Source organism: Pongo abelii, chromosome 2, assembly GCF_028885655.2.
Source record: "Pongo abelii isolate AG06213 chromosome 2, NHGRI_mPonAbe1-v2.0_pri, whole genome shotgun sequence".
NCBI classification, from domain to species: Eukaryota; Metazoa; Chordata; class Mammalia; order Primates; family Hominidae; genus Pongo; species Pongo abelii.
The window spans coordinates 110,268,897-110,554,245 of NC_085928.1; the positions used below are offsets into that span (position 1 = coordinate 110,268,897).

At 43.0% G+C, this 285,349-nt stretch overlaps 2 long non-coding RNA genes and 1 pseudogene across 4 annotated transcripts; 1 reads left to right on the plus strand and 2 right to left on the minus strand.

Annotated features, from left to right (window-relative positions):
• Nucleotides 1–104,423: 104,423 nt before the first annotated feature.
• On the minus strand, nt 104,424–228,503 carry LOC129058271 (uncharacterized). Of its 3 annotated transcripts, XR_010139210.1 has the most exons (5): nt 227,853–228,214; nt 223,715–223,774; nt 123,813–123,883; nt 115,948–116,083; nt 104,424–113,189 (listed from the first exon to the last, which is right to left on the minus strand). It is a non-coding gene; the product is annotated as an uncharacterized LOC129058271 (long non-coding RNA). The 3 variants fall into 3 exon arrangements; XR_008523337.2 differs by having other exon boundaries at nt 104,424–116,083; nt 123,805–123,883; nt 227,853–228,503; XR_008523336.2 differs by having other exon boundaries at nt 104,424–116,083; nt 227,853–228,282.
• LOC129058272 (uncharacterized) lies at nt 134,984–151,947 on the plus strand. The gene is made up of 3 exons (XR_008523338.1): nt 134,984–135,220; nt 142,756–142,866; nt 150,329–151,947. It is a non-coding gene; the product is annotated as an uncharacterized LOC129058272 (long non-coding RNA).
• On the minus strand, nt 156,676–156,775 carry LOC112132850 (U6 spliceosomal RNA; annotated as a pseudogene).
• Nucleotides 228,504–285,349: the final 56,846 nt, after the last annotated feature.

Below are 285,349 nucleotides of genomic sequence, written 5' to 3' on the forward strand. Positions count from 1 at the left end.
CTGGTTCTGTGGCCTGTTTTTTGATTCTTGCTCTGTTGGTCTTTCTCTATTTCTCTAGGGTGCCTTTCAGAAACTAACTTTGCTGAACCTGAGGGTTATGCTTAGAGAAATTTTTTATTGATTAACTTTTGAAAAGTTGTGAAATACACACACACAGAAAAATATACAGAGCATGCGTTTGGCTTAAGCAAAGGTCTTTGTAGACATGAGCAGCTCAAGAAGCAGTATGTCAGCACCCCAGAAACCCCATGTGCCCTGACCACAATCCTGCCTCTTCAAACGTAGTGCTGTGTCTTTCATGGCCTTTCTTGCCTTGCTTTATAGTTTTACCAGCTACATGTATTTGTATGTCTCTCAACACTATAGTACAGTATTGTTTTCAAACTTTATATAAACTGAGTTGTATTGGTATACTATTTTGTGTTGAACTTTTTTTACTCAACACTGTTTTAAAGATTCACCTATATTGCTATACGTAGCTCCAGCTTGCTTTTATTACTGTATAATAAATTTCACTGTATGAACATACCAAAGGAATGTATTTATTTACTATTGGATGATAGGATTGTTTCATGTTTTGGCTGATTGTAGACAATATAATGTTTCTGTATGTGCAATATGAAGACATTTCTGTAGGGTGGCATGGAATTCTGGATCACTGGGTGTGGCCATGGTAGTACGTGTGCTGGAGCTTCCTCAGGCTGTCCCCCAAAAGCCACTTGTTAAATTTTCTGAAATTTTATGAGCAAATTGTTAACACAGCTATTAATAGTTGAATTATATAAACTGATAATTAAAAATTATGTTAAAAATAAAGGTGACACATATTGAAGACTCATCACTTTCTAGTTATTTTACAACATTTATATTATTATCTACATTTTTGAGATTCCTTCTGTTTATTGTATCTATATGGTGGAAACACTATATAATGGTGTACTATTGTGCATCTTTTCTCAATTCTGCATTCGGTAATGTCACTTTGGTTGCTTGAAATCAGTCATAGTGGGAGTATTTACACAATGGAAATAAGAAAACACTACAAGGCTTTCCCTCTGGAGAGCTGGTTGTTAAAACATTTGGCAGCCCACCACTGGATATGTGTCGTCAAATTTATCAGAAAATTCCAAACTGTTTTCCCAAGTTGTACCAATTTGCATCCCTACCAGCAATTTCAGAGTTCCTATAGATCCTTGCCAACACTTACATTTGATTCTGCTGGGCAAGTAGCAGTATCTAATTGTGGTTTTCATTTGCATTTCCCTTCAGCACTTGTCTTGTTTATTGGCTATTTGGATTTCCTCTTTCTGTGAAGTGCTTCTTCAAGTCTTCTGCTCATTTTTCTATTATGTTGGCTGTCTTTCTTATTATTTTATAGGAGATCTTTTCTCTTACAAAGGTTATGGACCTTTTGTTGATTAGGTACATTGCAAATATCTCTTGTGACATTTCATTTTTTCCTTTCTTGTTGTAAAACAGGCACAAAAAAACCACATAAAATGTAGCTTAATAGGTTGGTATAAAACAAATCCCTTGCAATCACTACCCAGGCTGAAAAATAGACCTTTGCTGACCACTTCGGAGGTAGTGCCTCTGTGCCAATCACAGCCTTTCTCTCCTCCCTAAAAAGACTATCCAGATGTTGACAGTCATCATTTCCTCACTTTTCTTTGTAGTTCTAGCTACAAATGTGCATCCTTATGTGCAATAGTCTAGTTTAGCTTTTTTAAAGATAAATGTCTTAGAAGTCTCTTAATTTACAGGTTCTCTCCCCTCTTTTTTTTTGCAATTTGAAGACATCAAGTCATTTGCCCTGTAAAGTTTCCCATAGACTGGATTTTGATGATTGAATCCCTATAATGTAAGCTATCATTTTCTAATATCTTCTGAATTTTCTGAGCTTTGATGCTATTCAGGTTTTTTTTCCCCAAGGTAACTTTGTAGATGGCAATGTGTTTTTGCACTGGGAGGCACTTAATGTCTGTTCCTCTCTCCTTCTGTGATATTACTAGCCCCTGATGTTCAACCCTTACATTCATGAATTCATTAGGGAGTGCAAAGTGGGGATATTCTAAATCTATTATTCTGTCATATATTTGTTCAATTTACTTTTTTGAAAGAGTTTGTTCTCTATCCTGATCCAGAAGTGATTTTTTTCTTTTAGTAACATTTCGCGATGCATTTACTTATGACCTGTGTATTTGAGTATCTGTCTACCACCCTTATCTTTTTATGGCTGTGCAAATTCTCTCATCTCTGGTTGTGGGAGCCTCATGAAGAAACACTACCCTATTAGTCTTTGATAGCATCCCTGTTTTCTGATATGAAAAGATGTTACAGGCTCATCTTGGTCATTTCCTATTCTGGCCCTGGAATAATTCATTTCTCCAAGGAGCCCTAGTTTCTTTTAATAGGAAATAGTGTTTCAAGACCATAGTCTGGGTGCCAGGGTGCTCATTGTTCACAGGATGCTCATTGTTTCTACGTCTCTTCAGCAGACAGTGCTAGGAAGCTAAATGAAAATAATATGAGTTGATGCTGACACTTCTATTTCATATTCATGACCACAGGATTTTTACTTCTTTCACCTTATCTCTGTTATTTCTATCCTTCCACATAGAAGATCTTGGTTCTCAAGGATACAGGGGATAATAGATTAGACTATCCCATAATTACATATTTGCTCTCCTCCATCCTACACACACTACACTCCCAGAGCTGCAAAACCAGTGACCACCACAGAAGTTACTGAAGACAGCTACCTTGTTCACACTCTGTCTATTCTCTTTGCCTTTTTAAATTGTGTGCTATATCTGTATTGCCAGAGTGAATAGCAATTACGTGTTATATTTCCTCCCTTATACTCTTAATTCCTCATAAGCAGGAGTTTATACAGGGATGCTTAGGCAAAACTGACACTTGCAGCACAGCTTTACATATTTAAAAGAGCAGATTTTAAACAAAAGAGAAGTGTACTTGACCAAGGTCACATATTATATATCTTCATATGTGAACATGTACACTCTTCCCTCCTTTTAACTGATGTTTTGGGTTATGCAATTAATTCTAGTAATCTCACTAGATGATCTTTTAGCATAAAGAATGAGAGAGAAGGTAACAGTCATGGCTGTTTCCAGATTTACGGGCATAGAAACAGATATACAAAAAGTTTCTGGCATTTGAAGGATTACAAAAGAAGGGCAATTCTTGGTGGAAGTACACAAAGTTTTATTTTCAAAACTTTCTTTTCAAAGTTAGTATCTGTATCTTTCTGGAAAAAAAATACATGCCTTTGTTAAAAACTTCATCAATATAGAAACATATTTTAAAAGCCACCTTTAAAAAAAAATCACTAAAACTCACATTACCCACAGGGAGTTCCAAAGTTGGAATTCCATATTGTCAATTAAAACTTTAGTTCTGATTATGTTACTTATCATAACTTCTGCCAGAACTTCCAACATTCTCAAAGTCACTTTAGATAAACGGAAGAAACAAACAAGCTATACTTAGAATCATGAAAATGCAACTCAAATGTTTTGATAAATATAGTAGTACATCCCATAAGTTGAAGCTGTCAGGATATTACTGGTGTATTGTAAGTTGCACGATTGTGGTCATTAACTGCAAACTCAACCTGTAGAGTTGTAAAGCAGCAATTGCCCCACAATATACTTGGCTATGCAGGTATAAGTGGTAGGAAAGCAGGTAATCAGGTTAAGGAAATGAGATTAATCATGCACGACTTCTCTATTTACCTAAGATATATTCAGCTCCATGGTGCTGACCTATGTACTTCAATTATATCATTAACACACTAATTAGACAAAGCAAACACCAGCTTAGTGGCTCTTATTTTTAAAGACTAGCTACAATGTCTTAAGTACCTGCTTTCCCAAAAAGTTGTTTATCTAAAAGCTCAGCAATTCTAGTTGGAGGTTAATAAAGAACTTCTAACTTAAAGCAGACACAATCTCAACTTTCATCCGATGCATTCACAATGAGGTTACAACACAATTGGTTTACCTCTAGAGAACTAGATCTTTGTTAACGTAAAGTCATCTACCTATTGTGAAGGAGTGGATTCAGGCAATGTAATGGTCTTCAAAGGCCCTAAAAATTGGTAAGAAACCTCTATTTGCTTGCAGCCCTACCTAAAGCGTTTCCTAAACTACTGCCCCTTCCTATGCACGGTATTTCTGCCAGGGAGAAACATCTAGAAACATCCCTGACCTACAACATCAATTTCCCAAGACGACTTATTAGAAATGCAAATTCTTGGGCCCCACCCTAGACCTCCTGAATCAGAAATTGGTGTGGGGCCTTATAGTTTGTTTTAACAAGCTCTCTAGAGAATTCTGATGCAAGTTCATGTTTGAGAACTGTGGTCTAAGATCTGAGTGACAAATCACTTTCTGTGTGCTTTGTGAAATTAAATAAGTCACGATTCTTTGTGATGCTTGGCATAAAATATGTTCCATAAGCATTTGTTTACCTCTCTGAGCAGCATCCAGGGAGAGTTTTTTAACTACTGCATTGGGATAAGATAATTTACACTTTGTGGGTCTGTGGTTTTTTTCCTGAGATCGGCTTGGACCCCAGTCACTGCCACCCACTGCCCTATGATTCACCTTGAAGTCAGCTGAGTCATGATTATAGGAAAACACAAATCAACCCTAAATCATTTAGCAGCTGCCCCCCTTTTCACAGCTTACCCACATAGACAGGAGACCCCTGCTAAACTGTGTAACCTGGTTCCCCCACAGCCACTGCAACCAGTCGCATCCCTCAGTGACTGTCTGCCACCTGATACAGCTGCCCCTAAAGCCCTGACCAAATCAGCATAACATGTCCAAGCCTCTAGCTTCTAGTAGTGAGACAAGGAGCTTTCTAAGTTTGGGGGAACACTAATTACTGCCAGAGAGATGAATTTAATGAGAAACCAGCAGAAGAGCACCTGGTCTTACTGCTCTTCATGCTCCGTTCATGAGCTACATCAGATGCTGTCCCTGAGCTCACCAGCTGTGCCTTCTCCCTGACCAGTTTTGCTTCTGGGCCACTTCAGGTGGGAAGCAGACTCAGCAGGGAAGCAACTGCAAAGTTGTTATAAACTGTGTACTTTTCTTCCTATCTCCTGTAATTCCCAAGAGGATACCCTAAAATTACTTTTATTGCCCTCTTTATCTTGCCAATAAGAGAATGGTAAAAATTTGGTGGAGGGCAGAGATGCATGGACAGCTAGGAAGCTTTGTGACCTGAATACATCAGCGTTAAGTACATGTTCCTACACCTCAACATCAACTTTTACATCCCAGCTTTCCAGCCTATACCTGCTGTCTGTCCTTTCCACGGTCATCTGCCTTGTAATCCTCTCACTCTTCATTAGCACCCCCCAAAGAACGACGAGTTAGGATCAAAATGGGAATAACTTTGAGGTGCTCAGTTGCTTACATTTTTCCTTCCTCTCCTTAGAAAACCTTAGAAGTGGTCTCTTTTTGCCAGTTTTGCCCTTTGGACTGCTGGGCTAGACTAGAGTTCACTCATGGAGCAACTGGCTGCTTGAGGAGGGGAATCACTCCTTGGTTCACTGTCTCCACCTGCCATTCTGCCTCATCTCCTCACCCCACCCCTACAGGTCCCGAACAGCTAGATTTCTTGGCCTCTGATTCAGCATAGCTAAAGAGTACAACATTTCAGGTAGCCCTTTACTTCTTTCTCCCTGGAAATCCCTGAATTAAGACAGACTTCTCACCAAGAATTGCCTTTTTCCCGCCCAGAAAAATGAAAGAAGAGTTCAGACCTGTGGTTGTTTTGTGAAGGGAAGATTTTGTGAAGGAAAACATTTTAGGAAAAAATATAGTTAAAAAATATTGACTGTTACATTTATAAGCTTGGCAAATCTTACTTCCAACGATCTGATGAGGATCTAAAATCTCCATGACTTCCTCCGACTCCATCGCTTTTGAGAATGTCCCCCTTTAATGAAGTGAGACCATCGTATAAAGCCAGTCAGCGGCCGGGCGCGGTGGCTCACGCCTGTAATCCCAGCACTTTGGGAGGCCGAGGCGGGCGGATTAGGAGGTCAAGAGATCGAGACCATCCTGGCTAACACGGTGAAACCCCGTCTATACTAAAAAATACAAAAAATTAGCCGGGCGTGGTGGCGTGCGCCTGTAGTCCCAGCTACTCGGGGGGCTGAGGCAGGAGAATGACGTGAACCCGGGAGGTGGAGCTTGCAGTGAGCCGAGATTGCGCCACTGCACTCCAGCCTGGGAGACAGAGTGAGACTCCGTCACAAAAAAAAAAAAAAAAAAAAAAAAAAAGGCAGTAAGCACAGAAGGGTAAAAATGGGACCTTGTCTACACTCATCACTGTCCAGATACCCTTTTGAGAGAAGATGAAGATCTTTAAGTCAAAAGGAACAATCAGTACTTTTAGAGCAAGAACACACTGTCAGTGGGAGATAGGGCAGAAGGTGGCCTAGAGAAATGATTCCCTGTGGTGCATAGAGCACTAGAGAAGTCTGAAAGGTAAGTCCTCACACTAGTGTTAGCTCTCCGTTCAAGATAACTTGGTAAAGAGATGGCAAATGCTTAAGCCCAATAGATTGCCAATCCCCAGATCAAAATCGAGATTGATTTATTTTTGCTCATAAACTTTTGACCATTTTCTAGGGTTTTTAATAGACATCATCTGGGTCACTGACCACTCTTGGAGGAATAAGAGAAGTCTCAGACTACAAAGAGCAAAGTCCATTAAAAGAAAGATTATTTATATCATAATAGCCCAACCAAGAAAACAGCTGGGCATTGTGAGCACTGATTGAAGCGACTAAGAATGACGGGAGTAGGGGCTCTGTACCCAACCCCTTAGCACACAAAGAGCCTTGCAGTATAGCTAGGTTCTCTCTAGAGCCACTAGGTTTCACCTAATGCACCATACCCTTTGTAAGGCTGCAGCCCCTTTCCCGTGCAGGCACTGAGAAGTCTCCTAATTTCTGAACTCAAGCTTTCTGGCCCCTCTCCCCAGGCCTGACCACACTACATGAATCTGTTCTAAGAACTTAGTTTCTTGACAGTCCCACCTACCTACACCTCCAGACTCTTGGGCTCAGCCTTCCTCTTATATCACCTTCCTGCTTGTTAGCTGAATCAGATCACTTGGGTAGGTAGCAGCATGGTGCCTGTTAGTAATCTGGTGTCAGCTGAATTCTGAGCCTGTGTCTTTTTTCCCACTCCCCCTGCCCTCAGTGTTAATTACGCACAAAATTGAATTGTGTTCCATTGCTTAATATTGACGTTCTCATAAAGGTAGAAGGACTGATTTCCACTTGTAATAAACAATTTCATGTAAACACCTAAAAGTAAATCTCATCAACTAGTTTAGAATACAAAGGAGAACCAAATTTGTATTAAAAAAATTTTAATAGTTTTTAACTGTAGGCTGGGTATGGTGGCTCACACCTGTGATCCCAGCACTTTTAGGAGGCCAGACCAAGTGGATCACTTGAGGACAGGAGTTCAAGACCAACCTGGCCAACATGGCGAAAGTCTGTCTCTACTACAAGTACAAAAATTAGCTGAGGTGGTGGCAGACACCTGTAATCCAAGCTATTCAGGAGGCTGAGACACGAGAATTGCTTGAGCCTGGGAGGTGGAGGTTGCAGTGAGCTGAGATCGCACCCTTGCACTGCAGCCTCGGCAACAGAGTGAGACTCTGTCTCAAAAAAAAAAGTTTTTAATTGTAAAATATAGAATTCATAGATAAAGCAAATATTTTCATACTTGATATTTAAAGCCAACATCTGTGTGATCACGACCACATGCCAAGAAATGGAACATTGCCTGATTATGAGATTCTTCCCCACTTCCATCCTTTCCTGCCTCTTGTGATAACCATTTCTTGTTCTTCTTTGTAGTTTTAGTACTTATACATCTACCCCTAAATGACCTAGTAAAGTTTTGGCTCTTTTGAGCTTTATTTAAATGGATCATACTGTATGAATTTTTAAAAAATCTTTCTGTTTTTGAGCTTCTGCACAGCAAAAGAAACTATTAACAGAGTGAAAAGACAAGCTACAGAATGGGAGAAAATATCTGCAAACTGCATCTGACAAAGATCTAATATCTAGCATCTATAAGGAACTTAAACAAATTTACAAGAAAAAAATGACTCCATTAAAAAGCGGGCAAAGGACATGAACTGACACTTTTCAAAAGAAGATATACATATGGCCAACAAGCATATGAAAAAAAGCTCAACATAGCTGATTATTACAGAAATGCAGATCAAAACCACAAGGAGATACCATCTCACACCAGTCTGAATGGCTATTAATAAAAGTCAAAAAATAAAAAAAGCTGGCAAGGTTGCGGAATAAAAGGAATGCTAGACACTGTTGGTGGGAGTGTAAATTACTTCAACCATTGTGGAAGACAGTGCGATGATTCCTCAAAGAGCTAAAAGCAGGACTACCATTTTACCAGCAATCCCATTACTGGGTACATACTCAGAGAAGTATAAATCATTCTATCATAAAGACACACATGCACATGTATGTTCATTGTAGCACTATTCACCACAATAGCAAACACTTGAAATCAACTTAAATTATCTGTTAGTGGTAGGCTGGATAAAGAAAATGTGGTAAAAAGAAAAAAAAAAGAAAATATGGTACATATACATCATGGAATGCTATGCAGCCATAAAAAAACAAGATCATTTCCTTTGCAAGAACATGGATGGAGCTGGAAGCCATTATCTTTGGTAAACTAATGCAGGAACAGGCAATTAAATACTGCATGTTCTCACTTATGAGTGGGAGCTAAATGACAAAAACATATGGACACATAGAGTGGAACAACACACACTGGGGCCTACTTGAGGGTGTAGGTGGGGAGGAGGGAGAGGATCAGGAAAACTAACCAATCGGTACTAAGCTTAATACCTGGGTGATTAAATAATCTGTACAACAAACCTCCATGACACAAGTTTTCCTATAGAACAAACTTGGACAGGTACACCTGAACTTAAAATAAAAGTTAAAAAAATTCAAATCCAGACACATATTTAAAAAATCTATCTCTTTTTTATTTTGCTATTATTTATCTATTTTCCTGCTCAAGCTTGGTCATTTTCACTGCTGCATAGTATTTTATTATAATGTATCCCAAGTTATTAATTTTTATTGTTGATTAGCATTTGCATATAGTTTTAGGTTATTATAAATAATGTTTCTATGAACATTCTTTTATGTGTATGATGGTGCACATATCTATAAATTTCTTTAGGATCTAGGAGTGGAATTTCTGGGTCATCAGGTTTATACATCTTCCGGATTATCAGATAAAGCCAAATTTCCAGTGGTTGTAAACAGAACAAAGTGGTTATGCCAATTTGATAACACATGTTCAGCAACATTTAGGATTGTAAGACTTCCCATGTTTTGCCAATCTGATGGGTTTACAATAGCATCTCATTAAGGTTTTAGTTTATATTTCCCTGATTATTAATGAAGTTAGGCACTCTTTTCTATTCATGAGTCAAGCACTTTTTTCTATTTATTCGCTATTTGAATATCTTCTTCTGCATGTGCTTGTTTAAGTCTTTTAGCCATTTTTACCTTATTGGTTTGTAGGACTTGATATATTCTGAGGTTGAGTTTGATGGCTTACCTTTTCATTCTCTTTATGGTGTTTTTTGATAAACAAAGTTGTCAAATTTAATGTAGTAAATTTACTAAGCCTTTCCTTAAAAGTCACTGTACTTTGTATTGTTTGATAGATATTTTCCTTCCCCAAGGTCAGGACAATATTCTACATTATCTTCTGAAAACTTAGGTTTGCCTTTCACATTCGGGTTTATAATATAGAGGTTTCAGCATTAGTTTTTCCATATGGGCACTCAGTTGTTTTTAGCAGCATTTATTTCAAAACTCATCCTTTCCCCAGTACTCTGTGATACTTTCATTATAAAGTGTCCTCATTTTTGAGACCCTGTTTCTGAGATCTTAATTCTTTCCATTAGTTTATTTGTCTAGTCCTTGTATCAATACCAAAAGTATGACAGCTTTGTATAAATAATTGATATCTGGTAAAACAAGTCCTCCCAACACATGCTTCTGCTTTAAGTCTGTCTTATATCTTTACAGTATTTACATTTTCATACATTTTATAAGATCATTTATCAAATGCTTCTTTACATCTATTGAAATGATTACATTTTTCTTCTTTAATCTATTAATGTGATCAGTTAAATTAATTGATTTTCAAATATTGAAATACACTTACATTCCTGGGATAAACCCAACTTGGGCATGAGGTAGTGTCATTTTCATATGTTCTTTAATTTGTTTTACTTGTAGTTTAGATTTTTGTATCTGTGTTTCACAAATGTCTCGCAATTTTTCTCTTCCTTTCTTATATAGGCCTTGCCAAGTTTTTTTTTTTTTTTTTTTTTTTTTTGAAATAGAGTCTCACTCTGTCGCCCAGGCTGGAGTGCAGTGGTGTGATCTCTGCTCACTGCAAGCTCCGCCTCCTGGGTTGACTCCATTCTGCCTCAGCCTCCCGAGCAGCTGGGACTACAGGCACCCGCCACCACGCCCGGCTAATTTTTTTGGATTTTTAATATGGACGGGGTTTCACGGTGTTAGCCAGGATGGTCTCGATCTCCTGACCTCGTGATCCACCTGCCTCGGCCTCCCAAAGTGCTGGGATTACAGGCGTGAGCCACCACGCCCGGCCCAGGCCCTGCCAAGTTTTGCTGTAAAGTTTATGCTTGCCTTACAAAGTGAGTTAGTCACTTTCTTCTTTTTTCTATGCACTGGAATAATTAGGGCTAGATTATAATGATTTCTTCCATAAGATTAAAAAAATTTCATGGGTACATAGAAGGTGTATATATTTGTGGGCTACATGAGTCACTTTGATATAGGTATACAATGCATAATAATAACATCAGGGTAAATGGGGTATCTATCACCTCAATCATTTATCCTTCCTATTACAAATAATCCAATTATATTGTTTCAGTTCTTTTGAAATTATGATAAATTATTTTGAATATAGTCACCCTGCTGTGCTATCAAATACTAAATCTTATTTTTGTATCCATTAACCACTCCCACTTTTCCTCCACCCCTCACTATTCTTCACAGCCTCTGGTAATCATCATTCTACTGTCTATCTCCATGAATTCAATTGCTTTAAATTTTAGCTCCTACCAACAAGTGAGAACATGTGAAGTTTGTCTTTCTGTGCCTGGCTTATTGCACTTAACATAATGACATCCAGGTCCATCCACGTTATTGCGAATAAATAGGATCTCATTCTTTTTTGGTGGAATAGTACTACATTGTGTGTGTGTAGCCATTTTAGAAAATCCATTCATCTGTTGATGAACACTTAGGTTGCTTTTAAACCTTGGCTATTGTGATGCTGCAATAAACACGGGAGTGCAGGTATCTTTTTGGTGTACTGATTTGCTTTCTTTTGGGTATAAACCTAGCAGTGGGATTTCTAGATTATATAGTAGTTCCATTTTTAGTTTTTTGAGGAACCTCCAAACTGTTCTCCATAGTGGTCATTCTCACCAACAGTGTGTGAGGGTTCCCTTTTCTCCACATCCTCACCAGCATTTGCTATTGCCAGTCTTTTGGATAAAAGCTATTTTAACTGGGGTGGGATGATATCTCATTGTAGTTTTTATTTGCATTTCTCTGATGATGAGTGATATTGAGCACCTTTTCATAAGTCTGTTTGCTATTTGTATGCTTTCTTTTGAGAAATGTCTATTTAGATCTTTTGCCCATTTTAAAATCAAATTATTAGGTTTTTTCTTACTGGAGAGTTTGAGCTCTTTATATATTCTGGTTATTAATCCCTTGTCAGATGGATAGTTTGCAAATATTTTCTCTCATTCTGTGGGTTGTCTCTTCACTTTGTTGATTGTTTCTTTTGCTGTGCAGAAGCTTTTTAACTTGATGTGATCTCATTTACCCATTTTTGCTTTGGTTGCCTGTGTTTGTGGGGTATTACTCAAGAAATCTTTGTCAAGAGCAATGTCCTAGAGAGTTTCTTCAATGTTTTCTTGTAGCAGTTTCATAGTTTGAGGTCTTAGATTTCAGTCGTTAATCCATTTTGATATGATTTTTGTATATGGTGAGAGATAGTGTTGTAGTTTCATTCTTTTATGGATATCCAGTCTTCCCAGTAACATTTACTGAAGAGTCTATCCTTTCCCTAATACATGTTCTTGGTCCCTTTGTTGAAAATAAGTTCACTGTAGATGTATGGGTTTGTTTCTGGGTTCTTCATTCTGCTCCATTAATCAATATGTCTGTTTTTATGCCAGTACCATGCTGTTTTGGTTACTATAGCTCTGTAGTATAATTTGAAGTCCGGTAATATTGTTGCCTGGCTTCAGGTAACAATATTTTTGCTAACAATATTTTAACCAGTTTTTTTCTTTTTGCTCAAGATAGCTTTGAGCTAGTCTGTGTCTTCTGTGGTTCCATGTAAATTTTAGGATTTTTTTTCTATTTCTGTGAAGAATGCTATTGGTATTGTGACAGGGATTGAATTAAATCTGTAGATTCCGTTGGGTAGTATGGACATTTTCACACTATTGATTCTTCCAATCCATGAACATGGAATATCCTCTTCAATTTCTTGGTGTCCTCTTCAATTTCTTGCATCAATGTTTTATAGTTTTCATTGTAGAGATCTTTCTTTATTCCTAGGTATTTTATTCCTAGTTAAGTTATTCCTAGGTATTTTACCTTATTTGTAGCAATTGCAAATGGGATTACTTTCTTGATTTATTTTTCAGGTGGTTTGCTATTGACATATAAAATGCTGCTGATTTTTGTTTGTTGGTTTTGTATCCTGTAACTTTACTGAATTTATTTATCAGTTCAATTAGTTTTTTGGTGGAATCTTTAGATTTTTTCTTCCACAAATTTTTGGTAAAACTTGGTGAAGCTATTTGAGCCTGGAATTTTTGTGTGTGGGGAAGGAAGATTTTTTTTTTTAACCACTGAGTCAATTTATTTAATGGTCATAGTACTATTCAAGTTTTCTATTTATTCTTCAGTAGGTACATTTCTGGAAATTTGTTCATTTAGTTCAGATGATTTGAAGCTGGGCTGCATATCCATGTGGTGGCTGGTTCATTCTTACCCTTAGGGTGTAGACTATTTATATCAGTGTTTACAAAAAAATTTTGGAAGCACAAACATGAAGATAGTTGTTTGGGATCTTGTAGATTCTAGGATTTTATTCTTTTTATGACTGAACAGTATTCCATTGTGTATATATACCGCATTTTCTTTCTTTTTTAAGACAGCATCTCATTCTGTTGCCCAAGGAGGAGTGCAGTGGCATGATCATGGCTCACTTTATCCTCAACTTCCTTGGCTTAAGTGATCCTTCTGCCTCAGCCTCCCAAGTAGGTGGGACTACAGGTGAGTGCCACCATGCAAGCTATGTGTTTTTTTGTTTTGTTTTGTTTTGTTTTACTTTTTGTAGAGATGGAGCCTTGCTATGTTGCCCAGGCTGGTCTCAAATGCCTTGCCTCAAGCCATCCTCCTGCCTTGGCCTCCTAAAGTGTTGGGATTATAGGTGTGATCCACTGCAACTGGCCCCACATTTTCTTTATTTAGTCATCTGTTGATGGATGCTTAGCTTGATTCTGTATCTTGGCTATTGTGAATAGTGCTACAATAAACATGAGAGTACAGATCTCTCTCTCTCTCTCTTAAACAGAGACAAAGTCTTGCTCTGGCACCCAGGCTGGAGTGCAACGGCATGATTATAGCTCACTGCAGTCTTGACCTCCTGGGATCAAATGATTCTTCCGCCTCAGCCTCTGGAGGAGCTAGGATTAGCCACCATACCTGGCTACTTTTTTTGTAGAGACAGGGTCTCACTCTGTTGCCCAGGCTGGTCTCAAACTCATGGGCTCAAGCGGTCCCACTGCCTTAGCCTCCTGAAGCATTGGAATTACAGGTGTGAGCTTCCATGCCTGGCCCAGACATCTCTTTGACATACTAATTTCATTTCATTTGGATATGTATCCAAGAGTTGGATTGCTGGATCATATGGTGGTTTTATTTTTAATGTTTTGAGGACCACCATACTGTTTTTCATAATAGCTGTACTAATTTACATCCCCACCGACCACGTATGAGTTCCCCTTTCTTGAAATCTGTGACAGCATTTGTTAGTTTTTGTCTTGTTGATAATAGCCATTTTAATTGGGGTGAGGTGATATTGTGATTTTGATTTGCATTTCCCTGATGATTAGTGATGTTGAACAATTTTTCATATACCTATTGGCTATTTGTATGTCTTCTTTTGAGAAATATTTACTCAGGTCTTTTGCCCATTTAAAAATTATTATTATTATTATTGCTATTGAGTTGTTTGAGTGCTTTATGTGTTCTGGATGTTAACCTTTTGTCAGATGCATAGTTTGCAATTATTTTCTCCCATCCTGTAGGTTGTCTTTTCACTCTGTTGATTTTTCCCTTTGCTGTGCAGAAGCTTTTTAGTTTGATATAATCCCATTTGTCTGTTTTTGCTTCTGTTGCATATGCTTTTGGGGTTTTATCCATGAAATTTTTACCCAGACCAACGCCATGAAATGTTTCCCCTATCTTTTCTTCTAGTAGTTTTATCATTTCAGGTAATGAAATGTAAATTTTTTTATTTCTGTGAGTTCACTTTTTTTGGTAATTTTTTTGGGGGGTCTCTGACTGAATGTTCTTCTTCCCTTTTCTGCCTATATTATTTCAGCTCAGTCTTACATGTTCTGCTCAAATGCTACCCCTTCTTGAGACTGTTTCCTGCTGGGATCCTTCTCTGATTTCCCAAATCTCTTTCATAAACCTACTTCACTTTGCTTTGTATTCAGTTGGTTGCTGGTATATTGATCTCTGTCTCACTCTAGACTATATTTTAGGTGACTTTTTATTCATTTTGGTATCCACTATACTGTCTGGCACTTTGATTTGTCTCTAGTAGCACTTGATAAATACTGGTTGAATAAATGAATAAATAAGCTCATGAAAAGATTTTCAAATTTCCTTTGTTTTAATGGGGATGGAAATTAAAATTCTATGTTCTTAGTGTTATTGTTAATTTTTTTATCTTCTGATAGGCAAAAATAGCATATTCTAGATCTAACTTGTACTTCATTGAATATTTTTGAAGTCCAGTATACTTCTTTGTATTTATTATTTGTGTTTTTTTCTGTGCATTTGTGTTTACATCCTTTGCCAATTTTGAGGCAGGGTTATCCTTTTTCTATGGATTGTAGGCACTCTATATTATGAATATTATCTTCCTGGTTATATACATGACTAATATTTTCTCCCATTGTCTTTTAATTCCGTCGTATCTTTCATTAAACAAAAGATTTGGATTCTTACATGTTCAATCTGTCAGTGTTTTCCTTTCCACATTTGGTTTTAATAAGAGCCCTAGTTCTACAAGAAGCCAGGTCTTGAGGAAAGAGATTCCCCTTCTAAGAGATAACCATTTTGTAGCTAACAAAGAGACCCTTAAGTAGATTGGCGACATCTTCTTCTATATTTTAATTCAGAGGTCCAAATTCTCATGTGCATGCTACAAACATACAATAGCATATCAAGATTAATTTTTTTATGTTTCTATACATGATTTTAAAAATCATTGCCTGATATTAGCATTCACCATGTGGTTTTTCAGTGCACTGAATTTTTTAGATGGTTTAATAATTTCTATCTGAATCAGTAAGAACTTCAGAAGTAACCCCTTGAGGGCGTATTGTCTATCAAATTCTCTCTGATCCTTCAACTTTCAATATACCCAAACTAATCAATATTTACAGAGAAATATATAGGGATTTGTGATTATACTGCAGTAGGACTGGGAGTCCTACAGTAGGGTGGGCTTTCATATGGACTGTTGTCATTCAATTTTTACACGTAGAAATCATTGTTCCCAGGACATGACAGCATAATGCCATGATGTTTTTAAAAATAATCTTGCTGTCAAGCTTACTTTTCTGCTGTCTCCCCAGTGGCCTTGTAGGTCAGGAATAGCCCAGCAGGACTTGAGCTCACAGCTCTGGTCCTTATGGACTGCATCTTAGTGATGCTCATCTTAACCACAGTATGAATACGTTATTGGGAAGCACTAATGGGAAAAACAGTAATCAGTGAGCTGTTCTAAAAGTGTGATTGATTGTTCTGTCATCAACTATAGTCTTCCCGACACATTCCTAACAAGCTTATTGCCATACTGGGGAGGGCACAAATTATGTTCTTGTCCTTTGAGTGCATGGATCATTTATGTGTTTCTGAAATCTGAATTTGCATAAAGATATAACCACTTTGAATAATACCTGTTGGTTGTTTTCCTTTGTACTTAACTTGTTTAAATATTTAACCTGAAATGGATACTGGGCTTTGAACTTAGGAAGTATCCTAAGGATTCTTCTCCAGTGGTGAAGTCTACCTTGGCATAAGAGGGTGGGTCTAGCTTGTAGTTGATTATCACCTTCCATTTGAACTCTTTTTTTCCCCCTTCTGCACCAATCCAGAGGAATAAGGAATTCTGATAATAAAACCAGCAATAACTTTCATATTTTGAATCTAACTTAATAATATTAGCAAATGCTTATGCAGTGTGTACCATGTACCAAGCTCTAAGACTTTGTGTGTAATAACTCACTTAATCTTCACAACAACTCTCTAAGGTCACTACTACTATTATCCCCACTTAACAGATGGTGAAACTGAGGCTCAGAGACATTATAGGGTAATAACTGAACCACGTTTAAAATCTAGATGACTAGCTCCAGAATCAGGTTCTTAACTACTATATTATGCTGTTCAATTATTATTTATTTAGAAAAATTAGAGTATGACTTTCATCAGGGTAAGAGGAGACCCATAAGCTGATGTCTAACACACTGGAGTGGATCTCTCTAAAATTTGTTCAAAGTAAAATCTAGGATGTGCTATAAAATCATAATAGTAATAGTAGCAAACACTATAATAGCTAAATATGAGCTAGTGTTCTAAAGCTCTTAACATATACTAATTCTTTTAATCCTCGTGCCAACTTCATAAAAAAGGCACTTCCATTATTCCTACTTTACAAATGGATGAACTGAGGTGCAGAGAGGTGAAGTAATTAGCCTAACAACACACAGCTTAAAGTACTTACTAACGATTTCCTAATTACTTTTAGCCATCTGTAGAGACAAAAGCGACTCCATCTTAGATGTGAATCCTCCATATTAACTTCTGATTAGCCCTAGTCCCATGAATGTGTCCTAATTTCTACTTAGTGTCCCTAGTGTAAGAACATGTACTCCTGCTTTTAGATCAAAGAAATGTTGATGTTATTGCACAAACCATAAGCTATGACACACATAGCATTCTGGCCTGTTCTGGAGGGTTGCCTTTTGTTGTCTCTATAGAGCACATACCCCTTTCTCTTTGGTATATAAGCCCTGGTTCTGGGGAATAATGGTGTGGAGATCTACCTGTCTTGTGGCCACTGAAGACCATGCTTTTGTCTGTAAGTTCCCCAGTTAGACACCCTATACCAACAAACTGGATTTGCCTTTCCCCGTCTTTGGTTTCTCTGCTCCTTCAGCATTTGGGGGTTGCTTTGCATATATAGCCCTTTCATGGAACACCATCAAACTATTTGTTCTCTATAAATATTCAAGGTTTTTTCACATGTATTAGTCTCATTTTATTCTCAAGATAATAGTGTACCAAACTGTTCAGTAAGTCAGGTTTCAATTCTTTTAGCATTTAAGGTATTTTTTATTTTAGGTCATTAGGAGATAATTAAGAGTACTCCAGCACTTGAGATAAAACTTAATATCATACCGTTGAAATGGAATCATGGCAATCAATTATTAGCAAGAATCACAATCCAGGGTTGCAGGACCTGGGAGGGAACAGATGGAGTCCCCAGATGGTCAGTACACACTCAGGAAGTAAATAGAAATGCTTCAAACCCAACAGGGAGATGAGTTGGGGTTTCAGATCCACGGCCACCCATTCTGCTCCTGGCTCTGGCCTTCTTTTGTGTGCCATGCATGTCAAAAAATTGTTTAGAGAATTTAGGTGACTTGAGCCATTTGAAGTGGGGGAAGATTAGTAGAAATAAAGAATACAAATTCTATTCTATTAATAGAGCTGAGCTGCACCCTTGCAGTATTGTTTGATTGTTGACCCAAAGAAGGGTCAAGGGTGCAGCTCAGCATGATTTTCCCAGGCTGGAAAGCACACGGTCTGAGTTGGAGTTCTCCTTGGGCAGGGCTGCTACGTACTGCTGAGTAGATTGTTGAGTGTACCTGCCCAACAATACAGTGGCCTTGCTTGTATGAAATGCACTTGGAAGAATTCCTTATTGAATAGATTTAATTATAATCTAATCTGCCAAAAAAGATTTCAAAATATAGAAAAACTTTGTTCCCTTGGATCTTCTCTTGTCAGTTTTATTGCGATGGTTTTTTTTCAAATAATAGCTTCATTGAGATATGATTTATATACCATACAATTAACCCATTTGAAATGTATAATTCAATGGTTGTTAATGTATTCAAAGTTGTGCAACCATCACAATAATCAATTTCAGAACATTTCATCATGCCCCAAAGAAACCCCATACTCATTAGCAATCACTTCCCATTTCCTCCAACCACCCAGCTCTAGGCAACTACCAGCCTACTTCTGTCTCAATGGATTTGCCTATTCTGAGATTTCGTATTAATGGAATCACACAGTATGTGGTCTTGGTGTCTGGCTTCTTTCACTTACCATGTTTTCAAGATTCATCCATGTTGTAACATGTAATAATCATGTATTCTTTTTTATTGACAAATAATATTCTGTTTCTGGAATATCCTACATTTTGTTTGTTCATTCATCAGTTGATGGACATTTGAGTTGTGTCCACTTTATGACTGTGATGAATAATGCTGCTATGAACATTTGTGTACAAGTTTTTGTGTGGACATATGTTTTCATTTCTCTTGAATATATACCTAGGAGTGAGATTGATGGGTTATATGTAACTCTATATTTAACCTGTTGGAGAGTTACCAGATTGTTTTACAGAGCAGCGGTACTGCAGTGTATGAGGGTCCCAATTTTTCCACATCCTCACCAATGCTTACCTGTCTTTTTGATTCTAGCCATACTAGTGGGTGTGAAGTGGAATCTCATGTGGTTTTAATTTCATTTCTCCAGTGGCTAATTGTGTTAGTCATCTTCCTGTGTGTATTGAACATTTGCATATCTTCTTTGGAGAAATATCTAGTCAGACAGTTTGCCCATTTAAAAAATTGGGTTATTTGTCTTCTTACTATTGAGGTCTAGAAGATTTTTTAAAAACGTATTCTAGATATGTCTCTTATCAGATATATGATTTTCACAAATTTTCTTTCATTCTGTGGGTTGTCTTTTCATTTTCTGATGGTGTCCTTGGAAGCAAAAAAGTTTTTAAATATTGAGTAAGCCCGATTTTATTTTTTCTTTTGTTTCTTGTGCTTTCAGTGGCATATCGAAGAAATCATTGCTTAATCCTAGGTCATAAAGATTTACATCTCTGTTTTCGTCTAAGAGCTTTGTGGTTTTCACTTTTATACTTAAGCCTTTGATGGCTGCAATGTGGAAGACAGCCTTTTTAATGTGGTATCTCTTTGCAGTGCACATTCTGTGCAACCTTGTATGGTAGCCCTGACTTAGGAGAACCTAGTATCAAATGAATTCTATAAATACTTGTGATTTGCCTTTAATAAGCAAGACACTGCATGTGTCTATGAGTGTTAGGGCAATGTTTAGGGGACATGCAGTTGCAGCAATTGATTTTAGTAACTAGTTATTGAGCACCTTTTGTGTGGAGTCCTTGCTGGGGACACTCAGGTGAATAACACACAGTTCTTGTCTTCAGTGGGCCTAGAAGAAAGTGGGCAAGGTGAATGCATTGACACATAACTAGTGTATAATTCATCCATCTTTGTGGCTACTTGCATTTCAATGATAAAGTCAGGGTCCTTTGCCCAACAAAGAGCATCACCCCTCCTCCTAAGCTGTCTCTGCTTCCAGCACCCCTAATCCCTGTCCTAGGGAGAGGTTCTGGAATGACCACTGTTTATAGCACAGACACAGGCTTGAAGTTCATTTGAATGTAGAGTGGTATCCCACATAAATCATATAGCAGACAGCCTGTTTTATTGAGTCATGGAAGAAATACCCTTGGAAATGCAAGACCCACCTAGGATACACAGGACTTGGGCTACTGACTAAGGATTTGCATGATGCTCCATCTGGTGTGTAGGTCATGGAGCATTTATGTTGTTATCAGCTGTGTGCTTGATACAAATGTAGATTCACAGACCACTGACCCAGAATCTCTTGGGATGGGGCCCAGGAACTTGCACCTTACTAAGCTCCCAGGGGTGACCCATGTATAATGACAGCCACCTACTTAACCCATTGTAAGGTACATGGATGTACTTTGGTCAAGGAATAGGCCAAGGCAGACATCCAGGCCAGAGTGACTCAGCAAGTTTAGGGTGCAAGTGCATACTCCACTTGTTATATAACCTGTTGTGTAAGTTCATAGTTGACTCGGAGCCACTATTGTTTGGAAAAGGTATAACTGCCCTGCTGATGCTGTACATCAGCATCAGCCCAAGAGCTCAACATGGCTTTTGGGCTGGGATCAACGTGGTTCCTGGGCATGGCTCAACATGGCTCTTGTGCAGGTGCTGGTGCCCAGAGAGTAAAGCTACTGACCACTGTAAGGGAGAATGAACGTCTGGGAGATGGACACAGGGGAGCCAGGATACGGCTTGGCTTGTGCCCAAATGGAAGGAGTTAAGTTGCTAACCCTAGAGCTGGCCTTGCAGGCTGGCTGTGCAGCTGTGCGTGGGAGCCAGCTGCTGAGAGGAGCCACGGAGCCGGAGCAGACAGTCGAGATAAAGGCAAACAGTGTAAAGAGCTAGTGTGAGAGAGCTGCTGATGAGAGAGCTGCTGAATAAAACCATACTCACCTGCCTATGGCCCCCTGAGTGTTCTTTCACCCACTCCCCTTGGACCTCAGCATGGGCTGGAACCTAACCCTGAGCATGACATTGGGCGTAGTTGTGGCCCTGGTCTGACACCCATGCTTCCAAATGCTGTTTGGGCAGTAACTTCTCCCAATGACACATCAGACTCTGGGGAATGACCCTGTACTTCCAGAAAAACATAGCCACCCCAAGTTTTTTGAAGAACCTACCTAGCACACTCTTTGTAGGCATAGGAAGTGTTGATTGAAGCCTTGCTCATATAAGGCAGCTGAGTGGAATCACAGTTTTCACCTGAGCAGGAGGCCCAGGCACAGGCCATAAAATCTCTAGGCCAGTAACCTCTGCCCTCGCAGACAGAGTGGGAGTCAGTTAGTGTCTAGAGTCCTTTGTGAAACCTGCTTCTTGGGTAACTGTGATGAGAGCTTTCTGACCTCTGGAATTTGAGCCCCTGGTGAGCAAACGGGTCTATAGGAAGAGCCAAGTCTCCAGGAGAGGAGGAGAACCAAGGTCAGCTTCGTGTCTCCCTGTATTGACAGAGGTAAAGTCCTCTGTACATTTAGTCCGCTCTCTGGAAGGTAAGGTCTCCAGGCTACCACTTCATCTATCCAACCTTTGCTCTGAAGAGCCATGGCTTTCTATGCAGCTAGGAGCAGTGAGAACAGGACTGAGTCAGCTGTTGTTGTTTTGGTGGGGTGTCTGAGGAACACACTTTAGGGGCCTGTAATTCTAAAGTGGAGATTCTTTAGAATCTCAGTGAATTCCATTTTGGTTTCAAGCAATTCTTTTCAATTTTAGCTTCAAGCTTTTCTAAAGTTACTGATAGGTTGAACTTTAGTTTTGTTTTAAATTCCTAAGTAGAGAAACTCCTGCATCTAACAATAGGGCTATTCCTAGAAGGGTGTAAGGCCTCGGGCAATTTAACCCATGTAGCCTGCCCAAGATAAGGGCAATAGAAAGGAGGCTGGGCTATTGGCATATTTCATGGAACTTTCAGGCTTTGGTTAGATATGGAAATTTGAACTGTGATGATCAGAAAAAAAGGAATAAAGTGCAGGACCACGTGGGGCTCCCAGGAACTGCCTTGTTGCCCCTTCAAAGGACAGGCCAGTCTAAAATGGTAATAATTGAATCATTATGGCAACACTACCCAGTTATTTAAATGTTGGCTGTAGCTATGAAGAGGCCAGATAGATCTTATTTTAGTTGATAACAAGTTCCTGGGTTTCTGTTTTTAACTCAGTTCAGGTGTTGTCTCAGTTCTTTTTTGTGGCTATAATTTACCTGGCACAAGCCAGGTCTGAGTTCGTCAAGTGCGAGCAGTGCTGAACAAAGGATAATGCTGCCTCAGGTGCCTGTTCTGGTTTGTTAGCCCTTTTTACAAGCTACTTCTTATTAGCCTGGAATACTTCCCTCATTGACTACCCAGCTTAAGTCATCAATGCAGCCTGCCAAAGCACCAAGAACAAAACGTCACTGTGCATAGTGCAAGTCTACCTAGCAGTTCTGTCTACACATCAAGACCTCACGGGTTGTTTCTTATTCCCTTCCATGAGAACTCAATGCTGCCCTGAGGAAAATGTCCAGGGAGGGAACCTCATTGATTTTGACCTGCAAATGTCCTAGTGCTTCCTCCTCAGTAATGGGTTTGCTTATGAGGGTGCACCCAACCTAGGGAAGAGCGGGTGAGCATGAACAGCCAGAGAACTTGATTTTCCCATGTCTGCTTGGGATGTAGATCAAAAGTCTTTAATGCTGAGTTTGGCTTTTGATAAGGAGAATTATTTTTCAGTTTCTGAGCTATAGTTCATTTCCTCACTGTGACTCTTCTATCAGATGGCCAAACATTGATGGTAAAGAACAGGTCACGTGTTCTTGTGACTTGCACTGAATTAACTCAATGCCTAGTGGGAAGTAGGTACTTGAAAACTGTTGGTTAGAAATAAGATGTGGATTCTCTGGCATTTGAAGGTCTTTACCAGCCAGGTGGCTGAGATGCTAGAGAGAAATTGAACTGAAAGGAGCTTAGTAATTTGGTCTACCCTTCCACTCTTCAAATGGTAAGAGTACTTACCCCCCACACTCTTACCCCCACAAAATGGTAAGAGTAACACTTTCCCCTTATAGACTATATGGTTAAAACTGAGATATTGAAATTTTCCATAACCAGTTAATGGTAGGGCAGTATGGGAGACTGGACTGATATTAATCATATTGCTTGTCCCATCTAATCCACTTTCCTATGGCAGAGACAGCTGTGGTGAGTTCACCAAATGGGTCAGTGTGTCTACTTCACATCTTCCTTCAGGTGGTTGCTAGCCTGGACCCTGGGAACAGTGATCCTTTTTGGTATTTCCAATACTTAGTGTAGGTTCTCTTGTGTTCTTGAACAATCAGTTGCTTCATGCACAGATAGAGCTAGCAGGGGCCCAAGTTGCCAGTTTATTTTTCCAGTCCTTCCATTTTCGGAAGTAGTCATTTCCTTCTGGCCATTCTCCAGCTGTGGCTCCATCTATCTCTCTTGTCTCCACCTGGAACAGGTTCAGAAAACCCTACAAGACTCCTGTGCAATCCCAGAGACTGCGTTGGCGGAAGTGCCCAGGTTGGTCTGTCCTTCCATGTTGATTAAATTGTTGCTTTTGGCAGAAAGCATTTGACCATGTTATTGGCATTGGTCCCCAAGAGCCAGTTGGCACACTTAAAGTTAGAGCATTGAGTGGCACCTCCATGGGGAAATTCACTCTCCCTCCATCTCTTAATTATAACCTTATGAATTATGCATTCTGAAGACAATGAAGCATTATGTGTGAGCTGTACAGTTTTTCTCCATCCAATTTTCTGTAATATGGAACTAGTAATGACAGGGGTCCCCACACTTCCTTTTTTATTGGATAGATTCCTTGGTATCTTTTTCTAGATGGCTGTAGCTATTCAAAAGGCCATTCTGAGTAGCTAGAGTAAGACTATCAGAGGCAGGTTATGGAGGGGAACTCTTTGCTTACTACCTATTCTGTGCCAGTAATATGTTAGATACAGTTTATTTAATTGTTATAACCCTGTCTGAAATGTGTTCTCAATTAAGGGTCATAGAGATTTGAATCATTCAGACTCAAATTCTTTTCATTGCATTCCTCTAGAACAATGTTTTCCTAAGTAATGTTATATATATATTTTATATATGTGTATATATATATTTATGTATATATACATAAATATATATATATTTTCTATATATATGTATATATGTATATACATAGTCACTATATTTCTAAAACTAATTACGGGAAGACGTTGGATTACTACTACAGCACATAAAATAGAAGCCAATTTTTACCTTCATCTCCTTTTACTTAAAAGGTACAATGTTAGGGTCTCTGGTTTTAAGGTTGAGTTTATTGGAGATCTGTCCACCAAAGAGTGGACTTAAAATTCTTAGCTGTGGTTATGTCAATCTTGAAATAGAGTTGCAGGGCCTGTATATTCCATTTAGGTCAAGACTAAGTTGACTGAACTTTGAGGCTTGGCAAAACTAGAATTGCCCATCTGTGGAGTAGAGGCTACTAGGGTTTGTAGTGAACTGGTAAGTTACTGATACACTGGTTAGCTCAATTTGTTATGCACTGGTTAGCTCATTTACTGAACACATATTTTGTGGGAAAGCCTGGAGCTATGAAATCAAGACCATCTCACCCCTAAGATGCTGAAAGCCTGATGAAAGATGGATTTGTAACCAAGCATACCCCAGAAATAGGTTGCATATTCACCTCTTCCTTTGTTCTCTTTCCCCCTCATTCCTCTCTTCTGCCAGTGGCACCCACACCACTTCTTTGGTTCCACAGGAAAACTCCAGGATAAAGACACTTGCTGAGTGGAAGTGCTCACGTACCAGCAGTTACTGTGTCCTGGAGGATGCCCTCAGTGAGATCTGGCAGCCAATGCCAGAGAATACAAAGTCACGTTCCTTTCTCCCGTCCAGTGGGCAGGCTGCTATATTTCATGGCTAGCCAGCAATGTAGTCACTTTATCAGCAGTTTGCCTATGATTCCCTTAGATATTATCAGTATTTATAGAACATGAGACTACATTTTGAGAATTTAAAAGGTAGGCCGGGCATGGTGGCTCACGCTTGTAATCCCAGCATTTTGGGAGGCCGAGGTGGGTGGATCACCTGAGGTCAGGAGTTTGAGACCAGCCTGGCCAACATGGTGAAACTCTGTCTCTACTAAAAATACAAAAATTAGCCTTGCATGGTGGTGGGCACCTGTAATCCCAGCTACTCAGGAGGTTGAGGCAAGAGAATTGCTTGAACCTGGGAGACGGAGGTTGCAGTGAGCCGAGTTCATGCCACTGCACTCCAGCCTGGGTGACAAGAGCGAAACTCCGTCTCCAAAAAAAAAAAAAAAAAAAAAAGTGTATTTAGGCATCTGTCAATGACTGAAATTTTATTTTATTTCATACCATCAGATTGTTTCATCTTTGGGGATTTTGGATCTTTTCAATGCTCTTACAAATATGAATCACCTCTTCAGCAAATAAAACACGTGTGGATATTTTCTGTATACTGTTGACCACCATGGCCCTTGCCTTCCACTATATGACGAGACTAAGATATGGATTACAATAAGCATACTTGTATCTGGTCCCGTCTTTCTTGGTTCCTCAATTCTGCAATCCTAGGAAAACAACCCCAGGGCCACAGTGAGATAGCAAGGGTCTCATTATTCTAAAGACAGTGAAAATGACTTTTAATCTAGGAAACAATAGAACTCTTTCTTCTAAATTCTTGAGGAGGCCTTTCATTCAACAGATATGTTTATCTACCTGGAGCAAAGTCTATAGGAGTTAAGTAGTAGCAAATGTGGGAAGACTGCTTGGCTTATGAATCAGCTAGGTGATTCCTATCAAGTCCAGATGAGCAATGTGAGCTATTGGCCTCTCATGAAAAATCAACCATAGACAAGAAAGAAGGAGGAGTGTTATCTGGGAACTTAAACAATTGAAGCCTCTGGTGAGAGGCAACCCCAGCTGCAAGTATAGGGTGGCTGAGGGAGGTTATGAGAAGCTCTTTGGTTCTGTTCATGCCTCTCCACCATATTGTGCTAAGACAGTCACTGCCTGCTCCTTCCCTGCTGGAATGGAGAACAAAAACCCAGCTCCCAGTGAGGGCCAGGTAACATCAAGGTAGCAGCAAAATAGGAAAAAAAAGCCCTACTGCTGTGAGGAGTTGAGGAAATAAGGAGGGGGCTGCCCAGTTACCCACAGGCAGTTCTGGGTCTACCCTTCCACCCCCAAGCCCCAGGGATAAGGGCATTACGATAGCTCATCCCAAGGCTGCATCCTAGAGTTGAAAGGTAGGAATTTCCTGGTGGAGAGATGGAAGGCAGTTCTCTGGAGCCTGTAGTTCACCTCCTGCCCACCCCTTAGGCTCACCAGGACTGAGACAGAGGAGAGCCTGATTTCAGCCATTCTCAGGTCCTATTACCAGGCAGAGGAGCTCAGAGCCCCAAGGAATAGCTCACAGGCTCAGTAACTAGACACTTGAAGAGTGCCTCAAACTGAACAGTAGACCCTCTGAAACAAGGATTGGACCAGATACAACAAGGACTTACAGGGATGATCAAGAAACTTGAAATGAGAAATGGTGTTGGCAGCATGAAACAAGAAATCAAAAGACCAAGTATGAGAAGAATATAAATGAAGAATATATATGTATATATAGGATAAACAGTAGCAGACAAAGCAGAATAAATTGGTGAGGTGGAAGATCAAATGAAGGAAACAGAAAAGTATAAAGCAAGCAGGAAAAAAGATATGAAAGACGGCTCTGTGTAGGAGACCAAAGGGAAAAGTGGAGACTATAGCTAATTAGAGGTGACCAGGCTTAGGGTCACATGGTCATCCACAGAGGCACTGTTTGGCTTGAACTGAATTTAGAGAAATTGAGACCAAAATTATAAAATTTAAGCTCCTCTTGGAGGAAAAAGGAAAATCAACATACTTCTATTAAAGCCAGCTTTCTTCTTCCTGCTTCATCCACTGTCCACCTGGGTATGTGATATACTTGACCTTGGAAGTATGCATGCTTGACTATGCATATCCCTCATCCAGAACAGATAATGTCTCTTTGAAGTTATTGAACTATATAAAAAAGCTATGTTAACTGACATCCTTAAAATCACAGTGAACCATGTACAACGTCCAAGACTGCCGAAGGAATACTGCAATCCAACAAACAGCTTCCATGGTTCGAGAGTGACTGGTGATGGAGTAACGAAAGCCTTGTGGTTTCCAGTGAGCAATAGCTTAGGTCACCCCCTAACTTAGGCACTTCTTTAGTAGAAAGTGTGACTTTTTATGAAGATAAGGGTAACCAAATCTGCTGGCCACCCTGGACAACTGTGTTGTGGTGGTGGTAGTGGTTGTTTAAAATCCTGAGTTGCCTGTCAGATGTCTGTAGTCTTTTGTTGTCAATGTATTTTACATGCCTGTCATCTTCTGCTTGTAGCTATATACTGCCCAGGGGCAGCCCTGATGTACCTTCTCCCATTTGGAGAAGGGAGACAGTCAAGCTTGAACTACCTGAAAGGCTTCTATCAGCCTTTCCTCAGTGAGCAATGCCCTCTTCTCTGCAAATTGTGATCAGCTGTGCATGCAGCAAGATGAACAAATGGTTTTGACCAAGCTGGCCAGTTTGGAAGTGAGATGTGAACTCACTTTATTAAAATTCAAGGACACTGGTTTTCCTTACTAGGAATCCGGGACTTTCATATGGTGGTGGGTGCGGGGTGGGGGGGAGGGGTAAGGGGGGAGGGGTGCGGCAGGCATGGGGTTGTGGGCAGCAGGCGGGCTGGCGGTGGGGGAAGTGGGAGGCCTGTATTTGGATTTCCCTTCTCTGATCTTTGGAAATTGCTCTTTGTGGCATGAAATGCTTTTCTTTGTGTCTGTTCTTGACATGCTGAATTACTTTGAATGAAAGTAGTGGCAAGCCCATCTCCCCTAGGGCAAAGATGAGAACATGTATATGAGGAGGCATGTTGACATGTATAGGACATGTGTTCACACGTCACTTCCCCCAGTGCTGGAAGGAAGGGGCTGAAAAAGGAGCTGGAGGGAAAATCCCTATGCCCCTGTTTCCAGATGACCTGCAGTGTCAATATGAGGCAGTATTAATCTTCTGTTCATAGGAATAATCTTTAGGGGTTAATGAGCACCCAAGATCAAATGTAAGATTTCATGAGCACACTTGTTTGAGACGGGGTCTCACTCTATTGCCCAGGCTGGAGTGCAGTGGTGTGATTATGGCTCACTGCAGCCTCAACCTCTTGGGCTCATGTGATCCACCCACCTTCCCAAGACTACAGGCATGCATCACCAGGCCTGTCTAATTTTTATAATTTTTTTGTAGAGACAGGGTTTCGCCACATTGCCTAGGCTGGTCTTGAACTACTGGGCTCAAGCGATCTGCCCACCTTGGCCTCCCAAAGTGCTGGGATTACTGGCGTGAGCCACTGCACCCAGCTCATGTGCACTTTTCTATGGAGCTCATATGTTTTACCAGATTCCCAAAGGTGTTATGTGAAACCAAAAAAAAAAAAAAGTTAAAAAACCAATTCTGATGGGAGGTCATGGAAAGAATAATGGTCCTGAAAATAAGGGAAAGAATGGGAGTCTTCTACTTAATAGACTTTTTGCTCTTGCTCAGTGGAAATGCCACTGCCCCTGCCCCTGCCACTGCCTTTGGCCACCTACCTTTGTGGGTCACTGAGGTCGGGCAGCCTGACAGGCCTAGATGGACTGGCTTAACTCTAAGGAGTGGCGAGTGAGTTTTTAAATGTAGGAATGTCATTGGTTCTAACACTGGTTGGTGTAGATCTGAGTGCTCGCTCTACACCAGGCATGGTGGTTAGTGCTGCCAGTGTGAGTCACTTTTATCTTCACAATAACCTTAGGGATAGACGGTATTATCCTCACCCACGATGATGAAAGGTATCAGAATTCAATCAAATGAAAGCAGAAGGCACTGCCATTATTAAAGTCCAGTGGGCGTTCTGCTCTTCAGAGAGGGTGTAGACTGCAAAAGCAGTTCCAGACTGCATAAACTACTCCTTCCTCTCCAATGAGTTTGAAGCTGGGGCGGGGAAAGAGCTTTGAGTTCTCCTCTGCTGCCACTAGATGGCGGTGTGTCAAAGGCTATTTCCTACTAGGATGCTAACCTCCAAGGAATGCACCTGTTTTGTTCTGGGGTGTTAAAAAATTTTTTTGCCTGAGTTTGAAAGAAGAGTTCTAGGAATGAGGTAGGAACCTCCCCTAACCTATCCCTCCCACACATCCCCACCTTTCCCTCCCACACATCCCCACCTTTCCCCAGAACACTTTAAACCGAATGTTTCATATTTGGCTAAATAGTGCATCTCTTAAATAATGCATCCTACCTGCCTGTCCCCTGGAGTAATTCTGCATTTCCATCTGCAGAGTGTCTGCAACTGGCATGATGACTGTATTCTCAGCATGTCGTAACAGTTCTGCAGTGATAAGGGCTTTCATCTTAAAGTCTTTACGGAGTTCTCCTTATGGTCCTGATTCTAATGCCTTGAAATCTTGAAACATACAGTAGTGCAAAGTCCACAAACATGTGTTGAAACATTTTGCTGCTGAGGTCATTAATGACTCAAGAACATTATGATCCTTTACATTTCCCCCATCATCTACTTTGTCCTGGTAAATGAAATCCTGCTTGGGTATTCTTTGATGTTATCAATACTTTCAGACACCTTCTCAAATGTATACCTCTTTGCCAAATGTAGGCAGTCAAAAGATATATTTTGTATCATTAGGAGCTGGCCTTTTTGAAGCCGTATTTTAGTACTACAATGAGACCAAAGTAAGTAATCTTATTCAATTAGGAGTTTTTCTTTAATCAGTAGTACAACTTTAATGGCTGCTGCTATTCTGTAGGGCTGTAAATGTATTTTTATTGCACCCTTTCCAGCAGTTAGACACTCAGACGAGTCTCTTGTCTAAAGAGCTTCATCTAAAATCATATATAATTCACTTACTAAATGGCTAACCTGGAACTGTGCCTCTTCTCTTACATAGGAATCTAAAACTTAAAATTATTAAGCAGTAGGATCCTCTTCCTTCTCAAATGTGCTTGATGAAAATGTCCTACAGTCCTAAGCTGTTTCAGAAGAGAATTAAGGGCCATGTATGAATCCTTGTATATGATGTATGTTCAGGGATCTTTGCAATTTCTTTAACAGATCCATAGCAAAGATTTTTTAGTTAAATGGAAAATAGTCTCGATTCTTACTAATTTGTATGTTCTGTTTTGAGGCTCCCATTAAGAACACCTGCATTATCAGATTGCTGTTTCTAACAATCTTTCCTTTGAAATACATAAACACTATTAAGACTTATGATATTTTTGCATCTATCAGAAAATATATGCCATCCAATTTTGCTAGTGCTAAAATAAGTATCAAAGTGCTTTCCTTAAATACACTTTTATTTGCTATTTCTGTGAAACAAACTGCCACTGGACTTCCCATTAAACAATGTCTAGAATCTTTGCCATTGTCTCTCTATGCTAGTCACACTTACAGCACCTACTTTCAGACTCCTCATCTTTCAACCTGTTGTCTCTTTTCAGTTGCTGGATTAAGTATCATTTGGGCTACATGTTCCCCCCTTGTCCCTAAAATTCCTTCCCATTCCACCCCAGCTATTCTAATGCATTTAATAATATGTCTTTGGATATGTATGATTTCTTCAATGTACAGTGGAATGTATTCCAATTTACATAAATAGTTCTATGTTATTTTCTGTTATGGCCCTTCAATCAATTCCAAGTTTCACCTTATTGATCTCATTCTTTCTTTCCACTCAGTGCTTAAGATGTGTGTACAACTAGAATGCATCCTATTCATGGCATTTAACTGCATGATGGTGTTCTAGTATTCATCCGAATTTCCCTTATCTGATCCACTAGTGATGGTCATTGTATCAATTAAGGTAATGTTAGCTAATGGATCAAACACGATGCGTTTACTAATAGGAGTATCAAACAGTCATTTCTGGCTGGATGCAATAGTTCATACATGTAATCCCAGTGCTCTGGGAGGCTGAGGCAGAGGGGATTGCTTGACCCCAGAGTTGGAGACCAGTCTGGGCAACATAATGAAATCCTATCTCTACAAAAAAAATTGGGAAAAAAAAGCTGGGCATGGTGGTGCACACTGGTAGTCCCAGCTACTTGGGAGGCTGAGGCAGGAGTATCACTAGAGCCCAGGAGGTTGAGGCTGCAGTGAGCAGTGATTGTGCCGCTTCAGCCTGGGCAACAGAGCGAGACCCTGTTTTTTTTTTCTTTTCTTTTTCTTTCTTTTCTTTCTTTTTTCTTTCCTTTTGAGACAGAGTTTTGGTCTTGTTGCCCAGGCTGGAGTGCAATGGCGTGATCTCGGCTCACTGCAACCTCTGTCTCCTGGGTTCAAGTGATTCTCCTGCCTCAGCCTCCCGAGTAGCTGGGACCTCAAGCATGCGCCACCATGCCTGGCCAATCCTGCACTTTTAGGAGAGACGGGGTTTCTCTGTGTTGGTCAGGCTGGTCTCTAACTCCTGACCTCAGGTGATCTCCTGCCTTGGCCTCCCAAAGTGCTGGGATTACAGGCGTGAGCCAGCGCGCCCGGCCAACGCTGTTTCTTTTAAAACAAAAAACCCAGTCACTCCTGATAGGCGCACCTGGGTCCCCAGAGCACTTCTATCTCGTGGCTGTGCCATCTTCGAACCAAGGTTTCCTATAATGATCAGGAAGCAGAAATTGAAGATTGCATCTGAGAGGATTTTCTGAGGCATGCTGAGAGGGGTACAAATCACTTCTATTCACATTCCATTGACCAGAGCTATAGTCCATGTCCATTGCTGGGGAGGCTGGAAAGCTATCGTTAGTTGTATGGCTTTTAAAATTTCTATTTTTCAACTAGCATATAGAACTATAATTGATGTTCTTTTATTTTTTATTTTATTATTTTATTATTTTATTATTTTCATCTTTATTTTTGAGACGGCGTCTCGCTCTGTCACCCAGGCTGGAGTGCAGTGGCGTGATCTCGGCTCACTGCAAGCTCCGCCTCCCGCGTTCACGCCATTCTCCTGCTTCAGCCTCCCGAGTAGCTGGGACTACAGGCGCCCGCCACGACGCCCGGCTAATTTTTTATATTTTTAGTAGAGATGGGGTTTCACTGTGGTCTCGATCTCCTGACCTCGTGATCCGCCCGCCTCGGCCTCCCAAAGTGCTGGGATTACAGTCGTGAGCCACTGCGCCCAGCCTATAATTGGTTTTTAAATGTTTACCATGTATCCTGTGACCTTACTACGTTTATTAGTTGTGGTAATTGACTTATAGATTATTTAAAATTTTCTCTATAAACAATCATGTTGCGGTGGCAATTTCTAGTATACCCTGTTAATAGAAGTTGTGACAGTAGATATCCTTGCTTTGCTACTGACTGTAAGGGAAAAGCCTTCGGCATTTCATCATTAAATATGATATTACCTATAGGTGTTCTGTTGATACCTTTCATCAGATCGAGGAATTTCTCTATTCCTAGCATGCTGAGAGTTTTATCATGAATAGGTGTTGAATTTTGTCAAAGGTTTTTTTCTGCATCTATTGAAAGAATCCTGTGATTTCCCTCCCCCTGCCATATTGTTAATAAGGAAATTATATTTATTTTTTTCAGACCTTAAACCAACTTTACATTCTAGGCACAAGCCCCACTTGTTCACAATGTATTGTGTTATTAATATTTTTCTAAGAATTTTTGTATGTATGTTCATGAACAATATTGTTCTGTAGCATTCTTGTATCATCTCTGTCTGGTGTTGGTATTAGGGAAGTGCTGGCCTTGAACTATTTTCTGAAAGTTTATATAAGACTACTGTAAATTTTTTCTTGAATATATTAGTAAAACCATCTGGGTTTGGAGTCTTGTTTGTGGGAAGGATTTTAAGAACAGTCAATTTCTTTAATAGGTGTAAGCATTCTTATTTCTAGACTTCTTATTTGTTTAATAAGTTGTATAATTCATGGAACTTGTCCATCTTATCTAAATTGTTTCATTTACTGTTGTTCAGTTATTCATAATATTCACTTATTATCTTAACATTTTTTACTCCTGATATTGGTAATTTGTATTTATTTTCTTGATTAGTATAGCCAGGAGTTGATCAGTTTTGTTGATCTTTTGTTAGAACAAATTTTTGACCTTAATTTTCTTTTTTCTCTATCTTATCAATTCTTACGTATATTCTACTTGCTTTGGGTTTACTTTACTTCTTGTTGGAGCTAATACATGGAACCTCAAATCCCTGATTTAATACATTCTTTTCTAAAATAAACACTTATGGCTATAATTTTCCTCTGAGCATTTAAGCCCTGGTTTAGCTGCATTCCATGCATTTTAGTGTTTTATTTTAGTTATAGATCAGTTCTAAATATTTTCTAATTTCCTTTGATTTCCCCTTTGTCTTGTTAGAGGTGTATGGTTTAATTTCCAGATTTTTTTTTTCTAGAGCTCTTATTGATCTTTGATTCCATTGTGGACAGAGACCATACACTGTATGATTTCAAACTTACGGGTTTATTGAGACTCAATTTATAGCCCAGAACATGATCTGTCTTGATGAATGTATCATATATGTTCTGAAGTTTGTTGATGAAGTGTTCTATAAATGGCATTTAAGTCAACTTGGCCAAAAGTATTTTTCAAATCTCAATCCTGTTTAAGTTTTAAATCTGGTTTTCTATCAATAACTGAGCGAGGAGCATTAAAAAAAATCCAACTATGATTATGTATTTGTTTTTCTTTCTTATACTTCTATCCATGTTTGCTTCTTGTACTTGTAAGTTCTGTTATTTGGCTTATACGTATCTATCATTGCTTTGTCTTCCTGAGGAACTGACCCTTCTATAATTCTAAAATGTTCTTCTTTATTGATGGCAGATCTTTTTGGAGTACCTTTATCCAGTCTTAATGTAGTCACTCTAGTTTTCTTAGGCTTCCTATTTGCATGGTATATGTTCTTCTATAGATTTACTTTAAACCTATCTATATCTTTATACTTAAAACATTGTCTCTTGTAGATGGCATGTAGATATGTTTTGCTTTTCTTAACCAGTCTGACAATCTCTGCCTTTAACTGGAGCGTTTAGTCCATTTACATTTAATTTAATTATTCATATGGTTAGGTTTAGGCCTACCATTTTGCCATTTGTATTCTGTTTTTCTTATTTATGTTTTGTTCCTCTGATTTTCCTTCCTATCTTTTGTGTTTATTCTTTAAAACTCCATTTTAGGCTGGGCACGGTGTCTCACACCTGTAATTCCAGCGCTTTGGGAGGCCAAAGTGGGCGGATCATCTGAGGTCAGGAGTTCAAGACCAGCCTCGCCAACATAGTGAAACTCCATCTCTACTAGAAATACAAAAAATTAGCTGGGCGTGGTGGCAGGATATGCAGTTTTAGCTACTCAGGAGGCTGAGGCAGGAGAATTGCTTGAACCCAGGAGGCAGAGGTTGCAGTGAGCCAAGATCATTAAAAAAACACACACACACATATACACACAAAAATTAGCTGGGCAACTTGGGAGCCTGAGGCAGGAGAATCACTTGAACCCAGGAGGAGGAGGTTGCAGTGAGCCGAGATGGTGCCACTGTACTCCAGTCTGGGCGACAGAGCGAGACTCCACCTCCAAAAAAAAAAAAAAAAAAAAGTCCATTTTAATTTAGCTGGCTTTTTCTTTTAGTGGTTGTTCTAGGGATTACAATATCCTTTTCAGTTTACTTTGAGTTTATATTATACTGTCTCACCTAAACTGTACTTTGTAGTCATCTACTTCCATACCTACCTCATACTTTATACAATAGCTGTGTGTATATATGATATTATCCACATATAAGCCCCACAATTCAGTGTAATAATTGTTGCTTTAAAAGTCATATTTTTAAATTAAGAAAAATATACTTTGTTTGCCCATATATTTTTTATTTTCGGTTCTCTTCATTCTTGAAAATCCAAGTTTGCATATCAGTGTGAAGAATTTTTAGCATTTCTTGTAGAATAGGTCTACTGGCAATTTTCTTAGGTTTTGTTTATCTGAAAATGTCTTTATTTTGCCTTCATTCTTGAAAGATATTTTGGTGGTATATAGAATTCTGGGTTGACTGGGTTTCCCTGCTACCTTCAACCCCAACACTTTAAAGATATCATTACACTTGACTTTTTGCCTACGCTGTTTCTGATGACAAGCCAACAACAATTCCTAATTTTGTTCTCCTACATGTAAGATTTCTTTGTCTAGCTGCTTTCAAGATTTCTCTTTAACTTGGATTTTTAGCAGCTGAGTGTGGTGTGCTAAGGTGTGGTTTATTTGTATTTATCCTGCTTAGGACTGACTAAACTTCTTTAATGTGGAAATCCACATTTCTCATCAAATTTGGAAAATTTAGACTATTATTTGAATATTTTGTGCTCTGTCTCCATCTTACCTTTTTTTGGGACTCCAATTATACCTGTGTTAGATCTTTTGATATTTTCCCACAGGTCATTTATTGGTGGGGGGGTCAAATCTGCTTTTAAGCCCACCCAGTGAAAAGCATGAATTATTCTGATACCCAAATCTTTTTAAAACACTATCCTTAATATGTCAGTATTTTAAGAATCTACAGGATGCATATAATGATATATATATTATATATATATATAAGAATATATATATAGATATATATATAGATAAAAATCTACAGGATGCATATAATTATATATATATATATATTTTTTTTTTTAAAAAAAAAACGGGTTCCTTCCTGCCTATTAAATACACACCGAGTGCTTTATCTCGGTACTCAAATCTTCAGTAGCTATGTGTATTATTTTTTATGTGAATGATTGCTATAATTGGCAGGCAGCTCAGAGCTACATGGCTGGAGAGTGTGACAGAGTAATTCTCAAGGAGAGGAGAGGGGTGATTACTTGTGGCCAAATACTAATACCCACTGTTTCCTCCCTGACAACTGCCACATTGACTGGCCTGTCCATGCTTCCTGTAGTATTCTTTTACATCATGTTTGGGCTCTTATATAGAGTATGTCTGTGTCCTTTAAAGTCTGACAGGAGAGTGTTTATTTCCCCCAACTAAATTTTAATCTCTGTGACAACAAGCTTATAAACATGGAGAATACCAACAAATTCTGGAACAGAGATAAACATTGGTGTTTCCTAACACTCATATCAAAGCTAAAGTCAGATGCAAGACTGTATATGGCTACTTGAAGACCTCTTTTCAGGCAAAAGAATGATGGGAAGGAAAAAGTGTGCTTGGTTGAAGTAAAGGGTGATCATGATGGGCAGTTTCTGACTTTAGCACTGGATTAGGCTGCCCATTCTGAGTTATTCCCATGGGTTGTCAATGACAGTTCAGCAGTATGGAGACTACTGAATACTTTTTCTTTCTTTCTTTCTTTTTTTTTTAACAGGGTCTTGCTCTGTTACCTAGACTGGAGTGTGGTGGCATGATTTCGGCTCATTGCAGCCTCCACCTCCCACGCTCAAGTGACCCTCGTACTGAGTCTTCCAAGTCGTGGGGACTACAGGCATGCACCACCACACCTGGCTAGGTTTTGTATTCTATGTGCAGATGGGGTTTTGCCATGCTTACTAGGCTGGTCTCAAGCTCCTGGGCTCAAGCGATCTGCCCAGCCTCCCAAAGTGTTGGGGTTACAGATCTGAGCCACCGCACCTAGCCTACCTTATAACTTTTGCATATTCAATGCATATGTGACATGGATATTACACTTTAATAGCTACCATCTTAAATGTCTTCAGACCCATTAATGCTATTTGAATTACTATCCTTGTTCTTATAGAAAAAATTATTACAATAGCTCACTTTCACTTAATGGACTTCAGAAAAAAAATGGTTAACTGGGTAAGGTTTCTTTTAGACTTACAGAAAAATTTTTAGATGCTAATAAAGTATTTAGTGACTGTTAGAGTCAGCACTACAGGATCAGTAAGAGTGAATAACAAAATTAATGTAAATTTAAGTTTATAAGAAAAGAAACAAACCTCAAACTTTTTTATTCATAATCTATTTTCACACTTTGTCAATGATAATACTTTCAGGTATTGTTATGTAAGTGTAATCAGCATTTCCCCTGGGCTTCTTTTTGCTGGCAATTTTGATAAAGGGCATTGCCCAGGAGAGGATGGGGAGATGTCTTCAAACCTATTTGGAAATAAAGCAAATAGTTCTGATAACTATACAGAGCTGAAACATATAAAGAAGCGCTTCAGGTTATCAGAATAAATGTATCATTCATGCCTTTGCCCATGTAAATGTCATAGGTGAAGTTGGGTACTTTGCTGCTATCAAGGTAGCAAACACAGGGAGGGACACTGTGTTGTGCCTTGGTTCAGCCACATCTTTCCTAGAATGTCCTTGAGGGATCTCCCCACACAAGGAACAATAGAACGCAGGAGAACAGCATGTCACACTAGCTAAATCTGTGATGCACACTCCCCAGCCCTAGTCTCCTGAGAGGCACAGAACTAGTTTCCTGAGAGGCACAGAACTAGTCTCCTGAAAGGCATAAAAGGGGCAACGTGTACAACCTCTGTGGCAGACCCTGAGTTTTGTAGCCACCAAACCAACCATTCCTGCCATCATGAGCACCAGACTAGATCTGCGGGTCCCTGCTGGCAGTTTCCTATGGTGCTTCAGCTGGGCCCAGAGGCACCACTTCCCCGAGCAGAGCTGAAGAGCCCCCTGCAATTACCTATCATTCCACCAAAATGGACATCAGCGTGGACAGCAATCCCAAGGGGACTTATTTGGCCACTTTCAAAAATACCATTTAGTGTTACCACATGGTTTCTAACTTGGTTCAATGGGACTCTGAGCGCCGTGTCCCCTTATGTAATCACATGTGCAACTTTTACCTCTTTTATACATATAGGGTTCTCATAACTTTGTCTTTAGAATAAATGTAGAAACCACCACTCTGAGGAAATGAGCATCTTCAAGTGTTGAGAGGCCCTGGAAAGAATATCAGAGGCCCTTGAAAGCATCTTTTCAGATGTGTGGTTAGCTGTGGAGGGAAGAGGCCCCCTGAGGTATTATCACCAAGTAAGACTTAGGATGGTCCATGACCTCTGACAGCATGGCCAAGCCTCATGCTAACCTAGTGCCACCTCCCTCATCCCCATGGTAACCTTAACAAAACAGAATACAAATACCACACAAAATGATTGAAGGAAATGGAGAGTCAAACTTCCCAAACCTTATGATCCTAGGCTTACTCCAGTGATATGAAACCTTTCTATTTGTGTTCAAAGATGAGATAGAAACTTTTTTCAGATCTTTTGCAATGATTCTAATTCTGAGTGGATCAAGAATCTGAAAAGACCAATGTGTACAAGTCTCAGATTGGATTCCATGGGAAGCAGATAGAGTTAAGGATGCAAATGGTTTTGGGAATTTCCCTTCCTTGAGGGGCCCGAGCTGTACTTTGTTCTGCTGAGAATGGCCTTCTCCAACAGCTGTGTCCCACTCCGTTTCCTGGGCCCTGAAGCAGCTCTTTGTGTCCAGAGTGTCCTCAAGCTTCTCATGAGCCACTCTTGTTGGTTTTTATGCCCCTATCCACAGGTGCTCAAACCTGATACAAGGGGCCAGGAGAAAAGCTTTCTCCATACTGACCCAAGCTCCATTTTGGTCTACTTTCTCTTCACTCCTTCTTGCCTGTCCAAACATCTTCCCTTTCTTACAGTTAGGAGGCAAAAGCCCCTGTAAGTCAGCAGGTGCAACGAGACTGAAGTTATGGAAGGACCTTGTCCATCAGCCCAGCTCAGCCCATCCAAACACCCAGAGATAAGGGCTACTTGTCATTCACACGGACCTTTAGGTAACCCTTGACAGAGGGAACTCATCACAAGCTCCCCTTTCCCTGATACCACAAGCTCACGTTCAGTACTTCCTACATTTCCAACTTCCAGATAAGATAATTTAAAAGCAAACCCAGGGCCTTGCATGGTGGCTCACATCTGTAATCCCAGCACTTTGGGAGGCTGAGGTGGGCAGATCACGAGGTCAAGAGACTGAGACCATCCTGATCATTATGGTGAAACCCCGTCTCTACTAAAAATACAAAAATTAGCTGGGCATGCTGGCACGCATCTGTAGTCCCACCTACTCAGGAGGCTGAGGCAGGAGAATCACTTGAACCCAGGAGAAGGAGGTTGCAGTGAGCCGAGATCACGCCACTGCACTCCCACCTGGCAATAGAGCGAGACTCCATCTCAAAAAAACAAAACAACAACAAAAAGCAAACTCAGTCTTTGGTAAATGGATGCCTTGCCACAGGTTAAAATGAATCATCTGAGTGAAGATGCTGTGAATTCTTAAGAGAAAGCCCTGTGCTATTGTAGAGAAGTCTTTTTAGGTCTCAGGATCCAAAGTGAATTTGTTTAGGATTATAAACTTTTCTAATGGAAATATATAGTAGTGGTGGGGCTACCTACCACCTATGCTTTAGGGAAGCCACTGGGGTCATTCTGGAAGCCTCCTCCCATGGGATGGCTCCTAAGACATATGTGTCTGCATGGGCAAAGACTTTAGGTACTGAAAGGAAGACCATGGAGATCTCTCTAAAGAGGGCTGGATTCCAGGCTTTCCCACCCTAGCTTTTCTCCTGGTCTCTAGGGTCTCTGAGTTACACCCATAGCTTTGTAGACCACAGATAACAATGGTAGTTAGGTAGAGATGAAGCACTTTGGGTTAACCCAACACTCCAGTTTATAATGGTTTCTGGCTTGTCCTCATAATGAATGTGGAGCTAAGTGATTAACAGCTACTTTGAAAATCAGCACCATGATACTCAATTCTCAAATGACAAGGGGGCAGATGCTAAGGCTCTAGGCTCTAAAAAAACAGCAAATGTTCCCCTTCTGTGGGGGGAAAAAGAGTGAGGAAAGAAGTGGCTTGCAAAGTTTTGCTGGTTTTGAAGATTAGTTTTTACGTTACATCACTCAACTCAAATTCCTGTCCTGCCCAGCCTGTGGGTAGGGCTTTGGCTTGAAGCTGCCAGATTACCTGGGAACCCTTAGCTTCTCAGCTGCTGTAAGCTGTGATGGCAGAACTCCCTCTTCTGACATATGATTTCTGTGCAAAGTTTGTTCTGCAATTCCCAGGAGTGCCTAGTACGGAGTGTGGCTCAGCACCTCTGACTATTCACTTGACTCCTGTCTCCTGAATCAGTTCCTCCGGCAGAGGGTTGGTGGCATCATTTGACAGAAAAAGGGCAAAGCTTCTGTACTTTGCTCTTGACCAGTCATCTAATTCTTAATTTACTAGGTTCAGTATCGCCTTCATATGTTGATGTGGGGGTGAATTCATTTTCTATTGCTGTGTTATAAATTACCCCATAGCAACTTAAAACATCAAACATTTATTATCTCACAGAACTTTTGTGGGTCAGGAATCTGGAAGTGGCTTAGCCATTGGGCTCTGGCTCAGAGCTTTTCATGAGCCTGCAGCCACACTGTCACCTGGCGCTGTACTCATCTAAAGCCTGAAGTGAGAATGGAGTCTGCTTCCAAGTTCACTCACCTCAGCGTTAGCTAGTCCTCAGTTACTTGCAGGCTGTTGGACTGCAGGCCTCAACTCCTCACTTGTTGTCTGGAGGCTTCAGTTCTTTACCACTGGAGCCTATCCAGAGCTGTTGACTACATGGAAGCTTGCTTCTCCCAGAGGAATTGATTCAAGAAAAAGAGTGAGGGACAGAAGCCAGTCTTTTTATAACCTGTCCCTTCTGCCATGTGCTGTCAGACACAGACCAATCCTGGTACAGTGTGGGAGGGGATTTTGCAAGGGTGTGAATACCAGGAGGTGGGGATTGTTGGGGACCATTGTAGAGACTGCCATCCACAGTGGCCATTGGAAGAAGAGCTTAGAATCAAATTCAGACACTGCTGTTGACCTGTCTTCATCTTTGGTGCCTCTCTAAAGTAGCCAGTGTGAATCTCAGTCTACAAACCCAGGTGTATAAAAATGAAACAGCTTTCATTTTGAGCCTTCCTGCCACTGGGCTTTAGGAAACTGTAACTTCCCTTTTTCTTGGGGGAGCCAAGGTATTGAGAGGGCTCTCCCTGGCTATGAGCATTTGTTAACCCATTTTCCTACTGTGAAATCTAGTGTCCTGGGGGCTTTCTTCTGCTTTCAGGCTGTAGCTGGGAATTTATCAGCACAGCCATGTAGTATCTCATCTGCCTGGATGTTCCACAGCCCTTTCCTTTCTGAGGTCTGGCTGCTTCTTAGGTGGTTTTTCCTGGGAAATGGGAAACAGGTTGCCTCCCCCATGGGACCCCCAGCTGTCTTTGCTTGTTTTTACTTCCACATCCCAGAAAAACTCTTTTTAGGCTATTTCCTTCATTTTCTGACCAAAATGTCTTTCTTGAGAATTGTACCCTGACCCCAGGGGATTTAAACTTTAGAAACAAGCCCTGTAGAGTCCTAGGTTGCTGTGACTTCTGTCTTGAGGCAATGAACACAGGACTGCCTACATTCTTGAAAGGCCAAAACGCAGGAAGAAAAGAAGATGAAATACCCCGCCATGCCAGCATGCTTTCTGTCCTTCAGGTGGCTGGACTGCACATTGCCTGGAGTCTCACCATCACGCCTTTGCTGTGCTAGCCCCAGGTTTGGCAGGCATATACACACCTGCCTGCACCTCTGAGTCATGTGCTTCAGTCCCTCTCTTGATCTTGAGACTTGTCTCCTTTCTGACACCTTTATTCCCTGACTTCAAGCTCCAGAGATCATCATTCCTCATCCAGCATTTTATAGAACTCCCTTTCCCTCATTGCTTATTCTCTTTAACCTGCTCAGTGTCAATTCAGAGATCACAAATTGACAGCCTATTTGCTGAATCTGTCCTGAAGATATAGTTTGACCCATGAAACTTCTTGTTTTTAATTTGAATTCATTGTCAGCATTTAAAAACGGGCATTTCATGTAAACTTGGGCTTCTGGTTTGCACCGAAAAGTCATATCTAGGAACAACAGACCCACATTCCCATGGAACAATAGTTGGCTGGTGCTGCGCAGCAGCTACCTTCCTTAGTTGGGTCCGGCTGTCCCCAGCTTGGCACTGTCTGCACCTGCCTGCTTTGCTCTTCTACCTGCTAGGCCTGAGTCTGAGCCCCTTGCTCTAGTTTCTTGTGTAGTCACCGTGCCTCTTACAGGCTGATTGTCCTGGATGCTGCCCCTTTCAATCTAATGATTGCCTTACATTGGGCTGAACTGGATACAAAGAGAAGGAAGTGAAAACCATGTCATCTACATACTAAAAACTAAAAAGAGCATTAAAAAGCAATTGGCCCTGTCAGCTAATTTCATCTAGAAATTTTCTGCTAGAAGTTCAATTTACTCTCCAATATTTATCTGATTTAGGGACGCAAGTACAAAAGCCCTGGCGCAAGGGTGTAGGAGGGGGAAAAGTAAACAAGAGAGAAAGTAGTAGGAGATGAGACCAGGGAGTTCACAGGAGGCTGGGGTGTGACTGCACAGGTGAAAGGAAATGGTCAGGTTCTGGTTTGCCAAGAGATTGGCATTTCCATGGGCTCCATCAAAATGAGGTCTCCCAATCCATTCTGCACTATGGGGCTGAACGGGACTCCTGAAGCTCACTTTTGAGAACACTCGCAGGAGAAGATGTAAGCCCACCTTTGATTTCCCATGCTTCCCAGTCACCTTTTTGCAGAACCTGTGATCTGAAGACTCAGGAAGCTGAGCAGCATGCCTGAAGTCATAGTCAGCATGTCCAGGTTTAGGCCTTTGCATCCAGAATACAGAATTTCTGGACTCCCCAGGGATGACCTTTGCCCCAGAAGCTGCCCAGGATCATTAGAGAATTGCAAGACCTCTGGGAGTTCTCTCCGTGGAGTGGGGTCTTTCTCTATCTCTCTGTGGCTGTTCAGGGCAACCTGGCAATTGTATAACCCATTTTCTTGACTCATAGCCCTAAATTTCCTTCTGCCCAGTTCTTTCTGTACCTCCTAGTTTCTCCTCGTGACATCCCTCTGTCTAGAATGGCTCCAGTATGAGCAGATTTGGCTTTGGAGGCTGTTTTGCAAACCAAAATGAAGAGCCTGCTTTCACGTGGCTTGCAGGAACACCCTGCGAGCGAGCTTCAGCAGCAGCAGTTGCTTCATTCAATCCTAGGATACAACAAATGCTCCAAACAGGGCCACACATGCCTAGAAGTGCAGCCCGTTTCTCAGAGCCACCCAGCAAGCGGCCATTAATCTCAATTGCTCCCCAACAGCGTGTGCCAATTAAAGAGGAAGCCAGCAAGGCAAGGATCACTGGCGAATCTTTTGAGGGAAGGAGACCCCAGGGCTGCCTAGCCAAAGGCTCTCCCCCTCCATTCACACACTGTGCAAGAATGCAAACGGTGGGGCTGCCAGTTGGATCGAGGGCTGCCCCAGAAACGGGAGCTGAGATTCAGTCCAGATGGCAGCAAGAGTGGCAGCGCCACAGAATAGTATCCCCAGGGCTCGAAACTTCCAAAATGAGATTTACAGTTCTGGCCCGCCCCCTTTTGGGAGGAAACACCTGCTCCAGCAGCTTTGGGAACGGCCTCTTATTATCAACTTCTGTGCAGGGATCAGATTTTTGCAGCTAACTAGTGCCTGGTGTGAAATAAAAGCTATTTTGAGGTGGGAGGAGTTCTCAACCTTTCCTCTTGGAATTTTATGTCTTGATTAATTTCTCTCTCATCCATTATTTCCAGGTCTCCTTTCTTCCACAATTCTTCCTTCTCTAGCTGCTTTTCCTTTCTAAAATTTCAGAACAGTGCTTTGGAGACCAAGCTAGGGCTTACTAGTAGTTCCCAACACTTCCTGCCCATCAGAATTATCGTGGGCACACAAATGTTATGCCTGGGCCACTTTCCAGCTCACTTAAGTCAGAATCTTTAGGGGTAGGTCCCTGGCATAGAAATATAAGTTCCTTAGCTGATTCTAATATGTAGCCAAGGTTCAGAACTACAGGCTACACAAATGATGCTTAAGAAGTAAGACAGAGTTGGACAGTCCTGATGAATTGAGGTTTAGCTTAATACCCGCCTGCAAGTCTCTAGAAGCAGGATTTAGTCCCAAAGATGAGCTGCGAGGAGCTGGATTATTTTTTCTTGGCTTTTCTCTTGTTATATGAATGATACATGTTCATTGAAGATTTAGAAAATGCAGAAACAGAAAAATCTATAACCATTCAGAACTAAAGTTAATATTTTGGTATATATTTTAATGTATGTCTCTTTTAAGCTAATATTTATGCACATGTACAGAGCTGCTTGAATGAAAAATGGGATCAAACTATGTACCCTAGTAACCCTTTTAATATTATGAGTCACTTTCTATGTGAGTAAATACAACATGGAACACAATCTAAATTGGTGGCATAGCATTGTTTAATCGGCCTCCTATTAATAGATTTTAGGCTACTGTTCTCTTACAATAGACACCATGATGTCTACTCTTGTAGCCAAATTTTTGCCCACATATCCATGATATTTTTCTGATCTTTCCTCTCTGCTCATTGACTGGGTCATCTTGCCTAGTCCCATAGCTTTAAATATACTCCAAATTCTAATATGCCAAAATGTATAGACAATTCAAAAATATTTTCTTCAAAAGGAGTTGTTATGATGCTCCTCTGGCTGCCTATACCTCATTTCCTATCTACTTCTTGTATGTTTGTTTTTTTGCATACCAGAAATCTAGATATCACCCTCAATTCTTCCTTTACTCCCACAGCAGAATCTTTCCCCAACAATCCCTGCACAGGACTTGTTGGTTCAAGCTCCACATTGTCCTGAATCTATCTACATCTTTGTATCTTCTGTCATCTCCTACTCTAAGCCACCCTCAACTCTCATTTGGACTAAAGTTTTCACTCTTGACCTTCTTATATCTTTTCTTCATATTGCTGCCACAATGATCTCCCTTGGGCCTAAATCAGATGATGGCATTTCCCACTTTGCAGAGTTTCATGGCTCTCCATCTTCTAGAATAAAATTCACGACTTCGTATAATGATCCACAGGCCCTGCAGATCTAGCTCCCGCTTATCTTGCTAATCTCATCATTCTACTTCTCCCCTTGATGACTAGACTGTAGTCATACTTGTGTTCTTTCTGTTCTTAAGCATGCTAACTTCTTTCCTCCCTTGGGACTTTGATACTTGCAGTGCAGCATCCACCTAATGCAAGGGGAACTCGTGCAAACATGAAGCTTATGTTTCTTGTTGTTCCACAAGTAATTAAATCCTTTGATCTAGGAGTACTTTGACCATGAAATGGTGGCAGGCTACTTTGTTAACTTGCAAGTAGGGTAAAATCTCAGACCCTTCACAATTATCGACATTCACTATGCCAGTGTTCTTGGGAGGAAACCCTAACTCAGAGGAGGTCAAATGTGCCTGGCTGCTTACTGAACACATTGCTTTTGAACAGACCTGGCAACTCACTTCTCAAGTACTATAGCTTCCCCCATCCCCTTCCCCACTATACCCACTTTCAACTGACTATTAAACCATACTGCACTAAAAATTTCAGCTCTAATCAATGGAAGAAGCAGGAGTGATAATCTCTCAACGCTCATAGCAGTCCTATTTGGCCTATGAGTAAAGTGGGTGGCTCCTGGGGACAAATGTTGGCAATCATGGCTTTTCACCAAACTAGACACAGTGAAAACTATTTAGGAAGTGCAACAGATTGAAAATGTGACAGATTTGACGAATGCTTGCTTTTCTGTATGAATTTCAAAAGGAAGCCAGGCACAATTCATTTTCTTACAGGAAGAAATGCAGTATGCATTTCTGAATTCTCCAATGTATGCTCACAACCTGGTGAGAAGAAATTTGGATTTGGTTACTATCAAAAGTTGTTTTTTACATTGATGTTATGATGACCTCCTTTTCAGAAGAAGCAGACAGGGAAGACTGGTGAACTCCAGTAGCACATATGACCAGCTGAAGACGGTTACTTCACTTGTTCCTATCAGTTCAATTTGGGGAAATAATTTGGGCAAAGACTAAGCAGACAGGAAACATTACTGCTCAGGGTACTATTTGTTTCTTAGAATTTTATCGTGCTTTTTAACAAAGACAACAAGTGCGAACTGGTGACTTTAGCTCGTGTGTCTAAACTAAGACTGCCTCTAAATGCTGCCCAGCTGCCTACATGTATAGTTCCATAATCCTTGGCTTGTCTGACCCCCTACCTCCTCTTTCCTGTGAATAGACAAAAAAAGACAATATGTCCAGCCTAACCCTGCTGTCTGCTCTGGGGTGGGCAGTGTGGCTGAATCCATGGATCTAAATTCATTATCTGGTTTGAGATAGACAAGGAATGGGCAAAAGGGGAAATCGTGACAGATGGCGATAGAACACACAAATAGATGGTGATGCCAGGAAAGGATGTCACTATCTTCTCAAGACTGCATCTTGAGCTGGGTGCGGTGGCTCATGCCTGTAATCCTAGCACTTTGGGGTGGGTGGATCACTTGAGGTCAGGAGTTTGAGACCAGCCTGGCCTACATGGTGAAACCCCATCTCTACTAAAAATACAAAAATTAGCCCGGCATGGTGGCAGGTGCCTGTAATTCTAGCTAGTTGGGAGGTTGAGGCAGGCAGGAGAATCGCTTGAACTCAGGAGGTAGAGGTTGCAGTGAGCCGGGATCGTGCCACTGCACTGTAGCCCGGGTGACAGAGTTAGACTCTGTCTCAAAAAAAAAAAAATGCATCCTGGAACAAGAGAATAATACAGTTAGGTGTTTGTGGTGTCAAACCATGGCAGATTCTGGGAGAAGCCCCTGGATTTGCTTTCCCTTGAGAAAATTTGGACTGAAGCTAGAATGCAAGATATGCTTATTACTTCCTTAATCGATTGTCAGGGTTTCACTCTGTTACTCGGGCTGGAGTGCAGTGGCACAGTTAGTTCACTGCAGACTCAAATTCCTGGGCTCAAGCAGTCCTCCCACCCCAGCCTCCCAAGTAGGTAGAACTACAGGATCATGACTGGCCCAAGGAATAGTTTAGAATTCTACTAGGTTGATTAGAGAAAATATACCAATAAATACCCCTTTGGTCAACCTGAATGATAGCAGGCTGGATCATTATTTGGGTAGCTTTTGTTTGTTTTGGTTATGTTTGTGATATTGGTTCTTTTGTAGCCCTTAGCCCTTGCATGTGCCTGGCAGCTGATACATTGTATTGTTGTAATTCAGGGTGGCATCTAGGTAAAGATATAAAAAGAGTGGCATCTTACTGCTTACACAGTGTCTCAGAATTCACTTTGCTTTTTGACTATACCAGATGTGGATGTGGATGAAAACCATGCAATCAAGCATTCAGGAATCAGAAGGGTATCCACGAGGGTGAATATCTATGTGATATGGTCGCCCCATCCCACTGGCTCCCCTGGAACTTTGGAATGGCAGATGGGTGGTGCTGTATAGTGAAACCTGGAAGCTTGGGTTTGTGAGAACTTGTTTCTTGGTTGCAAGGGTATGATCATGGCCTGGGACCAGTGGAACTCAAAGTTTACTGAGCAGTGGCCTTTAATGACCACCTCAATTAAGAAAAATAAGTGGTATTTGAGACAAAGGATGTTTTTGCTTGGAAAGTTGGGGAAATGACACCATTATATTAACTGATGTATGATGTAGTAAGCATTACTTTAATCTCTGTAATCATTATAGAGTATAATAAAAAATTTCTAGCTTCATGTATAGAGCTAAATGAAAATCAAGCCAATGTAGCAGATGATCTCCAGGATGAACAGGATGAAAAGATGTTTCGGGAAGTAGTCTTAAAACCTCCAATTGATGTAATTCCCATCAAAACTTGCCAAAAGACACCATGGAGTTGAATGCTTCCATCGACATCTATTAAAAATGTGCAAACAATGAGTGGGGAGGGGGGAGAATACAGAAGGGAAGAGTGGAACAATTGGTACTGTATTATATATCAGAACATTTGTGAATGGGGCAGAGTGTTGTTAACATGCTTTGCAGAAATAATCCCAACTCTTCATTGGAGGATATAGATCTTAGTGGTTGTCTGTATTTTAGCATATTTATTTTGTTGTACAACAAATATGGTGGAAATTACTATATTAAGAATAAGAAAATACCTCAAACATGTATCAGTATGTCTTAATGGGGATCAGGAAGTGAGCTGGAAGGAGGTTAGCAGCTGCTTCTGCAGTATTTCCTTGAGCCTCAGGGATAGCTGAGGATCTTCTTGCAGCATTAACTCAAAGAATTGTTGGGATGATATGCTACTGATAACATAAAATCCATCTGAGGATTATGTACAGGTGTCTATTCTAGACGTGCATGTTGTGAGAATTTGTTATTGAATAATGAATAGTTGATATTGAGATGCAGCTGCCCTAAAGAATCAAGACTAGTCATATGCCTGAGGGGCTGTAAGGCCAGCTGGCACAAAGCTGAAAGAGCTCAGAGCCCATGGCTTCCCTGAGCTGGGGTCAGCTGCAGTCACTCAGTCTTGTCTCTTATGACCACACATGTTCCGAGTTCAGAATGGCTGGGACACCAGCAACTGTGCCCAGGGGTCACAGGACCTATGCTATGCCATTGCTGTGCATGCCAGGATATTTCATGCTCTCTATCCTTTATTAAAGCTAAATACACTTAGTGCTAGTTGAGGCCCATTGTGTCTTATGAGGTTGTCTATCTGAACCCAAGTCTACTGGGGCTAGTGGAATAGATATTGCCGTGATTTATTATGTATTTTGTATTGTTTTATTCTTAGTCGTAGTATTCATAGCCACAAGGAACAGTTAATGGAAAGTAGAAAGTATGAGGAAATTGATTTTGAAATATATGTTTAAAAAGAAAAATGATAATTCCTCAAATTTGCTTCAAGATGCTCTGCCTAGAACTGTAAGTTGCACTTATCTGATCAAGATCTTTATATAGCAGATCAACATGTCTCTCTGCTTAAGCAACCAGTGCTAAAAAGGAAATATGGTGAAAATTACTCCAATTTGGCTTTCTATTTATTGGGAATAAATACTATGCACATCTGTAATATGGTATTCATAGAGAAATACTTGCAAAAAGCAGCCTAAAACTTTCACTCAAATCTTGTCTGTCATTTAAAAAAAATCATGAAGGTTGTGATAAATATATATTTGGTCTTACATAGAGGAAAACAATACACAGCTGGGCCCATGGGAAGGTGGAGGGTGGAAGGAGGGAGAAGATCAGAAGAAATAACTAATGGGTACTAGGCTTAATACCTGGGTAATGAAATAATCTGTACAACAAACCCCCATGACACATGTTTACCTATGTAACAAACCTGCACATGTACCCTGAACTTAAAAGTTTAAAAACAAGTAATATATTCGATCTTTCTCCCTGGTTCCTGGCACACAGTTCCTAAAAACCCTTGGAATTCCCAGAGTGATAGGAGTACCTTTACTATGCTAATGAGATGACACATGGCAAAAGGGTTCACAGATAGCTTTAAGATGGAGCTGGTTGCGGAAAGAACAACTGTGTGATCAGAGGGCTGGAACTTTCAGCACCACCCCCAGCCCTCCAGGGCCAATGATTTAATCAATTATTCCTATGGCACTCCATTAAAAACTCCTTAATGATAGGTTTGAGAGAGTTTCCAGGTTGGTGAATGTATCTATGTGCTGGGAGAATGGTGCACCCCAGCTCCATGGAGACAGAGCTCCTGTATCGGGACCCATCTGACCTTGTTCTGTATACCTCTTCATCTGGCTGTTCATCTGTATCCTTTGTAATGTCCTTTAGGGTAAACCAGTGATAGTAAATAAAGCGCTTTCCTGGGTTCTATGAGCTATTCTAGCAAATTTATAGAACAAAGAGTGGGGAGGGTTTATGGAAAACTTTGATTTGTAGCTAAGTTGAACAGAAGGGTGGGTCACCTGGGGACTCAATACTTGCAACTGGCACCTGAAGTGAGGGCAGTTTTATGGGACTGGGCCCTTAAACCTGTGGAGTCTGTTAACTACAGGCAGTGTTAGAATTAAATTGAATGGTAGGACACCCAGTTAGTGTCTGGATAGTTGGGTAATTTAGGGTAAGGAAAAAGCCCACACATTTGGTGTCAGAAGTGCTTGTGGGTAAAAATACCCCAGAATCTTATAAAAAGAAGTCAGTTGATTTTATCTCAACACACAATAATTCTAAACACCTAATATTGACTTCTATTCTTTACTAACAAAGATCATCCAAAAGTACTTGAAGCACTGAACATGAGTCACGAAATATCATGAAACATTTTGAGAGAGGAAAAATGATTTCATTCAAGTCCCAGCTCAGTTGTTACCTTTCTAGGGCCAGCCTGAATGACTCTGTCTTCCCCGGGCTCCTTCCCCTTGGTTATCTTCCACTCTAGAAATTGGGATTCTTTTTCTCATTACCTCCTTCTGTTTTGTGACTTATCACGTTCCCCCCCTAGAATGTGAGCTTCATGTGGGCAGAGGCAATCTCTCTTGTTTCACCACTGTGTCCCCACAGTGCCTAAGAATATTGCCTGGAACATGATAGCCATTCAATGACAATTTGAACATATCAAATATGTCTTAATCCCCCCATAAAGGTATTTTGTAACAATTAACAAAAATGGAGTATAATATGCATTTTTCCTGTAACATGGTATCTTTAAAAATGATGACGTGACACCAAGTATTTATATAGTCAGATCATACATACTATGCTTTGCAGTTAGGCTACTTATGGTTCTGTTTCATTGATTTAAACATATACTGGACTTTAAAACCAAAGACTGTGGAAACACATTGCTCAGATCTCCTGCTGAGGGGAGTGTAGCTGACTGACAGCTCTAGCTACTACTTCTCTGGACGTGCCTCTGTGTTTGGAAAGAAAGCATGCTCCCAGCCAAAGACCAAACATCACAGGATCCTAGTGGGCTTTTTTTTTTTCTTTTTTTGTTTTTTGGTTTTTTTTTTTTAGATGCACTGTCACCCAGGCTGGAGTGCAGTGGTGCAATCTCGGCTCATTGCAACCTCCACCTCCCGGGTTCAAGGGATTCTCCTGCCTCAGCCTCGTGAGTAGCTGGGATTACCGGCGCCCGCCACCATGTCCAGCTAATTTCTTGTATTTTTAGTAGAGAAGGGGTTTCACCATGTTGGCCAGGCTAGTCTTGAACTCCTGACCTCGGGATCCTCCTGCCTTGGCCTCCCAACCTACTGGGCTTTTCTAACTGGGAGCTTTTGCTTGAGGACTCCCCATTGACTGAGTTGAAAGTTTCTTGGAATGGCACTGCAGTCTTCTACTCTTCCTACTCAGTTTCTTTATTCTCTCTGAGAAATTCAGCAATGGGAGACATTGGCCAAAAATTGGAGGATAAGAGGAAGGGAAAGGAAGGCCAAATGTTCCTCCTCTGCCCTGTTTCCTGTAGCACCTCTAGCAACATCTGTATCTCCTCCAGGGCTCCATCTCCCTCTGTGGTCCCGCACTCAACTAAGCTCTCCCCATTGAGTGAGCCTTTAGCCCCATCCAATGGTCACTGTAATCAAATTTTTATCGGCTTAGGGATTGACAAACATATAGTGCAACAGAAGGGAATTCAGAAGGAAATCCTTCTTTATGTAAAAATTTAATATGTCAAAATAATTAATAGGTTTGTAAGAGATTATATAATAAATGTTACTCATGCTGGAAAACGTATGTAGACTTATCTTACTCTGTATAAAAAATCAAATAGATTCAAGTCTTAAAATGTGGTTTTTTCAAAGTAAAAAATCTTACAAGCAAATGTAGGAGAGTACAGGTGCAATCTGGGATACTGGAATGGTTTGTAACTGTGTTGTTACTTATCTATTGCTGTGTAACAAATTAGTCCAGAATTTTAGCAGCTTAAAACACCAAGTATTTATTACCTCAAAGTTTTTAAGGATCAGAAATCTGGGAGTGGCTTAGCTTGGGGTCTCTGGTTCAGAGTCTCTCATGAGGTTGCAGCCAAGCTGTGGGTCAGGCCTGTAGTCATCGGAACACTCAACTGGGGCTGGAGGATCCACTTTCAAGCTCACCCTTGGGGTTCCTGGCAGCTTTCAGTTCCTCACTGGCTGTTGGCAGGGGGCCTCAACTTCTCACCATGTGGACCTCTCCATAAGGCTGCTCCCATTATGGGAGCTTGCTTCCCCCACAGTGAGAGATAGAACACAAGCGAGCACGCACCTAAGATGAAAGCTTTAGTGTTTTTGTCACCTAACCTTAGAAGTGACATCTCACCACTTTTGCCATGTTATATTCATTAGAAACAAATCACTATGTCCAGCCCACATGCCAGGGGAGGGGAATTATGCCCCACCTGATGGAAGGAGTATCAAAGAATTCATAGGTACCTCTTCAATAGCACCACTAAGAAGAGAATCTCAAAAGCAATAAAAGAAAAAAAACTGATTATATGAAAAATAAAACATTTGTATGGCAAAATACTATAGAAGTTCATAGACAAGAGACAGCTTGAGAAAATATTTGCAGTGCAGATAAGGGTAAATCTCTACAATATATAAAGAGCTCGTAAAATTTGACAAGAAATAGACAACCTGCTAGACAAATATGCAAAGGATATCAAATCAGTTAGGGATTGTGCTTGACTGCTGGTGACAGGGTCGTGCCTGTAGTGGCTTAAAGACTTGAGGGTGTGTTTGCTTTTGTAATAGGTCCAGAGGGAGGAGGTTGCTGGCATTGCTTCAGGTAACCAATAATTTCTATTGGCTTAGGGATTGACAAATAAAGAGAACTCAGAGATTCTGTTATATATATATATTATATATATATATATAAACAGAATATATATATTATATATAAACAGAATATATATAATATATAAACAGAATATATATATTATATATATAAACAGAATATATATTATATATAAACAGAATATATATATAACAGAATATATATACACACACACACACACACACACATACATACATATACATACACACACACACACCTCACATGTCAAATTATTGAATTGCCTGAAACCCTAGTCAATGACTTCTGTTTACATCCTATCCAAAAATCTAGAACTAAGCAGAGAATACTTTTCATCCAAACAATAGAAAACCCAATTAAAAGAAGGTAAAGAATGAGGAAAATTCTTTACACAAAAGTCCTGAGGTTAGAAAGGTCCCAGTGTTAATTCAGTGGCTCCCTGCCAAGATTTATCCCAACTATTTCTATTTTTGGCTTTGCCTTCCATTGAGTACTTGCTTTTTGTTCCTAGGTGTTCCCTCATGGACACAAGATGGTATAGCTGCAAGCATCATTTATCTAAACAGCAATAGCAAGGGCTAGAAAAGGCAACTCTGTCTTCCACACCGGAAGCAATTGCGACAAGGGTAATGGAATTATCATGACTGAGTGACTGCATAGACCAGAGAGTCTCCGTGGGTGGGCCAGTGCTGAAAGTGTATGCAGTTCTGAGAGTTTGATCCTCTTGGTCCTAGCCTGGGTGGGACTTGGGGTGCATGGAGTCTCCTAGTCTAGTTGCCTGCTAGGATAAATGGAAGCATTTAAAAGGTGCCACATAGAAAGTATATTATGTGTGGGGCCTTGTTATGAAAAAGGGTGGGAAGCAATGGCTGAGAGGTAGCCACAGTTCACCCCAGGGTGAGAGAAATCGATGGAACACTGGCCACCACAGCTGGGACAATACTCTGGTCTTATTAGCAAGGAAAAGGAGGAGGCAATCAAATGTTCGCCATACCTATAAAAGGGCTAGAATCAGATCTAAATATTCTGATGAGTATCATTAGAAACAAGGCAATAGAGCTATTGCTTCAAAGTGGTGAAGACCCAGAAATTTATCCCCAACAAAACTGTTGCAGGTTGATGTCACTAGAAAGCAGACACTGAGATGAAGATTACAGATGATAGTTTTATTAGGGATCAGTACATGTTGGGGAAGGGAAGGAAGAAGAATTAGGCAAAGATACAAGTTGCACTGCAATGCAACCTTAGAAAAAGGCTTCAGTGGACCTCAAGGGGAACTCTGAGGTGGGATGGCCCTTTGGAGTTGTCCCACACTGCAGTGAAGGACTGGGTCTTTATACTCCCATATGGGCCAGTCATTGGGTGCTACAGGCAATTTTCTAGCTGAGGGCAATTTCTGGGGAAGACACATTTGCCAGCAGCACTCCTAGATGCTAGGGGAATAAGTCCTTCAGTCTTGAGGGCAATCTGGGGGCCACAACTCAGCATCTAGCACAGAAACTTATTTATCCAACAAATATTTATTCAGTACCTACTATGTGCTGTGTAACCATTCTAGGTACTTGCCATGTATCAGTAAACAAAAGGAACAAATATTCCTGCCTTCATCCACTTATTCTCTACCTGGGCAGATAAATCATAAATGTAATAAATTATGTAGTTGTGAGAGGTGACAACGTGCTAGCAGCCCTCGCTCACTCTCGGCACCTCCTCGGCCTCTGCGTCCACCTTGGCCGCACTCGAGGAGCCCTTCAGCCTGCCGCTGTGCTGTGGGGGCCCGTCTCTGGGGCTGGCTGCCTCTGCTCCCTCTGTTAGTGGGAAGGTGTAGAGGCAGAGGCGCTGGCGGGAGCCGGGGCCTGCTGGGCTTGATTGGAGGCTGGGTCCCATGCGTGGACCGCCGTTCCTTCTTCGCGGGGTCATTGGCCACGATGGCAGGTCTCCATCTCTTTCTCGCTTCCCCTCTTTTCCTCTTGGTTGTCTGGGACGAGCTCCCTCTGGGCTGCCGGAGTGCCTGGGCTAGGTGCCGCAAAGTCAGGAGGCGAGTGCCAGTGTAAGGTGAAGCCAGATGGGCTTTTGGGATGTGTGGGGACTTGGAGAACATTTCTGTCTAGCTAAAGGATTGTAAATGCACCAATCAGCACTCTGTGTCTAGCTAAAGGTTTATAAATGCACCAATCAGTGCTTTGTGTCTAGCTAATGGGGTAGGGACTTGGAGAACTTTTCTGTCTAGCTAAAGGATTGTAAACACACTAATCAGCACTCTGTGTCTAGCTAAAGGTTTGTAAATGGACCAATCAGCTCTCTGTCAAAACGGACCAATCAGCTGGGTGTGGGTGGGGCCAGGTAAAGGAATAAAAGCAGGCCACCCAAGCCAGAATCGGCAATATGCTTGGGTGCCCCTTCCGGGGTGAGCCTTCAACGCTGTGGAAGCTTTGTTCTTCGGCTCTTTGCAATAAATCTTGCTGCTGCTCACTCTTTGGGTCCGCCCCACCCTTATGAGCTGTAACCCTCACCACAAAGGTCTGCAGCTTCACTCCTGAAGCCAGGGAGACCACTAACCCACTGGGAGGGACGAACAACTCTGGATGTGCCACCTTTATGAACTGTAACACTGACTGCGAAGGTCTGCAGCTTCACTACTGAAGTCAGCAAGACCACCAACCCACTGGGAGGGATGAACATCTCTGGATGCGCCACCTTTATGAATTGTAACACTCACCGCGAAGGTCTGCAGCTTCATTCCTGAGGCCAGGGAGCCCACGAACCCACCAGAAGGAAGAAATTCTGGACACATCTGAACATCTGAAGGAAGAAACTCTGGACACACCATCTTTAAGAACTGTAACACTCACTGCGAGGGTATGCAGCTTCATTCTTGAAGTCAGCAAGACCAAGAACCTACCAATTCCAGATGCAGTTGCATATCAATCAGGGTCTGGCCAAGAAAATAAAAACCATCCTGGAATCTTCAGAAAGAAGGTGTTATAAACATGGGATTAATACAAATGTTGAAGGAGCTGGAGAGCCAAGTGAGCAACAACTGGAAACTGCTGCTATCTCTAGGGGCCAGAAGCACAAAAGGAAGAGGAAGGTTTACCAGAGCCAAGAAGTTAAGGCCATTGGAGGGGGCACGAGGCTCAGTCTGGAAGGCACTGGACCACAGAGGAAGGGGATATGTGAAGGGAGATGGAGCCAGGGAGGGGACATAGATGCTATTGGAAGTGCCACAAGAAGTAGAGGAGAGCAAGCACCCCAGCCTTCAGACTTTCCCTGTCTCCCACCCTTCAATCTTCTGCAGGTGTCTCCCATTTGCTGAAGCTACCAGAAGCCAGGGGGCAAGGCAGACTGAAAGATGTTCCCTGTGACACAGGTCAGGGGAAGGATGGGGACTCATCAGAGAACAAACCATCATTGAACGACATAGTACACTGAAGAGTGATAAGTACTACGGAAAAAAGAACATGAGTAATGTAAGGGAGCTGGGAGTGTTAGAATGGAGGGGAGCAGTGAGGTCAGGGAAGACCTCAAAGTGACATTGAACAAAGAATTAGGTGAGGAAGTAGCCAAGTGATTGTCTAGGGGAAGAACACAGTATCCTGGAGAGAGAAGAGGTAGAACAAAGGTGTAAGGTGAGGTGAAAAGGTGCCACCCGCCCATGTTGGAGGAAGAGTGTTGTAGGTGGGAGGGTGGAGCAAAGCCAATGAACTGTGAGCAGCAGCAGATGTGGCTGGAGAAGAATGGGAGCCGGTGAGGAAATGGGGGCATCATCGAAGTTTGACTTTTCTTCTGAGTAAAATCAGGAGATATTGCATGGTTTTAGTCAAAGGAGGGACTTTCAAATAAGTGGTTTAAGTGCAGATCTTTTTCCAAATGGGTGGATTGAAAGCATACCGCCTACAGGCTCTTACTAAAAAAAGACTACTAGAGACTGTAATTTAGGAAAGAAAAAATTCAGGAGGTAGTGGAGAACTGCAATGATGGGTAAACTCTAGAGTGGACTAAGTAAGTATTAATTGGAGAAATGTTTTAAAAGAATGATCTGGAATTTGAATTCTAGCTGATTTCAATATGGAGGTAGAGCAGCAGGTGGTAGGACTAGCAAGGTATAAAAGCAGGTATGATTCTTGTTTTGGGGAGAAGATATAGAAACAGGCCTCGTTAGAAAAGTATATGTGGGTTAAATATTTAAAGGTTAAAAGCTTAAGGGTAAATCACTGAAAGAATCAACGTAGAACTTTCTAATTTGTAGAAGAAACTGGAACTAAAGAGATCTAATTCAACAGGAAAGGAAAGACCTAATTCAACAGGCAGGAAAGAGGTGTGTGTAGGTGGTAGAACTGGTGTAAGAAACAAAAAGCTTAGAAAAGAAAAACAACAAAATTAGAAAGAATGTTAAACATAGTTACCATTTGATCCAGCAATTCCACTCCTAGGTATCTACCCAAGAGAAATGAAAACACATGCCCACACAAAAAGTTGTACATGGACATTCATAGCAGCATTGTTCATAATAGCCAAAAGATGGAAACAATTGAAATGTCCATTGATAGATGAGTGGATAAAATAGATATATACTAGAATATTTAGTCATATAATAAAGTACTTCAAAGAAATTAAGTATTGCTGCATGCTACAGCATGGATGAACCTTAAACATTATGCCAAGTGAAAGTACCTAGTCACAAAAAGACCACATATTCTGTGATTCCATTTATGCAAAATATTTGGAATAGGCAAATCTATAGAGACAAAAAGTAGATTGGTAGTTGCTTGGGGAGGGTAGGATGAGAGCCATGGAGGTGATAGTTAAATGGTAGAACTGCAGACAGAAATGGACAGGACCACAATAGTGACGGAATGATTAATATCTCTGAGTTGCTCTTACTGTTGGGTGAGGTTTGTTCCCATGCATCTTTCACAGAGCCTGACATAGGGCATTTTGCTAATTCATTCATTAAACATTGATGGGGCACGAGGAAGTGCTGTGCACTAATGATGCAACAGTGAGTGTGATGGACCCATCTCTGACCTCGCAAGAGCACTAGATGGCTGTAGTCACTTGAAGTGTTCACTGACTGAGAAACCCAGGGAGATGTTTAATTAGAATGGATCACCAATGCACAGGGTGTGTGCGGATGACCTGAGCAGAGAGAACGCCAGGCTTCCATTTTATACGTTTAATGCTGGTGATGCGGCATGAATTCTCTTTATCTTTCAAAATGTTGCTGCATACTTATCTTTTGTTTCACATTCCTTGAGACGTAGGCATTCTCAGTTACTTGCAAAATGTTTAAAAACAAGGGCTTTGGTGGAGAAACAAAGCTGACAAAGATTTCTCTGATTTGATTACTTGACCAAGATTTAGCCTATTTTGATTTATACTTGAAAATGCAGATTCAGGTGTCCAAAGGCTCCATCCTGGCTCTACCTCTGATTTTATTTCTGTGATTTTTTGCAAAAGTGACTTAGTCACTCTTGGGTGCTGAAGGCTGTATCAGCTCCAAGGATTTTTCACATCAAATTGGCATCCCTTCAAAAATAGAAAACATGAAAACACTTTTTTTGATGGCAACAAGTTAATAGATTAATTTTCATTATTCCTAGCCCATAGTTTATAACCTGATCATGAAAATGAACTCTAGCTGATCTATTCTTTCTCTAGAGAGTCTGCTATTTATAGAGATTTGCATCCCTGTTGGGTTTTGGGGTGTGTTTGCCTCTCCTTCCTGTAAGGGGAAGGCTCTTGCCAGTAACGTGCCAAGGGGCAATTGGGCATGTGCCGTGTTCTGTTCCATTTGGCCTTACCTCTCTGGCCATAGCTGTCTGGACCTTGAGTAAACTGACCCAAGTGTAATCCAACTATATACTAGTCAAAGACCTGAGTGACCTGGGTTGAAAGGATCAGCAGAGCCAATCAGATTCCTTTTTGGAGGGTGTGGTGTTAGCTCATAGAGATGGAGGCAGACAGTAGGAGGAGGAAAGAGGAGAGAACATGCTGGCAAACTAATGGCACCATGACTAGCAAAGCAATGCAGTTATGAGGGGGGAGAAAAGGAGGTGTTTAAGGGCAGTGAGCCAAGTGTCCGTCATGCTTAGGTGTATGTGTATGACAGTGTCACTGTTGGCAGCCTCACTGCTTCCTAAGTCTCAGACCAAATTTGACCAAGTGTCCTGACTGTGCTAACAGATGTCTCCCAGCCTGTCTGGAGTAGGAAGAAGTCTTTCTTGCTTTCCCCTGGCAAGTCTATCAGTACTTGTATGAAAGGAACCCTCCCAAGCAAATGGGACATATTAAGGTTGGGAGGTGGCACTATCCATTTTAAAACAGAGAACCCCCAGAGGAGAGATGTCTATCTACTGAGCACGGTGCTGGTGACACGGACTGTTGTGCTTTCTGATTTTTAATGCCGTCTTCATGCAAGAGTGGAAGGTCCTCTTAGAGTCCTCCTGACCTATCCCGTTTTAAACACTAATACCCCCAATCAAAACCACTTCAGTTGCTAATAAACCCATCCTAAAATATTGGTATAGATAAGATACACTTAGTTCCACACACATCCCAATCATAATGCTGAGACATTGCCAAGTTAGTCCCTCGAAGCACTATCACCCCAGCCTGTGTAGCAGTGCTGTGTAGTGCAGGCACATGGCCCTTTGGGATTCCATTTTCTTTTGTGAGCATGCTCACCTTGTGTCCACCTGTTATCTCAGATCATGCACTTTCATGCACATAAGTCCTTTGTGTTCAGTGGCCATCTATTGTGCTGCATTCAACCCAGGCTCATTGAGAATGCATTCTAGACCAGACACTGTGCCACAGAAGTCTATTTAAAGTATTCACAGCTAGAGGGAAGGCAGTCAATTAGTTGGTTTATTCCTGGTGGTGTGTGTCTTCCCATCTCTAAAACAAGGAGTGCAGAAGTGCCTACTCTTCCTCTATTGTGTAATGGATGTTGTTTCCTCAGTATCCAAAGTGATAAAATATCCACTCAACATATTTCTTTTGCCTGTGCTAGGCTGGAAGTCTCCATAGTGGAGTTGGCTATTACAAACCAGGTACCCAACTACAGTACTTTAGAGCGGTCATTGGACTGCTCTGTCCTCTCTCCTTGGCCACCTCATTGCAGAAGAGGAAGTAAAGTGTTTAGAAAACAACTTCAAGTAAAGGGTGGGAGACAAGTACCTCCATGATGTATGGACTGTCATCACGGGGCTAAAGGTTGCTGCTCTAGGGATTCATTTGTTCATCAAAGGCAAGTGCTTCCATGGTGCCAGGTATCATTGCAGGGCTCTGTACATCAGTGAATGAGATGGACAGGTGCCTGCTGTCTTGGACCTTTCCTAGGGGGCACCTGGCAAACATAACAAAATGCTGAGTGTGGTGAAGTTTGCCTCACTTGCTGAGAACAAAACATGTTAGTATCTCCAGCTCTCCACTCTGAGGGACCAGCACTCACTGCATGCTTTCTATGAGGGGTCAGTCCAGTAGTAGGCCATGTCTCCAGCTAGAGATGGCTTCTGGAGAGAACAGGGCTGGTGATGCCCCTAACTTTGGATTTGGGTTTCTCTATCATCCAGGCTCTATCTGGGTTATTTCCCAGGGGAGACATTTCCCCACCTGACCTGGACCAAGGGAGGCAAACCTCCAGCTCCGCCCTTCCCAAGGGTGGAGCTGGGATATACCAAGGGTGTGGTCCCTCCGAGTCAGGCGCCTTCTCTCTCACACATGACAGTTCTTCATGGGTGTACCCATGGAGTATACACATCAAGGCTTCCCAGCCTGGGTCTAAAGCATTGAAAAAACTACACAGTTTTATTTCTACTGCAGCTATAGGTTTTTCCAAAAGCATTTATTCACTGCAACATTGTGTGGCTTTCCTCTCTTGCCTTTCCCTCTTTAGGTCAGGACCTTGTTTCTCTCTGACTGAGATGAGAGCAACCTAGCTGGCCTCCACGTCTAACCTGGTCCCCTCCATAGAGCTGGGAGAATTCTTACCCTTAGGCATTCCCACACCAAGTTCTTTTGTGTTTCTGGGTCGCTGTGTGCACTGTTTGCTTTGGTTGAATGCTCTCCTTCACTCTCCATGCCTCTCTTCTACCCCCTACATCAGGGAACATCTTTTATCCTTCAAAATCCACCTCCATCCCACCTCCTTGGGGAAGCCTTTGCTGATCTTGTGACAAAGCTGTTCACTTATCAAGGCTGGTTCTTAACCCTAACACATTGCCACCCAGGTTGTGATGGTTTGGTCATATCCTTGAGGCAGGATTCACATGTGGCCCATCCTCATCCTCATCTGGCAACCCCATGGGTCAAACATAAAGAGTATTGTTTCAGTTCAGGCTCCTCCCCAAATCAGACCCTGAGACAAGGCTTCAAGTTCAAGTAGTTTATCTGGGAGGTGAGCCCAGGGGGCAGCAGGCAGGGAGCTGGGAAAACCAAACAGAGGAGGGGAGAAAGTCAACGCAGGAGGTGTGATCGAGCCAGTGACAGCTGTGGGTACCTGGAGCTTAATCTCCTGCTGGGGAGCCGGGGGACAGTGCAGAATGCTGTGTCCATTAGGCTGGGTCATGGTACTCAGATGTTTGGTCAAACATTCTAGATGTTTCTGGGAAGGTGTTTTTTTGGATGAGACTAACATTTAAATTGGTGGACTTTGAGTAAAGCAGATTATCCTCCAACATGTGAGTAGGCCTCCTCCAATCCATTGAAGGCATTAATAGAGAAGACTTCCCAAGCAAGAGGGAATTGTGCCAGCAGGCCGCCTTATTTGAAGACCTGCTCCTGGTGGGCATTGGTTTCCCAGCACTTCCAGCCTGCGGGACATGTGGACAGAGGGGGCTCTGGCAGTCACAGAAAGCCCTCAGGCAAATATTTTCAGGTGCTGGTGGTTAGAAGTCTGGCCCATGTGCTAGGAAAGCTGCCTCTGGAGTCTGGGTGGGGCCCTGACAGACCTGCCATAGCCTGTTTATTGAGTGGAGAGCTTCTAACAAGGCATTCTTCCACTGCCCTATATGAAACTGATAGAAGTCCATGGCCCGACTCTTTTTTTTTTTTTTTTTTTTTGAGATGGAGTCTCGATCAGTCGCCCAGGCTGGAGTGCAGTGGCGCGATCTCGGCTCACTGCAAGCTCCACCTCCTGGGTTCACGCTGTTCTTCCGCCTCAGCCTCCTGGGTAGCTGGGACTACAGGTGCTTGCCACCATGCCCGGCTAATTTTGTTTTTGTATTTTTAGTAGAGATGGGGTTTCACTGTGTTAGCCAGGATGGTCTCGATCTCCTGACCTCGATCTCCTGGCCTCAGCCTCCCAAAGTGCTGGGATTACAGGCGTGAGCCACCGCTCCTGGCCAACAATGTTCAGTCTTGACAGTTCTCAATGTCACTGCTCATGCCATTTTGCATTTCATAAATGCTTCCAGATATACTGAAAAAAGTCATCACTTCTCATACAGAGGAAAACCAAAATGCCAAGCAAGTACTTCATTGCTTGTCTGAATTACAGATTGTCTTCTGACCCCAGCCACATGTACAGTGAAGCCACACTCTCTACAGTGTAATTACTAAAAACCAATCAACTTGATTTGTGTTATTCTGGTTCATTCCAAAGAGAATTTAAGCCCAATATTGAAAACTACAAAGAAAAAGATCAGTCCGTGTATTGGCTGAAACTTACATGGTCTGATTATCCACAATGGAGCCTTCTCTAAGGAAATAGAGAGAGAAAAATTTGGTAGTCATTTAATCAGAACAGTAACCCCTGGGGTCAGTGGTACTATTTCCATTTTATGATCAGAAAATAGTTTCTGAGCAGTTAAATATCTTGCCTAAAATCACTCAATAATTAACAAAGACAGGATTTGAACCCAGGTCTTATACACACACACACACACACACACACACACACACACACACACATCCCTCGCATGATTTTTTTCATTCCATACCTGTGCTGCCTCACCATAGTCGATTCCTGACTATGAGCACTTCCGCTCATTAAGGCAAAGATGTAGCTTTTGATTTCCTGGGAGATGTTGCTGTGGTTTAACTTTGAGCAAATAACAAACTTGACAATCCACAGCTTAGCTCAGTTAACTAAAAAGAACTTTCCAAAGTAGGAAAGGAGGGTTAATGAGACATTATGGAACAGAGATACAAGTCTTCCATATTGTAAATCTTGTTTCAAAGTATGTTTTGAAGGAATTGATATGGATTTCTGGGAAGGCCTCGTGTGTTTGAGGCAAGGCTGATCCAAGAAGAATCTGCGTGTTGCTTCCTTAGTTGGGATTCAGGAAGCATGTTGGCCAGTGGGGAAAACCCAGTACCTACGCCATATGCTGGTGTGGCTAGACTAACATCCATTCCTGTCACCTCCCATTCTTCCTGTGTACCCAAAACCTTATAGTGCTCGTACATCCTGAGTTTCAGTGGAGGCTGACCCACCTTGTCCCAAGGGGTGGGTTTGATTGCTGTAATGAGGAAACTCCTATTCCCTTGGTAGTCCTGTAATTGGCTTAGACAAGGGTAGATGATACAGTATAGTGAGTGTGAGGAATAGGCAGCTGGGGTCTTTCTTGACAAGCATCTTCATTTTTTAAATTGCAAAAAAGAGGCAGATCCCCTTCTGCCTCTGGCCATTTGCATGTGATGCCTGAATGAACATAGCAACTGCAGTGAGAGTATTAGAGTTGGATTGAATGAGTTAGAGGTGATTGAAAAAGCAGACCATGACCTGTCATCTCTGAGCCTATCCTGGAGCTGCCCTAATTGTTTTGGATTTCTTTTATGTGAGATAAATTTCTTGTAGTTGAGGCCAGTTGGGTTGGTTTTATGTTACTTGTAGTTTTCTTTAGGTTTTCTTCCCAGGAGCTGGGGAAGGGAATGAGGGTGAATCCCTGGCATTTCACAAGGGCTTTGGGGACAACCTTAAAACTTTAAAATGCGCAGGGTTCAATTCAGCGGAGGAATTCTCCCAGACCAAATCAGTGCATTCCTATGGCAGCCTGTTCCTCTCTTATTGCACGGCTAATTGCCAGGAGGGCTTTGGAACCTTTCAGGTAGTTTTGTGGTGCTGTCTCTGACACTCCTAAAAGTGCCTTCAGTTAGAAAACAGTGTTCCAATTACTCTCCATGTATTGGTGGCTTATGTTTTCTGATTGCACAAACTTTACACACTGATGGGAAAGAAACAAAGGATGTAAAAACAATTACTTGTAACCCTAGCATTAAGACAACTATTGGCCGGGCGCGGTGGCTCATGCCTGTAATCCCAGCACTTTGGGAGGCTGAGGCGGGCAGATCACAAAGTTAGGAGATTGAGACCATCATGGCTAACACGGTGAAACCCCGTCTCTACTAAAGATACAAAAAATTAGCCGGGCGTGGTGGCAGGTGCCTGTAGTCCCAGCTACTCAGCAGGCTGAGGCAGGAGAATGGCGTGAACCTGGAAGGCGGAGCTTGCAGTGAGCCAAGATCGTGCCACTGCATTCCAGCCTGGGCGACAGAGCAAGACTCCGTCTCAAAAAACAAAAACAAACAAAAACTACTTTGGTTATACGTTAGGTTTGTGTGTTTCTAACTAATTTTTCCCCTTTCAAAAATGTACTCATCATACTATATAGTTTTATATCCTATGATTTGAACTCAAGACTGTAACATAACTTCATTTTCCATATACCATTAAATGTTTTTAAAACTTTGTCTTAATGATTGCACGTTTATTTATTACATGACTAAAATTTTATATTTTACATGAAGGCTATAATTCATGACAATCTTGCATAATTTAAGCTTTGCATAATTCAGGACAATTTTCTTTTTCATAAACCAATACTGAAGTTTTTCTGTGTTAATGACAAATGTCATTGACAGCCTACCAGATTCTTAAAATTTGGAGGTAATTTGCATTATTTTAAAAATTTCCAATAAATTCATTTATTCAAGAAACATGGGAGCACCATGTGCTGCCACATGTCTAAGCTTTTGGGAATCTCCAAGGAAGAGTTGACCATTCTATCTAGAGATAATAAATGTTAATAGATTTACCTATTTATCACATTTTTTTTACATTAAAAGATGATAGGAAGTATGGGGAAAAAAAAAACAAAATTAGGGCAGGATGAGGAGATTGAGAGTTCCAGGAGAGATGGATGGGATCTAATTTAAATTAGAGTGAGAAGGAGAGGGAGTGAGCCATGTAACTATCTGGGGGAAAGCCTTCTAGGTAGAGGTAACAGCCAGTGCAAAGGAGCTGGGGCCTGAGAGTGCTTGGTGAATATGAGGATGTCAGCGAGGCTAGAGCAAAGAAAATGAGGAGAGTAGTAAGATATGAGACCAAAGCAGTAAAGAGGTCAGATCATGTAGGCCTTATAAGGGCCGTTGTAAAGCCATTATCCTTTGTGCTGAGTAAACGAGAAACTATTGAAAGGTTTTAAGCAGAATAATGACATGATCTGACTGCAGGGGCTGTTCTTGTGAACACTTCAAATCTACTAGGTCCCGCCTCTTATTCTACCACTGTTGCAGTAACCAGTCATGGGCAGGCTTCAATAGCTTTGCAGCAGGGCAACCTAACACTGCCTTGTCATGGTCCCGTGCAGTGTATCTCTTGTTTCCTTGCTTAGGGCTTCTCTGATGCCGAGATATGGGGCAACTGTGGGAATATACTTGGAATTCCTGCATGCACAACCAGGAAGTGAAGGCGTTAACGCCCACATGGTCATGTTAGTCAATGGGGGTGGGAGTTATAGATGAATTCCTGCCATTTTGTCTCCTTGGGGGTGAACTGAGATGCATTTTACAATTCCTCAGAAGTGCTGTGGAATTGAACTTCAGTTGCAAATAGTAGTGTTCCACTTGATAATATTGGCTTTTCCTTGTTCCCAGTTTCATTTCCCTCTCCCTCACTCTTGCTTCCTAGGATCACAGGCTCACTGAATGTGAGACTGTCTCAAGCTCTGCTTTGGGAGAGCTCAGGATAAGATGTTTAATCAGAAAGATCAACCTTCAGAAAAGGTTAATGGTTAATTCGTATTGTTATATAACAGCCATTTGACCAAGAAAGTGTGGGCAGAAGGAACTTCTTCTAGGTGGATGCCTTAGAGCTGGGGTATGATTTGCCTCCAGTTCTCTTTCCTGCTTTGATATGGAAACATCTCTCTTGAGATGGAGCTTGAATCACCCCAGGCCCCTGAGTGACTGTGCTAAGTTAGAACCCTCTGCTGACCCACAGTGTATATGCAGCATGAGCAAGAAGCAAGCTTTTATTTTTAAGCTACTGAGATGTTGAAAAGACTGTTTGATATCATAGAAAAACCTAGCCCATCTTGACTGATAACACTCAATATGGGTGTTGCGCTTAGAGGTACAAGTGTGTGAAACATGGGGAGGGGCAAGGGCAACTTGGTAAGACCATCCTCAGAGTTATGGGCCTAACAGCCCTGGGAAGGGTTTGACAGCAAGGTCCCGGTCATCTGAGGACTTGGGTCACTTCCAGTGGGGACCATTACAAATCCCAGCACTGTAGTTCTCTGGCTCACAAGGATTATGCTGCAGTTTCCAGGAGCCTCACTTGCTTCTAAAGAGGTGATCCAGGGCAGACTGCAGCAGCTGATGGGGAACTACACAGGCTTCTGTAGTTGGAAATCTTCTGCCAGCCTCTGAGCAGTGATTTGGAGTCAGGCATAGCTGGATCTGCAGAGTACTGAGAGAACCGGATTGGTTCTTTCTGATCAGCAAAGTGCCTTACTTTAGGACTGATGAAGACTGCATTGATTTGAGGGGATTTATCGTAATGGTCAAAGAGCTTGGCAAGAGAGGTACTCAATAGATGTGTCCTTAATCAGGAGAGATGTTCTTTCTTTTTTGTAGTCATATGCAAGTTTATTCTAAAAACTTAATAAGGAAAAACAAAAGCTAGAATAGCTAAAACAATTATGACAAAGAAGAATAAAGTGGGAGGGATTAGTTTACCTGACTTCAAGACTTCTTTCATAGCTACAGTCAACAAGACAGTGTGGTCTGTATTGCAGAGGGATGGACACACAGATCAATGGAAAGAATAGAGAACTCAGAAACTGCAATCATCTTATGGCCCAGCAGTTACACTCTTAGGCATTTATCCCAGAAGAAAACTTAAGTTCACACAAAAACTTGTACATGAATGTTCATAGCAACTTTATTTGTGATAGCCAAAAACTAGGAATGACCCAAGTGTCCTCCAATAGGTGAATGATTAATAAAATTGAAGTACATTTTTATCATGGAATACTATTCAGCAATAAAAAGAAATATACTTTTGATGCCTTCAACAACTTGGATGGATCTCAGGGGCATTCTGCTGAGTGGGAGAAACCAGTCTCAAAAAGTTATATTCTATATGGTTCCATTTATATAACAGTCTTAAAATAATAACATCATAATAATGGAAAATAGGTTATAGGTTGCCAAGAGTCAGGTGGGAAAGGGATGCATGTGGCTATAAAGGGGTAGTACAGAAGAGCGCTTTGGTGATGCAACAGTTCTGTATCTTGATTGTGGCAGTGGTTACATGAATTTAATGTGATAAAATGGAATAGAACTATATACACATCATATACATACAAGCAAATAAGTACATGTGTACCTAGTGAAATCTGAATAAGTCCTGCAGACTGTACCAATGTCAATTTCCTGGTTGTGATATTGTACTATAGATATGCCAGATGTTTCCATTAGGGGAAACTGGGTAAAGGGTACACAGGACTCCCCATTTTTTAACTTTCTGGGACTGTATTTCAAAATAAAAAGTTAAAAAATAATATGAACTATAGATAGGATCATGCCACTCTTCTGTTTATAACGCTTCATTGTTTTTCCATTGCTCTCAAGTAATTTCTCACTGTGGCTTACAAGACCTTTGTGATCTGTCCCCTCCCTTATGCCTTCCCATTACCATTCTCCTGTGACACAATTCATTTGTTAAATCCTGGACCATGCCAATAAGCTATTTCCAGTGCCCTTCTTTCTCTAGCCCCCTTTTAAAGATTTCACTTTAAATGTCATCTCAGAGAGCCCTTCCCTGACCATTCTATTCCTCATGGAACCACAATAATTTAATTGTTGTGCTTATAACTTTTTGAGTTCTTTTTATTGACTTCTTCTCTGCTTTCCAACTAGACTGTAAGTGGCTCAAGAGCCAGAAATGTCCATGTCTTGTTCTGTTTTACTCCAGCATCTGACATTCTGCCCAGCCTATGGTTTCAGCTGAATGAATGAGTAAATCCATGAATTATGTGTAGAGGTGGATGAGCACTCTGGTCTCCTATCTTCTACTGCAACACCTCTTCTATAGTTCCCTCTGCCTCTCCTCAACAGGTCACAACATTAGCAGCAACATTCAGTTCCCACAAACTTAGTGACTTAAAACAACATAGATTTATTATCTCTTATAGTTGTAGAGGTCGGAAATCTGAAATGGGTGTCACTAAGCTAAAATTAAGATGTCAGCAGGGTTGTGTTCCTTTCTCAAGATTCTAGTGGAGAAATCTTTTTTTGCCTTTTCCATCTTCTAGAGGCTGTACCCATCCTTGGCTCATGGCCACCTTCCATTTACAAAGTCAGCAATGGCCTATCAAGTCTTCTCATATTGCGTCAAGAGGACTCTATCTTCCTTTTTCACATTTAGGGACTCTTGTGATTATATTGGTCTAGAATAACCTCCCTATTTTAAGGTCAGCTGAAAAACAAGCCTAATTCCCCTTTGCCATGTAAGAGAACACAGTCATAGGTTCTGTGGATTAGGACGTGGACATATTGAGAAGCCATCATTCTTTCTATCACACATGGACATATTGACAAGCCATCATTCTTTCTACCACACCATTAGACTCCAACTTCCATGAGGAAAGTGACCCTTCTGTTCAGAGTTGGGTCCCTAGAGTCTAGCATCTAGTATCATTCAATAAATTGTTGAAACAAACTTAAATACCCCATGGAAAGCATTGATGTCCAGCACAGCACAGGAGAGATACTCTTGCCTTTACCCACTGAAGGCCCTTCTTCCCAGGCTGGCTCTACTATATAAATGCAGCATATTTTTCAAGGCTTTGTTCAAAGCCCCTTCTTACATGAAGCCTCCACTAAGTGTGAACCAGTCATTCTCCTCATTTCTAAGGGGACAATTATGGGTTTCCACTGACACATGTTTTATTAGCCTGCTTCCTTTACTGGGTCATGAACTGCCTGGATAGCAACAGTCTCATTCATTTCTGAGCCTTTATGGTTCCTAGCATGTGGTTAGTCCTTAACTATTTAAGAGAAAGGGGAGGAACGCAAGGGAAAGATGAGAACCAGCCAGCATGTGGGGGCTATGAAAATAAGGAGCCCCCCTCAGGGCCTTCCATTTCTTCTCACGGGAGGAGAACCTCTATTGTAAGGTAGCTAGATTGCTGGCATTATGAACCTGTCTGTGGTAAGATGTTAGAATTGAATTCTTCACCCCACATTCCTTCTTGGAAACATTCAGTTCTCATGAATGCCAGCCATCCCAGAACCTACAGCCTATCTGACACCTGTCCTTTTGCTGACAGTGAAAGCAGCCCTGGCTGGTTTTGAGCCCATGATGATAGCTCTGCTTCCTGATCTGGCCATTTACTTTTGTGATCTCTCCAGTGTTTTTGGGCATCTAACATTCTCCTTTGCCACCCTTTCGCCTCCACCATGTGCTTGGTATATAGAGTGTCTGCCCCTTTCCTGTTTTGAAGGTCATACCTGAAAGCCCACACCTTGGCTGAATGCCTTTTCCCTTCCAGAAAGTGCAGAAGGTGACTTCCGTGCAGTTTTAAAAAGTGGGTGTGCTTTTATTTTTCTTTTTTCTTCAAAGACACTTTAAACTCTTTGGTCAACATTTTTCATCATTTTTCCTTTAGATACCCAAGGTCAAGTACTATTTTTAGCCATTGTTCTCCCCAATGGGGTTCTCCTCAGAGCATCCTGGCTACTGGGGCTGTACTTTTATAAGATTCTTCAAGGGATAATACACAGGTAGCCACATCTCATTTCTCCCCCTTTTAAGTAGGTTAAGTCTTCCACAGACCATTTGCTTGTCACACGTCTAGTTATTCTTGAATGACTTGGATATAGATAACTGACTGGAGGGATAAGAATAAAGAAACATAACTTTCTTTGAGAGAGTATATTATTTACCAAATATTTTCTTGGGGAGAGCACTGGGTGTATTTGAAAGAAGTACTTTGTTAAGCCATTAGGACGCAGATGAAACCCCAAGTGGCCTTGGTGAGAACAGGATGGTCTGTGAAAGAAAAGAGAACAAATCTCAGGTTGATTTGAGTTTAGGAGAAGAGTGAAAGTAGAGGTCAATGGAAGAGGGAGAGAGAATGAGAAAATAGCCAGCAAGATGGCCTAAAGGCCACCTGTTCCAAGATGTGACCCTTTGACACGGTCTCACAAAAATCCTTGGTGAGATGTAGCTAAGTCACAGAATACTTGACATGAGTAGATTCTTGTGGGAATTGGTAAAGCCAGGTTGATGCAATGCAAATTTGGGACAACTTAACGCTGCTAGTTGAAAGCTGCGAGAGATAAGAGAATATAAGCCACAGGAACTCATAGACACTGTGGAGAGGGCACAATTAAAATTGGAAGCAGGTCTGCCTCAGTTGGCTCCAAATCCATGAATGAGAACTATTGTTTATGGGTGGTTTGTTACACCTCAGTTGTGCAGCAATAGCTGACTAATACAACCCTTCTCCTGAGATGACAATTCACAGACCAGCTCTGCCCTGACTCTTCAAAAGCCTTCTCTTCTACAGCTCATGTTCTCCATAGTATTCTGCTCCTCTAAAATTCTACTGCCTTTGTACCCTTTGCTACATAATTTAGTGTTTAGAGTTAATATCTGTGTTAGTAAGAAGAAATTCAAAAACACAAAGTCTTCAGTGGACTTGTGGAAGTGTTATAGAGCAGAGATACTATAAATGTGTCAGAGATGCAAACAAGTGGAAATAGAACAGAATTGTCCTTGGTAGACAGTTGGTCCTTGGTGGTGATTCTTGAATGCCACAGGCAGAAAGATCAATTTTCTGGAGGCAGAAATGGCAACAGTATGATTAGTTGTGATCAGAGCACAATTTATAATGTCCAAAGCTGGACAGTGGTGCTATAAGGTAGTCACTAAGTCGTATCTGTTGCATGAATTTGGGCATTGTTCCAGGCCAAATAATCTTTTAGGCTAGATTCTCACTCTCCTTGGCATTCTTCAAGGTACTCAATATCCCTTTAAAAACTTATATCAGCCAGACTTAAGTTATAACAACCAGATTTTGTTGCTTGCAAATAGTAACACAGGTTCTATAGCTACCTTAATGCTGTGATAAAAACCCTTGAATGTGCATTCCCAGACAACATCTTTGATTATTGCCCTAGGATAAATTCTTAAATCTGGCTTTTAGTTTCTGAGTAAAATGAAGAAAGCACTTTTTCCATTGATCCCACTGAATATGACTTTAAAACCTGAGCAGAGTGTGTGGCATAGCTATTTGAAGACTTTGAAAGATATACAGCAGCAGGCAGATTGGGGAAAAACACCAGAAATCAAAGTACCATCAAACTACCAGTGAATTTACCATTTTTTCCCCCTCCAGTATCTCCCAGTTAAACGCAATTCAGCCAGAAACTCAAAAGTGAGATACCAGTGAATTTACCATTTTTCCCCCTCCAGTATCTCCCAGTTAAATGCAATTCAGCCAGAAACTCAAAAGTGAGCACCAAGGCACAGAAGGGCTCCAGGAGAATCCTTCTGGCTTGAAGAATTGGAAAGGGAACTTCTAACACACACAGAGCAGAAATCCTCCTGAATTTAATCTTCTCTTCTCTGTATTCTCTCCAAGCCCAACTCCTAGAAAATCCTATAGTATAGAGGCAGTGGTAGATCTTTTATACCAACAGGGTAGAACTAACCTTTGTTGCTTTTTAAAATCTGTCTTCCCACTACTTAGCCCAACTGTAAACCTAATCATGGAAGTGTGAGGCAGAGTAGGATAAGTATAGCCTCGTGTTTCTGACCTAAAAGGGGGAGACCCAAGAAAATAAAGTGTCAACTGCAGAGAAGGAGAAGCTCAAAAAGTGATTCTGTTTATGAACAGGGCTGTGATAAATAGTTGTTTATGAACTTCAAGTCTTACTCCTGAGACACGATGTGTGCATCTGGTCATAGTTAGCATACTCAAGATCTGAAGAACTGAAGTATGGATAGCTTATCCCCTGGGTTCCACACTGAGTGGTACACAAATATGACAGATCTGAAGAGCATTGCCAAAGTTTGCCAACTGAACTGATATCGGAAACATAGTCCTCATATTGGAAGTTTCAGCCTGAACCCAACCAGGCCCATTGCCTGTGAAAACAAAAAATATCAACATACCCATAGTATTTAAACAAGACCCAAAGCCTTATAACATAATACTTAAAATGTCCAGGATACAATCCAAAATTATTCAGCATATGAAGAATCGCGAATATTTTAATGTGCATGGGAAAGTACAATCACAGCAAGAACGCAGATGACAGAATTATCTGTCAGACTTCAAAGCAGCTATAATTGATCAAATAAGCAATTGTGAACACTTTGAAACAAATACTAAAAGTCTCAGCTAAGAAATAGAGAACATAAAGAAGACTTAATATAAATTTTAGAACTAAAAATTACCACAACCAAAATAAACTCAGTGGATGGACTCAATGATAGATGAAGGAAAGTCAGTGAACTTTAAGATAGATAAACAGAATGTATGTAAGCTAAAAAAGAAAAAAGTGATCAGAGCCTTGGGAACCTGTGAGATAATAACAAAAGGGCTGACAGATCAGAAATTAATAAAATTGAACACAAAAACAAATCAATGAAACCAATGGATTGTATTTTGAAAAGATCAATAAAATTAATAAAATGCTATAAGGACTGACAAGGCAAAGAGAGAAGCCATAAATCACCAGCATTAGAAATGAACAAAAGAGGAGATATCACTACAGATTCCACAAACATTAAAAGGCAAATAAGGGGATACTACAAACTACACATAAATTGGAGAATTTAGATGAAATGGACCAATTCCTCAAAATCCACAAATTATCAAACCTCTTAGTTAAAATGGGAAAGCTGAATAATCCTATATTTTTAAAATAAATTGAATTTGTTGTTAAAATCCTTCCAAAAAAGAAATCTCCAGGCCCAGATGGTTTCATGGATAAATTCCACCAAATATCAGTCCTGAACACTGTCTTGCAGAAAATAAGGAAAGGAATATTTCCCAGCCCATTTTATGAGTCCAGCACTACCCTGACATGGGTTTGAACTGTGCAGGTCCATTATACACAGATTTTCTTCTGCCTCTGACACCTCTGAGACAGTAGGACCAACCTCTCCTCTTCTTCCTCAGTGTGAAGATGATGAGGATGAAGACTATTATCTACTACCACTTAATAGTAAGTATGCTTTCCTTATGATTTTCTTAATAACATTTTTTCTCTATCTTTAATAATATAGTATATAATATGTATAACATATAAAGTATGCATTAATTGACTACGTTGTTAAGATTTTTAGTCAACTGTAGGCTATTGGTAGTTAGTATTTTAAGATTGTGGGGAGTAAAAAGTTAAATGTGAATCTTGACTGCACAGGGGTCAGTGCACCTAATCCCCACCACCTTCCCCGCCATTGGTCAATGGTCAGTCATACATACCAACATTGTTCATGAGTACAGATGAAAAAATACCCAATAAAATATTAGCAATGATAGAAAAGCAATATGTGTAAAGGTTAGCACCCTGTGACCAAATGGTATTTAGCCTAGGAATGCAAGTTGATTCAATATTTGGAAATTGATCCATGTAGCTCACCATATTAACAATCTAAAAAAACCCCATATGATCATATCAATAGATGTAGAAAAAGCTTTTGTCAAATTCCAGCATCCATTACTGATAAACACTCTCAACAAATTAAATTGAAGAGAATCTCCTCAATCTGATACAGAGCACCTACAAAAAAATACAGCTAACATCATATTGGCAAAAGATTTAATGATTTCCCCCTAATATTGGAAACAAAGCAAGATGTCAATTTATCCACTGCTATTCAACACTATATTGGAAGTCTTAGTACAATCAGGAAAAAAATAAACACCCCCTCCAACAAAACAAAAACTACACAGATATTATAATAATAATAATAATAATAATAATAATAATAATAATAATTTCCTTTCATTGACAACATGATTTTCTGTATGGAAGGTCCCAGGAAATCTCCAAAATTCCTAGAACTAATACATAAGTTAGGCAAGTTTGCAGGATACAAGGGCAACATACCAAAAAAAATTTCATATTTCTATACACTAGCAATGTACAATTGGAAAGCAACATTTAAAAAAATTTTCAATAGCTTCTCCCAAAATACACATAAATCTGAGAAAATATATACAGGGTCCGTGTGCTGAAAACTATAAAACATTGATGAAAGAAATCAAAGATGACCTAATAAATGGAGAAATATACTGTGTTCATGGATTGGAAGGCTCAACGTAGTGAAGATGTCGATTTTGCTCAAATTTATCTGTAGGTTTAATGCAATACCAATTGAAATCTCAGCTGAGTTTTTGGTAGATATAGACAAAACTGATTTTATGGAAAGTAAATGAACTGGAATAGCTAAAACAATTTGGTAAAAGAAGAATATAGTTGGAGGAATTATACTAATTTATCTCAAGACTCAACAGTAACCAAAAGAGTATGGTATTGGTAAAGAGATAGACACATCAATTGAACATAGCTTAGGGAGTACAGAAATGAATCCACACAAATATGCTCAATCGATTTTTCATAAAGTCTCAAAGCAATTCGATGGGAAAGAATGGTCTTTTCAGCAAATGGTGTTGGCACAATTGAACAACCATAGGCCAAAAAATAAATCTACACTTAAACCTCACATGTTATACAAAAGTTAATGAAAATAATTATAGACCTAAATATAAAACATTAAACTATAAAACATGTAGGAGAAAACAGGAAAAAACTTCATGACTTGAAGTTAGGTGAAGAGTTCTTAGACTTAACACCAGAAGCACAATCCACAAAAGAAAATACTGATAAGTTGGACTTTACTAAAATTTAAAACTCTTGATCCAGGGCTGGGTGGTGTGGTGGCTCATGCCTATAATCTCCCATCACTGGAGGAGGCCAAGGCAGGAGGACTGCTTGAGCCCAGGAGTTCAAGACCTGCAAATAACACTGTTAAGAGAATAAAAAAAACAAGCTATAGACTGACAGAAAATATTTACAAATCACTTATCTGACAAAGGACTTGTATCCAAAATATATAAAGAACCCTCAAGCTCTAACAATAAGAAAACAAACAACCTAGTTAAAAAAGTGGGCAAAATACGTGAACATTTTATCAATGACGATATATATGGCAAATAAGCACATGAGAAAAGTCCAACATCATTAACGATTAGAGAAATGCAAATTAAAAACATGATGAGATATCATTGCATACCTTTTAGAATGGCAATAATGAACAATATGATATCAAGTGCTGGAGAGGATGTGGAGCAACTGAATCTTTTGTACATTGCTGTTTGGAATGTAAATCTTGAAAATAGTTTGGCTGTTTACCAAGCAAATGGAAAGCAAAAAAAAAGAAAAAAGGCAGGGGTTGTAATCCTAGTCTCCGATAAAACAGACTTTCAACCAACAAAGATTAAAAGAGACTAAGAAGAGCATTACATAATGGCAAAGGGATCAATGCAACAAGAAGAGCTAACTATCCTAAATATATATGCACCCAATACAGGAGCACCCAGATTCATAAAGCAAGTTCTTAGAGACCTACAAAGAGACTTAGACTCCCACACAATAATAATGGGAGACTTTAACACCCCACTGTCAATATTAGATCAACAAGATAGAAAATTAACAAGGAATATCCAGGACTTGAACTCAGCTCTGGACCAAGCAGACCTAATAGACATCTACAGAATCCTCCACCCCAAATCAACAGAATATACATTGTTCTCAGCACCACATTACACTTATTCTAAAATTGACCACATAGTGGGAAGCAAAACACTCCTCAAAATGCAAAAGAATGGAAATCATAACAGTCTCTCAGACCACAGTGCAATCAAATTAGAACTCAGGATTAAGAAACTCACTCAAAACCACACAACTACATGGAAACTGAACAACCTGCTCCTGAATGACTACTGGGTAAATAACGAAATAAAAGTAGAAATAAAGATGTTCTTTGAAACCAATGAGAACAAAGACACAACGTACCAGAATCTCTGGGACACAGCTTAAAGCCGTGTGTAGAGGGAAATTTATAGCACTAAATGCCCACAAGAGAAAGCAGGAGAGATCTAAAATCGACAGCCTAACATCACAATTAAAAGAACTAAGAAGCAAGAGCAAACAAATTCAAAAGCTAGTAGAAGACAAGAAATAACTAAGAGCAGAACTGGAAGAGATAGAGACATGAAGAACTCTTCAAAAAATCAATCCAGGAGATGGTTTTTTGAAAAGACCAATAAAATAGATCACTAGCCAGACTAATAAAGAAGAAAAGAGAGAAGAATCAGATGCAATAAAAAAAATGATAAAGGGGATAGCACCACAGATCCCACAGAAATACAAACTACCATCGGAGAATACTGTAAACACCTCTATGCAAATAAACTAGAAAATCTAGAAGAAATGGATAAATTCCTGGACACATACACCCTCCCAAGAGTAAACCAATAAGTCGAATCCCTGAATAGACCAATAGCAAGTTCTGAAATTGAGGCAGCAATTAATAGCCTACCAACCAAAAAACGTCCAGGACCAGACGGATTCGCAGCTGAATTCTACCAGAGGCACAAAGTGGAGCTGGTACCATCCTTCTGAGACTATGCCAAAAATAGAAAAAGGAGGACACCTCCCTAACTCATTTTATGAGGCTAGCATCATCCTGATACCAAAACCTGGCAGAGACACAACAAAAGAAAATTCAGGCCAATATCCCTGATGAACATCGATGTGAAAATCCTCAATAAAATACTGGCAAACCAAATCCAGCAGCACATCAAAAAGCTTATCCGCCACGATCAAGTCAGCTTCATCCTTGAGATGCAAGGCTGGTTCAACATATGCAAATCAATAAATGTAATCCATCACATAAACAGAACCAGTGACAAAAACCACATGATTATCTCAATAGATGCAGAAAAGGCATTCGACAAAATTCAACAGCGCTTCATGCTAAAAGCTCTCAATAAACTAGGCATTGATGGAATATATCTCAAAATAATAAGAGCTATTTATGACAAACCCACAGCCAATATCATACTGAATGGGCAAAAACTGGAAGCATTCCCTTTGAAAACCAGCACAAGACAAGGATGTCCTTTCTCACCACTCCTGTTCAACATAGTATTGGAAGTTCTGGCCAGGGCAATCAGGCAAGAGAAAGAAAGAAAGGGTATTCAATTAGGAAAAGAGGAAGTCAAATTGTCCCTGTTTGCAGATGACATGATTGTATGTTTAGAAAACCCCATTTTCTCAGCCCCAGATATCCTTAAGCTGATAAGCAACTTCAGCAAAGTCTCAGGATACAAAATGAATGTGCAAAAATCACAAGCATTCCTATACGCCAATAATAGCCAAATCATGAGTGAACTCTCATTCACAATTGCTACAAAGAAAATAAAATACCTAGGAATCCAACTTCAAGGGATGTGAAGGACCTCTTCAAGGAGAACTACAAACCACTGCTCAAGGAAATAAGAGAGGACGCAAACAAATGGAAAAACATTCCATGCTCATGGATAGGAAGAATCAATATTGTGAAAATGGCCATACTACCCAAAGTAATTTATAGATTCAATGCTATCCCCATCAAACTACCATTGACTTTCATCACAGAATTAGAAAAAACTATAAATTTCATATGGAACCAAGAAAGAGCCTATATAGCCAAGACAATCCTAAGCAAAAAGAACAAAGCTGGAGGTATGCTACCTGACTTCAAACTATACTACAAGGCTACAGTAACCAAAATAGCATGGTACTGGTACCAAAAGAGATATATAGACCAATGGAACAGAACAGAGGCCTCAGAAATAACGCCACACATCTACAACCACCTGATCTTGGACAAACTTGACAAAAACAAGCAATGGGGAAAGGATTCCCTATTTAATAAATGGTGCTGGGAAAACTGGCTAGCCATACACAGAAAGCTGAAACTGGATCCTTTCCTTACACCTTATACAAAAATTAACTCAAGATGAATTAAAGACTGAAACATGAGACCTAAAACCATAAAAACCCTAGAAGAAAACCTAGGCAATGCCATTCAGGACATAGACATGGGCAAAGAATTTATGACTAAAACACCAAAAGCAATGGCAACAAAAGCCCAAATTGACAAATGGGATCTGACTAAACTAAAGGCTTCTGCACAGCAAAAGAAATTATCAGAGTGAACAGGCAACCTACAGAATGGGAGAAAATTTTTGCAATTCATCTGGCAAAGGGCTAATATCTAGAATCTACAAAGAACTTAAACAAATTTACAAGAAGAAAAAACCATCAAAAAGTGGGCTAAGGATATGAACAGACACTTCTCAAAAGAAGACATTTATACAGCCAAGAAACATGAAAAAAAGCTTATCATCACTGACCATTAGAGAAATGCAAATCAAAACCATAATGAGATATTATCTCACACCAGTTAGGCAATCATTAAAAAGTCAGGAAACAACAGATGCTGGAGAGGATGTGGAGAAATAGGAATGCTTTTACACTGTTGGTGGGAGTGTAAATTAGTTCAACCATTTTGGAAGACAGTGTGGAGATTCCTCAAGGATCTAGAACTAGAAATACCATTTGACCCAGCAATCCCATTACTGGGTATATACCCAAAGGATTATAAATCTTTCTACTATAAAGACACATGCACATGTCTGTTTATTGTGGCACTGTTCACAACAGCAAAGACTTGGAACCAACCAAAATGCCCATCAATTATAGACTGGATAAAGAAAATGTGGCACATATGCACCATGGAATACTATGCAGCCATAAAAAAGGATGAGTTCATGTCCTTTGCAGGGACATGGATGATGCTAGAAACCATCATTCTCAGCAAACTAACACAAGAACAGAAAACCAAACACTCTATGTTCTCACTCATAAGTTGGAGTGGAATAGTGAGAACACATGGACACAGGGAGGGGAACATCACACACTGGGTTCTGTCAGGGCGGTGGGGGGTAGGGGAGGGATAGCATTAGGAGAAATACCTAATGTAGATTACGGGTTGATGGATACAGCAAACCACCATGGCTTGTGTATGCCTATGTAACAAACCTGCATGTTCTGCACATGTACCCCAGAACTTAAAGTATAAAAAAAATCCAGACATTGTTGAATAAAAAAAGATGCAGAAAAGTATATATCATATACTTAAAAACAACTTAAAACATAGAAACAAAACAAGTTCACAAACCATATTTCTATATTTTTGAAAATATGCATCCCAGACTGATAAGTTATCTATGGGAACTGGAATTGGTCTTTAGCCTTATCTGTATTGTTTGAACCTTTAAAAATTATTGTATGTTTCACTAGAAATAAACTTTTTTAAAAATTAAAAAAATAGTTTCTTATAAAGTTGAACATATACTTACTATATGAGTCAGCAATCCCACTTCTGGGTATCTATCCCAGAGAAATGAATACTTATGTTCACACATAACCTGTATGTGAATACTTATAGTAGATCTGTTCATAATTGCCCCAAACTGGAAACACTCCCAAAGGTCATTCAATTAGTGAATGGATAAAACAACTGTAGTATGTCTATATTATACCATTCAGCAATAAAAAGAAACAAATTATTGATAAATGCAATAACTTAGATGAACTTCATACACATTATGCTGAGTGAAAGCAGTTTGCAAACTCCGTGATTTCACTGATATGATATTCTCAAGAAGACAAAACTATAGAGATTGAAAAACAAATCAGTGGTTGCCAGGCATTATGGGGGTGGGTAGAGGATGAGTATAAAATAGTATAAGACTTTTTTGGTGTATCCTTATTGTATTGGTGGTTACATGAATATATGTATTAAAATTCACTGAACTATACATCCCCCAAATTTCCTGAGCATGGACTTTGTTGGGGCAGGTCAAAGTATATGCATATATTAAGTCTTTTGAAACATATTCCCATATTGACTTTCAGAAGGATTGTAGTAATTTACATTCCCATCAGCAGCACCTAAGAGTATCTAGGCTCCAATATCCTAACTCACTGTCACTGGGATTTGTGGGTGATCGCTTTTTTTTTTCTTGCCAATTTTATATGTGCAAATGTTATGTATGCTTTTTAAGAAGAGTATGTGTATGTAGCAATCGATTTTCAGCCCAGTTTGTTTTGAATTGCATGTATTCACCTTAGGTCATATTGTCAAGAGCCTTTTTCTACTTAGAAACAATGACAAAGTGCCTGTGCTTGTTTCTAAGTAGGTATGGAATAAATTTGGTAACAGTGTCATTCCATATTCAGGAATAAGGTAGATGATTTCTCCCGCTGGAATTTTTGAGTCGTGAGTGGGGAGTAAAGGACCTTATCATGAACTCCTATAAGATTTGTTATTCTTTCTTTCAGGACTTGCAGAGACCTCTGAAACATAACCTTGTATTTTATTATGGTTGCCCAAAGAACGCAATTTTAGACACTTGAAAACATTAGATATAGCCAATAGAAATGACCAGGTGAAGGTGACAGGCAAGGTTGTTTCCTATGGAAAGGGCTGCAGGAATGCATGCCACGAGTAATCACTTGAGACCTCCAGGCAAAAATTTAAAGGGCCTCTGTTAGCAGATGCTGTCAGCACTCCATCCATTTGCCGTTTTTGTACATGTAGGTTCCCAGTGGGCTTTCACTCCCAACAGCCAGCACCTGTGCCTCTTTGCTGGAGGGCCGCTCAGACTGCTGGACCCTGCTCTGCTTGTATGCATGGATATGCAGAGGTACTCAGACATTTATGTTTTTATAGGAGTATTGCTTGACTGAGAACTGGCAGGTGTCAGGGCTATAAATTCTCTAGCTCCCTTGCCTGTGATTGCAACACACTTAGGTCCTGCTGATGCCATCCCCAGAACTCCCTGAGAGATTGAGCCACAGTCACCCTCCATGGACCTTCTCTGGTACTGAATTCTTACTTGGCTGCCTCCTCTTCTTACTTCCCTTATCTATCCCTAGGTTTTCCTGGGAACATTTTCTAATCATAAATCACTTTGACATGGATGATCACCTCAGGAGCTTTTATGGGAAATACAACCTGAGACAGCCTCTTTTCTCTTTGTTGATGACTCAATTAGAAAATTCATAATCCCAGCTCTGCGCGGTGGGTCATGCCTGTAATCCCAGCACTTTGGGAGGCTGAGGCAGGTGGATCATGAGGTCAGGAGATCGAGACCATCCTGGCTAACATGGTGAAACCCCGTCTCTACTAAAAATACAAAAAAAAAAAAAATTAGCTGGGCATGGTGGCAGGCACCTATAGTCCCAGCTACTCGGGAGGCTGAGGCAGGAGAATGGCATGAACCCGGGAGGTGGAGCTTGCAGTGAGCCGAGATCACACCACTGCACTCCAGCCTAGGCGACAGAGCGAGACTCCATCTTAAAAAAAAGAAAATTCATAATCCACTGCATTCTAAGGCAGTGGTCCCCAACCTTTTGTGGAAGACGATTTTTCCACAGACCTGGCAGGAGCAGGGTGGGGGCTGGTTTCAGGATGATTCAAGTGCATTACATTTATTGTGCACTTTATTTCTATTATTATTACATTGTAATATATAAATAATATACAACTCACCATAACGTAGAATCAGTGGGAGCCCTGAGCTTGTTTTACTGCAACTAGATGGTCCCAACTAGACCAGGTGATGGGAGACAATGACAGATCATCAGGCATTAGATTATCATAAGGAGCATACAACCTAGATCCCTTGCATGTGCAGTTTATAATAGGTTTTGCACTTCTATGAGGATCTAGTGCGGCCTCTGATCTGACAGGAGGTGGAGTTCAGGCAGTAATGGGAGCAATGAGGAGCGGTTTTCAATACAGATGAGGCTTTGGTCACTTGCCTGCCTTTCACCTCCTGCTGTGCAGCTTGGTTCCCAACAGGCTGCAGACTGGTGGTCCTTGGCCTGGGAGTTGGGGACCCCTGCTCTAAATAATTGTATTAATTAGAATATTGGTTTGGCTGCCCTAACAAGGACTCAGACTAACTTGGCTGACATTGACAGACAATTCTTTCTCTTTATAAAACAGTTTAGGCAACTCCATGATGTTGAGGACCGAGATCCTTCTTTATTGTTTTTCCTCCATTCTTCAGATGTGGCCTTCATCCACATGGGCTATGATGGCTTTCCACTGTATCTGCACAGGGCAATGGGGAAAGGGAGGCATGCTTTGGAAGCTGTACACAGTACTTCTGTTCACACCCCAGTGGCGAGAACTGAGCTGTGTGGCCACATGTAGCTGGAATGGAGGCTGGCTGGGTAGACATGTATCCAGTTTATAACTGGGGGCTTCCTGGAAGGGAGAACAGACTTTGGGGTAGCCCATAGCTTCTGCCACAGGTATGCTTGTCTGTTATCCACAGCTCTGGAGAGAGGAAAGAGGAGCCCCTGACTGGGTCCTGTTCTCCACTCTGGTTCTGGCTTATTCTCTTGGGCCTTGTCCCGTTGCAGGCTCAGGTGGTAAATGATGTATGTGCCAGTGGAATAGCTGATCTTTAAGTAAATAGATCCCTTCCAGAAGTGTAGAGAAGTTAACTGAAATTTATTGTTCACCTCAAAGTATAGCACCTACCTTCTATACTGAGATCTCAGAGCCTTGGGTACAATGCTCTCAGGTGGGGTAACCAGAAGCAGTAATTTTATTTAAAGGATAAGACATCAGTAAAGGAGTAGGAGAAGCAGTTCAAAGAAGGGGAAGATGCTCAGAAAGGGGTGATTTCAGGCAGTCACAGCCTTGCTGTCATTCCACGGAGGAGCTCTGGAGCACAAATGATCCTTAGACTAGAAGGAAAGGAGCTGAGCTTCCATATTCTTTTACCAATTGGGCACTGGCTAAAGGTAGCCTCTGGGGACACACTCCCAGTGCCTGCAGGCAAGCCTGTGCCAGCAGCCCCTGCATAATCCTCCCAAGAGAGTTGTGGGCACAAATTTGGGGAGGGGTGCACAGAACCCATAAAAGAGATCTGAGGAGATCTGGGAACAGTCTCAATAGTGTCTGCTACAGGTGAGGTTTATCAATGAGCCCAGCAGCAGTTTCTTTGGGACTGTCTTCTTGGAAGAAGGGGTGGCTTGCCAGCTCCATGGGGATGGTGGGGCTCAAGCTTTGTGGCAGCTCCTTCGACAGTCATTTTGACCCCAGGTCAGGGTCTTCCCTCTGGGTTCCTCTTGCTCACTTGGGAGGCAGGAATAAATTGGGATGCATCCATTAAAACAAGAGCCCTGCAGATTATAGGAGTGACAGATTTCCCTGTCTACCCACAGGGACGAAGTAAATATCATGACACTGGGGCTCCCAACCAAGGCATATCCCATCAAACGAAGCGGATGGTTGATGTAGCTTAAGTGATTTTCCCATGTGGCTGTTTCTAGGTACGTCTTTTAAAATTAGTTGTGCTTAAATTAGCAGCGCCTTACTTTTAATATTCCTCTCTTGAAGCAGCTAGCACAGTTTCAATCAGGCACCTGATTAATATGCAAAAAATGATTTGTTTTGATTTCGGTCTAGTGGGTTTTTTTTTTTTCCTTTGCCAGGCAACTTCTTTATCAAATTCCTCTGCTTTTAAGGGATGAAAAGAAATGTATCTCCTTAAAGTCAGAGGGCACAGTTTCCTTAAAAGTGGAGATGGGAAGGCCTCTCTGGGAGCTGGTCTGAAATCTTAACAGCGTAACTTTGCCAGTGGCAAAACCTCTTTTTGTAATTTTCAGTCTATTAAGAAGTACCAGCCCCACCTTAAGGTAAAATCAGCTCCCTGACTAAGCCGCATGAAGGCTGGGCCATTGGAAGTCGCAATTGATGTATTTATCCTTTCAAAGTGTAGAATATTTTGCTGCTTATTGTATGGCTTCGAGCAAGTTACTTAACATATCTAAATCTATCTTATTGTCTTTAAAGCGAAGGCAACACCTACCCTTGGGATCTTGTACCATGTAAGTCTGTAATCTTTCATCCAAAACCTTGATGTATTGCAGAATTCAGAATTCAACATATATATATTATTAACACCCCCACTGGAGTCTGGGGGAGCACCCTATCATCAAGTACATTAATATTTCTGCTGTCAAACTTATGAATATTCACATTGAGTCTCATAATGACTAAAAATAGACTCCCATCAGTCGAGGGCAAGGTTTGTAACTCAGTTACAAATAAATCTTTCAATTTTTCAATTTTCAGAGCTCTTTGGGTTTGGGGATTGGGAAGCAGAGACTGAGGTCCTGTGATGAGATGGTTTCTGTGTATATCCATCCATGTCCCAACTGGTTCTAGGAAAGACTGAAGGTGTTGCAATGATGGGTGTGAAAAAGTTCACTCCTGGAATAGTTCTGTTTTCCTCCCCGCTTGTGATGTGGGGGTGCTCTTGGGCATTTTCCTTTCTTCTTTGACATTTTAAAACCTGATTGACTTCTCTGACGGTCTAATTTCAAGTATAACTCTACTATTTTGACATAAATAAAAGGACACACTGAAAATTTTTTAGAGAGAAAAAAAGTAATATGTGAACAATTGGTGGGTTCATTAAGCAAGAGATCAATTTGTCTAAAAATTGGTAGGAAGTTTGAAAAAATTCTTCAGGTGACAAGTTTCAGAAGTTCAGAACTAAATACACAGAAAGAGTTTATCATTATACACAATAGGCTGGAAGCCTGTGGCTAAACCCCCAAAGTCTCATGGTATGCTCCCTGTTCCCCACACCCTCAGCAATCTCTGAGGAGCCTCTGAACTGGGCTTGAGCCTGTGATGATATTTAATTTTTACTTTTGTCAAAATATATAATATGTAATATTTATGATATCTAACACAATACATTTTCTACAGGATTTTTTGGCTTCCATTTATAGTATCTATTCTCCTGAAATTTTGTCAAAATTTAAGTTGAGGTAAAAATTTTGACAAAGGGATAGTAAATTATTGGCCTTGATCACTTTGGGGGGCATTTTCTTCTTTCCCTAAATTTGTGTTTATCTTAGTAGAAAATAATACCAGTTTGCATTTATGAAGCAGTGACTTTTCTAGGGACTGTTATTAACACCTACGTTTACAGGCTCAAGGATCCCTTATCTAAATTCCTCAGGGCTAGATGAATTTTCAGGTTTTAGATAGGCAAGATGTGATAGATGGTGACTGCATGTTCTGATCCTGTGGGGAGGGGGGGTGGGATTTGTGGTACCATCCCCAAAATCACACACAGTAATTTCTTTTGGAAAATGTGTAACTGAGATAAAAAGATATAAACAATCTCATGTAGGCTTTTTCCACTAAATGATTTATGAGAAAACTTCTGGTTTTCAGAGCATTTGGGATTTTGGAATTGCAGATGAGGGATGATAGACGTATTTTCTCATTTAATCCTTACAATGACCGAAATAGGAACTATTATTCCCTGTGTAGTGAAGAATTAACCTTACCCTAAGAGAGGTCTGGCTTTTGCCCTAAGCTACTAGGAGGGCCCTAGAGTGTCCTGCCTGATAGAAATGTCCTTATTTGCCTGGGGGTTTAACTACTGGACAGTCTAACAATGTGATTTATAATGGGGGCTTTGGGCCATGCAGTATACTTCTGATTTCTGGAGGAATGGATGACTAAAGGTTTTAGCCCAACCTCTGAATGGGTCTGGGGACTAAAGGTCAGCCACCTGGGCAATATGTGATCAAGCACCAATAACAACCCTGGACATCAAAGGCTCACATTACCATCTCTGCTTGACAGCACTCTATGCATATCATCATACATCATGGCTGAGAGGTGGTAATGCCATCCACGACTCCAGGAGAGGAGGACAACTTGAAGCTCTGCATTTGGACCCCTCCCAGACTCTGCCCTGTGCATCTCTTCCTGTGGCTAATTTTAACTTGTATCATTTTCCTGTAATTAACCATGAATATAATAGCTTTCAGTAAGTTCTTGAGTCTTTCCAGCCAATTATCAAAACTGAGAGTGGTTTTGGGAATTCCCTGAATTGCAAGTGGTGTCAGAAGTGAGAGTAGGCCAGGCAAGGTGGCCCATTCCGGTAATCCCAGTGCTTTAAGAGGCTGAAGCAGGAATCTCGCTTGAGCCCTGGAGTTTGAGACCAGACTGGACAACATAGCAAGGTTGTGTCTCTGGGAAAAAAAATTAGCAGGGCATGGTGGTACACACCTGTAGTCCTATGTACTGGGGAGGCTGAGGCAGCAGTTCAAGGCTGCAGTGAGCTATGATTGTGCCACTGCACTCCAGCCTGCGTGACAGAATGAGACTCCATCTCTAAGTAAGTAGTCTTGTGTAGAGGACTGTTCTTTAAACTGTATAGCTGCCTAAACTCACTGAAACAACATTTTCCATTTGAACAAACAGATGCAAAGAAGATAAAATAACTTACTGCAGGCCACAAGATTTATAAATGGAGAAGCCAGTTCAAACCCAGGCCATCTAGCTGCAGAGTAAACTTGTCCTTAGCCACTGTGTGATACTTGTATAATGTGAATGGCTCTCAGTAACAATTATCTTGTTAAGACTTAGGAGGAGGAGGGGGCATACTTTTGAGGTGGCTTAGCTAAACAAGTGACTGTTCTATTGCTGAATATATATTAAACTGTAAATGAGACATCTCTCAATGATCCCATTTCTTGATTGAATTTCTTTTTCTCCTTATGTTATTGTTAGAATCATGCACATAGTATGGTCATTGTAAGAGTAAAAAACTGGGAAACAACATAAGCAAAAATATAATTTATCTCTCACAGTATATGGACAGGCCAGGTATTATGAGGCCTGATTGTAGGAAACCATGTTTTGTACCACATGATAGCACAGCTAAACCTGATTGGATTTGAGATAGGTAGATCCAGCCAACCCATAAGCTAGCCTGATCCTGGCACGTACATATGAATGTTACTAATTAGATCTGCCTGGGAACTCCGAATTAAGAAAATCAGATAAAAATGAGACAGATGGTAGTGGAAACTGAAGCACAAATGTCTAAATGGGCCAAATAGTTCAGAATGGGCTGTTTGAAACCCTAACATATATGGGAGCAGAAACTATGAGAAAATAGAGGATATCAATCCATAGAAGAGAATGAAGCAGAAACACAGAAGAAATCAGAGGTGCCAAATAATATCCTACTTTGGATATTATTCTTTATTTGTGTGTCTGATAACATTATTACCCTTCAAAATATTGTTTTAGTTTGTATATATTTCATTAATAATAAATTTGAACTTTAAATTTTTTTGAGACAGAGTTTCCCTCTGTTGCCCAGGCTGGAGTGCAGTGGCGCAATCTCAACTCATTGCAAGCTCCACCTTCCGGGTTCACGCCATTCTCCTGCCTCAGCCTCCTGAGTAGCTGGGACTACAGGTGCTCCCCACCACACCCAGCTATTTTTTTGTATTTTTAGTAGAGACAGGGTTTCACTGTGTTAGCCAGATGGTCTCGATCTCCTGACTTCATGATCCACCCGCCTCGGCCTCCCAAAGTGCTGGGATTACAGGTATGAGCCACTGCATCCGGCCTGAACTTTAAAATTTTTATTGACCCTCTCTATTTCCTCTTTTTGAATTGCCTGTTTATGTCTTCTGCCTATTTTCTGTTAGTTTATCTTTTTCAGTCAAAATGACTATAGGACTATAGAAAAACTATAAATGGGACAAAACAGCCAGTGCTGTGGTGGATCACTTGAGCCAGGCAGGTGGATCACTTGAGCCCAGGAGTTTGAGACAAACCTGGCCAACATAGAGAAACCATGTCTCTACTAAAAAATACAAAAATTAGCTGGAGATGGTGGCACACACCTGTAATCCCAGCTACTTGGGAGGCTGAGGCAGGAGAATTGCTTGAACCAGGGAGGTAGAGGTTGCAGTGAGCCGAGATCATGCCATTGAACTCCAGCCTGGGCAACAGAGTCAGACTCCATCTTAAAAAAAAAAAGGGACAAAACAAAGTGTTGAGTGGATGAGGTATTAATGTAGGTAGGGATATTGTAGGAAAATGAAGTTAGATGGTAAAGGCTAAAATAATTTAGTCATGTTAGAGTTAGGTTAGAAATAGTAACACAAAACTCATGATGCTGAATGTAAATGTGTTTCCAACCTTAAAGTGACCCAGCAGCAGTGTCACTCCATCTTCTGCCAGTATTTATGTGGAATAATCTGATATGCACCTCTGGTGTGGTTTCCAGCACTAGTCTCCACTAAAAGGAACCTGGCCCCTTGGAGAGCAGCTCATATCATTTTTGTTTTTTTGTTAAGGAAAAGTTCATATCAGCCTGAAACATCTTTTTTTAAAGCAAGAATACTTTAAAAAATGTCTGTGGTAGCACTGAAAGGACAAGGAGGTCAGTTTAAAGGGCCTCCCACTGGCCATGTTGTGGCAATTTGAGAATCAAAATGAGAATAATAGTAAAAAGTTAACTATAACAACTTGAATCTGTTTTGCCATGAGTTCATAATGATTCTGAAAGAGTAACAAATTAATATAAAGGATATATAAATGTAGCTCTATGACAAAAGGCTGGTGAATATACTAGAATATTTAAATTTTAAGTGCATCAGATTGGTCATCGGCAATTATTGCATCTTGGAACAGCCTGTTGTGGGGGAGAAAGGGTGGCTTTCATTGATCTGGTGGCTCCATCCAAAGACTTCCCAACGGGACATTCACTCTCTCACGCTCCAGGGAAGCTGATGGGGAAGTTGGAGCTTTGCATACTCAGAGCAGCCAGTGCACAGGCACAGCAGTCGGTCTCTCCTTGTCAGTCAGCCCCAGCATGGGGGCTTCTCCCCAGTCTGTCATGATGGCAGCAAAGGCAGGGAACCATCCTTTACAAGTGTAGAAAGTGTGAACCATGGCTAGGGCTGCTCGGGCCAAGAAGCAAGGAAAGTGGCCAACGCCCTTGGTGGAAGAGGGAGGCAGAGCCTATTGGGTTAGCAATGGTGCATGAACTGGGTCCAGAACAAGTGATGAGCAAGAACTGTAAATGCTGTTGAAAGTGGATTATTAAACCAGAGACATTTTATCATGATATTGAACTATGGAGGTCTTGGTAGAAAGTTAGGTCCATTGGGGTAAAAATAATTCTGACTCTAAAACAGAATAACAATTTGTATGCTTACATAATAATTTGTATTTTTAAAAAATATTTTTGCATTCGTAGTCTCATTTATTCCTCATACCACTCTAAACTGGGCAGGCAGCAAAGTTGAAAAAATACAGATATTGACGCCTGAAGGATACAGATGTTAAGCCATTTGCTGGCTGAGTTATGTAATGTGTTGCTTAGCCTCTCTGAGCCTCAGCTTCCTCCACTGTAAAATGAGGATACTGATGGTATATCCCTCGAATGGGGGATGGATGTGGAATATGGATGTGTGCAAATCACCTGATGTATCACAGGTGTTTAATAAGCTCATCAGTTTAGAGATAATAAAAATGAGAGATGTTAGGTGGCTTCCTTCAGTCACACATAATTGGCAGGAGCCAGATTTTTATTCTAGTCTCATAGACTTATGAAAGATAAGGATAGAAAGGACCTTAAAGTTCACCTGGGCCTAAGTTTTGAAACTTTTATTTTAAGGTTTAAGGAAAACTCTGGAAAACCATAAAATGGGAATCAGAAAGGTGAGTCTAAGTTAGCTGGACTTGGCATCCTCCCCCAACCTGCTGAGTAATCCCTGAAGGGGCTGTGGTACCCTAGAGAGTTCCTTGGAGCACTGTTTGAAAATCTGTAGTCTATTTTCACCTATGCATTACAAATGAGGCTGCTGAGGCTCAAAGAGGTGACATTACTTGCCCAAGGCCATATAGCTGTTTCCTGGCAGAAGTTGGACTTAAGCCTTGTTGGCAAGACCCAAGCTCAGTGCTTTCCCCTCTCCATACTACTACCTTTGTGGGGCAAAGAACCTGACCCCACATGAGACAGTGCCATCTGATGACACTAAAGGGTACGTTGTTCTCCATCCTAGGAATTGCCTGTTGGTCCTCACCTTCATTTCCATTCTTCAGTTCTCTAGTGCTCTCCTTTGCAGTGTGCACTAAAGTGTGGAGCTGCTCTTCTAGTGAATCTTGCCAGTTGGGTTTCTATCAGGCTTTGCCAATACAAGGAACTTACAGGAGGCTGGAAAGGAGGAGGAGTGGAAGCCACTCTGCTCCTTGTTCTGGAGCTGTGAATGACTGAGGGTGACTGCAGATTTCAGCAGCATCTGTGTTTCCAGGAGCAGCACCCATGGAAACCACCCTTTGTGTTGTCTTGTGGCAACCTCCTCATATTTTCCCTTTGGCATTTGAAGAAATCCTTTGAAAATATCAGCTATTTTCCCAGGCTAAAGAGAACCAAGGGAATATGCTGCACCATCTAATGGTTACCCAACCATAAAGGGAGAACTCAGATATATTTTATCCCCACATCATGTATTCTTTTCTACTTCTCATGTCAGCACCGCAGTAGCGGACAGTTCCAACCCAGGTGATGGTGTCCCACAAGCTTTGTGTCAACTGAGGTCCTCCCAGAAGAAGAGGATAAAACAGGATTAGAGTTAAAAAGGATGAGTTCATGTCCTTTGTAGGGACATGGATGAAGCTGGAAACCATCATTCTCAGCAAACTATCGCAAGGACAAAAAACCAAACACCGCATGTTCTCACTCATAGGTGGGAATTAAACAATGAGAACACATGGACACAAGAAGGGGAACATCACACACCAGGGCCTGTTGTGGGGTGGGGGGAGGGGGAGGGATAGCATTAGGAGATATACCTAATGTAAATGACGAGTTAATGGGTGCAGCACACCAACATGGCACATGTATACATATGAAACAAACCTGCATGTTGTGCACATGTACCCTAGAACTTAAAGTATAATAAAAAAAAATTTTAAAACAGGATTAGAGGAGCAAGAAATTTATTGGGTGAACACCTGTGAAGGGTAAAGGGGAGGAAGCAGGAGTCAGCAGGGAAAGCTTCAGACTGTGGTGCAGGTCTGATAGTCGTGAAAGAAGAGGAGAACTTCAGACCTTCTGAGTAGTTCTAAGACAGTCTTAGCCAAGCCAAGGGTGAGTCTCTGAGTAAAGATTGTTCTTTAGGGGAGTGTTGCACTGGGAAGGAATGATTTTGTTCCAGTACCCCATTGCAGTCAGTTGTTGGCTGGGAGCAGCCAGGGAAAGCGTGGTCTTAGGGTGAGTCCTGAGGCATATCTGAGGGTGCAGCAAGAGGAGACTCCCTGCAGCAGATCCTGTTGAAGGAGCTCTGGATGGAACACCATCATGACTGCCATGAGTGGGTCCATAGCTTCCCTGTGCTTTTCTGCTATGAAGCTTTTTCCAAAGCTGGTGAGGCCCACTAGACTTGTACACACACTTGGCCTAGAAGTGCAAGGCCATTCATGCCTCTGGGGGATGGACCTGTGGATGAGTGTGCAGCTTTCCATCTGATACAGATTCCATATGGTGCCTCAGAAGCCCCAGCGGGATAGAGCCCAGTTGCCCATAGCAGTGATCCTCTCATCAATGCATCCTTTATTGTCATTTCCTCCATTTCCCACTACCTCACTCCTGCTTGGTGGGATCACTCTACCTACCCTCACACAAGCCTTCATCCCAGAATCTGATTTTGTGGGCAGATCAGGATGACATTACTGGGAAGCTGAGCATTTGGGTTCTCAGGCAGTCCTCAGAGTGAGAGAACTCTAAGATGGGGATGACACTCCACGGTACAGGGCTAAGATTCCCACCATGGTGAAACTCGGATGGTGCCAGTCTTGTTTTCCTAAGGGAGGCTGGGTTATCCAACACACTCTATTTTAAAGTGCCTCATCTTTTTGAATCACAAGGTGGTTCTTATCTACTCAACAGGGTCTCTGGTCACATGGTATTCAGCCTCTTGGCCTCATTTTGCTGACAGCACATCCCAACCTTTTAAAATCCATGCTACTCCTGGATAATCATCAAACTTCTCAAGATCTGGCACCTGTCCCAAGAGTCTATTCCCTAAGGCTAACCAGCTTGGGGATCACTGTTCTGTCTTCTATGTATGGCAAATAGTGAGACTTCCTTGAACACTTCTTTCTACATTTATATTATAAAAATTATTGTATATCATAGCCACATGTGAAATTATATTACAATGCTTTCATACAAGTTGTCTTCCTCTAGAAATGAACCTTCTTGCTTTATCTTAATGATTGCTACATTAGAGAAATGTAAGAGAGTGGATTTTCTCCCCTTCTTCCCTTCCACCTTCCCTTAGTTTCACTACTGATAGGAAGTGGTCTTTGATGAGATAATAAAGAGCCAGAGAATTTTATTAGCCTCAGAATTTGTAGTTCCTGCTGCTGGTGCCCTGCTCACACCTTCCCAGCTACCTGCACATGCATTCTGTTGCCTGAAGTTTATTCTGGCAACAGAAGACATTTTTGTTGATGGCAGGAAGCTCCAGGAAATTAATAGCCCCTAGGAGTAGCCCTCAACTAGTGAATATCCCAGTTCTTTGAGATGTTTATTCTACACCAGCTCCCAGAGTATCCCTATGGGGGGCATTAAGTTTCAGCGGCCCCCGTGGGTAACTAGCTTGAACCCTTCCACATCCCACTTTTCCACTCCTCTAACCATGTTTCCTGGCCACTTCCCACAGAAAACTTTTTGCACCCAAATCTTTGTCTTGGGATCTACTTCTGAGAGAACCCAAATTAAGATATAACCTGCTGGAGCTCTGCTCTGAGAACAGTTGAGTAATCCCATGGGAAAGTGTTTGGAATACACAGAACAAGAACTTCCTCCAGCAACATCATGCTGCCTCTTCAAACAGAGCCAGGACTTTGTGGAGGGAGGAAGAGAAAAAATTGTGGGGCTTGGGAAATCAAGAGATGGAGGAAGGAAGCTGATAGGAAATATACTGATATGGTACTTGTTAACACCACCTGATGAGAACTGATGGAGATATGATAGAAAAGTAAAGTGATGTAATATGCCATGTGTTCAAATCTTCTAACTATAAGAATGCTCGCTTCTTGGAAGTGAGTGAACCTAATCCTTCTTTGGGAGGAGGCAGATTTAATAAGGGCTATCCTCCATGTCTATGTTTGGGGCTATGGCTCCCTCTGTATGTATGATAGCATTGGTTGATGAGGATGGGAACATACTGGATCTTTCTCTTTAACTGGGATTCCAGGGCTGTTTGACTCCAGGCCCTTCCCTTCCTATCAGTTTAGTCTGTAATGCTAACCTAAAACATGTGTCCAGACCAGGAGGCTCCTATCCCCTAAAATCACTCCCTTGATTCATTGTGAAGGAGAAAACTTTTGCTTGGTGCCCATTGGCAGCTGACAAATCAGCTTCTCTAGGTGGTGCTGCTGGGCTGGATCATGCTGAAAGGTGATCAGTTTTTGAAAAATTTATTTGATTAGCAATTTCGATGCCGATATTTATTTTTCTGAATCTTCATCCAAATGGAGATGAGTGTGTGCCAAAGAAGAAGCCTGGGGAGTGTAGAGGTGGAAGATTTTTTAGCAGAATTAAGCAAGAATATTGGATGGAGGTGGAAATATTCTCCTTCTGATGGCAGGAACCCCCAAGGGCTCCTTTCTGCAGAATGCATACCTGCCATGTCCATGCCAAACACTTCCAGGGGCAGCCTGTTTCTTCTGTTACTATTTTATATAATGAAGTTTCTCTTTAGGGGGTGTACATTATAGCTAGCTCATAGTTCCGGAATGTCTATAAATAATCATGGATTTTAAAATCATATTCATGCAGGAACCTGCCAAAGGAAACAAAGACAGGTTCCCTCAAGACATGGAATATGTGCCAGTCTCTGTACCCCTTGGGGAAAACCTCCCACTCATCCCAGTGCAAGTCGCACTTACCACACCCCCCACAGCAGAGGGCCATATTCTGGCCTTGTTAATACTGTACAGTGATAATGTGTGGTGTCTCCATACTATATTGATATGAAATGAATCAATACACATGGTTGTGCACGCTGCTGTGAATACAGCAGCGTGCACAACTGTTGCTTGCAGTATCACACCATCATTAAAGCAACATTTTCCTGTTGATGACCATCTAACCCAAACTGATGGGAGTCCTTTAACTTGGTTACCAACAGGACATGGAATGAACACATGCAAGATTCCAACAATGCCAGATATTATAGCACACAGGCTTGGATTATATCATGCAATGCTACATATTCTTATTGGCCTTTACAGAGATTCACAAAACAACTCCCATGTAAGGGCTGCTGAAAATAGATTTAATGCATTCAAAGCTGCTGCGGGAATCAGCGACATGCACGTCAATTACCCACAGCTTGACGTTTCTGCCTATGTTGCAAAAATGGCGGGATACAGCTGGTGTCATAAAACCTTGATAGGAATACTGTGAAAAATTTGGAGGACCTGGACAACAACTAATGGTTGAAGTTCACTTCATAGCCTGTGAGTCACAGATGACAACAATTGTGGCAATAAATAATTTTCTTAAAGATATTGATTCTATACCCATTTTGATTCTGTGGGTAACTGATGAAATTCCCAAATTCAGAGATGCTTGGAGATCCCTTGGGAAGCCATGAATCCTGAATGGTTTCCCTTTGTGAAGGCAACTCGTCATCTGGATGCTGTGAAAATCATTGCAACAGCCTTTCCTTGCCTTGCCTCCACAACATTGTACCATGCCTCAGAAACAAGCTCCACTGTGAGAATCTACTGCTAAGGGAAAGCCATTCCAGGAGGAATACCTGAAACTAAGCTCAAGGATGCATAATGCAGAAAGCTCAGATGGGCTGGTCAATCAGCTTTTACAAATGAGCAATGGGAAATGCTGTAATCATGTGGAGTGACTCATGAAATCGTCCGCGCAACTCTTGGAGACAAAAGAAAGAGAAGAAGCGAGTTACCATAATCTGCAACAGGCAACGGTCTATAGGAATCCAGAGGATAAAAAAGAAGATTGTATTCATGCAATAGAATAGAAATGAACAAACTGGTTCATTTGTAGGCTTGTAATCCTTGAGGTACATGATTCTTTGTGAAGCATTCAATTTTCAAGCTGTTCGCTTTTGACAGGCAAAAAGCAGCATTCTCTGATCTGCTTGAATATCTCTGGGAGCTTAGTGGAACCACAGCAGAGGTGTGCATAGGAGTGTCCTAGGGACACCTCTTTGTGAGAAATACTGATTTAGAGGAACAAAGTGAAAATCCAGAGATAACTTTCATTGCAGTTACCAGCATCCCAGCTTGGAAAAAAAAATCTCAAAGCCTACCCGTGACCAAAAACATCAGCCTCCTGGAGTGAGTCTGAGGACTGCATTTTAAAAATCTCCTTTCCCCATGACTCTCATCTATACTAAAGTTTGAGGATCTCTGCTCTAGATAGGACAGGAAGCCATGAGAGGAGAAGGCAAACCACTCTTTAACTTTCTGATTCAAATATTCTGTTGCATGTGTCTGATTTCTTTTTTTCTTTTCTAAAAACACACAAAGCAGCCCTGTGGAATTAGAGGATGAAAAACCCAACAGCTTAAATACAATCAAGGCGTTTCATAATGAGAGGTCAGGGAATGTGACTCGTATTCAACATGTTGGCAGGCTTATGACCCTAATTCTATTTTTTTCTAAAATATGAGTACTTATGGAGTCGAATTCAAAAAGCATGTATGAGCTTCAGCTGAAGCAGGACATTCAAAAGAAATTTTAAGGCTTGTGGATGTGTAAAGGGGAAGGAACAACCTGCTTCCAGCTAGGTAAACGCTCCCTGACCTAGGTAAACGCTCACTCCACTCCTCAATTAGAGCTCCCTACCACAATGGAAGTCATTCACACGTGAGTAGAGATTTGTACACAGTATACTTTTATTTTCAATAGTTAAGCTAAGTTAGATTTAGGGAGTGCAGGGTCTCTCCTGCATAGGGGAGGGTCTCTCTTTGGACAGCAGGAAGGTAGTTTGAGTCTGAAGGGCGAGTGGAAAGGGGTGTTGACTGCATAATTTTGCCTAAGGTCTTATGCGCTCCATGGGACTTCTGTTTTAGGTTATAGGGAAATTTTATTAGAAAAACTGACCTAGAAGATAGAATATTTTTCAGTGATCCATGTGAGGATAAAGAATTTGTTGGAGGAGTATCTACAGCCAAATTTAAGCCCAAATTAGAGGTCTTCTAGGTCAGGGAATTTAGAATAACTAATGAGCTCATAAATGTGCAAAGTAAACCCACAGCTAAACTCTACTCTGTCTCTAAGTATTCTATATAGCAAGAGATAGCCAACTTTATTAAAGTGTTCGCTGTGTGGAGAGCTGGACATGCATCCTCGTTCAGTTCTCCCCAAGCCATATGAGGTGGTATCTTAAGTTGGCTTCTCTCCAAAGAAGACCCCGAGCTGAAGACTCAGGTAGTTTATTGGGGATGTGCTCCCAGGAAGCCTGTTAATGGTGTGGGGAGGTGATCGAGGGATGGGAGGGAAGCTGATACAGGCGCATTAGTGTGCGGGGTATTCAGTGGTCACCCAGGGTGTCCACCCACTACTTCCCAGCCCTGATTGGCTGAGAGCTGCTTTTGGAGCATTAGTTCTGTGGCACTTTTTCCTCCTACCCCCACCAACTGCAGTTGAGCTCACTTCTGTGGCCAGAGGACAGCCTCAGGCAGGAAGTCGTGGTCTTTCTGAAACTGTCCCCTAGCAACCTGCTGTGGGTGAGGCCCGACAGTGTCTGCTACAGGTGAGCATTACTTCCACTTGAAAGATGAGAAAATAGAGACTTCTAGAGGTTAAAGAATTTCCAATGTCAAACAGATCATCTTGCCCAGATCTGTCAGACTAAGACCCTACTTGATGTTTTTTTCTGTTAGAACATTCTCTAAGAGGAAGTGTTAATGGGGTCCAGGGCCCATTGAAACTGCCTCCATCTTCAAAGCAATGCCAACGGCCACCAGAGTAAGGAAGAGCAGACTGCAGCTTTGACAGGGCCCTGCTGTAGCCCTGGAACCTCCTCTTGCCTCTGTGACACTGCTGGTGGCAGCAATCATAGGCAGGAGCTGTCCCACAAGAGCCCCTATCTGCCCCACAGAGCCTGGTGCTCATGGGGGTCCTCACTCTGGGGGACCCCACACTTGTGGCCCAGGACAAATGTTTCAATGACTCAAAATACAGCAGCACCTTCTCAATTGTCCCTCTGGGCCCATTCCAGACCTCTTCTAGGTCTGGCCACAGAATGATAGATATTGATAATCTGAAAGAGTCCTTATGGCTGCCAAATCAGGCTTGGGGGTGGGGGGTGGCGGAGAGACGATGACGATGGCAGGCACAGGTCTGAGACTAATATACAAGCAGCCAGCCTTGAACTCGCTTCAGCCCTGTCATCACCCACAAAGCCAGAGCCGGCACCACCCTGCTTCCACAAACATCTCTCCCTGCTCTTTTGCCACCATCTTCTTGGGTAAGGCAGCCCCAGGTGATCACTTTCATAGCATGATGTCTAAAAGCACATATTTAGGAGCCAGATCCAAGCTCAAGTCCCAGCTCCACAGCATACCAGCTGCTTGGGTAGGTTATCTACCCTCTGTGATAGGGAAACTAGAATTTCTCACTGTGTATGAACACAGACCTTTACAGAATCACTGTCAATATTAAATGAGTCAGGTACTTGCATACAGCAAGTGTCCAGTAGATACTTGCCTTGGTTATATTGTAATTATTGTTATCGAACCATCAGGGGAAGGGAGAAGCTCAGTGTGATTTGTCCACTTGGTGCTTCTCAAGGATGATCTATACCTACCCCTCCCTGAGAATCATATCAACACTTACTAATCAGTGGTTGCTCTATGTGTTAGGTACTTTACAATCATCATCTAATCTTTATGATAAACCTGTGAAATGGGTACTGTTGTATCTGGGGCATAGATGAGAACTCTGGCTCAGAAATGGGAAGTAACTTGCCTGGCATGGCATAGGCAAGGCATGCTGAGTTGGGCTGGCAGCCAGGCTGGTAGGTCCCAACCTGAGCTGAACCATCATAGCCTCTGTCCAAAGCTCTGTAGGCCTCACAGGGACACTCAGGGGTCCTCAGTGTCTCTGAGGGCCTCAGATGTTAACATTGTCTGCTCAGGGCTTTTGCTAATGAGGAAGTAAAGAAACTGTTATCGGTGCACAAAAACTGAAATCCTGATGGCCCAGGTCAGGGAGGGCATGCAGGGGGTGGGGGCTGCTATAGAATGAGCTTTCTTTCTGGTCCTTAAAAGCTAATTCCTTTTTGATTTTTCCTTTTCTCATTTGGGGGTACCCTCCAGGTGGCATGGTCCAGACCAGGCCTTCCCATTGCAGGATGGTGGGGATGCAAACTCCCTGCCTCCTTAGCTGCTATGGAAAGCTGGCTGCAGCTGGAAGTCTGTCCTCCTGCACACTTCACCACCCTGTGCCTAGGGCTGAAGGTTGTTCTTAGCACCCATCTTGACCTGTGGCTGAGGTCACTCTGGAGGAAACCTCTGACCTCCAGAGAAGAGCTGCAGCCCACAGGGCCTGGGCAGATCACAGCACTCTCCATAGGCCTCTGAACATTTTCATCAATTGTAAAGTGGAACAAACCACAGGAAGACTTGGGCAGGTGTTTGGAGGAGGAGCTCAGACAGGTGGGCTGTGGTGGCATTTTCTTTTCCAGGCGCTGCCTGCTTGCTATTTGATTCCCAGGGCTGCACTGCACTCACACAGTGCTTCTCTCATTCCCTTCCCAAGGGTATTTTCTGTGTGACTTAGAATAAGTATTGGGTCATGTGGATGTTACTATGGCAACCGGTGTTTTAAATAAAAATAGTGTTACACCCCCGGTAGCCTGTCAGTGTGAAATGTGCCTATAGGCAGTGAAAGGCTGTTGGCATCTGCATCCCTTCCATTCCTAGCAGCATCCTCCTAGCACCCCCCAGGCCTAGAGGGCAGAACTCGCCGCTCTGACACAAGGTCTGGGCTCCTGAGTAGCTTAGGGGAGAAGGTGGGTGGCCTGCACAGGTAGGTGTCCCTCAGCTGGCCAGGGGCCCCTGCCTGGTGCTTGCTTTCCTGACTTCTGCCAGCAGCAGAGGGAAGCTGCTGTGCTCTAAGTCTTTCTAGACAGAAACTTTAACTGATTAAAGATGGGCTTTGTCTCGGAGTCTACTTCTAGGGGAACACAGACTGAGACAAGGATTTATGTGCAAGTAATTTGTTTGGGAGGGGATCCAAGGAAGCAGCAGTAGAGAGGAGAAGTGAGACAGGAAAGGAAGGCGGCCAGTACAGGTGCATTTTCAAAAGTGACTGCTGTGGGCAAGTGGAACTTAGTCCCACCGAGAAACTTGGAAGACCATATAGCACACGGTATTCCCCCAAGGACAAGGGAGTTGGTGCATTTATTTAGTTCCCATCTGTCACTGGATGAGGGCTTCTCCCTAGGGGAGATTTACTCTCTGCAGTTCCAGTATGACCTTTGAGCAGTCAAAACAAAAATAAAGCCCCACAAAAGTTCTGAGGCAGAGAGTGGGCAGGCAGCAGCCTGTAAGGTTTAAAGGTAAATACCTGCCTAGAGGATATGGGCAGGGTGCCACATCTCCTGCTGTGGACCTCTTGGATGTCAATGAATTTCCCCAGCTATCAGAAGTGCTTTTGTGTTGGGATGAGGAGCTTAACTTGGAAAGTTAAAGGAACATGAAATGGCCTTTAAAGATTTCAATAAATCCTGAGACCTTTGAGGGCCTGATGATGAAACTGGTACTCTCAAGGCTGATTGTCCTCCATCATGGTGCTGGTGGCAAGTGTGGGAAGGGTTGGGTCAGGGAGGGCTTATTTTCTGTTGGAGGAAAGAAAAGCAGCTTATTATATCCCAAATAAGTATTTTTGAGAGTGTTTGAATATATCCTTCTTGACTCCTTCTGATACTTGCGAGGATGAAAAATTTAAGATTAGGCACAATGATACTGAACCCAAGAAACTCAAATTAAACTCTTAGGGTAGGAATAGATGGTGGTTAGGTGGAAATGAATTGGAGATACATTTGAGCTCTTGGCAGGAATTGGAGAAGGGTGGACACTTTTTCTTTCCCCATTAGATTCTGTTGGATGATGTGGGTAGAGTTAGCCACCTGGCAGGTCCATCCACCTTCTGACGGCAGGTGCCCTGATCTTGCTTTGGATACAAGGTCAGTGGGTCTGTCCATCAGTGGAAGAATAGTTGCTTCTCAGAGCACCCCACCACCTCCTGGTTCAATTAGACACCTTCTCCTTGGAATCTGAGCCCTGAGTGGGATGTTGCAAGGACAAAAATTTGACTGGAGCTTATTGCTGTCAACAGTGGTGGTCCGAAAAAAGAGAGCTTATTAATTCTCAGAGATTGTGAGCCATCTGGTTCTTACCCTGGTTCTTTAGCTTTTCCTTAAGTTCTCTGAGTATCCCATAGTATTCCACTGAATTCTTATGCCTTTTCTTATCCAATTAACTGGGGTCTCTCTCTTGGTTGCATGGAAGAGCCCTGAATGATCCTGATTCCTTTGGAGGATCCCACCAGGATTAAATATCTAGAGATTATCAAATGAAACCCGATGAAAACCTGTCTCTGTTGCTGCTATTTTGTGCAGTAGGTATAGAAACAAGGGAGGAAGGGAAAGATGTGTTAGCATCCTCTTTCAGTGAACCCAGCTGAGAGAGAAGCAGGAGTGAGAGAGGTTTGCATGGGGGCAGGAGGAGTGGGATGCCTGTGAGAGAAAAAGGAGAGGAGGCAGGATTGGGCAGGAGAACCTCAGCCTGCAGTATGACCCAATGGTCTCAGTCAGTTCAACACAGAGCTCCTGCACGCAGGTTTCCCCTTAGAGAAGCCCTATGTTGGATAGAAATGGCCAGACCCTAGTAGTCTGCTGTGTTCTGTCTTTAGCTGGGGGCTGCCCAGAAAGAGTACAGCCTCTGCTCAAAAGCTGAGGCGTACTTGAAGGCTCTGCAGCAGGAGGCTGCCAGCTCACTGTGCTCCCTGTGGCTTAACAGCAAGTCCTTCCTGGTAGGGAGATCTGAGCTGCACAGCTCCATGGCTGCCTTCCACTGAGCACACAGTTTTATCTTGACACTGTTTTATCTTGTTCTCAGACCTCTCACTTATCCTGTGAAGTTGGTGTTATTTCCACTCCCCTAGTTGATGAAATGCAGACGTAGCTAGTTATCCCCTAAGATTTTCCTGCTAGTGAGTGTGAGTGCTGGGATTGGGACCCAGCTATGTCTAACTTGAAGGCTCCTGCTTTGATGTCCTGTGGCAGAGGCCATTGCTTCAACTGCCATCATCCCCATAATAAGGACTTGGGATCTGCAGCTTCAGGGGCTGATCATTGTCCCCTAAGCAAATGTTCTATTTGGGTGGTGTGTGTGTATATGAACCTGGGTCTGTCTTGGGTTAAAAACAGAGCTTTCTTTTTAGCACTGAATAATATTCCATCATCTGGATTACCATGGCTTATTTATCTGTTCACCTACTGAAGGACGCCTTGGTTGCTTCCAAGTTTTAGCCATTAAGAATAAAGCTGCTATAATATAAACATCAATCTGCAGGTTTTTGTGTGGACATACGTTTTCAACTCCCTTGGTTAAAAAAACAAGAAGTGTTATTGCTGGGTCATATGGAAAGAATGTGTTTAGTTTTATAGGAAACTGCCAAAACATCTTCCAAAGTGGCTGTCTCATTTTGCATTCCTACCAGCAGTGAATGAGAGTTCCTGTTGCTCCAGTCCTCACCACCATTTCATGTTGTCAGTGTTCTGGACTTGGATTATTCTAATAGGGGTGTAGTGGTACTTCATTGTTGTTTTAATGTGCATTTCCCTCATGACATATGATGTGGGGCATCTTTCCCTATGCTTATTTGCCACCTGTATATATTCTTTGGTGAGGTATCTGTTCAGGTCTTTGGCTCATTTTGAAATCAGGTTGTTTATCATTGTTGAGTTTCAGGAGTTCTTCATATATTTTGCATAACAGTCCTTTATCAGATATGTCTTTTGCAATATTTCCTCCCAGTCTGTGGCTTGTCATTTCATTCTCTTCACAATGTCTTTCACAGAGGAGAAAATTTTAATTTTGGTAAAGTCTAGCTTACCAATTCCTTATTTATTTATTTATTGCGACAAAGTCTTGCTCTGTTACCCAGGCTGGAGGGCAGTAGCACAATCTCAGCTCACTGCAACCTTTGCCTCCTGGGTTCAAGCAATTCTCCTCTCTCAGCCTCCCCAGTAGCTGGGACTACAGGTGCGCCACCATGCCCAGCTAGTTTTTGTATTTTTAGTAGAGATGGGGTTTCACCATATTGGTCAGGCTGGTCTCAAACTCCTGACCTCAGGTGATCCACCTGCCTCGGCCTCCCAGAGTGCTGGGAATTATAGGTGTTAGCCACCATGCCTGGCCCAGCTTACCAATTCTTTCTTTCCAGGATCATGACTCTGGTGTCATATCTAAAAAGTCATTGCGAAACCTAAGGTCATTTAGAACTCTCAACCCACAGAAAACATGGAAGGACCTTAAAGGCATATTACTAAGTTAAATAAGCCAATCTGAAAAGACTGCATACTGTATAATTCCAACTATGTGGCATTCGGGAAAAGGCAAAATTAAGTAAAAAGATGAATGGTTGCCAGGGGTTAGGAGAAAGGGAGAGATGAATAGGTGGAGCACAGACAATATTTAGGGCAGTGAAACAATTCTGTATGGTACTATAGTGGAAGACACATGTCCTTATATGTTTGTCAAAACCTGTAGAATATACAACATCAAAGGTAAAAAGATCAGTGGTTGCCAGGGGTTAGGGGAAAGGGAGAGATGAATAGGTGGAGCACAGAGAATAGTCAGGGCAGTGAAACTATTCTGTATGATACTATAGTGGAAGACACATGTCATTAAGTTTGTCAAAACCTATAGAATATACAACATCAAGAGTGAACCCTAATGTGAACTATGGACTTTTATGTGATAATGATGTGCTAAGGTGGGCTCATCAATTATAACCACTGTACCACTCTGGTGGGGGACGCTGATAACAGGGGAGGCTATGCAGGTATGGGGGAGGGAGTTCATAGGAAACCTGTACCTTCCACCCAGTTTTGCTCTAAAAATAGAATCTATTAAAACAACAACAACAACTCCTCCCACAGCTTTTTCACATGCTTTAGTTTGGGTTCCCCCAAAGGCAAATGCTGTGGCAAGTAGTTTACCTGAGAGGATATTCCAGGAAGCGGTCCTGGAATGAGTCTGCAGGGGAAGGAGGTGTAAGAGAGGAGAGGAATATGAGCCAATAAAGGGCATCAATGAACCAGTCCAGATGGGCAACTGGGGTTCCATCCTGCTGGAGACCATCTGAGGAGCTGTGCAGAATGTTGGGACAATTCTGACTTCCATTCCTCACTGGTGGAATACAGCCTCATGGGCGTTGGCTCCCAGGCACTTAGCACCTATGGCCTGTATGTAGGCTGAGCGGCTCCCAGGGCACCAGCAAGAGCTTCAAGTATATATAGCTGGGGAGGGGTGGTGTGGATGCAGTCAGCATGCAGGGAAATGTCCATCACAGCCCTGGGTGGGGCACCCATAGCATCTGCCACATGCATATTCAAGGATTATGGAAAGAATCGGACTCCAGTTTTAGGGTATCTGACACTTGTGGCTTGAGATTCAGAAGTAGCAGTGATTGCTACACCTGTTGGGGCACTGTATGAGTGTTCTGCGGTTGCCATAATACCACAGACTGGTTGGCTAAAACAACAGGAAGGTATTTCTCACAGTTCTGGAGTCTAGAAGCCCAAGATCAACGTAGCTTGGACTGTTTGGTTTCTCCTGAGGCCTCTCTTTTTGGGTTGTAGAAGGCCACCTCCTCGCTGAGTCCTCACATGATCTTTCCTCTGGTAACTCACCTTTTTGGAGTCTCTTCCTCTTAGGAGAATACCAGTCTTATTGGATTAGGGTCCCACCCTTATGACCTAATTTAACCTCTATTATCTCCTTAAAGGTCCCATCTCCAAATACAATCACATTGGAGGTTAGAGCTTCAACACATAAGTTTAGGAGGACACAATTCAGTCCCTAACAGACATGATGGCTGACAACAGGACCTGGTTCTGGGCCCTATTTCCTCTTTTTACTGATCCCAGGAACAGTTAAGTGAGAAGCTTAGGGTCACACAACTTGGGTTGAAATACAATGCTGAGTCATAAGCAAATCTGTCCACCCAGGGACTGCCAGACCAGGGACTGCACACACCCACGGTCTACAAGGCGTCATGCCCCCGAAGTCTTCTGACCTTGTCCGTCTGTCCTTGAGAACCCCGGAGGGGCCTGGCCTTCCATCTTGCCGCCTGGGTTCCAGGACTGGCCATGCCGTGTGTCCTGTGCAAGTGCTTCCCTTTGTTCTCTCATCTTGGAAACGAGGGCTGGGCTAGGTTACCATTCCTGTTCCCCAGTCTTTTTTTTAAGTGTTGGTGAAAATTTTAGGGGGTGGAAATGGGCACTCTCATTTCTTGGGATCGTATATTGGAACAGTTCATCTAGAAAGGCGATTTGGTGGGAAGTTTCAAAAGCTCTAAAGATGTACACATCCACAAATACTCCAAGACATTCCTAGAAGGGGAACATCTGGGTCAAAGATTGAGCTACAAGGAGAATCACTAGTTTTGGTTTCTCACATTTTACTTTTATAAACATGCCGAACACCAAGAGACTGAATAAACAAATTATGTGCCTTATTCAGTGAAACACAAATACATAAAATGTAATTCTGCAGAGAACATTTAATGATTTGGAAAGATTTTTCACAATGCCAAGTGCAAAGGCTAATTTCAGAGCAACCCATATTGTGGTTCCACCCACGTTAAAAAAAATACAAAGATCTAGAAAGCTAATAAACCAAGAATAACAGTCATCACTTCTGAGTAATGGGCTTGTTGAAGATTTAAAATCTTTATTTTTCAAAGTAACAATATATATGCACTGCTTTTGTAATAAGAAAATCCACAAAAATACTATTATGTTAAAAAATAATTTACCTAGTTTTGGCAGATGCTGCTGGGCAGGAAACTCTATAGCAATTACTGATCTGTTCTTCCCTTGCTGCTTGTGCTTCCACTCTCTGTAGCTGAATGCTCACCTTTCCAGCTTCCCTAACTACTGGGGTGGCCAAGTGATAGGAGTTCTGCCTAGTGAGATGTAAGTGGAAGTCTGCTGGGTGGACATGGAAGTTTCTGGGAAAGTTAATGACTCCTGATAAAAGGAGGGGATACTTCTGGCCCTCTACCTCTCCTTTCTTCCTTCTGGAATGTGGAAGTGATGACGTGAACAGCAGTAGTCCTCTTGTGACCACAAGGTAATAAGGGTGGTGCAGCAGAAGGGTAAAGTCTAAGCTTTTGATGACACCTTAAGTCAATGCATCAACCCTGGACTCCCTCTGGGCTTCTTGTCATGGGTGAGAATTCTGACATAACAGTTCTGGCTAGCTCAGGTTTGAAGGCTTTTGGCTGCAAGTAAGACTTAAGGTCTCTCCTTTAGGTCCTAGATCATCCCTATCATTCCACACTGCCTCCATAGAGAGAAAGTGCCTTAAAGGCACTCTTTCCCCAAGCCGATGCTGCCTTCTCTTTGGCATTAGTATCTGAATTTATTTGGTGGCTCCTGGAGGAGAGGAGCACTTTCTTTTGTAGCATAGGAACGTGTTAAGCAGCCCTTGTGCCCAACAGAGCAGGGCCTTGTATGAGACAGCCAGTCAGCTGTCTCTCAAAACACTATGTGCTGGGCATTGTGCCACGTGCTGGGGAAGGCAAAAGAGCAAAACCGACTCATACCTTGTCCTTCTGAAGCTTATCACTTGGTAGAAAACAAGAATATTGAAAAGTCAGTTAATCCTTTGCATAGTCATTAGTGTGCAGTGTTTTAAAGAACAGGGTGCCATGCAACTGTGTCCTGGAGGGGCCTGACCTGGGGCTCAGGGAAGGCAGCCTAGAAGCTCTTTTCTATCTCTAGGCTCAGCAAGATGTACCCCCAATTCCCAGGCTTGTCTGTGACAGCCTCTGCATCACAATGCCAAATGGAAGGAATGTTTCCTTTTGTCAGAGCCCTTGCCTGTGGGCTTTATCGTCCATATATGCAAAATGAGGGAAGTGGACTCCATAAACTTCCAGCTTCCCAGAGCTCAAATCCCACATGAAGGCAGCTGGGAGGGGCCAGCACAGGAATGGTGCAAACACAGGCTGGCAAGGCAAAGTGGGGGCTGTTTGCTTCCCAGCCTTGGCAGAGATGGGTCCCACATTTGTTCAGAGACAGAGGCCTCTGCAGGGAACAGAGTATGCAAAGGCCTTAGGAGTAGGCCTGTGTGAGCAGCAGCAGGAAGGCCAGTGGGGCTGGGGAAGAGTGGGGCGCAGACACGGATCCCGTGTGGCAGTGAGCAGTGGAGGTCAAAGCCCTAGGATCCAGCTTGTGTTTCAAAAGGATTTCAGGTCAGCCCTTGCCCATTCTGTTTGCTCTGAGTAAAAAAATCGAGGTCAATGGTGGGGAGATGTGGTAATCCACGCAGCAAACTGCATTGATGGATGTGGTCTCAGACCTTGCAGGTACCAAGGTAACCTGAGCAATGAAGCATTTATTTTTAAGTATTTTTAAATGTGTATGACTTTTATAATCATAAAGAATTCAAATTGTAAAAAAAATGGCAAGTGGTTATCCCTAGGGATAAGATTATCAGGGACTTTCACATTCTATGCTGTATGTCAGCAGTCTTTTTAAATTTTTGGTCCTTGAACAGTGCTATTTTCTATTGTTCTCTGCCTCTAAACATTAATGGGTATTCCTCTAGGTGATGTACAAGAAGAAACAGGCAAAGACAGAAGAGTATTAACTCAGTTTCATGGTCACAAAGTCAATTACACACACACATATACACCCTGCTTCTTCCAGTCGAGTCAGGCCCGAGGGAACAACCTTGGAGGGAACAGCTCTTTTTTCTTCCTCCACTTCCAGTGCTCTCTTCCCTCAGTCTCCAGTGCTTCAAGCTTGAAGGCAAGTAGAAAACTTTGAAGGCAATCACACCTACGTTGCCTGTTGGCGGGTGTTGGGAGAACTGCCTGGGAAGGAGGGAGGAGGAGGAAGTCCCTTTGGGCAGGGTTAGCAGCACACATCTTTGGAGTCTGACAACCTACTCACCAGCTGTGAGACCATGAGCAAGTTTCTTGACCTTTCTGAGCCTGTGCCTCACCTGAAAAATGGGAATGATGACACTGCTTCCATTCCCAGGGCTGCTCTGTGCCGCAACGAGACAACACAGGCTGAGTGCCTGGCACACAGTAAGTGCCAGTGGGTTAATGGGGTCACGGTCTTTGTTTCAGAGCACAAAGACCTCTGGCTCTGGAAACAGAGGACCAGGCTGCATGGTCCAGGACAGGTTGCTTTGCTTCCGCTTCTCCAACTGTGAGATGGAGCTGCGGTGGGACAAGGCGGGGGCAGACATTTCTGCAGCAGGATGCAGGTGTCCCTCACAGCTCCTTCCTTCACCTCAGTGGGCTCTACCTTGATGCCACTCATCTGAGACCGTGACTGATGGACTGCTGGCAGGCGTCTAGCCCTGGGCTCTGCGGCACCCAAACCTGCTGTGCCAGGAAGTGAGGATTCCCAGAGCTGAGGCTGCTCCCAAGTTTCATCTTCTGTTGGGTCTCAGCCTCAGGTCTTGTTTTTGTCTCCTGTGCCACCCCCTGGAACTAGGGAGCAGTGGTCCAAGTCTCCGGAACTGAACCAGGATGTCAGGCAGCTGGAGAATGTTAGGGATGAGGTTTTACTGCTTATTTTGCTCTACTTTTCTATCAAAATTCTTTTATGCTATGCCTCTTAAAATAGTGATTTCAAACTCTCTCATTGGTCTGTGAGGTTTCTTCTGAGTTTTAAGGAGACAAAGGGAATGGTGAAATGAATCTTTTTGCCTCCCCCCACCCTTAAAAAATCCATAAAAAATTAACATGAAGGTGAAATTTTTTGACTTCAACTCTGTCCTTGAGACCCGTAAACTTTTCCTGAAATTTCAGCAGAGTGATGTGCAGTGCCTGGGGACGGTACCCAAAGCTTTCCTGATAGTCTCACTGCAGTTGGTGTAATGGAGTACATAGGAACACTTCCCTTGTAGCAATGACACTCAAATTACTATATTTTCTTAATGAGCGAAGCCACTTGCCTGAAGCCGGTACCTACCAAGAGACAGATGCTTGGGGTTGAAAAGGTCTTTGGCTATGGCTTTCACGAGGAATACATAAAAAACCACCTATGAAGTCTAAGGTAAATGGCGATAATTACCAGCAAAACAAGGAAATCTACCCCTGCCACTAGCAAAAAAAAGAAGTCCACCTCAAGAAAAGAGTATGACAAATTTTGTCAAGTTGAAATGCTATGACCGCTCAGTGTGTTTGGTCTTTACGGCATTATCTTTTAGGGTCAAGGTTTCTCCAAGTTGACTGCCAATCAAATGGCTTTTCATTGCTCAGACAGAAACAGGTGCTCTAAGCTGGGCACAGCTGACTTTTATGATCCCCACTTGTTCATTAGGGAGGTAGAAAATCAAAAGCAAGGGCAAGTGTGGGTCTGGGAGCATTGCCAAGCTCAAATCTCTGCTCCAGCAAGTAATATCTCTCATCCCTGAGGTACAGGCTGGCTCCTAAATCTCTCTGGCTCTAGTTCCTCTCCTTAAAATGGGGTTGCTGTGGGCTCAGATTAAAGAAATGGAAAGCCTTTAAAAGGTAACTGTGCCATGTACTGTGTTAAGAATTTAGTAAATAAAAATCTAAGACTTTATATTGGTAGAAAATAACTTTTACCTTCCAACTTCCCTGTTGTGAGGGAGAAAAGGATGTTCTGGGCATGTGTACGCAGGTGAAAATGGGAGAGTCAGGTTATCACTGCCCAGCATTCCTAGGGATTTACTTTTACAATTCACAAAAGTTTTAAGGGAATCATTATTCAACATACAGTAGTAAACACCCTAAACTTTCCACATTCTGCAAATGGTAGGCACAGACGCTTCACTATTGTGGCCTTCTAACCTTTGATACTCGAGGGGTTTTTCTCCCCCATCTTTTACTCTATTTTGGTAGTTGTCAAACTTGAGTGCACTGGCCTCACCGCAGAGCTTCTAACTCAGCAGGGGTGGGTGGGGCTGGAGGATGTGCATGTCTAAAGCGTTCCCAGGAGATGCTGGTGCCGCTGCTGCTCCAGGGAGCACACTTTGAGAACCATTGCTCCATTTGATATTAAATACATTCGGGGAACTCCTTTTCCAAACCCAGCTTTTCCCAGAATAACTGACTGGGGTCAGCAGATGGTAACCAGCTTAAGATAAGGTGGTGAGTATAAAAGTGTGTGTCTGGTGAGCTCCCTGCATCACCGGGGCTTTTGGTTGTCTACAACAGGCTTCCAGAGAGAGTCTTATAATTTGGAATGTGGCTAGCTGCAAAGATAGGATCCCAAGGAAGTTATAATACAGCGATTCTAAACTCAGAGGTTCAAATGATCACAAAATCAAGGTTTTAGAAAAGGGGGAATGGACACTGTTTTTTTCTGGCCAGGTGGCATTAAGTCAGCCTGAATGGAAGGCCTGGAATGTTCAGGAGAGGAGAGGCTGTTCTCAATGAGGTGAATGCACTTTGGAAAAGAAGCTGCCATGGGGATGGAGGTCTGTGGCCCAGCGGGGGGGCTCTGGCTGGATCTAAGCATGCAGGGGAGGCAGCCCAAGGCTATGGTCTCCTAGGCTAGCCTTGAGGAAAGAGTTCTGGGCAGGGGTGGGGTGAGGTGGGTGGGGGGAACAATTTGCCTTTGCAGTCTCAACCTCTGAAGGTCACTGTACAAACTTCAAATGAATTCAGCAGCTCAATACCAAAATTAAGTAGAGCATCCTCTAGATCTTAAATGGTTCTCTCATTCTCTCTCTGGACTTGACCCCATTTTATATTTTATTAGGTTTTTAATCAGGTTCCATTATGAAGTGCTTTAAACAAGGTTAGAATCTACAAATGCACAAAGGGAGAGAACACTGCCTGGTCTACCTGGTTTAAGAAACCAGAGTGGAAGCCTCTGAGAATAGAGAAGGCTTTGCTCAGTCCCTGGGAGCGGCCCTGGACTTCCATCATCAGCTTTGTCCCCTTCATGCTGGCTCCTCAGCAGCAGGGAGCAGTGGCTCAGCACATGGACTCTGGGGCCAGAGTGCTTGGGTTTAAACAGCAGTGACACCAATCACCAACAATATGGATGATGTGGTCTTGGTACTTACCTGATAGGGTAGTTACATGACCTGCCTGCTTATGAGGAGGAAATGGAGGCACCGAGTACATGGCTAAATGTACATGGAGGGCTCAGGGCAGTGCCTGGCACAGTTTCTACTCTGTAATTGCCTGCTGCTATTAATGATGATACCACTGAAAGGAAACAAAGACCCAGGGCTTCAACAAATAGCAAGAGTGTCTGACCTTGAAGGACACTGGGCTTGGGCTGTGCTCATCCATTCATTGAACAGATTTATTCAGTGTCTACTCAGTGCCAGACACTGAACTAGGCTGGAGGGTACAGCAGTGAATGAAGCTGAATATCCCTGCCCTCAAGGAGCTTATGGCCAGTGGGAAAGACACAGATTCAGCAAAGATTCCCACTAATGAACAAGTAATGACAAAATGAGATGAATGCTCTGAAGGGATGGAATTCAGCTTGCTGAGTGCACGGGAGAGCTGTTACCTGACCTGGCCTTCAGGGTAGTGGGAGTTAGCTCTGTCTGAAACTTGGAGGACGGTCAGGCATCAATGATGGGAGTTTGGAGGCAGCTGGGAGCCTTCTAGATAGGGTGGAGCTGAACGAAGGCCCTGGGGCAGGGGCCAGAGGGATCTTATAAAAAGGGAGGAGGGTGGGGAAGGGAGTGGATGTCATTCACGGGTCCCACTGAAGTTAGTGTGAGGACAACCCATTAAGCAGTTATAAGGCCAGGAATGGGAGGCATTTGCGTGATTTAGGAGTGCATTTTGAAAAGATCATTCTGGTTATAACATGTGGAAGAGATAAGGCTGAAATGGAAGCTGGAGAGGTTGTGGGGAGACCCAAAAGGGGTGGAAGTGGTTTTGAAGCATCCCCTGGAGTGCCTGTAACATAGTTCCTGCCCAGCTTGCTGTTCCCACTGGAGATTTTTTTCTTGAAACAGGGTCTTGCTGTTACCCAAGGTGGAGTATAGTGGCACAATCTCTGCTCACTGCAGCCTCAAACTCCTGGGCTCAAAAGGTCCTCCCACCTCAGCTGTCTGAGTAGCTGATGAGACTACAGGTGTGTGCCACCACACCCCTGTCTAATTTTTAAAAACATTCTTTATAGAGATTAGGTCTGGCTATGTTCCCCGAGTTGGCCACTGGAGATTCTGATGGAGCAGGTGCATGGTGGTCCCTGGGATCCTGCTTTTCCAACATGCTGAAGCTGCCGCCCATGGACCACACCATGAGTGGCTCTAGCTTGGACTCCGTTGGTGGTAGGGGAGTTGGTAACTGGATGAATTCTTAGGAGACGGCAAGAAGCCCTTTCTGAAAACTGGGACTATTTTGCTTTGAAGATATTTGTCCCTAAACATAATTTAGTACGAATTTCAGAGATGCCCTTAGCGATATAGGGATGGAGTGAGGGATAGAACTTTACAGAAGTAGACTCACCCTCCAGAATTCTAAGGTGATACAGATGCAGGTGGCTCTGGTTAACTCAGGCTCTATGTAACCTGGGTGCTATGCAAGGTTTGCATGGTGCTTGTTTTTATCCATCTCTCTGGTTTTCAGAGCAGCAAGAACCCTATACAAACAGACTATAGACTGGGCCTGAGTTAATCAGAGTGGCTCTGGATCTTTGTCCTGTAGAAAGCTAGAGAGAGGAACATCCTCCTTTTTATTAGTGTTTTGGAAAGGACACTAGCCAACCCAGCCACTCTATCTTGAAAACTCTTGCTTGGGCTCCGAAAAATGGTGATGTCACATATAAGATTTAAGTTAGGCACAAAATACTACTCCAACTCTAGAGACCTCCATTAGTTTTCCAGCTCTGCTGGGTCCATGGCTGTAAGGACCTGGGGAAAGGAAGCCCATCTGTCAGCACAGGTGATGGCAAGTATTACCTTTGATGGAGTGTCTGGCAGATCAGTGCCCTAGGAACAATCCCATGTTTGGTTCTCGTCCAGCCCTCAGGTCACTGGGACATGCGCTGATGGAGAGCTGTGGAACTCTCCCTGGCCAAGAAAGGTGTTTGCTTTCCAGGGACCCTGGGACCATCTAGGAAGTAGATGCATTACCTGTATATGTGGCTACAAACAGCCTTCCTCTCTCCAGGAGGCCACCGTCCTATTACTAGGTCCTCCCTTCCCTTTACTTTGCCCTATTCAAAGCTACCATCACCAAGTATCAAAACAAAGGTCCCAGCTCCGCAACCACTGTGTGTTTTGGCACCTAGGAGGAAATGTTCAGTTGAGTGGCGCTTAACCCTCCTGATGGCCCATAACTTCATTTTCACAGTGGGAAACCTGGTAGCACCATTTTCTCTGCAGGAAGCTAATGTTACCAGGAGTGTCTTTTCTTTAAAAGTGGAGCATTTGTGTTGGGGGATAAACAGCAGCCTCAGGAGGCCAGTGTCTGCAGGGGAGCTGCAGCAGCCAGCCCAGAACTGGAAAGCCGCGTGCCTGGGTTCTAGAGCCGAGGGTCCTCTGCGGCGGGTGTAGCTGCCTCGCCAGAGGGCGCCCTTGCGGGTTCTGAAGCTGGAATGCTGTCTGTAGTGTGGTGTGGCCCTGGTGTTGTGAAGTAGCCGTTCTCTGATTGGCAACGGCCTGATTCACAACACCAGCTGCCCCACCACACCATGCCAGGGAGGTCTCTGGGGCAGGCCGATGCGCGTAGAGATGCCTTTGTGCTGCTGCTGCTGGAGGTGGAGAGAGGACAGAGAACAGCCAGAAGTGAGAACCGGGAAGCAAGCACATGCCAACATTTCACTGCCCTCCCCAGCCCCACCTGAAAGACTTTTTTTCATTGTGCCTTTTGTGAACTTCCCCATCCCATAGGGGTCATGGGTGGGTATCCATGGCTCCAAGGAGTCCTGGGTCCTGAACACAGACTTACCTGTGCGTTGGTATTTCTCTGGGAAGAGGATCTGCCTTCAACAAATGCTCAAAGGGAAACACAGCCCTCCACAGCTTAAGTATGTCCAGTGTGGGCCTTCATAGTATTTGATGATCACCATACCTCCCAGAACAAAGTTTTTCCCCACCAATGCTTTTCTGGGAGAAATGCAAGGAATCCCATTACTGTGTTGCCAAACACAGAAACCAGAAACCAGACATGGTTCTTACTGCATATTCTGAGTAATTTCTTTCCCTCGGCTGTCCCTCACCTCTTAATTTGTATGCTGTCCAGGGTCCCCAAACCTCCAAGGCCACGCTTGGAGTAGCTTCCATGTCTACTGAGGATGATCAGGGTCAAAATGGAACCCTTCAAGGATGCACAGCAATCTCCCTGACTCAGTCCTCTACAGAGTGGGGAACACATTCCAGATAAAAAATAAGGGTGACCACTGAGGATTTGAGGCAGTCAAATAAACCAACCAAAGCTGAGACTGGCTGAAAAGAAATCAGGTAGCCAACATGGACACACTTAACCATCACAGCACCTGCCTTTCCATCAGCCGGTGACCCGCCAGGGCGCTTCCTCCCCTGGTTTCAGCTGGTCCAGGATCCTGAATGTCTGTACTAGGGAAACCCAGTAGTAAGATCACTTGGGAGCTCTCCTTTTGGTAGCTGCCTAGATTTTATCACCATTATGAAATTATATAGCATAAACTTGACGTGAAAATAGCATTTGAAGTTTAAACCCTATTTCCAGGTGTCAATAAACACTTTAAATGAACAGCTCTTTGGCCCAAAATGGCTCCCGCCTGCTGTGTGGTTCTTAGTTACCCAATCAAGAAAAATCACATTTCCCACTTTCTGCCATCTATCTTGGAACCCACTTTATTTTAAGGACATAAACTTGGCAACTTCCTAGTACTGGATATGGCATAGAAGTTCTGCCAAAGTTCTTGCCAGAGTTGGGGGAAGCAGAAACTTTGAGTAATTTATCAATCATAGCTTATCACCAAGCCATGTAAATCACCGTGGTCTTGGAGTTCAGAAATGTCTGGATTTTTCCTATCTGCAATCAAAGATTCTCTGCTGGGACATTAGGCTATAATCTCTACACTACACTGGGGCCTCTGGCCCACAGAATCCCAGGCTGGGAATCTAGGTTGGGAACACTAGATAAATGTGCATATTTGATGAGCATTGGTGTTGACTAAGTTAACACGGCTGGCTTTCCAAGCATAAGGTAGAGACCTGGAATTTTTTCTTTCCCATGGGGCTGAAATTTCTGCGGACTGTCTCAGGACCAATAACCACTCACTTTGAGAATGAGCAAGTTCCAGAAAGTGGGATTAACTCCTCGTAAAAAGTTGCTGACCAAGAGGGTACATGGGAAGGTCACGCTGGTACCAGGTAAAACCTGTACAAACTCCAAGAAATTAGATAACACAAACCCACATCCTGGCGCTATCCCATCTCTGTGTCTGAGAGGCAAAAGGTGACTCAGGAATAGGTGAGAAGCTGAGGCCATGAACAGACTCACCTGCAGCCAACTCCACTTTGTGGTTCTGTTGAGAATCCACCAATGCCCAAGGGGATACAGAGAGATCAATAAATCATCAATAAATGGCCATCATGTTTTAACTTCAAATGCTTGCAAGGACTTGGCACCTTAAAGAGCAGGGCCAGGCCTGGCACAGGCCCTACCCCCGCTTCCCCTAACCCTCCCTATTCTCTCCTCCTTACTCTCTGTGCTTTCTTAACTTCTCAAATGAACCATGCTCCCTCCCACCCCAGGGCCCTCACACAAGCTGCTTCCTCTGCCTGGAATGCCTTTTTCCCAGTTCTGCATGTTGAATACCAACTCCTTCAAGCTTCAACTCCAGTCACTTCCTGGACCTCCAACCCCAGACCAGACCTGACTCCTCTGTAACATGCTCTACAGGTATCTGGTCCTCTTCCTTGCATTTCTCATGGCATATGAGTGAAGTCTCCTCCAACTTCACCACTGGGTTCCCAGCGTTGGCCATGTGGGAGATACTTGATGAATACTGGTTGGATGAATGAATGATTTTAACCAAGACTCAATGGCCCAGTTATTCTTTTCTAAGTGCTCAGATGAATCCCTCAGGGGAATAAATATGGCACCAAGTATTTTAGAAACATACATGGTGCTATTCTGTTATGAATAATTTTACTTCAATAGACTGTCAGACCTGTTAACTCATCTTCCTGACTGTAGGCTAACTTCATGCTGATCTGACTCACCCTCTCCTAAACTCCCCATTGCCTCAGGAAAGAGTGAGTCCCAGATCCTGCAGTCTCTTTTCCAGCATGACCCTCCCCGGTGGTGCAGTGGTGCCCCAGCATACCATGTGGGCATGCTTCTGTGGATCTGAACCTGACTGGAAGGCCCACACCCCTTTCTATCCAGAAAATTCCTCTTTCTGCAGTCCCAGTTCTGGAGCTAGCCATCAAGGAGGCCTTCCTTGCCCCTTGCTCAGCTTGCGCTCTTGGCCTGGCCTCTGACTCTTGTACCTTTTGTGTCCTTCCATTACTACTTACATCTTCAGTCTGTCTTAGTTGATGGTGACCCTGAGGACGGAAGCCATCGTGGAGTCACCTGGCAGGTCAGCACTCACACAGCACCTGGAACACAGGGGCCTTCAGCCTGGATGTGCTTCCATTCCATGAGGAGTTCCTGCAAAGCAAGGGGTGTAAGGGCACCATGATAGTAAAAAATCTGTTCTTTGTGTACCCTATGAATCATCAGAATGTCCAGAAATTTCCAATATTTTGCCATATTAAGTGCAGTTCTTCATCTCCATGGCCACCCAAACTCCCAGTCCAGACCCCTGCCAGAACGGGGGTCTTCAGGCTGCATGTGGGCCGGCTGAGTGCCAAGGAGTTAACATTCCCAAGGAGCATCAGCCAGTGACGGACAGGGGTTAACGGATAAACACGCGGCTCTCTGGCCCCCTGGGTGGGATAACCCTGAGATGTGTTCTACACCAGCTCACAGAGGTCTGCATGTGCCAGCAGCAGTAACCTTTACTGGCTCCCTTCCTCAGTCTCTTACAATGCTTCCTGGACCACCTCTCAACACTCAGCAGTGCAGTTAGTGTCAGTGTGAAGTGTATTCAAGTCCACTCATGGCTTTGAATGGGTGGATGTTATGCTGTTGCCAGGATGGGGCCAGGGCGAGAGGAGAGAGGCACCCTCCGTGCTGATCCTGCTCTTGTCTGAGCTAGACCATGAGTGCTTCCTGAGATTCTGCATCTTGAGCATCTTGCCTGCTCACTCCAGACCCACCCTGACTTTCAGGAAATCAGAATATAAAACTCAGACAAAACAACCTATCCCAAGTAGGTGTTTTCCAGAGTGTGCTGTATCTATATTTCTTTACTGCTTTTTCATAGACAATCACCCTCTAAATGGAGGACCTTTTGGCTTCCAAATTCTGAGATATTAGAATCATTCTACATGGTCAGTAAAGCACACATGTTGTTGTAGGCATTTAAGACAGCATGTCTACTTTAAGATGATGGCAAAAAAACCAAAGGGCAACCTGTAAAGCATGTTTGTTTTAGCCTATCTTGGCAGAAGCCTTCTAGGTGAAAAATAAAACCCCTGGTTCAAAGAGGCTGCCCGGCCTGCTGAGCTCAGCCTGGAGTTTATTAGCACAGTTAATATCGCATGCAAATACATTTCCCTGCTTCGGTCATGCCAGTCCATTAATTCAGCCCCTTGTCTGCTACATCTTTATCCTTGGCAGGTTAATCCTGCCAAATGCCTTTGCTGTAGCACCTGTCACGCTGTGCCTATGTCCAACAATGCAATTTTGCTAATCCTGTTGTATCAGCTTTGTGGCCCTGTCTGGTCAATCCAATGGTGGAAAAAGTGCATATAAGGTTTTTGCCAAGATCTTTCTCCTACTCTGGCACCTACCCCTCCTTTTAAAAAAGTGATTTCAATTAAATGGTTTGAAAGTCAACCACAGTGTTGGACACCAGCCAGCGGCCATGTCTTTCAGACAAGGATGTCACGGCACTCAGCATGCCTCCAAACTGTTTCTGGCAGCCCCACCCAACATCAGCTGAATATGCTAAGTGAAAAGGGTTAAAACAGGAAGATCAGCTAAACATCTCTTTTCCATGGCTGGAAAATCCTGTCCTGTCCTGACACCAAATAGGTTTAATGTTCCACCCTCACAGTTACCATAAAGGACATGAAGGGCTTGAGGATGGTTGAATGGAAAGCATACCTGTCACTTGTCTTTGGTGCTGTCCTCTTTAAGATTTAGTGGAATCATTAACATGAATTGTTAGATGAGGCACATCCCTTCCTGCAGTCGCCTGTGTCAGGTATTCACCTGACACACGGAGGAGCCAAATCTCCAGGCCCCACAGTGTGTTGCTCTTCTAGTTCGTGTCCCCGTGCGGGTAAGAGCCTGGGTGGGCCTTATATCCACATTTGCTCAGGTTCAAATCCCAGCTGGACCACTTCTACCTCTGTGACACTAAGCATGTTGCTTTACCTCTCTGGCCTCATTTTGCTCATCTGTAAAATAGGCATAACCATAGCACCAGCCACACAGGATTGCTGTAAGGATTCTACGTTAATACATGTCAGTCACTCAGAACAGTGCTGGTACACATATAGCAGGCAGTGGGTAAATGTAAGCTGATATTAGCATAGACTGGGAAATTTGTCAAAACTCACTGCCATTTGCATAGTATATAGGCAGAGCGCATGGTAAAATTCCACATGGGCATATCTTTTAGGGTCTTCAGATACTAACTGTACTCTCTTGCCTGCGAATTACAGAAATCTGGCTGCGAGGACCCCTATCTAGTCTTCATGCCTCCCGCTGGTCTCTATGTTACCCTGGTAGCCTTTGGTGGATGTGAGGAAGCATTCTGGGGGTATAAGCACTGGGACTGTGATTAGGTTCCCCAGGGCCTGAGTCCTAGGCCTGCTGCTGTGTGACTTTGGGCAAGTTACTTGACCTGTGAGACTCTTACAATCCCCACATTAGCAATGGTGAGACTTGGTTTTACACAGCAGGGTTATTGTGAGGATTAAATAAAAAAGTACACGTGAGGTGCATGGCATGCTGCTGGGAACACCGTAAGTGCCCCATAAATAATGGCCATTATGGTTATGGAGCCCCTGCAAAGCACCTGGGCTTCCCTTTCCAATTCTCCTTCCATCTGCTTCCTCATCTCCCCACAGCCTTCATGTAGATGTTGTGAGAGTTATGTGGGACTGGGGAGGGAAAGCTGCCAGCATGGGGCCTGGTTTCCGACACAGACTCTAGAGATGAGGCGGTACTCACTGCTGTTAAACCACAGTTCACCCTGGCTGATTTCTTGCTCCAAATAGCCCTCAGCTCCATACAGTCCTTTTTGTGCTAGTCTAGTCTAATTCTTGCTAAGACTTATGAGTGGTTTTTAGAAGATGGTGTGCATGTATAGATTTGAAAGTCCCATGTTTGGACAGAGCTGAATATGCATCCTGATGTGAGTGCCTAGACATCATTATGGTAACTGTGAGGGAAGGACATTAAACTTATTCGGTGTCAGAGCTGTCAGGACAGGATTTTTGCCCTCTGTGTGAAAAGTATTTTGCTACACAAAAGAGCAGTATGCTTCCCTTGCCAACCCAGCCACTGAACACTGCCCTTTCCCTCCTGCTTTTCCCAGGTGCTACTGGAACGTCTAACAAATAGTCTTATCATGAGTTGAGCATGTACTATGTTCCTGTTACCAGCCTGGATGCTTCACATTCATTATCTTCTTTTTTTTTTTTTGAGATGGAGTCTTGCTCTGTCGCCCAGGCTGGAGTGCAGTGGCGTGATCTCGGTTCACTGCAAGCTCCGCCTCCCGGGTTCATGCCATTCTCCTGCCTCAGCCTCCAGAGTAGCTGGGACTACAGGTGCCCACCACCACATCCAGCTAATGTTTTGTATTTTTAGTAGAGATGGGGTTTCACCATGTTAGCCAGGATGGTCTCGATCTCCTGACCTCACGATCCACCCACCTCGGCCTCCCAAAATGCTGGGATTACAGGTGTGAGCCACTGCACCCGGCCCATTATCTTCTTTAATTGAAATATTACTGTTTTACCAATTTCCCACTTAAGGAAATGGAAGCTTGGAAATGACAATTAGCTTACCCAAAGTCATAGCTAGCAAGTGGCCATAGAGACCAGGGGCTTTCCAGGCTACAGGGCTACACAACACATCTTTGGTGTGATGCCATTTCTGCTGGGCATCAGAGTCGAGGGTGGACCTCCTGAATTACCAACTCTCTTTGTCATTTATTTTTTCCAAGGTATAGCTATGCCACATGCAATATTTTCTTCCTCCTTTTATTGTTTTGATGAATCCCGTACTCAGTTTTTAATTTTTCTCCTGGGGGGGAGGATATAGCAAAAAAAAGACTTCTTTTCTGTAAAAATTAGGAAATTCCATCATCTTAGCACATTTCATCGGGTGTGCTAAGAATACTCTCTTGCCTGCCAATTATAGAATTAGCTGCAAGGACCCCTATCTAGTCTCCATACCTCCCACTGGTCTATACATCTCAATTCTAACCCTATATATCCCAGTTCTGCTGCACTGATCTGAATCTACTTTTTATTCGCCAATCTCTTGAATAAAATCAGTTTGCTAATTAAAACATGATGGAATCAAGCTATTTGCAAAATTAGGAGTTCTGACCCTCTGGCCTCTGTGGCCCAGGTGAGGTCCTCTGAGACACATGCATGTGTTGCCTTGGCGAGAATTCATGCTGAGAAGACAGTCCATTCATCTTAGGTCTTGCTTAACTAGCAGAATGTAAACATCTCTGAACTTTGCTTACTGGATAAAAGGCAGCATTAGCTTCTCATTAGCTTCCCATTGCATTTCCTCCTGCAGGATCAATCACACATCCAGCCCAGACACGTGGCCCCTGCTTGTAATTAATCTTGGAAAGGCGTAGCTCTTCTGTGGATGGATTGCTGTATTTGAGCGTGGCTTTCAGAGGGGAGGGGTAGGAGAAATAAAGGCTGGAAGCAGAATAATAAGCACCAGTGTTTGAGAAGTCTGCTCTGTGCCCTGTGCTGCAAGCAGCTTTTTTTTAGTGGTTGATTCACTGTCAGAAAATTTGCTTTTGCCTGAACGCGACGTAGCATCAGGGAGGGAATTTATGATTTCTTCTTTTCCACAGTGTGAATTTCATGCCTTAGTTAGTTGCGTTTTTTTTTTTGTTTTTTGTTTTTTGTTTTTTGTTTTTTTTTTTTGGCCAAATTGAAGTTGTCTAAATCCTATCTTTTGGGTGGTTGTAGAGTTATGCTCCATACTCTCAACCTGTCTGAGGGATGGAAGTGCTTGGATTCCTCTATTCACAAGGATTTAACTGTGACACTTGCATACAACTGAAAGAGACCTTCTTTTGACCTTGTTCTCAGAACTCTGCTTTTCTAATTCTTATTTGAATTTTAAATGCTTTAAGGTGGTTGGATTTTTTTCTTTTTTAAAAAATTGTGGTCATCTCAGTTACCAGGCTGGTAGAGGGCAGCTGGGAAGGCAGTAATAACAAGGAAGTGAAGATCCCATGAGCATTGATCATCAGAGATGGCTAGGACTTGAGGCACTAAGGATTGTCACCTCCTTGCCTTTACTGAATAGTATTTGTTGCTATTTTGGAAACCAAGCAAATTGCAGAAAAACCTTTACGGAAACTTAATTTACACAAAACCCACCTAAGGAGTGACGTCCTCAAAAGCTCTAGGAGGACTGTGTGAAAAGGCAAGTTTCCTTGCTGCCCCGAATATCATGGGTGAGACACACTTCATTTTAAGGGTCATGCCCATTATGTAAAAGGAGGTGCATCTGCATTTATCTCCGAAAAGGGATTTCTTCTGACAAAGCATTTCCCTCCCCTGCAAGCCTCGAAAGACATATAGACAACACGAGGATTAAGATATATTGACAATGGGAGGATTATTTCCTTACCTGGTATATGACAAATGCCTACTAATAAGTGAACGAGACAATCCTGTCTCCATTTTCTCTCAAATGCCCTGACCTTGTGGTCAGTACTCATGGGGTTACTGACCTTGCTTATCCTGCTGCCTGCCCAGGACCCTGGGGACAAACCATCCTGGCAAGCCTGAGACTGCCTGCCCAGGACCCTGGGGACAAACCATCCTGGCAAGCCTGAGACTGCCTGCCCAGACAGAGGGGGCTCTGGAGGGGGCCCTTGGGCTCTGCCCACAGGAGCAGGTAAGCCATTCTCACTTCCTCCTGTACGCCCACCTCTTTTGCCTCAGCTCTTGCATTTCTGTTGCCAGAACTCAAAATGCTTTCTTGTCAGACAAAATGTATATTTGAAAAGTATATTTGTTTGAAAACTTGACTGGCATTGACACCTCAAAGGCCTGGCTTGGCATTTCTGGTTAGCAGCAGAGACCTAATTTTTCTTTTTGAAAGTCCTGCTTCCTCCCCACAATTCCTGGTCTTGGAGCCCTGTGAAATTTCGTAGGCTGCTTCCCCTTCCGCCATGATTGTAAGTTTCCTAAGGCCTCCCCAGCCACGCTTCCTATACAGACTGTGGGACCGTGAGCCATTTAAACCTCTTTTCTTTATAAATTACCCAGTCTCATGTAGTTCTTTATAGCAGAGCAAGAACAGGACTAAAACAATATGTTTGTATTCTCTTCTCTCCAGTAGTTCTCCCAAGAAACTCTCTCTTAAAAAATTGCAGCAGCTAATAGAGTTTTGGAGGAAGAAAACCCTTTAATGAAACATGATTTCGTAGAGTAGCAGTAAGGGGAAGTTCTGCTTCTGAACAAAATGAGTTACCTCAACACCACCACAAAATACTCAGGGAAAGGTAACCAAGAACAGGCTTCTGAGAACGAATGAGTCACCCTCTCTTACACTCTGCAGCCTGAGCTGGGAGACACTGGCGCACACATGCTGACACCGGCAATGACTCACTTCAGTCTCACCTCCAGACCTGTCAGATCTCCTGGCCATTATTTAGAGAAATCTCTAGCAAAATTGAAGGACAACTTACAAATCCAAATCACCCTATAGTTCTTAATCAACTTCTAGGGGCTGCAAGCAGTCGCCTCATGGCGGGGGGGTGGGTCCTCTCCCCAGACTCTAGGCTGAGGCACAGAGGTTGACATGAATCTTCCAGAATGTCATTATTGGAGCAGCTCAAGGATCCACCTCTGTTCGCCCCTGAGGGAGACACAGGTGAGCTGGAGCTGGTGAATTCTGGAACTCTGGCTCTTTGTTCCACACCTCAAAAAAGCCTCCAGTCCTGGGGGTAGGGGGCAGCTTTCCTGCAAATGGATGTGCTCACAGGCCTGGGGAAGGGGCTTATTCAGATGCACAAACAGGAAGAACAGGAAAGTGGGAGAGACCAAGGCAGGGGACAGAATTCAAGGGGTCCATGCAGCTTTCTTGGTAACACTTTTTAAAAAATTATTTGTGCAACGTATGTTTATTGCGGCATTATTCACAATAGCAAAGACTTGGAACCAACCCAAATGTCCAACAATGATAGACTGGATTAAGAAAATGTGGCACGTATACACCATGGAATACTATGCAGCCATAAAAAATGATGAGTTCACGTCCTTTGTAGGGACATGGATGAAATTGGAAATCATCATTCTCAGTAAACTATCGCAAGAACAAAAAACCAAACACCGCATATTCTCACTCATAGGTGGGAATTGAACAATGAGAACACATGGACACAGGAAGGGGAACATCACACTTCGGGGACTGTTGTGGGGTGGCGGGAGGGGGGAGGGATAGCATTGGGAGAGATACCTAATGCTAGATGACGAGTTGGTGGGTGCAGTGCACCAGCATGGCACATGTATACATATGTAACTTACCTGCACATTGAGCACATGTACCATAGAGCCTAAAGTATAATAATAATAATAATAATAATAAAAAGAAAAAAAATTATTTGTGCAATTATTTACTGACATAACTGAATGAGGAATGCTTAGACAAATATCCCTGAGACTTTGCTCAAAGTAAAACACTTCCATAACCCTAGGTATTAAATTTTAATGTTGACAATGAAAGACCATATTCTGAGACAGTGTCTGAAGCACAGACAAGAGCAAGGACCCCTTCCCCATGGGAAGTGAATCCCAGGGAGAGGGTAGAGAGGGGCAGGGACATGAGTCATGTCTCCATGCCCCAGAGCTGACCACTCCCCTGACTTTGCTATGTTCTACAGCCTTGTAATGCTGTCCAGTGCTCACTCTGGGCTTGTTTTCTTATTGCTAAGATGGAAATAACAATACCCTTGAGCCTCAAAAGCAGACCATCATGTGCCTGGCCCAAGGCCATGGCTGCAGCAACTCAGAACCCAATCATATGGCACAGAAAAAACCTACCTACTGACCTGTTGGTGCTGCTGAGCCTCTCCATCCTTGTTCTGGACACAAACTGAGAAGTCCAACCTCATCCTTCATTCTGCAAGAAATTTTCAGGAATCAGTCACTCTCTTGTCACCTTAACTTCAAGGCAAACCTTTTCAGACTCAGCAAAGCAAACTTGGGACTCAGTTGAACTTCATAGGGACTATGAAAGATGGTCCACTATACAATGGACTTGCCATCTTAACCCTGGGCTAAAAAACTGTGGGTGGGGGTGGGTGGTCAAGGCGGCGGGGGGGAGGGTGTGGTGGGTGAAGAGTTCTGCCTGCCTAGGCACTCACTGCTGGATTCTCCCTGCACTTGCACATTCTTTAACAAAGTGACAAGGCACAGCTAACATTATCATGCACCCTCAAGTGCCTCTTAGTTCACTTCACGCGATGCTTCTAGTGACATGCTTTTATGAATCTTTGAAGCATAGGTGGTGAGAGAATGAAGAGTTTTCTGTTTTAGGGCTGGGTGCTCTCAGACTGTGTGTGTTTGTGACACCATCCTTCCCTCCCCTCCCCCTCCCATTCTACATCACTAGAAAGAAAAAAAGAGAATGGGATATTCTTTAGACAAGCACCAAGCCCACAACTTAGCTGATGTCCTTCCTTTGTTCCCTACTCCTGAGGGCTAAGGCAATAGCTACAGACCTGGGGGCAGGAGAAGGGGGACTTTTAAGTGAAGCTGAAGAGACGGGTGAAATGAGAAAATCTTTAGCAAAGCCCATCTTCTCAGCTGACGATATGGTTGCACTTCAGTTCTCCTTGTCCTTGAGAGGCAATAAAACGGGATGTGAAAAGATGGGGAATAGGTCAAGGTTTTGTCCCCATCTTGCAGATGGGGGAAACTGAGGCAGTGGAGCTTAAAGCAGCCAATTAACCTTTATGAAACTACAGATTGGTAGGGGCCATACATATTTAGCAAACATCTTTAGCTTTCCTTTGAAACTAATGCTTTTTATTTTCTTGACTCCTATGATGGGTCCAGACCAGCAAAGTGAAGATGAGCAAGTCAGCTCCTCCACAACATTGATTCAAACTAAGTTGGCAGGGGCGTTAAGATGAGCACACTGCACTCTAGGAGGTCTGAAAGGGGCTCTTGCAGGGACACTCTGGGTACGTGGGAGAGAAGGAGAAAGCTCAGCAACACACACCTAATGATTAGATGCCAGTTTCTCCATCTGTAAAATGGGATGACATTCTCCTTGGCTGGTAGAGGGAATAAAAGATAATCCTTGGGCTCAATCAACAGTCACAGTAATTGGCAGCTCACCAAGAGGTGCCTTTAATATCACAGAAATAAGCCCAGATACCAAAGTGGGGAGTTCCCATCGCCAGCTCTGTCCTGAAGGAGTGGCACACGCTTGGCACATTCATTCTAAATTACGCCCCTGGCCTCAGGGTCCATTATGCCAAAGGATAATGTATTTGTGGCACCCACTATGTCCTTGGAAGAGGTTTTCTCCAGGATGTGGAAGAAAAATTTAAAAGGATCAAATTAGAGGTATCAGTTAATTCCTAGCCAAGATAGGGTATATGGTGTTTAGGTAGTTGTAGTAAAAGCAAAGAAAAATAATGGAGAGAGGAAACCTCACACAACTCACGTTGGTAGAAGAGCTGGATGGCAATATTGAAAAACATTTTGATGCCCATTAGGTAACTGTGCCCACTCTGTCCCTGGCAGTTAAGTGCCTATCTCTGGTCTCTGACACAAAGTGATCTTACCACCTCCACTGAAATCACAGAGCCCATCTCAATGACAGCACCCCCACCAATGTTTTCAGCCTATGGAGCTCAACCACCACAGTGATCTCCTAGGCCAATGGGGATGTGAAAAGTCACTGACAGGCTGCTCAAGGCCTTACTGAAGGGAGTTTCCTCTGAGCCTGCTCCAGGGACAGAGTGTGAATGTGGGTGTGCAGGGCTCACATGATAAATTGATTCCCACATCCCAGCCTTCTAAGCCTTTGATTCCGTCCTCTTACATGATACCAAGGAAGTTTTGGAAACCGCATGGAATGTAGAACCACTGAGTCTCACTTTCAGCTAACCAACCAAACTATCTCTTGGAGCCACTTCCAGCTGCTCAGCTGACATATAAAATTTAGGATCTCTCAACTCCATCTTTGGTCCAACATCCTTATAATCCATTCCTATGCACATTCTTCAGGTTTTCACCAACATAAATTAGCAAAATCTTGCAATCCTTTTGTAGGGATGCCCCTCCTGCCCTGGGAAGCAGACAATCCCCTGCCTTCCACTTGGTGGAGGGTCTAGGCTGAGGCAGGGCTCCTGGGCTGCAACCCTCCTGCTCCGCTAGTGACCGCTGGTGTTTCTGCCTGCGGAAATGGTTCCTCAGGCAGCAAAACTTACTGACAGAGACACTCTGCTCTATTTTGGTGTTTTTCCAGAGATTTTACTTTGATTTAGAAATTGAAGAATCCCTCTGATCCTGAGAAGGTCCCAGAGGAAAGAACCTGAGGAGACGCCCTGCAGCTTTCTGGCCTGACAAAGCTGCTTTTCTGAATTAGTCTTTCCAGGAGGGGGCTGAAGACTCAATATTCACCTCCCTGGCACCTTAAACTCCCACCTATATACTCCCTCCAAATGCAAGAAGACTTGAATTGTTATCAAAGACAGACTATGAAAAAGCAGCAGTAACTGAGTTCAGGTTGGCTGAGGAGGGCTATAGATAGCTGGCTTAGCTGGAATCTTCTGCAACCCCTCTGTTGCAGTAACCCTCTTTCACCAAGCCTGACCGTGCCTGGTGCTCCACAAACCCCCTCCCCAAGCCTTGCAGCAACCCTGAAAGGTGGGCATCATTGCTCCCACTTAATGGGTGAGGAAATGGAGACTCAGACTCACTCATGTGCTTCCCCTGCCTCCACCATTCTCCCAGTGATAGTGATGACAAGCCCGGGAGGCTGGTGCTCATTCCGCAGATGCAGAGACAACAGTGTGCCTCTGGATCATGATGGCGGGGAGTGGTCATGGGCTTCTGGGTCAGTCACGAGCATTTGGCTTGTGCTTGAGCCATAGTCCTCCTGTCCCCAGGCATCTTCAGGGAGTGTGGCCCTTCCTTTCCTCACAGGCAGGCAGGTTGCCTACTCTTCACTGCTTTTCCAAATGCCCCTGATGAAGACGGGAGACCGATTCATGCCATTCCATTTTATTCATGTTTTAGAAGCACCTCTTTAAAACTTTAGTTTTGAAAAGCCCGGAACTGGCAGCAAAATGGACATTCCTGGTTATCCAGGAAGGTGAAAACTCACACGGCCTCTGAAACGTACATGAGAAAATGTATGATTCCTTTAATGCAAAGTGATCCTCTGCCAAGTGGACTCAGTTCTCGGAAATCATGTTTTTTGCTTTGAGACGAATCACTGACCGGAATGTGCAAGGTTAAAACATTTAAAACAGGATTCAGCATCAGTGTACAAGCATAACCAGAAGGTGGTTTTATCAACCTTTTTTTTCTCTCTTTTTTTTTTTTTTTAAGCAAGTAAGCTCAATTCCTGAGTTACTGTTGGAAGCTTTCCGAAAGATAAGGCTTCAGTGAGAGAGCTGGACTTTGGATCAGACAGACCCATCAGTCTGCCTTGCTCTGGCCTCCCTAGCCATGCAGGGTCTTGAGCAAGCCAGTGAGCTCAGTTTCCTTTGGGTGAGCTAGGGACAGCAACCCCTTCAGAGGGTTTTTCTGCAGATGAGGTGGGGGAGAGGGAATGAGCATGGGGTACATAGGAGAACAGAGGAGCCCAACACACCTTAGTTTTATTCCCCTTGCTCTTGGGACTTCCATTTCTGGAAGACAATTTTTCCACTCCCAAGAATTTCTTTGATTCAACATCTAAAAAGGCTGGGTTTGATACTACAAAATTTGGTAAGCAGTGATTCCAAAAAGCAAACCAACAAGAAACACGTAAGCACCAAAGCTGAGTCAATGGGCTGGTCACTGCGACTGTGAAGGGAATACCAATGTAACTCACTAGACTTTGAATACAGAGAGATGTTGTTCACGATGATTACCAGACAGAAGTGTTCCCTGTTACCTACACAACCGTAAAATTAGTCAGCAATTTCCAGTTAAAGCTCCTATTCCAGGCAGTAAGAGAATAAGCGAAAACCAAATCCTCCCAATCAAGCTTAAGAACAGGATAAGAGAAATAAGTACATTGCACATGCCAGTTGTGAGGAAGGTGAGGATTTAAATCCCTGGGTGATAGAATTCTGCTGGCGCTTCAGTTTTTATCCTACTCTTCAAAATTACCCCACACCGGGAGTTCAGAATGCAAAATTGCAAAGGCAGTGATGTGCGGGGAAATGAGATAACAAGGCTCAGCCTGTGGGTTTTGCAGCCTCGGGTTTGTATCAGGATGGAACTGACTGGAAAGTGTGACTATTGAGAGACTTGCTGCAAACTTCCCAGTTGAACCAAAGACTTAGACCCCAGCAATGCAGCTGGCCCCTTCCACTGGAGTAGAAGCTGCCTGGCAAAATCTAAACGTGAAGAAATCCTTCTCCTAGTGGACCCAGCTCTTAGAAATCATGTTTTCTGCTTTGAGCCTAATTAACAACAAAGAGTCATCTTCTCTGGGCATCCTGATTTTGTTTTTCGTTCACTTTCAATTTCCATCAGTATGAATCAAATTAGTAAGAAGGGGATTATGGACCAATGTTCCCCATCCCTCCCCTCCACACACAAATAGCCCCCTAACCCCCCATTTCTTAGACCTTGCTGCGAGGATGAAATCTGCAAGAGCGTAAGTGCCATTAACTGACATTCATCAAAACACTCTCCATTGTTCACAGACATGAGCGGCCGAGAGGTGGAAATTACTTGGCATTTCATTTTAATCTGTATTGAAGACTTGCCTGACAAAACATATTAAGTGTAAGAATTGCCAGCTTGGGAATGAAGCTATGTTTATGGCTTGCCCCGTCTTTCTCTTTCCTAAAGGAAAGGAAATGACACTTCCCCTCTCTTTTCCAACCTTCTGCAGCTTACCACCCAACCCCCACTATCCCTGAAACCTTAACATTTAATTTTCCTTCCTGAGTGAAGCTTTTGTTAGAGGTGTCTATAAAATTATAATAAACATCTTGTGCTCTGCGCTGGCGTCTGAGATTAAAAAAACAAAACCCAACAAACTCTGCCTTTAATATGGTGTTAGCAGCAGCATTTCCCTGGGGGAGGTGCGTCCTGGCCATCTAACTGCAGGCCACGAGAGCTGTGTGCTTCTCTGGAGAGACTGTCACCAAACGCTTCTGACAAAGAATGGATGCCATGCTAATGGATGCGCATAATTACCAAGGGACAATGATTCTCCCTGCTGAATTTTGACAGTCATGGAGTGCAATCGTGTATATATCATGCTTGCCACTACAGTTTATTTTCTTTGGAATCTCAAGTTTTTACTTTTATCTTTTAGGTTACTTTCACATTGTGCTAAAAAAAAAAAAAGGCTCTTGCAGATGGAAGATTGTTTATTTTCTCCTCCTCGTTTGGGTCTGTCTCTCTCTGGATTAGGAAGCTGCTCTTGGGGTAAGGCACCATGTGAGTGGTCCACACTTTCTAGGCCATAGCTGGCTGCGTTTAGGATTCAGAAGAAGGAAAAATGGTGGCGGACCCATGGGGTAGAGGTGGGAGGGCTATTAAGGTCACCAGGGAATCACAGGGACACTCAGGTTTTGCCAGTTTTATGCTTTCTTTGCTTAGGAACCTTACGATGTTGCAGTACTGGTGCTGCTCAGGTGTGGGAAGGGTAGAGAAATCTCGGTCCATGTGTTGTGTTGTACAGTGATAAAATCTGTGCACTGGGCCATTCAAGGTACCTCCTTTTTGAACTTTCTCTCTCCAGAGGTTAAAGGGCTACAAATCCCTGAAGGCAGGAAGTTTGACCTTCTGGCCTTGCTTTGTTGACCTTGGTGAGGGTTATGTGGGCCACAGTCTCTCCAGGGAGGCCTCTGTTGTCCCTCATGGGCCACCTCAGCTGAAAATGCAAAAAAGGTGTTCATTTCAGCTCTACCATTGGGCATCTGCCATTTTCAGGAGTTTTGGAATCAGGAGATAGCAGAGGAAAGGGAGAGCAGTGCCCTGTGTCCCCTTCAAAGCAAGGTGGGGGCATCAAAGCCCTCCAACCAGTGCTCCTCTGGCCCGGGGCTGCCCACATAGGACAGGGTGAAGGTCAAAGAGAATCTGAGCTTTGTGCTATGGCAGGACTAAGGAAGCCCTTTTCAGACTATGGAGAAGCACCACATGTAAGTGAGGTGGGCCTGGCTGGATGCAGTGGTTCTGTCCTACCAAAGGCATGAGAACTGCCTTGCTCTCTCACTCCCCAAATGAGTGCCTTAGGTTAAGTTTTGGTGAGAGCACGTGTCTTTTATTGGACAATGTGTATGCTCTTTTATGTACTATACAATGTAAAATTGCTCACAGCTAAATTTATAATACAACTATCTCTGGCATCAGCCTGAGGAAAAGAATTCATTTCAATGGCTTAGAGAATTGTTACCAATTAACCCCTGAACAGATACAATTGTTCCTTCCTTTCATGCCCAACCCAAGCCAGCTAGATGCATTCCAAAATTCAAACCTTAGCCCAAAGATGTGACCTTTTGAAAAGATGTGGGAAAAATAATGCCTACACTGTTTAAATTCATAATTTCAGTCTGTTACCTTTTCGTTTTGAAAGATAAATAATATATGAGAGACTTGCCTATGGCCCGATTTTAGGGGCAGATATAATTGAAATGGTAATTACTAAGAGTTACAGAAATCACTGAGTTAACTACACAGTACAGTATAGTCACATCATGTCTAGAAAGTATAAGCAGGATGTTATCTAATCTAAATTTGTGTACCATAGTTCTGATTTTTTTCCACATAAAAATTAGGTTAAACCAATCATGCTCTATTAGCTTCCCCTTGAACGAACTAAAAGTCTTTTTCTTTAGGAAGTAAGCTCTCAGATTATCGAATGGGATCATTCAGTTCCTTGACCCCCAGGTTATGCCTGTGAGAGGTACACACCCTGTCTTGTCTCCAGGAAACTCCAAGTAAGTTAGCATTTCCTAAGGAGCTCCTGGGGTCTTGCTGGCATCTCCCCCCATACTTACCCTGGATCCAGCCCAAGGGAAAAGAGGGAACAGATGAGCAACTTGTGCAGAGGAGTACCAGAGCAAAACCCATAGTTAGAGAGGGCATCCTCTCTGAGAGGACAGACTGGGAAGCCAGGGTCAGTGCCCTAACCATTTCCTGCTATCTTTCATGTTAACCCATTTGATTCTCATCATAATGCTTATCTCCTTCAGAAACTATGAACTTCCTGGATTTACATCCTAGTCTACCACATGATTCCCACCGGAATGTAAACTCCGTGAGGGTGGGGAGCTCATCTGACCTGTTCACCTCTACCTCTAATGTCAAGAACAGTGCCTGGCACATAGTAGATGCTCAATAAATGCTTTTTGAATAAATAAAAGACTGAGAAGCAACATCTTTGTTCCAAAGAGCTGCCCACTCTTCCCTTGGTCTTTGCACAAAGCAGAGGAGAGGGGAAGCAGTTGAGAAGGTATTATGGAAGCTGAAGAGAGCAAGTGAGAACTTAAGCTCAGAATGATGACTTAGGTTCAAGCCATAATAAAATAAGAGTTGCAAATCAGAAGGATGCACAAAGCATTATGGTGAGAAGTCCAAAGAACTTGACATCACAGCCCTTGGGCAATTGCTATAATGTTTCCAGCCTGCATTTTTGAGATTGGCAAAAACTGCAGAAAGATGAGAATGGAGGAAGAGAAGGAAAGAGCTGCAGAAAGGAATGAAGTTGGACACTAAAGAGGTTGCATACAGAGGCCAAGAAGAACTGTTTGACACTGTCCAGAATTTATAATGTGCACATGCCTGTGGATGTGGGTGATAATAGGCTATGCCAGTGAAAAACCTGTGGCCCTGGGGCACTTAGACATGAAACTCTTACATCCTGAGAACAAGAAACAGGTCTTTGAATATTTCCTCTTCCAAATCCAACCACGTGTAAACATAAGCTCTTACATACACACACAGTTCCCACAAAAACCTTCCCTAACCTAATCCATCATTGAAAACGTGGATGTGGGGGCAAAACCTGACTTTAAGATGGGCAGGTTATATACATTTAGCCCACTGGCCTGAATGTGAACTTCCCTTTTTAGCCTATTTTACTAACTTATTTCCATTGCCAGTGATGTTTACTCATAATTCCCACCCTTCAAATTATCAGCCAACCTTTCTTTAAACAGTTCAAGTTGCTATCAGTTTAAAAACTTTTCACAATAGCAAAGACTTGGAACCAACCCAAATGTCCATCAATGGTAGACTGGATTAAGAAAATGTGGTACATATACACCATGGAATACTATGCAGCCATAAAAAAGGATGAGTTCATGTCCTTTGCAGGGACATGGATGAAGCTGGAAACCATCATTCTCAGCAAACTATCACAAGGACAGAAAACCAAACACCGCATATTCTCACTCATAGGTGGGAACTGAACAATGAGATCACTTGGACACAGGGCGGGGAACATCACACACCGGGGCCTGTCGGGGTTGGGGGGCTGGGGGAGGGATAGCATTAGGAGAAATACCTAATGTAAATGATGAGTTGACGGGTGCAGCAAACCAACATGGCACATGTATATCTATGTATCAAACCTGCACGTTGTGCACATGTACCCTAGAACTTATTTATGTGTGTGTGTGTGTATATATATATATATATATATATATATATATATACTTGCTAAGTATTAGTAATAGAAGAACATTTAGATAGCCCAAATATTTTTGCTAATGTTTGTGGCCTCTTGTTTTATGAGCTTTTATATTTCTAAAAGAGAGTGGAAAAAATAGGTTTCATGCTCAAATGATTGCTTTCCTATTTTGGAATGAGTCCCTGCATACTTCTTTAGGAAGTGCCTACTGTGTGCCAAGTGGTGATACACCAGAGAGCCGGGGCCACAGCCCTCGGCACATGGGACTGGGCTGGCAAGGTTGCCAGCCACCCCCCAGTCAAGAGCCACACCTGACCCAGCTACGCTTTGGACTGACAGGCTCTGATGTTTGCTAACCACCTTCTACCTGATGGTCCTCTTAAGGACTTAGATTATTCAAAAGAAGATTGCAATTAATGACTGAAAATGTGTCTTCTATCTAATCATGAAGAAATATCACAAAATCCCAAAATAAGAGACATTCTTGGTTTTCTTCAAAAAAGTCAATGTCATGAAAGACAAGAAAGGCTGAGGGACTGTTTCACATTACTGAAGATCAAAGAAACATAACCAAATGCAATACACGCTACTGGAATGAATCCTGGATCAAGGGAAAAAGAAATGTCTGTAAAGGACATTACTGGGACAAGTGGCAAAATGTGAATATGGATAGTGATACTGTATCAATACAATACTAATACAATTTAACCGATACAATATTATATCAATGTTAAATTTCCTGAATTGTATAATTGTGCTTGGTTATGTTCTCAGGAAATACATAATGAAATATTTAAAGACAAACTAATTCCCAAACGGTTTAGGGGAGAATGTGTATATATGTACATGCACACATTTGTGTGTGTGTGTGTGTGTGTGTAAGAGAGAGAGAAAGGGAGACAGGGAGAGAAGTTATAAAGTAATCAATCTGGGTCCAGAGTATATGAAATTCATTGTACTAGTCTTATAAGTCTTCTTTAAGTTTTACATTCTTTTTATTTGGAGGGGAATAATTTTTTCATTTTCTTTTTTACTTACTATTTTGAAATATGTCATCTGTAAATACTTTTTTGTCATTTTTTAAATGGAGACAGAAAAAAGTAATATTTGAAGTAACTGGCATCACATTTAATGCCAATATCATGCTATTTCTTTGAACTGTAATATGTGGCCCCCCAGTAATTACTTCACGTACACAAAACATTAAATTGTTTAATTTTTTTGTGTCTTGTTGAAAAGCTGCTTGGTATTTTTATTTTCATGAAAATGGGTAAAGCAGATGGTTTATACTTTTCTTCTAACAGTACAATGTGGCTGAAATCGCATAATGCCCTTTGGCTTTTTAATTAAGTCAGAAAAATAAATTGCTACTAGTCAGAGCTTCTTCCATTTGGTGATTTTGAGGGATAGTGTGGCCAGAGGTCCCTGGGAAGCCAGATGATTTCTCATATATGTTCAGTTATCAAGCAGTATTCACTTTTTCCAAGAAATGTCAACACAAATGTTGCCTTGACACCAAAATACTCTTTCTTCCATTCAAATCGCAGATGATCAAAAGGATATAGCAAGAATATTTTGCTTGGCACGTGGCCTAAAATTTCTAAATTTATGTATTCTATTTTTGCTTCTTTCTCAGATTGGATTAGTTACTAGGCAACTGAAGTATTTAATTTCATTTGCTAATAGTAGTTACATTTTAATAGAGGCAGACAGTGTATATGGCCAATGCTGCCAATACAGGCTCAGCCCCAACACTCAGCCTCTGTAGGGACAGTAGTGCTCACTACTTCATTCTAATCTTAGACAAACACTACTACATTCCTATATTTTATTTATTTGACTAACATTTAAAGGAAAAGAGATGTCTCTTTTAGAATTATTTATAGAAAAAATATTTTAGTGATTTGTTTTTTTCACTCAAAAAGCTATGTTTGTAACATCCTAAACCCCCTTCTAGACTTTCGGTTCAAGATGGCAGACCAAGCATAAATGTTTTCTTCCCTTCACCAAGAAAGAAAAATCCTTAATAGCATTGAAAGGTGGGCCCTATTAGCACCCCAGGTACACTGATGAACCTCTAGAAGACAGAAAGCCGGTGGGGCAGGTTGACGGGACAGTTACAGTAGTGAACTGCTACCCTGCAGGGGCCCAGTGGTAGGCTCAGCAGAGGTAAGAGAGTCTTCACAATGGTAGGCTGAAAAAACTCCAAGTGTGGAGGAAGGGCAGACTAAGTTAAAAGATAGTCTGCACACAGGGACCAATCCTTCCTGCCCCTTCCCCAGCTGTGTGGAAGGCTGGAGGCAGTGTGTGTGACCACGCTTGACCCAGCTTGACCCATGAGTGTAGCCCTTAAGGCTGGGAATTGGTCTAGAATGTGTAGGGACTGTTGTCTGGGATACTGAGTCTAGAACATCAGTCAGAGGGCACAAGGTACCCCAGTAGACAGCGTCAAGGATAAGGCAAGGAAAAGAGAAACACAACTCTGTTCAGAAGTGAGCTCTGGGAAACTGCTCCACAGGATGAAGCTTCCCGATGACGCCCCATGAGGGTCCCAGCAGCAGGCTGCTCACTTCCCAGGCACCCCAAAGGGAAACCTGCTACTGACATGTGGCTCTTAGTCATCCCTTCCCTCCAGAGGTGAGATCTGCAGTGGAAACCAAGGCTCATGACTGCTGAGGAAACACATGACAATCAGTTCACACATTTCTGTATTTAAAGTATGAATGGACAAGCAAGAATCATCAGATATTTGAGGAAATCATTTGCACAATAGAGACAGTTGAGGATAAATAGAACTAGACTCCAATGCAGATAACAGAACTTATACACTACACACACAGACTCTCTCTCTCTCTTCAAAGATACAGTACACTGGTAAAACAACAATAGGTTATTGTGAAAAAAGAACAATCAGGAGGCGAGAAATCCTTGGAAGCTAAAAACATGTAAAAATGTGTTAAAGATTTTGTCTTGGTAGGGGAGGGTAGATTACAAGTTTTGATTAAATTTATAGTTTCCCCATCAATGATAAGGATTAAATACTCTGCTTTAAATAACTAAAGAGTCAGCTGGGTGCAGTGGTTCAAGCTTGTAATCCCAGCACTTTGGGAGGCTGAGGCAGGAGGATCACTTTGAGCCCAGGAGTTCAAGACCAGTCTGGGCAACACAGCGAGACCCTGTCTCTAAAAAAAAAAAAAGTATGGTGGTGTGCACCTGTAGTCCTAGCTATTTGGGAGGTTGAGGCTGCAGTGAGCCATAATCGCACCTCTGCACTCCAGCCTGGGTAACACAGCAAGACCCTGTCTCAATAAATAAATAAATAAAATAAAAAATTAAAAAAATAAGAATAGGATGTAGAACTTCCAAAGCACAGAAGGATGAAAAAGAAAACATTATGAATATAGCAATAAAGAAAAAGGCAGGTAGAGAAACAAGAAGCATGTTAAGTAGAAAATGAAAATGACAGTGATAACTCCAAATATACAAATATCTATAATAAATACTGTTTAGAGTCTCCTGTTAACAGACTTTCAGATGGGAAATGTACAGAACCAAGCTGTTTGTTATTTTCAAAAGACTGAAAATGATATAGAATGACTGGAGATAAACCAACTAAATGTCAGAAAGCAAAAACCACAGTATTAATGTCAGACAAAAATAGAATTCAAGGCCAAAAGCAAGAGAATATTTTATATGGATTAAAGATGCAATCTAGAAGATAATAGTAGCCACAAACCTTTCCCCACTGAACAATACAGCATGGAACTGTGTAACAGGTGTTAGAAATGCAAGCAGAAACTATTAACCCGTAATCATGGTGAGGAACTTTAGCACATCTTTCTCGGAAATTGACAGACCAAGCAGACGAAAGAATAGGTAAGGGTATAGATGATTTGAATACACAATCGTTGAGCTAGATAATTTTCATATGTAAACTCAGTTTTCAACAAACATAAAATACATGTTTAAATTTCTATTAAACACTTAAAAAATCTGACTCAGTATTCAGCCAGAAATAAAATCTTAATAAAACCCTCAAAAGAGAAATACTACAGATCTCTTGGAGCTCTAACCCAAGAGTAATTTATAAAAGAAAATCAAAGCTGAAATTAGAGACCATATAGCGATGAGTAATAATCAGAGCACTCAGCTCAAAATTTACAGGACGCATCAAAGACAGAGTCAAAGTTTAAAATGCAAAATAAAAAAGATTGAAAATGTGCTAAACAATAATAAGGTTCTTAAAAAAGTAGAAGAAAGGGATTCAATAAAGAAAAAGGATGATGAAATAGAAAACAAAAAAGTCAGTTTGATCATTAAAACCCAAAAGATGTTAAGATCAATAAAAGACCAGTATGAAAAAGAGTAAACAAAACAAACTTAGGAATAATACAGAGGGTATGACTACAGATATGAATTTGATTTCAAATTATTAGAGAGTACATATGCAAATACCAGTACATTTAAAAGAATTTTGGAAGAATAAATGTGGGAATAAAAATTTTCTAGACATATATGAACTACTAAAATGATTAAAAAAGAGGCAGAAAACCTGAAAAGATCAGAAAGTATAGGAAAAAAAGTTGAAAAGATAGTCAAAGATCCCACCCCCGCCAACAGCCAGGTCCTAGGCCCAGATGGTTTTACTACTCACTACTTTTTTTTTTTTTTTTTTTTTTTACTTTTAACAACCTTTAAAGTGTAAAGTACATATTAATTCCTGTGCTAGACTGCATAGAACATAGAAAATATATAGAACGTCTCAATTTATTCTACTACAAAGCTAGCATAACCTAGATACCAAAAGTGGATAGTATGGCACTAAAATAGCAAAGTACAGACCAGAGTTCAACAACTCAAAATGCCTGCAAAAGCCAGGCAAGGCATTTAACAGGAAGAAATTTAATATTTAAAAGGAAATTTGATATTAATTTAATAGAGTGACCACAGGAAGAACATATGACCCCTCTGAAAGAGGCTATTGGTTTGGTGTGCAGGAGGGGTTCTAAGCACAATCTTATTAATGCATACATAAGCAAAAATCCTAATATAATTTCCTAATTCAAAATCAGTAGTGTCTTTAAAGAGTAACACAACACGATCTAGAAGAATTGATCCTAGGAATGCAAGGATGACTCAACATTAGAAGAATCCATTACTATGATTCAATTAATTAATAGAAAAACCACGCAATCATCTTGATAAATTCAGTACTGACATTTGATGACTCAAAACATCAATTCCTACAGAAACCTATAAAGCAATTCTATTTAACACTGAAATGCAAGAAGTAAGAGAGGGATAAATGGCCATCATTGTGATTACTTCCACATTATACCAGTGGTCTTGGGAAAGGCAATGACCAGAAAATGAAGTGAGGTACAAATATTGGAAAGAAAGAGAAAACATAGTACTTTTCAAAGTTTGTGATTATTACCCTCCAAAATCCAAGTTCATCCACTTGAAAGTGGTTAGAATTATTAAATTGTTTAGTAAGATGCCTAGATATAGCTGTATCTATATCTGTATTTTCACATCATAGAGATACAGATATGAAAAGAGGAGAAAAGGAAGAAGTCTAGCGGGGGACCCTGGACCCCAAAGAATGACAGTGATGACTTTACTGGCTTTTCTTTTTGCCTTATCTATTCCAGACCTGGAGGTGAAGAAGCCATCAACCTGGAAATGCCACAGGGCACAGACAAAAAGGTTAAATAAAAGGTCCCCCCAAACTCAAAATTATCTCAGTAGCCAAAGAACTAGGAAAGGGGCATCATAAATGCTTATATTAGAAAAGAAGAAGAGTTCCAAATAATAATAATAATCTAAACTCCTACCTCAAGAACCTAGAAAAAGAGCAAAATAAACCCAAAGCAAGCAAAGAAAGGAAATAGTAATACGCAGAAACCAGTGAAATTGAAAATAGAAAAGTACAGAAAATGAATGAAACAGAAATCTGGTTCTTAGAAAAGAATCAAGAAAATTGACAAATTTCTAGACAGTGATAAAGCAAAAATGAAAGAAAACAGAAATTATCAAGAATTAAAGCACAGGAGATTTTATGGACTGTATAGACATCAAAAGGATAGTAATTACTATGAACAACTCTACACACATAAATTTGATAACTTAGATAAAATGAACCAGTTCCTCAAAAAACACCAAACTCACCCAACATGAAATAGATAATCGGAATAGCCCTTTAACTATTAGGGAAATTGAATTTGTAATTTATTTTTTATTTTTATTTTTTTGAGATGGAGTCTCGCTCTGTCACCCAGGCTGGAGTGCAGTGGCACGATCTCCGCTTACTGCAAGCTCTGCCTCCCGGGTTCACGCCATTCTCCTGCCTCAGCTTCCCAAGTAGCTGGGACTACAGGTGCCCGCCACCACGCCCGGCTAATTTTTTTTTTTTTTGTATTTTTAGTAGAGACGGGGTTTCACCGTGTTAGCCAGGATGGTCTCGATCTCCTGACCTCGTGATCCGCCCGCCTCGGCCTCCCAAAGTGCTGGGATTACAGGTGTGAGCCACTGCGCCCAGCCTGAATTTGTAATTTAAAATCTCCTGAAATGGAAATCTCCTGGTCCAGATGTTTTCCTAGGAGAATTCCGCCAAAGAAGAATGAACCCCAGTTCAACACATTGCCTTCCAGTAAACAGAAGAGGAAGAAACAGTTCTCAACTTATGAAAACAATATTACTCTCATATCAAAACCAGACAGGGATAGTACACAAAAGAAAACTGTAGACCAAAATATGCCTCATAAAAATAGATACAAAATTCCTTAACAAAACATTAGCAAATAAAATTCAGCAGTATTAGGAAGTGAATTACACACCATGGCCAAATGGGGTTTATTCCAGGGAAGCAAGCTGGTTCAATATGCAAAACTCCATCAATAAATATCAATTTATGCAGAAAAAGTATTTGACAAAATTCAATACCTGTTCATGATAAAAACTCTAAGAAAAATATAAATATAGTACTTCTTCAACTTGATAAAAAGCACCTACCAAATGTTCTACAATTAATGTACTTCATGGTGAAAAACTGAATGCTTACCCCATAAAATGAGACAAGGCAAGGATGTCTGCTTTCACCTTTTTTATTCAATATAGTACTGGAAGTTCTAGCCAGTGTAATAAAGCAAGAGAAAGAAACAAAAAGCATGAAGAACAAAAGGGAAGAAATAAAGCTGTCCGTATATCTAGAGAACATGAAATTATGCAGGAAGTCCCAAGGAATCTAAAAGCAAAACAAAAAACCCCAGAAAACTCCTAGAATTCATGAGGAAGTTCAGAGAGGCTACAGAATACAAGATAAACACAGTAAACATGTAAAAATCAATTGTATTTCTATATGCTAGCAATGAATATATATATATTAATTGCTATATATATTCATATACATGCTATATATATTCATATATATATCGTATATATATATGTATGTATGTCTCTGCCCTCCCAGTTCCTGGCACAGACCTCCTAAAAACCCTTGTAATTTCCCGAGCAATAGGGGTGCTAGGAGGATCTTTTGTTCTAATATTTGGTCTCTGTCCTAGTTCCTAAGACAGAGATCCTAATATCCTTACAGATGGGGTACTAGGGGAATCTTCTGTTCTAAAATTTGTTCTTTGACCCAGGTTCCTAATACAGAGCTTCTAAATCTCTTGGAAGTTCCTGATAACAGATGAATCTTTTATTCTAATAAGGTGACTCTTGGTGGGCTCCTAGATGGAGACTGGTCACCAGAACCATAAACACAACCAAGCCTTAATGATAAGCTTGGAGGTTTTGTTTTGTTTTGTTTTTTTAAGACAGAGTCTTGCTTTGTCGCCCAGGCTGGAGTGCAGTGGCACGATCTTGGCTCACTGCAACCTCTGACTCCCAGGTTCAAGCGATCCTCCTGCCTCAGCCCCCCTAGTAGCTGGAATTACAGGCACGTGCCACCATGCCCGTCTAATTTAAGCTTGGAGCTTTTAGCCACCCCTCCCCCGCCCAGTCTCCATAGAGCAGAGAGGTGCTGGAGAGTTAAGAATTCATCATGCCTATGTGATGAAGCATCCATAAAAATCTCTGAACTATGGCATTCAGAGGCGTTCCAGGTTGGCAAACACATCTGTGTGCCAGGAGGGTAGGGCACCCCAACTCCATGGAATAGAAGTTCCTGTGCTCAGGACTCTTCCAGACCTCGCCCTAAGTACCCCTTCATCTGGTTGTCCATCTGTATTCTTTATTAATAAGCCAGTAAGTGTAAGTCAAGTGTTTCCCTGAGTTCTATGAGCCACTCTAGCAAATTAATAGAGCCAATAAGAGGGTGTGGGAGCCCAGATTTAGAGCTGGTCAATCAGAAGTATAGACGACAACTTACTACTTGTGATTGGCATCTGAAGGTGGGGGAATCTTGTGGGACTAAGCCCTTCAACTGTGGGTTCTGATGTTATCTCCAGGTAGATACTGTCACAATTGAATTGAATTATAGGACGCCCAGCTGGTGTCTTCTGAAGAACTGCATGGAGTGTGGGGAACTACCTCTACACAGCTGGTGTCAGGAGTATTATGTGGAGTGGTGTGTGAGTAGAGGGAAAAAATTGTTTTATTCGTCTTACACATGTAAATCTAACAAAACTTGCACAGAACTTGGATGCTGAAAACCACAAAATCCTAATGAAAGAAATACAAAATCTAAATAAATGGAGAGGCATATTGTGTTCATGGATTTGAAAACTCAACATAGTAAAGATGTCAATTCTGCCCAAAATGATACAGGTTTAATGCAATTCTTTTTTTTTTTTTTTTTTTTGAGATGGAGTTTCATTCTTGTTGCTCAGGCTGGAGTGCAACGGTGTGATCTTGGCTCACCACAACCTCCGCTTCCTGGGTACAAATGATTCTCCTGCCTCAGCCTCCTGAGTAGCTGGGATTACAGGCATGCACCACCACAATGGGCTAATTTTGCATTTTTAGTAGAGTTGGGGTTTCTCCAGGTTGCTCAGGCTGGTCTCAAACTCCCGACCTCAGGTAATCCACCCACTTTGGCCTCCCAAAGTGCTGGGATTACAGGTGTGAGCCACTGTGCCCGGCCTTAATGCAATTCTTAGCAAAATCCCTGTATTTTGTAGATACAGACAAGATTATTTTAAAATGTATATGTAAAAGCGAAAGAACTAGATAGCTCAATTTTGAAAAAGAATCAAGTGAGATGAATCAATCTGCCTGATTTCAAGACTTATGATGTAGCTATAGTACTCAAGACTGTGTGGTATTGGTTGAGGGAAAGACACAAATTATTTCCCAATTGATTTTTGACAAAGGTGCAAAAGAAACTCATTAGAGGAAGGGTAGCATTTTGACAATGGCACTGGAGCAATTGAACATTCATAGACCCAAAATGAACCTCAACTTAAATCTCATCTCTTATATAAAAATTAACTCAAAATGGGTGATGGACTTAAATATAAAACTATAAAACTTAGAAAAAAAGCATGAAAAAATCTTCAGAATATGGGGCTGGGCAAAGAGTCCTTAGGTATAACATGACACTATGAAATAAAAAAATTGATAATTTGACTTTAACAAAATTAAAACCTTTTGCTCTGCAAAAGACTATTAAGAGGATGAATAGACAATATATAGACTGGGAGAAAATATTCAGAAATCACATATTCTACAAAGGATTATTATCTAGAATATACAAAGAACTCAATATTAAAATAACAAATAATTCAATTAGAAAATGGCAAAAGACATGAACAGACATTCCACTGCAAAGGATATATAGGTAGCAAATAAGCACATGAAAAAATATTCAACAGAACTGTCCATTAGGGAAATGCAAATTAAGACCACAATGAGATATCACTACATACTTCTTAGTATAGATAACAAAAAACAGTGACAGCACAAAATGCTGGACAGGATGGGGAGAAACCACCTCTCTCATACATTGCCTGTGGGAGTGTAAAATGGTACAGCCACTATGGAAAACAGTTTGGCAATTTCTTCAGAAACTAAACACACACTTGCTACATGACCCAGCAATTGTATTCTGGGCATTTGTTCCTGAAAAAGTATGATTTATGTTCACACGAAAACTTGTATATAATAGTTCATAGCAGCTTTACTTGAAATAGTCCTTAACTGGAAACAACCAAAATATCCTTCAATAGGTAAATGATTAAACAGTCTGTGATACATCCATACTATGGAATACTACTTCACAAAGATGGAACAAAGTATCGATACACACAACAACCTGAATGGCTCTCAAGGGCGTTATGGTGAGTATAAACATACTCAACATATGTGGTTGAGTATGAACATGTTATTCACTCACTTATACCTCCCATCATTCCAAAAGAAGGCCTTCTACCTTGATGATTTTTTAAAAGTATGATACATGTTTATCCTTAAAAAAGTAAATATAAGGCACTACCCCATGTCATCATTCTACTATCCTAAACAGTGGTAAGTCTTGTGGCATAAACACACAACAGTGAGTTACAACAGTGACCAGGCCTTGGTGCACCACTGTACTTCCCAGCTGCAGCACTTCTCTGCTTTTCAAGGTGTCTCTGACAAAATATTGAATGTTAACCTCAGGGTGGAGAAAATATGTTACATATAAAACATATTACAATTAAACAATTTCAGTTAACTTTAAAATAACTTGAAAAATTCAAACTGAGTATATTATGTAAATATCTACCTATTTGAGAATCCCTCGCTCTTCCCAACTCCCCTGGCCTTTCTGCTATGATGTATGGTGCAAGGCATTTTTAAAGCATTGTCATGAATTTTGGGGTGTTTCAACCAATTAATTACCCTCTGCAAGTCATAATGTAAATTCCCTTTGCCATTAGGGAAACAGCACTGAAAAGTTATTGGTTATATTATTAATTTCCCTTTTAACCTCTGTTCTTCTGCTAAATCATGTCTTCATGGTGCCTATTTTAGGGCAGACTTGTACCCATCCATGTACAAAAAGGCCACAGCAGACAGTGCAACCTTAATTAACATTTTAAGATTTACATCATATCACATAGTGTGTTAAGCTTTTTAAGATGCCTTCACCTGTATCTCTTTGGAACCACATAATAGGCCTGTGAGGTAGGCAGAATAGAAATAGTCTTAATAAATGAAATAGTATTATACCTAACATTTCACGTTTAGATAGTGGATGAGTCAGAAGCTGAAGCAGAGATTTCTGCCTCCCATTGTACCACACTTACGTGTTCTAGAAAGCATACTGGTGGGGACATAAACACATTATTTATTACAGTCTTATTAAAAAAAAAGGGGAGTGGCTGATTGCCATGACGGCTGTTTCATTTTGTTCTTCCTGCTTCACATAGTACTTCAACTTTATACCTGTTGTCCTTAAATGTAAATTTTTTTAAAAATCAGTAGAATTTTTTAAAAGACCTACTGTAATCACTGGTGGAAGAATTCTAGAATAAAGGAATTTTCTGGCCCCAAAGTCAACGGCATCCTTAATTTTAAAAGAACTATAATAATCTTTTAAAGCCAAAACACATCCTTGCTTTTAGAAAGAAAATCTGGTTAAATACAACAAAACAACTACGATGGAATCGTGAAGTCTTCGTTACCATTGCTTAAAAGACAGCAGATTTACTAAGTCAGACAAAGAGTATAAGCTCATATACTGCTTAAAGCTTTAAACTGCCTTCTTGGTGAGAACCATGACTATTAAAGCTTGTGCCTGACTGACTGTAGAGGGAAAATGAAGCTTCAAAGTAAATGTGTCAAAAACAAAGTAAAAAGCAATGGGAAAAGTATGGAAAACAGTGACCTGTAGAGCCTGCTAAATACAAGGGGACTAGAATGCAGGCAGGTATCATTCTGAATCAATCTCTTCCCAGTGCTGCCTTGGGAGGTCTGTTGAGATCAGTGGTTCTTGAACGTGGCTGCACAGTGGATTCACGTGGGCTGTTCGACCAAGTATTGATGCCTGCATCCCTTGCCCCAGAGATTTGATTTATTTAGTCTAGGGTGAGTCTGGAAGAGGGTTTCTAAAAGGCCCTCCCTCCCCCAGGTAATTCTAATGTGCAGCAAGGTGTGAGCCCCCTTAGCCCTAGGTACTATAGGTTGGGAGGCATTCTCCACACACCCCCTCCACCCTGTGCCTGGCCCTGTAATTACTGCAAACCTGGGGATGAAAGAGCGTCGAGAATGTGGGAGCCAGAGGGCCTGCCTTCCCAGGAGGGGTGGGTGCCCACCTTTACAGGTGAAACCTGTTGTGAAGCATCTCAGGAAGCCCTGCACACTCACAGCTCCCCAGATCCAGGGGGCTCCTGTACCTCTGTGTTAGAAAGTGATCCTGAAGCAAAGTAGAAAACCGGCAGTGTCCTCTGTGTCTCCCAAGTAGCGAGGCAGAAATGTGCTAAAGATGGGATCCTAATAATTTCTTTTAAATTTTTAGAAGCCCCTTTTATTTTTCAAGAAAAAAAAACAAAAGTTGGCAAGAGTTAACAATTCATCACTACCCAATCTGGATTTAGGAATCAGCCTTGCAGTTCATTGGCCAAGAATTACATTTTCCCACATTGACCTCATAACTAACATCATGGCTTAGAAATTTTTCTTTTGAGTTAGGATTAAGGGAAGAAACTGTCCCTTTCTTTTTTTGTTGTTTTTTTTGAGACGGAGTCTCGCTGTGTCACCCAGGCTGGAGTGCAGTGGCACAATTTCAGCTCACTGCAAGCTCCACCTCCCGGGTTCATGCCATTCTCCTGCCTCAGCCTCCTGAGTAGCTGAGACTACAGGCACCCACCACCACACCTGGCTAATTTTTTGGATTTTTAGTAGAGACGGGGTTTCAGCGTGTTAGCCAGGATGGTCTCGATCTCCTGACCTCGTGATCTGCCCATCTCGGCCTCCCAAAGTGCTGGGATTGAAGGCGTGAGCCACCGCGCCCGGCCAAAACAGTCCCTTTCTTCCACTACCACTGTGAGTGAATTCTGATACTTTGGGTCAAAGAAGCAAAAAACTGCATACCCCACAGATTACATGAGGTCCTGCTGGCTGAACAGAGCAGGAAAGAAGGCAAAGACACGTGGAGGACAGCAGTAACCCATTGCGGCTATCCGCAAGAAGCTGTTGGAAAAAGCTGTCTCTGGAGAGGAATAAACTTCAAACTTTTTGGGCCTAGTCCAAGGGAAGAGGAAAATGGAGGCCAGAAACTGACCCAAACAAGAGCTCTTACAGAATTACCTATGATCAGCATCATCTGACTTCATCATCTAACAGGGAGAAAAAAGGCTTGGATTAGGACCTTCACATAAAAAGGCTAACATCACCAAGGCTTTCATCTTTCTCATGATTTCTTCCCTCCCTTCTCTGGCAGTTATTAAGAAACAACACCTGTAATCCCAGCACTTTGGGAGGCTGAAGCAGGAGGACTGCTTGAGATGAGGAGTTTGAGACCAGTCTGGGCCACATACAGAGACCCCATCTCTACAAAAAAAAAAAAGTATTAGCTGAGCATAGTGGTGTACACCTGCAGTCCTAGCTACTCAGGAAGCTGAAGTGGGAGAATTGCTTCAGCCCAGGAGTTTGAGGCTGTAGTGAGCTATGATGGCACCACTGCACTCCAGGCTGGGCAACAGAGCAAGACCCTGTCTCTGAAGGAAAAAAGAAAAAAAAAAAGAAACAGACAATTAGAGAAACAGCAGCAGCCCATGATCCTGGCTGTTCCCATTCCAGCTGGTGAGTTGGGAGCTGCCCACATGTTCCAATTGGCCTTAGACCCACGATCCCTCTCCAACTTGCTTTGCATCTGGAAGGTGACTTGTGTACTTCACCACCTTTGATTCTTCCTCTCCCAATTACATATCACTGTAGTAGTTCTTCCCCAGTGCATTATTCATTGAGCATTAATCCCCTTAAAATTAGTCTTTGCAGGGAAACTTTGCTTTTTAAAAATCAGTATGCATTTAATAAAGGCAGTTGGTCCCAGGTTTGCTGATGGGCAAGCAGCTTTATAAACACAAAACCAAGGCTTCCCTGTCTCTCTCCGCTTGCACTGCCGCCCTTCGTCTCTGCCACTTGGTGAAATCCATTTTCTGCCTGCCTTGGCTAATAGACTCTCTTCAAAAAATGGAAGTTAATCCTTGAGCAACACAATGTTAAACCGCCCAAGGAAGAATTAAATATTTCAGAAGAGAAGGTGGTAAAAAATGGCAACTGCTATTTTAGAATCTTTGAAAATTTAAGCAGAAGAGCAAAAAATAGAAAGTGGCTTGTACTTGGTACAACGGATCTAAGTTCACTTTTATAATGTGCAGGATTCTTAATAATGTGCAGGAAGATAATGAAAGCAGCAGCATGCTTGCACACAAAGCATTGGTCCTGCCAGCCCCCAGTACAAAGAGGGGACCTGGCTGCTCCAGTTAGAGGGACCATGTGCTCGAGTTTCCGAGGGCCCAGAGACTGAATCCCTGTTGAAAATGTGATTTGAAGAATGAAAATTGACCTATTTTCCTTCTCCTCACAGTAACGTAATGAAAAGCAAAACTTTTCCTCTTGGGAGGAGCATGCTCTGGAGTCTGATGCCTTGGGTTGGGGTCCTGGCTGCCACAGTTACCAGCCCTGTGGCTTTGAACCCTGCTTGGCCCCTCTGTCTCAGCTGACTTGCATGAAAAGCAGAAACATGATGGAAGAGCCTGCCTGGTCGGGTGGGCACGAGGGTTAATTGGGAGGCCGTGTGTCTTGGTGAGTGGCGAACAATCAATACATGCTAGATTATGATGACACAATAGTGACACGGACTTAACCTGGATACATCTTTTATCGCAGAAGTACAAAGAGAAAGCACTCTTTCCTCTATGGACTGAGGAAAACCAGGTAATTGTAAAAATGCTGCAATCATTTTTCTATCCTGTGCTTTTACAATCCAATTTATTGCTCTGCTCCTCACAGCTGCTTTCCAGAGCCCACAGACCATGGTTAAAATATATTACCTGGAATCAGAATAGCAGGTTTGAGAATTATGTATTTATGGCTTACCTTAAAGAGGCACAAGTGATGTGCCTTCAATTGTTTTAATTTGCTATGCCTTGTCTCCCTTTGCCTCAGGGTGCTCAGAAGAGACAGGAGCTCCCTGGCATGACACTCTCTGGTGGGGCTCTGCACACATGCACGCACGTGGCTGGCTGGCGAGCTGCTGGCTGGCCAGAGGCAGAAGGTTCTCAGCACTCACTTGCCCCTGTGGTGTGGTTGTTCCACCCTGGAGGCTCATGCCACCAAGTAGGGGCCTGTGTAGAAGGTTCTGGAGGCATCTCCATCTTCTATACCATGTAGGTGTAGGTTCAGAGGCTGATCTGGCCTGAAGACACCTGAATTCATTCATGGTGAAGGGGCAGCTCTCAGCGCTTTTCAAGCCTTGTGGTTTTGCAGATTAGTCTTGGTTCTCCATGAGAAGGGTTAATTACAATGAGGCAGAAATCTTGGGTAAAGAACGTGGCCACTTGAGAGGGCCTGCTGGAGCTTCACCCCTCACTTTACCACTTTTTAGCTGTGTGGCCTTGAGCGAATCCTGTAGCCTCTCCAGGCCTCAGTTTCTTCACCTATGACATGGAGATGATAAAGTCTATACCCCTGAGGGATGGGGGTTAGAATTAAATGAGAATGTCTCCAAAGCTCTGAGTGGAGGAAGACTCTAGATGTAGGCTAAAAGTAGAGGATCTTCCCAAGCACACATGGCAACACTGCTTCAGGCCTTCAGATGCCGACAGACACTCTTCAAAATCCTAAGGGGGGCTTCCCTGCCTCCACCTGCCGTGCCTCACTTCCTCAAAGATTTGCTTGAGTCCTACTGCCTCATTCCAATCTCATCTCAAATGCCACCCTCCAAGAGGCCTCTCCAGTTCCCCACTGGCCAGCAATCAGCAATCTCTCTTTCCTTTCTCAGCCTTCCATGGCACGTTATAAAGCCACCATGCTGTGCTTTAGGGACATATGTTGTCACTGCCAGTGTCCTTAAGGCCCTAGACACAGGGCTTGTGCTTTATATATCCATCTGGCCTTTCCACTTCACCTTGTCTGCGGCTTGCTCTTAGAAGGTGCACAACAGACTTTGGTTGAACTGTAAATTTGCTCAACCCAGTGAAATACCCCAGCTTTCAGAGACACCCCAGGCAGGGTCTGGCAGTTTTATATATGAGGTGCCTAACTCAATCAGACAGAAATGAATGCACCAGATCCACACCCTCCTGAGACAAGCGACTGCTGCCGAGGCTCCCGGGAACAGTGCTGTGGCTGGGCACCAGCTGAGCGCCTAAACACAGATTCCTCAGGGTCCCTGAAAGGTGCACAGGGACCTGAGGCAGGAATGGGACTTTTCGTTAAAAGGGTGTGCCTTAACAAAAGCCCTGGATACAGATGTTTGTGAAACACTCAGAGGAGGGTACTAAATACCTAGTTCCACACTGGGACCATGTTAGACCAAGGTGTTTTAATTAAGGAGCGGTTCAAATCTGGGTCACCTGAACTTCCAAACCCCCATAGGACTGAGGCTTTCAACGAGTATACCTGGCTAGGGTGCAAACAGCTCAAGCAGGCTCTAGCGCTGGAGAGCAGAGTTAGCAGTTTGGGTTCTGGAGCTGGGCAGGCCTAATGCCACTAGACCCAACTGACTACCCCGAGTCAGATGTATGGATCCATGCATGTCCCAGTCTTTTTCTCTGTGAAATGGGGAAGTGACTGTACCCTCATCTCACAAAGGCATCTGACATAGCAATGAGCTACAGCATATAGAGGGCTTGGTATAGCCTCCAGCACACAGTAACTGCTCACTGGTGCTTGCTCTTATTAGGACACTGTAGCATGCTTCCCCCCGGGCTCTCTAAAGTGAAGGGGTGATTCCACTTGGAGTAAATTAAGTCTCCACAATCCAGCATGAGCCAGAGATTACAGGTGAACTTGTTTTGCTTGGTGGGTTTGAGAGGGTACGAAGAATACAATCAGGAAAGAGAGAAGAAAATGATGGCTGAACCCAGGTATTTCTAGACCACGTGGGCTAACAAATGCTTCAATCTGCTTTTTAGAAAGGAAGTTTAAGAACAGGCAGTGGAAGGGGGGTGGGGGTGAGCTGGGGCTGGAGGGAGGCAGTTAGGTTTATCCACCTCATAGACCTTAGTGTGCAATATAAACTACCTCATGACATAACTACACCTCTGGCTCTCAACTTGTCACCCCAAGATTAGAACTAAATAATAATAATAATAGGTAGTGAGTGAAAGGCAGGTCCCTGTTTCTGACCCTTGGGAGTTGAGAAACCAGATACTTGCCGGTTGTCCTCCCATCGGCTTCTACTTAGGGAGGGCCCAGAGTGAGGAGGGTCTGAGAAATCCCTATCCTCAAAAGCGCTGTACTCTTCAAATCCAGTAAAACTGTAACAGGCCTCTTCAGTTAATGAGTGCAATGGACGCTAGGGACCTGCCTTTTAAAAAATTTACTGGCAACAGACAGAAGGACGGGGACACCAGCCTTGCACTTAGCGGTGTTAGGGAGGCATTTGCGGGAGTTCATGAAATGTCTGCCTCCATCTATGAACTCAAATCACTCCAAGAAGTTGAAGGAAACCACTTCTAGTGTGTGAGGGGCAGGGAGAGAGGGGTGGTGGTAAAAAACCATGTAGTGTGAACTAGAGCACTATTTCAAGAGGAAGGAAATCAGCACAGAACAAGGCCAAGCTATTTATGATGCCACTGCTCTTTTCAGGTAATTTACAATGTGCATGAAAGGTTTTGCCTCCAGCAGCACCTGCTTTTAAGTGGCACCCAGTGTGTACCAGCAGAGAACATCTCCTGGAGAAGCAGGACTTTATTTATTCAGAAGGGCAGCAGAGGGCGATGCGGCAGGATAGAAGCAAGCTCATTGCTACGCGGTGTGTTTTTTTCATGTAGATGTTTACCATCTGGTTCTTATACCTGCAACCATCTAGACTCTTGTTTGTTTTATCCTAATCACTAGAAAAAGTCTCCTAGGACCTCACTACTCACAGTGGCTCCAGAGGCCGACAGCTCTTCACTGGAGAGCGGGTTAGAAATGCAGATCTTGGGCTCCCCAGACCTGCTGTATTGGCACAGACACTGAACAAGATCCCCACAAGTGCACACGAAAGCTTGAGGGGCCCTGCTCCAGGGCAAACCTTGCTAACATGCAGATTCTGAAGAATGGATTCCCACCAGGCTACTTGTTTAAGGAAATTATTCTCATGCACCAGTTGGGGCAGACTTTCAGAGAAAATAAATTAAGGGGAGGGAGAGTTTGCAAATTCTCATTCCGTTTGATTTCAAAAAAGCAAATCATAGGACAGAAAGGCTCATCAATTCCTGGGAGCTCACTGTGTACTCTTCATCATTATAACTTGGTCTTCATGGGTATCTCAAGTATATTTCTTCTTTTCTCTTCAATTATGAGTTTTCTTTTTCTTTTTTCTTTTTTTTTTTCTGCTGGAAGGAGGACTGACCAGTGACATATCCTGTGACTCAAACCCACCCCTTTCCCATCTTGGCTGCTTTCCCGTCACCCCCCACACCCCTCCCCCCACCTCCCATCACAGGCACCACAGCTGTGCTCCTAGCCTCCAACCATCAACTGCTGGGCTGCCCAGGACCCATCCCTTTCTGCTTCCACCATCTCCATTAACCTGCCGCTGTGTCTGGGCTACATCATCCCTGTCTCCCTTACCCTGCAGCTTGGTTGTTGTGTCTTCTGCTTGCCCCTCCCCAATCCCCTCTCCTCCCTTTGTCACCAGGCCCTGAGCTCCAGGAGGCTGACACGTGGTAGGGAGGGACTTCATCAATAGCCCTCTTAACTCCTGGCAAGAGGGCAGCGGGGTCAGGACACTGGGACCCTAGGCTCACTCTGCAGGGCCCCTCTCTACACAGGTCTCTCTCAGGTTCTGGTTATAGCTCCCTCCTCTGGTCCCTGCAGGCTGGCTGCCATGCTTACACCCCTGTACACGATCCCTTTATTAAACTCTCCTCAAATTACCCAGGCAAGTGTGCCATCTGTCTCCTCCTGGGCCCCTGACCACGGACATATGACTCTGCTACCCTACACACCTCACACTCTTGAAGGCCCCAATGGGCTTCTAAAAGATACATCCAATGGCCATTTCTTTCCCCTTCATCCTCTTCCTGTTGGATCTGATGGACAGTTCCCCTTGCATGCCCCCCAACACATCATGTCAAAATGCCTGAAATAACTCAAGTCGCTCCCCTGACCCCCTTCCAGGGCCATCACCCCTTACCCCATCCTTCACCCTGACACCAATTTCTACCTGCCATCAGCTCACCCCCCACTTCTTGTCAGAAAGCCTCAGAATTGTGCAGCTGGGGTCCAGTCCTTAGACCCCCTGGTCCAACCCAATGCAGGCACTGAAACCTGATGAGCAGCAGCCTGCAGATCACCTGGCTGGTTTACAATGTGGGGCACATCTGCCCCTCCATGCCCTCCCCATCCACACCCCATCTCTTGATTCTCTCGCGATATTCTCTTATCAGCCTCCTTGATGGCTTCTCCACTGCAGTCTCTCATTCTAGTCATTCTACCTACTGTGGCCAATAAATCGTCTTAAAAACGCTATTTGAACATATCACCCACCAGCTCAAAACTGCTTGGCTTCCCGGTTTGCACAAGCCCCTGGCCCTGGCATGCAGTGGAGATGTCCCTTTCCAGCCGTAGGGCAGCCTGCAGCCTCCTCACGCCTGTAGGAATGAATCTTTCTCTGCAGCTCCAGTGAGTCACTGGAGCCCAACCAAGCCTCTCTGATCTGTCCCAATCTTAGGCATCCTTCTGGAGTTCAGATCTGGCTTGGAAAACCCTAGGGGGCTCTCCCTGAGGCTTCCTACAGTCCTGTATTTTCTGTCCCATTTATCATTAAACAATTAATCATGCCCTACTTTTGGCTGCCTTGAACAGCTACAAAAGACACCCATTTAACCAGCCCTTGTCTGACCCCCCCAGCCAGACTGAAGGTCTCTGGAGACACAATTCCTTATTTCATGTATCTCTTTATCTCTCAGCATCTAGCAGAATGAGATATAAACAGAAAGCATACAAAGACAGAGTATGACCTCTGTTTTATAACAGGGGCATAAATGAATTAAAGATGGCAAAGCCCCTCCTGGAGTCTCTCAATGCCCTGTGCACCAGAGAAGGTGTAGTGAGAGGCAATCCCACCTCTGTTGGCCTCCAAACCACCCAAAATGAGGTTTCCAATTTCTGGTTTCAGTTTTCTATATAAATCTGGCCTGATTACAGCTGATTAAATACATTGCAAATTCTACTTAAATGTGGATTATGATTTATAGATGTTTTTCTCCAAAGATGCTGAAGTGTTTCTATATCCTGACCCTCCTGGGAGACCTTCATGCGAGACCAGTGACATCACTTCTGTGCTCAGGTGCAAGCCACCCTGTCAACATCTTACCTGGAAGGTTGTAGTCACTTCCCAACTGGCTGCCTCTCCTTACCCTCCCCCAGTCTAATCCACTCTCCCCACTGCAGCACAAGGGATCTTTTAAAAAGAAAAGTTGATCATGTCATTCTCTACCACTCTAACCTTTCATCCCTCCCATGAGGACGGCTCACCCTTCCCCAGCTCTCCCTCAGTCCCCCTCTACCTGACGGCCTCAGTAACCTGTCCTTCAGGTTTCTGCCTAAATGTCACTTATCTGTCCACATGCCCATCTGCCTGTAAGACATTAATGAAGGGGCAGAGGTTTTGATCTAATCCCTCTGCCTCTGGTGCAGAGCATCATTCCTATGCAGAGTGGGTCCTCAAGGTGCCAGCTTCACTTTCCTCATGACAAAAACTAGTGATGGAATTCAGAGCCAGGTGAGTCATTCAAAGGGGCCTATTCTCTGACACACCAGGAAGTCTCATTCTTGACTCAAATTAATCTGAGCTATAATACCCAGAAACACCTGCTGTGTCCCTGCTATGGAGTCCTCGGCTGGTGAGGAGGTGACGAAGCCAGGTGAGGAGTCCTAGCACCTACGGGGACAGCAGACACCTCTACACAGGCTCTTCATGGCCTCTCCAGGGAACCACTGGGTAGCTCTGGAGAAATTACTCAGATGATGGGCCTTCATTTCCCTTTTTCTCTTCTCTTTACTTTTATTGTGGTAAGTGTTTTATATATATATATATATATATACACACACACACACATACATACATACACACACACACATATATATATACACGCATATACATATACATATTACATAAGAATTACTACTGTAACCATTTCTGCATGTACAGTTCTGTGGCACTGAGTGCATTCACATTGTTGTGTAGCCATCACCACCATCCAACTCCGTAACATTTTCATCTTCCCAAACTGTACCCCATAAACAATAGCTTCCCACTCCCCTCCCCACAGCTCTTAGTAATCACTGTTCTACTTTCTGCCTCTGGATTTGACTACTCTAGGTGCCTCATATGAGTGGAATTATATATTTGTCCTTTAGTGACTGGCCTATTTCATTTAACATAAGGTCTTCAAGGTTCATCCATGTAGCATGTGTCAGAATTTCCTTCCTTGTGAATAATATTCCATTGTACAAATAGGCCACATTTTGTTGATCCATTCATCTGTCTGTGGACACTTGGGCTGCTTCCCACTTTTAGTTTTCCCTCTTGTACAATGGATTAAATCTTAATCTGCTTTAAAGACAAAAGCAAACACCCCTTCCCCCAGCCAACTATAGCAGGGGCTGCCCAGCCCACATCCTCTTGACAACCTGCTGGGTCCACCAAGGGCTTTGTGCACACTTGGACTCTTGGCCTGAGGCCGCCTTGGCCTGCAGGGTGGCAGGCTGGAAGTGACTATACATTAACAGTCCAGGAGTAGCCTAGACCCAGTGACCACGGGAGCTGGTGGGTGAATGCCCCACCCAGCTCCCTCACCCCTCGGGGGCTGCAGTGACCTACTCTCCAGTGAATTCTGCTGTCCTGGTCTCCTTCCTTCCCTGTCTCACTTCCCTTCTCCCCTAACCAGTGCTGCCTGGGCTTACCTCCCAGACACACAACTTATACTGCTGGGGGAATCCAAACTAAGACACTAATCAACCATCCAAATATCTTATCCCTCTCTTCACACCCTCCTCTCCACCCAGGGTACTAAGGGCAGCACCAAGCTCATGCACGCACTGAGGTGGAGATGGAGGGGACACAGGATATGGACTCTCTGGTTTGAGAATCTCGTTGTTCACCCGAAGTGGCAACAATTCCCTGTCCCACCCAACAGCAAGCTGCAGGGCAGCCATCTCAGCAGGGGGATCTTGACCCAAATCAGTCGGGAAGTTCTGCAAATGAGCGAGGAGGACCCTTTTTCAGGGCTCCCAGCTCGTGATGGCAGCTGTGGGTTCCTGCTGAGACAAAGTTGCCCTTCTGGCTCATGGCTGGCTTCACTTCCCAAATGTACCAAGAGGTGTCTCCACGTGCTGGGTGAAGCCACAACCATTCCAAGGCTGTCACCTCTGGCAGAGACCTGATGGGCGGTCAGATCCAAAGGGAATCCCACTCCCGCAGGGACGCTCACCCTACCCTCCTTCTGAGGACTCTGTTGTCCCCTTTGTGGCAGTGCAAGGGCACATCACTGTCTTACCCATGTTTAGGCAGCCAAGGGGAGAAGCAAACCAAGGGGAGGTATTGGTCCAGGCCAAACACCGAGTTGGCCAGGCCCAGCTGTACGGTACCTGTGACCACAGGGACAAGATCTGCTCATAGGATGAGTGCAGAGGCCCGAGTCTAACTCTGTGTCATCAGAGCCCAGCCTTCTCCCTGCCTTGCTTTCTCCCTTCTGCAAGGCCCGTTCTGTCACACTAACCCTTTCCTGAAAACTGCAGAAGATGCAATGACGTAGCCACAGTTCTAGTAATAACATAACAGCAAGAGAGAGACAGTGGGACTTTTAAAAGAGCAGATGTCCTTAACATCCATCTGCATCCACCATTTTTACTAGAAGTAGATTTCATGTAGTTAAAAGGTCATGGATCATGTTATCCTCCATCTTGATTCTGGTGTTTGGAGGATGACTGCGTTTCACTGGTTCAGCTGAGAATCTTAGCTGGGACCTGCCGTGGTTATAGGGCCTGTGGACAGTTTTGTTTTAAGAAACGACCATTGATTACAAAATGGAGCTTACTAAATTCCACAGAGCCAACCTGTGCCTCTACTTCTCCATCAGCTCACAATTTGTTCCAACCTGCCCACCAAGGCCAAGGCCTGATGTATTACGCTGGAGTCTATAGTAAAACAAAAACAAAAAAAACTGATGATGGGGAGGGACCTGCCTTCTGGGAGCCTCCAGTCTAGTAACAGGCAGACCAGCAAGAACCCAACAACCACAGCACTAACAGTGTGTCAGCTGCTGTCCAAATGCCTCACATCTACTAACTTCCTTAATACTATCAGCAGCCCTTGAGGAAGGTACTATTACTCTCACATCACAGAATGAGGAAACAACTCACCTCACTGGCTTCAAACACTCAAAGACACTTGGCTATCCAGTGCAAGCCAGGCTCTTACGTTCTTAACCACTATGCTATACGCACTGCCCAGAAGCCTAACCTGGGGGGCTATCTGTGCATTTCACATGGTCACTGAATTCTGAGTCCGTTCTCTCCCTTTCTGAGCCTCAGAACAGAGCTATCTGTCACAGGGAAGCCGCAAGGAAAAACGAATGTCTGCTCACCTTTTTGAACATGCCATGCTCTGCTGACCCCTGTTCAGAGCAGTTTTGCATGAATAATGGCTAAAGTCAAGGTTTTGATGGAGAGAAACAAACCCCGGACATCTTATGAAATGTTAATCAGGGTGTCAGAGGGCTCTGAGTTTTGACAGAGGTTTTCCCTGCCACAGAGGGCAAGCGCCTGCCATCTTGCTTCCATGAGTCACTGAAATAGTGTTAGCCCCATCTCCTTTTATAAGTTATACATGTTAAAGTGCAAGGTTGCAATAGAACATAGCACATGTGTAGAGAAATATCCATTCACATATGCATGCACACACATGCCTTCTATTTGGATTGTTTTTTTATTCTTATTTTTTTAATACGGAATGCTTCACAAATTTGCGTTTCATCCTTGTGACGGGGCCATGCTAATCTTTTCTGTATCATTTATTTGGATTGTTTTAACACAAAGAACCTGCATATTCTTCATCTTATGGAAGAAAAGACATGGACATTCCAGCCAGGCACTGTGCTGGGTACTTGGACGGACACAGATGGCTAGTCAGGGCTGACTCTGACTTGAGGGTCTCAGAGTCTAATAATGAGAAAGAAAGACCACTGGAGAATTCACTTTAAGACACTATGAGAGGAGTACTCATTACATTAAAAAAAGGAGCTGCTGCTGGCCCTGCCAGGAGTGGAATGAGGGTAACTGGGAGTCAGGGAAGGCTCCCCAGAAGAGGAGACTGCTACCTGGGTCTTGAACACTAAGTAGAAATAATTTCCAGTTTGAAAACAAAAACATATGCAGGAAAACAGGCTGACGGGGAAGGGGCATTTCACAGCCAGAATGGATGAGACAGGGGCTCAGAGCATGAGCTTTGGAGCCAGGAGGCCTAGGTTTGGACCTTCACCCCTACTTGCTGGGCCTGGGACCTTAAGCAATTACTTCACCTGTCTCTTTACCTGCAGAAAAGTGACTGCAGACTATCTCATTTAATTCTCCTTACAAAGAGCTTGGCCCACCCAGGACCTGTTCAATAAACTGCTTATTACAATGGTTCACAGACAGTAGACATTTTGCTTATTTTCTGTCATGACTATGTCAGTTTGCCCCTAATCCAATGTCTCAGAGTTCTGCTGGGCCCTTGGTTCCCAGAGTAAGCCTTGAGATGTGAGTGAAGAATAACTCTTTTGTTTTATGCATCAACTGTCCATGTTCCCTGAGAATAATATGAGAATAAATAGTTGCTGATGTGCTATCACAAAGAGGCAGGAAAAAAACCAGAAGGCTCTGGGAGAGCACAGGAAAATATGTCTTCCATTAGCTTTAGGAGCCTGTTATTTAAGTGGTGATATCCTTTGAAGGAGGTGCAGTGGGGTGGGGTGGGGTGGGGAGGTTGGCTTGGAGAAAAGGAAGTTTCCACTAAACCATGGTTAATTGTAGTGAACAACAGAAAAGTGATAAGAGAAGCCTTGGTTTCATGAAACAATTCACAAATAAGTTGCCAATCAACACAGCTCCAACTCCATAGGAAACTCCTCTTCAAAACAGTGAAGGAAAAGAACAAGGGAAATTTATGATCTTTTTTTCCTGCGTGTATATCAGCCCATGTTTTTGACAAGCAGTAATAGGAAATAGGTTTCCTGCATGCTTCTATAATATTTTCCTTGCTGTTGGTTTTGGTTCTCTAACTTGCTTTCTTTCTGCTCCTCCCTACTCTTGGAACGTTCAATCTATTTTGTGATCCTGACGTGTCTAGTGACCCAGACTTGCATGAGGCTTGCTCAGAATTTTAACTACTGTTTTCTTCCTGACTTTTCAGGGCTTTTAAGTTGCTCTGGATTTCCTGGCCCCTCATCCTTGGCATGAAAGAATATGAGGCCTCTTTACCTAGAAGGTGGCACAATGAATCAGCAGCAATGCTGATGATGGAAGGCCCAGGGACCAGACAGCTTTTAAGACAGGCTTTCACAAAAAGAACATGAGGAGAATGACAGGAAAGGTACAGGAGGGTAACCAAGGTTTCAAAGGCACAGAATTTGAAGCTCCTGGAAGGTACCTTATAGAATAGTGCTTCTCAGAATTTAATGTGCACATGAATCACCTGCAGATTCTGATTCAGCAGGTCTAGGGTGTAGCCTCAAATTCTGTGGTTCTAACAAGCCCCATTGATTACATTTTGAGTGGCAAGATTCTAGATAACCTAATTCAATCATCTCATTTTCCAGATGAAGACACCGAGGTCCAGAGGGGGAAAATGACTTGAGGAAGAAAGGTCAGAGTAAGAAGTGAGTTGAGTCTAAAAGCTGGGTCTGTAATTGCTGGTCACAGTGCCCTTTCAAAAGAATTATTTAAATAGCCACACAGACGACGGAGGTGAGGGACTCACCCTCCCCTCACAGTCTGCCTTAGGTAGGATGTCACTTGGAGAGATTGCTCAGTTTTGAACCCTAGTGGGTGATCTGAAGAACCTAAACCCTAAAGCAGGTAATGTAAAGTTCAGAGGGACTGATCTGTCTATGCTGAACTTATTTATTCAGTTGGGCCTCTTGAAAGAATCAAAGAGGACTCTTAGGGCCAGAGGATGCAAGCTGTCTCCCATTACCTGTGGTCACACAACAATAAGGCTGCAGATTCTGCAGGAATGTGAACCTCCTGCTTTAATAAGAAGACATTCGGGCCAGGAGTGGTGGCTCATGCCTGTAATCCCAGCACTTTGGGAGACTGAGGTGGGTGGATCACTTGAGGTCAGGAGTTTGACACCAGCCTGGCCAACATGGTAAATCCCTGTCTCTACAAAAAATATAAAAATTAGACAGGCATGGTGGTGAGTGCCTGTAATCCCAACCACTCGAGAGGCTGAGGGAGAAGAATCACTTGAACCTGGGAGGCAGAGGTTGCAGTGAGCTGAGATCGAGCCACTATACTCCAGCCTGGGTGACAGAATTGGACCCTGTCTCAAAAAAAAAAAAAAAAAAAAAAAAGACATTTGCATAACACTGGTAATGCCACCATATCTTACTGATTTGGGTAACAGATAGTAAGAGGCTTAGCTTCTGGAGTAGTCTGTCACTCCAAGTGGAGATGGGTCGGCAGGCAAAGTGATAGTAGCTCCCAACTGAGCTTACCCTCCAGCCCCATCCTGCTGTTGTCCAGGCCCAGGCAGCTGAATTTGTATTCAACTTCCCAGCTGATTTTAATGTCCACCTAGTTTTAGGAACCGACAGATTAGATGACCCCTCAAAAAACTGCCATTTGGCCTGGGATGGTACAGTCTTGGAGATGACGCTGCTCTCTCGGTGAGGGGGGTAAAGAAGCATCATGGTGAAGCCAGTGGACCCTTCCCAGAGTTAATGATGCGCTCACAAGGGCAGCTAGGGACCCCTGCCCTCTGTCTCTGAGAAGGACCAATGCCACTCAAGGAAGGGCCAACAATGAGCTACCATGGCTATGAGAAAGGCGGTCTGCATAGTTCAGATTTTATTAGAAATGAAGAAAGGGAGCAAAACTGAGGTTGTGATCTCAGAGTGTGAGGGAGGCATTTTTGGAAAAAGCATAGAAGAGCTTTTGAGAATTGAATGAGAAACATTTAATGTGGGACAGATTTTCTCTGAAAATGTGAGCAACCTGGTGGGTTAATTCTGTGCCCTGTGAAAAATACTGATAAGGACAGCGTACAGAGGAGGGGGCCCCAGGCTCTCCAGCTGCCTGCAAGGAGGGGAAGGTTCCACCAAACGAGCCTCTGGAGGTTGAGGGGCTGTGCTAGGGGAACTGCTGGCCCTAATTCTTACCCTCTTCTCTGTCTTCTGTCACGTGCCTTTGCACTTCCTCCTGCTAAAGAGGGGAGAGGACCCTACTTCTGTGCTCCATCGTTAGGTTGGCCACGGAACTTGCTTTGGCCAATAGAATACGGCAGATGGATGGTGTACCAGTCTGGGGCCTAGGTCTTAAGGGACCTCAAATGCTTTCACTTGCCTTCATGCTCTTCTGCTGTTGTTATGAGCAGAGCTTGTCTTGCTACCCTGCTGGTCCATGGGGAATGAGAGCCATGAGAAGCAGACCCACTCAGCTGATCCACCCAACCCTGGGCCAGCTGAGCCCCAGCTGCCCTGCAGCCCTGGGATAACACTTGAGTGCTGTGGAAGCCACTGAGTTCCAGGGGGTTCCTAACGCAGCTGTGGCTGATGGTACAGGTGCCGAGAAGAAGCGGCAACTAGCAGGAACCTCATCGGCAGCCAATTTGGCGCTCTGCTCAGGGCAGCTCCTTAATCCAGAAAACAGCTGATAATCCAGAGGACAGGACAACTTTAGTAAGGAGTCCTTACTGACTCCAATTTCATGATCCTTCTCTGACTTTCAGCCCTTTGCTCACATTCTTACACAAAATGAAAAGAGAAACTGGACTTTTAATCATGGTGGCTGGCTGGAAAAAGTGAAACTTTTGCTAATAATAAACACACAATCATTAATGCTTTACCATGTCACATGCTCTTCACCCAGGTCTCCTGGTGCTTCCTAAACACTTACTCATTCATCTTCAGGAGGCCTGAGGCTTCTGCTCACTCAGCAGCAAAGACAGGCAGCTAACTCTTGGCCTGAGGGACCTTTTCGTAGGCTCCGGAGTTAATGGTTTTCTCAGAGGGAAGGAGGACAAGGAATTATCCATGGTCTTGTTGAAGAAGTAAGGCACTGACTGTAAATAATTGCCTATCCGGCCAACTGCTTGCCACATCAGAGCCTGGTACGGGTCTTAATCTTCTGCTTCTGACTGTGTTATCTTAGGGAAATTTTCAAATTTTCTGAGCCTCAGTTTTCTCAACATAAATCCTTAAGAGTTGCTGTTGGTGTTACAGATAATAACTATGTAAGAAAAAGCTGACTCTGTGCTTACACATGTAGGTACTCAAGGTAGCTATTTTGTTCATCAGAGCACAGAGTAGGCAGGGTTGCCATGTGCAACTGTGTAGGTTGTTAACTGCACAAAGACTCCTGGCCAAGGAGGTAAATGGGGCTGAAATCCATCCTGAGCCCCACAGGCCTAGTCTTGCCTTCTGTGTGGCCTGCTGCTGTCCAGAAGGAAGGGTTCCTGTTTCTAATTTCACAAAGGGTACATAGCAGCCCTAAGAGAAAGTCCAGTGTATTGAAGGTTAAAGATTAGTTTGTGCTGAAACTTCTCTGAAAGAAAGTGAAAAATGATCACTTTACTTAGTGACTTGCAAATAATTACACAGCTTAACAAAAAGTTGCCAGTTAATTTTCCATTTGTCCTAAAGATTCCAACTCAGTAGGTCTGAGGAGAGGCCTCAGAATCTGCGCTTGTAGTCAGCATTCTCAGTGTTGTTTATATAGATCTAGGTTCGAGAACCACTGTGATGTTTCGGGTTCCCTTGACCCAGGCCTGGGCTCTCAGGATGTAAGAGCAGGTCAATCAAATGAACAAACAGGAAATCATCTGCAGCAGTTCAAGTGTAAGTTCCAGGGTTAAAAATCCAGAAATACCCCCTGTGTCTTGTTAACAAGAACTTTAGTCAACCAGGGCCTCCCAGTGGTTGGGCTGGGGAAAGGCCGTAGCATTAAAGGGCTGCATGGCAAAAGGGGTGCTTGGCAGCTTGGGAGGTGGCCGGGGCCCTGACAAGGAGCCTCTGATGCACACTAATGATAGGAAAGAGCCTGGCCACCGAAGGCAATTACAGAGGATGAAGCATCACACAAGCCAGCAAGGCGGGGGAGTGCAGGGGGATCTTATTATCCCTCTGTCTTGCTTAATAGGAGTTAATAGTTGGAAGGGAATAAAAGAATGGTGTGTGAAGTTTAGTGCCAGTACAGTCTAATATGCATGCTATGTTTTTATTTCAAAGAGGATAAAGGCCCAAATTTTATACTGAAAACAAATGTTAAAAATTAATTATAAAGAAGACACCAGAGGGCCTCAAGCCTGTTCCCTGGGTGACTGATTAAATGCCTGCCTCATTTAGATTGGTATAAACCCAATCTCTTGGAAGAAGGCCAAAACTATTTGCCAACGTCCACAGAGACTCTCCAAGAAAATGATCCTGGTGCCAGGAAAGAGAAAAACATACTCACCACCGCTGCCCGGAGCCAGCCACCGCCACAGGGTGGAATCCAGTCACGGGCAGGAATGCAGAATGCTGCTTCAAGGTCAACGTGGGTCAAGAGCATCCCTCATCACCTGAAATTGATTATCAATGAACCAAACAAATAAGGCCATTCAGGCCTGGGAGAAAAGCGGTCCAAAGAGTTCCTTCTCTCTGCAGGCTCTGAGTCGGGGAGGTGGCGGCTTTTATTTTTTAATCCCTGGATTTTGTTTGGTTTGAGACTATCTTCCCAATTCTCAGAATGTGCAAGCTCTAATTGAAAATTTTAGAACAGGAATTAAGCCAATGACTCCATTATCTTTTGAATTTTAAAATTACAGTTTAATGGCAAGATAACATTTCCCTGTTAAAATAAAACTAAAAGATTTCCAAAAATGCTGACATCCCCCTTCAATACTCCTCACTCCCAAACCCTAGTTCTTTCTTTTCGTCCCAAAGGTAACTGCTGTTAGCAGTCTGGTGTGGGTCCTTTCAGACCCATAGAAAACACGCAAACACATAGAACTGTTTTGTAGAGTATTTTTTCGCTGATGATATCATACTGGGCATATTTTTTGCAACTCACATTTTTCATTAAACCACAGGTCTCAGAAGTCGACTCATGCTGGTACATATGCTAATTGCAGCACAGTGTTCCGAAGTATGTATACAATTACTCCACATTCAACAGAAAAAAGTCCATGTTTCTTAGACTGGTATTTAGGGATGTTCATAATAAGGTCCTGACCTACATTTTCTACTTTATTTCTGCCAGCTCCACACCCACTTCAAAGTAAACTATACACAAACCAAGAGGAACCATTTGCAGTTTCCCACAGGGATGGGCAGGCATCTCTGTGCAGGGCTATCTGTATCCTCAGCTCCTCCTCATCCTGCAAGGTCAGCTCCCAGCTGGCAGTCATGACACCTTCCTTGGGACTTCTAGTTTACTTTATATGCCCTTATATAGGGTCCTTACCACTGCGGCTAGGCATTCAAGTAATTGAAGGCTTATTCTTAGCTTTCCTCTTTAGTCTAGTGTTTCCAGCTCAGAATCCATAAGCCCCTTTTCCTTTAGCCTAAGATGTTTTATAAACTCAAGTTCTGACCATCCCTCTGGTTACTCATCACTGGGTGCACCCATGTGTACACCAACAATACATATGTTAATAAATGTCTTTATTTTTTGAATAAGTTGTGAAACTGTCATTTGCCAGTTTAATTTACAGGGCTCCAGCTGCAGAAACTAAGATAAGGAAACTAAGATTGCCTCCCCTACACTTATCCATCCCTCCATCCACCTTTCTACGAATCCTTCTACTCCTCTTTCTCTCGTTCCTCTTCGTTGGCAGCCATGACAATGCATCCCCCCACCCTCCAGCCCCAGATCTGACTTCAGGGAACTTACTGACTGACCTGCATCATGAGGTTGGGGAGAGACAGTGCCTGCGGTGCAGGCACTTTGCACCCCTGGGTCATTGCAGATGTGGGACCATAGTGACAGTAATGGTGAATGCTCATTGGAGCTCATCTCTGAGCCATGAACCAAGAGTGTGCCGTTTCCAGGAATTCCCTCAATGGTGGACAGCCTTCCCCTTTCCATGGTGCTTTCATTTCATTCTACTATGACCAAGGAATGGATAATTTCTATTTGGGTGTTAAAGGATGCAACTGCATGGAGAGATCAGTGGTTTGCCTGAGGGGACACAGTGGTGCCTGCACGAACCCTTGGGAATTCACACCACTATTAGCTCCTGCAGCCTGAGGGAGTGGAGGCTGAACAATATTTGCAGCCCTAGAGTTGCTAGAACAAAACAGGTTTCATGATCCCTCTCAACTCCATCTGGCTGTCTCTTGGTCTTGGAAGGTACCATATGCCCAGTACAATTTAAAAAATAGTTGGATTAAAAAAAAAACAGACTATGTGACTTGGGAAAGATGGGCTGCTACCCTCCTTTGAATTCACTTAGATTCTGCGATTCCACCCCTCCTCAGCCTACCCACTTTCAATTTTATACAACTAAGAGCTCGTGCTGCAGCTCCCTCTCCCCCACCTTCAGTGTTGGCTTGAACAGCACTGCCTAACCTGGAAGGCTGGTGATGCCTCTCCCTTAGTGCTCCTGCAGCCCCGAGGTACTCTATCCCATACCACAGCTGTCCTGTACCCACCTACTCCCTGCCTGTCTCCCTGCCTGTCTCCCTGCCTGCCTTTCCCTAGAGGAAAGTGAGTGCCTGGGGAGCCAGAGGCAGAGGGCACTACCATCACAAAGGGGACTCAAGATAATGTGCAGAACGAGTGCTTGGCAGTTGGGCTTTAGGCATTCCAATAGGTCAGCTAAAAAAGCAGATTCAGCCGAATATTCATTCAGCCAGCACTCTCTGGGCTGTCACCCCCAATTCCAGGAGTTGCATCCCACTCAGCTTCCCACACCTTGCAAAACCACCCCTCTTTCTCAGCACCTGTGACTGCCCCACATGGATCTGCCAACCTTTCCAGGCCTCTGCAGGTGGAACTTATCTGGTATCCTCATTTCTCAGTTTACCCCATATTAATTTTTGGAAAATAGGCCTTTAAAAACATTCCTGCGATATTATCAACATCCTATCAGCCGTTTTTCTGGTTTGTTGCTTCTTTTTTTCCACCAGTTTCCACACATCTCCCTGCTTCTGTTCCCACTTTGTCCCCACTGCTACCCGTCTCCTCATATCCCCCATCTCTGCATCTTCTAATTCTCTTACCACCTCCCATGCGCATATTCCCTGTCTCAGACCTCCTGTGTCCAGGGCAGCACTGCCTGTTGGGAGGGCTCTCCCTTGCCGTGGACCTGGCTATGATGACTTGGCCCCAGACGTGGCTGAGCCTCTCAGCAGTTCTTAACACACGATCAATTTTCAGGGATGCTGTCAGCATATTTTGGCAGAGAAGCACCTGAGAGCCAGCTCGGGAGTTACTGGGCAGGAACCAGCAGTTTGAAGGGATTAAAACAAACAAACAAGACCTACCCAAAGTGTTTTGCTGATAGAACTGGCAGATAGAGAGGGCAGGTCTGGATATGGAGAGAAAAATAAACTTTCATCAATTTTGTTTTTCACACCACAATGAATGAACAATGGGTGCTGGCAATTAGAGCAATAACAGTAATAACAAAGAATGAAAGTTACACCAGTAAATGTAATTTCTAAATGTCAGATGGATATCAGATATATTCCTGTTTTAATGCCTAGAAGGTACATTAAAATCTAGGAAAGAATCCAAAAGTAAGCAGTAATTTGTGGTGCTTTTCAAAGAAAAGAGTGAAGAAAGTATTTTTTAAATGAAAGTATTAAAATTCCCAATAGGGTTAATTGACTATTCTAATTTTTACTTCAAGTATACAAAAACACACACAAATATTACCCTGATCTTGATGTGGATGAGAAGGTAAATCACTTTCAACTTTGTTTTGCCTTTTGGATTGCTGCAAAAGCTCCTTAATAATATAGAAAGTGTATGGGGTGGCACCTGCCACCACACTAACCCCCAGGGAAGTCCTGCCCCCATCTTTTATTCTTCGAGGAGACGAAGACATCACATATTCCCCAGAGGAGTAGAAGGTGACAGCCATAGATTACCCTTGTCCTTCCATCATTATTCCAAAATGATTGAGTTTTACATGTGGCTTTCTCTGTCAGCTGAGTAAGAACTCCGGGTCTTCCCACTGAGATGTAAGACTACTCAAAAGCATTGTCAAAATGTGTCCTGGAAGCCTGTGCTGGCATCATGAGCTACCAGCCCCTGCCTCAGCCCAGGGGTGAGTGGGATCCAACAGGAAGCAACCTGTCAGCTTAACACGCCAAGCCAAACTGGCTATCCTTTTAAAAGCTGCCAGCATGATTTTTTCCTCATTATTTATTTTTTGTTGATAAGTAAAAACTGTACATATTGATGATGCACAACATAATGTTTTGGGATACATATACATTGTGAATTAATCTCACAGTGACCCTCCTCCCCCAAGGGCTGGCATTTCTACTAGTGTGTTTCTTGGGGGAAGGGTCCTCCTTTGCTAAAACAGCGTGCTATGAAACTGTAGGCAAAGGGTTACTATTACTGCTTGTGACTGCCGGAGAAGTCAGAATTTTAAATGAGCACACCTTCTCCGGTGTGTACTCAAGCCCTTCAACCACACAAGTTTTCAGGGATGAAACGCAAGCTGGCTGTCCACACGAAGGGGCATCGACGTTATCCCTGTTGTCCCATTAATCATATTTAACGCCTAAGTCTAATAATGTTATCTTTGCTCCCAGTTCCAAGAGTGTATAATTTAACCAGTGCAATTTTCCCCAAAGTGTGAATCAGGCTCATACACTATCTCTCTCAACTTCCTTTGTGCTTCTAAATTAGAAAACCAAAATGTCACTTTTCTCAGACATAAAATCCTCTCAAGGTCAATGTAAAAGAATAAAGCAATTAACTTCCTGGGTAAACCACGGTATGGTGGTAAAAACACCATACCTGAAAAAGTGGTTAAAAAATAAAACCCTTTCTACAAACGACACCCCTTGCTTGAGATCCAAATAATGAATGCAGTTCCTGAGGCTCCTGTCAAATGAACAACCAGGTAGAGGAGGCTGCTTCCCCCTCTGTTGCCAGCTGGCTGCAGGATGTGCTGTTTTTATGCTGCTGGGCACACTGATTGGCTGTTTGATGAGGCAGATCTGTGGCTAGTTTCTTTGCTTTTCTTTCTTTTCCTCCCTTTTTGATTCTTTCTTTCAAGTTTTCTAATAAATCAACTTCCATTTCTTCATGTCCGGTGGGGCTATTATAGTCTAACAGGTAACATGAACTCTATTTGCTGACTACATACATTTCGTTCTCTTATTGAGTCTAGTAATCAGGAAGAAACAGACCTATATTGAAATGAAAAGAGAGAGGCAGCAAGGTTCCAACTAGTTACTCAAATCTTAACATTTTTTTTCCAGGTTTGATTGAAAATAGGTTTTAAAATTTGCCATCTCCCGCTTCTGCATAAATAAAATGCAAACACATTTCTATTTGTACATTTCTTTGCAATAGTCAGCACTGTGACTCAAAAGGGTAAAGGGAGCTGCTTACCATGTTTGATTAAATTTCAGAACCACAGCCTGACGCACACAGGACCCAGCCTAGAGCCCTGGAATTCTCACAACCATGGAGGCTCAACAGTCTGACCCATGACTAAATGTCCTAAAACCCATCCAAAGGCAGTTAGTGGTTCTTCAGAGGAGCCTGACCTCAGAATACAAAATAGCATGGGGAACACAGCTGCCAGGTACACCAGGTATGCCCCTTAACACATGTAGGGTACACCCCAAAGCACTTCCAGATGAAGGCCTCGCCTGGGCTCATCACCTCAACAGCTTTCGCTTCAGTAAGAATGGGGCACATGTAACTGAAGGTCTGTGAAGTTTCTGTCCTCTTGATGGCCACAGGTGTGTCTGTACAGCTCTGAGCCATGGGTACCCAGTAGACTTGAGGGAAAGACAAGCCTGTGGTTCAGAACTTCCCTTGAATTAAGCCCCTGGAAGAACTGGCGATGGGCTCTAATGAGGAGTGGATACACACAGACAACAGGTGTGGTCAGTAGCCCTCCCAGGCACCTTGGGTCAGCAGGTTCCAAGACTCCCCAACTGCGCCAACCCCCATCAAGTCACTCATCCTCATTACTCTCCAAATACATCTCCTACCAAATCTCTAGGCATTCACCTCCCCCACAAATGATGGCATTCCCCTTCTCCTTCCAATCTCACTGGTGAACCCACATTTCTTAAATCTGCTCTGAGAAATACAAAAAGACCTCAAAAAGCAGCAGGCTCTGCAAAAATTCCCAACTTCTGCCACAACGATACCAGCTCCACAAAGGACTGGGCATGTCCTCCTCCCTCCTTTTGGGTGTAAAGAGGCACCCAATACTGAAAGTCAAGGAGGGTGCAGCTGGGTGAGGTGATTGCCTGGTGCTAGGGACTGGAGGGGCTGTGTGTAGATGAGAATAGGTGCTGCCTGCCACTGGTGCTTTGAGCCCACTCTTCCCCGTAAGCCTCTGTTGCAAATTTTCTCAGCTGTTTTGCAAGCACTTTTCTCATCTCTCCAGCCGGGGGTGGGGAGGGGGGGAGTGTCGGGGGAGAAGGGGACACCGCCCTGCTGCTTTCTTGTGCTGTGATGAATGCCTCAGGGTGACAAACAGTGACTCTCAGCTCAGTCTCATCGTCTCCTCGTGTAGGGCAAAAGCAGCCCACGGCTGGTTCCCACAGCCCCAGCTGGCAAGCAAAACCCTCAGGCACCAGGTGAGCCCAGCAGGGCGTGCCGTGGGCCGGAGAGATCTGCAGGTGGTGGGAGGTGTGTAGGTGTAGGGGCCCGAGGAAGGGAGGGGATCACACCCACCCGTGAAGCTTGGCACAAGGCGGAGCAAACGAGGAACCGAGATTCAAGCTTTGCAACCCGCTGCTCTCAAAGGCTCTGGCAGGCTCACTCTCTCTGTGACTCATCCTGCTTCACTCTTAGGACTTTTTAATGCCTTTTATCTGCCACAAATGTTCTTGTCAGGGAGCTGGTAGGTGTTAGATGTTCAAGCAGACTCAGGGGTGTAAGCACACACACGGAGTCTTTTGAAAAGCACATTTGTCTCACTTAAAAACAACAAAAACAACACACCTGCCTGCCTTAAAATACTTCCCTGGGAACGAATAGCTTCCTCTGACTTCTGAGCTCCCATTTCACTCCCTTTAAATGAATGAGGACCTCCTCCCCAGAAGGACAGCCATGCCTTAGAAGTGGACCCACAATGCCCCTGGAGAGGGCATGCTGGCAGTGGGACAGAAGCAAGGAGGAGCATACAGAAATTAGGATGGGACAACAGACAGGTTGGGCTGAGCTGGGACACTGGGGATGCTGGCCAGCCTTCATGAAGCCCCTGGCATTGGGGGTGTGCCTGACCCAGGGCCCTTCTGGGGACACCACAACAGAACTCTTCAGAAATGGCGAAGCAAAATGTGATGAAAAAGCAACTCGATTTCCTACCTCTCCTTTAATAATTGACCATGTAAGGTCGCTTCCCAAATTTTCAAGTCACATTTAAAAATACCCCACGAAGTCACCCTGACCTAAGAAGCCTGAAGCCATTCACCTTCCTGGCACAGAGGTGGGAAGCCCACCGGACAGAACACATTCAACTCCATTCCACAAACACTTGGGGAAGAACAAGGAATGACTGCTCCCCTTAAGAGGCTGATGACCTTGAGAGGGAGGAAGGCAAATATACGAAACTTCAGGGTATGGTGATGGACACGAGAGAGGTAACGAACATTACGGAATACAGAGGAGGAATTCTTTCAAGCAGAAGAAATTAAGGAGAGCCCAGCAGTGGAGGAGGTATCTGGGCCTTATAGAATGACTTGGTGGGGAGAGGGGAGGGAATAGGAGAGGGATGGGGAGGGCCTTCAAGTGTCCAGGATGGCCAGTGCTGGCCCACGATGGGCCGGTGTGTGGCATATCTGAGGACTGTCAGCACCCGATGGGGTGGACACTGGAAGCTGTAGAGTGGCCAGCCTGATCCCCTTTGGAGGGGGCTGGCATAAAATGCCTTCTGTGGGGGAAGTGACTGGCCCTAGTGTGGAAGGTTGACTCTGGGGGTGGAGAGAGGAGGGTGAGGGCGATGGGGGTGAAAAGGACTGGTCAGCACTGAGAGACTTTTAAAGGTAGAATTCACAAGACTTGGGCTCCCGAAAGCAGGGCAGCAAAAGGAGTGTCCACCAGGGATAGGTTGAGGGTGGGTGGCTGGGACTCATGGCATGATGGGTTGTGGGGACCGGGTGGGGTTAGGGCAGAAAATACACAGGAAACAGAAGGACCTCGGTGCAAGCCATGTCTCCATTTGGGCCTCCTAGGTGGCAGGCAGGTGGCTTCTCCCCTGTGCCCTGCACACCCCAGCGCTTAGGTGAGGGTCAAGTGACAGACAAGAAGCCAAAGTCTGGCAGTTAAAATAACATGGCATCACCAAGTGCTGTGGGGCTTAAGAATACAGACCAAAAGAGAGCTCAAAATAAGGATGCCTGCGGGGCCACACAGGAAATAGGAGCACAGGAGGCCATTTTAAAAGCAAAGGAAGCTGAGAACCCAACTCAGAAGCCTGGCCTCTCCCAGCCACAGATGGGAGGCCCGTGCCGGCAGCCTGGGGAAACTGGTTCTCTTGACTCCAGGGGGAAGGGTGCTGCGCTGCTCTGACCTGGAAAGATCTGGGAGGATTAAGGAAGCAGGGCCTGTCTTCAGGGAATGTCAGGACTTTACAGACCTTATTTTTAGATTAATGTGATGAAGCTATTAATATTCCCGGCTTCCCAGCAAGAAAGAGGCTATCAGGCATGCTCACCGCCTGTTCTCTCCTCAGCCACACACCCTTCCCCTCGCTACCTGCAAGTCGGTCCTGATACCTCCATTTTCAAGCCATAGCTCCATGAAGGGTCTGGCAGGGACCCTGAGGCTCACAATAAGGGCTGGGAGTGGAAGCCCAGGGTCCTGAGCCCTAGAAACCCCCATTCCCTGCTATTTGTCCACAGAGTCTCCACAGAGCACTCTGAGGTGTGCAACCATCTCACAGGAACCCCACCGCCACGACCGTAGGGGGTCTATGCAAAATAAAACCACCAAACTTTTACCTCACACTACAGATTGCATGTACAAAGTGGGGAAATGCAAGATATATTCCAAAAAGGCTATTCCCAGCCCTGGCTGGACTCTTGGCTGAATCAATCTGCTTGGCTTCTTTTCCAGAGACCGAAGAGAGGAAAAGTGATAAAAGACCACAATTTACTTATAAAGTAACTTGGTTTTCTTACATAAACATATGCTTTTCAATGGAATGTTTAGCTCATCTCATTAATTCTCAAACAACCAGAGGGTATTCTATCTTAGGTTACTGCAATTGGGTAAATAACACTTGTTTAAAAAAATGAGATGATTAGCCAAAAGAATGTAGAGAGTCTATCCCCAGGTTATAGTCCACAGAATACTGTCTCAAAAACAACCCAATTTCAGAAAAACCACCATATGTAAAAAATGACAATAAAGTATCATTCAAAGAAAGAAATGATGCACTCTGTGGTTCTATTTGCAGCCTTTGTCAAAGGCCTATATATTTACTTAATTTTCTTGACCTGTCAGAAACTTTTCTTGCCTTCTTCCTTTACCAAAAATATTACCTTTTGTGCCATTTGAGGGAAAAGGACTATATGCTTTCAAAACTTTACAAAACAAAGAACAAAAGCAAACAACACTTTAAAAGTACCCATCAGGTACTGAACAAATATCTACAGCACTGAGAAACTCAATCTCATGCTTATTTTAGATTGTCTTGTATTATAATTAGTGGTTTCTTGTGTTGTAATCAATTGTATTTCATATTCTATCTCTTGATTTAGACGGTAAGGTGTTTGAAGCAGCAAGTATTTTCAGCATTCTCCAACACAGTCACCTCACATTTTTTGTACAGGCAACACACAATAACTATTTTTTTGAGACAGGGTCTCACTCTGTTGCCCAGGCTGAAGGGCAGTGGCATAATCATGGCTCACTGCAGCCTTGACCTCCTGAGCTCAAGTGTTCCTCCTGCCTTAGCCTTCTGAGTACCTAAGAATACAGGTGTGTACCACCATGCCTGGCTATTTTTTTTTAATTATTTTTTGTAGAGATGGGGTCTCACTCTGTTGCCCAGGCTGGTCTTGACTTCCTGGGCTCAAGTGAGCCTTCTGCCAGGGCCTCCCAAAGTACTGGGTTTATAGACATGAGCCACAGTGCCCAAACCTGCAATAACTTTTTGAATCAATGAATAAATGATTAAATGAATGGCCAGGTTAATTAACTGCAGCTTTAGTAGAGCCAGCTATGCTTTCCTTTTTTTTTTTTTTTTTTTTTAATGAAAATATTTTGGGGTAGCTGGGAACTGATGGGAGAATTTGAAAAATACTGGTTAGGAAAGATGGCAAATGCATAGTACTTGATTAAATCCTCCTCCTTTTCGTGCCCTTGGCAGACATTAATAATCAGTTATAAGACTCTTGCTGAGCGTTGATTAGGCCTCAAATTTCATCTCAGATGCCAAGCTCAATCAATCCGCAGTAGCTGCCCTAAGTGCTATGTAGAGAAGGATCCATTTGCCTTCTCTGTGTTAGATCCAGATTTTTAAAAGCAACACTTTACTGAAAAACGAAGGCAGGGTTACTTCTCTGGATTTAATGTCACTTCTTTTATTTTTAAATCCCTTCTCCTTCCGGGCACTGATTTTTCCCCCGCTTGATATCCTACCTCATCCTGTTTAAACAGAACTGTCTGGTAATCAAATTGTTTTTCCTTGCCAATGCTATTTGTTCCTGCCTGATGTCCAGGCCCCCATCCGTGTGGGATCTCACCCCCATGCTCACCATCTCCCACATCTAGGGGACGCGACAGCAGGGAGGTGGACATGACCATGGGAAACACTGGATCATTTTCCTGGGCTCCTCAACAGCTTCAATCTACAAAATCTTGGATTTGCCCTTAAAACTCTCAGCACCCCAGCTTTGATCATCAGCATTGAGGGTCCCCTTCACTTGCTCTAGGGTTGGGTCAGACGGCTCCAAGCTGGACCCTGGGCCACTGTCACATCTAAATCTGCTCTCTGTTGCCTACTGTGTACCTTTCTCCCAGGGATGTGAAGCTTCCCTGGGAAAATGGGAGTGATTCTTATAGGGACACAACATGAAGGTTCCTGTGCATGGGCATATGCAGACACCGGGGCTACTGGTCAAAGAGGCATGTGAAACCCGATAAAATGTGATGAGCTGATATGAAGAAAAGAAAATAAGACCTTGTCCCTGCCCTCTGGAGACTTACAATCTCACAGGGCAGATGTGGCAAACCCATGTGGCAGGATGCCTGAATTAAAGTATTAACTCGGCTTCCTCATCTTGGCCAGCAGGAAGATTATTAAAGCATGAGACAGGTTTCTTGTTCCCCTCTCCTGGGGGTGAGCTGGGAAGCAAGAAGACCAGGGACTTTAGCATCCAGAGACAGGTTAAGAGGTTTCTATTGGTTATGTTTTCCAATCCAACAGGGAAAGAGCTAGCTAGGTAAGGGAGGCGGCATCTCAAAGGCTTGGACAGGCAAAGTGGAGCCTGGGAGAAGGGATCTGTAATTGGAGGAGGCTTGGGCTCTGCTCCCTGGCACTCCTGGAGAAGCCCTGGGGAGCTGGAGACTGAACTCTATAGGCTGTTGCCACAGGAGCTAGTGGGCAGGTCCTGGGGCCTGACCAGGCAGGGAAGGACAGCATGGCAGCCAGAGATGCTGTGTCCGTCACTGGATTATCACCTTGAGATGGTACACAACCCTGCAGTGACCATGAGGGCCCTTCTCAGAGGTTCTGGTCTGCCCTCCAGGACTTGTACAGTCTCATCAAGATGGATGTCATCCTCTCAAGATGACATGTCAGCAGAGGCATGAAGTCACATGTATTTTTAATTTTTTTACTTGGCCCAGTCATGATGTTTTATGAGCCCTCTCATCAAAGGTCCTCTTTATTATATTATTTAATAGGAAACAAATGCTCATGTGTTTAATTTAGAAAAACACAATGAATTTCTTGCTGATGAGTGTCATGGAGCAAATGTGAGCTTATTCCAAGGAGGTAAAAAATAAACAAACAGGGTTCTGGGGTTGTTCTGCAGGTGAGGGTAGTGGTGGTGCAAGGACCTGAATCCCTCAGTCAGGAGAGTTAGAACAGGTCAGCTTCTATATGAAGGTGAGTCTTGTGTCCGGACACTCAATTTTGGCTTAGATTCCCTTAGCTTTGACTTATTAACTTGTACTTTCACTCACACAAAAGCATTGCATTGAATCAAAATATTCGTATAAGTCCAGATCCAAATATTAAAATGCAGGGCTGGGGGAGGTGGCTACCATCAAGAGCACCCACCACGTGCCATGCACTGCTGGGTGCCTTATCTTTACTATCTCTAATTGCCATGATCCCCAAGAAGAGGTATTACTGTCTCACTTGTACAGATAAGGCACAAAGCAGAAAATGGGCTAGAAAAGTTAAAAAACTTGCCAGTAGTCCCAGAACTGGTAAAACCTGGAGTCAGGCTTCAAACCAAGCTTGGCTGGACTTTGAGCTTCTCTTTTCAGACACTTTATCAGGTCACCTCTCAGCTTCCAAATGGCTCCAAGGTTGGATGTCAGTGGAAGGATCCTTGGGGCAAATAATTTCCTTATTTTGAAAAACATCTGCCCAACTGTGGAAGAAAATCAGTGTCCTGCATTCAATCCTGACTTTACCTCCTACTGACTGTGTAATAAGGGGCTTAGCCTCTCTGAGAGCATTTCTCTTCAGGCAGAAGAAAGTTCACCTCTAGTGCGGCCATGATGAAGAAGAGCCTTGGGTCAGGTTCTAGAATCAGGTCAACACCCTTAAAGAAAAGGCTGCTGGAATTAGGAATATTTTAATCTATGTGATTAAAAAAACCAGCGTATGACAGCAGGTGCCTTTTTATTAATTTAAGATCTTATCTGGGCTGTGAGTTGCATTTGTTTCCTTTATAGGAACATGGCTGGGGCTATGCTGTAGACCACTATTGCTGGCTCTAGTGCAAGGATTCAGCTGTGTGCATGGACAGGTGTATTTCCTCGTTGAGGCAACTGGCCATACGGTTAAGAGTGGAAACCCTGAGGACCCTGGGAAGGGTGGCAAACCAAGCCCTGCACTGGCTGAAGTTCCTTACAGGAGGCCTGGACTCTGGATACTGCATGCACGTGTATGCTATTCTGTCAAATGACCCAGACTTGGGGAATACACTGGCTACCCAAGAGCTAAGTCAACCTTAGAAGGGGGAGATTGGAAAGTGACAGTCAGTGAGATTGATGGGAGGGTTCTTGTGCCAAAAGGTCCTTCATATAGCAACGTGCTGTATGCCGGTGGTGCTGTGCTAGTAAGGGAATGAAAACAAGGCCCGCCCTTGTATCAGGAGTGGGGTATTTCTTGGAGGGCATATAACTTCATACTGCCAGAGCTGGTGCAGAAAGTGAGTACGTGAAGGGCAGGCTTCTGGGCTGGGGGAAGCTAGTGTCTCAGAGGCTGGTCACTCCTCCAGTTGGGGAAGAAAGGAAGATAGGTATCCTCCACCCATTGGGAGGGCAGCAGTGGGCAGAGGTGCTCAGTGGGTGGTGCCTGTGGAGGGGCAGGATCTATATCTGGTGTCTCCTTCTCCATTTATCTGTTACTAGTCCCTTGTTTTTAACAGCTGCACTGCTGATCTGGGTTTAAATGTGCCAGGCTGATCTTGGCTGTGCTAGAGGAGTGTGGTCTGAGTCAAAGAACGCACAGCCTCTCCCCTCCCGCCAGGCCACACAGTGGCAGCAGCACCAGTGCCAGGGAGGCTGGTGGTCTTGACCTTGCAGGGGGATGAGCCAGGGACCAGCAGGCCCCTCAGGCAGGTAGGGGTGAGGGCAGAGAACTGGCATGGGACCTAGGCAGGATGGGTCTGCAAAACGCCTAAATGTCCCCCAGCATGGTGGAGGGCTTCGTGGCTGGGGAACTGATTAAAGTGGGATGGAGTAGATGGTAAAAGAGGAAATGTGTTCTTAGTTTTTCGCCAGGTTGGTGGGGCTGCAAGGCAGTTGCTCTCTACACTTCTTGTCTGTCTCTAGAGCACCTGGCCATAGAGAATTGGCTCCTTGCTGGGCAGATACTGCTCTGGATGTGTGATGCAGGTCCAAGGGATAGTGGAGGAATGGTGGCTGCTTGAAGCCCATCTTAAACAGGGAGCTCCCACGGGGCCCCAGTTACCCTGAACCACAAGGCAGAAGTTTTGGCCTGAAAACATTTAATTGCAGACTAAACTCATTTGGATAAACAGAGGTCTCCAGTTTCTCCCTCTGTGGGTGTTCTGTGGTCACCATTTCCTTTGCTGTCTTGGGGTAGGGAGGGATTAGGAACCCACTGATAAATTAACCCCAAGGGTTCCCATCAGTGAAACTCAGAGCTAAGTCCTGGGGAAGGGGAGGCCGTGCCACTTTCCTTGATGGCCCTCTCTCCAGCTCCTGCCCCTCCTCCTCTCCTGGCCTCTTCTTCGACCTGTGCTGAGACCTGACACGCAGCTTCTCTGACCCTTGACATGGGCTGGTATCCCCCACAAACCTGAATCTTCCCCCTCCTACTCTTATTACCTGGAGCAAAGAAGAGCTCAACATTGATTTTAAATGTGTTATCATCGGGGTCCGGTTTGCATTTACTTGGTTTCTTTGAAATTCAGAAAAGAAAGACACAGTCTTCATCCCTTTAAAAAAATCAAATTTCATTTTGGATCACGCCTCCATTTGTTTCTCTGTAAAATGAAGGTGGGAATCAGCCAGGCAACTCCATAAGATACCATACAGTTCTAAAGCTGATTTCATATCCCACACCCTGCAGCGGCTTATTAATAAAAATGTATTAACACTGACCTAAAGCTCAAGATGAAACACATTTCCACAGCCGCAGATGCGTGGAGCTTGTTGCATCAGCAGCGTTGTGCAGACAGTGAAGGGTTTGTTGGGGAATTATATCAGGCTCCCACCAGGGCCCCCTTGGCTCTGTCCTTTGTACCAGTGACAGTGCAGATGTGCTGACTGGCGAGGGGTGGAGTGAGCAGCCACATCAATACTGGAGATGTCTGAGGATGTGTTAATGACTGATTCAGAGCCGTCAATGGCACCATGGAAGGCCCTTTGTGATGGTCCCACCCCGGGGTAGGGATATAAGGACCAGCAATGAAGGACCCATTTCAATTCAACAAAAATGTATTGAGGCCTCACCAGGTGCAGGACACTGCGCTCAGCTTGGGGAGAGGCCGGCAGAGAGGGACAGAAGACAGACAGTGGTGTCAAGGCTGCAGCTCAACAGTGCTTAAGTCAGCTGAGCCCCTGGCATCGCACTGCACCAATTGAACAGCGAGGTTCTTTGCACATCATTGTTCCAGCAAGTCAAACGACTTACTTCTAAAGGTGGGGGCTGTGCCCTTTGAGAGTCCCAAGAAACAAATGGGCCCACTTTGGCTTTCTGCTCAGGATGGCCTGTTCTGCAGCACCTCGCGCTGACTGACTGCCCCGCTGTGACAGGCGGCAGTGCGGATGTCACAGAAATGTAAAAATGCCCAGAGGGTACCAATGTCCCCACCAAATGCTCTCTTCTCTACACTCCGGTAATCTCCACTTAGCGTGGTCCACAGAGCCCACATGTAGATAGACGCCCTTCCACCGTTGGCCCTTGCATTTTCACATGTGAATCTCAGTGGTTTAATGATATGTTGATTTCTGAGTGGACTAAAGTTGATATTTGAAATTGGATTAAGCATTCCAACCTGTAAGAGTTAAGTCATCCTTAAAGTGTGAAGACTGAAAAATAACATTGAATGAAATTATAGATAAAATTCCTTTAAAAGCAGGAAAAATCTGAAAAGAGCCAAAAGGGACTTTATATAATGATATATAAAAATATTCGTTACAAGGAAATAAAATAAAAATATCTACTTATTTACTCTAGTTTTACAGAAGTTAGTGCAAAGCCACAAGTTGGCCAAAATCGTCAATTTTATCCCCAAATCAAATCCTCTTATAAAAACTATTACCAGAAGATCTCTGTTTAACATCTCTAAGCCCCGGTCAATATTTTGATGCCATCATATTCTAATACAAGTGATGAACCTAGAGAATCTCCTGGAATTTGCTGCTGTGGGGTTTAATCTGTATTAAAGTTCTTATCTTTGATGGAGAAAGGTTTGTGGGGGAAGCCCTGATCAAACCCGACAGTTCTGCCTACAGAACACCAATCAACTCAGTGCTTGGATCTGGAAGACATTTCACAGAACTGCAGAGTTTTTGCACTACTGAAATGACCTTGAAAACCCAGGCAAACAGACTCCAAGGTAGAAAAGGCATTTTCCATTTGGGAAAGAAGAAATGCTTTGGCCAGACATTGCTCAGAGGTCAGAGGTTCATTTTTGGTAATCTCAGGTAAGTCCCTCACTAACAGGACCCCTCACCAAGGTGCTGGGAAGTCCCCAGTGGCTGGCTTCAAGTGTTGGTGGGGTAAGACCTTATATTGGTAGGTCGGCTGTGGGGTGACAGATTGACAGCAGGTCATCACTCCCACCTATGCCCATGGAAGACATTACTAATCAATCAGATGCAACCTCAAACCTCCTAACACTGATCTCAGGCAGCAACTCACTTCTGCACACCCTACTGTGACAAGGAAAATCCCCCAGGCCAAACCCAGAAAGCAATTTCCTTAGCCACAGCTTTTGGACCACAAGCCTAGGGTCACTGCTAAAGAAAGTGGATTACAAAAGCTTTGTGCTTATAGGTAGCATTCAGATGTCTGCCATTAGTCATGTTTAGAATTCCAAGAATGGACTTGTATGAAGAAGGCTGGCTCAACAAACTTGGTAAAAATACCAACAAAACCCAATACACTGGGCCCTTTGTTTATCTGGGCTGTTCATACAGAAATGTTCCAATTCAGAAGTATTTACAAAGAACTGAAATGACCATTCACCAAAGACCTCTTGGGTTGCTCTAAAGTGATTAAAATGGAGGGACTGGCCACTAGAGATGACCGATAAAACTTGAATTATTTGCAAGCCAGAACTTTCCTGCCAAACTGCATTCCACAGATAACTAAGGAAGTCACACAGGGTATAAAACTGCTTGTGTGGTGGCTGGCTCACCTCCTCGACCCCCGCCACAAGCCTGCCTTGGTTAATAAAGGTGGAACCCAGAGACCATTCTGAAGACTGCATAAGACCCTCCTCCCCCTTTGATCCAGGGAACCTGATGCTTAACAGAGGAATGGGCATCTGAAGCTTTCCATAAACATGTCCATGCTATTAACTGAACGGTATATAAAAAAATGTGGATGCTAACAATACTTTTGGACCCCAGCTAGGTTGCAGAAATCTAACAAGGTTTCTCCAGGTCCTAAGCCCTCCCCTGCGGAGATGGAGCAGGTTTCACTGGTTATAGAGAATCAGCAGTGGACACCAGTAATCAGAAGATATCATTCACAGCCAGATTTTTTAGGCATCGTGCTGTATCACACAGTAACTTGAAACTAATAAGAGTTAATAAAGTGTTAAAATTTTAAGAATAAGATTGGCTTCTAAAAATATCATTGCCAAGTCTATCCATATAATCACATCCCTTGCATTCTGACGAGCCTGCTGGAGTGGGAAAGGGGGTGAATTTCGGTGACTGCCAGAGAACTGCTCATGGTGGGCAGCCTACTTTGTCTATGCCATGGCCCTTAGTGGTTCCCATTAATCGTGTCCTATTAATACTGGTGGCAGTTACTAAGTACCTTCATGCTTTATTTTCATATCCAAGATGTTTGTTCTTAGTTTTGTTGGAATCAAAGGATACCCACGGAAGTTTATTTCATGTGTCAATATTACCTAGTGCCTATGTCTGTGGTGGGGGTAGAGGGACAAGAATTTTCTCTGAAGCAGTCAGAATTCTTTTGATGGAGAACTTGGAACTGGAAGAAGTAGGTCATTGCTTGGCACAGCTGGTTACAGCTCAGCCTGGGGATCCTAAGGTCCCGCCTGGCTGGGAGGACTTCCAGGTTCAGGTCAAGTCTGTGCATCTTTCAAAGCCTTCTCTTCTCAATATGGTTTTCTCAGGTGTTTTTAGTACAGAAAGGAGAAGGCACTCCTGGTCTACCTGAATCACGGCGCATGTGGAGGCTGTAGTTCTGCCTGCAAAGCAGTTGGGTTTTTGGATTGACAAAGCAAGTGCAAGCAACAAGGGCAGACTTTCCAGGGGCTGAGTCTCAGAACTAAGAGGTTGAACCACTGAAAATGACCTTCACAATCATGAATCTATTGTCTTATTCTCACTCTTTGACAAGGAAAAATATACAGTGAAAAAAAAACTGGATTATAAAACATTGTTCAATATAATCATAATTTAGTAAACCAAAAATGTATGCAAATACTTATAGAAAGAATACTGAAACAGCAAAATATTAATGGTGGTCCCTTTGACTTTCTCCCTCTGCCATTTTTGGATATAGAATGATAACACTAGCTGCGTTGTGCCCCCTTTAGAAAGTTCTTCATTCTATTATGCACATACAGAGGCTAACAATATACGGAAAATGTTACATCTCACACCCTTAGACTTCTGCAGGAAATAACCCAAGGGCTACCAAGTTCACACCATCATACCATACAATGCTGCAAGGAAGATTATCATACTTGATTATAAAATTGATACTTAGTTTGAAGCCTCTTAACATTTTCATCCATTCCACCAAAAATTAATCTTCTCTGTTCTATATTAATGGTGACTGGCTAACAAAGGAGTCTCTAAAATTGATTATAAAATTGATACTTAGTTTGAAACCTCTTAATATTTTCATCCATTCCACCAAAAATTAATCTTTTCTGTTCTATATTAATGGCGACTGGCTAACAAAGGAGTCTCTAAACTTGTTTGAGCACATGACCTCAATGGTAAAAGAGACTAATCATAACACAGACTTATGCACATTTATTCATAAAGTGGGTGCATGTATACTTACATGTTAAGTCCATTATCAAATGTATGAGAATAGAACTGTTCTAGTCGAATGGTCTGTATTTTTCCTGTACCACACTGGGTTATCTTGTGTGTGCCTGACTTTGGAGATCTAGAGTTTAAACACCAGAGAGAAAAAAAGTGGCCGGCATAATATGGCTGATGTTAATTTGCTACCTGGGAGGCTTCCTGGGCAGGGGTCCAGACATCTCCACCATTCACCCCCTCACATGCATAAGGGCTCCACCAGCCAGCACCTTGGAAACCCCCAACCAGATGTGTAGAGTGGACTCAACCACCTGCACCTGGCAGATCACCAGCAGGAACTCATTCTTTCCTCGGCTGAAAGTCCCTTCCCACAGAGAGGCTCAGGGTGGCTGTGACTGGGGACTTCACAGTTGGCTGAGGGCCAAGGAACCTCTGCGAATGAAGCACTTCCCTATTTTTTCGTATGATAAATAGAAAAGCTTTGGTGATTCTTCTTTTTCTGCTCAGCACTCTATAAATATAAATAGTGGTCAGAGTAATAATAATCATAGGTTTTTGAATGTTTTCATAAAAATCTGATGTCAATTAGGACATTCAGGAAAGCTAAAAACACCTTGGTGTAATGCCACATCCAGATTTGCCTTTAAAATCATGAATAAAAAATGCTGAGAATCTGCATGGTTTTCTAGTTCCTCCAAACAAGTTCTGAGTGACAGGGGATAGCTCATTAAGTTCAATTCTGGGGAGATTAGAAGTTCAAAAAATAATCAACCCTAAACTAATGTGACTCCAAAACCAAGTCTCATAAAATGTCTGTTAACCTTCAATTCCATCTTTGCCAAGTAGAGGCTCTAAGGGTGTCTGGGGTTCCCAGCACCTCATCTAACATCCAGTGCTAGCAGAAAGCAAGAACACAGTCTCTCTGCTGAAGAATGAATGAACAAATGAATGATCACTTGATAGCCTGAAGTTCATCATTGAGGTACAGACATAAGCCTGTATGTTCTAGTGATTTGTTTTAGAGGTTTTATTTATTTATTTATTTTTACTAGATGCTGGAAAGACAGATGAAAGTAGTGATGCCTTCTAACTTCAAAGAGCTCACAGACCAGTGAGAAAAAAAGAAGGTGAGCAGAGAACATCAACCTAGGGTGCTCTCATGAGGGTCTGAACACGTTGCAAGAGGTTGTGGAGGAATGCTTAATGTGGGTGCAGAAAGGTTTCGGTGGGGGCCTGGCTCTTTGTGATGGGTGAGGGAACTGGTCAGCCTGTGCAGCTGGGACTGGAGGGACATTCCCAGCACAGCAGTCAGCTCGTGGGGTGCACAGAAGCACAGTGTGACTGGGAAGGGTGATGAGTCCAAAGTGCTTAGGCCCAAAGGAAGAGGTTGCCTGCCTGGGAAGAACCACGCAAGCTAAGCCATTTTCATTCTATCCTGCAGGCAGTGAGGAAACTAGAGTTGGTTTTAAGTAGGACACAGAGTCTCCTTCCTTACTTTTTTTTTTTTTTTTTTGAGACGGAGTCTCGCTCTGTCGCCCAGGCTGGAGTGCAGTGGCACGATCTCAGCTCACTGCAAGCTCCGCCTCCTGGGTTCACGCCATTCTCCTGCCTCAGCCTCCAGAGCAGCTGGGACTACAGGTACCCACCACCACGCCCAGCTAATTTTTTGTATTTTTAGTAGAGACGGGGTTTCAGTAGAGACGGGGCTTCACCGTGTTAGCCAGGATGGTCTCAATCTCCTGACCTCATGATCCGCCCGCCTTGGCCTCCCAAAGTGTTGGGATTACAGGCGTGAGCCACTGCGCCTGGCCTCCTTCCTTACTTTTTTAAAGCATGACTGGATTTGAAAAGAAAAAAAAAGATTACCAATGTGAAAACAGAAAATACCCCAAAATAATGTATCTGCTAAGATAGGTTAAAATATAATCTTTGTTCTTCTATACAAAGATATCAAATTCTAAATCATTAATAATGGGGCAGAATCACCTTTTGATTGATCAGAATCAATCCAGTGCTGAGCACAGCTATCTGGACATGGTGCACACTCTGTGGACATCTGTTATAGTGAACAATATGAGTTTAAGCTTTGGAGAGAACCAAGTTAAAGGGGTCTCACTTTTTATGGGTCTCATAACTGAACACTGCCTTGAGAAACTGACTACAGATGTCTAGAAATGTGTGCTGGATAATGTTTCAATGGAAACCACTGTATACAAATAATGACTTTGATTTCTCAAGAAGAATATATGAAAACATAAAGCAACAAGTCCTATTATGTTAAAACCAGGAAAATAACAGCACCATGCATGCTCATGAAATACCACAAAAACGACTTCTCTGGTTTCCCCTGCTCTTACAGCCATTAAGGAAAAGGCAGCATATTCCTCAGAGTTTCTGGCCCAGAAACCCACGCCTATTGGTTGGAATGACCTGCCATCTGCCATTCTGAGTGGCACGCTTCAGTGACACTAAGAAGGGAGGTTTGCATGTTGGCTACAGGGTGGTGAGGTTTATGGGTTGGAAATTACTGGAATTCTCTGCATGTTCTAGTCCGTAGGAAGGTAACAGGTAGGAACTTTGAGGAAGGTTTTCTCCATGCTGCAGAAAGGGCTCAACTCCATGAAGTCCCTATACCAAAAGCAGGGCTGTGTCTAGGGGCTGTGGGAGGCAAGAAGGTAGGAGTTACCCTTGGTAGGACTGGCCCATCATTTAATGTGCCCTGGACACATAGCCATGTGGGGAGAAGAGGGCAGCTGGTGCTCTGCTCTCTACTGCCCGCTTCCAGGTACTCAGGAGCACTGGAGTTAGCTTCCTAACCCAGCGAAATCCCCTCATCATATCCACCCCCAAACACTCACCCTGCATGTGCCAGCCAGCTGACTTTCATAACCTGCATTTTGCCTGTCCAGATGTCAATGAAGATGATGCCAAGTGGATTTTCACAATCCTCAAACACTGACAGGCTTCTTCCAAAATTCGCAAGTAAACATTGGAGGTAACTAAATGAAAGTTTGTTGCCTTGATGCTCTGACATCAAATACTGGCCCTAATGTCAGGCTTTGCTTTTATATGGCTACTTTGAAAATATAAATAAAGTTCTCTTCTACCTCCAGAACCAGAATCTCCCACCTGTATCCTACATGGAACAACTTGGAGCAAGGAGAGGAGGGTGAAATGGACAAAAGCTTTTTTTCCTGACTAAGAAATCCAAGATGGAACAAAAACCCAGTTGAGCACTACAGATTGAGTCAAGGACTCCAATTTGCCCAGAATGGTGGGCTCTAGTCACAGAGATCACCTTATTCGGTGAGGGATCACTACAAGGTAGGAGGGGAAGACTTGAACTTCCGGAGAGTCAAGGGCAGACAGAGTTCTTCAATCCTGTCCAAAGCAGTAGCACGAAGTACCACAGCTGGAAAGCCCCTTACAAATAACGGTGCAGCCCTTTCATTTTACATATAGGCAAGTTGCCTTCCTTCTTTGGGCCTCGGTTCCCTAATGTGACAAGTGACCAGGGCAGAGTACCGAGGATAAGAATCTTGGGTATCTTGGTTGTTGAATAATTCTTATGACCAACACACCAAGCTGCTTCCAGATATGGATAATCACTTTTCACCTCCCAGCTCAGAGAATGCCTTTAAAACATATTCAAATCCTATGCAGTCTAAAAGCTTGACAAGAATTCTTATTTTGGCAAGATTCATGAATTGATAGTCCATAGAAGAGCACATTCAAAAGGCCAACAAACACAAGGAAGGATGCCCAACCTTAGGGGTTGTCAGGGAAACGCAAGTCACACCAACGATATGCTATCGTTGTCACTCTTTTTAATTTTTACCAATCTGATAGGTAGGAAATCCCACTGCTGGTGGGTCAGGCTGGGTATGGCTCAACATCACTGGTGGAAATGTAAATTCATTCAATTATTTAAGAAAGCAATCTGATGACACAGGTTTCTGCTTAAAGCACACAGTCCCTTACACTTGGATCTCACCTCTGACAGTCTTTCCTTTGGTAGACACTGTTGGGTTGGTTTCCTACTCAGCATCCATTTCCCCTCTCCTTTAACAGAAAGCTAGCTTTCTTATGTATCCATCCCTGCCCCCTACACAACTCACCTGATCTTCACCTACAGCTTCTCCCAAGGACCTATCACATCTAAGAGTGATCCTATCCCCTCGTGCATGATTGGCTTGGGAATACAGGCCTCAGCCATCACTGCTGGCATTCTCCTGGCCCCATGGTTAGGTTTAGGATTGGACATATAACCTACCCTGGACCAGTGGGACTACAGCAGAAGTTTTCTAGGGGCTTCTGGGAAAGATGGTCCCTCATTCTTCCAGGAGACACCAGAAGTAACTTTGGTTACCCCTCCTCCTTTGGCTGTTATTGCATTCAGTGGCCAGGCCAGCAGTGACTGCACCGACCTTGCCTTTTGTCTGAGAATGAAGCACAAAAGGAGAACAAGAACTTACATGAAACCACAACTGCATGCACTCTTGTCATTGACCTTCCGTGCCAATGAATCCCTTTTGTTTTCTTTGTGACTTACGAATATTTTAAACACAGAGAAAGGTACATGGAATAAAGTAAAAAATACCCAAGTACCCACAACTCAGCTTCCACAAATGTTCACGTTTTGCCACATGCTCCAGTTTTCTGTGCTAAATCAAACTTTACAGACACATTTGAAACTCCCTTTGCAGGTTTTAACTGACTTCATTCCTCTCCCTCTGTCTCCAAAAGCAATCGCTATTGTGAAGTTGGAAGGTAACCTTCCCTTCCTTTTTAATATTTATATTACATATGTATTAGGTTGAATGATAGGAATTGGCCAATAGCCACCTTTTTACCTACATATTTTACCTACACATATGTATTGCATACAGCTAAACCCCATATATATACAGAAGTTTCTTTTATAAATGGCATCATTGCAGTCACCACTACAATTTTGGGGTTTACCCATATTGATCCCTAATATTTTAACAGACACTCCAAATTGCATTGATTAGAGGTGCCATAAAGTATGTCTTCATCTCCTGCAGATGGATATTCAGGTTGTTTTCCTTTTTGTTTTTTTCCTGTCACAGGTGCTGTGATTGACATCTTGGTGCATCTTCTTGTGCAAATAGAGGAGTTTCTCCAGAGTAGAAAACCAAAATGGAGTTGCTGGGTGGTGGGTAGTCTTCAGATTTGCTAGACACTGCAGCTCCGTCTGAATTTAAAACCCTGCCATCCAGGTATGAGGTTCTACTTCAGTGCTTCCTCTCAGTTTTGTCAGATGTCAACATGTTAACTAATCTGTTGGCTGTGAAATGGTTGCTTTCGGAGGCTTTAATGTGTATTTTCCTGATTACTAATTGAGCATCTTTTCATGTTTATGGATTATTCAGTTTTCCTTTTCTGCAAAGAGCTTTTGTCTATACTTTGGCCATCTCTCTACTGGTTTGTTAGTGATTTTCTTTTCTTTCTTTTTTTTTTTTGAGATGGAGTTTCACTCCTATTGCCCAGGCTGGAGTGCAATGGCATGATCTCGGCTCACTGCAACCTCCGCCTCCCAAGTTCAAGAAATTCTCCTGTCTCAGCCTCCCAAGTAGCTGGGATTACAGGCACCTGCCACCACGCCCAGCTAATTTTTTGTATTTTTTAATATAGATGGGGTTTCACCATGTTGGCCAGGCTGGTGTTGAACTCCTGACCTCAGGTGATCCGCCCACCTTGGCCTCCCAAAGTGCTGGGATTACAGGTGTGAGCCACTGCACCTGGACTGTTTGTTAGTGATTTTCTTACTGAATCCTGGGAGGTCTTTGGGTAGCCTGAATTAGTTTTTTGTTACATGTTGCAAATATCTTCTCCCAATGAAGGTCTTGTATTTCCACCTCTTAAAAATGGTTTCTACTGTCATTCATAAGTTTTAACTTTTATGTTATGAAAATTATTAGTTTTTTCCTTTTATCTTTGTGCTTTTTGTGTGTGTCTCGTGTAAGAAATCTTTCCCTCCCTGAGGTCATAAAAATATTTGCCTGTTTTTCTTGTAAACATTTTAAAACTTTGTCTTTCACATTTAGGTCTTAGATCCATCTGGAATTTATTTTTGTTGTGAGATATGAGAAAGCTATCTACTTTTATGTTTCCCTATATAAAAAATCAGTCATTCTAGCACAGTAAACTGACTTGGCTCCCTTCTCCCACTGATTGACAATGCCATCTCTGAAATATAACTCAGATGTGCCCCTAGGCCAGAGGGTCAGACTAGAGAAACCAAATATGACATGTTGGTCTCTGAAAAATACCATATTAAAAAATATCTTTATGAAAAAAAAACCTATTTCATTGGGCAAGACTATCTTCTTTATTCTTTGTCTTGGTTTTTCTTGGCCCTTTAGTCTTCTACAAGAACCTTAGGATTCCTTGTTAAATCCTGTGAAAAACTTTTTTGACGCTTTTGTTGAAATTTTACTGAATTAACATATTAATCTGGGGAAACTTGCCATTTTTACAGTATTCATTTATATTGCCATTTATTTAGTCATTCTCTCTTGGCTTTCAAAAAATTTTAAAGTTATGTCTATACACATCTCATACTTGTTATTAGATTTATTTTTGAGTTTCTTAGTTTTTAGAATAAAATCTTTTACATTTCATTTTCTACTAAGAAGTTGCAAGTACTTAGTGCTATCAAACTGGTATCCATTAAACTTTTTAAATTAACAGAATAGTTCTAATCATTTAGATTATATTGGGTTTTCTAAGTAGACTACCATACAGTTAGAAAAACATGAAATTTCTTCCCTTTCTAATCTTTATGCCCCTTATTTCTTTTCCCTGTTGTGTCGTGGTGGCTGGGACTCCCAGTACACAATGCTAAAAAGAAGTGGTGAAGTTGGGCACCTTTGCTGTATTTCTGCGTGTTTCACCATTCAGGACGTACACTGTATGTTTTTGGTAGATGCCCTTTGTTAGGCCCTCTCATCACATTGGAAATAACTTTTTTAAAAATTGGGAATAGGTGTCAAATTTCTATCAAAAGCTCTTCATACATTTATTGAGATGACTAAACACCTTCTTCTTCTTTAATCTGTGACAGCAGTCAATTCTACCAGTAGCCCAGCTATGAAATCAGAATTTCCCAGATGACTGACTCACACCAGAAGGGCGAGAAAAGATGAGCCAGCATGAGCTCTAAGGTGCTGAGACAGGCAAGTTCCACTGACCCCATGGTGCCCCATATCCTTTATTCTAGCAGCCAGTTCAACAAATAAGGAATGCTGACTTTCTGTCCACTTCTCAGAGATACTACAAACCAGAAGGGGAAAAAAACACAGGCTGGTTTCTTACTACCTCCAAGTCCCAGGCTAGAAAGAGAAAACAGACGTCTTTAGTGCAGGTTTTGCTCTTGGCATCTTCTTCTCTCTTTGCCTTTAGAGCAAAGGAATAGAAGAGATGGAAGAAAAACATTATTTTTTTCATCTGCAGCAGAGGAAAGTCACTTATGCTAAGAAAAGGACTTCAGGCCAGGCACAGTGGCTCACGCCTATAATCCCAACACTTTGGGAGGCCAAGGCAGGCGGATTGCTTGAAGTCGAGAGTTCGAGACCAGCCTGGGCAACGTGGTGAAACTCCATCTGTACCAAAAATATAAAAATTAGCAGGGCACGGCGACATGTGCCTATAGACCTGGCTACTCAGGAGGCTGAGCTGGGAGGATAAAATGTGCCAGGGGAGGTCGAGGCTGCAGTGAGCCATGTTTGTGCCACGTCACTCCTGCCTGGGTGACAGAATGAGACCCAGTCTCAGAAAAAAAGAAAGAAAGAAAGAAAAGAAAAGGACTTCAGAAGTAAGCCAGTCCAGGGGAAAGAAGGAAGGGGTGGCCACTGACAGTGATAACATGATGCTGCAAAGAAGTGTCTCCGTGGATGACCTGAGGACATCCACCAGCAATCAGTGACCTTGTCTTTCTAAGGGTTATTTGTAAGGAAAATTATTGACTCAATAAGCATTTGCTAGCACTTGCTCTAGGCCAGAATCTTGGCTAAGCACTGGGGATCCAGCAGTTCCTGCCTTGCAGGAGCATTGTCTAGTGAGAGACTGCAACTCTTAAACCAAGGCTTTAAGTCCCATAACAGAAAAATGCAAAATATTATGGAAAAACATGAAAAAATGGGAGGAAGCTTAACTCTAAGTAAAATATTACAAATTTCACAGAGCATCACGGTTTAAGTCTTCTATCAGAAACACTGGCAGAGAAGTCTAATAGTGTGAAAGTCATTAGAGAGAGAAACAAGGAAAAAATGGAATGTAGAAGAATTAAGGGTCAGAAACAGTCGAGAAGAAAATAAAAGCCAATAGTTACCATTTACTGGGCTGGGCACCACTGTACATGCTCCGTAGCCACTAACACATTTAATTCTCTCCACTTCCCCAAGGTGGTATTATCATCATTCCCATCAGCCCCACCGAGAAGACAGGAACTAGCTGAGAGGCACAGGTGGTTCGGTGACCACCCTCCTAACACCTGGCTCTACCTCCCAGAGAGGATGAAAGGACCCGAAGAAAACATCCTCCTGGGCACACATGGGCTCTGGGCTGGAATGAGGGGGCTGGTTTAGAAGGAGGGAAACTTGCTCATACTTAAACCAGGCCTCAAACCCTGCTGCTCTGTCTGAATTACTGGGTGCAGACGGCCCTATCTCCATGCAACGCTGGCCCCAAACTTGCACAACCCATGCAGTGAACCAGAGCCCTGGGGTTAATTGGCCTCACACACCTTGGATGCTAGTTCATGGATTACCTAATCTAGCCTGCTCCTTGAGGGGCTGGCGAGCCCTCACCCCATCCTACCCCAAATGCCTTGCCCTAGAAGTCCTCCTAACCACATACACTGAGGAGTTCCAGGTAAGACAATTTTTTCCATCTTGTTAAATTTCCCATCAGTGGGAATGCACTTGGGATGCCATTCAACCTGACTGCCTTTAATCAGGTTGTGTCCTCAAGAGGCAGTGGTGACATCTGACAGGCCCAGGCCCTCTACCCTAAATGTGTGTCCACTGACCCGATGAGATGCTGGGAGGCAGACATCCCTGGGTTCCAGTCTCAGGCCTGCTCTTAATGGCCTGTCTCCCCAGGCAGACAACTGGGCTCAGTGTCATCTTTGTAAATTGGGCAAGCTAGAAAAATGGACCAGAAGTTTCTCCCATGCCTCCAATCTAAATCGTGCACCTTAACTGAGGTTGTCTCTCCCTGTGCTTTGGCAACAGAGCCCAAGACAACTTGCTAAGTGGCTGTCATCAGCTTCTGTGCTCAGAAGTGTTCCTCTCTGGTAACAGAACTGGGGAAAGCCTGAGTCTGTGGGAGGGGTGTGAGTGGGTAGGTGAGGGCTTGTAACTCGATGACAGCCAACGGTGCCTTCCAGCCCTGAGCAAAATGCATGACCAAAACCAGAAAGCAGCAATGCCAATTCTCTGCCGATTTTAAACATAAGCTACAAACAGGAGAAGGTATGTGGTCAGTTACTGATCCCCAAGTGTAGTCGTAAAGGAAAAAACAAACAAAATGAAATCCAATGGTTTCCTGCCCTATCAAAGGATATTGGCAGCTTTTATTTTTAATTATCTAAGAGAAAATACGCAGAATTAAAGTTCTGGGTGCAGGCAAAACTCGAATCCAATTCTGACTTCACCCTGACTTGCTATATGACCTTGGGCAACCTATTCAGGTGCTAAGAGTCTTAAAGTTCTCAACTGGAAAGATGGGACAGCTATATCTCCATCAGAGGGTGCCCACAAGCATAAAATGAGATCATGCCTAAAAAGTCCCCAGCAATTGCTTGTATTTGAATACCCATAAATGAATGCAAAATTAATATATAGGGAAATGTAAAAGGAGCCTTTGATGTGGCATATCACATAGGTGTGTCCATATGTAAGTACGTACACTAACGTTCTGTGTGTTTTATTGCTCGCACAATAGACCTCAATTAAAAAAGTTACGGGAGCAGATGCACATAGCTAGAGACATACATGAAGATTTACTAACAATGAACAACTACTATTCATTCTTGTGATAAACAGAAACAACTTAAACATTCAGCAGTAGGTGAACAATTAAATAAATTCAGGTAGCTCCACATGGTAGAATATTATTTATCTATTAACATTTTGTGTTCAGAGAAGATGCTTAATGTGAGAACATGCTCAAAATAAAAGGAAAAGTGGGAAGAAAACAGGATATAAATCTGTATGTAGGGCTGACCTCGAATTTTGGCTCATATCTGTACAGACCAAGACTAGGGGAATTAGGTGAAGGGATTATCAGTCATATCCCTAAGGGTCTATGACTATGGTTGGTGCTTCTCTTTCCTTCACAGTTTTCTGTATTTTCCAAATTGTCTAAAATGAACATACATTCCTTTTAGAATTAGAGAAAAACACATAGTAAAAAATGAATGTGTGCTGCATAGCTCTTGTAAAAAGTGGTGATGTTATAGAAATGAGGCATTCACTAAGGCACTGCACTCTCCAAAGGGCATGGTGGTTGCTGTAGAACAGAAAAACATCACAACAGAGCCTTTGACTCCAACCCCAAGACACAAAAGCTGGATACTGGATTTGAAGAATATCGAAACTGCTGACTAAAAGCCTAAAAGGAATGGCCTCTGCAATCTGATTGGAAAATGAAAGACAACAGGGAAAGAGAGAAAAGACTTCAGAATCATTTTAGAATTTTACAAGAGAAGTTTCTCCATAAAAAAAACAACAACCTTGTTTCGAAACTATTATTACTATTGTTATTATGATTATTATTATTTGAGGCAGGGTCTTGCTCTGTCACTCAGGTTGGAGTGCAGTGGTGACCATGGCTTGACCTCCTGGGCTCAAGCAATCCTCCCACTTCAACCTCCTGAGCAGCTAGAACTACAGGTGTGCACCACTACGCCCGGCTAGTTTTTTTGTATTTTTTGTAGTGATGGGGTTTCTCCATGTTGCTCAGGCATGTCTCAAACTCCTGGGCTCAGCCTATCTTAGCCTCCCAAGGTGCTGGGATTACAGGTGTGAGCCACCACGCCCAGCCTCTAAACAATTATTTTTTTATCTAACATACAGTTAGAGAATCATTCAGGATCACCTTACTGTTGTCTTATTATCATTAATATTTTGTAAAACAGTAAATTGTCTGAAATGTTGGCAACAGCCTAAGATTTCCGAATTTAAATAATGAGAAATTGAAGTTTACCTTCAAATAAAAAGAATATTAAATCCCTGTAGCTATAAGTACATTTACTGAGTGGGATTTTATAGTCATACCTTCCCTCTTTTAAAAAAGATCTGAACTAGAATGCCATCTTTGATTTTTGGTTTTTCTAGCATAATGTCTAATGTTCCTTAAAGGGATAATATTAAAGAAGGCCAAAAAGCGAATGCCCTCTTATCCCTGCAACCTCACCATGAGACACTGGGGGAGGAGGGACTATTTAATTATTAAGGCAGAGTGGCTGAAAGCCAGTACCCTAAAAGCTTCCTATACCCACCAAACAAGGTGCACCCTACAGCCCACAGCCACATTGTGTCTGTCCATTGTGCTGGCCTCACCCTTGCTCAGACATCAGGTCAGGCTGAGATCCGACCCCACCCAGGAGCCGCCATGGGCTTGGGGAGCCTACTTCATACACCCCTAGAAAAAGGGCAGCAATCTCAAGAAAAATGTGAGAAAGCAAGGACAACCAGACATGGGGGACACCTCGCAATTCCAGGGACAGGACAGGAAAGGCGCCCTGATGAAAAGGTCCAGTTAGGTGAGCTGATTTCCCACAGACAGTAAGTGTGCAGGTCTTCATTCGAGGCCAGCCTGGCCAACATGATGAAACCCGGCCTTTACTAAAAACACAAAAATTAGCCGAGCGTAATGGTGGGTGTCTATAATCCCAGCTACTCGAGAGGCTGAGGTGGGAGAATCGCTTGAACCCAGGAGGCAGAGGCTACAGTGAGTTGAGATCGTACCACTGCACTCCAGCCTGGGAGACAGAGTGAGACTCTATCTCAAAAACAAAACAAAACAAAACAAAAATTAGCCAGGCCTGGTGGTACATACCTGTAATCCCAGCTACTCGGGAAGCTGAGGCACGAGAACAGTTTGAACCTGGGAGGCAGAGGTTGCAGCGAGCCGAGATTGCACCACTGCACTCCAGCCTGGGCGACAGAGTGAGACTCTATCTCAAAAACAAAACAAAATAAAACAAAACAAAAATTAGCTGGGCATGGTGGTACATACCTGTAATCCCAGCTACTCGGGAAGCTGAGGCAGGAGAATGGCTTGAATCTGGGAGGCAGAGGTTGCACTGAGCTGAGGTTGCACCACTGCACTCCAGCCTGGGCGACAGAGCAAGACTGTCTCAAAAACAAAACAAAAAAACAACCAAAAAAAAAAAAAAGGTGGGCTTCAAAGCTTTTGATCTTTTCACAATTTACAATCTGGGCTGTGGTGGTTACATTTATATTCAAAAGGAGCTTTTCAGGAGAGAAGTATCCCTGGCCCCTGTCTTTCAGGAAAACTGCAAATGCTGTCATTATTCATCTTATGAATTACCAGGAATGCTTCTTTCCTTCATTCCTTCCTTTCCCATCCATCCATCCATCCATCCACCCACCCACCCATCCACCTAGTCTTTATTTAGTGTACCACTCACTGTGCTGGGTGCTAAAGACACAAAGCTGGATTTGCCAAGATTCCTGTCCTTAAGGAGATCAGATTTGAGTGAGGAAGACAGGCATGAATAACAGAAATTACCTGTACCATGAGACCTACAACATCCTATGATAAAGAATTACAGGGCTTGGTGATATTGGAGAGGAAGAAGTCACAATACTGATGGGGATCTGGGAATCTTGGCCAGAGGTGTGGACTGGGGAAGGCCAGCAGATTTCGTGCCTTGGCAGCCTGCCTCCCACCCCTGGCAAAATCCAGCTTAAGACCCTCTTTAAAAGAGGTGAGTACTCTGGAGTGGCTGAATGGTCACGTGAGTGGAGGGAGGTTCTGCAGCAAAGGCAGGCTGAGTGGGGGTGCCCACCTGGACTGGGCTAGGAATGCCAGCTGCAGAGCTGGGCAACCATGCCAGGAACATGGGGGTGCACCAGTTCTTTCTCACTGCCCACTGGAGACTCAGCTTTCAGATCTGAGATGCATGCTCAATGGCAACGCACTGCATGTAGGGTGCAGCTGAGGTGGGCTGGGTAGCAGGTTTTGAGGCTGTGCAGCATGCCTTTTCCTTTCCCCCAGAAAAGGCAAGCCTTTGCTGGAGCAACTGAGAGCCATTAATGCAGTACTGTTTGGCCATTTTAAATCCGTGCTCCCTTACTAAAAAAGTAACCAAAAAGTCACACCCCCTCCCCTGAGAGATTCTGAAATGCATCCCCACCACAAATACACACACACACACACACACACACACACACACACACGTGTGCGTGCACTAGGGGAGTTGGGGTAGTGTCCTTTGGTTTATGCTGCACAAGCCCACCAGCTTGCCTGTGTTCTTTTCCCATTTCCAAATATAAAATGACAATATTAAAAACTCTTCATTAAACTACACAGCCCCTGTCCCTGGGTCACCTACAGCTCTCAAGGACCAGGTTTCCACCTTCACCCCATCTTTGAGAACTGTGTTAGAAGAATGCAAGGTAGAGATCATCACATCTGTGGCTGCTGGCAGGGAGACCCCGTTGGAAGCTGAGACCTGGAATGGGATGACAAAGGCTGAACAGGCAAGGCCTGTGGGAATGGCCTGAGAGTGATTGTCTGAATTACCGGGTGTAAATGGCCCCATCACCATGCAGTTCTGAACCCAAATTTGCACAGTCTATGCATGGAACCAGAGAAGTGATAGAAGCAGAATAGTCGGGCCTCAGGCAGTGGGGGAGAGGGAAAACTCAAGGATGATGCCAAGATCTGTGACTTGGACAGCCTGATGGCTGGCTGTGCTGTTAACAGAGATGGGGACACAGGAGTGGACCTAGGGAAAAGATAATGAGTTCAACAGTAGAACGGCTAAAGCTTCAGGGAGATGATGGCAGTGAGAATACATGGATGAACTTCCCTGGCTCCTTATTTTGGGTTGATTGACAAGTTACAAAATAAGGCACAAAGCTGAGTCCTATTTAGAGTACCTGATTCCTTGATTTCTTCCTTCCTCCCTCCTCCCTATATTGATCATGCACATATTTTTATGTGCCAGGCACAGCTAGGGTTTTGGAGATACAAGAGAGAACAGACAATCTCTTGGCCATAGGGAACTTTGTCTTTCTTACTGGACTGCTTTAAACAACAACACAAAGAAGGTTCCCTTGAAGAAGCACTTTTTGTGCTGAGATCTAAGAACGAGAACAGAGTTAGGGAGTTAGAAGGCCTTTCCTCGCATTTTGTTGTGGGAAGAGGAAGATTGAAAACGGGATCCTACTGGGAACAAAATATTTTTCAGCATCTTGAGACCCATGGGCAGGGCCTGGGCCTCAGTCTGAGGTGGAGAGTAGAGACTCCTTTAGAAGGAGGCTGAGAATTAAACCCACTAATTCAGCACGTCCTAGTCTGTCTCACTTCACGGTTCCCAGGGCCCTTTCCCACACATTCTTTCAGTTCCTGCCAACAACTCTGTGAAATAGATGTTATTACCCTCTTTTTAGGGATGTGGAAACTGAAGCTAAGAAACCAAATCAGGCTGCTCGTCAGTCACCAGAGTCGTTAGAATACAGAACACCAAGCCCACCTTCAGACCTACTGAATGAGAACCTCGGGTTTGTGAAGGGGTGGCCTGGGGATCTGAACGTATAATAATCAGCCCTGGCTGGACACAGTGGCTCATGCCTATAATCCCAGCATTTTGGGAGGCTGAAGCAGGAGTATCACTTGAGTCCAGGAGTTCAAGACCAGCCTGGGGCAAAGCCCTGTCTCATAGTCTCAGCTACTTGGGAGGCTGAGGTGGGAGGATCACCTGAGCTTGGGGAGGTCGAGGCTGCAGTGAGCCATGATTGCACCACTGCACTGCAGCCTGGGCAAGAGAGTGGGACCCTGTCTCAAAATTTTTAAAAATTCATTCCCAGGTGGTCTCCAATGTACCTCACCTCCCTTTAGGAACTCCTGGATCTCTGGGTGATCACAGCACTGGGAGCTCCACATAACACTCTCCTCCACTGTCTCTCCATTTATCCATCATCTCCCAGTGAAGTGTTTCTTGATTGACCATAAACTCCTCATCTGGTAACTCTTCTTGGTCCAGATTTAAACCACAACCCTGGGAATCAAGCCAGCAGAGGTACTCATGGAGTCTGCATAAGGTAACCTAAGCCAGCCTACTTTGTGTCTTCCCATCGTAACGCAAATTTGTAAAGCATTTCATTCACATTATACTGATATCAATATGAATTTTTAAATGATGACCAAGAGGAACTGATAGATTTTAGAATGGTACTGTACATGGACAAAGAATCAAATGGAAAAGGGGTGAGAAAGTCAACCATTTCATATGCAAAGTGACTCTCAACAGTGCACAAGGCCAATTCACTTCCTTCTTTTGAAAGTGAACAGGGAATAATGAAGAAAGCATTTGAATAAATTATGTATGGCAGTCCCAGTTCTGTATATTTACACAGATATGTTATGTTATTGGTAATTTTGCACTTCTAATCTGATGACCCATTAACGGTTTTACTTTTCCATATTCTTGCTTCTCCTTTTCGCTTTTAAGTTTTTAGGAACAAGAAAATATGATTAAAAGAAAAAACAAACAAAGCAAAAGATCTAAAACCCTTGACCTAGTTCTCCTGTGGGCTTGAAAACACAGTGACATTTCCTCAAGTAAGACGAAGATGGAGTTACAAATAAACTGGAACTATGAAGCCTAGAAAAGGAACTATAAAGGCTGATCTACAAAAGATCTTTAGACTACATGCAGATTTTTACTCAAAAGATGTTGCTGGCTTTGTCCTCTAGCTGTCAGCAGAAACACATACAGCCCTGTACAATGATGGACGTGCCGCCGCAGAAGGAGAAAGATAAAAGCCTTGCTTTGGGGACACCTGACTTGACATGCTGATGAGTAAGAGAACAACAAAATCATAAGCAAGATTTAAAGATGATATTAAAGATGATATTAAAGAAAACACCCTGAGAAGGCAGTCAACAGAGTCCTCTACAATAATGGGTAATGGGCTATTTGAATCAATAGGATTTAAAGAGACTCAAACGGAAAAACAACGTTATTTTAAAGTGCTCTTTTCTGGGCATGATAATAGAAGACATAGAAGAAGAAAAATGGTTGTTCTGGTCACTTTTGCTCAATAATGACCCTGCTACCTTCCATTAGAGTTGAGCACAAAGTTGGAAAATTAGTTTCTCAAAGTATGACTTGGTTTTACATTAGAAATCCAAAGTAATAAGAGATACCAAAACAATCTATCCATTGCCTATTCAAAGGTTCTACCTTTTCCATAGGAAAGGACTGGCAAGAAAAGATGTTTTATTTTCAATATCAGTCAATTTTGCCTGATGTGTTATTCCTTGGTTTTATAAACAGCATCAACAGGATATCATTTAAAGCTACCCTGAAATGCTCCTTCTCTGATGCATCAGGGCCCTGTGTCTGGACAGTGAATATCTGTCAAGTGAAGAGTCCCATGCATTGAAGGAGATTGGCAGTCCTCATAAATGAACACTGAAAGGAAGTCTGATGTGTGCCAATCTATCACAACCACTGGCCTCCAGGTGGCTCACCTGCTACTCAGGGGGCCAAATGGCAGAAGAAGCCACTTCAGTTCTGCTCAAAGCTAATGCACACCCTCCAGTTTCCATGTCCCTGGGTGGGCAACACCCTCAATATAAAAATCAATCAAAAACTATAATACTACATGTAGTATAGTATACTATGTAGTATGTATGTAGTATGTACATGTAGTACACTATATCACCTCTAATCAGAAAGTATGCAGAAAGCACATCTACCTGCATGTGCGTGGACTGGGAAGGAAATGTTTAAGTGCATTTGTCACCAGTTTGTGCTGATTTCACCCCTTCACAGATGGGGGAGGTGAGCCTGACTCTGGCTGGGAAGCCTACCCACAGTGGGTAACAGGGTCCTTACAGAGGAATCAGATGGCTTGGAGAGTACCAGTCAGGCCCCAGCTTCCCTCTGCCTTTGGCCTGATAGCCTGGCATCTGCTCTGGAAGTGCCTCTGGAGACTCTGCCTCCAACAGTGTGGGATGATGTGCAGACCTCAACCAGCCTCCTCACAGGGGCCAGTCCCATGGGGGCTGCCCAAGCAGGCGCCAGGACCTCATAGACAGACTGCACCTATGCTTCTCCCTGCAAGACCACCTGTTCTGCAGACATGACATAGGCTGTGAGAAGACATGGGCTCATGCCTAGGGTTCCAGATGCCTAGAACAAAAGGCAGAACCTATGGCAGGTCTAGACAGAGTAGCAGGGAGTTTAGGGAGGGGAGGAAAGGAAAAATAATGGTGTCTCCTTGCCATCTAGCACTTCCATCTTCTCTGGCTTAGAGGCAGGGAGAAACCAGATAGTGTTTTCAAAGGTACAATAGAGAAGACAGGCCCCTCCCCTGGATGCAGCCCACCTCAAGTCCTGTCTTTACCCCATAACTACTACAAAAAGAACATTCTCAGCCACCATGTACTGAGTGCTTGCCAGCAGCTGGGTGTCTTCAGCACTTCACAAACCTTGTCATGTTCAATCCCTAGAATGCTGAGAGGTGGGTACTGTGAGGAGAGAAGAGGAAATGGGGCTGAAGGAACGGTGAAGGGGCTTGTCTCAGCTCCCAAGGCTGGACAGGGCAGTGCAGATACCCCATCACCAAAGCCCTCATTACTGTGCTAAACCACAGAACTGGAATCCTTAGGATGAAAGAGGGACCACACAGCTGGTCTGAATGCTGGGATCAGCTTTGTGTGGGCTCCTGCTTATCCTGTCACAAATTAACTTGTAGTCAATGGGGAAAAATGAATTATTAGCGCTAGATCATGGTCTCCCAGTGTTTTGGGTATGCATGCCACTTTGAGAGACTTAAGGATTCAGGCAAAGAAAAACAGCAGAGACAGAGGGATCAGAAGGAGGGACTGAGGCTGTGGGTAACAAGAGCCAGGAGAGTGTGGTCATATTCATATAAGGAGGTTAAGAGAGTCGGTGGTCATGGCTCGCCTGCACTTAGCTTGCCTGCATTTAGCTCTGCCACTGACTGCGTGGGACCTTGAGTCAGTTACTCAATGTCACTGTGCCTCGGTTTCCTTGTCTATTCAATGGGAACGATACCTCATGGGGTTGCCATGAGGACTAAATGTTTTGACTTAAAACTGTAAGTTCTTATTAACTTTTAGCTGTTACCAGATAGACTGGATAGTATAGCAATTTATTGAATGAGATATTTTAAGAAAAAGATCATGAAACCTATTGTACCTTCTTTGCCTCTGCAATGGTGCTCATCCATTTGTTAGTCTGGGTTCCCCCAAGAGCATTGTCTACAACAGTGGCTGGCAGGCAGGCAGTTTAGCAGGACTGGGGACAGGAGAATGGGATGGGGGAGGAGGTCACGGAAGTACAGGAGGCATCACTGGGTTCGCTGCCACTATGGGTGACTGGACTGGATCTTACAAGGACAATCCGGGGAACCTAAACAAATGGGTTTCAGAAATATCAGTAGAGGATGAATGGGGAAAGTAGATCTCTGCCAGCCCTCACTGGAGAGGGTCCTACTCCAGGGTGATGGCTAGCACAGGGCAGGAAGTAAGAGGCAGGAATTCCTCCTGGAAGGGCACCCCTGGTTGTACCTGAGGGAAGCTGCCAGAAGCTGCCGGAAGCTGCTTATAACTGGGTTCTGCAATGGCTACAAGCTGAGAGGCTGCAGTGGTGCACAAAGGTGTCCGACATGTTCACTCAACAAATGCTTACTAAGCACCTGCTGTGCTCCAGGTCGGCGGGGACACAGCAGAGAACAAGACAGGCAACGTGCTGGCTCCTTCCTCCACTGTCACAAAGGGAACAACCATTAAGAAGTAAGCCAATAAAAAAGGGAATTTCAACTGGGCACAGTGGCTCGCATCCATAAACCCAGCTACTGAGGAAGGTGAGGAGAGACGATTGCTTGAGGCCAGGAGTTCGAGACAGGCCAGCCTGAGCAACATGGCGAGACCTCGTCTTTATAAAAACAAAAACAGAGTATCTTAGATAGGAATAAGGTACTTGGAAGAAAATAAAATGGGCTAATGGGGTTATGTGGAAGGCTTCCTTTAGATATAAGGACCAGGAACAACCTCTCTGAGCAGATCAAGTTTGAATTGAGGCTTAAATTGTGAGAATGAGCCAGCTGTGGAGTGCAAGGGGCAAATGCAAAGATCTCGAGGCACAAAACAGCTGGTGAGTTCTAGGAATAACTGGGAAACCACCCTGGGAGGAACAGTGTCCTGAAGGAGAGCAGGGAGATGGAGAAGAAGGGCAGGCAGGGGCCAGCTCCTGGAGGACCTCCGAGGAAGCCAAGGTAAAGAGCCTGGATTTTATTCTGAGTGCCCTGAGAAGCCAGTGGGAATTTTTAGGCAGGGGAATTACATGATCTGGTTGCTGTGCAAAGAAGTAGAGCAAGATAAGAAATAGGGAGATGAATAACTCTCATTTTTATAGGGCAGAAATGGCCGAACTCACTGGCAATTTCATACAGCTCAACCTGATTCCAGTTCTACTGGACTGTCATTGTGACCAAGAGCAACATCTTAAGAATGTTGGGCCTGCAACCATAATGGTGTCTTCCAGGAAGGAGCCAGGGAGCATGTCTGATGAACTAGGAAGAGAAATCCAACCCTCCAGGTAGCTGGTGGTGGAGGCATAACAGGAGGGGTCTCACATGGTCCTTTAACTCCCACAGCCCACAGGAAATGATTTCTCAGTTACTGCTTCCCTTCCACCACTTTCCTGGCTGCTGGGTTACTCATGCTGTGCCAACACACAGCGAACTCCCCTTGTACGCCCCTGGCAACACCAGGTTACATGCTCAGACGTGATACAGTGGAGGAAGGACCTCAGCAACACTGCTTGCCTCCCTTGCTCTTGTTTCTCCTACTACCTCTAGCTTGCTTGGAAGAAGGGAAATTCTTCAGGACAGGAGAAGGGGATCTGCAAAAGAGGTGACTACAGTGTGTAACTAGTGTATCTGTTCCATATAACTAGCTTCCCCGTCAGGTCCCTCTGTTAACGATTTTGGAGTTAAGTAAAAGGCAGACTGGTCAATTTCCAAGCCTAATTTAGCACTCAGACCAGATTGGCACACATTCTTCTTTTCCTGCCCATCCACATTTTACTTAGGTGCATATGACAGTTCTGCAATGGTGTGAAGGTTATGCTATAATATATGCATAAGAATATATCACAAAAGTTTATCTTTGGGCTGTGTAACCACATCTAGCATCCAGTGTTTGCCATGCATATTTAGATATTCCACGATGCTACTATTACCACTTAATTTCAAAAACCATAAGCTGTCTAATAATTAAATAATACCTTGATGCTATTGTATACTTTGATTTTCATGTTGTAATCCTTGAAGCACAGAGGGAAAGCATTTGTTTTACTCCTCGGTCGCCTGGAGACTGTCAGGGAGAAATCCTGTGTAGGGGAGAGACAATGAAACCTCATTGCAAGTCAAGTCCCTCATGAGTCATTATTGATTATCAACCAGTAGAGCACTGTATTTGGGATAAAATTTGAAGAAAGGGTAAGAGGATTTTTCCTTGAATCTATTAGAAACTAGTTACTGAGGGCCTTTGGGGCTTCCTGGAGCCGTTCTTAATTTATTCTTTCCAAGATATGTCGGGTCTGTTAACATTGGTCAATCATCTAGAGTAGCAAAATAGGCCACTGACCTGAAATAAAGTGCTTAAAATATGTAAATTACATAAAGAAGAAACCACTAAGGTATTTTACGGTCTCTCTGGTACGGAGTTTTGCGAAACACTACCAAAATCAGGCCCTTTACAAGTACATAGAAGACATAGTTCTTTTGAGGAGAGAATCATCCTGATCCCAAAATAATAATGTTAAAGTGAGGCCAGAGACAGTTTTGACTAAAAGATGGCTAGACGTCAAATATTGGCTACAAATGGAGGTCCACTCTACCAGTGTGGGCAGGTCTTTTCGTTCCATCTAATTTCTCAGGGAAATTCAAGACATTCTAGTGGGATAACAAGAATGCTCCAGGCCCACAGACAGCCACTAGAAGAATTCCATCTTACTTTTGGCCACATTTAAAAATACAATGCATAGATTTGTGTATCAGTAAATACCTACACATATAATTTCTAACACTCCCCAGTAATTTCATTCCCAACCTTACCCTTGGTAAACAAGGGATGATCACCAGCATCTACAAAGTAGAAGGGACTTTCCCCTGCTTCTTGATTCAACCACAACAGACCATGAAACAATACCATTGCTTGGGTATAGGCTTTTCTATTAAACAGTTCCCTTTTAATTATTCATCAAAATGAGGAAAGTATTTTTGTCAGCGAATCCTTGAACCAATAGTTTGACCTCAAAGCCAAACCTCAAATAGGAGGTTTGTCTCAAATGTTTCTGATACTGAGAGATAGTCCACTTTGTTATTTTTCCTCAGAACAGAAACCTAAACAAACAAACAAATAAAAATGCTTTTTAATGGTCAAGAGTTTCTGGTAGAGAAAAGGTCACTTTCTAGGTTAAAAAAGTCTCAGCTAGTGATCTGAAGGGTAATGGTTTGTAGTGGTGTTTTCAAAATTCCATTATCGTCTTTTAAATGAATTTAAAATGGACTTCACGAACACATGCTCTCCTGGGTTACTATTTAATGAATGTGTTTGCATGTATGTATTTTGCAGGACTACGAAAGAATTCAGACCATCAGTAAAAGACTGTATATATACACCAAAATCATCCCCAGGGATTTAGTGCCAACTCTTACCTACAGTAAACAAAAGGCCACGTAGACACAGTGCCGCTAAAGGTGGGGCAGGGGAGTGTGTACTATCTGCTCACTCAAAAATTCACATTTCAAGGCATAATATCTCTTTGCTCAGGATGCAGTCAGCCCAGTATCACTTTAATTCTTTCATTCCTTATATTCTCTGTGGTAAGTTTCTACTATCCTCAAGACCTCAGATAGATCTATGTACTGCTTACTAGGCTAAATGTATTATTGCTGTGTTAAGTTGTTACACATTCCTTCCACGTGTGATACATCAGTGCTGTGGTTCGAAGACAAAGGTAACGTGCCTTCTATAAAACAGGCACAAAGACACCAAACACACTCTGTATCTACATGCTAGATTTTTTTTTCCTTAAGCTTAACAATTACATTCCAACTCATATCTACTATCACTACTCTTAAAAATCTATTCTCACACTATCTGCAATAATGTCAATTCTATGATTACTTTTCAGCAGACGATAAAGGCATTTCAAAAATTTTTATAGTAAATATACAAAATAAAAACAACATATTGCCTAGTAAATATTCTGTCTTCTTGTTTTTACTTAATCACTCCAACATGAATATGATACCACCAGGAAAAGCTTATTTAAGAACTGAAGGAAAAGAAAAGCTTTTTGGCCCTTTTTCATGCTGGTTACTTACAAGTTATTGATCTGGGGTGGTTTCTCTCTTGTGCTCTTTCTCATAGAGGCAGATGCTTCATTATTCTCATCCATTAGGATGAGATGAATCATTTCTATCCATAGATCAAATCATATGTGTATATATGCATATTATATTCATCTATTTAACATATAATATAAATTCACAGTATATGAAAAATTAAGTGGATTTGTTAAAAGTGATAGAAATATAAGTAGAATATGCAAGTTTACAGAAAACATGAACCCAGAACAAATGTTACTGTACTTTAGTTATCCATTGTTACATGGCTCCTTCCTCCAAAAATATAATAAATGCATACATTTTCTAGTTAAAAATCAGAGTAGTATTTTACACTGTAAAATTTCTATTGTTGTTAGATCAGCTATTTCCATAAAGGAAATTTAGAATAATTTAATCAACAATATAAATATCTTTCGTTAGAAGCACATTTTACATCGATTAGAACTGGTTGGGTTGAGCAAGCTTTTAAAGTACTGACACTAAAAATAGGTTTATCGAGATCCGTAAAGATATTTTTGCTAAGTGTTCACTGGCCTAAAAATATCTTTTAAAAACAATTTAGATAATTTAGCTGAGGGGTTCATATGCACATATCGTCCCATAGGCTGTGATTTCCTGTATGACAAAATAACCTACCAAATTAGTAACACAATCCAGGTCAAGTTTATAGGCATAATAGAATTCCTGAAAAATAACAGTCTGTGGGGATGATTTTTTTTTAAATGATGGGGTTGTGTAGGGATGGATAGAGGGATATGGAAGAAGAAAACCAAAGTTGAAGAATAAAATAAGGATATAGAAAATACAGTTGAAGGGATGTCTCCGTGTTCACTGTGGTATCCTTTGTAATGAAAAGGCAGCATTTATTTTCATGTACCTTGATGAGAGCATACCAGTGACTGTCCCACAAACATAACATCAATCCCAGAATCATCCCTAAACCGAAACAACACACCACACTGTCCAATCTTTACAATACACCTCAGTAGTGGTTACCTGTCAAATGTTATTTAAAAAAAAAAAAAAAAAGCTATGTGCTTTATAAACACTAATATTTATTTCAGCGATTCCTCTGGGAAAAAAAAATATTCCATTCCTAATTAGCCTTCCACAAAACAACAAAGTCAATGGTCACTAGCTAGTAAATGAAGCGGGGTGCACGACAACCTTTGTCTTTCATGCCCAGCAATGAACATGCCTGCGAAGTGCAGACGGTTCCCATGAATTCAGGGTTCCCTAATTACTAAAATAAAACACACTTCCTACATAAATCAATAAATCAGCCTGCAATGGCAAGACGGCCAGTCGGTTACTACACAGAATGAATATGCATGGGCACCACCTCCTAGGAGAGCCTCTGTGCCGGACCAGATCACCAAATCCGAAAGGACAGTTGCAGGAAAGCGGCCCGCAATGCCCCGTGAGAAATGACAAGTAATACACCCGCAAGAGAAAATGCCCCGCAAAGAAGTCGGGGGAGGGGGCGAGCTCAGCCCGCAGGAGCTCTGGTGAGTGTGAAAACGACCCCTTACCTCAGGGAAGGGGAGGAGCAGGCGGCCGGCAGCCGGGCTTGGTCCCCGCGCCGCCCGTGCGCATCCGGCCCGGAGCGCACAGGGGCAGCGGATGCCAGAGGCCGGCCGAGGACCACGCAGCCCGGTGACCACCCCGGGGAGCGCGACTCCATTACTTACCCTGTTGGCGTTATTAATAGATGTTAATGGCTCCGTTAGATTGAGGAGAAACCTCTTTCTTTTTTGTCATATGGAAATTCCAAGTTAAAAAAAAAAAAAATCCCGAGGTGGCAGTGGGCTCCTGGTACAGCGGATGCGAGTCCGCACTCCGCCCCCAGTCACCGCTACACTCCTCACCAGCCCCCAACTTGCTGCAGCGGGGGCCAAAAATCAATCCCAAGCTGGGAGCGCTCGGGCGCGCAGGCAGACAAAGACTTCCTACCCCGGGCAGGGCCGGAGTCTGGCTTTGCTTTGAAAGCTGTAACCTGCAAGTGGCATTACGAGAAAGGGTTCCTACATGTTGTTTTTCTCCAAAGATTCCTTTTATGACACCTAAAATACCACAGTCCTGACACTGTCCCATGATAGGGGGACAGTCATGTCCCATGATTCTCCAAAAAAAAAAAATTCCCAATCCTCCTGTGCCAGACCAGAATGTGCCTGGCCGTCTCCTGGGCCCCCCAATACCCGACACCCCATGATCTTTCTTGATGCATGCACTCTCCTGGCGGCTAGTCCCCAAAGATCTTCCTCAGCCTAGCCACAGAACAGCCTTTAAAAGCCCCTTGGGTATAGGGAGGGAAGGAGGGAGAAAGGAGGAAGGGGGGAAGGAAGCGGGGAAGGAAGGAGGGAAGGAGAGAGGGAGGAAAGGACTCCCTTCAGTCCATTCGGAGGTCTCATGTTTAACATCAATCAACTATCACTGCTTTTACTTTGAAGACAAACTGTCTTATGAAATGGGTAAAAAAATTAAAAAAAAAAAGAGTTTGGACATATAGTCTGAATACACTCTTAGCGGGAGAAATACAAAGTGTGACTGTGCCGTACTCCTTGGCTCAAGGGTCATTTAACCCTAGATGGGCCGAGACCATCTAGGTTTGTCCTACACTGACGTCCAGCAAGTCCTGATATGTTGGTGACTGAAGCATCCCACATCACATATCTATGGAAGGTTCAACTAATATTTGCTGGAAAAGTGTGTATTCATTCAACTCTATATTAAGAACTCACTGATTTTGAGTCTGTGATGAATAAATCTGTGTAGGCCAGCCTAGGTGGGGGAAGAGTTGACTTCCAGCTTTCCTGATAATCAGGGTCTTCCACACTTGTCTGGGAAGGCCCCTAAGCTAATGGCCTTTGTTTCTTCAATATGTCTTCCAGTTCTAGGTCCAGCAATTATTTGTTAAGGGAACTTTGTAGTTAATATATAATCATGCTAAACATGCCTGATGTGAATCTTAATTATTTTAATTAATTACCTTTTTCTATTTCTTATTCATTCAAAATTATATATGCTTTTCAAAAGTAATGAAACACCATTTGTACAATTGCTATTTTTCAATAAATCAGATGGGACTTCTTATCATGATTCTCAATCAGTAAGAATTAATGGCATATTATCTATTGGTGTTACGGCTGAAAACACAAATGAGAGAAAAATTGGGAATTTCACTAGAACCTCAGAATAGTTTGTCCAATACTTTACTCTTGCTCTTCTTTGTCCGTGGGCACCATGCAGAAGGATGGGATAAAATGTGATAAAGTTTTAGAATAATGGATATTTATAGAGAGACACATATACTTTACAACAGCCAGTATGCTTTTTCTTTTTAATTGGCTTTTAATGAGCAGCTGCAAAAGTTCAAGAACAAGCTATTAACCACTTCAGGGTCTGCTTTATGAGAAATGTGATCTGCCTGTACAATCCAGAGCTCTGCAAATTCCAGTAAACTAGAGGCAATACAGTTTTAAAAATAAATCAATAGGCCAAAGTAATTGCATTGGGGCATGCATGTCTTGGTAGGTGAGGGTGGTGGGAGAGGGAGGCATATTGCAATTCACCTTCTTATATGCAGATAAAGAGCTGCAGCTGTTTTCTTGGTTTTACCAAAAGAATGAAAAATGTCATTAGTTCTTTCAAGACAAATGCAAGCAACTGGCTTTGTTGCTGTTTCTCTCTCTCTCTCCCGCCCTCCCTCCGCGCTTTAGAGAAAGGCTGCCTTAAGATTGCAGCAGCGACGGAATCACAGGGTCTGGCTACATTAGCAGAATCACAGACAGCACCAGGGTGATGTCTTCACTCTCCAGCTCTCTAATTATTTACCCAGATCAAGCCTGACTGCTGGAAAATCAGCTCTCTCCAGGAGGTAACCGAGCTGAAAGGTTCTTTTCACTGAGAAATGATGGGCTGGTGGCTGGCATGGAGCCTACAGGCCAGTGAGCCCTTATGGGCAGTGTCATGAATACCCAGGACCACACCATTTTCCTCAATCGTTTCCAGGAAAGTATCGGTCAGCTTAAGAAAATTAGGCAAGAAGAGCAGATCTGTGGTGCAGAGAACACACAAAGATTGAGTCCCTAGAAGACACTGTCCTAAAAATTAATTTTGTGAAATGAGGAGAGGAGGCCTGCTGAGATTGTTGGTATTTTATAGCTGGAGCGTCCATTTAAAGTCCTTATAAGCAGACAAAGCAGATTGCTTCATTGTTCCCACTTACGGGTGCTGTTTTCTCATGCGGGTCTCCTGAAAACAGAGAATGTTCAGGAAGCATTTATGTTCTAATTTGCTAGAGCTTTTATAAAAACAGAAAGCCACCAGCACTCTGGCTGCTCACAAGCTCCCCCAAAGCTTTGGGTCACTTCCCAAACTCCACAGAATAAAACATTTTTAAAAAATCAATTGAAATCAATCAATATAATTTATATTTGTCCATTTCTAAAAGCTTTGTTAGAGGCAACACTTAATTTAAATGCTTTCCACTTTCTTATTTGCTTTCCTAGAACTGCAAAACTACTGTCAGACATATGCAAATTTTTAATTTATCTGGCCCACGATGGGACGAATCACCTTCAGATTCCTTTATTTCTCACAAAGGAACATGGCAGCCAGTGAGGATCTGTCGTGAATGTGCGGGCGAGGCACACACGCCACCACTGCCTTCGAAAGGCGCAATGACAAGGTTCACCCAACAAATACATAATAGGTTGGGGGAGACAATATATGTATTTTCGGTTGGCATTTCAAATTATGCTGTGTTTATTCTAATGTTAAAATCAATTTGTATTCTCCACATATACAGCCACCTCTTAATAGTACATTTGAGAATTCTTTTTCTTGCTTCCCGGTCAGGACTGGGATTCAAAATCTGCCGTGGTTGATTAGCTTGCTGATTTTTAAAAACGAATTTTCCCTTTAAAAATAAATCCCTCTTTTGGGGGCAACTAACGTTCTAACTTAGACCTTGGGAAGCTGTGGAATTTTATTCCTGTGTTCAACATCCAACCAAACTGCTTCCCTTCAAGTACGACTGGAATTTGTAATATAATCATCAAATTTCTATCATGAAACATTTGCATCCATATTGAAGTGTCTACATTCAAGGGAAGGGGCTCAAATTCATTTAGAAAGTAACTAATACGGGTTTGCTAAAAGTGTATATCAAGCTTCCTTTTAGGCACTACAGGAGCACAGCAAGCATTCCACAGAACAAAGTATTAGCAGAAGAAATAACAGAATTTTGAAGAGGGTATAAATTGAACCAGGTAGGACTATGCGGTCATCCCTTATTTCTAGTACAAAATCACTCCTCAACTGTCTTGAGATGCCATTTTAAATATGGAAAAGTTCATCTTGGTGGGAGGAAAAAAAGAAAACACTTTACCACATCTCATGTTAATAATTTTTAACAGGAAAAATAATTTCTACTAGGTTACTATTCATAAGGAGAACACAAACAATTTCCTCTTTAATATATTTTTTAAAATTTAAGGGGAATATAGATGAATTTCCCATTCCTAAGAGAAAACAAAAATTTCACCATTCTCATAGCCATTACATAGAATACAGACAACAGTGTTCAAATTTAGATTTTTCATCCTCTATAGAAAAATGTTTATTGTAGTGATTACAGTTTAAACAACAACAAAAACAAACCTCCTAGGATGTTGGGGACATTTTCACTGCTCATAGGATTTACAGCTGTTTAAACATTTTGAGCTTTTCGTCTCAACTGCATGTGGTTCTACTCAGACCAAAATCACTGTCTTGTTCACCTGACTGCACGACAAGCTCCATTTTCCTTCTTGGTACTGGCTAATGGCCCCTGAGCTAGAGTTCTCCTCTTTATTTTTCACCCAACAGTACAAGATATAAAGTTCCTGGAGCATTGGTCCATAATCTTAAAACAAAGAGACTAAGATAGAATCACTCCACCCTGCACAGGAGTCGGTCCATTCACTTTATGATGAACTTGGGCAGGGATTTTGGGATGGAGAGCAAGAGCAATCAACTATCTGGGGGGAGGCCTGGGACTATCAACTGGAGGGCATCCCTTGGGTGGAGTGGGCCACTTGGGACAGCTCATCTTCCAGCCCAGTACCCTGTGCTTTCCTCCTGGTCCAGATGTCATTGGATGCTCATTTTCTTGGCCTTGGCACTAATCGTTATAGCCTGTGTGTGATCCTAATGTTATGGAGGCAGTCCAGTTGGACCACAAGTGCTTTGTGAGTCTCTCATGAGCAGTCACAAGATGATAATTATAAAAAACTAACGCTACTCTGTAGAGTTACAGGGTCGGAGTGGTTTAAGCCATTAAAGTATCTGTGTTTGAAAGGAAAACAGAATAGACCTGAATGCAGTTTGCATTTACATAAACTTGACATTTGTGGCACTACAGTGAGGATGGTGGGTGGCAATTCTATTTTGCAGAAGAGGCAAAGTGACAGGAAGGAGGTGACCCAGCAAGTTACTGTCCCAGTCCAACATGATGCCTACCGATTTCAGGGTGTTCTCCCTCAGGAGTTTGGAGCACTGAATGACCAGCATGGGATCATCTTGTGCTTGGATGGTGACTCTGGAGAAAGAGTGGATGTGGGCGGGAGGGAAATGAAGGAGCCAGGGATGACAGCAGGGTTGGGCTTACACACTGGCTGCCTGGGGTTCCTGGTGCCTGGCAACTACCGGAGAGATTTTCAGTCCCCTGAAATGTACCCACATCCTGGCCACCATGAGGATAAGAATGTCCCACAAGGCAGCAGCTGGGGCAGGGAGGGGTGGATGAGGTCCTTAAACCACATCCCTTGTTGTATACAATGACACGCACCCTCAGGCCACCATCTGATGTCTTCTTTGTGGAATTTAGATGTGGCAGAAATGCCTGTAATAACCTGACTCGGCTGTCACTACTGGGCTGGCCTACAGAGGACTTTGCCACTGGATAAGGCCTTAGTTTTTCAGCACAAGAGAGGCTTTCTTAAAAGAAAAAAAGAGTCATGTTAGCAGGTGCTTTCAAAAAGACACAGATATACACAATGGCAGGTGGACAAATCCCTCCCCCTACCCCTCACCCCCGCCAGGCAGAGGGAATCAAAGGCAACAGCAATGCATCAAGTACAGGCAAAACACACAAAGAATGGGATCGCTCTGACAGGACCAGTCCAGCTTCCAGAACTGGGGCCAATTCCTGCCCTAATCTCATTCACCAAGAAGCAACAGAACATGGAGAGAAAGCAGACGGAAGACAGCTCAGACCCTGCATGGAACTCAGCATGGCATAAATAAATTAAATAAACAATAAATCACATAATCTCCCTGAATCCTGTGATGTGGCTGGAAAGGACCTTTTCTGATATTAGTTGGGCACCTCACCAGACCTGTCAACCCTCTCTGCCTATATAAAACAGAGGAATTACTACTGTTATTCACTGGATGAAAAACAGCCCCAGCCATTTGTTCTGAAACCAGTCTCTTGTTTCCAGCAACACTGAGCATCTAACATGTGCCAGGCACTTTTCTCAGGGTACTGTGTACATCCACTCATTCAGTCCTCAAAACTAGCCTGCAAGACGGTACTGTTGCTTTACAGATTCAAAAACCAATGCACAGAGAGGTCAACTTACTTGCTCAAAGGTACACAGCAGTGAGCAAGTGGCACAGCCAGGATGGGAACCCAGGCCATCTGCATCCAAGCCTGCGCTCCACCACTCTCATAAACAGGCCTGAGGGCTCAGCCCTGTGTTGAAGGTTTCAGCCACTTGTCCTGCCTCCCTTCTCTTCCTCCCCTGAAGCCTGTGCCCATCTGCCTCGGTTTCACTTCTTACTAACGTGGGTTTATGGAGGTAACTGGGATGACAGATATTGTGTATCCCTGAGCCTAAACCTGTTCCCTATTCTCTCAGCATTTCTCCAGTTAAGCTTTGTGTTGTCCTGAGACAGAATGCTTGATTAACATCTAGGTTAAAAAATTCAGGGTGGCTACTCTACCAAAGCCAATATCCAGGGTTGACAGCATATGGTTATACATTTTGCAGAGATAGAAGTCTAATATTCAAACAAAAATAATTCTGAAAGTCTCTGAAACACTTTTAAAAATGATCTGCAGAGGCAGACACAAATCGCTGTGAAGGAAACTTTTTCTTCTAATAGGGATAAAAACCCTAAGGAAAAAAAAAGTTAAGGAAATGACTTACTGATATGTAGGGAGGCAAAGGAAAGTGGGCCCTAGGGAGCCATATTACAGAATTACGGAAGCCTGGAGGCCCAGCTGGGAGGAGGCAGCTAGAAAATGAGGCCCCTGGAGCATACCCGAGCCTGTGATTTGTTCCTTCTTTTTTTTCTTCCATGGCTCATGACTCAGAAACACCTGAAAGAGGCAGTGAGAAGGACCCAGAAGCCGGGGCTGAGGCAGCTTCGAGTCTGGGCCTCCAAGGCAACATGGCCTGGCTCTATCTCTTTCTAGATGTATGACCTTGAGCTATTGGCTTGCCCTCTCTGAGCCAGTTTCTTAATCTACAACATGGTGGTAACAGTACCTAAATGCATAGGTGGTTATGAAGATAAAATGAAAACATCCAAGTCAAGTGCTGAGCTCGGGAAATGCAACAAAGTGATAGTTAGTAGCAGCAGTAATAACAAATAGTAGGGGTGGAGAGGCCAACAATCCTCTTAATGTCCTAGATCATGATGCTTAGAGACCAGGTCTGTGACAGCCCCGTCCTAGACTGAGAACCCTTTGCAGAATGACACAGCAGCCCATCTGGACAGTGGGAAGCTGTTCTCACCGACTTCACACATTCCAAGAAAAGCTTGGGTTCATTAATGATTTAAGGTTACAGTATTAGAAACAAGAGCCCCACATGGGAAGGATGATGGTTTTCTGTAACCCTGAATGTAGGCTTGAGTGCTCCATCAGCCAGTAGGAGGAATGGAGAGCCCACACCCGGGCATTCCCAATCCAAATGATATCCCTAGAGCCTGAGCCAGCTGCAGGGTGTGATCCTCAACTGAAGGGGACTCCAGACTCTGACCATCCTCTGCATGCCTTCTGGTGCCTTGGAACACAGCAGGGACTGCAGACCAAGGAGGCCGGAAGAAGTGACCTGAGGTGGTGGAGCAGGGCGGGGTTGACGGGTAGATGGGACCACATGAATGAAGGCTCCTGCTGCAGGTCGCACTCTCTCCAAAACCACACCAGGTCTCTCTGAAGACAATTTCTTCAGGTCAAGGTGTCTGTGTGAGAAGTTCAGAGAGTGTTTGTGGGAAGTCCTCCTGGGTTGATGGAGCATTCATGCCAACAGCCAGGGTTACAAAAACCCAGGGTCCTTCCCATGTGGGGTTGCCATTTCCAATACTGTAAAACCTTAAATCATTAATGAACCCAGGCTTCTCTTGGATTTGCGTGAGTCGGTGAGAATGGCTCCCCACTGCCCGTACGAACTGCTGTGTCATTCTGTAAAGGGATCTCAGGCTGGGCTGGGCCTGTCACAGGCCTACCACCATGAGACAGCTTCCTCGCCTCCCCCCACCCTGCCACCCACGGACTCAACCACGGAGGCTCTGCCAGCCAGAGCAACCCTGCAGGCCCTGTCAGCTCCACCACCCACTCAGCACACTTGGACCGAACCCCAGGCTGCTCGGCCGGGCCCTGTGCAGCCTGGGGACAATGAATCCTCTCAGTGTGCTTCAAATCGAATGACCAAACACCCTTCTTAAAGCAATGCTGCCTGACCATTCTCAAGTACAGTACCTCCTATAAATAAAGACATAATGGTGCTAATGTGGACGACGGGGCCATTCTTGCACATGAAAGGCCTTCTCTGTGTGGGCCTGTTGTGAATTGTCCTTTTTCAGTAGCCTAATTGTCAGCCCAGAAACTGAGAGCAAAGCGGAGAAGAGTTGTTCTTCCGGGAGGTGCCGGCCATGTTTGTGAGGAGGTGCTCACAGGCGGGCCACCCACAGTCACCCACCTCCTGTCAGGCTTTGGGGCCCACGGGGCTGCCAAGAAACAGGGCCTGGGAAGGCAGTTTGTTCAGTCCAGGGCCCGGTGTGCTCCTGGAACTGCAAGGGGCTGCGGCAGCCCCTGGGGAAGGGAGACCGGCCATGCTCTTCCTCCCAAAGCTGCCAAAGGGTCTCTTGGCCGAGGGACAAGTTTGGACAAGCTACTGCTCATCCTCATGGTCACAGTCCATTGGGGCTTTGCTGTTGTTTCCCTATGGGATTAGTTCTCCCTTCTCACTCGAGGCTGACAGATGATGGGAAAGCCTGTCAGTGTGCCAGCCCTGCAGGGATGAGCCTCAGCAGTCCCCACACCTGACTTCAGGACCTGCAGCACAGGCTGCCAATGAAAACCATGGAGGAGCCATGCCCCGGCCCAGCCAGCCTGAAGTGTGTGCGTAGGGACAGCAAGCGAAGAAAGTTCCCAGACAGAGGCAGAATGAGGATGGCAGCTGAAGGCAGCCCAGCTGGGGACTGCAGCGCTGAGGATAGAGTTGAAGAGTCTGTGCAGGGCAAGGCAGGCCCAAGCACCAGCACTCTGGTCTCTGCCTGCCTTCTCTCCATTTCTACCCCACACTAAAATGCTTGACATTCTTGCAGTTCCTTGAATAAGCCCTGCCTTCGCACCCTCCCTCAGACCTCTGCACACATCCACATAGGGGTCTCTCAGCCTCTAATGCCTTCCTCCTCCTCTGTCACCAAGATCGAGCTTTGGAAGCTGCTCCATCCTGGCCCTCAGCACTCTGGGTCAACTTCCTCAAGGGCTCCTCTGCCAACTGGTGCCCACCCTTTCTCCCCAAGGAAACAGGAGAGCAAAGGCCATGGCCTCTGTCTCCCCATACTTGTCTAGAGCAGGGGCCTTGTCCTCCCATATTCCCTGAGGGATCTCCCGGGAAGGGGGGGATGGCTTTGAGGGTGTGGTTTAGCTGTTAGAGGCCACCTTCAAAGCAGCAGCCCAAGAAAGGGGCTCACAGGGTACAGCCAGGACGGCTGAAACTTGAGACGCTAGACTAGCTGGATTGCACTTCATGAGGCGTCCAGGCAGGTTGGCTGCACTGGAGACAGTGGAGATGGGGAGACGATGGGGGATAGTTACTGGCATCCTTTCCCCCTCCAGTGCAGATACTTACCAGCCGTGTCTCAAAGTTATCATTCCCCCATAGAAGAAAGAGATGGAGGAGGAAATTGTTTTCCAAAAGTATCACCAAGGCACTGGGAGGCTGTTCTGAGAATGCAGGTGTGGGTGAGGGAGGGAAGAGGTGACAGCAGGAAGGACAGAGCTCACCGGGGAGGATGCATGTGTGCATGTGCACATGTGTGGGTATTGGGCAAGGCCAGTGAGAGGAGCAGCAGCAGTAGGCTGGGGGCCCGAGAGGAAGGCTCCACCCACTCACACTCAGAAAATCCAAAGGCCTCTGGCACTGTCCAGGGCATCTGGTCAGGAGCACCCAAAAAACATGCCATAGGCGGCCTCTGTGAGAGCATGTGGTGCCCAGAGAGCTTGTGCAAAGGCCTGCACATGGGAGGGGCCGACTGTGATTCTGGCCTGCAGGAGAATTGGAGTGGGAGCTGCCCCTGTGAGCACCCGCACATGAGCCAGGAAAGATGAAAAAAAAGGTCTAAAGACTAGAGGTGCAGAAGGTGGGGACACCTGGGGAATGAGAGGTTTGGCCAAAGCCATTAGAGGAAGCTTGTAGGGTGACCTATAAACCAGAACTGAAGGGAGAGACAGATCAGCAAACCAGAGGAGGAAGGCAGATGGGCAGCCAGACCACGTGGTGAGGCCCAGGATATAGAGTGCAGAGGGCCCAGCGAGTAGGCCCAGTGTGGCAGGAGGACGTGGCAGCTGGGAAGGCAGGTGTGGGCAGATGGGGGAGATGTGCACTGTCCTGTCTTCACCAAGAAGCCCTCCCACATTTTCAGTGGCACACGTTCTGTGAGCCAACCTGTGCTTCAGCAGCTGGGGAAGGATGACTGGACAAAGACACAATCTGAGGAGGCAGAAGCCAACTGAGAGCATTGTGAAACAGCCCATGTACGAGACGGTGCAGGCCTCAATGAGGCCAGCATCAGAGTGACCAGAGAAGCCAGGCATTGCAGGGGACCACGGGGGTGGAGGTGGCAGGACTCAGGACCAAACTGGACTGTGGGAGGAAGAACAGCAGAGTAACACTGAGATTTGTACCCCAACTCACAGGGAGAAGCATGGCAGGGGGACTGACTCAGGTTCACCTGTGCTGATGGAAATGCCCAGTGGGAACTGCAGAGCTGGATCTGGAGGGGTCACTGCTGGACACAGGCCTCAGGGTCATTTGCCCAGGGGGCAGAGCAGAAGTGGTGAGGCTGCAAAGGAGGCAAGGAAGAAGCATGGGACCAGCTAGGGACTGAAAAAGAGCACCATGCCCAGGAGGGCCGATGCATAGCGGTTACACAGCAAATGCGTACAAGTGAGGAGGGTGGGGCAGTGGACATCCCAGCCTAACCCTCATTGCATACCCTAAAACCCCTCTGTTGATATAGCCAGATGCAGGCTGCATCAGAAGTACCTGGGGGGCGGGGCATGGTGGCTCATACCTGTAATCCCAACACTTTGGGAGGCCAAGGAGGGAGGATCACTTGAGCCCAGAAGTTCGAGACCAGCCTGGGCAACATAGTGGGTCCCCATTTCTACAAAATATTAAAAAATCAGCCAGGCGTGTTGACATATGCCTGTAGTCCCAGCTACTTGGGAGGGTGAGGGAGGGTCGCCTGAGCTTGGGAGATCAAGGCTGCAGTGATCTGTGATCGCACAACTATATTGCAGCCCAGGTGACAGGGCGAGACCCTGTCTCAAAAAACAAAAAACAAAAAAAAATCAAACAAAAATGATACCTAGGGGACTTCAACATCCATCAGTGTTTAGGTCCTTCCCTGAGACTGAGTCAGTCTAGGGTGGTACCCTGACATCAGCATGTTGGAAAAGCCCAAATATCATCATAACCATAAAGACAGATTTCAGAGGACTGAGAGAAATGTTAATGTTTTAATTCTACAAATGGAGGTAGGGACAGGAATTTGTTTAATAATACTTTTTTTTTTTCCTAAAGTATCTCCTGGGTGATTCTGAGGCATGACTAGTTTGGAAGATCCTGGTTCTAGGGGGAAAATGGTGGGGCGTAGGCTGTGGGCCTCTGGAGGACAGTGACCTGCCTTTCCCCCCTCAGACCCCTAGTTCAGTGTCTCTCCCCACACAGGTCTCAGGCTCCTGTGTGTGTAAAGCAGCATGGGGTCACCCTGGGCAGGACAAAGGGAATGGTCACAGCTGCAAGGCATCTTTCACTGTCTTCTCCTCCCTACACACCCATTTTTAAGGTCCTACAATGGTGCGAGCGGAAGAAATGCTCACCTGGGGACTCTTGTGTTCCTCAACAGGCTCTGAAAGCTTCCTGGTCAATTTGAAGTTGGAAGACTCACTATAATTTATGAGGAAAGATTTACCTAGTTTGAGTGAGAGATCAATGTCTGTGGGTAAATGAATTGTCAAACTTCTTAACTGGTCTTGCTCGACTGAGGTTAGTAGTACTTGCTTTTTAAACACACTCAAGGTAAATTTCTTTCAAACACAGGGGTCGAAATGCAAGTCAGATGGCAAAGTTTTACTGTGTGTGACACCAAGGTACATGGTGACAAAGAGAAGATAAAACAGTAGTGGGTACTTCTCTGGAAAGGCAAATCCAGACTTTTGTCCCTAAACTCCTTCTCCCAAAGCCACAACTCTACAAGCACTTTGGATGTGCCCTCAAAGCCAGACAAACTAGTCAAGACCTGGAGAGGCTCTGGGACAACTGAGACTGTCCAACAGGGGACTGAGTCTGAGAGCAGCAACAATTGTGCTTGCACAATTGCACTGTGTCCAGACTAGGAGGATTCAGTTCTATTTAAAAATGTGGCTGGGCGTGGTGGCACATGCCTGTAATCCCAGCACTTTGGGACGCTGAGGCGGGCGGATCACGAGGTCAAGAGATCGAGACCATCCTGGCCAATATGGTGAAACCCCATCTCTACTAAAAATACAAAAATTAGCCGGGTGTGGTGGCGTGCACCTGTAGTCCCAGCTACTCAGGAGGCTGAGGCAAGAGAATCGCTTGAACCCAGGAGGCGGAGGTTGCAGTGAGCCAAGATCATGCCATTGCACTCCAGTCTGGGTGACAGGGCAAGACTCCGTCTCAAAAAAAAAAAAAAATGTAAATGCAAAAATCCAACAAGAACCACCATGATTTGCAGGGCAGCTGTGCAGTGCCCACCAGGTTGAGAGCACACCATGGTCAGCACTGACCAGTCTCCAATTTCTGGAGTATGTGCTGCCATGGCTTACACAGTCCACAAAGAGGACTTCAGAGCAAAGTGACTCATTTTCGTGATTTTCTAAGGCTACCCTATCCAACACAGTAGAGCCACTGGATATGTGTGACTTTTTAAGTTTAAATTTTAATTAAAATTAAATAAGATAAAGAAATTCATTTTCTCAATCACACTGGCCACATTTCAAGTGCTCAGCAGCTAAAAGTGGCTAGTGGCACTCATTGGAGAGCAGAGATACAGAATGTTTTCTTCACTGCAGAAGGTGAAGAAAATTCCATTGTGCAAAAAACTCCATTGGACAATGGTGTTCAAGATACAGGCTCTATAAGGAACCTTGTCAGCCTCATGTTTAGATCTAGAAAAATTAAGAATATTTAGTAATTGTGGCCACCATTAGTGGCATCCCTGGGCTATTACCAAAAAAAAAAAAAAAGAAAAGAAAAGAAGTGAAGGAGGAGGAGGAGGAAGAAAGAGGAGGAAGATGAGGAAGAAAAGAAAAAGACAGAAAGAAAAGAAAGAAAAAGATAGACGGAAAGAAAGAAAGAAAGAAAAAGAAAGAAAGAAAGGAGCTGCTTGAATATAACAGATTTTCCTGCATTTACTAATATCTCCAAAGAAAAAGAAACAGCAGCCCAACATCCCCGCTCTATAAATACTGGGCTAAGGAACATCTCCTAAGGGGTTTAATGAAGGCTAGAGCCTTCATGATGTAGCTAGAGCTTCTGCTGAGCTTAAATTTCATGCTCCCAAAAATTATTTCCAGGGGTTATATTAGAGTGAGAGAGTCTGACAATGTGGCTCTGTAGTAGGTTTCATATTTTTAAGCCTTATTTTGAATTCTGCAATCTTTTGTTTTTACTAAGAGAGAAATGGTTTTGAAGAACTTGTGAAAAAGCACAAGTGTCTGCAGTGGTATAACAAGAGCATACCAACAAAACGGTAATTATGAAGAGAGTGTAGCTACCTTAATGGAAAATAACACTGGCTATTCAAATCCTCGGGGACAGAATTCATAGAATGGGCACCCCCTCTGCTTGGATGAAACAAAATCAGGTCCGTCAGACACTGGGTTTGCATGTCCAGTTGTCACATGTCAGTGTGACCAAAGCACAATCTGAAGGGGGCCAAGACCACAGCAAGGTGGAGAAAGAAATTGAACTGGAAAATAGGATCAACTGTTTCCACTGGATTTTCTGATTTTTAAAAATTAGAATTTCGCTCCTTCAAATGTACTCACATGCACACCCCAAAACCAAAACCAACAAAAAACTGCCACCCATTACTTTTCCACCAAATTCCTACACAATCATGGCGGATCTGCCTATCATTAAGAAAATAACTTTTGCCACAGCATGTATGTCAAACAAAAACTAAGCAGGGGAAATAGTCAAGCCTGTCTTCTTTAATGTCATAGGGCATGAGATCACATCTAAGCATTGGTTTTCTAGTGAAACAAGAATGGTTTAGGCTAATTTGAAATGGCATATACATTTAAGTACAGTTAAATATAACATTACAATATACTTGGGATAAGTATGTTATACTTATATATGTATATGTGTAATATGTATATTAATATAATCAATAAACATAACCTAATAAGTTACCTGGCTGGCCATGACCCCTAAGTTATTCTCCTCTTTTAGAGGATATATATTCTTAAAATGCACATGGAGGTGCACTAAAGGTTTTTTCTGAGTTATAATATTTCCCTTAGTGAAACTAACTTAATATAACAGGGCGTAAGCAACTCATCTTGTTGATTTTGTCTTAGCAAGCAATTAAACCTGAATATAAACTTTATATTAAATATAAAGCTAAACTATTAAAAGTAATATATACCAAATTACTACTTTGCTAATAACTGAATTAGTTCATTGCGATTTTTCTTTACCCAGATGTTTTTCATTAAAGTGAAAAACAACACAATTTTTTAAAAGCCTATTATCCTTAATCCATGGCATCACCTAGTTCTTATTTAAATCACTGTTGGAAGAAAAAGTAGTTCCACTGCTGTGCTTGTATTAAATGAACATAACTTTAAATACGCTGCATCTAGTGGAAGAGAGCTCTGACTCTTTGGTTTCTGAAAATGACAGCAGTTGCAAAAAACCCAAAAATACAGGAGTTCCAGTCATTTCCTAGTTTTGCTTTGGCATATATAAAAATCAAACCCTAGGAATTATTTAATGTAATGTCCATTTCTGTGAAATAGCTATAAATTCAACTCTATTTTCCAAATTTATGCTTAATATTTTTTAAGTGATTTAAAAGTCTTACCAAGAACCTGGCGAGTATATGGATGTTGTTTTTAATTCTACTGATAAGATATATATAAAAGATATGTACTTTAACTTGTTCTACTTGTCTTTAAATTTTCTCACTGTAAGGGCTGTGCATAGTGGCTCATGCCTGTAATCCCAGCCAAGGCGAGTGGATCGCCTGAGGCCAGGAGTTCAAGGCCAGAAGTTCGAGCCCAGCCTGATCAACATGGCAAAACCCCATCTCTACTAAAAATACAAAAATTGGCTGGCCTGGTGGCACATGCCTGTAGTCCCAGCTACTCAGGAGGCTGAGGCACGAGAATTGCTTGAACCCAGGAGGCGTAGGTTGCAGTGAGCCAAGATCACACCGCTGAACTCCAGCCGGGGCGACAGAATGAGACTCTGTCTCCAGGAAAAAAAAAATTCTCACTGTAAGATGTTAAGGAGTGGTGAGAAGGCAATCTATTAAAACTGAGTATTTATATTACCAAGCTGGATATGGTATTTCCAAAAGATGTTAATATCTTTTCAACAGAAAATAGTTCATGTAACTTCTTGGTTCGTATTACTCTTTCTCCTTTCAGTTAATCAAAATAAATTAGTAAAACTATTCAAAATTTAAGACAACAGCAAGGCCTATAAATGCAGTTTTCAGATTCAAATTTCTCTGGAAATTTTTTCTTTCCAATTTTCTTTTCCCTGGGATTTAATTTTTCCCATTTATTGGTGACATCCAATAAGTCCCAGTTTTAACATTTGCAGACATACATTTCTCTGTAGGTTAAAATTAATGAAGCATATTCAAACAGCTAATTCCTGAGTTTAAAGTTCTTGTATCACCTAGCTTCTGCTTAAATCTCAAAAGCATAATTTCCCAAGCTTAAGCTATCAAATTTGATTGCCTCTTCGTGCAAAAAGCCACATACTACAAACAGTTTCTAATTGGTACAGAACTATTGGTACATATATAAGGAAATATATGGATATAAGATTTTACTTCTAGAAGATATTATTAAAATACGTAGCACTCGTGTAATTATATATTGTTAAACCTCTGCAACTGGTTAGTTCTCAGAGAATCCCATATCTCAGCATATTTACATTCTCTCTGACTGCTAATAAAAAACCTTAAAAAGCAAATTGGAAGCATTTCAGTAAAATAGATGAAAACGGCAAAAAACCTTGCTATGGAAAAACAGTATGTATGATCAGGGCTTGATGTCATGTCTTTTATATCTTAATAATGTCACTTATCCTATTTTGCATACTCTCTGTGGTAAGCAGATTCCTCTGGCTATCATATTTGACCTGAGGCTAAAAAAGTGAAAACTCTGACATAAAACACTTTTTAAAATCTTGAGATATTGCACAAGGACTGAAGGAGACATTTGTCCAGGGTACGATTATTATTAATTTTTTTTACTATGAAAAAAAGAAAATTAGAACCCTGTTAGCAAAGAGCCAGTTGATTTCATTCATTTACAGGAGATGAAGAATTCCTGATGGAAGTTGAGTTGTACCCCACCTAGCAGACTGGGAAAAACATGATGTACCCCATACTGTCCTGGCATGAAGCAGGGTTACAGCTAATATGATAGATACCCCCATGTTTCCAAACAATCAGCCACAACGAAGTCAGCTATCAAGTCAGCTGTATAAAGTAACGCAAAATATCACTTTCCCAGACATATCTACCATCATAATGACTGCTCCATCAGGAAAATTGATTTTAAAGAATTACATATAAAACTTTAAAAGAGAAATTCCTTATCATTCAATGGGAAACTTAAAAAAAGAAAAAAAGATTTGGCTTTCCTAACGCATGGCTACTCCTCTGCTCAGTTGTTCTTAAAAATAATTTATGTAAAGCAGACTTTTCTCTAAATATACTGTGCTCTCCCATATACACACTGAAAATGATATTTGCATACAGTGAGTGTATGCACTGATACACACATGGTAAAAATTTAAAAAATATGGACTGCATAAATCAGTAGCTGATTTTAAATACACACCAACTTAAACAGATTTGTTTGCAATTTCTGAATTTCTCAGGTAGAAAAGATCTTTCTTGCTGGCTGTAGTTCTAGAAGATGCTTATACTGTAGAGAGTGTACAAAAATGCTTCCCACATAAACAAAGAAAGTTTCCAGGATCTTGGTATTCTAACCTTGCCTTTGCTATTAAGCACCCACCAGATGAATATGATGGAGACAAGCAAAATCAGTCTGTCATGCTACAGTAAACATGGTATTTTGTGTGCGGCCCAAGACTTTTTTTTTTCTCATGAATATAAGTCACCTGCCATTTATTATGAGATTTTTCCCCGATTGACACCCCATTATGTATATTCAGTCAAGCTCAAATGAGATTTCAAGTGATCAATATACTATTTGCGCTGAAAGTTTATCAGCAGCTCTATCAATAAACTCTGCAGAGAAGCAAAAATGGAAGTGATATTTAGTGAACTGAATTACATGAAAATCTATGTTTTGGGAAAGGGAGCACAGACAGGAAGGCAGAAAAACAAGGGATAAGAGAAGGTAGAAGAGATATTTTTCCTAATAAAAATCAGCTTTCTATAGCCTGACCACTGATGAAATGCATCGAATGCCTAAGAAGTTCTCAAAAATATCTTAAATCACATGTTGAGATTTCTAAAGAGGTAGGGAGGGGTCCAAATCAGCACTAGGTTCCTTTCAGAGACTGAGAGTTCACTCTTTAAACAGCCATACTTGGAAGTACTTGATATCCTTCAAATGGAAAAGGTGGATCCAGCCCTGGGAAATCTGTAAAATCCCTCACCATTCAAACTCTGTGTGAAACAGCAATGGCTTCCCATACACTTTAACACTTTCCATTTTATAATTTACGTGTACCAGATCCTAACAGCCTAAACGTCATCAGCTGGGTTATAGCATTTTGATTAATGTACATTCGGTAAGAAAGGTAGCTTGACAGTAGCCATAGGATTTCATCTGGCCACCCCCACCCCAAAAACAAAACAAAACAAAACAAAACAAAAACCTCTGTTTCTGGGCCTGGATGTTTCTACATATCAGAAGCCATCTGCTTGAACCAAGAGAAGATTAGAACAGGCAGGGCCACACAGAAACGTATGACATCTGGGGAAGTGTCAATTCAGCATTACCCAAGCACCAAAGGTTCGTATTCTATTACCATGAAAATAACATGGGGGCAGTGGGGATGCGCAGGAATCAATGGCTGTGATTGCAGTCATATAAAGTTACACTGCTGGGTAGTGAATAAACGTTCATCTAGGTTAGGCTCCCCCCACCCCCTACTCAAGGGTATAGCACTTCCTTCTAGATTCTTATTTATGAAGCTAGAGTCCTTAGGCAGAAGGAATGAAAATAGGAAGAACTGCTCTGCACAGATGTTCAGAATTATTAATATTTAATTATTTAGTTTACTGAACTTACATTTTGAACCACTCTCAGGCAGAAGAGAAGAGTCACTATCCATTGTGATCAAAAGAACACCTGTAAGACCAAAATGTTTAGATCATTAGCAGTCGGGATAGTTTCCAAATTCCATGAGAAGCAAAGAGGATACATAGTAATTTGAACAAGGGAGAGATGTATATTGAGCTACATCTGAACGAAAACTATTTCTCATGATATTTTTAGTTCTAAAATCCAGAGCCAGAATACTTTTAAATTAGCAACCTAAACGATGACACACTGCAAAAAAATAAAATAAAATAAAATAAAATGTACTTTATCTACTTATAAGAACTATTCATTCACTGTCTTTTCTTGGTGGTCCTACCTACTAAGATACCTAAGCACAACAGATTCAGAGCCCACTTCTACCAGGAAAGAAACAAATAAAAACCCTCCCCACTACCCAAGTTAAGTCTCCTCAAAATGAAGAGTTTAACAGTCCTAAATAGCAATTCCAGTTTGTGTAGGATGCATGTGTATGTGGCACAATGCGCACACCAAAGCACATTTCTTGAATTTTGCAGAGATGCATGTACAAGTGTTTAATGTCACATAATTTTAAAGGAGCAGCAATTTCCAAATGGTTTTTCTAAAGGATATTCTCTATTGCCTCAATCCAACACTCACACACCCAAAAATATCATTAATTTTTAAATACTTAACGCCAAAGATATTACTAACTACAATTCCCCGTAATAAGTGGATGAGCAAACAATTTGCTTCAAATTCCTCACAAAACACGCATAACCTGACATCTTCAAATGGAAAAAGAGATTCTTGGAGGCCAGCTCTACAAGAAATCAGACATCAGATGCCCCTTTCCATGCTACAAGGCTCTGCAGTGTCCTAAAAAGGCTTAGTGTACATTTGTGGTAAAACATGAGACTTGTTGCCATTTGTGAGCTAAAGCAGCCCAGGTGTTTATTCAGCCAGCATATTTACTTCGCTGGGAGGTGGGTGTTCTGGAATGCTCGTCATACAATGATGTGTGCATATTTACTGTCGAACTCAAGGAGGTACTGTTCTGGAACCTTCTCATACTGCAATTAACTGTGCAAGTGGGTAGAGCTAATTTCCACAAAATAATCACTGCATATCTTAGGAAAAGACCCTCTTTGAAAGCAGGCTGCTAGGGCGCCGGCATCTGAGCAAAGCACCAGAGACTTCTGACCAATTTGATTCCTGAAGCCGCTGCTGAAATCTATTTTGATTTTAGAATGACCCGCAATTACAGACAATTTACCTGATTGTGTGTTCCTGGTGACTCTCAAAGCCTTCTAGGTGCTAGGATTTGTAGGTATAGTTTGTGGATTTAAAAGAGGGGAAAGATAATATAAGAAAAAAAAAACAGGAAAAAAGCAGAAGGTAGTTTCAGCAGCTTAAGATTATGAGTTCAGAACAGAACCTGCGATTTTAACCTAGAGTATCACGTTAGACTGGAAGAACTGTTGAGATACTGCTAACTGGTCACGACATTCAGGTCTGAAAGTGCATTAATTCACTCTAGCCATCAAGGGAAAACGTATCATTTTCTCTTCCGTAAATGATATATTTACCTTAAAAAATGGAAGGTAACCAAGTAGGGATCCTTTTGAAAATTTTGTCTTAAAAAAAGGAAAGAAAAAAAGTCTTTGTATCTCTTTTCTTCTTGGTCAGACCCGCTATCTGCAGTAGATGATGCGGATAAACCTAACTATAATAATAAACTGTAAATTTATAATGCCTCTTTCTTCAGAGCAGCTCAAAACATTTTCTTTCCCATAGATTTGAAACAAGATTTGAAATCTCCTTGTCTTGTTGTAGAAATGGCCTTCCTCTAATCTGATGTGAAATGACTGGGTTCTGTTTGAAGGACCAAGCAGTAAAAGGTAAGCTCATTCATCTGTTTCTTGCTCCAATTATGCATCTCTGTTCAAACTGAGAGGCCAGGTGCTGGTCTATCGCACAAGCTGATTTTTTCCATTCACTGCCTAAAAAGGAGCCCCCCTCTTTCTAAAGAACTTAGTTTTATAAAAAAAAATTTATTAAGAATATCAAAGCAAAAATAACTTTTTGGCTTCACTGTATGCTTTAATATGTGTCCTTCCAATCAATCACGCCTTTTAGCCCTAGGATCTTAAAATTTGGAAGCTCTCGATCTGTATCCCTTTTCTATCAAAATCAACCTCTCAAAGTTAAATGGACATTTTAACAAGCTGACAGGTGAAAAGAAATAACACTGTGCTTTTCAAGACCTGCCTATGGATTAAAGCCTACCCTCCAAAATTGTTAGTAATTATTTAAATAAAGGTAATGCCCAAGCCTAGAAGCTGCCTCTCCCTGCACCACTGCAATTGTCGAATTCCTTTCCTGGTCTTTCATGCAGATGCTCAGAAACAGGGTGGGGCTCCCTGGTCTTGCATGCAATGTTAAGGGAGTCTGTGCTGTAAAGAAAACTCAATTAATCGTTCATATTCCAGTTTTTCAGTATCCTTCAAAAATACCTTTGAAATAATCATGTTGCTAAGAGTCCCACTGTTTCTCATGTTAAGATTCAGATTAAAACCTTTGTGTCAAACCAAATGTGCTTTGCACAAGCATGGATGACAGGTATTGAAATAAAGGTGACAAGTCGAGGAATCAGGGAGAAACCTCCTGGAAGAAGAGATGTGAGAAAGAGAGACTAGCTTCTCTATTATGGATGTCTCCGATGATGCTTTTTCAAAAATCTTTTTTTTTTTAACAAGTACAGTTCTTTAGAGTCTACAAGTAAAATCCAATCTTGCTAAGCCATGCTTGTTCCCTTATGAGTCAGCAGGCCACTGAGCATTTCAGACAGTGCAGCCAAGAGTAAATGGGCAAAGGCTGTCGCTGGACACACCCATTTTACTAATCCTGACTCTGATTTTTAAAAAATTCATCTTTATGTTACATGGTGTCTGACCTCAGAACTTGCATCAAAAACTGCACCTCCACCAAGGACTCAGGTTCCAATGTGGAAGGACTACCCTCCAGCTCCTTCACTGAGTGCAATCGGATAAGGGCTTATGTCTTCCTCAATGGGCAACTCCTGTTTCATTTTCTCTCCAGTCTGCATGTTATCAGCTTGACATTCCCTTCAGTGGCATATGACAAATCAAATTGATCAAATTGGCCATCACTGCATTCATCAGAGGAGGATTTTTTTATTTCCCAGGACTGATACCTCCACTCCCTTTACAATCATGAACACACCAAAAATAAATAAATAAATAAAATAAAAATAAAAATCCCATGTCTTGGGTTTTTTTTTCCTGGGGTTTTGTTTGTTTTTAGGGTAGTGAAAGTGGTAAGAAGTAATGAATGGATACAACTAATCATAAAGAAAGAAAAGCAACCGATAGTCATAAAGCCAAGGGCACAGTCTTAAAATATGATTTTAAATACCTAGTGCCTACATCTTAAATTTAAAGCATTGATCCAAAAATGCAGATATTATTAGCGTTGGAAAACTTTACCAAAACATTAAGTAAATTATTTTCCTAATCTTTTTGCATGATTCAGCACTTTTAATACTAATTTCTGTCAAGAAGTTATAAGGTAAAAGGAATCTTTTCTGGGTGCCTTAAAACCTCACACACTCTGTGCTGAACCATCTGCACTCCTGCTACTACAGAGTCATATCAGAAATACTGGGGGTCACTGGTATGCTGTCATAACATCTAGTGACCACCTCAGAGCCGCTCAATTTCACTCTCCGGAATCTAAGTGGCTCTTGGGGACAGAATGATCCGTCGCAGAGGCTTCTCCCCATCTCGAGCTGACCCTTACCCAGGAGCCACACACATATGCATGCACACTCGACTGCACCTGTCTCACCCCATCAGCAGCAGCTACAAGCTCCCACCTGATGTGTCTTTTCAACCTTTGTCAAGTATCTCAAGGCAAGAATGTCCTGAAGCCCTTCCCCCAAATCGAAGCTTTGGTCTGAGCCCCCAACCCGAGGGAGCATCAAGAGGAGGCCAAGGAGACAGACACCTCGGACTCTCTCTGCAAACTTGACCTGGGCATCTCACGGATTCGCGTTCGCATCCGAGGACCCCACACGTCCCCCGCACTGTCCCCACAGTATCCCACGCCCGCGGTGCACGCTCACCTGCCGGTAGACGAGCCACACGCCTCGGCGGTCCAGACTTTCGTGGCGACCTCCGTGGGCGAGCCTACGCGCTGGGTGCCCGGCGCGCCCTCAGGAGTGGCTGGGACCGCGGGCTGGCGCCGGGCAGGGCGGTGGGACGCCTGGAGCCGGCGGGAGGAGCACGCCCAGGCGGGTCCGCGCCGAGCCCGAGCGAGCGGGCGAGCCGGGCGGGAGGGGCCATTTGTAACCGAGCAGACGCTACCACCGCCCCTTACTCGCGGGGGGCGGGGGCGGGCGGTCAGGTGACGGCGGCCCACCCTCCGCCGCCGAGCCGGGTGGTTCCTGCCCGGGAGGAGCCCCCTGGCGCGCTCTGATTGGAACTCCCGCCGCAGTGGCGGGGGAGGGGGGACACGTGACCGCCCGGCCAGGCGGCCCGGCGCGCCCCATTCGCGATGGGCACCCCATCTTCCTCCTGGAAAAGCCGGGGGACACAGAGAAGGCGGAGGAGCACGCGGGGTGCAGGAGAGCCTACCAGCCCCTTTAGCCGCAGTGCTGGTGATTCCGGCCGCTGAACCCGGAGAGGAAAGGCTCCCACGCGGCCAGCCGGCCTTGACTGTCCTCCCGCCCTGCCCTTGGCCGCAGTACCCTCCCCTCGGCTGCAGTAACCGCCCCCTACACCTCCAGGCAAGGGCACGCTCAGTGTAGACCACCGCCACTTCATAGATGCCAGTGCCACTTAAGAGTGGTGTTGGGTTTTTTTTTTTTTCTTTCCTCCTCTCTGCACACCAGCACATTGTACCCGAGGGAAACTCACGGCGGTGCACTGCAGACACCGCCCAGCTCCAGGGCCCGAAGACCCTCCGACCAGGCCCCAGGATGCCTGAGGTCTTCCAGGTCATTACGTGGAGGAACTCAGGCCTGCTCCCTGCGCAGAAGGAGGAGGCGTCGCGGGAGCTGCAGTCCCCGATCCTTCCCAGGAAGCCGGCCGGGTGGAAGGGGAGAGGGCGGTTATCGTGGTGCGAATCCAATTCGCAGCCTCTGGGAGCACGTTGCTAATAAAGGTCAAATTAAAACAACTAAGTGGTGCCGGCAGGGACGCGCCGCATGGTCAGGAGAAGCCCGGCTATTAATCATCCATAACGAGCATTGCTTTTCTGGTGTGGGAGAATGGGGCTGTGCGACAGCCCCCCGGAGTTGCGCTCTGCTCTGAACCCTAAGCTCCCCCAGAGCAAGTGGATTCCGCAGCCTATTACCCCACCTCCCCACGGCCCCCTCTCGGGGCGGCACCACCCTAGATGGCAGGAATTCGGAGAAAATGCGGTGTCACGTCCGCCGCTATGCCCGCACACGCGTCTGCGCCAACTCCAGCAACACGTGGGGACCGTGAATCTGGGCGTCTGCTCTCCACTTAGGTGGTTATGTGGGTATACTTATATGATTACTGATTAAAACCAAATTGGACGGAGAAGTCTGCTTCTACACTGGATTCTTTCAAACTTCTGTCCAAGGGAGTTTTGCGCTCGATTTGGGCGGGGACGCAGTTTCCAGCCAAGACCGCCGCAGCGCTCAGCAGAGCCCGGGGACCGGTGGTGGTGGTGGCGGGATGGGGAGGAACAGAGGCCCTTGATTCTTTGGTACTCCACTTTCTTTCCTTATTTAGACCAGTCTGGCAACACGTCCCTCGCCCAAAATGGCCTTTCCAACTGGAACGTGACTCAGACAATGTGGAAGCCAGGGGTCCTTGACCCATCGTACCTGGGCTTCGCTGGGCATAGGGCAAGGGTTGAGCAGGTTTATCTGGAAAGGGAGTTTATTCGTAAAGCTTCGGGCATAAACGCTAGATAGAGAAACTTTAAGGAAGCTCAAAGTTTACCTACTGTAAATTGATGGGGGGTGGGGGAGCATCTTATGTAAAAAGGAACGGCCCTATTAAATTAGTAAGTATCTTATTTTCGTAGTGGACGTCTTGCTGCCCTTGGTCCTCCCCTCCCCCACCTCATTTCTCCAAACCACCAAGGTTGGAGAAATCTCATAAACAAAGTATAAGTCCGTGGGGGGCGGGATACTTGGTGTTTTTAAAAAACAAACAACAACAACAAACGACCTTTGTAATAAGAAAGGTGGGTACGTTTTCATTTCTAGGTCTTGATCTTAACGTTACGGCCACGTTAAAATTGAAGTTGATTGAGACAAGAGAATCCCAGAGCACAGCACGCAGACAGACAATTTCACAATTAAAAAATATGTATTTTCTTCTCCCCGCTCTCGTCCCCTCCCCCTTTCCCCGCCATTACCTACTCCCGCTAGGACTAGGGGCTGGGAGAGGAGGAGGGTGTAGTCCCTCCGAGTGCACAAGGGAGGCGGCGGAGCCACTTGTTGCTGCACCGCCAGAAGAGCTAATTCCGAGCGGATCTGGCAGGGAGTTAAAACCCTTCTCCTGGATGCGACGCCCCAGAGACCGAGGCAGACGGCGAGAACAGATTCAGCGCCTCGAGATGTGCTTTCCGACTTGAACTCTGGACCATCTTTGCTTGAAATGCTTTGTCTTGCACGTCTGGGAATTACTCTGTGCGATTAAACGCGTGACACACACACGCACACGCGGGGTTGCCCCGCAGGGGGGAGGGTGCGTGGCACAGGAGCCTTGGACTTTCAGGGGCTCTGCCCTTGGGGAGTGGTGCGAGGGGGACCGCCTCGGTGTGGCTGCTGACGTGAGACAGGTAACTCGGAAAGGTCCTCCTCCGGCTGCCTTGGGAATGGGGAGCTGTGGGCGAAGGTGCAGGGGCGGTGCAGGGGCGGTCCCGGAGTGCACACGGCGCAGTCCGCAGCGAAGGGCAGAGGTGTGGGGGGGCAGAGAGACTAGACAAGGGCAGGCGGGTTTTCCCGATTCCGAGTTCATCCGTCTACGGGGTCACGTTCTGTTGAAAAAATGCGCGACACCCGGTAGGGAGAGAGTGACACTGACCAAGTGTCCCCGGAGGGCCGAGCCGTTTGCCCTCGGGAGGGGGTCGCGAGGCCCGTCAGCACTCGGCTCCCGCGGAAGCTGTGCTAGCGCGACAGTCTCGCCGGCGCCTGGCCCCACCAGCCTTTGCCTTCAGCGTCCTCCGGTGGCATCGTCCGAGATTTGCGGAGCAGAAGCCGAGGACACAAGCAACTCACTGTGGGCTTGGAGTGACCACGCCTTAGGGCTGTGAAAAGCTGCCCCGTGGTGACTTGGGTACGAGGAGGTTAATAAAGTGCAGAATTAGTCTTGATTTTTACCTAAAATGAAGCTGGCAGTACTGAGCGCTTAAATGACTCCGCTAGGACCCTGGAGGTTGTGGGAGCGGGGTGGGAGAAGGTAAATGCTAGGTTTAGGACAACGCAGGATATGTCCAGTTTAAGGAAGCTCCCCTTCTCGGACCACGTTCTCTGCAGCTCTACCCAACTGGAATCGCCGCTGCGCCCGCGGTCATCTCCGGCATTATGACACCCAGCGTTGCCCTCTAAACTCCAGGTCCCCGCGGCCACATCCCTCCGCGCCTGCTGGAACCAGCAAGAGTCTCTGCCTGCCCTTTCTCCTTTACATGGACCCTTTTCCTTTCACCTCTAGACCGCAGTGCGACTGGCAGACACCTCTCCGCCCCCTCCGCGTCCCGCGCCGACGGTGGGTACAGCAGCGACAGCGCGACCGCAGCCTTCTAGTGCCTTCGCCCCCTCCCCCGCGGCCACACCTCACCCACCTCACCGGCCAAACCCCGCACTCCGCCGCCGTCCCTCCCCTGCGCGCTCCCGGCGCCAACCCAGCCAGAAGCGGGTGGAAGCCCGGGTCCATGTGCAGGTGTCCTTGTGCTGGAGTAGGGGAGCGCGTAGGTCAGCGATCCGCGACCCTACCGCTGCCCTCAGCTCGGGGTCCACCCACGTGGAACCCGCCGGCCCCCGAGGGTGCCCAACACCAGTCTCCCGGGCTCGGCTGTCGTTCCCTCGAAGCCCCAGGGCGCTCCCACGGGTCAATGACCACCTCAGTCTTTCCCCCCAAGCCAGGGTTTGGCCAGTTGGGAAGCCTCTTCGTCCCCTGCCCACATCCCCTGGCATCTCCGGACAAAGCCACTTGGCTTCCCGCCCCGGCATCGGGAAAGATGCGCATGGAGAGCGCCTCCAGGCGCTGGGCCACGATCCCGGTCCCTGGCCGTGCCTGCTGTGTGCGGAGCTGGGGCGGCGGGTACCGCCTGCGCGGGGCAGGCACCCCACTCGCCGTTCCTCCAGCACCGGCACTCGACCGCCGCGGCGCTGCAGGAAGGAGGCCCCGCCGCGCCGGTTCCTCCACACCCACGTGCCCCTCGTGTGCGCGCCCCCGGCCTGCAGATGCTACAAGGCTGGCGCCGCCTGGATTTCCGGGCGGCCCCACCCTCCGCGGCCGCTACGCCTCGCTCCCTGCATTCAGTCTCCTTGGCGTCTCCGCTGCAGCATCCAAGACCAGGCGCCGCCTCTGCTAGCCGTGCTGCCCAGCACGCCTGAGGGCCTCTGCCGGCAGGCCTCACCTCCCGCCCGGGTCCCCCACTCACCTTTCCTTCTGGAAGGTGGGGTTCAAGCTCTGCACTGGGGCTGTTAAGCCACCGCCCACGACCTCCTGTAGGGTGCAGCGGGAGGGCGTTCCCGAGGCGCCAGCACCCTCTTTAAGCCCTTTCCCGGCTTTCTGCACAGCACCTTCATCAGCCGGCCACCCTCCCTGACACCAAGGGAGGCATAGCTCTCGCTCTTGCTCCCGCTTTCTCTCGCTCGTTCTCACACTAACACCCACCTATACACACACCTGAACACCGAGAGGCCAGGACCGGTATCTCTCTCTTGAACTCTCAATTCCAGCACTGCAGAGCACATAACGTCGCTGACAGCAAAGTGAGGAGGTGGCACCTGTGAACTAGGTGGTTTCTTAAAATTTAAGAAATAGCCTTCTGCTCCTTGGCCTTTGCGTTCTTAAGACGATTGTACTTTATTTTTTTAAATATATAGCCCAGTAGTATTTACACATTAACAAATTTTTGAGATAATCATAGATTCACGTGCAGTTGTAAAAAATAATACAGAGAGATCCTGTGCACCCACCCTTTACCCCCAGTGGTAAAAATTCCCAAAACTATGGTGCAATATCACAACCAGGATACTAGCATTGATATAACCCCACCCATCTTATTGAGATTTCCCGTTTTACTTGTACTCATTTCTCTCTCCTTCAACCTCTGTGTGTGTGTAATTAATTCTATACAATTTTATCACATGTATAAATTCAACTACCACCACAGTCAAGACGCAGAACGGAACTTATCACAGGATCCCTCTTTTTGCCTTTTATAACCACACCTACCTGGAGGGTGAGTGGCAAACCCTGACTACCACTAATCTACTTTCAATTTTTTCCAATTTTGTCGTTTCAAGAATGTTGTACAGATGAAATTATACAATAATGTAGTATTTTTGGATTGTCTTTATTGACTCAGCATAATTCCCCTGAAATGTATCCAATTATTATGTATTATCAATAGATGATTCTTTTTTATTAGTGGGTAGTATTCATGGTATGGAGGTACCACAACGGTAGATTATTCAACCATTCTCTCATTGAAGGACTTATTGCTGGGCTGTTTCCAGATTTTGGCTGTTGCAAATAAAGCTGCTATGAACATTCATGTACAGGTTTTTGTGGGAACATAAGTTTTCTCTGGGATAAATGCCCAAGAGGGCAATTGCTGGGTTATGTGGTAAGCACACGTTTAGTTTTGTAAGAACTGCCATACTCTTTTCCAGATTGCCTGTGCCATTTTACAATCCCAGCAGCAATGTAGGTGTGATCAATTCTTTTCTTCATACTTGGCAGCATTTGGTGGTGTCACTTTTTTTTATTTTAGTCATTCGGATAGGTAAGTAATATCTCATTGTGGTTTTAAATTACATTTTCCTGGTGGGTAAGGTAATGATAGTGAGCATCTTTTTATGTGCTGATTTGCCATCTGTATACCCTTTTGTTTTTCTTTATTTCTTTTCTCGTGGAATGTCTGTTCCCATGTTTTGCCCATATTCTAATTAGAGGTTTGTTTTTATTTTTTACAGTGGCATTTTGAAGAGTTCTTTATATATTCTAGGAAAAGTCCTTTGTGAAATATATGGTTTGCAAATATTTTGTTCAGTCTCTAGGTTGTCTTTTCATTCTCTTCACATGGGCTTTTGCAGAGGAAAACTTTCCAATTTTGAGGAGACTCAATTTACCAATCTTTCATTTTATGGATCTTTCTTTTGGTGTCAAATGTAAGAACTTTTCGCCCAGCCCTAAATCTGGAAGATTTTCTTTAATTTTAAAAATGAGTTTAGTTTTACATTTTACATTGTATTTGTGATCCATTTTCAGTTAATTTGTCTCTGAGATGTGAAGTTTAGGTTGAGGTACAGTTTTTGCCTGTGGATACCCAATTGTTATAGCATCATTTGTTGGAAAGGTTATTTTTCCTCCATTGAATTGCTTTTGCAGATTTATTTTTTAAAATATCAGCAGGCATATTTGCGTGGGTCTATTTTCATGTTGATCTTGTATACTTCAACCATGCTGAATTTGCTTATCACTTCTAGGAATTTTCTGAGTAAACAATCATGTTATCTGCAAATAGTGACAGTTTTATTTCTTCCTTTCCAATCTATATGTCTTTCATTATTTTTTTCTTGTCTTATTTCAAAGTGGCTAGAACTTTCAATACCATGTTGGATGAGTGGTGAGAGCAGATTTATTTGCCTTATTCCTGATCTTAGGGGAAAAGCAATCAGTCTTTCACCTTTAAATATATTAGCTGCAGGGTTTTTATAGATTTTTAAAAAAATCTAATTGAGGTAATTTCATCTATTCCTAACTTGCTTTGAGTTTTTATAACAAATGTGTGTAAGATTTTGTCAAGTGCTTTTTCTGCATCAAATGACATGATCCTATGATATGGTGAATTGATATCACTGATTGATTTTCAAATGTTGAGCCAGCCTTGCCCACCTGGAATAAATCCCCCTTGGTTATGATATAGAATTCTTCTTATACATACTTGGATTCAATTTTGTTAAGGATTTTTGCATTTAAGTTCATAAGAGATATTGACATGAACTTTACTAGTTTCTTTTTTACTATGTTTGGTTTCAGTATCAGGGCCTTATAAAATGAACTGGGAAGTGTTCCCTCCTCTTGTATGTTGTGGAAGAGATTGTGTAAAATTGCTATCAATTATTTAAATGTTTGGTAGAATCCTTTAATAAAATCATTTGACCTTGGACATTTTTTAATGAGGTTATAAATTACAAATTTAATTTCTGTAATCGTTATTGGACTGTTCAGATTATCTATTACATCTTGGTTGAGTTTTGGTAATTTATGGTTTTCAAGAAATTGGTTCAATTTTCTAAGCTTTTGTATTTCTTCTAATGGGTTGAACATGAAGCTGTTTGTAGATTTCCCTTATAACGACTGCAGGACCTGTGGTGATACACCAGTTTCATTCCTGATACTGGTGATTTGTGCCTTATTTTCATCAGTTTTTTTTTGTTGTTGTTGTTTTTGTTTTTTGTTTTTTGAGACAGGGTCTCCCTCTGTTGCCCAGGCTGGAATGCAGTGGCATAATCTTAGCACATTGCAGCCTTGACTTCCTGGGCTCACTTCAGCCTCCCAAGTAGCTGGGACTACAGGAGTGCACCACCATGCCTTGCTAATTTTCATAGAGACAGGGTCTCCCTATTTTGCCCAGACTGTTCTTCACCTCCCGGGCTCAAGTGATCCTCCTGCCTCTGCCTCCCAAAGTGCTGAGATTATAGGCACGAGCCACCACACCTGGCCTTACTTTTGTCAGTCTTGCTAGGGATTTATCCATTTTATTGATTTTGCTGAAGAACCAGCTTTTGGTTTCATTGATTTTTCTCTATTATATTCTTATTTTCAATTTAATTGATTTTTGCTCTTTTTATTTTTTTCTTCCTCTTGTTGCTTTGCATTTATTTTGCTGTACATTTCTAGCTTCTTGAAATAGGAATTTACATTACTGGTTTGAGACTTTTCTTCTTTTCTAATGTAAGCATCTAGTGCTATAAATTTCCCTCTTGGCACTGCTTTAACTGTGCCTCACAAATTTTGACATGTGTTTTAACTTTCATTCAGTTTTATTATATTTAAAATTTTTTCTGAGGCTTTCTCTTGGTCCCTTGATTTGTTTAGAAGTGTGTTGTTTACATTCCAAATGTTTGGAGATTTTTCTGTTATCTTTCTTCTGCTTTCTAGTTTTATTCTATTATGGCAAGAGAATACACTCTGTATGATTCAGTTAAGTTTGCTGAGTTTTTTTTAATGACCCAAGATATGGTCTATGTTCCGTGGGCTCTTGAGAAAAATGTATATTCTGCTGTTGTTGGGTGAAGTGTCCCACCTATGTCAATTAGCTCCTGTTGGTTAATGATTTTGTTGAGTTTGTCTATGTTCTTAACAATTTTCTGTGTAGTAGTTCTATTAGTTGCTAAGAGGGGAGTATTGAAATTTCCAACTATAATTATAGATTTGTCTATTTCTCCTTTCAGTTCTACAGGTTTTCCTTTGTATATTTGGAGGCTCTGTGGTTTGGTGCTTACACATTTCAGATTGTTACATCTTTTTAGTAGGTTGATCTTTTTACCATTTATAATGTCCATCCTTGTCTCTAATAAATTTTTTTGCTCTGAAGTCTATTTTATCTAGCATTAGCTTTAAAAAGTACTTTAAAAAGCACTTCTGCTTTTTAAAATTAATATTTGAATGGTATGTCTTTTCCCATTCCTTCAATTTTAGTCTACCTATAATGTAGAATTTGGACATTCATGAATATTTTAAAGTTTTTTTTGCTGGTAATTGATGAAATTCCAAAATTCATTTTGTTCAATAAAAAGTTTATGGTTCCGTGATGTTGGATTTGGCAATGATTTCTTGACTATAATACTGAAAGTATAGGTAACAAAAGAATTGGACTGTATTGAAATTAAAAATTTTTGTGCATCATAGGATGCTATTAAGAGAATAAGAAGACAATCCAAAGAGTAGGAGACTACATTTGTCAATCATATATGAGATAAGGAATTAATAGCCAGACTATAAAAATAGCTCTTAAAATTCAACAATAACGACAGCCACAAAAACAATATAATTTAAAATAGGCAGACACCCCAAGCCTGGCCCAGGCAAAAAGATGCCACCCACAGTGGATTTCTGCAGAGCAAAAGGGCTAGTCCTGTTTAACCTACTAGTACAAACAGCAGCTCTGCTCAGCCTCACCCCAAGGTACTTCCCAGGCGGGAGACACCTGCCACTATCCATTTCTATGGAGCATTGCCTCTGGACCCACCTATTTGGGGCTGTGACTTCACCTAATCTTTGAGCTCAGCCTATACCCTTGTCTAACTACGGAACTCCAACAGTGGCACCACCCAGCCAGGAAATACACCCTGTGACTGTGCCCAATCAGAAGTGATCACAGAGCTCAGCAAGCAACTCTGCCTGCTTGCAAGGCCAAGGCAGTGGCCTTGCTGAGCAGCAGAGCCCAGCCACCAGCTCCACTCCACCTCAGAGGAAACGTGGTAGCCCAGCCAACTAGAGAACTTGGCAGCAAATTCTGCCTGCCTGGGTTGTTATCAGCTAGCCATTCCAGAATTCCAGGCTAGACTAAATAACAAAAGTCTATTCTTGCCAGAGAATACCTATAAAGGCCAAAAGAGGTGGCTGTTTCCTCAAATGCACATATACCAGTGCAAGGACACAGAATTACAAAGAATCAGAGAATCATGCCACTGTCAAAAGAAATTAATAAAGTTCCAATAATGGACCCTGAACTAATGAAGATCTATGAAATGACTGACAAAGAATTCAGAATAATCATTTTTAAGGAAGTTCAGCAAACTGTACGAATATATAGATAGGAAATTACAGGAAATTTTGACAGCAATATGTAACAAATTGAGAACTTTGACAAAGAAATAGAAACATTAAACAAATAGAAATTCTAGGGTTGGATAATACAGTGACTGAACCAAAGAAATAAGTAGAAAGTTTCAGCAGCAGACTCAATCAAGCAGAAGAAAGAATTGGTAAGCTTGGAGAGAGAACATTTGAAATTATATATCAAAGGAGAAAAAGGAAAAAAATGAAAGGGAATAAAGAAAGCCTATGGAAATTCTGAGACACCATCCAGAGAAATAGCATTTACATAATAGGAATAAAGAATGAAATGAGAGAGGAAAAAGGGCCAGAAAGCATATTTAAAGAAATAATGCCTGAAAACTTCCCAAATCTGGGGAAACATGACAGCCTCCAGGTACCAGAAGTGCAGAGGTCACCAATCAAATTCAGCTAAAGAAGAATTAATCAAGACACATAATAATCAAACTCTCAAAAATCAAAGACAAAGAAAAAATTCTAAGAGAAGCAAAATATTTTTAAAAACTTATTACATACAAGTGAGTAACAATACAATGGGCTTCTCAGCAGAAATCTTGCAGGGTAGGAGAGAGTGGGATGATACATACAAAGTGTTGAAGGGAAAACAGAACAACCTGTCAACCAATAATACTGTGCCTAGCAAATCTGTCCTTCAAAAATGAGGGAGAAATAAAAACTTCCCCAGACAAACAAAGGCTATGAGAGTTTATCATCACCAGACCTGTCTTATAGGAATTGCTGAAGGGAGTTTTTTAATCTGGTAGGAAAGGCTGCTAATTAATAATATAAAGCATATGAAACCGCAAAACTCAATGACATAAGTAGTACAGAGACATATTCAGAATACTCTAATATTCAGCCATATTGAGAATACTCTATAATTGCAACGATGGTGTATAAAGCAATTTTATTTTCAGTATGAAGGTTTTGTCTTTTAAGACAAAACCATTAAAAACAACTATAGCTAAAATAAATTTTTAAGGGACACAAATTATAAAATGATGTAAATTTTGACATCAGAAACATAAAATGAGGAATAGAAAACCAAATACTGCATGTTCTCAATTATAAGTGGGAGCTAAATGATGAGAACACGTGGACACAAAGAGGGAAACAACAGACGCTGGGGCTTACTAGTGGAAAAGGGCGGAAGGTGAGAGGAGGGAGAGGAGCAGAAAAATAACTATTGGATACTGGTTTAGTAACTGGATTATGAAATAATCTGTATATCAAACCCCCATGATACAAGTTTACCTATATAACAAACCTATGCATGTACCCCTGAACCTAAAATAAAAGTAAAAAACAAACAGAAAAACACAAAATGAGTGGGTGAATAAAAGTGTAGAGTTGTTGAAATCAACATTAAATTGCTATCAGCTTGAAAAATTGCCTGTTAAAGATGTTTTTTTTTTGAAAGCTCCATGGAAACCAAAGTAAAAATCTGTAGTACATGCACAAAACATAAAAGGGATTCAAAGCATACCACCACAGAAGCAATCAAACCACTGCATGAAAGTGTCTACAAAGCAACCAGAAAAAAAATTGCAAAATGGTAGTGGTACATCCTTACCTATGAATAATTACTTTGAATTCAAAAGGATTAAAGTCTCCCATCAAAAGACTGAATTCATGACTTAATGAATAAACAAATAAGACTCAACTATATGCTGCCTACAAGAGACTCCCTGCACTTTTAAGGACACCCACAGACTGAAAGTGAAGGGATGGAAAATGATATTCCACACAAATGCAAATGAAAAGGCAGCAAGAGTAGCTACACTTTTATCATTCAAAATAGATGTTAAGTCAAAAACTTCAAAAAGAGACAAAAATGGCATTATATAATGCTAAAAGGGTCAATTCATCAAGACGTTATGACAATTGTGTGTATATGCATCCAACATCCGAAGACATACAGCAAATCTTAAAGGATCTGAAGGGAGAGATTGTAATGCAATAATAATAGAGAACTTTAATACCCCACTTTCAATAATGAGCAGATAATCCAGACAGAAAATTATAAGAAAACACTGGACTTGAACTACATTTAAAACCCAATGTATCTAGCAGACATATATAGAACATTCAATCCAACAGCAACAGAATACACATTCTTCACAAGCAGACATGGAACATTCTTCAGGATAGATCATATATTAGCCCACAAAGCAAGTCAGAGAAAATTTGAAAGTATTGAAATCATATCAGATATCTTTTCTGATCACATCGGTATTAAACTAGAAATCAATAATAGGAGAGATCTTGGAAAATTCACAAATATGTGAATTTTCACATAAACACATGCTTCTCAGCAACCAATAGGTGATAGAAGAAATCAAAGGGGAAATCAAAAAAATCTTGAGACAAACAAAAATGAAAACACAATATACCTAAACTTAAGGGTTGCAGCAAATCAATCCCAAGAGGGAAATTCATAGCAATACACACCTATATCAGAAAAGAGGAAAGATTTAAAATAAACAACCTAATATTACACCTTAAGGAACTACAGAAAAAATAAAAAACTATGCCCAAAGTTAGCAGAAGGAAGTAAATAATAAAGATCAGAGCAGAAATAAATAAAATAGAGTCTAGAAAAACAACAGAAAAAAATCAACAAAACTGAGAACTGATTTTTTGAAAAGATTTAAAAAGTCAACAAACCCTTTATTTGACCAACTTTAAAAAAAGAGAGAGAAGACTCAAAATCAGAAAGGAAAGAGGAGACGTTATAACTGATACCAAGACTGAATTATGAAGAAATTTAAAATCTGAACAGACCAATACAAGTAGGGAGATTTAATCATTAATAAAACATCCTCCATCAAAGAAAGGCCCTGGACCTGATGGCTTTACAGATGAATTCTAACAAATATTTAAAGAAGAACTAATGCCAATCCTTCTCAAACTCTTCCCAAAAGATTGAAGGAGAGGGAGTACTTCCAAACTCTCCAAATTCATTTTATGAGGTCAGCATGATTCTAATTACAAAGCAGGACAAAGGCATTGCAAGAAAAGAAAATTATAGGCCACGATCCCTGATGAACATAGATACAAACATCATTAAAAAAATACTAGCGGGCAGGCACAGTGGCTCACGCCTATAATCCCAGCACTTTGGGAGGCTGAAGTGGGAGGATCATGAGGTCAGGAGATTGAGACCATCCTGGCCAACATGGTAAAACCCCATCTCTACTAAAAATACAAAATATAGCTGGGAGTGGTAGCATGTGCCTGTAATCCCAGCTACTCAGGAGGCTGAGGCAGGAGAATCACTTGAACGAGGGAGTCGGAGGTTGCAGTGAGCTGAGATCACGCCACTGCACTCCAGCCTGGAGACAGAGTGAGACTCCATCTCAAAAACAACAACAACAACAACAAAAATCCAGAACAAACAAACAAACTGAATTCAACAGCTCAATGAAAGGATCATTCACCATGATCAAGTGGAAGATTTCCCCGGGATGCAAGGATGATTTGACATATGGAAATCAATAAATGCAATGCATCACATTAACAGAATGAAGGACAATAATCATGTGATCATCTTATTAGATATAGAAAAACAACTTAAAAAATTTCAACATCCTTTTATGATAAAAACTTAACAGATTATAAAAGGAATGTGCCTTAACACAATAAAGTCCATATATGACAAGCCTACAGCTAACATTATACTCAATGATAAAAAGTTGAGCTTTTCCTTTAAGATCAGGAACAACACAAGCATTCCCACTGGCTTAGTCTGTTTTGTATTGCTATAACAAAATACCTGAGGCTGGGTAATTTATAAAGAAAACAGGTTTATTTAGCTCATGATTCTGCAGGCTGGGAAGTACAAGAAGCATGGTGCCAGCATCTGCTCAGCTTCTGATGAGGGCCATATGCTTCTTCCACTCATGACAGAAAGTGGAAGGCAAGCAGACATGTGCAAAGATATCACATGGCGAGGAAGAAAGCAAGAGAGAAAAACCAAGGATACCAGATTCTTTTTTAACAACTTGCTGTCATGGAAAACTAGCCAATTCCCAAGAGAGTGAGAATTCATTTATCCCTACAGGAGGGCATTAGTCAATTCATGAGGGATTCATTCTCATGACTCAAACACCTCCCACTAGACCCTACCTCCCAATACTGCAATACTGGGGACCAGATTTCAACATGAGTTTTGGCAGGGACAAACCATATCCAAACTGTAGCACCCACTCTCAGCACTTCTATTCAAAATAGTACTGGAAGTCCTAGGCAGAGCAATTAGGCAAGAGAAAGAAAAGGTATTCAATATGCAGAAAATTGAGACTGGACCCCTTTCTTACACCTTATATGAAAAATAACTCAAGATGGATCAAAGACTTAAATGTAAAACCCAAAACTATAAAAACTCTAGAAGAAAATCTAGGCAGTACCATTCAGGACATAGGCACAGGCAAAGATTTAATGACAAAATTGCCAAAAGCAATTGCAGCAAAAGCAAAAGTTGACAAATGGGATCTCATTAAACTAAAGAGCTTCGCTTCTGCACAGCAAAAGAAACTATCATCAGGCAGACATGCAACCTACAGAGTGGGGGAAAATTTTTGCAATCTATCCATCTGACAAAGGTCTAATATCCAGAATCTACAAGGAACTTAAATTTATAAGAAAAAAACAACTCCATCAAAAAATGGGCAAAGGACATGAATAGACACTTCTCAAAAGAAGACATTCATGCAGCCAACAAACATATGAAAAAAATCTAAACGTCACTAATCATTAGAAAAATGCAAATGAAAACCACAATGAGATACCATCTAGTGCCAGTCAGAATGGTAATTATTAAAAAGTCAAGAAACAACAGATGCTGGCAAGGTTGCGGAGAAAAAGGAACACTTTTACACTGTTGGTGAGAATGTAAATTAGTTCAACCATTGTGGAAGATGGTGTGGCAATTCCTCAAAGATCTAGAACCAGAAGTACCCTTTGACCCAGCGATCTCATTACTGGGTATATACCCAAAGGAATATAAATCATTCTATTACAGAGATACATGCGTTTGTATGTTCATTGCAGTACTATTCACAATAGCAAAGACATGGAATTAACCCAAATGCCCATCAGTGATAGACTGGATAAAGAAAATGTGGTACAGATACACCATGGAATACTATGCAGCCATAAAAAGGAATGAGGTCATGTCCTTTGCAGGGACATGGATGGAACCGGAAGTCATTATCCTCAGCAAACTAACACAGGAACAGAAAACCAAACACAGCATGTTCTCACTTGTAAGTAGGAGTTGAACAATGAGAACACATTGACACAGGGAGGGGAACAACACACACTGGGGCCTGTCAGAGGGTGGAGTGGGAAGTGTGAGAGCATCAGGAAAAACAGCTAATGTATGCTGGGCTTAATACCTAGGTGATGGGTTGATAGGTGCAACAAACCACTATGGCACATATTTACAATTATAACAAACCTGGACATCCTGCACATGTATCCTGGAACTTAAAATAAAAATAAAAATTAAAAAAAAGGAAAAAAAAAGAAATAAAAGGCATCCAAATAGGAAAGGATGAAGTCAAACTGTCTCTGTTTACTGACAACATTATCTCATATATAGAAATCTCTAAAGACTCAACTAAACAACTGTTAGACCTAATAAATGAAGTCACAGGATACAAAATCAATACACAAAATCAGTAGTGCTTCTATATATTAACAATGAATTATCTGAAAAAGAAATTAAGAAAATAATTCATTTATAATAGCTGCAAAAAATACTTAGGAAGAATTCTAACCAAGAAGGTGAAAGATCTGTACACTGAAAACTATTAAACTCTGATAAAATAAATGGAATAAAACACAAATAAATGGAAATAAATTCCATGTTCATGGATTGGGAGAATTAATATTGTTAAAATGTCCATACTACCCAAAGCAATCTACAGATTCAAGGCAATCCATATCAAAATTCCAATGTCATTTTTTCACAAGAATAGGAAAAAAATCCTAAAATTAACATACAACCATACAAAAAAATCCCTGAATAGCCAAAACAATCTTGAACAAAAAGAATGAAACTGGAGGCATCGTACTGCCTGGTTTCAAACTGTATTACAAAGCTATAGTAATCAAAATAAAAAGATACTGGCATAAAAATAGACACACTGACCAATGGAATAAAATAGAAAGTCAGAAATGAACTCATGCATGTATGGTAGAGCTACCATATGATCACAGAACCCCACTGCTGAGTATATACCCAAAACAAAGGAAATCAGTATATCTAAGAGATATCTACACTCCTATGTTTGTTGCAGCACTGTTTACAATAGCTAAGGTTTGGAAGCAACCTAAGTGTCCATCAACAGATGAATGGATAAAGAAAATGTGGTACATATACACAATGGAGTACTACTCAGCCATAAAAAGAATGAGATCCAGTCATTTGCAACAGCATGAATGGAACTAGAGATCATTATATTAAGTGAAATAAACCAGGCAGAGAAAGACAAACATCACATGTTCTTATTTGTTTGTGGGATCTAAAAATCAAAACAGTTGAACTCATGGACATAGAAAGTAGAAGGATGGTTACCAGAGGCTGGGAATGGTAGTGGGGGCGCTGGAGGGGAGGTGGGTATGGTTAATGGGTACAAACAAATAGAAAGAATCAATAAGACTACTATTTGATAGCACAACAGAGTGACTACAGTCAATATGGTCAATTGGTTTTCAACAAAGGTGCCAAGAATACACAATGGGACAAGGACGTCTCTTCAATAATGGTGTTGAGGAAACTGTATATCCACATGCAAAAGAATAAAGCAGGACTCCTATCTCATACCATAGACACAAGTTAACTGAAAATTGATTAAAAACTTAAGACTTGAAACTATAAAATTACTACAAGAGTACATAGTGGGAAAGCTACACAACATTAGTCTGGGCAATGATTTTTTAGGTTTGACATAGAACAGCCAACACAAGCAAAAATAAACAAATAGGATTACATCAAACCAAAAAGCTTCTGCATAGCAACAGAAACAACAGTATGAGGAGACACCTGTGGATTGGGAGAAAATATTTGCAAGCCGTATGTCTATTAAGAGGTTAATATTCAAAATAAATCAGAACTCAACTCAATAGCAAGAAAACAAATAATTTGATTTTAAAAATAGGCAAAGGATCTGAATAGACATTTCTCAAAAGAAGATATACAAATGGCCATCATATATGTGAAAAAATGTTAAATATCACCAGTCATTAGGAAAATGCAAATTAAAACCACAATGAGATATCATCGCAAACCTGTCAGAACAGTTATTATAAAAAAAACCTGAAGACAAGTGTTGAGAAGGTGGAGAAAAGTTACCCTTGTACACTGTTGGTGGGAATGTAAATTAGTACAGCTGTTATGAAAAACTGTATGGAGTTTTCTTGAAAAATCTAAAAATAGAATTACCATATGATCCAGCAGTCCCACCTCTGGGTATGTATCCAAAGGATTTGAAATTAGTATGTCAAAGAGATATCTGCACTCTCATGTTCATTTCAGCCACAATATTCACAATAGCTAAGATATGGAATAAATCTAAGTATCTATCAATGGATGAACGGATAAAGAAAATGTGATGTATATTCACAATGGAATAATATTCGCCCTTTAAAGAAAAGAAAATTCTGTCATTTATGACAACACAGATGAACCTGAAAGGCATTATGCTAAGTGAAGTAAGCCAGGCACAGAAGGACAAAACCACATTTTCTCACTTATATGTGGAATCTAAATTAATCAGACTCATAGAAGCAGAGAGTAGAATGGAGGTTACCAGAGGGTGAAGGGTGAGGGGAATTGGGAGATGTTGGTCAAAGGGTTACAAAGTTTCAGTTAGACAGGGGAATAAGTTTTTTGAGATCCATTGCATAACATGGTGACTATAGTTAATAATGATGTATATTTTGAAGTTGCTAACAGTAAATTTCAAATGTTCACACCACAAAAAAATTAAGTATTTCAGGTGATAGACATGTTAATTTGCTTGATTCAATCATTCCACATTGTATACCTATATCATAACAACACTTCGTACTCCATAAATATATACAATTTAAAAATAGGCAAAGGACTTGGATAGACATTTTACTAAAGAAGTTATACACATGGCCAATAAACAAACAAAAAGGTGCTCAACAGCACTAGTCATTAGCGAAATACAAATCAAAATCACAATGAGATACCACTTCACACCCATTAAAATGGCTATTATCAAAAACAACAATAACAACCAAAAACAGAAAAATAATAAGTGGTGGCAAGGATGTAGAGAAACTGGAACCCTTGTGCATCGCTGGTAGAAATGTAAAATGGTGCAGCTGCCGTGGAGAACAATACTCTGTGGTGGTTCCTCAAAAAAATTAAACAGAGAACTACCAGATGATGCAGCAATTCCACATCTAGGCATATGCTCAAAATAATTGAAAGCAAGGACTCAAACAATTAGATACTTGTATTTCTGTGTTCATAGCAGGATTATTCACAACTCGAATGTCCATCAACAGAAGAATGGATAAACAAAATGTGGTATGTATATAAATTGAACATTATTCAGTTTTTAAAAAGCAATGAAATTCTAATATACGCTACAACGTGGATGAACCTTAAAAACATTATGCTAAGTAAATTAAGCCAGACACAAAAGGAAAATATTGTATGATTCCACTTATATAAAATACCTAGAGTAGACAAATGCCCACTAACTGGAGAGAGGAGGGTATGGAGGTTATTTTTTAATGTGTACAGAGTTTCAGTTTGGGATGATAAAAAATAGTTCCAGAAATGGTTAGTGGTGATAGTTGTACAACACTGTGAATTTTGTGATGCCACTGAACTGTAAACTTAACAATGGTTAAAATGGTAAAAAAATAATAATAATAAAAGTTATGTGTATTTTATCACAATAAAAGTTATACCAAAAAAAAGCTTATGGTTTGATTTTTTAGAAGTATTTATCCTGTAGGACTAAAGTGTTTGTTTCCATGCAGCTTATGATGGCTCACTATCAAGAGTTCCTTCCTCATCCCTACCCGATCCCAATTTTGTTTTTGTTTACTTTGGGCAACTTGAATCTATTTCACCCAGGTTTCCTGCTGCATCAATTAGAAGGTATATTTTTTTGCCACCATATGATGATAGGAACAAAAATAGCCAAGGAATATCAACGCTTTGCTCAGGAAGTGTCATCTCTTCATCTGCCCACTTGTGGTCACTGAAGACAATATTGCCCTCAGTGAATAGCAGCAATTCCACCTTTAAGCATGTATTCAAAAGAATTGAAAGCAAGGACTCAAACAGTCACATACTTGTACATGGGTGTTCATAGCAGCATTATTCACAACTCAAATGTCCATCAACAGAAAAGTGCATAAACAAAATGTAGTATGTACATAAATTGAATATTATTCAGTCTTAAAAAGCAATGAAATTCTGATATATGCTTTGACCTACTGCTTTCTGTTACTGAGACCATAATACAATATGGGCAGCATTAAGACCCAGGAGCCCTGGGATCTGCCCTTAGCAAGGTTGTGTGGGCCTTGCCAGTCTCATTGACTTGCCTTCTCAAACACAAATATGAGGGTCAAGTGAAAACTGACTTCTTTTTTTTTCTTCAAATTTCTTTGGCTGTTTGGATAGTTTTAGCTTTCACTGATATTGCTGTACTATTGCAAAGATAAAGTACAATTATTAAAATCATTTTTAAAAATCTCTATGCCTACCCCATAAAAAAGACAGAAAGTGTATTCTTTGACCTACTGCTTTCTGATACCGAGACCGTGATGCAATATGGGCAGCATGAGAACACAGGAGCCCTGGGATTTGCCCCTAGCCAGGTTGTATGGGCATGGACTTGTTGGGCCGCTTCTGGAGTTATGCTGTCTGGAATCAGAGCAGGTGGACTAGAGAACTCCGAAGGATCTTTCACATTCAAAGTGGGACGATAAAAGTTTCTGGAATGTTGCCCTGTGACAAATATTCACCCTCTTCTCTTACTACAGAGAATATTCCATATTTTGTAATAAAAGTTTTCTTCATATGACATTTGAAAATCTTACCCATGTAAGTATCACTCATATAAAATGGCTTAATTTCTTTTTTCCAAGATTGGTCTCTGTCCACAGGGTTGGCTACATCATGTATGGGGTCCAGGGCAAAACCAAAAGGCATAGCCCTTTGTTCAAAACTTATTAAGAATTTTAAAACAGAGAAAGCAGAGCATCAAACCAAGCATGAAGCCCCTCTGAGCACAACAAAACAGATTGCATGCTGTCATGAAGCCAGCGCTGTCTGGTCATATGTGAAAAGTCACCCCCATACCACTCCCGGGAAAGACATTTAAGTTAACTGACCAGCCTGAGCACATTGAGAAGTTGTGTGTGTGGGTTGCATTTTTATGCAGAAATAACATCAACAGGAGGCCAACCTTCCGAGCTGCCATGCAGTTAGTCCCTCACTAGTAGTTTGTGCTAATGAGTACTTCCTGAGTAGCTGGGAGGCAGCATAACAAAGTGAAAAGTCCACAAAACTGGCTGGAAAAAAGACTCAGCTTCTTTGGTTAACAATTATTTATTGAGCACCAAATAGATGTCAGGCCCTTGGCTATGTGTTCCACAGTGGTCACTTAGATAAATCTGTCACCCTGGGCGGCTCCTCAGTCTTTGAGACCTTGATTTCCTGGGTTGTTTAGTGGGCACAAAAGGATTTCTCACCTGAAAACCTTTAGGAAGGAAGATGGCTACTGAAGTTCAAGTTAAATGATCTGTCATAGCTATTGTTTTGCAAAACTGTAATGACGATAATATCTGTCCCCAAAAATGACATTATCAAAAATAGAGAATGAATATAGATTATAAAGTCTCAGGGTAGCTTCTGATTTTCCTCTATTTTGCTTTGTTTCATCTGAACAACTCAGTGGGAGATTCTCTGTCCAGAAATCATAAGCAGGTCCTCTAGTATCTTGTATGAATTTATAGGATTTCATCCTTGAGCTTCAAAGACATAAAAACCTATAAAGAGGAAATTTTAGGCATACCTGTTTTACAGGTTTTATACAGTGATGTATTCCTTTTTTTAAAAAAAGCCAAATGAATTGTTGGAAATGGAATCGTATTTGAAATGTACTAGAGAACTTGCATATTAAAAAGAAAATTGCATTGAATCCTTTTGCACAACAAAGAATAACTTTTATAAAGCAAAAAGTTACCCCTAATTTGCTTGATGTGAAAACTTGGCCTTAAGCACGTAGAGTTATATGGCTGTAAAAATGGGAGCCCATTTAGACTGAAAAATGGCTCCTCCTTTTCCTTTTCAGCCCTGAAGATGTGCAGGTGGAAGTAGCGGTAGTAAGGGTGGGAGGATGTCAGCATTCTTGCATATGTTCAAAATCCATTTCCTACTCAAATGAAAAGTGTTTTCTGAGAGCCTTTGAAGGGATCAACACTGATGTGAGAATGGGAGCACTTTTCAGGAAACACATTGTGAAGAGTAACATCAATTAAACTCACAGAATTTTAGTCAGCAGGGTGAGGTGGTGTGGTTTGGAAGGTTCTAAACATAGATTGCCAAACTCTCAAGTAGGTGTGTGATTGAAATGATGACATTTTTGGAGATGCAGTTTACCAGCCTCAGGTGCTCTGTGAAAAAAGTCCTGAAAGCTGTTTTCTTACATGAAGAAAAAAAATCAAAGAAAAAGAAATAGGATCCAAAAAGCAGTGGTGACTAAAATTCCCTAGTAAAATTTATTGCTGGGTATAAATAACAACTGGTTGAAAAAAAAAGCCAGGGAGAGAAAGACATTAATAATTATCTGGGGCGGCTGGGCATGGTGACTCACACCTGTAATCCCAACACTATGGGAGGCCGAGGCAGGTGGATTTTCTGATGTCAGGAGTTGGAGACCAGCCTGGTCAACATGATGAAACCCTGTCTGTACTAAAAATGCCAGGCGTCGTGGTGGGTGCCTGTAATCCCAGCTACTCGGGAGGCTGAGGCAGGAGAATAACTTGAACCCAGAAGACAGAGATTGCAGTGAGCCGGGATTGTGCCACTGCTCTCCAGCCTGGGTGACTCAGCAAGACTACATCTCAAAAAAATAAAATAAAATAAAATAAATTAGCTAGTGCTAGTCTCCTGGGTGGTATCAATAGAGGAGGTAAACCAGACGATGAGAATGACGGTCAGAAAGTGAAACCATGACATTATTGTCTTCTTAGAGTGAGGATATAGACAGTGAATCTTTCTAACAATTAGTAGACAAATACAAATTTAATTGTGTATTATGATTTAAGAACACTCACTAGAAAAACAGAGCTTTTTTCTTCCAGATTATTACAGGAGAAAAGATGGAACAAAGAAAATGCAATCAAGTCAATAAAAGAATAGGAAAACAGAAAGAATAAAAATGTATGGTAAAGAGAAAACAAGATGAACTCCAAACATATCAGTAATCAAAACAATTGTGAATGGCTTAAATTCACCTGAAAGTCACCCATTTCAAAATTAATTGGCTTAAAAAAATCAAAACTAGATATGTATTGTTTATAATAGATACACCTAAAACAAAATGACTTGGGAAAGGTGACAATAAAGAGTTAGAATAAGATTAACAATCCAAAGCTTACAGAAAAAGGTGGGACAGGCCGGGCACACTGTAGCTCACGACTGTAATCCCAGCACCTAAGGAGGATGAGGCAGGCAGATCACTTGAGCCCAGGAGTTCGAGACCAGCCTGGTCAACATGGTGAAACCTGTTCTCTACTAAAATACAAAAATTAGCTGGGTGAGGTGATGCACACCTGTAATCCCAACTACTTGGGAGTCTGAGACAAGAATCGTTTGAACCAGGGAGGTGGAGGTTGTAGTGAGCTGAGATCACACCACTGTACTCCAGTCTGGGTGACAAAATGAGACTCTGTCTAAAAAAAGGGGGGGTGTGGGGGGAGCAGAAAAAGAGTGAAATTCAAAATAAAAACAAACAAAAAACAAACCTACCCTTGAAGGAATAGGGACAAAAGCTGTATTTCCCTCCTGGTCAAAGGAATGCTAATGTGTGGTTATTAGGAGTTCAAGTGACCTTTGGCAGAGAAACTTTGGAAGGGGCAGGAGAGGGAGCCAGAATGAGGACATGAGGAGACAGAATAGGGACAGCAAATATTATTTCCACCCCCTGGTATAATACACCATATAATTCTCTCCCCTTGAGTGTGAGTAGGACTTCTAAGCATGATGGAATAAAACTCTCACAATCCTATAGGTTCCACTGTATAGCAAAGATGTAATTAAGGTCCCTAATCAGTTGACTCTGAGTTTATCAAAAAGGGGATTCTCTTGGGTGAGCTTGAACTAATCATATCTAGGTCTAGAGGTCAGAGGCAGAGGTCTCCTTGACTCAAGCTGAAGCAGACGCTTTCCTTCTGACCTCAAAGATAGAAGCCACTATGAGTTCTGCTGCTGCAAGGAACTGAGTTCTGCCAACGAGCTGAATGATACTGGAAGAGGACACCAAGCTCCAGAGGGACTGCAGCCCTGGCCTGCACCTTGGTTGTACACCTTGAGCAAAGGAACCAGCAGAACAATGCTTGGACTCCTAACCCACAGAAATTGTGAGATGATGTTACATTTGTGTGGTTTTAAACCACTAAGTTTGTGATAATTTGTTACACAGCAGAGAAAAACTAATACAGGCATATGTTGGAGATATTGTGGGTTTGTTCCAGACCACTGCAATAAAGCAAATATTGCAATAAAGTGGGTCACACAAATTTTTTGGTTTCCCAGTGCATATGAAAGTTATGTTTACATTATATGTAGATTATTAAGTGTGCAATAGTATTATGTCTAAAAAACAATGTGCATACCTTAATTTAAAAACACTTTATTGCTAAAAAAAAAAAAAATTGCTAACAGCCATTTGAGCCTTCAGTGAGTCATCATCTTTTTGCTGGTAGAAAGTCTTGCCTCAGTGTTGATGGCTGCTGACTGATCATGGTGGTTGCTGAAGGGTGAGGTGGCTGTGACAATTTCTTAAAATAAGACAACAATGAAGTTTGCCACATCAATTCACTCTTCCTCTCACAAAAGATTTCTCTGTAGCACGTGATACTGTAGAATTTCTTTCAAACTTGGAGTCAGTCCTCTCAAACCCTGCTGCTGCTTTATCAACTAATTTTATGTAATATTCTAAATCCTTTGTTGTCATTTCAACAATATTCACAGCATCTTCAGCAGGAGTAGATTCCATCTCAAGAAACTACTTTCTGTTAAGGTTATATTGATGGGTATTGGAAGTTATTTTTTCAGTTATTTTGCTTACACTGTCTTCTTTCAAATTTATTCAAGTTAATAAGAGCATCCAGCAAATTTGCCACATAGAATAACAGCAAAAATATCAGTAGCATTCCTTTACACCAGCAATAATAAAGAGCGAAATTTTGAAAAACCTCAGTTATAATAACAACATAAACAATAAAATTATTTGAAATAAATCCAGCAAAAGTTGTATAAAATCTATATGTAGTTTATAAAACTTCACTGAAATATTTAAAAGATGTGAATTAATAAAGTGACATACTATGTTATTGGATAGGAAGATCTAGTGTAATAGAGATGTTTATTTTCAATGAATTAGTCTATAAGCTTCATATAAATTCAAACAAAACCCCAACAGGATTTGCCTTGGAAATTGACAAACTGATTTGAAAATTAATCTGGAATGGAAAATAAGTAAGAAGAGTGAGGACATATCTTTGAAGAAGAAAAACAATGAAGCATCCCAAATGCCAAAACATATGGTAAGCTTTTGTAATTAAAAGTGTGGTATTAGCCCAGGAATAAACAAAGTAATCAAATCAGAAAAGGAAGTTTCAGATACAAATTTGTATGAATTAGAATTTTGTATAAGAAAAAGATGATACATTTAATTCAGTGACAAAGGTATGGACTACTCAGTAAACATGGTATTTGCTATCAATTTGGAGAGAAATAAAGTTTTGTTCATAAACAAAATATTCTAGGTAATTAAGGAGCAATTGTTAGACAAGTAAGGAGCTATGAATTAGAATGTTTATAGCTTTAAGAGTTAATTAGGCAAGAGTAATTTAAGCAAGACACAAAATACACAGTATTAAAAAAAATCTACCTTAAAAAACTACAGCATGATAAAGGGAGGTGAGAAAGAAAACTAAATCGCATGCTATTGACCTGAAACAACTTGCAACATATATAACAAATAATTGATACTGAGAATATCTAATTAACACTCCAGCCCCCCTCAACACAGCCCAATTAAAAATGAAAAATAATGTGAATAGATAGTCTACAGAAAAGACATGGCCAGTAAACATGTGACATATGCTTAATCTCAACAGAAATTAGAAAAATGAAAATTAAAACCATGAGATATCAGTCTTAAACCATTCAATCATTTTTAAGTGTTACATGTTGATAAATATCATCAATTGAAGAGGGTAAGGTAGAATTGTGTACTCTTGTACATGTTGTTGGTAGTGAATACTGGTAGCTTTTTCTTCCTGAAATCTATTAAGTAGAATGTTTTAAAATTTAAAAGAGCAGAAATCAATGAAGTAGAAATTGACAAAGAACAGCATAAATTAACTAGGCCAAAAGTTTATTATTTACAAAGATCAACCAGCTAGAGAGATCTATAACTATGAAAGAGAAAGAGAGAAACACAAATTACCAATATCAGGAATGAAAGAAAGGCTATTGCTACAGGTCTTATAGACATTGAAAGTATAACAAAAGAATATTAAAATATAAATAATTTTATGCCAACATATTTGATAAATTAAATGAAACAGATAAATTCCTTCAAATTATTTGACAAATACAAGTTACCAAAATAAACACAAAATGAAACAGAAAATCTGAATAGTCCTGTAACTATGGAGAAATTAAATTTATCATAAAAAAACTGACACATAAAATTCTGTGCTCAGCTGGTTTTGTTGGTAAATTCTATTAAACATGTAAGAAATAATACCAATTTTATACAAACCCTTTCACAAAATAAGGAAGGAGGTGATACTGTCCAACTTATTTTATGAGGCTAATACAACCCTAATACCAAAATCTGACATAGACATTACAAAAAATTATAGATTAATATCCCTCGTAAATATAGATACCAATATCCTAAATAAAATATTAGCAAATTAGGTCCAACATTGTATTAAAATAATAATATATCATGATGATGTATTGTTTATCTGAGGAATGCAAGGTTGGTTTAACATTTAAAAAATATCAATCAATATAATTTACCACATTAAGGAAATAAATGGGAAGGCCCATATAATCATCTGAGTAGATACAGATAAAGCATTTGAAAATAGTTAACATCTATTTTTTCTTTTTGAGACGGAGTCTCGCTGTCGCTCAGGCTGGAGTGCAGTGGCACGATCTCGGCTCACTGCAAGCTCCACCTCCCAGGTTCACGTCATTCTCCTGCCTCAGCCTCCAGAGCAGCTGGAACTACAGGTGCCCACCACCACGCCTGGCTAATTTTTTGTATTTTTAGTAGAGACAGGGTTTCACCGGGTTAGCCAGGATGGTCTCAATCTCCTGACCTGGTGATCTGCCTGCCTTGGCCTCCCAAAGTGCTGGGATTACAGGCATGAGCCACCGTGCCCCGCCAACATCTATTAATAATAACAACTCACAGCAACCTAGGAATATAAAGATATTTCTCAATCTGGTAAGATGAATCTATTAACAACTAATAGCTAACATCCTGCTTAATGATAACATTTTGAACCTTTTCCTTCTAAGATTGGGAATAAGGCAAGGAGGCCTACCTTCATCACTTCTATTCAGTCTTGTACTGGTGATGCTAGCCATTGCCATAAAGCAAAAAAAGAAATAAAAGTGTAAATATTGCAAAGAAAGAAGTAAAAATGTTTATATTTACACATAACATTATTTTTAGGTAGAAAATTTGTGGAATCTATAAAGTAACTATTGAACTAAGAAGTGAATTTAGTAAGGCTACAGGATACAAAGTTAATATACCAAAATGAATTATGTTTTTGTGCACCAGCAACAAACAACTTGAAATGATATTTTAAAATCATATGTGTTAAACTTTTCCCCTGAGAGTTTCCTCAGAACCCACAGCGAGAGGGGAGGGCTCCTGGGGGAGAGAAGTTCCTTAGGTTTTCTTCGGAATGAAGCTCCTCCTTCCCCCATCTCTGAGTGGAGGAAGCCCACCAATCTGCCCTTTGCAGTGTGCAGGGTGGAAGGTAAGAGATTGGTGTGGAGTTGGTGGGGTCTGCTCCTGGGTCTGCAGCCTGCTGGGGCTAAGGGCTGGGGGAAAGCTCTGTCACTCCAGGCTATTTTTCCCCATCTCTGTGTCTGGGGCTGCAGAATAGGGTGCCAGGAGGACCCTGTGTCACCCACACTGTGGGTATCTCACTCCGGGGGATCTTCCCCTAGACCTCCCCCTCACTTACATAAAGCTCCCCTGAAACAAGAAAGAAGGTCCCAGGGCTGCAAAACTGGAAGCACAGCCTCTAGGATGGGGAGGGAAAGATGGTGCTATATCCAGTTCCTGCTCTCTGCTCATAGGTGGCTGCACAACCCTGGCCTCACTTGATTTCTTGCCACCCCCTGGGAGTCCCCATCCATCTTCACCCTGAGCCCAAGCAGGCCCCACCATTGGCCTCTTGTCCCTTTGCACACTTGTACCCACAGGTGAGGGGCAGGACTTGAAGGTGTTGGCCTGTTCAACAATCAGTCATCATGGGTGTTTTTGTCAACTGCTTGTTAATTGATTTGGGGATATTTGCCCCAAATCAGAGGTAGAGGAAAAGACTGTGGGTGAGGAGGCCCTGCCTGGCCCTTCCCTTTTCCTTTCTGGCCCCAGCCTAGGTGGAGGCAAGTGGAATATCTTATATTGGGTGATTTAGGGACTGGGTGAGGCAGAGAATCTCTTGGGAGTCTTAGGTGGCACTGGTGCATTCTGTTTCCTCTTGATCTCAAAGCACAATGTGGATTTGGGGACCAAAGGTCAGGGACACATCCCCTTAGAGGACCTGAGTTTGGGAGAGTGGTGAGTTGGGGGAAGGAGTAGCAAGAAGCAGCCTGTTGTCACTCAGCTTAATTCTCCTTCCCAGACAAGGGGAGCCAGTCATGGAATCTTGCTGCAGGCCCTCCCTCTACTCTTCCTGTCCTAAAAATAGGGGCCATTTTCTTACACAATCCCAGAGAGAGGAGGGATGGTAAACTGGTGCTGAGGGACCCAGGTGCTGCTGGGCATCCATTCCTTACTAGAACCATCCACCCCTAGAAGAGCACAGAGCCCTGAGGGCTGGGTTGTGCTGTGCTGGGCTGAGCCCCTGGTCCACCCTACAGTTCACAGAGGTCTTTCAGCCCATATAATCCCAGGAAAGATGCATCAAAGCTAGAATGTGAATATAACTTTTGTGGACCAATAACAAGAATAACAAGAAGCCTAGTGGTGAGCAAAGTACATTCTCCCAGCACTGCCTCCTGTTTTCTCCCGCTCATGTCCCTCCAGGGAAAACTACTTTATTACTTAATTTCTGCCTTTCCCCCCTCACACATGCACTTTTGGGCCTTTTTTTTTAGCTGGAAAAAACAAAATACCACCCCACAAACCTGTATTTAAAAAGAAACAGAAATGACCACGTGAAATTTGCCTGTCTAAAATTTCATCCGTGTGTGTGTGTGTGTGTGTGTGTGTGCATGTGTGAAGCCGCCCATTCATCTTTTTATATGGGGTTGTTGTCTCATTTTGGTCTGTTTTGGTCCCCCACCTCGTGGGCTTGTGCTTGGGATCAAGTTACAAAAAAGAATGAGTTAGATCTATTTGTACTGAGACAGATCTCCAAGGTATATTTTAAAGTAGAAAATGAAATTATAGAATAAAATGTAAAACATATTATTCTTTATGTAAAAATTTAAAAAGCCAACAGTTAGCAAGATAATGTGTATAAATATACATGTATATAAAGGCTTGGGAAAAGATCTAGAACAAAAAGCACATTTTTCTGTAAAGGACAAGATAGTAAACATTTAAGGCCCTGCAGGCCATATCACTTCTGTTGCAACTACTTAACTCTGACATTATAGTGTAAAAGCACCCACAGGCAACAAATAAATGAATGAACATGGCTGTGTTCCAATAAAACTTGATTTTCAAAATCAGGCGATGGGCCAGATTCTGCCTGTGATCCGTAACTTGCCAACCCCTGATCTAGAAGTGTCATTGATTGCAGTGATGGCCCCAATTCTTCACTCCTTCCTGTATTCATACTCTGCTATGTACCTTTCTTTTGCCCTCTCCTTCGGACTCTGGGCTTAGCTAAGCAATTTGCTTTGAATCAATAGGATGAGAGATTCGATTTGGTGAGGTTGATGCAAGTAGAGGCTTGAAAGACACTGATGCAATGGGGTTTGCTTGCTATTGTGTCTTTCCTGTTACTCTGAGAACATGCCAGCCCAGCCTGCTGGAGGAGGAGAGAGATGGAGGAGAGTCCAGTCTCCCCAGCTGTCCCAGCTAAGTCTACCATAGATTGTCACCCTAGATTAGTCATGTGACCCTCAGATTTGTGGGCAAATCCGGTCAAAATGAGTACAGACCACACTAGACATGTAAGCAATTAATACCCCTTGCTGTGTGCCAGTGAATCTTTGTCCTGTGGCATTAGCTAACTCATAGAGAAATAGAACACACTCAGCTGATAACCTAGCTTACCTCTGAGGAGGGGAGCAGAACGGGAGTAGCTTTTGTAATTTAAAAATATAATAATATATTTTAACAGAGAAATTATGTAGTGATGTTCTAGGATTCAGAAAATGTAGGTTCCAGTCAAGGTCAGGCAGAGGCACAGATGCAAGTAAAGAATCAATGTCTATTTGCCATTTCTTTTCTTCTATCTTTAATATTTTTCTATCCTTTTTTACTATCCTCTGCCTATAAATATGTCCAAACTCTTATATTCTTAAAACAAAAATCTTTCTTGCCCTTGTAACCTTGTTTGGCTTTAATCTAGTTCTCTTCTTTCTTTTTTAAAACTTAATTTTATAAATAACAAGGGAATTAATGCATGTACATGCCAATAAAAATTCAAACAGTACAGGAAGCCTAAAATAAAAAATAAAAGCTTTCTTTCCTGCCCACCACCTCTCCACTAGAGCTGCTCCCTGGAGCCAATAGCTTTAAAATGATTCTGCTTCTATTTTTTTTCTGGCGGTTTTCTACATTTTTCTAAATAACATGCTTATACCTCTATTTCTTGACTTATGTATTTTGGCTCCTCTACATGAACGATGCCCTCACCCTGCCTTTACACAAATCATATCTTTTTAAATTTTTAGTTCTATCTTTATACTTCATAGCTTTCAACCATATTCTAAAGTATCTATTCCTTTCTCTATAGTGTGTTTACATTTTTATCAAAGCCATATGCCCACCTGATTAAAAGCAATAGCCCAGTCCTTCAATTATTCAGTTCCCACTTTAATCCTCTTTTCAGAGGCAACCACTTCTAAATGCCAGGTGTGCAGGTGAAGCACCTGGGGACTGACTGAGATGCAAATTCTGAGTAGTAGGTCTGCAGACTGTGCTAAGAATCTGCATTTCTGACAAGCTCCCAGGTGACACTGATGCCGCCCTCTCAGATCTGCCGAATCACAGATCGCACTTTGAGTAGGGAGAGTAGGAATGTGTTCGGGGTGGCAAAGGGTTGCTAGTCATATAGGCTTGTGTTTTGAGGCAGAATTTAAACAGGGAGGTAAAGCCCAGGCCCTGACACGAGGGCTCTGCACGACAGGGAGGCTGAGCTGGGCAGCCTCTGTTCTTCCCAAGCCTGCATCTTCATCTTGATCCATAGTCCCAAAGTCTTCATTCTCCTCAACTCTGCACAAAAGAGCATATAAAATATTTCATGAAGTCTGGGCTCCATGGCTCACGCCTGTAATCCCAGCATTTTGGAAGGCCATGGCAGGCGGATCACTTGAGGTCAGGAGTTCGAGACCAGCCTGGTCAACAAGGTGAAACCCTGTTTCTGCTAAAGATACAAAAATTAGCCGGGCATGGTGGCGAGCACCTGTAATCTCAGCTACTCAGGAGGCTGAGGCAGGAGAATCGCTTGAACCCAGGAAGTGGAGGTTGCAGTGAGCCGAGATCATACCACTGCACTCCAGTCTGGACAAAAGAGTGAGACTCTGTCTCAAAACAAAAATACAAACAAAAAAACTTCCTGGTGGTCTAGTTTGACATACTAGAGTTCCTGAGATGCAGAAGTTCCAAGCTGACCCTTTGTAACCTAAAGAAAACATAGAAGTGCTGTTTAGAGGCCTGCACTGTTGTTCTCCTGCATCCACTCAATCTTTTTTCTCTCCATTGATTTAGTTCCCAGCTTCTACCTTGAGGTCATGATACATAATTCTAGCATATCAGAAACGCAAATATCTGGCACTCTCCCTTATGGTTTTTATGTGTATTCTGGAAAAATAAGGACTCCGCATAAGCATAATGGAAGTAATACATTTGTCTTACTGGGTTCCCTCAGAAGCCAACCCTGAGATAAGGAATTGAGAACAAATAGTTTATTTGGGAGATGATCCCAGGAAACACCAGGAGTGGAGTAGTGAAGTGAGACAGGGAAGAGGAGGCAGTCAGTAAAGAATGTGGAATAAAGCAGGTTACTTCTGTGAGTACCTGGAACTTAATCCCATTGAGCAATGCTAAGAATAAGTGTGAAATACACACCTTAGATCTGTCCTGCCTGAGGGCGAGGGAGCCGGGATATTCATGCAACAGCTCTTTGGATATGAGTTGCTCCTAGGTGGAGTGATTACCCTGGCACTCAGGGTCTGCTGCACAGGCAGCAAAGTGGCAGCAAGAGCTAGACCCCCCAGAAAACTGTCTATGGGAACTAGAAGTCCTACCCCCACCTCTAACCATTTCAAATAGTTCCAGGGATTGAGGGTGTCAGCGTTGGCCAGACCAGCATCCAAAGCCTGAGAGGTTGGAGAGCAACCCCAAATGGGGTGTGGGGACCCCTGGCCTGGCACTCCTGACATTTTATTTACACTTTGAAACAATCAGGTTTGTTCCTCCCTCCATGGAATCTGCCCTGCACCCTGCTTCTTAGATTTACCTCCCCAGGAATGTGTGTCAAGGAGATAGATCTGTGGAGAAAAGCCACCCAGAGGGGTTATTTTCAAAGAGACTATTTTAAGGCTGCCCTTCCAGCCTGCCACATCCTGACATTTGGTATATTTAGCATCATCCATAGACAGGGCTAATGGATTTTTAGTTGCAAATCATTATGATTCAAACCACTGCAGTCTTTATTTTTTTAATTGCAACTAAGTCGTGCACATAAGCACAACACATACATTAATAGCTACCTTACATTTATACATGAAAAATGCTTCCAATAAAAGCGATTTCTCTAGTTAAACTTACAAGCCTTTGCTACTGAACTCTTTATATTGGGGGATGGGCTGGTGCTGCAGGTTAGCATGTATTGCCTTCACACTGTGTGTGAAATGCACATGTATTTGGTCAAAGAAAAGAATGCACAAAAGGTGTTTTAAATTGACAGCCCAAGACAGGAGTAATTTAACATGCCATTCTTTGCCTCCTGCTCCTGTAGTTGCAGAGCACTGCTGATTTGCCTTGCTGAATACAAATTTATATTGTCCCTTTCATTAATATGGTTTCTTTTCATCCTGTGAATTAATCTCCTTTTGCCAGCACAATAAAGACTGTAGAGTAACAAGTTCCAATGTCAGGAATCAAAACTGCAGTAGGTTCAGGCTTTCTGATGGCAGTCTCATTCCGATGCAGCCCCAAGAGCTGTATTAATTAACTGCAGATAAAATAGGGATCACATAATCAAAAGACACATCCTCAGCTCACCTCTGCTCTGTGGTCGACTTGCCAAGGCTTGACTTCCCACTTCCTCTGATGATTGATTTAGTGAGTCTTTCGGTCTTGGCCTCTCCATTCTGAGACTAATTCAAGCATCAAACACTCTACTCTTTTTAAAATCATCTGCCTGGTGTCATAGTTTGGGCCTGAACTTGAAAGCTCCACCCTAGACTGAACCCACATTTTCCAAGGTAGACATTTGGTCTCACGTGTTTATGTGTCCCTACAGCATCTTGCACAATGCCGGAAACAGTGGGTACTCAGAAAATACAGGTTGGAGTGCATAGATAGTGTATGTGAGCATACTACAAAGTATAGTAGCCACACCAAGGCCCAGTTCCCCTGGGATATGAGACCTGAATGGGAACAGGCACTATCCTTCTGATGAGGTGGATCCATTCTAACAAATATCTTCAGCAGCACTAGAATAGTGGTTCTCAAAGTGTGGTGCTTGGACCAGCGGCAGCATTACTGGAAACCAGTAGAAATGCAAATTCTAGTGCCCCATCTCACCCTGCTGAATTATTATAGAAACTCTGGGGGTGGGGTCCAGCCATCTGGATTTTAACATGCCTGTTAATGAATCTGGTCCACAATGAAGTTTGAGAACCTCTGTACTAGGCATTAAGAGCTCAGGCTCTACAGCCAAACTACCTGGGCTACAATCATAGCTGTGCAATCTTGAGGTTCTTCAGTGCCTCTGTGCCCGCATCTTAAAAATGGGGAGGTCGTAGTTTGGGTTCCCCATATAACAAACCTGGAGACAAAGATTTGGGCAAAAGTATTTTATTTGGGAGCTGATCTCAGGAAGAGAGAGTAGGGAGAGTAAAACAGGGAAACAGCTCAAAATAGATCCTGATTGTCAACAGTGGTAAATTCCACTGGGGACTCTGTGAGAGAGGATGGGGATAATTACCCCAGGATTTATTACTATGACTGGCCCATGAGTAGGATGAATCTCAGTTATATTCTACAGACTCCTTGCCTTTCTTGGTTTAGGGTCACTCTTACCTGTCTTGTGCATGGGCCTGGCCTGGGACCAGAAGTCCTCAGGCATTGGTCTACATGTTGGAGGACTGTCTGCAGGTGACCTTCCGATGGGCTGCAGGGACATGGTTGGGCTCTGATGGAGCCTGCCATAGGAATAATCTGAGTATTTACCTCCTAGTGATGATGTGAAGATTAAATGAGGTAATGCATGCAAAAGTGCTTGTAACAATGCCTGGCACATCAGTAGAAATAGCTCAGCTCATCTTTGTTATAATCCTTTTGTCCTCCTTTTCTCTTTCACTCTACATGCAACATGCCAGCAAATTCTATTGGTTCTAACTTTGTGATGTTTAATCCATCTACTCCTCCTCCATGACATAGTATGATGATGGCAACAGTGATAGTTATTAGTCTTTTAGAGCTGAAGGAAGCAAGACCCAGAGATGCTAAGTAACTTGTCTGAGGTCACCCCACTGGTAAGTAACAAGGATTCCAGTCAGCATCTGCCCAACTCCAGAGCCTATGCTCTCAGTGACTGTGCAGTTCTGCTGCTCACAGATCAATTTCCTGTGTGGGTGCTCCCCAAAGCATAGTCATTTAGAGACAGATTTGGAGAGACTATGTGTGCAAACTGTACCACATCCCTGTTAGGCAGATGTATGACATGAAATTGATGGGGATGGGGGTGGTCAAGGGCCTGGGGACCCCTTTCTCTCTGGCAGAACCCTGAGCCCACATAGAAGGGGAGCCCAACCAAGACAAAGACACTCTCCCCTAAATAACTGTGTCTCCAGCTGCTGAACCTTTCAGACCTACATTAAACAGAACTGGGTATACCTAACAACATCCCTGTGGTCATCCACTGGCCTTGGCACTGTCTAAAGAGCTGTGTCGGTCCAGACCAAGGCAGGTGGATCACCTGAGGTCAGGAGTTCGAGACCAGCCTGACCAACATGGAGAAACCCCATCTCTACTAAAAATACGAAATTAGCTGGGCATGATGGCACATGACTGTAATCCCAGCTGCTCGGGAAGCTGAGGAAGGAGAATCACTTGAACTCAGGAGATGGAGGCTGTGGTGAGCTGAGATCGTGCCACTGCACTCCAGCCTGGGCAAAAAGAGTGAAACTCCGTCTCAACAACAACAACAACACCCCCCCCCGCAAAAAAAAGAGCTCTGTCACCGCCCCCATGATCTTGTCTCTCCTGAAATAAGCCTGGCATGAAGATCAGGCTCTCAGATTTTCCACAGCTGCGATGGACATTGTCTGGACCCATGGGGCCGAAGCAAGTTTTGCCAATCTGATTGTATAAAGCAGTGTGCCAATCAAGTCAGGCAGTGTCTTCTCTTGCAGCATCAATCTAAAATCCTAATCACTGATCCCCCATCTTCAAAAGAAAAAAAAGTAAGTAAATATTGTTATTGTTTACAAGCAGGCTGCAAGTAGACCTAGACTGAGGAACTCCTTGAGGGCAACACTTGGATCTTGCTCACTATTATGTTTGCAGTTCTCAAGGCAGTGCCTGGTATTAGTAGGTGCTCACTAAATGATTTTTGGAATGAATGGCATGGAGGAAAATGATGGTGGCAATCATGAAAAGATGACCCCAAACCTTTGAGATTCCCTAAATTTGCATATCCCACTGTGGCAAAGCTCCCATAGGGTGTAATAGAGTAAAACTTACGTTAAGTGTCTCCTTCAAACCATTAAATAGCAGTGAGAAGGCCTTGGAGAGATGAGGAGCCACATGGCCTGCTAGCCTCACATACTAGCTTTTAGTTCGTGCTTAACATATAATGCAACAATTCACTTTTGCAGGGCAGCAATAAGGCCAATGTGTACATGTTGTTTTAAGTTGCATTCTCCCAGAGGCTGATTCTGAGAAAAAAATTCAAGTGCAAGTGGCTAATTTGGGAGGAGACCCCAGGAAGCTACTCTAGTGGTTGGAGAAGTTATTCAGGGAAAAGAAGGAACTCAAAGAACCCAACTCCTCTCTGGGTTGGCTGGAGTGTGGCGGTGCTATCATAGCACACTGCATCCTTGAACTCCTGAACTCAAGTGCCCTCCCACCTCAGCTTCCCAAGAAGCTGGGACTACCAGGGGGCACCACCACACCCAGCGTATTTTTTTAATATTTTATTTTTTGTAGAGGTGGGGTCCCCCATGTTGCCCAGGCTGGTGTCAAACTCTGGGCTCAAGTGATCCTCCCACTTCAGCCTCCCAAAGTGCTGGGATTACAAGTATGAGCCACCGTGCCTGGCTGCAGGAGGCTTTTATGAGCAGGTCACCACTGAGTGCTACTGGGGCTCAGTCTGACTGGCACCTATGGGAATCTGTGCAGAACAAACCTCAGAGCTTTCCCACCTGAGCTGACAAGGAAGCTGGACATGTATCCACCACCTCCCCATCTGTGTTTAGTGGAAGGCTGCTTCCAGGGCCATTAACTCTCCAGCACTTCCAGCTTTCTGTGCACATGCATGGAGCATGCTGCCATGACCAAAAGGATGTGCCCAGCCAGAGCTGTGACTCTTTAGTGAGTAGGGACCTGGCATGTCCAGGTGAGCCCCATGTTGCATGGATGGGCACTGGTCACATCTGCTGCATGCATCAGGGACATTCGGGGCTACATGCAAAGAGGGAAAGCTGCAGATGTCGCCAAGATTCTGGTATAGTTGTGTTTGGTTCTGTGAGAATCAGCACAAAGGGAGAAAAGCAGCCCATGTGTCCCCCAAGCCTGTAACGGGGCCACTATAACCCGCAGAGCCCCCTTTCCTTTCCTTCCATCCTCAGAAGGCAGAAGAGGAGAAAGGCATCTTTTTTCTTGTTACATCTTCAGGTGACAGTTGTGGCAATGAGAAGACTGCAGCTCTCCCCCAGTCAAGTACCTTAAGAAACTGGAAGCTTTTAATTACAAAGGGAAAAAGGGAAAATGTACCTTTTGTGGCAACCAAGAGATTATAGAGATTGGGTGTCTCTTCAGGAAAGGACTTGTCAGTCAGCTGGAAGGAGCATGGTGGGCAATGACTCCCAGCTATGAATGCCTTAAGTCTCTGCCTCAGTTAAAGCCATGGGCTTTCCAGGCCACTCCCAGCTGATGACTGGGCATGGTGAGGGTAGCAGGGCCAGAGCATTTTGCCCAACACAGATCTCTTCAATGGGCAATCCACTCTGGAACTCCTCTCTGCATTGGCCAAAATTCTGGCACCCTTGCACGACAAGCTGAGGCTCTCCCTGCTCAATCCTGCTGCTTCAGTCTTGTATTGATATCAAAGGTGTTACCTCTGAATAGACCTCCCATACTCTTCTTAACTCTGCCTACACACACACACACACACACACACACACACAGTTCATATATACATGGAGAGAGAGAGTGAATAAAAGGGACCAAATGTTCTAAATGTTAAAAATTAGTGATTCTGAATGAAGAGCATATGGATGCTCATTGTCCTAGTATTGCAACTTTTCTCTATATTTGAAATTTTTTAAAATAAAATTTGTGGGAGAGAAACAGAAAAGAAACTGGGACTTCTCTGAGAATCCCCGTCTCTGGCCTAGGGCAGCTGATGGGTTCTGTGCCTTCCTGCCTCCCTGCAATGGACCTCACCAGGTGCCTCTTTCATCCATTTCTTTTCCTGGGGAGTGGTGAATACCAGACAAGTGGGTTATTTGGCTTCTAAGGAGGACCAACTGTGTGCTTTACACTAGAGCAACACACCAGCCTGTATGCAGCTTAGGGATACAAGGGGCACCGTGCAACACTGACACATTCCAATGCCAAGCCACAGAGCCCAGTATGGGCTCTCGTGTTTGTCATGGGGAGCTGCATGAATGGGCTGAATGAAGGCCAACATAGACACAGAGCCTTCCCAGTGGGCAGAAAATCCTCTGCAGTATGTGCAGTACACAGGAATTGACCAGAAAAGAGACCAGCTCAGAGAAGAACCTAAAAAAAAATTGAACAAAAACGGCATATTGAATGTCTTTTTAGGAGCTTAAGCAGTGTAGAAATAAATACTGAGAGCAATGAGAATGTCAGTTCACGCAGTTGTCTTTAGGGTGAGCAGATGCCCTGGTGTACCCGGTATAGTCCCTGTTGCTTGATCATGTCCAATCTCAGAAGTGTCTCGATTTAGATGTTAAATTATGTGGTCACCTCACTTCTCTCCCTTTGATGCTTCCTGTTATTAATTGGTCAAATATTTGCTGTGAACCTCCTGGGCCAAGGCTCTGAGCTTACTCATGGCAGGGTCAGCGGCATGGTTTCTCCAGCTCAGAGAGAAGACTTTCATTCCCGATGCACGGCTGAGCAGAAAGAGCAGGGGGTTTGCAGCCAGGCCGAACAGGGTCTGGATTCCTCTTCTGCCACCAGCTCTCTGGCCAAGTAAGAAACCCCCCATGACTCAGTTTTCCACCTATAAAATGAGGACATAACATGTTGCAGTTTTTCAGGATGCTCTAAGGATGAACTGTAGGGAATGAACAGTGCCTGGCACATGATATGTTTTCAATAAATGGTGTTATTATTAATAGGGAATCTCATCAAGGGTTCTGTAGCTCAGAGCCCTTCCCACTGTAGAGTAGGCCACCTGCGTGTGGCCTGTGCACGCACATGTCCTTCCCCTTCATACCTCCTTTCTCCCCTGCCCCCGTGCTACAAGGAACTAGAGATTACAAGCGCCTGCTGTCTACCTGGCCTCTTGCCAACACTCTTCCACTTGTGGTCATAGCTAAACCTCACAACTATCTTTTGAAATTGATATTGCCATTTTATAGGTGAAGAAATTTAGGTCCAGAGAGATGTAGATATTTGTTATGCACCAAAATTCCTCTTAGGGCACTGTGTGGTTTAAGGAAGTACAGCCAGGATTGACTACATAATTGGCAGGGCCCAATGTAAAGAAAATAAGGAGTCCCTTATTCAAAAGTTGTTATGAATTTCCAGATGCTGACAGCAGAGCATTAACCAAGTGCAGGGGTCTTCAAAGCAAGAGGTCCTGAGCAACTGGACCAGGCCCGTAAGTTGACCCCGAGTGTAGTCCTTGGAAAAGTAGCTGTGGTGAGCAGGTGAGGCCCCCAGGGTGGATGCAAGCAGCAGATGGCTTCTGCGCTGCTATGTGCCACCTGGGAATGGATTAGCTTTGCTCCTGACAGCAGAGGAATAAGGAGGACATCTGGAAGGCAGAGGAAGGTGTATTCTGTGCTATGTGACCACCCTCCTGTCTTCAGTGGAGTTTACTAAAACACACAGCGATGAGTAGGGGTGGAGCAAACCAGAGGCAGCCCTGAGGGGTACTGAGAAAGTGGGCTTCAGGAATTCATAGAGACCTCAGGGGAAGACTGTGGGCTTTCAAAAGGATTGGGCAGCTGGGCCAAGTTTGCTCAGCTCTCTGCCTGTTGGGTGAAGTTCTGAGGCTCAGGGAACTTGTCTACAGGGCAGAGGGAGGGGCTTTCTGGGGCTGGCCTGGATCCTCCACTCGTGCTTTAACCAAAGCAGCCCGGCATTAATCTGCTTGATACTGGGGTTCTCCTCAGAATCCACTGGCAAAAGGTTTACACAGCTGGAGCTCCCTGAGCAGCTGTCTGTGGTGGGTGGGTGTGAGTGGAGGCCTGTCCCCTGAGCCCCTCCCACGAGGTGCAGCAGTTGCCTGAGCGAGTCAGCTTGCAGTATCCTTAGCTCAGCCGAAGCAGGCTTCTGCATCATGCTGGGCTGCTGGAGAAACAGCCTCCCACTGCAGGTCTTGCTTCCTTCAGTTTCTTTGAATCCAGCAGTATTGTTGGAGAATTCTAATGGCAGACAATGTAAATGCATTCCCCAGCTCTCCCTGGAGTGATGTGGACAATAACTACAAAGGTCTGCAAAGTTCATAAACAGCAGAAATTTCTCTAGGAAGCTTTCATTCACCTGTGGAAATTGTTAAAAGGCTTTGGGTCAGATCTGGCTCACAACTGGTACATTATTTGGCCTATATGACACTCAAAAAGTATTTGGACACAGTGTTTAAAAATCAGAGATTTCATGTAAAATTTTGGATTTTGAGTTTTTCTGGGAAAAAAGTGCCAGCTTTTGGCAACCTCAGCTTGTTTCTACCTGTAGCTAAACTTACCTGCATGGCATAGCAGGCACTTTCTTTACCTGGCACCGTTCTGCATTCACCATGCCCTGCACCCCTCACCCATGTCATTCACTTTATCATGGACTTTGTGGACTTTTTACCTGGATTTTGTGAACATGTGCACTTGCACTGGTGATGCTCACAGTAATGTCATAAACACACTTGCCATCCCCAAATGTCTCCCATGGAGTTATTGGACTTCAGATGCCATTTAGCACATCCTTCATCTCTGAGCATAAGTCTCTGGCCAGGGCTTTAGAATTAACTGAGTTTGCTTAATTTTAGAGTTAAATATTTTATCTGTTTTGGCAAGGTGAGATTTTTTGTGACATAAATGGATGCTGTGAGTGCAGGTCCTTAAGTCTGGATTCAGAAATCAACTTGCTCCTTATAAACTTTACACTGGGTCCAAGGGCTTACATTTTCAGCAACTTTCTCAAAGACTATCTGAGAAGGGCTATCTTTGGACCCTATTATCTCTCTCTAGCGCTCTCTCTCTCTCTGTAAAATGAATTCAGCAAAAGACCTGTGTGGCGGATTATGTTATTAGCAGAGCCCTCACAGGAGAAGAGTCGCTGGATGCTAAGCATGTCGATAATTACGTCCTTGGTTCGAGGCCAGAACCCCTTCTCCCAGCCCGGCTGCTTGCCAGAGACCACAGGCTTCCGCAGCCGCACAAGGGGAGAGCTTGGAGCCCCAGCCTCCCACTCTGGAGAAGTGAGCTATTTCTGTGTGTGTACGTGGGAAGGGTGGGAAGACGGAAAGAAAAGTGAGAAAATGTATGTAAGCAAATATTTCAAAGAAAAGAGGGGGAAGCTCATCTTTAAATGGCATTAGAAAATAATCAATGTGATCCTGCCAGACCCCAAAATGAACAGCAGGCCCCATGTCCCTTTGTAGCCCAGGGAGACACTCATTGCCAGTTGCAGCCTCCGGGCAGCCTGGGTGTTCTCAGGAAAATGAAACCAGTTTCAGTTCCCATCTCACCTGCCTGGAAATGATCAGTGGGGCCCTGAAACTACTGTCAACCCAAGTTGCAGAAGATAACTGTGCTCTGTTCCGCCACAGTCTTCTAGAACGATGCCTGGAATTTAACGTGTCTAGGGCAATGCCAAAACGTACTTCAGCATGATTTTCTTACAGGAACAAAGGATGATGATAAGAGAGGCAGGAAAGGGAATCATAAGCCGAGGAGTTAATTTTGTTCTTTAATATGCAGGAAAAGCAACCAGGCAAGTTTCCAGCTAAACAAGAGTAATTTCTTCTCATCAACTCTTTTCCTCTCTATATGTTCCACCAATTCTAAAACTAGCCCCTCCCCGCTCTCCCTCCTTCACCTTTAAGGGGCACATTGAAAAGGTAAATGATGAGATTTTTGAGTGAATGCAGAATGAATAGAACTGAGATGAGAATATGGTGACAGAACTGATTCAGCTGCTGATCAGGGACAAATGTCCACAAGTGACTCAAACCAAATGAAATTGCACCAAAAACATCACTTTCAGTTTTGAGAGTATTTTGACATTCAGGCTTTTCTTTGTTTCAGTGGTTTCAGAAAGTGTATACATTTGCTTCTGGTTTAGGCTTTTGATTCACATTCCAGTTGAAAGAATATGGATTTGGTTCCATTTGAATTTGGCAAACTAACATCTTTTTTTGGGTTTGGCTCTCAGTTTAGTTGAGACCCAGGCACACAAAAGCACTAGCTCAGAAACATACACAGTTCAACATGGCAAAGCTCACCGGAGCCAAATAGTTTAGTTATTGATTAAAATAATTAAAATATCAGAATCTAATGGATGGCAAATATCTAAAGGAGTTTATATTTACTCACAGGAAATTGAGATAAGCCAGTTAAGGAGCCCCTCTTTCACAACAAGCTGGGGATTGGTCATGTTAAAGAATCACCCAAGAAATCTTAATTCACATTGCTTTTAAATGTGTATATTGATGTCAGCTATTAATGTGGATGAAGACAGCCTGAACTTTGGTATTTCCTTCAGTAGTGGACACTGTTGGTACCCTGCTCAGATTCCTTTACAGCTCATAGCTGCTGTTCCCCAGCCCTGGCCTCAGCCTAGGGAACAGGAGCCACCTCCCCACCCTGGGTTACAAGTCACCATAACATCCACAAACCTGACCAGTGACTGGCACAGAATTACAGAAGTCAACTCCTTTGCCTCAGGGTGGGACAACTCTGAGGTACAATTCATGCTTCAGAGCTCCCTTGGGAACAGGCTGAGACTGGTCTCCAGCTGAGACCACACCCTTGTTTAGCTCCTTCCCCTGCTCCTTCATTCTTCTCTGAGGGCCCCTTGTTTAGCTCCTTACCCTTCTCCTTCATTCTTCTCTGAGGGCACCCCCAACTGAGAATCCCCATCTCAGACTCTGCTTTCTTCCAGGTGCTGTTTAGGTGAGAACAACTCTCTTCTGAAGGAAGTCATATGTGGTTCAGATGTGCTCTGCTGAAGTCCTGTCCAGTATCTTAATATTATGCTCCAGTGACCTGAAAAGTGTTTGTGACTGAGCAAACTGGTGGTGTTCTCTGGGATTGGTGCCTTTGAACCCACAATAGGCAAATTTTTTAGGGGCCCCCAGATGAGTAGAGATTTCCAGTTACTAACAAGAACAATATCAAGTCAAAGTGACTCTGAATTTCTTTCTGAGCTAAAAGAATCCATTCCAAGTAACACTTCAGTCCCCATTCTCTTGTATCCTAAAATGTAAAAGAAAAACAAAACAATAGAAAATGCCTCAACCCAGCAATTCTATTATCAGCTCTCAGACAGCTCTTTCTCCACTCTTCCCCCACCACCCCAAATTGCTCTTTCTCTCCCTCTTACATATCTTCCACACAGCTGGAAAGACCATTGAATCTAAGAGGAAAATCAGCAAAACCATACAGCTTTGTTGCAACAAAATGGCATTTCCTTCCTGGACACCCATGTTTGAGCTCTTTTGCATCTGTATGATGGTGCTTGAGGACGTGATTCTGTGTTGTACACCTCATTCTGTTGACTTGATGCTACACTAACTATGACATGGGCAGAGTATGGAACTTCAGATAGCAAGTAAGTAAGTAAGTGCTGACCATCTGCAATGAAAGCAATATGTCTGGGTTGGAAAGAGCTTGGGAAAATCTTTTCACTCTACAGTTCAGTATTACCGATGGCCCACTCTTCTGGCACACTTACATCTGCAGCAGATGCTGTTGATTCCCTGCCTGAGGGCTTCCATGCCACAGGAAGTGTCTCGGCTGCAAGCAGGAGAAACCTGAAGTGAATGATAGTAGGGCAGTTACACCAACCATTGAGAGATGGGAAGAGGAACAGAAATGTCCCAGCTCCTTATTCTGCTCAGAGACCTCTCTGAGACCATTCAATATGGTCCATCCTCAGGGAGTCCCCAGTGGGCCTGAGCCCCTCTGTTTTCTCCCATGACAACCCATTTATTAATATACCCTTTATTCACTTTTCTCCCTTCCTTCTCTTACTTTCCCCACTCATTTCTGCTTCCTGAAATCACCTCTTAGAGAAACTACCTGCACCCAAGTCCTTACGTTGAGTCTGCTTTTGGGTCATCTAAATAAGATCCCTCCATCCATCCCTCCATCCTGCCATGATCCCCTACTAGGTTCCAGCTACTGGACATGGAGAGGGGAAGGGAAATCAAGAGAATCCCGAGCTGAAAATATATCCTTTCTCTTTCCAGAGATCTCTCAGTCTACTTGAAAAAGATGATGGGGCAGTGCTAGAACAGCTGGAGACACAAATTGTCATAAGAACACAGAGGAGAGAAGAACAAACTCAGCCTGAGCATACACAAGGTCTTCAGGGGGAGGGAAGCATGTGTCTGCTGGGCTTGAAGGATGTGTGGCACAACAGAATCATGCATAACTGGAAGAGGGAGGGTCCAAAGCTGGCACAAAAGGTGAAAACTTACATATGACAGAAAGTACACTTTTGATACTAGAATCCCATTCAGCTTAGTATCACTGACAGTGCCTAAAATTTTCTCTTTTTCTCTCTCTTTCAGCAAGACATTTTTTTGTCAATTAAATTCTTACATGTCATGAGTCCATGGATGCTTACCAAACAAAGAAAAGGCAAGGATTTCCAGGTGGAAAGAGAAGATGAAAATGCATGGAGGCGTGAAGACACATGTGGCGATTAGTTAGGGTTCTGGGGTGTAGGTGAGTGGAGCTGAGAAGGCAGGTGAAGGCCAGGTTGTGAGACACACTGAGTGTCATGCTAGCAAGCTTGGACCTGTGGGGTTATGGAAGACATCAGAGGTTCTTGAGCACAGGAGTGAAGGCTCTAGAGTGATCTTCCGAAACACTTATAGTGGATTTCTTATAAACACCATATAGTTGTGTCTTGTTTTTTTAATCCACTTTGTCAGTCTGCCCTTTAATTGTTATATTTACACCACTTCTATTTAACGTGGTTATTGACATAGCTGGATTAATAACTATTGCATTTTTAACTGTTTTCTATGTGTTGTTCTTGTTCTTTGGTGCTTTAAAAAAATCTTCCCCTTTTTTCTGCCTTCTCTGTTGTTAACTGAGCATTTTATGTGATTCTATTTTATCTCTTCTCTTAGCATATCAATTATACTTATTTTTTTAAAGTTCTTATTGTTTGCCCCAGAGTTTACAATATGTACTTACAACTAATCAAAGTCCACATTCAGATAACACTATACCGCTTCACAGGTAGTGCAGGTGCCTTACCACAGAGTTTTCGCAAGTCCTCACTCCCCTCCCTTGTAACATTGCTGCCATTAATTTCACTTAGAGTGACCTTTCAAAACATAAATCTGAACCAAAGTGAGTGACGAACTGTAGTGAGACAAAAATAATCTGAGAATACTTCAAAATCTTGGAGGCAAGACCTGCTATGTGGTAGATTGTTTGCAAATATGGCTAAAAATAATTCTACCCTGTACTGTGCCCCTTTGCAATGTGACTTTACCACTTCTTGTCAATAAAGAAGTGGCATTTATTTCCCCACCCCTGGAATATGGGCTTGACCACATGACACTGACCAATGAGTCATCAGCAAATGTTCCACAAGCAGGACTTGCAAAATGCTTGTGCATTGGAGCTTGGCCTCTTGTTACTGGTACATAAAATCTGAATGTCATCCCTGTGTAGGGCCACGCTTAGTTCTGTTACAAAGAAACCAAGAAACCTTTACTTCTGCATGTTCTGCATTGTGGTCTGGGAAGCCCATACCTGTTGCTTTTGCAGGAAAGTCACGTCTTCCGGCCACTGGCCCCTCTGGGACTGCACTCAGCTGCCAGAGAGTCAGCCCCTATCCATCACAGGCTCATTAGCTACTGTGTCCGTTTTCTGGACACTGCCGGCAGACAGCCCTCTGTTCACGGGGCTTTTAATAGCATTAGGAAAACCCTGGCTCCAGTCACTCCTCTGGTCCTTCATATGCATGAACATTCACCAACCTGCCCATTTTATTAAGAAACAGCCAAGATGCAGTATGCTATCCACCCTCCCACCGCCACACACACTTTAAATAGAAAATAGGCAGGAGCCAGAAGATTTATGACCCATGATTTGGAATGTAGGAGAGAGCACAAAGGAGCACAGAGATGTCCTTGGAGTTCAGACCAGTGGAAGTCAGTCCCATCATGGTGCAAGGCCGCTCACCAGGTACGGCCTCCATCACTCATACCTGGTCAGATGCGCGACCCGCAGTACCCAGCTCCATCTCTCTGCTCATTCCTGTAAGCTACTGGTGGCAGCAGCACTTAATCACCACATTGCCATGTATAAAAATTTAAGGAGTCTGCTGTCTCCAAGAAATGAATCCCAGATCATTTTAGAATCGTTCCTCCCCCATTTTTGTTCTTTCTTTCTTCTCATTTATCAGCCCTAATTTCACCAAGGAGGCTTCCTTTGGGTGTTCTGAGAAATCTTTATGCAGGGTTAAAGTATTGCTCAGTGTGCCCCTGAAAAAGGACAGCTGGAACCGCCCAGTGTAGAAGCCCTCCCTGCCCATTTGATGAGTGTGGACAGCTGCTTGCTTGAAGGGTCTTGGGCCCTTCACAGCCACTTTGCAATCCTGGATCTGGTTTCCCACTGTTTTGCCCAACGTACTTTTGGAGCAGCAAGCAGGCTTTCCTGGAAGAGGCAAAGAATGAGAGGACCCCAGTTCCCATCTCACCCCCCTGCCTCAGCCCAGGTATGCCACATCTTCAGAACCTCTGCATTCCAAGGAATGAAGGACCTTGCCTTGTTTCACCTGTACAGCTCAGTCTTGTGATAGGCAAGACCATTCTGAACCATCTCTCAGAGTATCTAACATTGCTGGAGAGGAGTGGTGGTGAGGCGGTAGGCAGGGAATCAGGTAACCAGGTCTTCATTGGCAAGAGTCAAAACAAAGATTGTGTTGGGGCCTGGACACTATAATAGCTGATGGCCACATAAAGCCAACCAGGAGACAGCATGGCACGGTGTCAGAAACATGGCCTAGGGTGCAGATGGGCTGGTTCGATTAGCTACATGGCTTTGACCAAGTCACTTGGCCTTGCTGACGCTCAGTTTTTACATCTGTAAAATAAGGATTGTTATCAGGCTTAAAGGGAATATTAACTGGAAAGCTGTTGTTATGTACACACTGAGCCAAAAAGAGCAGAAACAGTTGATACTGTTGTTATTATTGTGCTTATAATAAAACTATTACTATTATTATTAATGCTGGAGACACCAATTCTGAATGGGGACAGTGTGTGAGCCTGTGCTCACAGGCAGCAACCTAGAGCCAGGGCTACAGGGGCTCAGGGGCAGTGGCTTGGGATGGGGCAGGGCCAGATCTCAAGGCCATACTCTACCAGGCTTTCCATCTGGCCCAGCCTGAGTGTTACCCCCTTCTGCTCCTTTCCCAGGCAGTAATCTCATCCCTGGATTCCTGGCAACTTCTCAGTCATTTGCCTCAGTTTACTTGCACATGTATTTGACAGGAAATGGATGCCAGGGTTTTACTGTGGAAGGCTGTGGGGTCCCCTCCTATGCCACAGGGTCAACAGATGATCTTTAGGTTATAGATGACTTTGACAGCTCCCCAAAGGGTTTCTCACTGCCCTGGCCTTTTGTCAGAGAGCATAGTCTTTTGTGTTTATGGGTGGAGTTTTGCCCTCTGAGTGTAGCAGCTCCTACCACTGTGCACAGCATTCTCATAAGGAAAGAAACCAATAAACCAAATCAAACAACCATTCCCAGAATTGCTGGGGCAGGAGGAGGCGCAGGCTCCATTCATTAACAAAACCAGTCCTGGCTATTATCTTTAATATGTGGACTGAATCTTTATTGCATTTTAATCTGCTCCATTCATTCTTTGTGGGCCAATGATTTGATTCAGAAACCAGAGCAACAATTTCAGGACTGTAATTTGTTGACAAGGTACTGGTTCTTAAAAATTCCCTCGTATTCTTGTTCCAGGACTACGGAAAGAACATCTGGTCTAAAAGTCTAGGGATCTAAGTTCCAATTCTAATTTAGCCACTGACTATGTGGATGATTATAGGGAAGGCATCCAAAGGTATCTTTGTTTGGGTTTTTTCTCAAGGCAGACCCTGAAATAAGCACCTGTGTTCAGGGAGTTTATTGGGAGAGGTAAGGGAGTAGGGTAAGTGGGACAGGGAAGGAGAAAATACAAGAATGGATGTGGTAACTGGAGAACTGGGGCTCAGTTCTGCTGGGGCCTGTCTGAGAAACCATGCTGAACACACTTAAAATTTTCCCAGTGCAGGCTGGGGTGGCTGGAACATATACCCATCGACTCTCAACATCCCCTTTTGAGGGTTGCTCCAGGCATATCAATGCCTCCAAACTTCAGTTGTGCCTGCTTGTGACACAGCAAGCTCTCATGGCAATGGAGAAAGTTTCAGGTAGAGAAGGTGGCAGCTGTCATGCAGGAGCTGTCCCCCACAGCTGCAGATAAACTCAGGTGGCTGAGGGGATATGGGGTGGGTCATAGTGTCTGCTGCAAGGGTTAGCCCATTGTGTGGGGTGGGGGACACTGGAGTTGGCTGAATTGTATTGTATTGCTTAGAACATGCAGTATGTAGGATATAATCTATGTTCCCAATATAAACTTGATGGCCTTTGGCTCAGCATCCTGACCTGTAAGGTGATTAGCAAGGTTGCTGCTGCAGAGGTGGCTGATAGAACCTGATATCCATTTTCCCCTTCTCCCTCAGTAACAGAATTTCTAGCTGGGCACACGGTCACACAGGAAACAGACTACACTTCTCAACCACTTCTGAAGATGGGTGTGGCCATGCATTCAGATCAGGCTAATGGGGTGTAACTGGAATTACAGCATGGTGGCTTCTGGGAATCGTCCTGTAAAACAGTGGGTGCTGCGCTTTGCCTCTCCTTCCTTTCTCTTGATCCCTTCCTTGGTCTTATCGCTGGGATGGGGTGTGAGAGTCACCAGCTTGGACCCCGAGGGAAAGACCACACCTGGTGGCACTGCAGGGAGCCAGAAGGAGCCTGGGTCCCTGAAGACTTTGTTCCTTAGCCCCCAGCTAGAAGCTCCAGCCTTTTACTAGAGAGAGAGAGGAATAATCTTTTATCTTGTCTAAGCCACGAGGCTTTGAGTCTCTTGCTACTAACAGACTAACTTAATCCTAAAGGATATAGTCCTTCACAGTTCTAATATTTTCCCCTGAATTCAATGTTTGTTTTCTTTTTTCTTTTTTTTTGAGGTGGAGTCTCGCTCTGTCGCCCAGGCTGGAGTGCAGTAGCGTGATCTCGGCTCACTGGAAGCTCCGCCTCCCGGGTTCACGCCATTCTCCTGCCTCAGCCTCCCGAGTAGCTGGGACTACAGGCGCCCGCTACCATGCCCGGCTAATTTTTTGTATATTTAGTAGAGATGGGGTTTCACCACGTTGGCCAGGATGGTCTCGATCTCTTGACCTCGTGATCCACCCGCCTCGGCCTCCCAAAGCGCTGGGATTACAGGCATGAGCCACTGCAGCCAGCTGTTTGTTTTCTTTTGAAATAACTGGAGGAAAGGACTAGAAATCCTTGCTGGCCTCCCTTGCCCCTCTTTGGTGGGGGGTGGGAGGGTGGTGGCTGGGGAATGGCAGCTACAGCCCCTTCCCATGCACGGATGAGCTTCCATGCAGTCCCGGCCAGCCTGCCTTCTAAAATATTTGAACTCCTTGGGCTTCACCTGGGGCTGCAGCTCCACTGTCACGAAAGCCACCAGCCCCCAAGCACCTTTGCTGTTTGGAGGAGTCATTATTTTTGTGCCCCATGTGCTGCTGAGACAATCTTGTCCCAGTGCTCTAGGTGGGTGGAGCAGATGCTGCGGTTCCCCAGGCCCATCTTGGTGTCTCACGCTGCCCGGGGACGTCCCTACATGCTGACAGCTGCCTCCTCCAGTGCCTGCATCCTCTTTCTCTTCACAGGAGGCTTCGTCTTGCACCACAGGAGTTTGCTCAGCCTGCGTGTTTGCACCTCCGGGGACAGCTGTCAACCGGGGGCTCTGCAGTTAGACATCCGACCTTCTGTCCCTGTGGGACAGTTCTGAGGTGCATTCTGCACAGTTCCTCAGAGGATCCCTCGAAGGGTGGAGCCCTAGTTGCCCACCGTGGAGACCCACTCACTAACACACTCCTTTCCCGGTATTCCCCTCCGCAAAAAACACATGTGCACCCAAGTTCTCATCTCAGAGGCTGCTTTTGGGGCAATTGGACTTCCATGAATTCTGCAGCCTAGAGAGGTCCAAAGACCTCCCCAGAATCTCCACTAAATCCTAGGGACCTTTAGGTTTCTCTATTCTTGGCTCATCTATCCAGATGTACTGTTCTTATTTGTACTTGAATCAGCCTGGTCTCAGAACACAGCCCTTTCACAGGTGTCCAAAGAGAGCCACTCCCACCAACATCTCAAGTTTTGCAGACCTCTGGGTTCTGGGAATCACATGTCCTTGCTGTCTCTCTGACCTCCCCTCCCCTCTCTTCTCTTCCCATTGTCTCTGTTTCTACACCCCATCCCTCTGGATTGCTCCAGAAGCTCTCAATTCTCCTTCACTCTACAGAGCTGCTGCCTTTAGACCCAAGGAGCCCATAGGTTGTTGGCAGAACCGGAAGCCCTCCATTGAACAGGACCCACTTTCCTCAGAAGAATGTGGGTTTTTATCTGTACTTCACCCATCAGGAGAGCAGGGCTTACAGGCGTGATATTGGGCTGCCCAAGGTCTCAGGACTAGTAAGTGGGTACAGCAGATTCTGTCAGGGCCCATGGGTATCCCCTCAACATTCACCTTTCCACACTGAAAAATGCTAAGGGAAATCCCCCAAACTTTCTGCCTCAGGGTTCCCCTGCCTTTCCAAGGGACATAGGACAAGTTGAAATGCCAGAGAGTGAATGTCCTCAACCGATGATGGAAGGGTGTTGGAGGACACATATCCCAGTTCTTGCCTCTGGCTGGGAGTGGGAACATCTCTGAGCCTCACTTCCTGGAGTGGTAACTGCTTCACAATTCACTCTAACTTACGCCTTCCCTCACTTTCCACTCCTGACTGATGTTTCTTGGGGTCATCTCCCAAGTCGGCCTCCAACTCCTTGTCTCACAGTCTGTGTCTGGGGGAATCTCAAAATAAGGCAGTAGTGGAGCTGGAATTTGAAATCATGTTGGCCAACCCCCAAACAATGCCCTTTCCAATGTACCACATGTGCCCTGCAGCATCTCTTGGGCATTTCTGCCTGTTGTCTTGTTGCCAGTGCCTCCTGGTACTTGCGATGCTCTTCTGTTCCCGACTAGACAGTGCCCCTTCCCCAGGGTTCTATCTAGCTTCCAGTCACCCTCCCTTTCCCAACATTCTGGCCTGGCTTGGAGACCTCACGCTGAGCTAGGAGCTCTGTCCTGAGATGGTGGGAACCCTCCTCACACTGAGACTGTGGGGGTGTAATTATTCATGGCTGAGGTTTGCCTGTGGCCTGGTGTTTCCCAAGCTCTTTGCAACTGTTTAGATGCAACCTGCCCAACATTTCTCTGATGTGGCTATAGGAAATTGCCTATTTGTTTTCTTGGCCCTCCACCCAATGCCTTTGAAATGGGCCACCCTTGGAAGGCTCATCTGTCTGCAGTTATACAACCTGCCCACCTCTCCCACAATAAAAATGATTCAAAACTAGAGCATTCCTGAGGAGGGGTGTCAATCATTTTTTTGGCAGGCCCTGTAAGGGTGACCAGCACAGCCAAAGGGTATACAAATAAGGGACACCTGACACCACGTGTGGTGGCTGGAGCTTATTCCAGATTCATATACTGTTTGGCTGTGTGGGATCCCTCCTGGGGCTCTCTGTGTCACAGGACACTTCCTAGACACTTTCTGTCCCTAATCAGAAAGGGGTTAGTTCCTGGGGTCTGTGTCTAGGGGATCTTGGAGGTGAAGGTGTGAGAAGGTATCAGTGGTGTTGCGGGAGAGACCTAAAGGGCTGGACACAGGACGACCTTGTAAAGCACAGCCTTTGTGTGGAGGTTGCCTAGCAAACCCAAGTGAAGCTTTACCAGGAAGCTCATTAAGCTCCTCCCACTTGTCAACTGGTCTCACAGAGGAGGGTCCCTGTCAGAGATCACAGATCATGTGGGCCTTGCCCAGACTCCTGGAGGACACAGCCTTAATATTGCCCCTTCCACAGTGAAGAGTAATGTGGAAACTTGGAGTTAAGCCTCTAAGTGAGGCCAAGGGCTACTTGCAGTTTGAATAATGAGATGCTTCCTAACTCAATGCAAAAAACCACCAGGTGACTTAGTTCACCGGGAGCAGAGTGCACTAACTGGGGACTTTAGCTGGAACATGATTACTGAATATATAAATATATTAAAAACACAATACAGTTTGGCTGGAACATCTGTGTTTGGCCATGAGTGACTGTCTAACAAGAGACTACATTAGAAAGAGGGTTCTGGATCCCCATGAATTCATACTTGCTGAGAATATAATGAGTTCCTTAGTTTTTCTAAAGTTTTCTGAAACATCAAATCCTAAATTCACTTCTAGGGCTGTTTCTTTAATGATTGATGGATGTTCTGCATACAGAGGAGATGCAGTAGCTACCTGGCCCTGGTCTCTTCTCCTGTCCAAATAGATCATCCTCTTAGATTCCTGTTGGATGTGTTACAATGGTGTTAATAATCTAGACTATTAAAAAGAACATCAGTCAGCATGGCTGGTGGGAATGTAAAATGGTACAGCTGCGTTTTGTGGAAATCGGAAAGGAGGAAAAGTGTAAATATTAAATTGTAAATTGTAAATAAAGCCACATAAAGGCTGCACTTTACAAGGTTATCCTGTGTCCAGCCCTTTGGGTCTCTCTCTCACCACCCCTGATACCTTCTCACACCTTCACCTCCAAGACCTCTCAGACACAGACTCCAGGAACCAACTCCTTCATGATTACACCATCAATTTTGTGGTTCCTCAAAAAGTGGAAAAACTTTTGTGGTTCCTCAAAAAGTTAAGCATAGAATTATCATATGACCCAACAATTCCACTCCCAGGTATGTATACCCCAAATAATTGAAAGCAGGGACTTGATCAGATATTTGTACACTAATTTTTATAGCAGCATTATTGATAATATTCAAAAGGTAGAAACAAATCAGATGTCCACAGATGAATGATTAACAAAACGTGATACATAGAGGTGGCTGGCAAGGTGGCCGAATAGGAACAGCTCCGGTCCACAGCTCCCAGAGAGATCAACCCAGAAGGTGGGAAATTTCTCCATTTCCAACTGAGGTACCCGGCTCATCTCACTGAGACTGGTTAGACAGTGGTTGTAGCCCATGGAGGGCGAGCAGAAGCAGGGTGGGGTGTCACCTCACCTGGGAAGCACTAGGGGTGAGGGAATTCCCTCCCCTAGCCAATGGAAGCCGTGAGGGACTATGCCGTGAGGAACAGTGCACTCTGTCCCCGATATTACCCTTTTCCCATGGTCTTGGCAACCCGCAGACCAGGAGATTCCCTCAGGTGCCTACACCACCAGGGCCCTGGGTTTCAAGCACAAAACTGGGCAGCCGTTTGGGCAGATACCAAGCTAGCTGCAGTTTTTTTTTTCATACCCCAGTGGTACCTGGAACGCCAGTGAGATAGAACCATTCACTCCCCTGGAAAAGGGACTGAAGCCAGGGAGCCAAGTGGTCTAGCTCAGCAGACCCACCTCCACACAGCCCAGCAAGCTAAGATCCACTGGCTTGAAATTCTCACTGACAGCACAGCAGTCTGAAGTCGACCTGGGATGCTTGAGCTTGGCGGGGGGTGGGGTGCCTGTCATTACTGTGGCTTGTGTAGGCAGTTTTCCCCTCACAGTGTAAACAAAGCCACCGGGATGTTCAGCTCCTCAAAGCCGCTGTAGCCAGACTGCCTGTCTAGATTGCTCCTCTTTGGGCAGGGCATCTCTGAAAGAAGGGCAGCAGCCCCAGTCAGGAGCTTATAGATAAAACTCCTGTCTCCCTGGGACAGAGCACCTGGGGGAAGGGGCAGCTGTGGGCACAGCCTCAGCAGACTTAAACACTCCCACCTGCCAGCTCTGAAGAGAGCAGTGGATCTCCCAGCACAACGCTCGAGCTCTGCTAAGGGACAAACTGCCTCTTCAAGTGGGTCCCTGACCCCCGTGCCTCCTGACTGAGAGATACCTGCCAGCAGGGGTCGACAGACACCTCATGCAGGAGAGCTCCAGCTGGCATCTGGTGGGTGCCCATCTGGGATGAAGCATTCAGAGGAAGGAATAGGCAGCAATTTTTGCTGTTCTGCAGCCTCCACTGGTGATACCCAGGCAAACAGGGTCTGGAGTGGACCCCCAGCAAACTCCAGCAGACCTGCAGCAGAGGGTCCTGATTGTTACAAGGAAAACTAACAAACTGAAAGGAATAGCATCAACATCAACAAAAAGGATGTCCACACAAAAACCCCATCCAAAGGACACCAACGTCAAACACCAAAGGTAGATAAATCCACGAAGATGAGGAAAAACCAGTGCAAAAAGGCTGAAAATTCCACAAACCAGAACGCCTCTTCTCCTCCAAAGGATCACAACTTCTCACCAGCAAGGGAACAAAACTGGATAGAGAATGAGTTTGATGGATTGACAGAAGTAGGCTTCAGAAGGTGCATTAATAACAAACTCCTCCGAGCTAAAGGGGCATGTTCTAACTCAATGCAAGGAAGCTAAAAACCTTGAAAAAAGGTTAGAGGAATTGCTAACTAGAACGACCAGTTTAGAGAAGAACATAAATGACCTGATGGAGCTGAAAAAGACAGCATGAGAACTTTGTGAACCATACACAAGTATCAATAGCCAAATTGATCAAGCAGAAGAAAGAATACCAGAGATTGAAGATCAACTTAATGAAATAAAGCATGAAGACAAGATTAGAGAAAAAAGAATGAAAAGAAATGAACAAAGCCTCCAAGAAATATAGGACTATCTGAAAAGACCAACCTGTGTTTGACTGGTGTACGTGAAAATGACAGGGAGAATGGAACCAAGTTGGAAAACACTCTTCAGGGTATTATCCAGGAGAAATTCCCCAACCTAGCAAGACAGGCCAACATTCAAATTCAGGAAATACAGAGAACACCACAAAGATACTCCTCAAGAAGAGCAGCCCCAAGAAACATAATTGTCAGATTCACCAAGGTTGAAATGAAGGAAAAATGTTAAGGGCAGCCAGAGAAAAAGGTTGAGTTACCCACAAAGGGAAGCCCATCAGACTAACAGTGGATCTGTCTGCAGAAACCCTATAAGCCAGAAGAGAGTGGGGGCCAATATTCAACATTCTTAAAGAAAAGAATTTTCAACCCAGAATTTCATATCCAGCCAAACTAAGCTTCATAAGAAAAGGAGAAATAAAATCCTTTATAGACAAGCAAATGCTGAGAGATTTTGTCACAACCAGGCCTGCCTTACAGGAGCTCCTGAAGGAAGCACTAAACATGGAAAGGAACAACCAGTACCAGCCACTGCAAAAACATACCAAATTGTAAAGACCATCGACATTATGAAGAAACTGCATCAACTAACGGGCAAAATAACCAGCTAGCATCATAATGACAGGATCAAATTCACACATAATAATATTAACCTTAAATGTAAACGAGCTAAATGCCCCAATTAAAAGACACAGACTGGCAAATTGGATAAAGCGTCAAGACCCATCGGTGTGCTGTATTCAGGATACCCATCTCATGTGCAAAGACACACATAGACTCAAAATAAAGGGATGGAGGAATATTTACCAAGCAAATAGAAAGAAAAAATAAAAAAGCAGGGATTGCAATCTTAGTTTCTGATAAAACAGACTTTAAATCAACAAAAATAAAAAAAGACAAAGAAGGGCATTACATAATGTTAAAGGGATCAATGCAACAAGAAGAACTAACCATCCTAAATATATATGCACCCAATATGGGAGCACCCAGATTCATAAAGCAAGTTCTTAGAGACCTACAAAGAGACTTAGACTCCCACACAATAATAGTGGGAGACTTTAACACCCCACTATCAATGTTAGATGAACAAGACAGAAAATTAACAAGGATATCCAGGACTTGAATGCAGCTGTGGACCAAGCAGACCTAATAGACATCTACAGAACTCTCCACCACAGATCAAAGGAATATACATTCTTCTCAGCACCACATCGCACTTATTCTAAAATTGCCCATGTAATTGGGAGTAAAACACTCCTCAGCAAATGGAAAAGAATGGAAATAACAAAAAACAGTCTGTCAGACCACAGTGCAATCAAATTAGAACTCAGGATTAAGAAACTCACTCAAAACCGCACAACTACATGGAAACTGAACAACCTGCTCCTGAATGACTACTGGGTAAATAATGAAATTAAGGCAGAAATAAATAAGTTCTTTGAAACCAATGAGAATAAAGACACAACATACCAGAATCTCTGGGACACAGCTAAAGCAGTGTTTAGAGGGAAATTTATAGTACTAAATGCCCACAGGAGAAAGTGGGAAAGATCTGAAATTGACACCCTAACATCACAATTAAAAGAGCTAGAGAAGAAAGAGGAAGCAAATTCAAAAGCTAGCAGAAGACAAGAAATAACTAAGATCAGAGCAGAACTGAAGGAGATAGAGACATGAAAAGCCCTTCAAAAAATCAAGGAATCCAGGAGCTGGTTTTCTGAAAAGATTAACAAAATAGGTAGACTGCTAGCCAGACTAATAAAGAAGAAAAGAGAGAAGAATCAAATAGACACAATAAAAAATGATAAAAGGGATATCACCACTGATCCCAAAAAAGTACAAACTACCATCAAATAATACTATAAACACCTTTATGCAAATAAACTAGAAAATCTAGAATAAATGGATAAATTCCTGAATATATACACCCACCTGTCCCGCCCACCAAGACTAAACCAGGAAGAAGAAGAAACCCTGAATAGAACAGTAACAAGTTCTGAAATTGAGGCAGTAATTTATACCCTAACAACCAAAAAAAGCCCAGGACCAGACTAATTCACAGCCGAATTCTACCAGAGGTACAAAGAGGAGCTGGTACCTTTCCTTCTGAAACTATTCAAAACAATAGAAAAAGAGGGACTCCTCCCTAACTCATTTTATGAGGCCAGCATCATCCTGATACCAAAACCTGGCAGAGACACAGAAAAAAAATAAAATTTCAGGCCAATATCCCTGATGAACATTGATGCAAAAATCCTCAATAAAATACTGGCAAACCAAATCCAGCAGTACATCAAAAAGCTTATCCACCACGATTAAGTCGGCTTCATCCCTGGGATGCAGGGCTGTTTCAACATATGCAAATCAATAAATTTAATCCATCACATAAACAGAACCAATGACAAAAACCACATGATTATCTCAATAGATGCAGAAAAGGCCTTCGACAAAATTCAACACCGCTTCATGCTAAAAACTCTCAATAAACTAGGTATTGATGGAACATATCTCAAAATAATAAGAGCTATTTATGACAAACCCAAAGCCAATATCGTACTGAATGGCCAAAAGCTGGAAGCATTCCCTTTGAAAACTGGCAAAAGACAAGGATGCCCTCTCTCACCACTCCTATTCAACATGGTATTGGAAGTTCTAGCCAGGGCAATCAGGCAAGAGAAAGAAATAAAGCATATTCAAATAGGAAGAGAGGAAATCAAATTGTCTTTGTTTGCAGATGACATGATTGTATATTTAGAAAATCCCATCGTCTCAGCCCCAAATCTCCACAAGCTGATAAGCAACTTCAGCAAAGTCTCAGGTTACAAAATCAATGTGCAAAATTCACAAGCCTTCCTATACACCAGTAATAGACATACAGAGAGCCAAATCATGAGTGAACTCCCATTCACAATTGCTACAAAGAGAATAAAATACCTAGGAATACAACTTACAAGGGATGTGAAGGACCTCCTCAAGGAGCACTACAAACCACTGCCCAAGGAAATAAGAG